The 274,488-nt window shown below is 42.8% G+C and overlaps 2 protein-coding genes and 2 long non-coding RNA genes across 7 annotated transcripts; 2 read left to right on the top strand and 2 right to left on the bottom strand.

The window, feature by feature from the left end:
- Positions 1–10,261: 10,261 nt before the first annotated feature.
- On the bottom strand, positions 10,262–34,446 carry SYPL1 (synaptophysin like 1). 2 transcript variants are annotated; one of them, XM_070617167.1, is made up of 8 exons: positions 33,305–34,446; positions 33,009–33,198; positions 32,364–32,876; positions 32,078–32,149; positions 17,930–18,051; positions 16,439–16,646; positions 11,994–12,179; positions 10,262–10,505 (listed from the first exon to the last, which is right to left on the bottom strand). In XM_070617167.1, exons 2-8 carry the CDS (start codon positions 33,063–33,065, stop codon positions 10,371–10,373), a joined length of 1,293 nt encoding a protein of 430 aa, XP_070473268.1. In that variant the 5' UTR covers positions 33,066–33,198; positions 33,305–34,446; the 3' UTR covers positions 10,262–10,370. The 2 variants fall into 2 exon arrangements, with proteins under 2 accessions (XP_070473268.1, XP_070473269.1); XM_070617168.1 differs by lacking the exons at positions 33,009–33,198; positions 33,305–34,446 and having other exon boundaries at positions 32,525–32,663.
- LOC139082981 (uncharacterized) lies at positions 32,705–158,606 on the top strand. 2 transcript variants are annotated; one of them, XR_011539407.1, is made up of 4 exons: positions 32,724–32,843; positions 54,459–54,907; positions 55,036–55,151; positions 157,748–158,606. It is a non-coding gene; the product is annotated as an uncharacterized lncRNA (long non-coding RNA). The 2 variants fall into 2 exon arrangements; XR_011539406.1 differs by lacking the exons at positions 54,459–54,907; positions 55,036–55,151; positions 157,748–158,606 and adding an exon at positions 38,784–42,025 and having other exon boundaries at positions 32,705–32,843.
- LOC139082985 (uncharacterized) lies at positions 93,513–145,819 on the top strand. The gene is made up of 3 exons (XR_011539412.1): positions 93,513–93,893; positions 144,187–144,357; positions 145,763–145,819. It is a non-coding gene; the product is annotated as an uncharacterized lncRNA (long non-coding RNA).
- NAMPT (nicotinamide phosphoribosyltransferase) lies at positions 154,452–190,586 on the bottom strand. Of its 2 annotated transcripts, XM_070617164.1 has the most exons (11): positions 190,179–190,586; positions 182,186–182,342; positions 180,594–180,697; positions 178,248–178,376; positions 172,398–172,556; positions 171,693–171,829; positions 167,223–167,448; positions 165,347–165,466; positions 161,032–161,172; positions 159,700–159,834; positions 154,452–157,459 (listed from the first exon to the last, which is right to left on the bottom strand). In XM_070617164.1, the coding sequence occupies exons 1-11, from the start codon at positions 190,233–190,235 to the stop codon at positions 157,349–157,351; spliced, it is 1,476 nt and encodes a 491-aa protein (XP_070473265.1). In that variant the 5' UTR covers positions 190,236–190,586; the 3' UTR covers positions 154,452–157,348. The 2 variants fall into 2 exon arrangements, with proteins under 2 accessions (XP_070473265.1, XP_070473267.1); XM_070617166.1 differs by lacking the exon at positions 161,032–161,172 and having other exon boundaries at positions 190,179–190,500.
- Positions 190,587–274,488: the final 83,902 nt, after the last annotated feature.

Here is a 274,488-nt window from a genome sequence, read left to right on the forward strand (position 1 = left end):
GACACAGAGGAAAGAGCAAACTGGAAGACAGAATAGAAATTACTTGATTTCTAGAGAAAAAAGAGACTATAAGAAGATAAAGAAGAAGAACGGGTCTCTGAGACCTGTGGGACTGTAACAAAAAAATCTAACATTTATGTCATTACAGTCCTAGAAGAGGAGCTAGCGGGTGGGGCTGAAAAAGTACCGGGACAAATAATGGCTGCAAACTCCCAAATTTGGCAAAAGACAAAAACCTACAGATTCAAGAAGCTGAACAAACCTTAAACAGGTAAATCTATTTTTCCTGATGTATCTTTTTTTCATTGTTTTATTTTTAATGTACTATATCCTTATTTTACATGGGCTTCAATTAACACAGAAAAGAATTAAACAATAAAATTAATAACCTGAAATATAGGGCAAACATAAAACACCACATTCAACAGAATATACATTCTTTAAAGCACATGAAATAGTTAAAAATTTTGATCACAAATTTGGTGAAAAACAAGGCAAAGCAAATTTCAAAGGATTGATTATTGCAGAGAGCACAATGCAACTACCTTAGAAGTCAATAAAAAAAGAACGAGAAAATCCTATGTTTTTGGAAACACATGACTAAATAACCAATGGATCCAAGAATTATTATAATGGAAAATTTGAATATATTTAGAACTGAAATGACAAAAATACTGCATACTGAAGACTTGTGGGATAAAGCCAAAGCAGTAGATAGTGGAAAACATAAAATCTCAAATGTGCATATTAAAAAAAAAGGTTGAAAAATTAATGAGCTAAGTACTCATTTCAAATTAGAAAAATGAAAAAAAAACCCCAGCAAAACAAACGCAAAGAAAGTAGAAGGAAAGAGCTAAAGAAAACAAACTAGCAAGGGTCAATAAAGGTCTAAACATGATCCTTTGAAAAGATGCATCAAACTGACAAACCTCTGGCGAACAAAAAAATGGAGGGCACAAAATAACAGGAAGAAAGGATACAACAGCAGATGCTGCAGACACTAGAAATGTAATTAATGGGCTATCGTGAACTTCGTACTTCTAAATTTGAAAACTCAGATGAAATGGAACAATTCCTCAAAAACACTACTGATTCAAGAAAAATTTAAGAACCTGAATAGTCCTATAATCACAAACAAGATTGAGTCAGTACTTTTAAAATAATCTTCCCGGAAACAGAATTCCAGGCCCTGATGATAGTACTGGGGAGCTCCATCAAATACTGAAGGAATGAACAGCTCCAATCTTACACCAACGACTTCAGAGAACACAATAAGGGCAAACACTTCCTGACTTGTTTTACGAGCCTGGAAGATGTTGGCGACACGTATAACCAAAAACAACAGTACCCAGAATATTATGGAACTACAACAAATCAATAAGAAAAAAAGAAGAAACAACAAAAACAGTAATTTCACAGGAAGAATACGTACATTGAGAAGTGATGTTTAACCTCATTCATAATCAGGGATATCAAAACCGGTGTGAAATATTTCACTCACGAAACTGACAAAAGGAGAGTGAAACAACGCCAAGTACGGGTGAGACTGTGAGTCCACTGCTGGAGGGAAGGTAAACGGGTACAACCGTTTTGAGAAATGGCGTGTCATCACCTAGGTTGAATAGGCACATACCCCACAGCCCAGCATTTCCACTGTACCGTTCCTAAGAGGAAAAACTCCACCAACCCGAATGTCCATCAATAGGAGGGGTATGTGAGTTGTGGTCTATCTACACAATGAGACTACATCAGTGAGAATAATAAACTACAGCTAAACTCATCAGCCTGGATCATGTTGATAATCGATAATCGATTCTTGTAAGTCAACAAATCATGAGTTCATTTTTATAAACTTCAAAAGTAATCAAAGCCACATCTTATTTTTTTTTATCTTTTGAGGAAGATCAGCCCTGAGCTAACATCTGCTGCCAGTCCTCCTCTTTCTGCTGAGGAAGACTGGCCCTGAGCTAACATCCGTGCCCATCTTCCTCTACTTTATATGTGGGACGCCTATCAGAGCATGGCTTGCCCAGCGGTGCCATGTCCGCACCCGGGATCTGAACTGGCAAACCCTGGGCCACCGAAGCGGAAGGTGCGAACTTAACCGCTGCACCATCGGGCCGGACACCAGCCACGTCTTGTAGTAAAAGCTACAAGAAGAGATAAGCACAACATTTAGAACTGAAGATGCAATCAGGGAGGGCTAGTGAGAGAACTTTGAGGGGCACTGGTAGCAAGCGTTGTTTCTTGGCCAGACAACTGTACATTTTCATATACTTTGTGCTACATTTCATAACAGAATTATCTTTGAATGGCACAGTAGGGTGGATAATGACCACCCAAAAACATCAAATACGAATCCTGGAGTTTGTAAACATCACCTTGGGAAAAGCGTCTGCGGTCGTGATTAAGGCTCTTGAGATGAGATTGCTATGGGTCATCCAGTGGGCCTAACAGCCACCATACTGTCCTTTTGCAGGCAGAGGGGTTTCACACAGACACTGAAGAAGGCATTGCGAAGGTGGAGGCAGAGATTGGAGTGACGTGGCCACAAGCCAAGGAAGCTAGCAGCCACCAGCAGCTGGAGGAGGCGGGGGTGGGTTCTCCCCTGGGCCTCTGGAGGGAGCACAGCCCTGCTGACACCTTGCTTCCACAGAGGAAAACAGGTTTTGGACTTCTGGCCTCCAGAACCGTGAGAGAATACATTTCTGTTGTGTCAAGTTTGTAGTAATTTGTATAGCAGTCTCGGGAAAGGCAAACAAATGGTGAAGAATGGGTGAGCGCTCCTGAGGGATTGGTCCAGAGGCCCATCAAGATTGCAGACATTTACAGCAGTATCCATCTGCACAGCTGAAGGGTTTAGTCCAGCAATACTCAGCAGTCCTACTGTAGGACCCAGAAAGCTGACAGAATGGCCTGCGGTTGCGCTTCTGCTAGGGAAGGAAAGAAAGAATCCTGGCCCGAGAGTGGAGCAGCCAGGGAGGGAGGAAAGTGAAACCGGAAGAGATGGGCAGAAAGTAGGGAGAGTTGACAGCAGTCCTGGGAAGATCAAAGCATGGATGCAGTGGGGATTATCAGAACAGAGAACTGAAGAGATGCTGGTTGTGGTCAGCAAGAGTTCAGAGGGGCGGCAATGAGGGTCAAGAGGTCTCGGGTGTGGTTAGAGGTGAGCGAATAAAGCATAATGGGGAAAAGCAGAAGACGAGCCCTCCCCAGGTTCTGGAGGATGCTGTGGTTAAGGCCCTGCTCACTTGTCTGAGGTCTCTGCTACTATCCCCAGGCCCCCTCAGTTCTGATGATAGGTCAATACACGCTGTAAAGAGACTTAAACTTACGTAAACCAATTTCTCTACCTCTTAAAACAATCTAGCAACAGTCAGAATGGCATTTACACTCCTCACATGGGATAATGGTTTGAGACTCCTTTGTGCAAATTATTGACCAAGCTCGTTTTTCAGGTCTGTCCAGAAGCAAAGGCTGGCCAGGGTGCTTTCTGCCGACAGGAGCAATGCTGCTCGCCCCTTACTACGCAAACAGATCACCGGAGGCACTTGTCAGAATGCAGATTCTAGTTCAGCATGTCTGGAGAGGGGCCTGCCGGTCTGCATTTCTGTTGGCTCCAAAGTGATGCTGTTGGCTGCTAATCAGGGGATGAATCCGATGAAATATTTCCCTGTCTAAAAAGGTGATCCTTAAAGACGTGGCCCACTTGGAAGTGACCTTCCCCTCAAGGAAGGGAGGCTGCAGCAGAACCAAGGACGAGTTTATCATTTCCATGTCCCGGGATTATGACGATGATACCCAATGGGTATGATACCCAATGGGGTACGCTGACTACCCAAAGACCATCAGGTTGTGACAGGGAACCAACCTGTACCTCGGAATGGAAACATGAGATAGTTCATATCTACTAGAATAAGTGAATTTAGCAAGGTTGCAGCATACCAGATCGACAGACAAAAATCAACTGTATTTCTATATAAAAATATTGATTACAATGGCATCAAAAATATTAACTACTTAGGGCTAAACCTGACAAAACATGCACAGAACTTGTACACTGGAAATTACAGAACACTGTGGAGAGAAATTAAAGACCCACATAAATGGAAAGTTGTGCAGCGTTCACGAGTCAGAAGACTCAATGTTAACATGTCACCTCTTCCCAAATCGACCTATAGATTCAACACAATTCCAGTCAAAACCCCAGGAGGCTTTTCTCCAGATGTTCACAAGCCATCTACAATTCATATGGGAATGCAAGCCCTGTAACAGCCGAACAACTTGAAAAAGAAAGCTGCAAGACTGACACTACCTGATTCAAGACTTAAAAAGCAAAGTAACCAGGACAGTGTGGTATCAGCATCAAGACAGACAAACAGGTCAGCAGAACAGAATATAGTGCGAAAATTGACCCACACATACGCGGACAACTCACTTTTTAAAAAAAGTGCAAAGGCAGTTCAGTGGAGAAAGAACAGCATTTCAACAAACGGTGGTGGAAACACGGGACAGCCATATGCCAAAAAATAGAAACTTTGATCAATACTTTGTCCCATATATAAAACTCAACTCAAAATGGACCATAGTCCAACATGTAAAACCTAAAACTATAAAATCTATACAGGAAAAAAAGAGAAGATATTTATGACCGTGAGTTATACAAAGATTTCAGAGATAACAACATCAAAACACAATCCATGAGGAAAACATGATAAATTTGAATTCATCAAAATCAATAACTTCTGCTCTTTAAAAGACTGAGAATGAAATAACAAGACCAAGAATGGACTTATACCTAGAATATCTAAAGAATCCTCAAAACTCAATAAGAAAACCCAGATAAAAGTGGGCAAAATTTTGAATAGATACTTCACCAAAGATGGACGATTAGCAAATAAGCACGTGAGAAGATGCTCCACATCATTAGCCGTTACAGAAATGCAGATCAGAACCACAGGGAGATACACGCCTATCAGAACGGCTAAAAGTCCAAAGACTGACCATACCAAGTGTTGATGAAGAGGTGAAGCATCTAAATTCTCCTGCACTGCCTGCTGTTGGGAATTTAAAATGGCACACTCTTAAAAAATCACACATATTCCTACCATGATTCAGCTATCCCACCCCTAGCTATTTACCCAAGAGAAGCATATGCCCATACAAAGACTTTTATATCAATATCCCTAGCAACCGTATCCGTATTTGCCCCAAACTGGAAACAGCCCAAATATCCACCCGCAGGTGAATGAATAAACCATTTGCGCTATACCCATCCGCGCAAAGGAGTAACACTCAGCTATCAAGAGGGATAAGCAGTTGAGACACAGCATGCCTCAAAATAACCATGCTGAGTGAAAGAGGTCCAGCAAAAAGAATATATACTGTGTCAATCTGCTTACATACAACTCTAGAAAATGCGAACTCCTGGTGACAGAGATAAATGCTGCTGGGAACTAAGTGGGATGGACGGGGCGAGAGGGCCTACCAAGGGGCGTGGTCACATTTTGGGGAGGTGATCGAGAGAGGCTCACTATCTTGATGTGCTGACAGTTTCACAGATAAAGACATTAAATTGTATACTTTAGATATATTGTCGTTTATTGTATGCTAATTAAACCTAAATAAAACTGTTTTACAAAATTTAACTATATTTTTCAAATTCAACTAGCAAGCAAGGCTTCACTTGTAATTATTATTCTTGTACAAAGAAAACCCAAACTGTAACAGTAAGAAATAGACTCTGTATGATATTATAAAATATATAATAGTATTATGTTATTTTCATCAGTTTAATAAGTATTTTCCATTTATTTGTCTATTCTACAACATAAGAATTATTGACATTTATCAAATTTTATATATTACTACTAGAATGACCAAGATACAACATGGTGTAAATTTGTGACTAAGTTTGCTATACTAAAACAAAATTGCAGCAACTGTATTTCCAAATGAGTATACTTTTTCTATTTCTCATAGATTTCAATGCCAATTATCATGTAACTATAATTAGAGAAAGATAATAGGAGAAAAAAGAGGTTTAATCTAATTTCCAAATACAGCGAAGAAACAAAACTATCATTATCTGCAGATGATATAATTATCCACATAGAAAGTGGGGGAATCTACACGTTGTTAAAGTTAATAAGAGGTTTAGAAAGGTCGCCTTGTAGAAAATCAACAGATAAAAGTCAGCAGAAGTCTTGTGCATCGGCAATAAAAATTACTATTTAATTTAGAACATAAATGTTACTATGTATATTTATGTAACAATGTAACACAGGCTACAAGATACATATGTAAATCTAAATCTCTATATAGGAAATTATAACTTTACTGAAGGACACAGAGAGATAGTCTGTGTTCATAAGCACAAAGGCTTGGTATTATAAATATGACAATTTTCCCAAATTGATCTACAAATTCAATGCAATTCCTTTCAACTGAAATCTCGCAAAAGTTGTTAGGAACCTGACCAGCTGACCCTAAAATTTATACGAAATAGATTAGGGTTCAAGATAGCCAACACAACTGTGAGTGACAATAACGATGGAACCCTGGTGCTTACTCTATTAGATAGTAATTCTTCCTGTGAAGTTACGTATAATTAAAGGTGGATAGGACTAGATATGGTTCTGGTATAGAACATACAGAAGTAGCTACAAATAATATGGAAACCTGATATATGACATAGGTGACTAAAAAATGAACTTCTAAATAAAGCATACTATGAAAATTGGGTATCAGTATCGAACATTACAAAAATTAGATCCCTACCTCAACTATATACAAAAATACACACTCAAAGGCTTAAAGATCTAAAAGTGAAAACAAAACGAACGTATCTGGAAGAACATAGAGATGGATATCTTCATAACATTGAGAAGACAAGGATTTCTTAAGACAAAAAAGCACAAACCATGAAGGAAGAGAGTTAAATGAATTTTAAGATAAATTTTTGTATGACAAAAATCATAAAATGGAAATAGAAAGCATGGACAGGACAAGACACCTGCAATCCATACAAATGCCAAGGGATTAGTATCCAGAATAAAGAGCGCCTCACGTCAACAGGGAAAAGACAAACACCACAATGAAAAAATTGCCCAAGGATAGGAGTAGACAGTGGAGTAGCGGAAACCTACGTGGCCAATAAATACAGAGAAAGATCACCAACCTCAAGAGCCATCAGAGAAATGCAAATTAAAAATATCAAAGACATTATTTCCAACCCATTGGATCTACAAAAGTCCAATATCGTCAAGTATTGGCAAGAACAGAGGGCAACAAGGGACTCTGACATACTGATGGGAGACTAAATTGGTACAAGCACTTTGTTGAACAATTCTGTAATACCTAGGTTACAACTGAAAATGTATCTTACATTCATTCCAACAGTTCCACGTCTAGTGAGGATAGGTCCTAGAAAAGCCTTCATATATATCCTAAAAAATTTATTTCAGTGCTTTTCACAATAATGGAAGGTGAGAAAAATCTAACTAAATTTCAGTAAAGAAAAGATTGTATCTGTAATGTTCTTTTTTTTTTGCTGAGGAGGATTCACCCAGAGCTGACATCCGCTGCCAATCTTCCTCCTTTTGTATGTGAGCTGCTGGCACAGCATGGCCACCAACAGACGAGTGGTGTAGGTCCATGCCTGGACCCAAACCCTGGCTGCCAAAGTGGAGTGTGCCAAACTTAACCACTAGGCCACCGGGGCCGGCCCTATGTTTTATTTCTTTAAAAAGACAAAATCAAAACAAATCTGACAGAAATAAAATAAAATGTTAAGGTCTGTTCAATCTAGTGGAGGGAACTTGTTTATATATTACTTCTTACACTTATCTATCTGAAATACCACATAATTAAAAATGTAAAAATTAAGTGTGAAACATAAAGTGCGTAACAAGCAATACTGCCCTTAACATTTATAGCAGGTTACAAATTACTTGAGGTATCTTTATCCAAGTGATCTCAATTCACAAAAACATTAGTAATGACGCTGTTTATAAATAATTCTCTGTAACCTATCACCTAGTGAGTCAAAGCTTTCACTGTTTCTGTCCTGGAAATTATCCTGTAAATTGCCTAACCTTGGAATGTTGACTCAAAATCAGGGAGTGAAAAGGCAAGAATGGACATCTTCCTAGATCTACTGTAATCTCAATAGCTATTAACTCTTAATGTCATTTACTTTACATACATTTATCACCAACAGAAAAATAAACACCAAAACATCCAGGACTCCTTGAGGAATTTAAAGGGAGACTCCCATAATCCTGAAGCTTATCTGGCCTCTGCCCAAGACCACTGCCCTCCCCTCTTCAGCCCCATGGACTCCAGGTTAGGAAGCTCTATATGAGATGCTATCAACAATCACAGCCGACATTTATAAAGTACCTACCACAGGCCGAACACTGTCCTAAAGACTTCACAGCTAGTACCTCATTTCATCCTCATAAACGCTCTTTGAGGCCAGTCCTCTTCTTCCTATTTTCCAGATAAGCAAACGGAGGCATACAGGCATAATCAATGCACCTAAAGTGAGCCAGCTGGCAAATGGTGAAGCCAAGGCTCCCACTCGAGCAGTCTGGCTCCAGAGCATACTCTCTTAACCAAGAGTCGCTGCTGCCTAACGCACAGTCAGTTAGAAAAGGTTTACCAGAAAACTTAACCTGAAAGTTACAAAATAAGCATTTTTAAAATGAGATTGAAAGAAAAAAGGATAGAAACAGGGTCTCCAAAGCATGTTTTCTCTTTTATTCCTTGCCAAACATGCAAAAAAACTATTGTGATATTCTATTTCCGGCTTTGGAAATCCTCCCATTTTGAATTGCTTGTGCCTTTATGATGGTTTCTTTCCTTTTTTTGGTGAGGAAGACTGGCCCCGAGCTAACACCTTTCGCCAATCTTCCTCTTTTTGCTAGAGAAAGACTGCCCTTGAGCTAAGATCTCTGCCAATGTTCCTTTACTTTGTATGCCGGACGCTGCCACAGCATGGCTTACCGAGTGGTGTAGGGCCACACCCAGGATCCAAACCCATGAACCCCGGACTGCTGAAGTGGAGCACACTGAACTTAACCACTATGCCACTGGGGCGGTCTGAAGGTTTCTTTGTAATATAACGATCAGTGCACTTTTTCTTTTAACTTCTTTATTAACTTGGTTGCATAAAAGATATACATTCTCATATTGACAATTCTTGTCATGAACAAAAGCAACAAAATTAAGGTAATAACAAGATGCACTTCACATATAAGTAAAATGTGAAGAAGCCCTGTATTCAGAACACAGCCAGATGTGTGTGCAAAGACAGTGCGCCCATAATACAACTCCTTAGGTTCCTGTTTACGATGCATAATTCCTAATCACCCAGAATGAACATTAAGAAACACGGAATCCACATCACATTTATTTCCACAATATCAATGCTAAACTCAAAATAGCAACTTCATTGAATCTAAATGCTAAGTGTTTCAAAAGTAAAAGGCAATCTTAATTTTGTTTTAACCCCATGAATAGGGTCTGCAAAAAGGGTGGATTACTTCACTCCACTTGCAAGGAGACTAGGTCTCAGCCTACACTTAAATAGCATGAGCAAGAAAGGACAGCAAACACACACCACTAAAGAGCCATGCCCACACATGTCAAACTTCTAGTTGAACCATGTGCTTTCTACTCAGACAGCAAGTCTACTGAACAACCAGCATAATGGATGCTTACACCTCATGCAACAGAATTACTAAATTAAAACCATACGTCTATTAGAAATTTCCAAACCCCACTCCCAAAACAATTTTAGTACACCTATGAAGTACTGTAGTTCATTTAGAAAAACAGAAATAAAACATACTCCCAGTCTTTGTGATTAAAAATTTTTCATAACATATAAACAATGTTCAGATATGAATTCTGAACTATGATTTATGTAATCAAGGAGTTCTTAAACAAAGACAGGTCTTAGGTCTATGAGCTATATACAAACTTCAGTAGTGTATATTCTAAGTAGAGATCTTCTTCCTATTATGACGTGACAACAGAACTCTTCTGAGACAACATATATGTTACGGCTTAAGGAGTAAACACTTTGGAAGGCAAACAACTTAGTGAAGAAATTTCTGTTCATTTAAAAATGTGTATTATCTCATAATAGGCCCCTGAATTTTCAAATTTACACGTGGGAATACATTTACATCTTAAATCTCTAGGAAAGGCACAGGTTTTATGTAAAAAAGCAGCAAAATTTTAAACCCACCAATTTATTGAAAAGGCCATTACTTTTATTAGAAACCAATAATGCTTCTCAAGATGTTGGCAACAGGTCATAGTAGAGCCCCGTATTTCATACAGTGTACTTTTCCCTTTCATTAGATCCCGGAAGGAGGGGGAACACCTCCTTGGCCATGGGAAGCAGAAGTATTTGATGGACTGTGTAAGCTGGTCTCCTTGTACACAAACCACGCATTTCCTCCCCAAAGTATCATATTCAGAAAGCCGAAGATCTGAGAAAGAGAAAAATAAACGTGAAAACCTAATATCTACTTAAAAATTCATATCCATCTTAGTTTTCCTTTAAATATTTAACATTTCAGACAGTATACTATAACTTCATTTAAAGTTTGAACCAGATATACAGTGGAATAAAAAGGGCAACCTTTCCATTTCAATGCCAAATTTGGATACATAATGACTTATTCCCATTGAAATAAATCTAAATCTCCAAATCTTTAACATGTACTATCATGACTAAAACAAATCTTATTTTGCATGCTCATTATTACCAAAAAGATGAGGTTAAATTTGAGAACAGCAACCAAGCCCTCCTTTCACAACTTGTGCTTAGGCTGCAGTGCTCCAGTGGAGGAACGCGGGGCCCCAGGCCTCCTTCTCTGAGGGCTCTGCTCTCTCCCATCTGAAGGGCTGGGAACCGCCTTTGTGGATCCTTCCCTGTTTCCCCGCTTCAGCCCACCACCAGCTCCCCACTCCAACAGCTGCAGCCAGAAGAGAAAGCAGTCACAGAGCCACTTTACTTCACACCCCTATTAGTCAAGCTAAAAGAAGCCAGTCTTCCCAGCACAACTCTGACAAGATGAAGGCCTCAGAGGTGAACAGGCTGAAGCTGCCCCACTTCACAGCTTCTGCAGACACGAACAGTGACTCAGGACACAGGCGTGGGGTAGAGGCCCGAGTCCCATCATCTTACCGAAGGCCAGGGCTTTATAGCTCTGTGTGTATTTGCATAGAAAACAACATTTCTGAACCTGCGCATTTCTGATCACTGTCAATATAAACGCCAGCAACAGACTTTTAAATTACAAGTTATGAAACAAACATTTGGCCAAATTGCTTTATAAGGCACTGCTGACTTCACCCACTGGAAAAACATTTTCTTGAATAGACACGAGACCTCTCTAAATATAATATACTCAGTATATCAATGATATATTTAATAATACATCTATCCTATATCACATATAAATTATCTAGACAAACATGTTAGATTATGTGAGAAGCCCTAAGTGTATCACTTGCATAGATTCAGAGAAAGTCAGGTCAGACAATAGGCTCTAAAGTCAGATTTGGTTCACACCGGGGTCTCCCCCTTACTGGCTGCGTCACCTCGGGCAAATGAACACACCAGCTAGTGCGTCCCAGTTGTGAGACGAAGACAACACCACCTCCCACATCCTCTAGGATTGCTGAATAACTTAAAACGACATGAGCGTATTGCCTAGTCAGTTTTAATGAAAAGAAAGACTCAATCGTGATCGTGTTCTAACCTGTTTATGAGTAATAATTTCCTTAACAAACGTTTCTTCACTGTTATAAAGGTAAAGGCTAGACGATAAAACTAGGATTCTGACAGCTTAGTAGAAAGAAAAATCAATTTATTCATCAAAAGACTTATTAAAAGCTATTGTTTCTTTAAATTACTGGTAAGGTTTTTCTAATCGGTAAAATAAAATATTTTATAAATACTGCATACATACCACAGATACATTTAGGGATCCCATACTAGTCACAGAGCCAAAATGACACGTCACTCTTTGATTACAAGGTCCAAGTTCTCGGACAATATTGGGACCGGTAGCTATTTTAATATCTGTAAGAGCTTTCGCCCAGGCTGAAGTGCTCACCAACCACAAAAAAGTGGCAACAAGAGTAACGACAAAGTCCTACAACAAAAATAAGAATGAGTTAGCAATGAACAGTCAATTTAAAAGTATTAAACTGCAAAGCCATGATGAAAAATCTGAGATCACATTGAAGCTATGGCACTGAGAAATGGCCCTCATGATATACTTTCTAAAAAAGGCCACCGTCAACACAGTATACGTTGCTGTTTATTATCATCAGCCCAGGGCCTGGGCCACGGCAGTGAAGAGTCATCTCCTTACGAGTCTAAGATGTTACCTAGAAATCAAAGCCTGATGCAGCCCTCACCACAATCCTACACAGGCCACTGACGCCCCAGGATCGTGCCTTAGACCCTTGTCACCTAACTGTACCCCCACATAATCTCTTCAATCCCCCCACTCCCCAACGGCAGCTCTTCTTCTAGCTCACTCCTTCTGCTGCCCCAGCCCCAAAATCCTGTGAACCCATCAGGACCTACATCTGATGTCAGCACATTTCTACCGTCAGCATCACTCATGCTCTCACGTCCCTCCTTAACTAATTTACAGTCTCAGGTCCTTCATTATGCTGCCCTGCATATACCCTCAACTACCCCGCCACTCTCCTGCTTTCTACACTCTTCCGGCAAAACTGTAACTTTAGGTAAATCTAATTCTCCACGATATAGATAAGGAAATGACGAAAAGCACATATCCAGGATGACTCGTCTCTTTTTAAATTTATGACCATGAAATTTTAAGAATGCTCATTATATTAAGTTAAAAGGATAAAAAAAAAAATCTCTCTTAAGACACCTTATCACTAGTAATTTTCTACTAAATTCTTTGCTACTTATTACATTTCCAAGAATAGGACTGAAGTTTTTTTTTTTTTCCTGAGGAAGATTCATCCTAAGCTAACATCTGTGCCAATCTTCCTCTATTTTTTATGTGGGTTGCCACCACAGCATGGCTGTTGATGAGTGGTATAGGTCTGTGCTTGGGAACTGAACCCAGGCCACCAAAGCAGAGTGTGCTGAACTTAACCACTAGGCCACGGGGCTGGCTAGTAGGACTGAAGTTTTTAATATTTTGATAGCTTTTTATTGAACTAATAAGATGAAGAGAGAAAAAAACATTTATTCTCCCTACTCAATCTATTCTGCTGGGGAACTAAAATTTTGTCAACTAGTATTGGTTACAAAGATCTAAACAACACTTTTTAAAAATACACATTTGCATAATATAAAGTATAAGTCCCACCTTGTGTGGTCTTCCTTTAAATTAATGACCAAAGTGGGAATAATGTAAACATCTGTATCTTTTAATATTACATATTCTGAGCATTTGGGTACATCCAAAGCTGAGTTCTTACACACCTGCAGCAAAATCTCTCCAAGCTCAGAAATGGGTTTTGGAGCTCATCACAGAAGTGTTTTGTCTCTTGAATAAATGTGATTAGCTTTTAATTATTTTTGCCAACCAGCTTTGAGTCATTTATTTAGGATAAACATCAGTGACCACTTAGGAGACACAGAAGCTATGCTGTATATACCTTGACCACCTGGTCAAGATGGCAATGAATAAATGCCTCGTGTTTAGAGAAGCCAAAACAGTTACTAATTTTACAAACACAGAGGTATGTGCATTTTGCACTTGAGCTCTCCACTGCTAGTGGTCCCCTTAAAAACAACGTAGATCAAAGAGAAAAGGACAGAAACATTAGAGCCTACATTTTCGGCAGTGTAGGAGGACTCTCTTCTTGCTGCTGTACTCTGTTATACTTTCGGCTGCAGGTAGACATTTTCTAAACACCTGCTAGAAATCCAATGCCTTTTGGAGAACTGATAAATAGTATGAGGTTACCACATGTTAAACAAGTTCCCTCTGGGCTAAGTTCAGAGCTTTGAGCAATATACATCAAATTCACTTAATTTTCAGGTTTCTTCCTTCCAATTCCTTATTTAAAAAACACACTTGTTCTCATTACGCTCTTTAAATCTACTTTGCTGGCTTAAGGCATGACATTCTTATATTTCGAAAGTAGGTACTTTTCTGAAAATAACGCCCAAGTAACCCTAGGGTAAGAGGAGGTGGGGACATGTGGGCTCTCCTGCAGATGTCCTGTCCTACTCGGGACTCTAATTAAGCTGCCATCTATGTGAACAGGTGCCACCCGGAGTTCTGCAACGCACAACCTGCAGCCGCCTGGGCAGTGCTGATCCTACCGAGAAGTTAGAGCACGATTCACAACAGATTCTCAGGATTCGGGATGCCCTATCTTTGGCTGGCTTTGATTTATGATATTCCTGATTCTCCACATGACCCAGAACTCTTAAACTCCTACTACTTAACACAAAGAAGTGCTGTATTTACTTAAAAAGGGAACTAAACTTGATTTAAAATGTCACAATTGAAATACTCCTAGAAGTATCTTAGCAGATAATTGAGAACTTTGCTAAAAACATACCCTCATTAACAGTACTTAAAAAAAAGTGTCATATTTGACTATATTTAAAAATTTGAGTATCTCAAGAAAACTTTATTTTACATTTATATGGTTCAATTAAAAGTAGAATTCAAAATTTAATTTGAAGTTGGATAAAATTTAATTTGAAGCAGACAAGAACATCCATTAGATAAACGAAAAGAAATCACTTAAGGAACTAATTCTGGATTCTCTCTCTATGACCACTAATTGATCACTCTGAGGTGGAAAATTACTTTTGACTTTCTGAATGATGCAACTAGGTCAGTTTCATTAGACAGAAAAACCCTCAACAAAAATAGATTTGAATGCTGCTTTTAAAAACGTGGTATTTCTAAAGCTTACTAAACAAAATATGAGAAATAAAAGGCTCATTGCTAGATTTAACTTAAAAATTTGTTGGGATAATGACAAAATGGCGAGAAACATTTTCATGTAGAATTTAAATTACAAAGAATTTTAACAAAATATAATTATTGATCATCACAGTTCTTTTTAAAATAAGGTTTGAAAAGTCTGCAGAAGTCGTCGATTCCTAATATGTAATTTCTGTTGAGCAGGCCTTGCAAATTAAAGTACTTGATCTCTATCTTTTTCAAGGGCACCTAATAACCAAGAAATATTTTATGAAAACATCTGGTTTAAGGATTTCTTCTCAGATATAAGAAATGGAATAAATACGAATGATAAAAGGTTGTTTTATTCCTTACTTACCATTTGTATTCTTATGATCCAGGCAGCAAAAATTTAAAAAAAAAGTAAATAATTGATACTTGTTACTGTATTTAATAATTTCTTCATACTCAAATAGCCTTCCTTTTAATGTAACTTCACAAATAATTAGCAGACACCAGTGTTTTCTCATAGATATAAATGACCAGCATCACAAAAACACCTGTTCTCCCTTCAAGTCAGTAACACTAACACTCACTTTGCAGTTATTCTTTTGGAGTGGATGACCAGCTTAAAATCACGGCTTATCTCTGCACTTGTCACAAATAATCCAGGCCAGATTCTTCCAGCTAAATCTCAGAGATTATTTTTATTCCTAGCTCAGTAGACTCTGAAGCCAAGAAAGGTGTCAGGACTTCCAACCCAAACCCTTTGTTGCCATCTCAAAGACAGAACATTAGCTCATGAATGCCACTGCTGCTGAATGTAGGAATTATCTAAATCAAATTTTAAGTTAAGGAATCTGGGAACATAGCCCAGGAGTCAGCAAACTTTTCCTGCAAGGGCCAGACAGTACATAGTTTTGATCTCTGTCACAACTACTTAACTTTGCCACTGTAGCATGAAAGCTACGAAAAAGCTATTAAAAAAAAACCAAAGCAATTAAAACAGAACAACAGCGTGTCAGACTGGCGTGCGGCCGTAGTCTGTAACCCCTGATAGGGACTATGAAGCTGCAGGGGCAGAAAGGGGATCTCTGAGAAAGGGGACCAGGTCAGAAGCAGGAACACAGGTCTGGACTACTAGAACGGCAGCCACTCGTCAAATTCAACGCAGTAATTTCTCTGCTACTTGCAACCTAATGTGCTCTATGACATATTCGAGCTCTTTCCAGGTTAAAATAGAGTTAGAAACCAACCAACCAACCTCTGGACTCCCTGGAGAACACAGAAAGCGGCGCAAACAGGCTAAAAGAACTGGTTAAACATGACGAGGGGAGAAAGCCCAACCTCAGAGTAAACACAGGGCAAAATACGCTGAACTGGCTCACGCCAAGGCTTTTTATTTCCAGTGTGAGAAAATCTGTTTTTAACTTCAAATGTAACATACACTTCTCCTATACAAAGCACTTTTGTCCAGAAAGCGAGCGGCTGCTTACCGTCATGGTGAGCTTCCGGCTGTCGCGATACAGGCTCGTGTAGCCGAGGTAGAGCAGAAGCGCGGCCATGCAGTAGAGGAAGACGAAGACGGCGAAGGTGACGTAGAACTGCGCCGAGGAGGAGTAGTCCCCGATGAGCACGTGGTCTCTCCACTCCACATCACACACGTTCACACCCGGGGGGGCCTGGAACGCCACCTGATTCAACCTAGTGGAAAAGGCTCAGGTCAGTTTAGGAACCACTTAGACTCTTCCAACAGAGATGGAAAGACATGGGCAGAATATTGAAAATGCCATTTCAAAAAATACTCCCTAAATATATTATAAACACTTTCCTTTTGAGAAAAAAAGGGGAAAATTCAAATATTTAAGTAAATTAAAATTTCTGTGAGAAATGTACATTAATTATAAATTATACCTGGTAATTGGTCTATGATAGACTAAATATAGACTGAATTAAACACTTCCCCATCCAGATACTCTCTTCCTGCAATAAAAACTTAGCAGATTAAGAGGGCTGATACGAAAAGTTCACAATTTGAGACACGATATTCCCGTCTAGGAGGCCAGGTCCGTGCCACCAGCACGAGGAGAGCCAATTATAATGACTCCCATTTTAACCCTGGATTAATTAGCTGCTAACTTCACACCGTCTTTAATTTTCCCCATCTGTAAATGGCAAAAGCACTTACCACTAGCGATGCTGTGCAACTTTGGAAGAGAAGGGGTGGGAGACGGAGAGGCAAGGACTAATTACCGAGCACTTGCTATCTGACATATCTTTGAGATTCTACTTAATCATCAAAACAGCCTGAACAGGTACTATTTCCAATTTATTGGACAGAAAAATTGAGTCCTAGAGAGGTCAAACAAAGTAGTAAGCGGAAAAAGATTCACACCCTGGCTTCAACACAGGACATTCAATAAACTTTTCAATGACTCCTGAAGTCAAACAGATGAATTCACAAACAAAATATTCATTTCAGTTTGAGAGTAAGAAAATAAGTTTTATGTTAGTGAAAGAAACAATGAACACTTCACTTTATATAAATACACGTCTTAAAAGTATATAAACAACACTATTATTTAGCAACTGCAAATACAAAGAAATTTGGATTTTTCATAAGCCGTATTTGCTTCCACATCACGGTTTCTCACACTAGGGGGATGGAGCAGTCTCTGTTTTGTTTTGTTGTTAAATTTCCAATCCACTGTGGGATGACAGAATAAGAATGTCATGGCCATGTCACAGAAAAGCATTTCAATGCTTACTTTCATTTTCTGCAGTTATTTCATCACAGACCAGGAAGGCAGCTTGCAGACAGCACTGCTCTATGCACCACAGTCTGAGTAGCACTGGTCAGTACTTACCAATGAGCATGCAACTTCAAATTTCCTACCCCCTAAGATCAATAAATTGCTGGAAAGCTGAATGAGTCAATATAAAAGTAAAAAGAGTTGTTAAACCATAAAAACAAACAAATAACTCACCTGAATGGATAACCAAAAGCGGCTGTAATAGTTCTATTTTCAGGAGTTTTAGGACAAGACACTTGAATTTCCGTTTTGCCCTTAAAACCTCCACAGGTGGCAAAAGCAAAGATAGAAGCAATCTACACAAAGTGAGAACAAAAAAAAAAAAAAGAAAGAAAAAGGAAGAAGCATTACTGGGCCCAAAACATGGGTCATTAAAACCTTAAATATACTGATTACTAAAAATCGGCTAACATTCTAGGAATCCTTAATTACAAATTAGACGTAAGTGCTGAAAAACATTTAAAACTTTATTTGCGACTCTCAACAAATGCAGTTTTATTCTCCACTGAGTACAATATAGAAATTAGTATACCAACCCATATAACAATTCATTTGCTCATACTCCAGTGTGTCTACTAAATATTAGTATGAAATTCAGAGGAAGTCTTATTTATTAGTATCAAAATCAAAAGGGGTGAATGGGAGGTCTTTTTATTTGGAACCCAAGGGAAAGTGTAAAGCCAAGAGACTGTAAGCAAAGAGGAGACGCTATTTCAGGAGCTCGTGGGTATTTCCGGGTCTCAAAAAAGTAGTTGGAAATTTGTTTTCCTAATCATGCAAATGCTTAAATAACAAAATGGTGCTCTCTCAAGTGCTAACTACAACAGCAAAAAACTAGAAGAATCCTAAATAGTGAAAGAGAATCAAGTCAAATCAAATTAAATTCATACAATGGAACATTATGCAGTCAATAAAATGTTGGGGAATATCTAATGACATAGACAAATGTTCATTACTCATAAAGTTTGTTTAAACAAAGCATTGTGCATGAGTCTACGTTACATCTATGCATACGCACACAACAAAAACCTAGACTGGTTATGCATCAAAATTTTCAGTGGTCACCTCTGAACAGAAAGTAAAAGATAATTCTTTTATCTATTTGCATCTTCTAAATTTTCTACAAAATAAAACAAAAAGCCCCGATACAGTATAGTGAGCAAGAGCTCAATCCTGCAGCAAATGCTAATGGCTCTATTTAACACGTCTATGTGGAATCTGATCATTTCTTACAGCATCGCCACACCCTCATCTAAAGCACCACTACCTCTTGCCTGAATTACACGCTGACAGCCTTCTGAACTGACCCTCCTGCTGGCGTCTCTGCCCCTGCTTCAGTCCCAGGTCAGTATATCAGCCAGGGTGGCGGTTTTTTTTGAGGAAGATTAGCCCTGAGCTAACATCTGTGTCCAGCTTCCTCTATTTTGTATGTGGGACGCCTGCCACAGTGTGGCTTGATAAGCGGTGCGTAGGTCTGCCTGAAATCTGAACCGGCGAACCCCAGGCCACCACAGCGGAGTAAGCAAACTTAATCGCTACGCCACCAGACTGGCCCCCAGGGTGATCTTTTAAAAATATAAGGCAGAAAACTTTATCATCTGCTCAAAACTCTCCAATGGCTTCCAAGTTCTCTCTGAATAAAAACCAAAGTTCATATAATGGTCTACAAGATCCTTTCCTCCCATGAGATTTCTGATCTCATGTTGCTACTTTTTCCCTTACCAAGTCCCTTTACACAAAATGGTCTCCTTGCTATTCTGTAAAGACAAGGACAGGCTCCTCCTTCACAGCCCTTGTGCTGGCTCGCCCCTGGGCCTGGAATACACAGTTCACTTGCCACCTCACAATGCCCGCTCCAATCTGACCTTACCGGAGAGGGCTTTCCCCACCACACACTATTAAATGACAATGCCCCCCCGCCAAACTATCTATTCTCTTTATTTACGCTCTGCGGTTTTTCCTCCATTGTAATAACCACTGCCTGACAGTACTTAGTTACTTGCTTGTCTTCAAATGTAACCTCAAAGAGGGCAGGGACTTTGCTTTGCTCAAGGTCACCATACATCCAGCAAATGAATAAAATTTAGTGCACGTCTGATATCAAAGCCTATACTGTTGAACACTGAATAATGCCTCCCATGGATTAATCCAGGGCCTTGAATCAGGCCATAATCAGGATCAAAAACGATCACGGGCTCTTGTTTCCATGAAGAAAAAACAGACGAAAAGGAGCTTGGTCACAGTGATGCAGACTGAGGTAATGTACGGCACACAGTGGGCAGTCTCTAGTTAAGAGTCACCAGGGGAAGGGAGAAGAATGGATGCCCTCTCAGCACCGATGTGCACGAACACACAGGGTGAAAACAGAAGGCCAGGAAGTGAGTCTCGGGCATATACACCCACGTTTAGGACTAGGAAAAAGAAATGGGATACACAAATTGAACCAACGGAACAGAACAAGAGGCCAGAAACAGACTTGTGTGCAGACAAATCCTTTCTACGAGCGGGCACTGCGTATCACCAAGGAAAGGAGTGCAGGGGTTTAAAAGTGTCTGCTCTGCCGCTCCTCCCCTCAAGAGGCGGAGACCGGTTTCTCTCTCCCCTCAAGCACAGACTGGACACAGTAACTCGCTTCTAGTGAACAGAATATGGTGGAAAGAATGCAATGGCCTTTCTGAGATTGGGTAAGAGAGAGAAATCTGACTTCTGTCTTCCTTTCTTGCTCTCTTGAATCACTGCCCCCGGGGGAAAGCATGTCAGGAGGATACCATGCAACTTACAAGGAGACTCATGTGGGGAGGAACCGAGGATTCCAACAACCGTGTGAGAGGCCTTGGAAGTGTCTCATCTGAGGCTGGCCAACAGCCACGTGAGGGAGCCGGAGGGCTTGAGATGACAGCAACCTCCGAGACCCTGAGCCGGAACCACTCAGCTAAGCTGCTCCCAGATTCCTGACCCACAGCAGCCGAGTTAATAAATGTCTTGTTTGAAGTGCTAAGCCTGGGGTAATTTGTTACGTAGCAATAGATAACTAACTCGAGGAATGACTGCTCAATAAATGGTCTGGATGCGCTAGAGACAAATGTAAAAAGTGAGTCTTTAAGATTTTTAAAGACAACATAAAAGAAAATCTGTGACCACAGAGAAGGGCACAAGTTCTTAAGATAAAAAAAGAAAAAGAAAAAAACCCCACTAACCATAAAAGATTACTAAACTCAAGTACAGAAAAATAATTTTTTAAAATCAAGTCAGCTTTTGAATGTAAAACAAGCTACAAACTAGGTGAAAATAACGTCACAAGAGATTAGTATCTACTACTATATAGATCTAAGGGAAATTCATGTGTACTACAGAACATATACAAGAATGTTCACAGTGATATTACAATATCAAAAACGGGGGGGAGTCAACAGGAAAATGAATAAAATATGGTAGTACACACTTACAATGAGACGTTACATAGCAATAAAGATATAGAAACTACAGTGACCCACGTCCACATGGACGAATCATGGAAATCTAATGTGAGTGGAAAGAAAGAGAGCTGCCTAAGACTACAGAGACTATGACGCCATTCTTGTGAAAGCGGTTTCCTCGTCTAGCTCACTCCTGCCGATGTCTGGCTCCGGCCCTCACCATCTCTCACTGGGACTAGCCCAGCGACACTTCCTCTCATTCCCACCACCACCCGTCTTTCACAGTGTGGGCTCTGGAGCCGCAGCGTCCACTAAGGTAGCCACCAGCCACACGTGGATACTGAGCACTTTAAAAATGGCTAGTCTGAATGGAGATGGCTGTTAGTGTAAAATATACAATGGATTACAAACATCTAGTATAAAAAAAGAACGTAAAATATCTCATCAACAATTGTTTATACTGACTACTTGTTGAAATACTACTTTGGAAATAATGAGTTAAGTAAAATAAATTACTAAAATTAATTTCACCTGTTTCTTCTCATGTCTTTAGTGTGGCTAACACTTAAAATTACTCTGGGGGCCGGCCCGGTGGCGCAGCGGTTGAGTGCGCACGTTCTGCTTCAGCGGCCCGGGGTTCACCAGTTCAGATCCCAGGTGCAGACCTACGCACCACCTGTCAAGCTATACTGTGGCAGGCGACCCAAGTATAAAGTGGAGGAAGATGGGCACAGATGTTAGCTCAGGGCTAATCTTCCTCAAAAACAAAAAAAAAAATTACTCTGTGGCTCACATTTGTAGCCGGCATCGTGCTTCTACCGGACAAAGCTATGCTGAGTGACGACGGCACATGCATGTGAAATAGAAATCTGGTCAAGTCACTCCTCTGTTTAAAGGGATTTCCCCAATGGCTTTCCAGACCTAAATTTAACAAAACAAAAAACAAAAAACAAACCTCAAACATCTTAAATTAGCCTAAGATGCACAGCTGGGAGAGCCTCACCTCTATCTTCCTGGGTTTCTGTTCGCTACCCTCCCTGCTGGGTACTGTGACTGTGACACTGTCCTACTTACTGCTCCTCAAGCTCGCCAGGGACTGAGGCCTTGGATGTCTATGTCCCCTCTGCCAGGAGCTGCCCCACCCCTGTGCCTGCCCGCTCCAAGCTCTCGCCGTCCGTAAGGCCCTACCCAATTCTGCAGCGGACTGTTCTGCTTCCTGGGCTGCCAGACTTGGGGTCATTAACTCAACTACAGGCACACTTCTTGTGTATCTTGCCTTATAAAAAAACCCAAAAAACAAACAACAAAAACTAGCTTCCCAGTTAATACGAAAATGAGTAAAGCAATCGCAGACAGTGCTAGAGCTTGTTGCCTTCAGACCAAGGCCTCTCTTCCTGTGGCTGACTGCCGGCTCTGCACGCGTCTTATTCAGGATTTGCAGAGCCTGCCTAGCAGAAGGCCCAGTACAGAGCGAATCTCTCTCAATAACTGCTCAATTAAAGGGAAAAATCAATTCCCAATAATCTACAAATACAACCCTATTTCAAGTCTTACAAAACCATCATTTCAAAGGTGTCTTTTTGTTATGAGGATGAATAAATGTCACATTTGCGATTCTGGTCTTTACCTTACGGAAAAAAAGGGACAAGGTATGCCCTTTTTACTAAATGTAAGCTATCCAACATCTCACCTGTTCCCATATTCCACTGCTATTTTGATTGAGATAGAAGTTATAGGGGCCAGCCTGGTGGCGCAGTGGTTAAGTGTGCATGTTCTGCTTTGGTGACCTGGGGTTTGCTGGTTCAGATCCCGGGTGTGGACATGGCACCACTTGGCATGCCATGTTGTGGTAAGCGTCCCACATATAAAGTAGAGGAAGATGGGCATGGATGTTAGCTCAGGGCCAGTCTTCCTCAGCAAAAAGAGGAGGACTGGCAGCAGATGTTAGCTCAGGGCTAATCTTCCTCAAAAAAAACAAAAAAAAGGCAGCAGCTATATACTGGCAGCCCGTGGGTGAAACCTGGTCTGGAGATATTTGGATGGTCTTCTCAGTATTCATAACAAAGGGAATCTGCTGTCAATACTTCAATATCAGCATACTTCACATAAAAATTTGGATGTCCTGCTTTTCCTGAGTGGGTGTGGGGAAACTGACGCCACAGCAACCTCAGACCCACACTCCCATGCAGCAACAATCACAAGGAACTGAGCAACAGGTGACACAGACGGGGCATGTGCTTTCCAGACTGCCTCCACGTTACTGTCTCAACAGCTAACCTCACGCATGTTGGTTACCAGTAACCAACGAATGGACTGTCTTCCCAAAAGCTTGTTTCACTCATTTACCTTGTGAGGGTGGTTCCTACGAGCACTTCGGTTTGTATCCTAGTCTAAAATGAGGAGTACTGCTATGCTGACCCATACATCCTTGCTGCTGGTGAAATTCATTTTCCCACCTCTCTCTCCCTCATGCAGAATGACTACACTGCTGACACGAAAGCCCATCTGTAGAGTAACTAGTAAGAATCCAGGGCCAGGATGACAGCAGGCTGCTTCTGGTCAAAAAGGTTCCATATTCATGACGACACCTCAAGTTCCTGGAGAAACAGCTCCACTTATCTCTCGGCCCGCCAGACCCACGCCAGAGACAGGGCAGACGCCTTTCCAACTTCGAGAGCTGTATCTCTGACACTAATGTGACAGCCGGGTCCTCTGTGATACTCTCCTGTACAGACTGGAGCACTCAATTAACTGGTGTACAAGAAGATCCTTGAACTTCTCTTGAGATCTACTTTTAGACTTCAGCAAGGAATTAGAGCTTTATTGAAATTAATACACCACTGGAACCAGAGAGTCCTGTGTCAGTACAGTGTGCTGGGGACCCTGAAGGGAAGGGGGGTCTCATAACACGGACGGACGGGCAGCAGTACGTCCACCTCTTCTTTCACTGTCAGTGTTCATAGATGCAATGAGAGTGTGCCTGGCTAAGTGAATTTATGGAATAAACGATTTAGTTTTAACTAAACGAACCATCACAAAATGGACTGGTGGTTTAAAAATGTCTTTATGGAAACTCTAGACAAATAATACAAAAACTCACGTCCAAAAGAGGAAACAGAAGCACTAACACCCGACATGAGCTATATTCGTTAGCCATATTGCAAGATAAAAATATTCTACTTAATCAGATCACATGAAGGTGGCAAAAAAAAAAAGAATTAGAAATTATCAGACGACTATCTAAAATAAGGATTTAAAAGTATGAACGAAATTCACCCTGAGTGTATAATATGCCTTAAGGTACTGACATAGCAAAATAACTGTAACTTAGATGCATATTAGGGCTCTGTGAATAAAATCTTACAGATAGGGATTCATGATAAAAAAAAGTTTGGCAACTCCTGGTATTTTCAAGGAGTTATTTATGCGACAGCCAGAGTCCCAGGCCAGGCTCTCAGTCTAAGACCCTGCTCAACTCACTGAGGGCTCTCCAGGGGAATGTGGCACTCATGTAATTTATGGGGTCTTCCACATGTGTTTAGACGCAGGGTCCTCACTGCTATTTGGCTTCATCAGTAATCTGATGTCATCTACTTATATTTCTTTTCATCCGAGGTTTATTTAGGAAAATTATATAATTGAAATCTTCAGAAGTAGACTGAAAAGTACACTGCGTCTAAGTGTTTATGTGAAAAACCAAATGTATGCCATTTTACTGAATCAAATGATCAGTCAGTACTTCAATGCACTGTTACAGCACGTCTGCCTTTACATCAGTAAGATCTGACGCCGAGAGCCACAGCATGGACTTTTATGAGTCAAGGTCTGAAACACCTGCTAACGATATTCATTTTTTAAAATGGTTTGTTATTGATCCTGATATTTCAGTTTATTCCTACTGTGCACTGAGCAGTGAAGCCAGTCACAAAGTGTTTCAGTTTCCCTCTTCTACCATCTCCCTCTGCTTATAAAGTACAAGCACAGAAAGTTCTAAATAGCCTGCCTAGTACAGTTCCATGAGCCTGAGGAATTTGGATCACGAGAAGTAAACTTGAGTTCCTTCTGAAATAAGAGCTAGAAGTTCCCTGCTAAGAATTATTATATGTTGAAAACATCTTTATGTCACCTTTATTCTTAACCAACCGTTAAGCTGAGTATGGAACTAGAAATCTTTGAGGAACCTAAATATATGTACTTATTTTAAAATCATTTCAGACTGTTGTATTATTTTTACGTTTTTTGGGTGAACTGATGTCCTGATGGCTGGTCTGGTGGCTGTCTTGAAGTGAGTCTGTCACTTCATGGAAAACTGAAAGTACTTGTTGCCACTGATATAATTTGAGTTCAGTGAAAATTAGTTTTCTTCATGTGTTTTAGGGTATCTGACATAGGCTCAACTTGAGAGTTTGTTTCCCACTCTTTTCTATCCCTGCCTGGTGGCTTTATAGTCATCTCCCTCTCTAGTAGTTTCACGGTGATTTCTGCCTGGCCGTCCGAGTCCCCTAGCCCACAAACACCTCATCTCATGATGGACCGACCTCCAAACCACCAACATAGGAGACTATTCAAGTCAGCACCAATCCAGATGTTAAGCTGGCAGGCAGACGATGCAGGGCTTTGTTAGAAGGCTCTCTCTCTTTCCACCTCTTTAAGTACTCAGCTCTATGGACGTCATAAATCCAGACAATAGGTCGAAGCTTTTTTCCAGATTTATTTCCCAGATCAGGAAACATTCTTCCCCCCACCCTTATTTTCTGTTTCATTTCTGGTCCCCAACGATGTTTACCTTGTATTAGAAGAGCAATTCTCAATGTGTGGTCTGTGGAGTACCATATGAGGCAAAAAATATCTTCATAATATTACTAAGACGTCATGTGCCTTTTATTCTGGGTGAACACTTTCGCTGATTTGAGCCACAGCTCTGGTGGGTAACACTGCGGGGCTTTAGTAGGAATCAGCAATGTTATTTCATTGCCATGCACTTGCAGTTAAAAAAATAAAAACAGTTTCACTTAAAACTGTCTTTGATGAAGTAGTAAAAATTATTTTTATTAAATGCTGACCTTTGAGTCTTCTTAATACTGTGTGATGAAACAGGATTTGCAAATAAAGACTTTTACTCCATACCAAAACACAATGGTTGTCTACAGGGAAAGCATTGAAACAATTGAGGTGTATGCTGAACTAGTAAATTTTTTCATAGAACATCATTTTTTTTTTTAAGATTTTATTTTTTCCTTCTCCTCCCCAAAGCACCCCGGTACATAGTTGTATATTCTTCGTTGTGGGTCCTTCTAGTTGTGGCATGTGGGACGCTGCCTCAGTGTGGTTTGATGAGCAGTGCCATGTCTGCGCCCAGGATTCGAACCAACGAAACACTGGGCCGCCTGCAGCGGAGGGCGCGAACTTAACCACTCAGCCACGGGGCCAGCCCCCATAGAACATCATTTTTACTTGAAAGAATAAATAATAGACAAAATACAGTTTTCCAGACTTGGATATCTGGCAGATAATTTTCTTGAATAGGAACAAAGTTAAGGAAAATTGGCAGCATTTGTTGCCAGTGATGTAACTCAAGCTTTCAAGTGATTTATTATTGTTATTTTTAAACAAATAAATGTTTTCCTAATGTCTCAGCTTAAATTTCTAATATGGTAAATACCAATAGATACAACCCACACAAACAAAAGCTCTTTGGGGGCCCTCAATATTTAAGAGCGTAAAGGGGTTCTGAGACCCATGTTTGAGAACCACTGTATTAGAGCATGGTTCTGTTACCTTAATTTTCTCTTTTATATTTTATCAGAGAATGCTATTTCCGTGCGGGGTGACTGTGTACGTGTGTGTAGGTTTTTGGTGCATTCTGAAAGCACTGAGGCCATATATGCTTTCTCTAGGAAAATTACATCTGATCTACCCGTGAGAGGCCTGACGACAGAAACTGAGAGGATTTCAGGGAGAAGAAACAGAGAGCAGAGGCATGGGGTGAGTCAGTAAGTCTAATAACAAACCCAAAGGGTTGAGAGTCCTGGGAGGCACAAAATAGTCTTTGAAATCTTTTTCCCCTTTCCATAGTAGGGGAAAAAAGTGAACGCAAATGACAGAATTAGGAGAAAGGTAAGTTTCCCAAGAAGTAGTCTATCACAGACTGACAGCCTAAAAATGTAAAAATTAAGCAAATGGATGAAACAAACATCACTCTATACATGCCCCACCCCCCACAACGCAAACAGCCTGTATTTTCTGGGGTGCTCCTCTGTGCCACACTATAAACCATAAGATTAGGATAAAACATGGTCCCTGTTTGCAAAAATCTTACAATCTACTTGGGATGACTAAACTTTAAGTATTTTATATAAACTTTTATGCATTTCTGACAGTTTGTTTAAAAAATTGACATATGTGATGCTCAAAGGGTTACAGGTTTTCTTATTGTTTTTCACACTAATTTTCTTGGATAATAATTTACTCCAAAGTAATGTTTTTAAAGGTTCTTTTGAATATACTCATTAATTATAAGTATAAAGTCAGAAAAAACATTCAAACTTGTAAATGAATCTAGAAGACTCTACTTGTTTTTAAGATCTTATTATAAGCATGCATTTAACAAATAAGAAAGAAATTACTTCAGATACCTTAAGTTTTTGTTTTTTAAGCTTGAAATTTTGGGTAATATTTTCATTAATTTGTTAAAAGACCAATTGGACACAGAAAGGTAAGTTATCAAGATGACTAAGAACAGACAGTTAGAGGCATGGATGTAGTAATCACAATCATGGGGCCCCGGGCAAATTACTTAATTTCCCTTCGCCTTGCTAACATGGAGACAACAGCAGTAACATGGGACCTGGAGATGACAACTCCAGGCTGTCAGGATTAAATGAGAAATACAGGTAGAGCCCTAGCACATACATCACACTCAATAAATGTTTCCTGTTAATACTGAGAATAAACTCGATCAGCAAATACAAAAACATTCAGAGATGGTTAATAACTCTAACATTCAACTTAAGTTAGTCTGAAATTCCTCACATACTCCCCAATCAGTATCTCTTCCACAATTTTATATGTGTGGCATTAGGAAAGCACATTACTTCGATTCACTAAGTGCTAAACATCTCTTCAGTGCCCACCCTATGCAAGACAGCAGCTAGAAAGTCCAAAAGGCAATGTTCGACATTAAAAGGAGATCAAATCACTTTAATGAAAAACTTTGATCTAAATAGCAGGGATAATTGACTATAAAGAAAGACCCAAATTAAAATTTACCAGAGAAATATTAAATACTTTAAAAAAAGCTGCTTAGATCAAATTAATCCTTGACTTTTACTTCCAGTGTTCAACTCCTACACATGGGACATCTATTCTTACCTAAGTTTCCTACTGTCACCTTGATGGGCTGCTCAAGGCAGGAAACACGGGGACAAATAAGTTTAAACATGTAGTAGAGAGCTCAGCGATCCTGAAGGACCAGGAGGCAAGTACGTCAGCCTACAGGGCTCCATGCGAGGCACTGTCGGGGTCTAGTCTTGCTTCTACGCGGCAGCTCAGAAGCTACTAAGAACTGTTCCAGCACATTGTCGCCACTCACACATTTCTATACTAACTCAATCATTTCGACAGCCCTGGAACTATTGCTGTTCCCACATGAGGGCAACAAAGAGTCAACCTTTACCGAGTACGAATTACACAAAGAGAACTAGGGCAATGCCACTGCTAGGCACTATACCTCGGGCCCGGAGTAATTAAAAATAAATAAATAAATAAAAATAACATGGTGACTGCAGGTTAGAAGCAAAGTGCTTCTGCTTCGGTGGCTGTATCTTTATTCTGTCAATAAATATTTACTGGGCATCTTGCCTTCATGTCTGTAAGGCCTTCAGATTCGGAACCCCTTGAAGCTTACATGTTATTAGGGTATACCTTAGTCTAAGGTCTTCTAGAACCTTGCTAGAGATAAGCTGATGCGGGGAATTATTCTTTTAGTTACATAGATGGTAAGCAGGCTTTATCTGGATTTCGATTTGTTTGTTACCTTATTTATTGACAGACCTCCATCACTGGCTTATGAACGTGAACAATTCATTCAAAACACTTAAAAATTCCTCCTGTGGGGCTTTCTCCTCCAGAACCTTGTTTTAGCATTTGCCCCCTCTCTGCCTCTGTTTTTAACCTCCAACAAGTCTCTTCACAAGTCTCTGCTCTACCACCCACAAACACATTCCGTCTTTCCAGCTTTGGGACGGCTACCACCAAAGCTTGGCCATCTTCACAGTCAACTAGCAGTTTACTCTCACTGTCCACCTTCCTACCACCCCTCCATTCAGCTGACTACCACCTGGTTCCTGATTTCACTGAAACCGCTCTTACTAAAGCCACCAGGAGCCTCTTGATTACCAAAGCCAAGGGATGCATTTTAGTCCTTATCTTACTTAACCTCTCTATTGCACCGGATATTACTAAGCACGCTTCTTGAAATTCTCTAATAGCGATGCCAAGATGTTATTTCTCTCCATCTTCCTAAGCGTTCCTTCTCTCCTTTGCTGGCAGTTATCTGCTGAATCTCCAGCCCATACATGTCTTTTAAACTCTAGATCCATATATCTAACTGCCTATAGCATACTTCTACTTATATGATCTAAAGAGACCATTCAATACATCCAAAACCTTACTGATCTTCCACCGAAAAACTGCTGCTTCTCCTTAGTGGTATCTTGGTGGAGGCACCACTACCAACTCAAGTCAGAAACACGGCGGTCACCTTAGAGTCCTCCCTGTTCTTCACCCTCCAAGCATATTCTAATTTCTAAACCTCTCTTCTCTAATTCCACTTGAATTAATTTTAGGCCCTTATAATTTCTCAAGCAACAGGTCTCCCTTCCTTCACGTATGTCCTTTCCAATTCATTCTCTACATTGCTGACAAAATGAAAATTTCTAAAAGGCAAATCAAATTATATTAGCCACCTGTTTAAAACCCTTCAACGAGTGAGTCTCCACCTCATAGGGTCGGAATTCTGGGCTTAAATGGAAGCTATCCAATCACCAACCCAAAATTCTGTACCCTGCACATACGTATCTTCCTAAGGAAAGGAGCCAGGTCATCAAAGGTTAACCCCAGAAGGTTAAGAATCATTGGTTCATAGGATAAACTCCAAGCTATTCTGCAAGCCCTTCAAAATCTTTCAGAATCATCTCAAACCACACCCTCCCTCCCAGTATATGTTCCAGCCAACCCCAGTCACTTTAAGTCCTGAATTAGGGCATGCTGCTTCGACTTTTCACACCACTGAACAGAAGATCCCCTTTGCCTGGAAAGCCACTCCCCACCCACTTCCCAAGAGGGCAAGCACTCTTCCTTCAAGAGTTCCTCCGTCTAGGAAATTCTCTGACTTCTCCAGGCCGCTGGTTTCTCCTTCCTACTACAGTTTGCCTGTACCTTTATTATAGTATTTTTCATATGGCGTTTTCCTATTTGCTTTCATGTCTTTCTTTCTCAACAGATCTTGAGGAAATGACCATGTTTTACTCGTGTTTGTAGGCTGGTGCTTTGCACAGCCCCAGTATATAACACATACTCAAATATTTGTTGAATAAATATTCACTACACCATCAACAATGAAGAGTCTTTTCATAAAACGTTCTCCTGTGTAATAAGTTGTTCAAACTGAAAGTAGTACTTCCTTAAGAAGCTTAAAAAAGGGTATTTTTCAAAATATATCAGACCACTGATCACTAATAAACTTACCATTGTCTTAAAACATTAAGGAAAAAAGTTGTCTACTTTTTCAAAGATGGACAAATAATATAAGCACACACATAAACAACTGCCTCTTCACTGATTTAAGTGAAAATTGAAAATTTAATTATAATCCTCAACGAAATTCAAGCTAGGAGGTATAAGCCTTTTTCTCAACCTTTATATTTCATTAGCCTAGTGAAATGCGACGTTCCTCCTATAATTTAAAATTTTTATATACTCAAATAATAATGTTCTTTATATTTAAATCTGAACCTAGGCTGACAGAACCCTAAGTAAATACATCTACGTGTCTTTAAAGGAAACACTTGTGTGAAATCAGCACTACTACAGTTTTCAGAAAACCCCAAGTAAAACTCGGCAGGGAAAGGGCAAGAAACCTTGGGCGTGGGTAGGAAATCAGATCGAGTGCCCATCTGAGAATTTCAGTTTCTGTGCTACTTTAAAAAAACATCCTCGGCGGGGTCTTTCAAACAGGAAATCAGAAGTTCTGCCCCTTCACCACCTTGTCTCTAAAACACAGGGCTCAAGCGTTACGGATGTACATGTCGCTGGCTATCAAAACAACCTGCTGCACGCCAGGCAGGGGCCAGCTGCCCGCGAACCGCGAACACGGGCCCCCAAACCGGCCCCGGAACATGCACGAGGCGCCAAGGCCGGAGGAGATCTGCAGAGCCCTGCAGGCGACAGATCGCGGCCAAGGTCGCAGGAATCAGTCTCTTTTATGTTAATGATTGAGAGTGCCCGGGGAAGGGACCACAAGCGGGCTGCGGGATGCCGCCGGGAACACACCCGCAGCCGAGTCCACGGCGACTCCCAGCACGTGTTTCGGTGGATCGCACCGACCAGATGCGTTTCGTGAAAAGACCGCGTCCCCCCCGCCCGCTCGCCCGCCGCCCTGACCCACGGGTTATTTTTACCCGGTTCTAACTCGGGGCCAAGCGGAGCGGCGCAGGAGGCGCGGAGGGCTCGGGGCCGCCCGGGGCCGTCCGGCCGGCGGGCGGGGAAGGGAGCGCGGCCCGGGCCGGCCGCCGGTTTCGGTTGGACGGCGCGCGGCAGGAAGTCCCTTTCCCGGCGCGCAGAGAACCGCGCGGGCCCGCCGCCCGCCGCCCGCCGCCCCGCCGGGCCTCCTCGCCGCCGCACTCACCCACTCCAGGACCTTGATGAAGCCGAGCGGCTCCTTGAGCGGGCTCAGGTTGAGCTGGAAGGAGGACATCCTCTGAAGGAAGGAGGGAGAGAGTCAGCGCGGAGGGCCGAGGAGGCGGGGGACCGACGCGGCCGGCGCCCGGGCGAGGAAGGGCGGAGAGCGGGCGGCGGGCGGGGCGGCGGTTGGGCGGCTCGCCGAGGCGCAGGGGCGGGGCCGGGGAGGGGCGGAGAGGCAGGCGGGCGAGCGGGCGGGGACCGGGGAGGGGCGGCGCCGCCCCGGGGCGCACCTGGCCGAGCCGGCTGATCCGCTGGCGAACCACGTAGATGTTGGACGCCATGCTGAGCGCCGCGCCCCCTCCCAGAAGCCCGACCCCGCGCGCCGGCCCCTGCCGCGCATGCGCCCCCTGCCCGCGCCGGGACCTCAGCCGGGAGCTCCTCCGCCCCTCACCCCGAAGCCCGGCGCGCCGGCTCCTCTCGCGCATGCGCACCCTGCTCGCGCAGGGCCCCTGCCGGGGGCGCGTCCGCCCCTCGCCCCGAAGCCCGGCGCGCCGGCTCCTCCCGCGCATGCGCGCTCTGCCTGCGCGGTTCTCGGCTTTCCCGCAGGCCGGCAGCCTCCGCCGCTGCCCTTCGCGGTTCCCCGCTCTTAGGTGGATGCGTAAAGCATCTACACAGACGAAGCCGCGCTTCCGGGCTGCTCTTCGGGGCCTTTTATGAAAATGCTGGAAAGTTCTTGCAGGACCACAGATTTCGGGCGTCTCTGCCGTAGGGTATGTCCGAAGCGTGATTCCCCAAAGGTTCTTCTGGAAATTGAGGTTTTTTTTGGTCAAACTTGTCAAATTGGAGCCAGAGTTGAAGGTTGTAGGAGGAAGGTTATACCGAATAGAAAAAGCTTGGCTGGACAGGCTCCTGACCCACCTACCCGTCTCTCTTACCTGTTGGTCACGTCCTGTCCTTGGGGCGACCCTGGTGTCTTTCTGCAGAAGGCTCATTGCCGCTGCCCCTTCAAGATTCGGTTTAAGTGAAACTTCCCTCCTGGCCTCGGAGTATCGGAGCCCCGAAGTCGTGATTTCCTTACTGGCTTACCCAGCATCTTGGAAGTTCTTGGATAGCTGGAATGATGGCCTATTGGCATGTATGGTAGGGTGGTTAACACCATGTTACAGTTAAGTAATTAAGGAAGAAAGGAGTTTAGCACAATAGGATCCAGTCCCAACTTCCAAGTACTTACCTATGTATACTAACTGATTTTCCAAGCACCTAGCTATGAATTAGCAGGTTCCTTGCCACTGAAGTTATTCTAGAAGGGTTTGACAACGTACTGAACATCTTTCTAGGAAGCTAACCTTTCTACTTTGACACCTGATTCTTGTTGGCTTCCCAGAGAATGCGAAGAACATATTTCAGTTTCCTTGTTGACAGAGACAATCTTATTCTTTTTATCCTGACTCCCATTCCTCAGTCCCCAGAGCAGTGCTTTATGCTAAGTGGGCACCTAGTAGGTGATTGTAGACTCCTCTTACTAAACAAGAAGGCATTGGAGATGCCCATCAGGGCTGAATCGGTGGAAGATGACGTTGCAGTGGTACCCAGTGCACCTGAATCCACTGTAAGCAGTGTTCCAAGTCTTCCTGGTTCCTCTTCTTTCTCCTTTTCTACTTTGTTTCTGCACCTCTTCCCCTGGCTTCCAGTTATTGGAGCCCCCAGGTAGTGATCTCTTTACTGGCTTCCTTGCTACTCTTCTCTTTGTATCCTCTTTAGTCCATTTTTCTAAACTTTTACTCCCACTCTATTGAGGCTTTTTCGGTGGGCACCTGGGGCTGCGTTGTGGATAGTAGTGCTGTTACTGGCTTGGGCTCCATATTCACAAAGATTCAAATTAGACTCTGATGTTATTTCCAAAGGAGATAGCCACTGACAGATCAAAACACTGTTCACTTTGCAACTTTATTTATTAACTTGAAAAATCTGAAATACACTGTAATTTAGTAACCCAGCTTTGGCATTTCTCCATTTTTTTCGTTTTTTGAAGGTCTCAGAAATTGGCATTGGCTGAGCCCATTCTCAGCTTCTCAGAAGCTTGACTTTCTCTTTCCTCTTTTCTGCCTCTCCTCACTTTCACTTCTCTTTCTTGTTCATCCCCAGCAGCGGAAGGCATGGTTGTTTCGCCTCAGGAAACCTTTAGTGCTAGAGCACGCACCTTGAACTTTAAGTTCTCTTCTTTGGCCGTGTGCCACTAGGTTTTGTAAAAGATGGCGACCACTTATGGTGAGCAGAAGAATAGTTATCTGGTCACTTGTCAGAACTCATTCACAGGATCTGCCTGGGCAAAGCAAAGCAAGAGTGAGCCACTGTTGTTACCTTCAGTGATATATTGGCCAGCACTGCTCTGCCAGTCAGCTGAGCTCTGGGAGCTCCCACTTTCCGGAGAAAGAGCTGGTAGTGGCTGGTGGAGCAAGTGCAATCTGATTAGCAACCAGATAGTTGTGAATTTTTTAATCCCAGAAAAACAAGACTGTTTAAACAATAGCATCTCGTTGAAGGCACAATTGTTCCAAATCTGGGAAGAATGTTCAGATAGCTGTATCACATTGACTACAACACTAGTCATTTTCTAATTTGTTCTTCAAATCCGAGGAAGGAGCCAGAAGCTCTGGGCACAACATGTTCCACTCCCTACTAGGCTGTTATGGAAAATAATACTTGTCACGCAAAATTGTCCTATCCGTGCTAGTATAATTATGGCTAAGTTACCTACATAATTTGCCGTTTTTAAACTTCTCTTTGCTGTTTATAAAACATATTCCAGGTTGTGGTACTTGGAATTTTAGGATGTGAAAGAGGTCAGAAGGAAGCTGTGTTTAGGGAAATCATATCCTTGCCTAACTCTATTCTTCTGTGTTTCTCAAAGTTCTAGTCACTGTATTGGGAAGATAAGACTTTGTAACTCATTCTCAAGCAATGTTTATCTTTTTTTTCTGAAAAGATAGTGTTTAATACCAATACATTCAAAACCTGAGTTTTGCCTGTAAACACAGGTCTTTTCACTGATGAATTCAACGATCATTTTAGAAAAATTTAAAAATCACTCTAAATTTATTTAAATTGTGCAATATATTGACTCAGTGGGCACCATAAATTAATCTCAAAATAATTAAACTGAGGTCTTTTTAAATTAGCTTTCAGCTTTTAAAATAATGTTAGATTTACAGAAAAGTCACAGAGTACGAAGAGTTCCTGTGTACGCTTCACCCAGTTTCCCCTGATGCTAGCATCTTCTATAACCTAGATGCTATTGTCACAGCAAAGAAATTAACTTTGGCATATTACTATCAACTAAACTACAGAACTTTTCAAACTGCACCAATTGTCCACTAATGGCTTTTCACTGCTTCAGGATCCAATCCAACATACCACGTTTAATCTAACGAGATCTTTTTTGAAGGGGTGTTGAGGAGTGGAGGGAAATGAACAAGACAGAATCATTTTCCATTCAGTTGAAAACCGAATGAAATGCACGAGAAGGATTTAGTATATGGCCAATTGCCTTGACCCAGGGGCCCCTTGCTCTGTGACTGCTGTCTGGGTGTTAGTACCTGCCCCCTATCGGCTCCCTTAGGTTTTTGTGTCCAAATTTGTGGCTGCGACTTACTGTGGCATATGATTGACTCAGGTGCTGGCCTGAAGCCTGGTGTCTGCTCTCACAGCCCTGGGCCCCACCCCCACTGCACTAAGCCTGAGTTTCTGGAGAGCAAGAGAGCCCTCTGGTTGCTCTGCAGTCCTTTACAGCCACGGTCAGTTTCACTGCTCAGCAGCAGGGCTGTGTTCTCCCACAACTCCTGGGCTGAAATCCTGCCTCTGCTTTGTGACCATCAGCGAGGGGTTTAACCTTCCTAAGTTTCCATGCTCTCATTCCCGTTTTGCAGAGAGGAAATGAGAGTTGTAGTGAGGTTTAAATTTTGTAATTTTCAGATATCATATAAAAGAGTGCCAGGTGCAGAACAGGCACCTAGTAAACATTACCCGTTATGATCATTGTGTCCCAGAAGCAGAGGGTGGGTCAATCTCCTGATTGGGTGGTCAAGAAGCAACAAACACTTAATGCCAGAGCAAAGTCATTTAAGGAAATCAAACTTTGATTTGTTGGCTGGAAGAGAGAGTTATAAGGACGACCATCCCACTGGTAAAAGGAAAGAAATAGGAAAGTTGGGAATAGAATTCTAGAAAGCAAAGAAAACATAATTTTTCACTACTGAAAGCATGTGGGGCAAAGTTCATGCTAATCCTCTTCACCTGGCTCTGATTTTAATCTATTTGTGGCTAAAGTGAGCAGAGTTCTCATCACGATTTTAAGCTTAGCTCACGTGTAAGCAGTGAATCAGTGAGGAAAATGTTCTAATTTGGAGAGGTTAATTTTATAATAATCATCACAAGTACTGTGATTAGGTTTCTAAAGAAAAGAGGATTCCTGTAAAATAGCTTTTATCATCAAATAAGTTGGAGTTTGTAGAGTGTTTTGCGTCTTTCAGAGACCTTCTGTAGTCATTTTTTTCACGTGATGCTTGAGTTAAGGGAGGGTGTAGGAATTATGGTGCGTGTTTTGCTGAGAGGGAAGCCCAGAAAGAAGAAAGCTTATCAGGAAAGGCCTCATAGAGGAAATGACACAGGCCTGAAGCTTGAGAGATGTGAAGGGGGTTCCATGGGGGGGTGGGGGGGTTGGGGGGAGGGAGTTCCTGGCGCAGGTACAGCAGGAGGTAGGGCGCGGTGATAGAGGAGGGGGGGTTCTTCTGTGGGACTAACTTCCTCAATATGTCTGATGCTTTGGGTAAGGGGAGCAGTGTAGAGGCAGGGCTTTCTACGCCAGCTGGGACTCCGGACTGGATTCTCTGGCAGTCAGTTGCTTGGAGGCAAAGGGGAGTAACATCAGATTTCAGTTTAGGAAGATCCCTGTGGCAGTAGTTTAGAAGGCGAACTCGAAAGATTGTTAGCAGGTGGGTTCAAGATAGCTGATATTTTCTAAACCTGTTGGTCTTGCAATCTCAGGTCCCAGATGTGGTGACAATGAGCAAGAGTAGACAGCCAGGGTGGCACTACCAGCACAATACTGCCAGCAACAAAAGCACGAGATTTAGATGCAGAAACCGCTGGTTCCCACCCTGGTTTTGTCAGAGCTACAAATTTTCCTGGAGCATTACCATTTCATCTCCTTTGACTTATGCCTGTGTAATGAGAGTGTTTGTATGTCACCAATTTCATGTATATGTTAATTAACACCAATGGAGTACTTCCAACGACACATCAGGACTTGGGAATGAAGACAAATGTGAAGATGTCTTAGCTGGTCCCAGAATCTTATCCAGGGGTTCGGGGTTCAGTTGACTGCCTAAGTTACGTAGCTGGGTGGATATGGAGATTTTAGAATCCAATTTTGAGCTGCTTCTGTCATAATAGTTATTCAAATTAGTCCACGTTTTATTGTCTCCCTGAAAAGCAGAGCGCCCAAAAGATTTACACGGAGATTTCAAGCTTAACATTGCATTGTACCCAGGGCTCTCTTTGGAAGTCTGATGCGAAACAAAACAAAATGTCCCTAGTACTGTATGGATGGCTTGTTTATTCTGTTCTCTGCAAGTGCAGAACCCTGACTTCCTGCCAGGGAGAGAACAGGGTGTGAGCAATCCGGGGAAGTAAACGGAGCGGATCTTCGTGCTTTGTTTTTAGCATGCTGGACAGGACCACCCCAGGATCTGAACTTCCTGTGTCGAATGGAGGAAACCCAAGAAAATGCACGGCAGTCCTTCCCTCCTGATTCTGTCCCTGTAGATTTTGTGTCGGAACCACCATGATTTTTTTTTTTTTTTGAGGAAGATTAGCCCTGAGCTAACATCTGCTGCCAATCCTCCTCTTTTTGCTGAGGAAGACTGGCCCTGAGCTAACATTCATGCCCATCTTGCTCTACTTTATACGTGGGACGCCTACCACAGCATGGCTTTTGCCAACGGTGCCATGTCTGCACCCGGGGTCCAAACCGGTGAACCCTGGGCCGCCGAGAAGCGGAAGGTGCACACTTAACTGCTGCGCCACCGGGCCAGCCCCAACCACCATGATCTTCTGAGGGACACTGTAGCATTTATTAAGAGAGAACAGATCACCAAAGATGATCCCTTTCACTGTTGACCAGTCACATGCCCAGGAAGTCTGTAATCTTATCAACAACAAAAAATCAGTCTTCTAAAATGATACAACGAAGAGAAATAAAGAAATGCCTGAGTAGAAGCTGGCAGGGAAAATTCTGATGCTGATGAAATGATGGCAATGGAAGTTTGTTTACAATTTCTCTAGGAGGCAGAAGAAGCTGTTTTATACAGTAGCTTGGTTTCTAGAAAGTTGACTGTAAATGTAAATGGATGTTTACTTTAACTACACTTTCGGAGTTGGCCACTTAAAGGATTCTTTTGGAGAACATCCTTGTGATCGTTCTTTATGCTTCATAGCTTTGTATGTTTTATACCCTCTGTCCACCCCATTTTTTTTAAAGCAACAATCATTTGTAATTTTCTTACAAGCTAAATAAATTGGTCTTTGCCTTCTGAAACAATATTTGATTATTCTTGTTATTTTCTTAGAAGGAAAAGCAAGATTTTTTTGCTTGTTTGTATTTAAACTCCTCTGCTTTATTATTTCTCTTCATTTTTTTTTTCATTTCCTAGACTGACCAAATGATGAGATGCCTAGGAATTTATTGACTTTTTGTTATCGATGCATAACCCTGAGAGAATGAGGGAAACCCCAAGCACCCCGCCACCTGCCTGTGGAAATATTCATCCATCCTCTGGCGCCGTAACACAGATCCTGAAAGACCATCGTAACACATTCTCTATCTTAGGTTAGCTGCTGTGTGCTTGAAAATACAAACACCCTGGAGAATTATTGCATTCAATGGTCTATTACAGCACTATACTTTAATGGAAAATTGATTATTTTTCTCCGGTAGTGAGACAAATGGGAGTTTTCATGGGCATGTAGGAAAGAAGGGGCCATCTTAGAATCTGAGGCACCATCCCAGGGGGACAAGCTTACCCGAAGGACGAAGTTCTGGGCTGCCAAGAAGTTGTAAAAGGGATGCTGGATGCCTGGGAAGTATGTTGGAGAAGCTGCTCATTATGGAAGAAAAGGAAAATGGGAAGCAGAGATAAAGTAAGTGTGGCTTCCTGCACAATTTAGTTTTGGGAGGACTGGATTTTCTCAGCATACTCAATTTCAGAGAGACCTGAAATGAGACCTCTTCCTTCCAATGTGTATTGATCATTCATACGGACCTGGTGTTTTGCTAAGTGCTAATCATACAAAGCTGAACAAGATATTCTTGTCCTCAGTGAGTTTACATTCTAAAAGGAAAGATAGGCCAAAAGAAGAAAAAAGAGAAATATATTTTCAAGTTGTGATATGTACAATGAAGAAAACATACATTTTTTATATTTTTTGTTTTCTGCTCTACAATTTGACTACCCTGCAAAATCCGTGGTAAAACAGAGATAAGCTGGTAATGGCCGCAGTCTTTGTAATCTATATAATCAATTACTTTTGACTGAGGTCCTGAGTAAGTTAGATCCTATGTAAGAAATCCTATGTAGGATTTCTAGGGATAATCTTATGACACTCCCAGAACTCTGGAATTCTGTAGACTCAGTATTCTAAACACTGAGGGGCTCCTCAGAGCCAATTCTAATAATTGAGTAGGTCAGGTTGACCGCTACCTGTGAGGTTTAAGACCTACTTGCTGTGTGCTCCCTCCACCCCCAACACAATGCCCATCCCTTGGCTACATTTCCAGAAATTCCAGGGTTAAGAATTCTAATAGACTGGCCTCAGGAGAAGAAAACAGAAAAAGGTGATTAGTCGTGGAGCTGCTGGTGAGAGAGAGGACTAAGGAATACACCCAGAGCCCCAGAATGAAGCTAACAAGAAAACTGACTGAAATGCTCCAAGTAGGAGAGTGAGTCATAGCAGCTCTGGATCAGTAACCCAGGTAGCGGGAAGAGGCAAAGTGGAGAAGAGGATTCATTCTAAACTTAAGGGTAGCATGTGGGGAGCCACTTGAGGTCCTTGCTTGCTCTGCTGTTAAAGGGGGACTGTAAATATGTCCTATGAGAGGCTGCATGCATGCTTGTAAACATTCTTTTCTGTAAGTGATTACGACAACCATAAGAAATAGGAAGTCAGTAGGTGACTTATGTTATTTGTACATTACAAGGATAATTGTACTATAGTTAATACAACACTGAAGAACAATGTAAAATATATTTTTGCTTGTTCTCACATCTGTGCTAGTGAAAGAGGTAATATGAGGAAAATGAACGAGAGCAATTGAGTAAAACTACTGTCTTCTTGGGCCTTTGAGTGGGCACACGTTTCTTTGTCTGCCCAGCATCCTTTTGGGGGAACACATCTTCCACCCTCATTCTAAAGTACTCCCAATCAGCTGGTTTGGCCCAAGGAGGGGTATGTGATCCAGGCTCAGTCAATCAGAGGATTTTATCTTCTTAGTCACAGTGATTAGTTGATGAAAGAGTATGTGATAGAAGTTGGACCAGTCAGAAGTCTCTCTGGATATTTTATCAGCTATCCAGAAAAATACCCTTTCTCTAGGATCATAGGCTCTAAGAACTCTGGAGGTTGGGGGCAGCCAGAGTCCATCTTCCTGCCACGTGGAGTCAACTTGAAGATGAAGCCAAGCAGAGGCACGCAGTGTGTAGAGAGTGGGGAAGAGAGGCCCTAACTGATACTGTATCCATTCTAAGGGATCCTTGTGTGGATGTGCCTGAGTAGCAGGGCAGGTTTCTACCAGCCTCTGAGAATGGGGCAGTCAGGGCTGTGACTCACCCTGGAACCAGCTGTCCTTGTCAAGAGGGGCCAAGCTCTCCCGGGAAACTTACAGTGGAAGGAGACTGACGACAGCAAATAGCCAGCTGGGCCTACTTGTAGGTACTGGCCTTTGGGTGACTTCAAGATTAGTTTATAGCTGCCCGCTCTCCCCAGAGCCTTCCTGTGTCCCCCACTGCCTCAGGTCAACCTGAGTTACCCAATTCATCTGGTGAAAAGAGTGAAGAAGAAGTAGGAAGACTGAGATAGCGTCCAAGTCCAACAGAATTCGTTTTCTTGTCTTTCTCACGCATCTGATCTTAAGAAGCTTGAAGGCAGGGCCCGTGTCTCCCGCTATAGGACCTTCAGCCCCAGAACTCGGTAAGCATTTCAGCGAAGCACTGAATGAGTGAATGTGATGTGGAATGTAGAGAGAGGGGCCCTGAGGTATCCAGCCTGAGAAATTCATTGCTTTGGATTAAAAGCACAGCTTCGTCGAGCATCGCCTTAAAAAAGGCAGATACGCAGAGGAGACACAATGTCTTTCTCTGTCAACCAGCAACTCTCATTTTTGGCAGCTATCCGAACAAGGGGAACCATAAAAATTGGATTTTAGAGAACACTCATAGTATGATAGAAAGGGCACAAATTTGTGTAACTAATTTGGAAAGCAGTTTGGGTTTCTCTCTCAAGTTTAACATTCACATCCATATGACCCAACAAGGGATGGACCTAAGGGAAATTCGTGCAGATATACAACGGGAGACATGTGCATGGATGTTCTCAGCTGCACTGATCACAGGGCAAGACCTGGACACTCACCAAATGCCTGTCAACAGGAGAGTGGGTGGAGGAACTGTGATATACTCACATGGTTGAATATTATATGGCAACAAAAAGAAGTGAACTACACTAATTCACACCAGTGTGGATAAATCCTAGCAAGGAAACAATAAAACATGAAGTGAAGACAGTAAATGCCCCAAATGTGTATGACAGGATATAATTTTTATAGAGGAGGAAATAATGAATATAAGAATATACTCTATAGAAGTACGTATGGATGCAATAAAAGCAAAGAATTCTGGGTGATGGTTGTCTTGTGTGGGGAGAGGCTGAGAATGGTATGAGGGACCACTGGTTAGACAAAGGTTATGTTGAGGTTCTAGCTTTGGTTTGGGATGGTAGGCTTACAGGTACTTATCTCATTATTAATGAAATAAATAAGTAAAAACAAAACCAGAAAGCCAGAGTTGCCTAGGAAACAGCCTGAAGCTGGTGCTTCATTCGGAAAGGGCAACCTCAGCGCAATGATGGCGAGGGAAAAGGTGAAGGGAGGCAGGGAAGGACGGGGAGCAAGGCAGAGGATGCCTCAGCACTGCTTCCTGAAGAGCTCTGAAGACACAGGCAGGTGAGCCTTTTCAGCCACATGGAGCATACTCAGGGAGGATATTCAGAGAGATTGTGCCTTGGAGCAATCCTTGGGAGGGAGGAGGGAGAGGAAAATTGTTACACTGGGTCTCTCCAAGGGAAGGTGGCTTCCCCGGGCACCACTTCTGCGTTGCTTCTCTGGCCCCCTTTGCTGGCAGCTGGGGAGAGCCCATCTCAGGGGCTGTGTTTTAGCCAAGTCCACAAGTGGTGGGAGAAGCCGAAATCTCAGGGCGCATGGCTTATCAGCCCAGCTGCGCAATAGCAACAAAGGGAAGGCCCTGACCCTCCGGCAAGACTCTGGTTGGCCCCTGGGGGAGTAAGTTCCTGGCTGTGGAGGCAACTGAGCCAGAGCTGGTAGCTGCGGGTCCAGGCCAAAATGGCACTGAGGAAGCTAAGAGGTGCATAAGATGTGTGCCGTGTGAGCTGGGGGGCTTGGGAGTCAGACCCAGGTTTGAATCCCTATGTGAATTTGGATAAGTCCCTTAAATCCTCTTGAACCTCATGTGGAATACGAGAATAGTGGTAACTACCTCCAGGGGTTGTTGTGAGAATTCAAAGGAGAGCACGTACATAATGCGACCAGCAGAGTCTTTGGCACCTAAGAAGTCTTCAAAACCCGATATTCACCTCTGTTCTACCCCATGCCATGAAGCATAATTGAGACAGTACTGGGTGAGGGGCAGGCCTGGCTTCATTCTCCTTCTCTTCTCCTCGTCCCATCCTACCCTTTTGCTGACCGTGGGCAGACGAAGGCACTGGCCATGTGGTAAAGGATGAAAGAGAACAATTTTTACCCCCTTCCCAACGTCGACAGTCCTGGGGCTGTACCTCTCCTCTGTGCTCTCAGTTTGAAAAAGTTGGGTTTAAAGAGGCATCTCAAACAAAGATGCTTCAAGCAGGCAAATAATTTGCCACTCCCTCAAAATGATAGTCTTCCAATATTTATTTTGGTTGGGGGCAGAGCTGGTCCCAGCAGGACAAAACCACCTTTCACCGGTGTGTCAGGAGTTGGGCATGGGGACCCAAGGTCACCAACGGCAGATTTCCAGTTCATTTCAGGGATGTGTCAACCCCTTTATGACTTGCTGCCTTCACCACCTGTCCACCTGGTCATTCCTTCATGTGTTTAGGGCCCCTCCAAGGGGAATCAGGTCAGCTGAGCTCTTGGTAGCTGATAGACACCACTTTAATTCATCAATTTAATTTTCGGTCATATAAGAATGTCCATTTCCTGATTTGCCTGCCTGATACGATCAAGTGCCAGTGCTTTTTGTAGCAGCTCCCTAGGCTCTTGTGTTTGAATACTTACCAGGGACTGCAATAAATGCCCCTGCTATTTTGCTGGTGAAATGTAGTGTTGTGTAGGTGGAGGATTTAATTTCGTAGATTTAGGTGAGTGACTTAAAATTTCCCTTTCTTGTTCTTAATTTGCATTCTAATTTGGAGGTAAAACGAAGTTACTTGGGGGCTAGAAGAAGCTCTCAAAAGGGGCTCTCCTTGTGATTAGTACATATTTTACACATGACCCAATTCCAAGATACTCCTCCTCAGAGCCTTTTCACGACAGCATTCCTAATCGCTAGGTTTCCTCTCTTCCCTTTGAGTGAACCCCGTGGCATCCACAAGCATGTAAAAAATTCTGGAGGAGCAGCACTCCGGCACCTTCTTCGCGAATTTCCTTTGGCCTCCCCCTCCTGGCTCGCTTCCTATGTCCACAGGTCCAGTTGGCCCCAGTTTCTTTCTAGTACGCCATGGGCAAGGCAGTAGGAAGTCATTTTAAAGACTTCACACTCCTGACTTCAAGTGTCACTGGAGAAATGATCTTCTGCCTGGTCCCATAATACCTCTTGGGCCCCCAAGAGAGAAGCCTGGAATTCTAGTATCGGAACTCCTTTCCTTTGGCTCAATTTGATTGTTCCTTAAAGATCAATGGACTGGAGGACTGGCATTTTAAGCTGTCCTGGGTCTTCTGTCTCTTTGCTGTGAATGGCGGGCGGCCTGGGTCAGCGGAGGCTCTGACAGCTGCGGGATGGAGGAGGAGACGCTGTAATTAGGGAGCTCCGGACCCACAGGGAGCTCCTGCAGCTTCCGTTTTAATAGGGGCGTCAAGGACCTGCTTACAGGTGGTAAGCAATACTCCAACCTTGAAATCCCTGTCTCTTGCTCACATAGCTGCTCCTGCCTGTAACTTTCCAGTTAGAAATGTTTGTTTACGGTAGCAATGGAAAATAGCATAGGTTAGCGAACTAGCAGAGGTTGGCGAACCCACAAAAAAATTAAATACCAGAAAAAATGTCACCTAAAATGCAATATTAAAAAAAGGTGAACAATAAAAAACTTGCGAGCCAAGAAAAAAGGCTCCTCGGGGGAAGAAACACGTACTATGATATTTTCTGCCTCCTTTTTTTTTGTTTGCCCCGTGGTGTTAGGCTATCTTCTATGAAGGTCATCTTTTATGAAAATCAATAACTTTGGCTAATGTTAGGATGTCAATGTAAGGCAATGTGAGATGGCGTGGTAAGTAAACAGTAGGCATCCTGAATCAAAGGATGGGAGCGTTTAAGGATGCAGTAGCCCAGCCAGATGCTCCCTTTTAATCAGATTCCTCCTCTCTGTGGGGCTCACCCTCTGGCCTGGACTTTCTTGAGCTGCCAGACGAAAGGCGAGAGAGTTGAGCCTTACCTTCTTCCATTTCTAATCTTAGAGAATGCATTTATTCCTTTCATCAGTTGTCAGGACCAGTCTCAGAAATTGCTGAGAACTGGGTGTGAATAATAATTACTAATATTATATGGTTCTTTGTAGTTTGCCAAGCATATTAACGTGCGTTATTGCATTTAGTCCTCCCCATCATCCTGGGAGGTAGACATTACTATTATATTATCATCACAATTTTGTAGCTGTGGAAACTGAAGCTTAAAGAGGTGATGTGACTTGTCGAAAATCATAGAGCAAGGGAATGCCTCTAAACTCAGGTTTTCTGGCCCTAAGTCCTGTTGCTTCACAATTCACACTGAGTCTCAGGAGATGCCAGTTGTCCATCAGGCTCCCCTCACTCTTACTTTACTAATAATAACAGTGGTAATAATGGCTGACATTTTGGGGTAGTCACATGGTGCCAGGCACATCTCATTTGATCCCCATACCAATCCTATGATACAGAGTTTGTAACTGAACTTACTTTACAGTTGAGTAAACTGAGGCTCAGAGAGGTTAGGTATCTTGTCCCAGATGCATAACAGTAAGTGATGGAGACAGAATTCAAATCCAGGCCTGTTTGGTTCGCCCGCCAGCTCTTAACCACTCTACTCTGTGACCTTGCTGTGTCCTTTGGTTTCTCTTTCAAGGTTTCCGGCTCTTTGCAAATGTCTGATTCAACACAGCAGAGCACATATGGTGCTTTCAAGGGCAAAGGACCGAACCACAGGCTGGGGGAGGGCACACAGGATGGACAATGGGGCCTCCAGGACTTATACTAGTGGGAACCACAAGTGACCCTTGGCACAAAGCTACAATAAGGAAGGCGTTAGTCAGGGGGGGCGTGGAGCCCAGTGCGGGAAGGGGAAACACCAGACTTTCCAACCCGCGCTGAGGCAGCAGGGACTTTCTCTGGACCCTCTGCCCTGAATCTGGCACTGGATGGGAGAATGAGTGCTTAACACCAAGTCATCCCTTCCTGGGAACGACCTATGACCTTAGGCCCAGCAGAGGGCGCAGCGTTGCCAGCTGGGTGTGATGGCAGCGGCGTGTTCTGAACACGGCAGCCCAGGCCGAGGCTTGAAAGTCCCCTAGCTGGTTACAAATGCTCCAGTCCTGAGTCAATCCTAGAAGATAAACTTCTTTGAGGTAAAGGTCATAATACACTGAGAGTTTTGCTGTGATAAAAAATAATAGAAAGTCCTCAACCACCTTTCTGTGATATTTAGCTCATTCCCTTGCTGACTGACTCTGGCAGAGGGGTGGGGGATGTCAGTGGGAGAATCCACGTGTCTTCCATCTTGCCCACTCCCTAGGGAAGCGGTGGAGCGCTTTTTCTCCATCATAGCTCATGATTCTCAGCTCTGGCTGCACCTTAGAACCACCTGGGGGTCTTTTACCATCGACCCGTGCATGGGACCCACCACTCAAGCATCTCTGAGGGGCGTGGACCACATACTGTAATTTTTATAAGCTCCTCAGGTGATGGTGAAGCACAGAGGGTATTATGCTCTGGAATTTCACACTTGGAAATAAAGAACTGGCCCAGGTGTCCAATTGAACTTTAGACCGTTTTGGTGAGTTTGGAAGGGAGACGGGCATTGTAGACCAATTTTAAAGAGGGGAAGAAGGGAAAAGAGAGGGAAGGGATTTTCCAGGCCAGAGGACTGGTGAGGGCAAGTTTGGGGTAGGAGGCAGCCTCTTTTTCTTTGTCCTCCCACATCCTTCCTTCTGGTAGTGTATTACAGTATCACTTATTCCGATGGCTTAGCTTTCCATGTACCCAGGCACGAGATTTCTACTCCTTCCCTGGCCAACCTTTCCAATTAGACCTGTACTACTGTTCGAATGTGTCTCCTGGTGTGGAAACCCAAATCTTTCTTTTGTGATTCTTAGCTCTTTGCAATCCCGAGCAGTGGGTCTTGAGACCCCCCATCTATCTAGAAGGAGCTGGGGACCACGTCTGGTGCATTCTGTACAGAGCAGAGCACGTGCACGCGCACTGAGGATGCGTCAGCGAGGTGGAATTCAGACCTCACTCGGGCTCAGCTTTCAACCCAGCTGTAAACTCAGCGCATCTGCCACTGGACCTACAACAGTTAATTCTGTTAGGACACAGAGCTAAATCCCCCAGGAGGCTTGGCCTGGAGAGGCCCCCTGAATGGCCGCCTGCTTCAAGGTGCGCTCATATTTCTTGATTTAACTGGGTCAGTGCGGTTATTTTTGCCATTTGATTTCCGAGCAGGGCTGGCTTCAGTGTGCTGGCAATTCCCAGAGATCGTGGGCTCTGAGTGACTGGGGCAGGCGTTCAGGAGCCCCCAGTGACTATTACTTCATTTCATTCCTCCCCTTGCCTCACGGTTTATGTGTGAGTTGTTATGGGACCGAGTTCTATTTTTAACCGCAAACACGCTCTGTTCGACTGGAATCATGTTCCTTAGACACTGCATTATGCAAGCTGGCTCCAAAGTCTGCCAGGAGTGCTGAACTAAACTGTGACAGTTCCCAGCTGTAGTCATTGAAACCCCAACTGAAACAAACAGCACACTTGCTTGCTGCGAGATAGAATTTCAATTGTGTTAAATACCTGTCTGGCGCTACTTGATAAGAAAGCCGTGTCTATCCACTTCATTCAGCGTCTCTCATCTTGTCTCCTGCCTAATCCCAGAATAAATCCTGTGGGCTTGGGGAAGGGCATTAAACAGGCTTCTGGTGAAGATGATTAACCTTGAAACAAGTCATAACGAGGCACAAGCAATGTAACGCTCATTGTCATGTGTCTTCTCAGGTCATAGGCAGGAGGGGAGCAAAGATGATTTAGACGGAGGGCATCCTGTTGAGAAGCCACCCTGCTGAAGGCGCTCCTGCTGAGCCGTTCATTATCCTAAAGTGAGTCTGTCACACAAGTCTGCTGGTGGGGTCCCAGGCTTTCCTTGGGGTGATCATAGAGAAGTGGCTTTTGAGAATTGCACAGAGCCAGAGACTTTTTCCTCTGACTCCTGTGGAGTCCTGGTACCCGGCTTATCCAACATGACCCAGAGAAGGGGCAGAGCTAGAGTCTCTGAAGGGAGAATGTTAATGTCAGTCAGGATGCTTTGGTGGCAAGCAACAGAAATCAACTCTTTGAATCAGAATTAACCTACTTAAGAAGAAGAGCACTTTTTAGAAATTAAGTTCCATGAGAGCAGGGGCCAGCTTGTTCACGACTGTTTCTCTGGTGGAACAGAAGCTTGAAGATAGTAGGCACTCAGTAAATGTTTGTGGACGAAAAGAAGATATAGGGTGATCAAAGAATTGTTAGGAAGACTGAAGCCAGTTCCAGAAAATGAAGAGGCTGAGAGCATCTCTGGAGGGGTTTGGTTCATGACAGTCAGCAGGACCTTGCTACTGGAATGAAAGCTCTCTGACTATTCCTATATTTTTGAGTGTCTATACTCATGAGTCAAAATCCGGAAGGAGAGTGTATTAGTCAGAGTTTTCCAGAGAAAAACAGGACCAATAGGAGACACACACACACACACACACATAGATTTACGATAAGGAATTGGCTCACACAGTTATGGAGGCTGGCAAGCCCAATGTGCAGGGTGGGCTGGCAGGTCGGAGCTGGAGACCCAGGGAGAGCCTATGTTCCAGCTGGAGGGCTGTCAGGCAGGAAGAGCCATGTTGCAGATGGAGCCCAAAGGCAGTCTGCTGGAAAATTCTCTCTTATTCCTGGGATAGTAGGTCTTTTTATTCTATTCTGTCCTATTCTGGATGAGACCCACCCACATTTGGAGAGCAATCTTTACTCCCCTGATTGAAATGTTAATCTCATCCAAAAACACCCTTGCAGAAAGACCCAGAATAATGCTTGCCCAAATACCTGGGCACCCCATGGCCTAGTCAAGCTGACACATAGAATGGACCATCCCAGAGATGGGGAGGGAGGGCCCCGCTGGCCTGGCTTGAGTCACGGGACTGTCCTTTGGGCAAGTAGAAGGCAGGGTATTTATCTGTCAGTGTCGGAGCCTTTGCACAGTGGGGCAGAACGATTTCCCAAAGGACAAGTGGGGAGCTGTTCTCAGGAGGGAGAGGAGCGGATGCTGGGCAGCCACAAGACAGCACTCACTTTCTTCCGGGGGAGTCCCACTTTGTCACTTGCTTCTCTGTGGCTTCTGTGTGGCTTAACATCTCTCTGCTCCGCCTGCCTCTTCCAGCTCCCCTCCTCCATGTGGAAGGGAGAGTGGCAGGGGTGGGGAGGGAAATCGTTTCTGTCCCTCTGCCCCTTCACCTCCAGTCACGGGTAGAGGTGGCTGTTGGAGGGTTGACCACCAGCTCTGGCCCTTGCTCTTATAGGTTCATGCTATTGATTCAGCACTCAAACACTGCCTCACTCTGGAAAAGTCTCCCTACACCGTAAAGGGCGTGCACAAGACATCTCTGCCCCAGAAGAGTTCCAATCTATTGGACTCCATGCATTTTCCTTCTTTTCCCTTCTTTACCTACTAGAGGTGTCGTGTAGCTGTGGCTGTTGCTAACCCATGGTGTGCCCTTGTGGAATTAAAAAGGCACCCCTTCCTCAAGATACCTTACATCCGTTGGTCAGAAATTGTCATCATGTACTGATTTTGTTAGAACAAGGTGCTGCTATATACCAGAAAGTTGTCGCAATAAGTCTACCATGTTTACAATGTGAACGATGCCTCCTTAGATACGGCACCCTTGTGCAGCGTACAATTTGTCCACCTGTACATAGCAGGTCTGAACTACTAAGGGAGAGGCAGGCCACCAGAGGCCAGAAAAGCACAGCTTGTTCAATGCTCTTGTGAATGGGGGGGTGTGTGTGTGTGGGGGGGTGAGGGGGTGGGAGGGTGTATTCTCTTTCTTTGGGTTCTGATCAATAGCTGAGCCACTGATCAGAGTCAAGACAGAACTATGAGTCCAAGACTCCTCTAGTCTGGCAAGTCCACCATACTCCCCAAAGAAACTGCCTGCAAGGAATTATGGAACACTGCTCTCCTCTTGGGGGCATTCCTGGGGGACAGACAGAGCCCAGACCAGACCAGCGGGCAGAGGCAATCAGCAGATACTGCCACTCCAGGGCGCATCTGATGTGATGGCCTCTTCAGAGGTTTGTAAGCCTGACTCCTGAGTAGTATAGATGGACTGACTCACTGCAAATTCCATGGATCCACGGTGGGGTGGACAAGATCAGTAGTCTCAAATGAAAACAGGTAAGACAGAAATTAATAGAAATTCTAATGATTTCCCCCATATCTCAATAGATCACATTGTACGTGTCCTGGGGTAGGCACAGCCCACTTTGTTGACCACTGATCTAGAATCTGTTACTCCACTTACAGCAGCTGTGCAGGCAAGGCTAATTGATTACCACGCTCCCCCTGAGCCTGGAGGCATTCTCATACTCCATTACAATGCAGTGATTGCTAGGTCGGGGCTCAGCAAATGGTGCCTTGAGGGCCTTATCCAGCCTGTCGCTTGTTTTTATTAATAAAGTTTTATTGGAACACAGCTCCACTCACTTGTTTACATATTATCTATGGCCAATTTCGTACTCCAGTGGCAGAGCTGATTAACTGCCTCAGAGACCATACAGTCTAAAAGCCTGTGAAAATTAATAAGGGGAAACCTCATTTAAAATGGAGTTGGGCGCCCAGAAGGCAGAGCCCTCATGTGCCCCTACTTGACCTCAACTACAGGAAGGATTGTCAATTACAGACCTCACCAGGAAGAAGTCCTCAACAGGAAGCATCCTCAATGACAGACCCCAACAGGAAGAGATGTACATCGCATCCCCAACAAGAAATCGACTGCCCTGGACACAGCCAATGAGAAACCACCACAGCCCTGAACCGTCACTTTCCAATAGTGGATTTTGTTCAAAACAACCACTCCCAACTTCCTCCTTTTTCTCTACATAATAACGTTCCTCTCCTTTGCTTGCTGGACTTGCCTGTGGCTTTTGCTATAGCTGGCTTGTCCTCAATTGCAATTCCTTTGCTATTCCTGAATAAACCCATTTTGTTGGTCAAGTTACTGGCCGTTTTACTTTCTTTAGGTCAAAAAGTGCCAAATACTTATTATCTGACTCTTTACAGAAATGCAAGAAATCTGACCCCTGCTCTAGGTAGTCAAGTGTGCGTTGGTAATGAAAGGTAAAACATTTGTGGGCTGGCCCTGTGGCCAAGTAGTTAGTTTTGTAGCCCAGGTTCGCCGGTTCGGATCCTGGGCGTGGACCTACTCCACTCATCAGCCACACTGTGGAGGCATCGCGCTTACAAAATAGAGGAACATTGGCAATGGACGTTAGCTCAGGGCAAATCTTCCTCAAGCAAAAAAGCAAACAAAAAAACCATTTGGTATCCCTGCTCTCAAGTCAGGCTAGACTTTGGAGAATACCTCTTTGTGCTAATGAAGTCAAGCTTGGCCTTGCTTTCTTCTGTGGGTACTTAATCTTTGCTAGCTTTTTAGAAATCGAATCCATTGGTCAGAAGGGCCCAGAAGTGAATGTGGATGAAACTGGTCACCTGAAGTCCATGTCCTACACAGTATGGTCAGCAGGGTCCACTCCACCCTCAGCTCCTCTGCTAGTTGCCTCCAAGTGGCTGTGGTGCTCCTCAGCACAGGTGACACCAGCAGCCCCGAGGCCTCCACCACCAGAGGGCTGCAAAGATGCCACATATCACCAAGGGGGCCGTGGGGATCTCTGCTGACATGTTCGGATTTCTTAAGAGGAATTTTTTTTTTAATTCAAAATTTGAGGGGCCAGCCGCATGACCCAATGGTTAAGTCCGTGTGCTCTGCTTTGGCGGCTCAGGGTTTCGCTGGTTCGGATCCTGGGCACAGATGTGACACTGCTCATCAGGCCATGCTGGGGTGGCGTCCCACATAGCACAACCAGAGGCCCTCACAACTAGAATCTACAACTACGTCCTGGGGGGCTTTGGGGAGAAGAAGAAGGAAAAAAAAAAAAAAGATTTGAAGTAGTAGTTGGGAAAGGAACTGAAATGGTGTATTTCTCCCCGTCCTGACAATTCCCAACTGTGACAACACTCCCTTATCTCTTCCTCTTTGGCTCCAGCCATCGGAAGTGGGAAAGAAGAAAAGGAGTAAGAGCTGATAAAGGAGGTAAAGAGAAAAGGAAGGCAGAGCCAGAGGGAAACCATGGTCTGAAAGATTTAAAGTGTTTCTATATGCTGAGCATGTATCATATATATATGCTTAAATATATAAACCTAAATAGAGTCCACCCCTGGCAGGTTTGGGCAATTCCCACTAATCAGGGACCACTGATCAGGGACCAGCCTGAGTCCTTACACAGGAGCTAAGAGATTAGGGAAGAACACAACAAACCAGCTGGCCTGGGGAAGCCACTCCACAGGCCTTGCAGAGGCTGGAGGTCTGTCAGCTGCTCTGCTCCAGCCCCGGCCCTCTCCTCACCCCAGGCCCCATCTCTGCGTCCAGTTTGGAGATGGGAGCAGGCCTGAGAACTGGAAGTAAAAATGACAAAATCTGCTCCTTGAAAGCTGTCACCATGGATAGGAAGAATTCTGTTTTGGTCACATCTAATGGACCGTAACACAAAGAAAAAGGTGGGTGCGCCCTCTTTTCTGGGGAGAAGGACACTTGTGGTTTCAGAATGTCACATGCCCGGAAGACTCGTCCTTGGGCGTCTGTGGAGCACCTCGGACGCAGGCAACAGCTGCTCTGCTGTGGCCCCAGGAGCCACATTTCCACAGCTTAGTGGGAGCGAAGGCCTTGGTGGCGGGTTTTCCTGGAGACAGCCAGAGCAGGAGAAGAGAAAGTGGCGGACACTCGTTTCCGGCAGGATTTGCTGTGTGCACACGTGAGTACATTGGTTTGGGTGATACCCACTCTGGCTCATTGGAGGCTGGTCCACACGTGCTGCTCTTGCTGTTGCCATTGCTATGTTTTCGTTTTTGTTTATCCCCACACCCTCTCCTTTGGGAACTGCTGCTTTCCCATTCCACACAGTTCTGGCGGGCCAGTTAATTGTGTGGCTCTGGCTTTTCAGCCACAGAGGTGGTCCCTGTCGGGAGAGAGCCTCCCTGGGTCCCTCACATCCTGCTGTGTGTGCCAAGAATGCAAAATCCTAACCACTGTTTTATCTCAGCCAGTTCTCAGGGTTGTTTACACAGCTGGTGACCTTGTGGGACAAGGGACTGTCTCCCCCTGGACAAAGAGCAGGCTTGCGTGCTATAAAAGCAGTGGCTTCCCCCAGCTCCAAGATCCTCAGCTGTGGTGCACACCCATTGCCTGTGTGGTCGCCCTCTGGGTTATGCCATCTGGCTGCTCACCTGAGACTCCGGGAGGCCCCACCAGAGACGCTGGTGTTCATGCTGGGTGCTGTGCTCTGCATAATAAAGTCTCTAGTCTCTGACCCATCCCTTGTCTTCTGGCAGCATGCAAGAAACAGCAACGGGCTAACCTATTAGCTTGAAAGGAGGGTAAAATCTAAGCACAGAGAGGCTGGACATTTCGTTTCTGGAAATGGACCCAAACAGGTCTTCTCTGAAGTTCTTTTGAGACATTGATGTGAATCTAGGAGAGAAAATATTGAGCATTTCCCTGAGTTTGCCGATTGTGTAGACGGTGACCTGGCAGCTGTAAATGTAGGGATTTGAGTCATACTTTACACACGTAGTTGCTATGCTGTTACTCAGATCCCTCCCCGTTTAGGGCTTTCGCGTGCTGTAGTTGTAAGGGTGAACGCTGATTGCAATGCTCACCCGCTGTGTGTCTCCCTCCCCTCCCAGCCCCCATCTCCACCTGTGTGCAATGCTCACTTTCTTCTGTCGGTGAGGGAAGTGGGTGTGGGTACAAGTGAAGTGCCCCCTCGGTTCTGAGAGCAAGCTGACCAAAGCGTAAAGTGGAGCCACCATCAAGCTGACATTTAGTAGTCTGGGGCCTGCGCAGACCAGGGCGCACGTCCACAGGCACTGAAACTGCCGTGGCATTGAACGTGAGTCTGAACAGCTCAGTGCCCGCCTCTGTGAGGACACCTGCCAGACTCCCTTCTCCCCACACGCCCGACTGGGGAGTGAACCCACGAGATGCAGTGCCTGGGGTTTGCCGCTAGGTGGACCTCTAAAGACTTAATTTCCAGCAATCAGTGTGGGTTTGGGGTGGGGGTCATTTTTCCCTCAGAATTTAGGTCCTAGGCTTTAGGTAACTCAGATTTCGGTACTAGGTGAAAACTCCTGCGGTTCATTTGAGATGTCCTGACTCACACTGGTGAGTACGGTAAAGACAGCTATAAACCCAGGTTTCGTCGGTGGGGGTGTTCTTTAGTGAATTGTTCACCCGCGGGCTGGGTGAGTCCTGTTGTACTTCACCTGCTCAGAAGGGCACCTTTTTGTACTTTTCATAAGGTGCCACATGTCCTGATGCTGGCGCTGGTTTGGGGCCACCAGGAGAAGAGCGGAAGTCTCGTGCCCAACCCCCCGCCCTCCAATCACTGAGACAACACCAGCAGCCACTTACCTGGAGATGCGCTGTTAGAGGAGAGAAAATGAAAGCCACGCTCTGTGCCGTCGGTTTCTGTTCCAGCTGATGGAAATCCCTGACTGATGAATGAAAACTAGAGGAAAAGCTCCAAGAGAACAGAACCGGGAGAGACGCTTTCCCCCCTCTCGAGGAGTACGGGGCGATGCGTCTGGCCTGGGTTCGAGGTGCAAACCTGTTATCTCGTTCTGTGCCCCTGAGCCAGTCACTCTGCCCCCCAAGGCCCACTGTCAAGGCAGGACCACTGCGCTCTGACTCCCCCATGCCCACAACTGTCGTGATGTCCTCCTGCTGTGCCGTGGGCCCCAGGACCCAGGTATCAGAAGCACAGATTTCCACCTCCCTCGCAGTTGCAGGCTGGAGGACAAAGGAGCACCCCTCTGGTGGGATGGGCACAGTTCCAAAAGGAAATAAGTAGCTGAAGTTATTTCACGCACACCACAGCTCAAAGTCTGATGACACGCGGCCAATCCCTCTGCAGCGAGGCCTTTGGAAATCGCAGTGTCCCCGGGAAGAGCCTCAGACACCTGCTGTGTCATTTCCAAGACCGTCTTCTCCAGGTAAGTAAGCACAGCGGAAAGGAGGCCCGCCCCATAGCACGGAGGGATTTTCGGCCAGATTTTTATTTTTTCTGCAGATAGCTTTTGACGTTTACTTTAATTCTCTTTATTGTGAACTGAAACAACCATATAGAAAAGTATATGAAACATAAGGTACAGCTTAATTTTTCTCTCCTATAAAGTAAACGCCTTCTCAGTTCAGGAGATCACCAGCTGCGCGCCCCCCGGAGCCCTCGCGCGCATCCCTTCTGGGCTGCGGTTCCCCTTTTCAAAGGTGATCGCTGGGCCTCCTTTTATGCTCATTCACTTCTTTGCTTTTCTTTAAAATTTTACTACTTAAATATACATCCATGGACACTGTTGTTTGATTTTTCCCTGTTGTTGAAATTTTTTAGAAGTGCATCCATCCGGTGTGTGTTCTTTACGTCTGGCTTTCGTTCTTTATGTTGGTTTTGACCAGCGTGATGTTTGCGAGACGCGGTCACATTGCACACGGCTGTCGTTAATTCAGCGTATAGCGTCGTACTGTGTGAATAACCATCGGTTTTTACAAATTCACTTGATTGTGGACATTTGCTTGTTACCAGTGAGGGGATCCTATGAAGACATCTGCGTTCTCCTCGATGCCTCCGTGTACCCACATTTAAGCAGAGTAGATATGTTGGGTTAGAACTGCCGGGGCGTGGGGTACGTTCCTTCGACTTGACTAGATGATGCCCAAGTGATTCCACTGATTTATGCTCCCACAGCTGTGGTGAGTGGTCTCTGTGCTCCACATTCTCACCGGCATCCAGTGATGCCAATCTTTGCAAATGTAGCTTTTCTGTTGGCGTGCTTTGTGTGTGTGTGTGTCTGAATCTGAAATAGTGGGTGGCCTTCTTAAGACAAATCACTTGGTCTTTAGAAGTGGGCGACTGACTAAGAGGCTGTTTTGAGGCCCCTTCTGGGGGCTGCACCCTGGAGAGAGAATGAGCTCAGGAGTCAGGTTTTGGGGTTCAATCCTGGGTATACTACCTACTAGCCGTGTGACCCCAGGCAAGTTAGTTAACCTCCCCCACCTCAATTTCCTCATCAGTAAAATGGGATAATAGTCTCTACATCCTGGGTGTGTGTGAGGATTAAATGAGATACTACGTGAAAAGGGCCTGCCTGGAATACGCACGTGGTGCATGTTAGCCATTATTATCCTTGAGAAGAATTCTCCCCTCCGAGGGCTTTGAGACTCACCCAGGAGAATGGCAAAAACATCATGCCTTTTGCGTTTCCGAGGTGCTTTACTTGTTGTAGACTCTGCAGGCTAGTCCTAATGTTAGCACTGCCCCTCAGCAGCGTGAGGGAAAGCAGGTGGTTTGTGTCCTTGACTGAAAATTACCTAAAGTGCTCAACTCCTCCGATCCTTTGAACTGAACGTCTCCGAAGTCACAGACATTACAAGTGGAGAGTCAGAGGCACAGCAGGGGCCCCTTCTAGACTGTTCAACAGCAGTTTTGAGTCAGCCCTCTCCTACTTGTTGGTGTAGTGGGGTACTTACACACTTTGCTCAGGTCAGGGGTGTATGCATGGCCTCAAGGAGAGGTGGGTGGTTCGGGCTGCTGTGTATGGAGGGGAGAAGCGTGCAGTTTATGTTGAGTTTACTAAGGAACCAGAGTGAAAGCCCAGTGGAGCGCACGCCTCTAACATGCTGGAGAGCAGCTCGAGAGCGAGAAACCTCTGGAGCGCACTGGATGGGGTGAAAGCCTGGGGAGGAGGGGAGAGACGCGATCCTGGGAAAGTTGAGGGGCTGGGGTGGGGGAACCTAAGGAGATCGTTGGTGTGAGTCAGAATGGTCTGCATGCCCAGGGGCAGCCAGCCAGCCAGCCTGCCACGGTCCCAAGCCATGCCTGTTGATACCCGTGCAGAGAAGTAGCTTTGGCTGTTCTGGCCTCAAGGCATCCTCTGGAGGGCACTACCACCTCGAAAGCCCTTCTAGAAACAGAGAGGGAAGTGGTGCTATGGAGGGACAGTCAGAGGTCCAGGACCTGGGTGGAGCTGCATAGAGCAGAGGCTGCCCTTGCTACACTGAAATGGAAAGATGTTTGCCGTGCACTATAAACCGGTGCAATTATACAATGACAGGTGCACGATTGCACCTGTAGCATGATGCCATCTAACAACAGATGTCTGTCTAAAAGGGTCCGGGAGGTATCTCAGTGGCATTAAAAGGAATTCTCTCTGGGTAGAATTACTGGTTCTTTTTATCTCCCTCTATTTCTGTATTTATTATGTATCTGCAGATTTTTCTGGTTAAATGAGTTTTTGTATTACTTTTGTAATTAGACTAAAAGGAGCAGGAACGTTACCAGGATGTCTCGTTTAAACTAACTCATTGCGGGTGGGGAGGGAGGTGAATTCATGGATTCTTGTTAAAGTCAGCATTCATGATTAAGCTCCACTCATATTATACGTGTAGTAAGTGTCATCTACTTACATGCCTGTAATGTGTTCCCGTCCACACGTTGGTCACTGACTAGCTGATAAGATGTGAGGTTCACTCCCGTTTGGGGGCAAGGCCAAAAGATCCCCCTGACCCCTCGCTCAAAGGTTCTGGCTAAGGTTATTTCCATGGCAATGAGGGAAAAAAATAAGCCAGAAGATGTGTATCTGGATTGGGGAAAGGCGAGGTGCATCTTTCTTCTGTCTGATTTTCCTTGGTGTCCGGCAGTGACGTTGTTCGTTTGGCGCTGGTCACGGTTGCCTCCTGCCCCTGACGGGGGTTGCCGATGTCAAGGACTTGAGAGAATAAATCCCTAATCTTCTTAAGTACCCAAAGGAGGGAGGAGTCCAGGGCTGGTATGGTGGCCCCAACAGGTCATCAGTGCACAGGCCCCTCCTGTTCCTGCCCCATACCCCTCGGTGGGTGGCTCCTGGCACTGAGCTCGCAGGACTACGATGGGATCTTCAGCCACTGTGTCCTCATTTCAGCTGCAACTGGACAGGGGAAAGAGGCCTTCCAAGAGGCCTCACTGAGGTTGCCCTCGTATTTGGTAACACCCAACCTGCACAAGAGGCTTGGAATGCAGTTGATTTTATTTATTTATACATATATATAAAATCTGCCCCATTGCGCAAGACTTCTGTTACAAAAGGAGAAAGAACAGACCCTGGGCAGGCAACAAGCAGTATCAGTTTAAAGCCTTGCTTTTTTCAGCAAAGTCCGTCATTTATAAGTGCTCCAGAGATTTCAGGATCAAGGCAGATTTATGGAAAAAATCAGAAAGCCAAAGGTGCCATAAAGAGTCCCACGGGAACAGTCTACTCAACAAGATACTTTGTCAGCAGTTGGTCAGCCAGCGTCTCCTCCAGTCCCCTGAGGGCTCAGCGTGGCAGCCCCGCCACTCGGCTGGCACTGTCAGTGGCGCACAGTTGTCAGTGCAGGTGATCCATGGAAAGCGAGCACAAGAGCAGACAGTCCTTGTCCGTCATCTCCATATTTCCCTCTGTCCTCCTACAGTGGGACGTTCTTCTGACAGTCACTGAAGTTGCTGACATGGTTGGCATTGCAGTTTCTAGAGGGAACCCTCCACCCTTCTAGTGGGGAGGAGCTCCTGGAGCAGTGAGACCCAGAGACCCCCAGTGGCCAGAGATGGGCTTCTTGTAAGACCAATGCTTGGAGTAAAAGGGTCGTGGAATTCCCTTTTTAAACATGTCCTTCTTAAAATTCGGAATAAAATTTGTGCTAGTATATGTTATCTGGGCCTGAAATGAGTATAATCTCTCTTAAAACCAGAGTGGGTCAGCCTTTAACTAGAAAGAGTCTGCTGACCAGAATTAAGTAAGGAGGGGACAGTCCACAGGGGAAAAGATAAGGCTGCTCCAAAGACTGTCCCCGCTCTCAGAGAACGGTGGGGAGCTGCCCCTCGGGGACTTCCCGGGAAGAAACGTGTTCAAAAGGAAGGTGGTTTCACAGGAGGCCGGTTTTGAGGTGGGAGGAAGGTCGCTTCAGGAGGTTCCATCAAAGGAAACGGAGCCTCTGACCCTCTGGCTGCCTCCCCTGCAGCGGTCTGAACTCTGAACAAGTGCAGACCTTATCAGGGCTTTGAGATCCAAGAGGTTGTGAAGCTTTGCTTAATTCTCTAACTCTGGAAACCTTCTGCCTTGAAATGGGACATTTCCCTGGGTCAACTGCCCCTAACTCAGCTCGGAAATGCCTTCTGGAGTCCCGCAGCAGGTCCCCGCCCTTCCCTCGGCCCTCTGCTGGAATGTGCTGCCAGCATCACTACAGTCGCTCCTCAGAGCTTTCTAGGGCTCTCGGCCAGTTCTTGGTACTTCTTTTTGGTCTACAACAGAGAGAAGCTGATGAGCAAGTTATAGACTTTTGTGACTTATTACTGAGTACTAAGTAAAATCAATGCTCTATTATTACAGAATGAGCAACGTGACTGTCAAATAAGCAACTGATAAAGACAGTCAACTGAACTTAATGATCAACTGAGAAAGAAAAGCCCAATTTCTTGTACTTAAGAAAATGCTTATTGAGGCTGTACTACCTGAGATATCCTGCTCATCCTTAGAGGGACACAGAGAATGTGCTGAACGGTTTTTCTCTTTGCAGCGAGTTTATAATCCTCTCATCCAGGGGCAGGGGAAGTAATTATAAAATAAGACGGATCAAGATAAATCCCATGAAGAGAGTACCAGACAGTGATGGGGCTCAGAGGAAGGAGAGCCCATATTATCAGGGGAGGGCTTGGGGAAGCAGCAAATGCAGGTGGCCAGCAGGAAGCGTGAGTGTTCCAATGGGTCGTGTTTGGGATCCGGGAGTGGTCCAGGGTGTCCTGAGATTAGAGCACATACAGAAGGGCAGGAAGAAGCTGGAGAAGGCAGGCAGGAATTTATTCTTTCTTTTCCTCTTTATTCTAGGTTTTGGTATTATTTGAAGTTCGTGGTTAATAAACTGAATTCGCTTACTGTCACTCTAACTCTATGTACATATATATATATATACACACAAGTATGAAAGACCTATATATATCTGTACCCATATGTTTCTAAAAGAATGGTATAAAGTTTCCTTGGGTTTCCTAGGGACGAATCTGGAAATCTAACAAATGTTTCATATGGGATTGAACCAATAAAGACTATGCACTGAGATAATATCTTGAGATATGAATAATTTTCCCCACCTTATTCATCTTTTTATAAACTTAAACCAGCTAAGAAAACTACACAAAAGTACAGCTTAATGAATCATTATGAGGTGAATGTCACCTCGTGGCAGCACCCAGACCCGACGGCCTCCCTTGGCCCCAAGTAACCAGTGTTCTTATACAGCAGTTTCTTCCTTGCATTTCTTTCTTGCTGGTCATCCAAGCGTGTGATTCTAGCCACTGTATTCTAGCAATGTCTCCCCCTAGTAAAAATGATTTGATATGTCCCTCAAGCCATTTTTTAATCTTTAGCTTCCCTCCATCCCTTTCTCTTCCTTAAAATGTGTTGGCTGAGGACCCGGGGCACTTGACTGTGGTTTGGATCTTGTGATTGTGTGTGTGTGTGTGTGTGTGTGTGTGTGTGTGTGTGTGTGTGTTGTCTCTCGTGTTCCTCTGCCCTCGGTGTTCCCTGCAGATTGCCAGCCGAATCCAGAGACTGGATCACACTTGGGTTTGAACCCTTTGGCAAGACGCTAGGCAAGAGGCTTCTTCTATCTCATAACCTCTTATGTGTGATGTTAGCAGCCAGTGGTTATCAATGCCTAGAGCCACTAATTCATTGGGCCTTGTGAAACGATATTCTGAAACCGTCCTTTCTTTTCCATGTCATTTATTAGTTAGACTACATCTTTAAGGAGATGCTTTCCCATGACCGTGGTTCTTTACAGAAAGGTAATGCTAACATCCTTCCCAATCCTGGGAGACTCAAATGCTAAGCCTGACCCCTTAGCAGTCAGCTCTCATAGGACTTTGCAAAGCCCAAGCTGGCCCCAGAAACACCACACTTGTTCTGGCACTGGAGACTTGTGGACCCAGAATCAAAGGCCCCTTAGGCTCCTGGTCACCCCCTCTCCATGGGGTGGGATAGCTGTTTCTGTTCATATAGCAGGTTAGATACTCTGAATGATCTTCTAGTTGTAAGACACCAAAACACTAGGTAAATATTTTTAAAATGTGTTGTCGAGCTTCCCTAAGATAAATCTGCAGAAGTCAAAAAAATGAAAGGGAAGCAGGAATCTTGTAAGGTAATTGAATGACAAAACTGGTTTCTGCACAGAGGGTTTCTGCTAAGGTGTGGAGACTTTGAGCTTCCTTGTTGATAGTTGCAGGGGGCCCAAGGGATAAGGGATAAGTCTAGGGCATGCCCAAGAGGAAGTTTATGCGAGGAGACCCTTCTGCAGAAGGATGGGAATCCTACAGGCTATAAACCTGACGTGCTGCAGGGGCCGACAAGGAGACCTGACTGTTTCAATCTTGACACCAGATGGAAGGGAATAAAAAAATCTCTCCTGAGAATTTGTGATGACAAGCTGGCTCTGAGTTGTGGTCCAAATTTATGTACCCTGTGCGGTTAAGAAAAAACCCTCAAACACAATTAAATTTAGAGTGGTTCTCCGTTGATAGTGCCTCCAGGGAAATGGCAGAATCGAACATAAACCTTTTCTGGAGGAATGCAACCTCAGCAGCAGCCTCAGAGATTTTCTATAGAGAATTTCTTTGCTTCTAAGTAAGTGAGTGGTTCAAGGTCAAAAATTAAAAACAAAAAGGGGAAAGGAAGGAAGTACGTGACTGAGGTCCAATTGGAAAAATAGATATCAGAAACAGATCCTAAAGATGTCGGATATTGGAATTATCAGATACAAACTATAAAAGACATATTTAATGTGTTTAAATAAAAGAAGATTGAAAATGTGATTGGAAAAGAGATTTTAAGGAATGTCCAAATAAATTTGAAAAAGAAGCAAATAGAATATCTGGAAATAAAAAATTAATAATTAAAAATAAAAATTCCAAAGATGGTTTAAACATCAGATTTTAGATGATGCTGAAGAGACAAATAGTGAACTGGAAAATAAATTCAAGGAATTACCCATAATGCAGATCAGAGGGACAAAGACAAGAAAAGAGAGAGGTGACACGACTTGGAGGAGAGAGGATTGAGCAGGTGCCAGCCAGAGCTCTAGAAGGAGACAACATCAATGTCAGCAAGGCAACATTCAGAGACAAGGGCTCAGAATTCCCCAAACCTGATGAAAGCAACCAATCCTCATATTCAGGAAGTTCAAAAATTCACAAGTATAGATAAAAAGAAATCCACCCAGATACATTATAAGCAAACCATAGAATGCCAATATAAAGAGATCTTAAAAATAGCTGTATTAAAAAGGAATAGCAATTAGAGAAGCCCGATTCTTTATTTTTTTCAAAGATTGGCACCTGAGCTAACATCTGTTGCCAATCTTTTGTTTTCTTTCTCCCCAAAGCCCCCCCAGTACATAGTTGTATATTCTAGTTGTAGGTCCTTCTAGTTGTGCTGTGTGAGACACCTCCTCAGCATGGCTTGACGAGTGGTGCTAGGTCTGCGCCCAGGATCTGAACTGGTGAAACCCTGGGCCACTGAAGTGGAGCGTGCAAACTTAACCACTCGGCCACGGCTGGTCCCAAGCCCGATTCTTAACAGCAAAAATGGAAGCCAGAAGACAGTGGCATGATAGCTTCAATTTGCTAGTAGAAAATAACTTTCAAGCTATAATTCTATATTCACAGATTATTTCTCAAGTATTAAGACAAAGAGATTTTCAGAGAAACAGAATTTGAGAGTTTACCAACAAACCTTCACCAGAAGCGAATTAAAGGATAAACTTTAGGAAGAGAGAAAAGTTTACAGACGTGCAGAAAAGAATGATGAACAAAGATAATGGTAAATCTGTGGATATACATAAACTAATGTTGGCCCCTTAAAATAATGATGTTAATAAGTGTGTATTTGCTGAGGCAAATCAAAATAGGAACCAAAATACTGAACAAAAATAGTTTATAAGTTATAAGTGTGTGATTGGAGTTAAAATATTCTATCCCTCTTGTATTATTTGGGAGGTTAGATATTGATTAACTTTAGTCTCTAAAAATATGCATCTTAAAAATTCTGGGGGTAATCATTAAAAGAAGACAGGGAGAGAGAAGTAAATGGACTATAATCTAGGTAAAAGACAAAGAATGTCAGACTGGATTAAAAATAAATAAAACCATACTTTTAAATGACACAAAAATGTCCAGAGTCAACGGATAGAAAAGCTGGTTATTGCATAATGATTAAAGACCTACTTCACTGGGAAGTTGTTATAATTCTAAACTTTTGTGTGCCTGATAACACAGCATTGCAATACTTAAAATGATAAATCTACCAGGAGAAAGTGACAAATCCATCATTACAGTGTAAGATTTTAACACATCACTTTCGATAAGTTTTGAATCAAGCAGGCAAAAATCAGTAAGACATGAGATTTGAACAGCACGATGGGCAAGCATTACATAAAGAACATATATGAACAACTGGAGAATACCCATCTTTCTTTTTAGAACATACAGAATTTAATAAAAATTGCCCGCATGGTGGATCACAAGCCTAGCTTTTACAAATTTCAAAGATTCAATATCATGCAGAATATTCTCTGACAACTATCCAATTGTGAGATATAAATAGCAAACACTAAAAGTCCCTCTGTATCATTCAGGGAATCAAAAAATCTCCAGCTATTTTTACTGCTCATCAAACCACGCTGAGGCAGCATCCCACATGCCACAACTAGAAGGACCCACAACGAAGAATACACAACTATGTACCGGGGGGCTTTGGGGAGAAAAAGGAAAAAATAAAATCTTTAAAAAAAAAAATCTCTAGCTATTTTAGGCAGAAAAGGACTCAGTACCGGGAATTAGGTGATTACAAAATTGTTGGAGGGGATGGAGAAGTGAACTTTAGGTGGGGCTTCCAGAGGTGGTTTCCAGAACAAAAGCCCTGAGTGGGACCGCCTTGACCTCTGCCAAGGCAGTGAGATGGAACCAGGGGATGCTGGCGGGGCCCTATGGTAGTCTGTAGCAGCCCGGGATATTCTGAATTGAAGAATAGACCAGCAGGCTGCAATCCAGGCATCAGGAACCAGCCCCTGCTGCTGTCAGAACTGTCTCCCTACACCATGAAGCCAGGGACCGGACACGAGAACCCTGAATTCCGTGCTCCTGCCCTCAAAACTAACTCTCAACACTCAAAATCTCTATCTTTTTATCGAGGCTCCAGGATGCTGCTGAAGAGAAACCACATGTTCCACGACCTTATCTGTCCGGAGGAAGATGATGGTTACTTCTTGTTTTGTAATCTCTCCCCCAGAATTATTGAGAGATCATTGATGTATAACATTATGTAAACTTAAAGTGACAGCCTGTTGATTTGATACTTACATTTTGCAAAATGATTACCACAAGATCGTTAGCTAACACCTCCATTGTCGTATGATTACCATTTCTTTCTTGTGGTGAGAACATTTAAAATCTACACTCTCAGCAACTTTCCAGTATACAATGTAGTGTTGTTAACTATAATCACCATCCTGTACATTACATTTCCAGAATTTATTCATCTTACAACTGGAAGTTTGTACTCTTTGATCAACATCTCCCCACTTCACCTACCTGCCAGCCCCTGGTAACCATCCTTTTACTCTCAGTTTCTATGAGTTTGGCTTTTTTTACACTCCACATATAAGTGATTTCACGCAGTATTTGTTTCTCTGACTCATTTCACTTAGCATAATGCCCTTAGTTCCATCCACATTGTTGCAAATGGCAAGATTTCCTTCTTTCTGATGACTGAATAATATTCCATTGTGTGTGTGTGTATATATATATATACACACACACCACATCTTCTTTATCCATTCATCCATCGATGGATGCTTAGGTTGTTTCCAGATCTGGGCTATTGTGAATGCTGCTGCAATGAACATGGGAGTGCAGACACCTCTTCGAGATCCTGTTTTCCTCTCCTTTGGATACATTCCCCCAGAAGTGAGATTCCTGCATCATAGGGTAGTTTTATTTTTAATTTCTTGGGGAGCCTCTATGCTGTTTTCCATCGTGGCTGCACCAATTTACTTTCTCACCAACAGTGCACAAGGGTTCCCTTTTCTCCACATCCTTGGTAACACATCTCCAGTCTTTTTGATGGTAGCCATTCTAACAGGTGTGGGGTGATACCTCATTGTGGTTTTGATTTACATTTTCCTGGTGATTAGTGATGTTGAACATCTTTTCATGGACCTCTTGGCCATTTGGATGTCACCTTCGAAAAAATGTCTCTTCAGTTTCTCTGCCCATTTTTTAATAGGATTGTTTTTTTGCTCATAAGTTGTTGAGTTGTATGAGTTCCTTATATGTTTTGCATATTAACCCCTTATCAGACATGATTGGCAAATATTTTCTCCTATTCTACAGGTTGCCTATTTATTTTGTTGATGGTTTCCTTTGCTGTGCAGAAGATTTTAGTTTGATGTAATCCCACTTGTTTCTTCTTTGCTTGTGTTGCCTTTTTTGGTGTCAAATTAAGAAAATCATTGCCAAAACCAACGTCAAGGAGTTTCCCTTATGTTTTCTTCAAGGAGTTTTATGGTTTCAGGTCTTATGTTCAAGTCTTTAATCCATTTCGAGTTGATTTTTGAGCATGCTGTATGATAGTGGACCAGTTTCATTCTTTTACATGTGGCTGTTCAGTTTTCCCAACACCAATTATTGAAGAGACAATCCTTTCCCCACTGTATATTCTTGACTCCTTTGTCAATTAATATATATGTATATATATTGGTTTATTTCTGGGCTGTCTTTTCTGTTCCATTGATTGATGTGTCTGTTTTTATGCCAGTACCATACTGTTTGGTTACTATAGCTTTGTAACATAGTTTGAAATCAGGAAGTGCTGTGACTCCAGCTTTGTTCTTCTTTTTCAGGATTGCTTTGGCTATTTGGGTGTTTTGTGGTTCCATACAAATTTTAGGATTGTTTGTTCTATTTCTGTGAAAAATTACCTTGGATTTTGATAGGGATTGCATTGAATCTGTAGATTGCTTTGGGTAGTATGGATATTTTAACAATATTAATTCTTCTAATCCATTAGCATGGAACATCTTTCTATTTATTTGTGAATTCCTCAATTTATTTCATCAATGTCTTATAGTTTTCAGTGTAAAGGTCTTTCACCTCCTTGGTTAAATTTATTCCTGAGTATTTTATTCTTCTTGATACAGTTGTGAATGGGATTGTTTTTGTAATTTCTCTGTCTACTAGTTTGTCATTAGTGTATAGAAAGGCAACTAATTTTTGTATATTGGTTTTTGTATTGAGCAACTTTGCTGAATTCGTTTATTATTTATAACTGTTTTTTGGTGAGTCCTTAGGATTTTCTTTATATAATATGTCATCTGCAAATAGAGATCATTTTACTTCTTCCTTTCTGAATTGGATGCCTTTTATTTCTTATTCTTGCCTAATTGCTCTGGCTAGGACTTTCAGTGCAATGTTGAATAAAAGTGGTGAGAGTGGGCATTCTTGTCTTGTTGTTGACCTTAGAGGAAAAGCTTTCAGTTTTTCACAATTGAGTATAATATTAGCTGTGAGCCTACATGTGTGGCTTTCATTATATTGAGTACATTCCCTCTCAGTTTGTTGAGAGTTTTTGTTATGAGAAGATGTTGAATTTTCAAATGATTTTTCTGCGTCTATTGAAATGATCAATGAAGGATAACTTCATTTTGTTTATGGGGCATATTAAAGTGATTGACTTGTGGATATTGAGCCATCCTTGCATCCCTGGAATGAATCCTACTCGATCTTGGCATAAGATCTTTCAAGGTACTGTTGAATTTGGTTTGCTAATATTTTGCTGAAGATTTTTGCATCTATGTTCACAAGGGATGTTGGCCTGTAATTTGCTTTTCTTGTAGCATCCCTGTGTGGTTTTGGTATCAGGGTAATGCTGGCCTTGTTTAATGAGTTTGAAGTGTTCCTTTTCTATTTTTTGGAGGAGTTTGAGAAGGATAAGTATTGATATCTTCTTTAAATAGTTGGTAGAATTCACTAGTGAAGCCATCTGGTCCTGGACTTTTGCTTGTTGGGAGCTTTTTGATTACTGATTGAATCTCCTTACTAGTAACTAGTCTGTTCAGATTTTCCATTTCTTCATGATTCAGTGTTGGTAGGTTGTATGTTGCTAGGAATTATCCATTTCTTCTAGTTTGTCCAAATTTTTTGGCATGTAATTGTTCATAGCAGTGTCTTATGATTCTTTGTGTTTATGTGGTATCAGTTGTAATGTCTCCTCTTTCATTTATAATTTTATTTGAGTCCTGTCTGTATTTTTCTTGGTTAGCCTAGCTAAAGGTTTGTTAATTTTCTTTATCTTTCAAAAAACCAGCTCTTAGTTTCATTGATCTTTACTATTGTCTTTTTGGTCTCTTTCATCTATTTGTGCTCTGATCTTTGTTATTTCCTTCCTTCTGCTCTCTTTGGATTTAGTTTGTTCTTATTTTTCTACTTCCTTAAGGTGTAAAGTTAGGTTGTTTGAGATCTTTCTTATTTCCTAATGTAGGTGTTTATAAAATTCCCTCACAGAACTCCTTTTGCTGCATCCCATATGTTTTGGTATGTTGTGTTTCCATTTTCCCCTTGTCTCATATTTTTTTTTCTTTTGATTTCTTCTTTGACCCAATGGCTATTCAGGAGCATATTGTTTAATCTCTACACATTTGTGAATTTTCCAGTTTTCTTCTTTCAATTGATTTCTAGTTTCATACCATTATGGTTGGAAAAGATGTTTGACATCATTTCAGTCTCTTAAATTTGTTAAGACTTGTTTTGTGGCCTAACATATGATCTATCCTGGTACACATGGAACATTCCATGTGCACTTGAGAAGAATGTATATTCTGCTGCTGTTGGATGGAATGTTCTGTAAACGTCTGTTAAGTTCATCTGGTTTAATGTATGGTTCAAGTCCAATGTTTATTTGTTGATTTCCTGTCTGGATGGTCTATTCCATCCCTTCACTCTCAGCCTACGTGTGTCCTTAAAGGTGAAGTGAGTCTCTTGTAGGCAGCATATAATTGGGTCTTGTTTTTTTTAATCCATTCAGCTACTCTGTCTTTTGATTAGAGAATTTAGTCTATTTACATTTAAAGTAATTACTGATAGGTGTGGACTTACTATTGCCATTTTGTTAATTGAGTTCTGGTTGTTTTGTAATTTCTCTGTTCCTTTCCTGCTCTCTTCTTTTGTGATTTGATGATTTTCTGTAGTGGTACACTTTGATTCCCTTCTCTTTCTCATTTGTGTATCTCCTATAGGTTTTTGCTTTGCAGTTACCATGAATTTTACATAAAACATGTTATTTTACAATAGTCTATTTTAATATGTTAATAACTTCAAATGAATACAAAAGCTCTACATTGTTACTCTCTCCTTAACCCCCAAATTTTGTTTTTGATGTAATAATTTACATCTTTTTATTTTGTGTATCAATTAAAAATTATTTTAGTTACAGTTACTTTTAGTATTTCTGTCTTTTAACCTTCATACTAGAGTTATAAGTGATTTACCCACCACCATTACAACATTAGAGTCTGGATGGTCCCTGACTTAGGATGGTTTGACTTATGACTTTTTGACTTTATAATGGTGTGAAGACAATACGCATTCCGCAGGTACCATACTTTGAATTTAGTTCTTTTCCTGGGCTAGCGATGTGTGGTATGATACTCTCTTTTGATGCTGGGCAGCAGCAGCGAGCTGTAGCTCGCAGTCAGCCATGCGATCACAAGGGTAAACGACCAACACTCTATGGTGTGCTGTGTTGCCAGCGTTTTTTGGATGAGTACCCATACAGCTCATTCTGTTTTTCACTTCTAGTACAGTATTCAATAAATTATATGAGATAGTCAATACTTATGATAAAATAGGCTTTGTGTAACACAATTTTGCCCAACTGTAGGCTAATGTAAGTGTTCTGAGCACGTTCTGAGCAGGGCTATGCTAAGCTATGATGTTTGGCAGGTTAGGTGTATTAACTGCATTTTCAGCTTCCAATATTTTCAACTTATGATGAATTCATAGGGACATAATTCCATCATAAGTTGAGGGGCATCTGTATTCTGAACTTAAGTATATTTTTACCTTTACCTGTGAGTTTTATACTTTCCTGTTACTAATTAGCATCCTTTAGTTTTAGCTTGAAGAACTCCCTTTACCATTTCTTGTAATGCTGCTCTGGTGGTGGTGAACTCCTTCAGCTTTTACTTCAGCAATTCTGAAGGACAAGGTTGCTGGGTAGAACATTCTTGGTTAGCATTTTTTCTTTCAGCACTTTCAATATGTCATCCCACTCCCTCCTGGCCTGCAAAGTTTCTGCTGAAGAGTCTGCTGATAGTTTTATGGGGGTTCCCTTGTACCTTATAATTTGTTTTCCTCTTGCTGCTTTTAAGATTTTCTCCTTGTCTTGAACTTTCAACAACTCAATTATAATGTGTCTGGGGGCAGGCATCCTTGAATTCATCTTATTGGTACATTTTGGGCTTCCTAGATCTGGATGTCTGTCTTTTTTCCACAGGTAAGGGAAGATTTCAGCCATTATTTCTTTGCATAAACTTTCTGCCCCTTACTCTCCCTCTTCTCCTTATAGGGCCCCTGTAATATGTATACTTGTCCTCTTGATGGTGTCCCGTGAGATGAATTCCACTGCTTTGCCTTCAAGTTTGTCAACCCTTTCTTCTGTTTGATCTAGTCTGCTCTTGCACCTCTTTATTGATTTTTTCAGTTCAGTTATTGTGTTCTTCAGTTCTGTGATTCCTGTTTGATACTTTAAAAACATTTTCTATCTCTTTGTTGGAAGTTTCACTTTGTCATGCATTGTTCTCCTGACTTCAGGGAGCGTCTTTATGACTGTTATTTTGAACTATCTATCAGGAAAATTGCTTATTGCTTGTCTCTGTTTCATTAACATCTGTTTTAGGAGTTTTATGTTGTTCTTTTCTTTGGAATATGTTACTTTTTGCTTTATTTTCCTGGACTGTCTGTGTTGGTTTCTGTGCATTAGCTAAAAGAGCCACCTCTCCCAGTCTTGGTGGAGAGGTCTCATGTAGGAGATGAACCTTGTCGATCAGCTTGGCCCCCTGGTTGTCTCTCAGACCTTGGCGATTGTACAAGATGACTTCTCTGTTCTTAGTGGCTCCTAGGAGTTGAGGGTGTGCTGAGACCCATCAGTGTCCCAAAAGGGAAGATTGCAGTCAGCACCTGGGTGCAGGCCAGTTGGAAGCTGGACCCCCAGGCAGCAGTAAATATGTCATTAGGCCCTCCAAGGGAGAAGCTGGGAGGCGGGAGTTTTTGCCTGCTCCCTCTGCACTGGGCCTGGGTATATAGCTTTGGCAAGGTTCTCCTGAGCCCATTAAGAACTTATTGTTTGCTGTAGTCCTGTGGGACTCCTGAATGCAAGTCCCATTGGCTGTCAAAGCCAGGTGATCTGGGGGCTCTTTCCTCAGGTGGCAGGTGCAAAAGCTGGGGCACCATATGTGTGTAGAAGCTCCTTCCTGGGAGATACTGGTGACCTGGAGTGGGATAGAGGGAGAGGGCAGGGGAGGTGTCTGCAGGCCTCCCTGGCTTCTGGGAAGGATCACAGGCAGCCCCTAGATGTGTGCTAACCTAGAAGCCTGACCCTCAGGCAGCAGTTTGGAGCTATGCAAACAGACCCCTTTCAGGGAAAGACTGGGAGATGGGCATCTCTGCCTGCTCCCTCTGTGCTGAGCCCTGGGGGATAGCCACAGTGAGTGCTCATGCCCATTAATAACTCCTTCTTTGCCTGCTGTAGTCTTGTGGGTCCCATAGACGTGAACCCTGTTGGCTTTCAGAGCTAAGTGTTTTGGGAGCTGGTCCATCAGGTGGGAGTCTTAAAATGGGGCTCTAAATGTGGGGTCCAAGCTCATCACTTCTCAAGGAGAAGCTGGGAGTTGAGGATTCCCTCCAGTTGTATGGCACTGTGCCTGGGAGGGGCTTATGGTGGGAGTATCTTGGTCTTTCTACCAGTTTTGATATGCATATTCTCTCTTTTGCCTGATGTGTAGGAGTTGCTCAGGTAGTTTCGGGGTTTCCTTCAGGGGAAATTGCTCCAAGTGTAGCTGTTCATTTGGGGTGTCCTTGGGAGGAGGGGAGCTCCAGAACCTCCTATGCTGCCCTCTTTAAAGACTGCCCTGATGATGTTTACTTCTGTTTCACCTTTCACATCGTGCCTAGGTGCACCCAATGGGAGAACTTAATTCACATTCAGAACTATAGCTGCAAGGGAGTCTGACATATGAGGCTTTTAGACCTTCAGGCTCTGCATGACTGTAAGACAGCCAGGAAGAGGTTTGGCAAGGATGATAAATGCCAGCTTACCAAATGCACCACAACTCATGGGTCAAAGAAAAAGTCATAATGTAAATTTAAAATTATTTACAGCTGAGCAATAAACACTGTGTCTCAAAACTTGTGAGGTGCAGTTAAAATGACACAGAAATAGCCTAAATGTTTATATCAGAAAAGAAAGGATCAACATTAATGAGCTAAGATTCCAACTTCAAAAATTTAAGAATACACCTAGCCCATCATATCCAAAGAAAAATTGCAATTTAGATATCTTATTAAGAGCAGAATTATTGGCACAGCAAATAAAGATACAAGACAGAAGATAAAGAAAACTAAGAATTGGTTCATAGCAATAAAATAGACTTCAGCTAAAGTTATCCCATACAAAAAAAGAGAAGATATAAATAAACAATAATAGGAATAAAAAGGGAAATACAACTACAGATGCTGCAGACACTATGATGATAAAAGGATATTGTGAACAAGTTTTTGGTTAATACATTTGAAGACTTGGTTTAAATGAGTACATTCATAGAAAAATGTAACTTACTTAAATTGACTCAGGAATAAATATAAAATGGGTAGTCTTATGATCCTTAAATTGAATCAGTTGTTAATATCGTCTCTTAAAGAAAACACCAAGTTCAGAAGGTTTTATAGGTGACCTCCATCAAACTCTGAAAGACTAGATAATTCTGATTATAAGCAAACCCTCTTAGGGAACTTATTTCAACAAGAGCTGGATTTTAAATATAACTATCTCTATTTTTAAATGTTGGCAACTATCGAAACATTTTTGTCAGTTCAGGCACAACAAAATATGTGTGTAGGCTGGTTTCCACCCACAGTCTGCCAGTTTGCTACCCTCGATCTAAGTGGTACAGAGAAGGGCTGGTCCAAGTCATAGTGCATTAAATGGAACAACTTAGGTCTAACAGTAAGAAACTTGCTGATGGAATGGGGAGACACTGACATGCTTTTCCAGTGGTGGTTGTGGGACTGGACCCTAAAGACTAAAACTCACAGCTGACTGTGGTGTCCCTAATAAGGCTGAGGTGCAGCCCTCTTGGAGGCAGAGGGATGGACGAGATGACCTTTCTGGGTTGTCTCATGGACTCTTCCAGGCTTTCTGATGAATGCAGTTTTCTTAATGCTTCCCTTCTGTGTTACCATCTGATCCAGTAACAAACACAGTGATTTGCTTTCTGTAGACACTCTGGCTTCAGAAAAAAAGCATTACAACATTTAGGTCGAATTTCGAATCTTCTACAGCATCCGATTACTTACACCTCCTGTATTAGAAGAGGTAACAGTGATGTGTAGGGCTGTCGCGATTAATGGCACGGACTTTAGAGCCAGATTGTTTTAGTTTACATCCTGGCTCTACCACTTCATACCTATGTGACCTGTCCATACCTTAGTTCCCTCACCAGTTAAATGAGAAGAAGACAGACAGGATCTCTATTCTTGGAGCACTCACACTCTAGTTGTGGGAGACAGGCAATTAAAAAAGGTAAAGACGCGTAGTATACGTCAGATCACAGATTCTGTGTCCCATCCTTGAATCTGAACTTGACCACATGATTTGGTTCGGCCAATGGGATGAGGCAGAAGTGATGGTGCTTCCATTCCAAGCCTGGGCCCCAAGAGTTTTGTGTGTTTCCACTTGCTTTCCTATACTTCTGTGACTTCTATGAAAGAGACATGCCCAGACTGGCTTGCTAATCCTAGGAGGACGATGAAAAGATGGGGGGAGCTGAGCTAAATTCCACCTAGATGATTCCATCCCTAGCTGGCTACAGATGCACGAGTGAGTCCAGAGGAGGCCAGCAGACTGCCCAGCCAGGCCTGCTCAGGTCAGCCAGCTCCCCTGCTGACTGGCTGATAAGTGAGAATTAACAAATGGCCATTGTTTTAAGCCACTGAATTTTGGGTGCTTTGTCACACAGCAACAGCTGACAGATAAAAATATTTATCAAGGTCTACTCTAGGTCCTTTGTGCCCAAGACCCACTTAATTTAAATAATGCTTATTTAACTAAAATTTAATGGAAACAATGTAGGGTAGTAAAAATATTAGTAAAGTCTCAGTTTGTATGAAAAATTTGAAATAAAGCAAATATCTACATCTCCACCCACCCCCCAACCAAATTTTGTCAAGACTCTTGTAATGTTAAGGTTGGCTGGTTGAGCGCATTGTAAACTGGGCCTACTTGACAACAGAAATGCTTCATATTCTTTGTCTGGATCAACCTTAAATGACTGAGTCTCCCATAGTGAGAGGTCTCCGCTGAATCCTTCATATGAAGTGCAAGTCCTTGAACTGTCATTATCTCCATCTAACAGATGAGGAAAGTAAGATGTACAGAGATTGAGATCACGCAGTAGGCGGCTACCGCCTTCTAGCATGATGGGCAATGCGGGCAGTTAGAGGAATCCCAATTGCCTCAGTGGGTTTTGTTGACCACAGGACACAGCTCAGGAACGTGGAGTCACTGCAGGCCATGCGGGTCTGTTCTTTGCTCAGGCCGAGAGGGGCGGCCGGCTTTACTGGACCATGTGCCCTCTGCTTTCTGTACTCCGAACTTTGAATTTCCAGTGATTTATGACCTTGGTTTTGCATATTCTCCATGGTCCTTGATGTTTTCAACCCTACGTTGAACATTTCCAGTAACACTATTTCTCTCTGAGTCCTGCATCCATGCCTTTTAAGTGTTTCCTACTTTATCTACTCTCTTTGCTGCTTTGGATTAAACTTTTTTAATTCCCCAGTTTTGTCTTCATCTGTTCTTTGGAATAATGTTCTCACCTCTGCCCTTTGGCTCATGCAAACTGGGCCTACAGAGGAATTAGGTCATGCCTGCCCCTTCTCTAGACTTTCTTGGCGCTGCAGTAAATTCCTGGCCCTTTGCTGCCCTCTAGTGGCCACCTGATTTACTGCTTCAGCTGGAAGACAGGGTTAACCCTCTCTGAATGCTGGAAGCAGTTGGCGGGACCAACAGCTTTGAAGGATGTGGTTAATGACTGCATTTCATCTCTGACTGGATGCAGTCTCCTTCATAATGCTGACTGACGTGGTTAAAGAATGTACAGTCCTTTAAATTAAATATTGGAAGCCAGTTAATGAAAATTACTTCAGAGAACCCAAGAAAAGGTCTAAGGTTTTGACCTCCAGTTGGCCCACATTCTAACAGATACTTCTCCTCACAGTTTTAATTAGGAGTTAATGAAAGAGTCAAGAAACAGTTGCTGAACACCTACCAGGTACCTCACACTTTTCTAGATACAGGGATCCAGCTGGAAGAAAATGGCCTGCATCTGACACAATTCTGCTGTTATCATTGTTCAAAACAAAACACACAAAAAACCAACTTACATGATTAAGGTGAAGAGGAAAAGTTTGTGGTGCCCTTTCTAATCCCAAGCGAATCCGAGCCACTTTTCCTAGTGCTGGCTTAGTTAATTGTAATGAGATCAGAGAAGTCATAGCTAATGGGAAAAACCATACAAGATTTACGGTAAATCCAATTTTCCATAACAAATGGACAATGCGTAAATTCAGTTTTCCACAGCGAGGAGTAAAGCCAGCATCACAGTGGTCTCTAGGTTAAGGGCTACGTAACAGCAAATCGTTGCAGCTAAAACGGAATTTCACAAGAATACTTGCGGCAAAGGACCCAATTTTATGATTTGGCTTGAAAAGGCCTTCACTCCAACTTGGCTAAGAGTTATATTTTTGATATCTTCAAGACTAGCTCTGGGCTCGGTATTCTCGAAGCATTTGCGGTAGTAGTCTTTTCATTTTCTTAAAGTTCTTTAACCAATTTTGGAACGTGTAGCCTCCAATTTCAACTGGAATCCTCGCCAGGGCTGAACCAAGGTTCTGAAGTTTATAATTGTCTGTTTTTACACAAATGTAACAACTGATGGCCGAAGTTGCTGACCTCAAGGAGCTTACGTCCTTGTAGGGTAGAGAGCCGAGGAGTGTGTAAATAAATATGTAAGCGCAGGGGCGCAGTGCCCAGGCGACAGTCAGTCACCTGCCTCCACCCAGTCAGTCAGATCTGGCCAGACCTCACAGGTGTGTCTGCCTGCACCCATGGGTCCTTCAGCTTCCAAGGAGAGTCTCCAAAATGCTACTCGATTTAACACCTGCTGTGGCACAGGCACCAGCTGTTACTTCTTAAGGGCATCTCTGACCCTGGCTGGCTCCCCTGGCCCTCGGCCCTGGAGGGACTGGACATCTCCTGGTGACCAGTGCCACTGTGGAGGCCACTTCCTCGTGCCATACCCGAAGGCATGCAAGCTCCCCCTAGGAGCTCAGTGCTTGGAACACTTCCAAGAAGGCCAGAACCTTTTCGTGAGTTCCAATCTGTCCATTTGGGAGATGGGGGAAAGGAAAGAGAGGGAGTCGATCCCATGATGTGCTGGACACTCCCTTCTATTCCTTCTCTCAAGGTCCCTCCTGTGAAGGCTAACACCCTGGGGCATATCCAGGTTTTGTGGGGCATGAATTTTATACAATTGTGTGTGTGTGCGTGTGCACACCCGCGCAAGCTCGTTAAGGAAAAGAACACAAAATTAGGCATAAAAATTAGATATGAAAGTGAACATCAGAATGAGGAATGAAATCACAAATTAAAAAAATTTTAAGCTAACAAATACCAGAAGTGTTACAAAAATCCAGCAAAAATAAATACATTTATTCACTACCCAACATACCTCTACAATACTTTTTTCGTCTATTTCTGGCTGCGTACTCTTTGGGCTCATCTTCACGTATAAAAGATCTATAGTATCATTTTGTAACAGATGACAGAAGGAGGGTGTTATGGATGGAATGTTTGTGTCCCCCCCAAATTCAAATGTTGAACCCTCACCCCTAATGTGATGGTATTAGGAGGTGGGCCTTTGGGAGGTGGTTAAGTCCTGAGGGCAGAGCCCTCGTGAATGGGATTCGTGCCCTTACAGGAGAGACCCCAGGGAGCTCCCTCGCCCTTCCATCATGTGAGGGCCCTGTGAGAAGATGCCAGGCTGTGTACCAGGAAGCGGGCTCTCACCAGACACTGGATCTGCCCGTGCCTTGATCTTGGACTTCTCAGCTTCCAGAACTGTGAGAAATAAATGTTTGTTGTTTAAGCCCCCCAGTCGATGGTATTTTTGTAATAGCAGCCTGAATGGACTAAGACAGATAGATAAATACGTCTTTCCTTTTAGCATGTTTGATCCAAATTTCTTGTTTTGTTTTGTTTTTTTCCTACATGAGTTTAGAAAAGTTACTTTCAGCTTCACAATTCATTGCTGGTAGTATTTTCTCCCTAAGTGCTCACATACTGCCAGACCTGGGCAACCTAAGCTATGCTCATAAGGTAAAAAACCCCTCCGACTGTGCCCCAAGGTCATGATCCTGGGGAAGTAGTCACAGCAGACGGTAGGAACATTCCTGGAAGACGTTCTTACACTGGGACAGCTCACAGCTCCTTAGCTCTGTATTGAGTACCATAAACCACATAAGCATATCCCACTAAGCTCAAAGCAAATATATCCCCAACTTCTCATTGGTTGGATCCCCCAAAAGCCTGTGTCCACTCCAGCATAACTGGCAGGAGGAGAAACAGGAAGGAGGGGAAGTGAGAGTAGAAAGAGATACGGTCTTAACCAATTGCAGCTCAAATATCTTACTGCTGCAAATTTTACGAAAATATGCGACCGTTTAAACCCATTACTAAGGCCCCTCCCAGGGCCTGGCAGGGGTCTCTGGAGGTGAGCGGCCTGAAGCTTCAGATTCATTAGATTCTTGGTAACTACTCCGCTGTCCTCCCCTATTAGGGAGGAAGACTTGCTCAAGCTGGAAAGCTTTTTATCATCATCTCTTTAGCATGGGAAGAATTCCTCCTCCTTGCCTTTAAATCATCTTACATCTGCTCCTCAACTCAGGCCTCGAGCTGCTGTTGCCCCCCTCTCTACTGACCCCACCTCTGCTGAGGCCATCAGCAGACTCAGAATCCCAGTGAGTCTCTCAGTCACTATCTCACCGGGCCTCCCCTCTGCGTTTTACACTGTGGAGCATTTTCCCTCCTGGACGTGACTCCTTTGGCTTCCATGACATAACCCTGCCCGCCCCCATGCCCTGAGTTCCCCTCCCACCCCTCTATTGTTCCCCTCTCCCTAAGTGTGGGCCTTCCTCCGGGTTCCATCCTTTCCCAACTTCTCAGTCTACCCACAGCCCTGAGGGACAGCATCCGCTCCCCTGACGATGCGATACCCACGTGCTCTGGCGCCCAAGTCCAGGTCTTCAGCCTGGACCTTGGTAACCGTCCATTTGTGGCTCTTTCGCTACACTGTGGACTTCCTGAGACGGGGGCCATGTACTATGCAAGTTTGCATGCCCAGCACCTAGCGGGTGCTTAATAAATGTCTGAGTGAATGAATGATGCGTGCTTGCTAGTGAGACTCAGGTTACACACTGTGTCGGAACGCTCATCCGTGTATGAAGTGCTGTGTACGGAGTGGAAAATACAGCAGTTTCTGCAGAGTGAATTTTAGTCATCCCATTTAACTGTTCATCGTAGAAGGGTAGTCCTAAGATGAGGAGACGTGAAAACAAAACAAACCAAAAATCCAACAGATCAATTCCATTTCAAATGGAGATCAGAACAAATACTGCAGTATTTTCATTGGAAACCCATTTCAACCCCCATCTGGAGTCTTCCATTCTGGGTAGTTCTGAAAATTCTGCTCTAGCAGTTTGGTTAATAAAGGCAAAGAAATGTAGAATTTCTTTCAACATTTTTCTTTTCTGTTCGGTTACAGTTGATGACAACTTCAAATTTCCTTAGACTGACAGATGTAAAATTGGATGGCATTGCTTTGTTGTGCAACTAACAAAATAAACAATTTCATCTGTTTTCAATATATGTTCCCCTTGAAGTCTGACGACATTCCCAGGCTCTGTTGAAACACAAATTGTTTGCACAAAGATGAAAAAGATTTAGTGTAAGAAATCATTGTCCCTGAATGGCACTAAAATCTAGTTTGTTGGAATTTTTTCCACTTCTCTTTTTCCAAAGAATTGTTCAGCACGCTAAAAAATATTGCACATAATTGAATTAATGCAATATCATTTAGGCAATAGAATTCTCTTAGGCTATATAAACAGTTAAAATTCTACTCTGGTGCTAATATTTAAGCTGTGTAAATATTGTAGTTCTAATTTTGTTACTCGTTAAGCGAGAAGTCAGGAGGCAGCCACACCCTCCACTTTTTAAAGGGAAACCAGAAATCCTTCAGGGTCTGGGAAATCTGGAATTCTCAGGGAAAGTTGGCAGCATGCACTGGGTGCCTTTCCTGGAGGCTAGGAGAAATGGCAGAAGCAGAAAGGAAGGGTGGCGAGTGGAGAAGGAGCGATGCCCCAGAGAGGGGAGCGTTCTGGAGGCTGCAGGACTGAGCAGGGGGGCTGAGAGCAGCTGTGAAAGGAGAGAGTCTGTTCAGACTTCGGAGGCTGGTTCTCAGTGTGGTCCCACCGAGCAGCAGCAGCATGTGGGAACTGTCAGAAATGCCCATTCGAGGCCCTCACCCCAGACCCACTTGAATGAGAAACTCCAGGGGCGGGGCCCGGCCACCCGTGTTTTAACCAGCCCCCCAGACAACTTGGAGGCCCACTCAAGACTGAGCACATCTGATTTAGAGGAAAGTGAAACACCACTGAGCATGTGAGAATGTTCTATTAGCAACGTAATTACTGAAAATTTTCCTTAAAAATAACACATTTTAAGCAATATGACACAGATTGTATATTTTCTAAAGCAAGCCAACTTATCTGGTTTTTTCCCCTCATGGTTGAGTGTCTGGGAGGCAGGTGACATTGTCTACCACGATTAGTGCGCCACAGAATACATTTAAGGATGGGTGCAGAAGGACAAATTTTCCCATCTGCCTATTGTCCACAGAAGAGTTTATTAGCCAGAGAAACCCGATTTCTCTGCCAAGTGACTGTCAGATTTTCACATCATTTGTATACAGATATTATTTTCATTTAATTGGCATTGCAAACCAAAAAAAAAAAAAAATCAGATTTTGGGTAGTAATTTTATTTTATTGTTTTCGCCATTAACTGAGCTGAACTTATTTTTGTTTTAACTTTCCGTTTTTCCCCCAAGCTTTCCCGTCTGTGTTCATGGTTGGAGTGTTAATAGCATGTCAGACTAATTGCACTCCTGATGGTCTAATTCTATTCACTGTCATTTTTGGCAGAAGAATTCTGAGTTTGGCATGCTTTCACACTGACACAAGCATGCTAAATTAGCTGAGAAAAATCTCAGAATGCCAGAATAAATCCAGGCAGAACAGATCCAAAAATATCACCAAGGATCATATAGGACGTTTAAAAATTCTAGTTGGCTGATGCATCTACTCCAGGGAAAGCTTGTTCTGAAGACCTCATCTTGCCCCTCTGGTTTTATTGATGGTGGCGTTGCTTTCAGTGTGTGTATTAATGTATTAGTGAAGGACGCTTGGGCTGCACAAGGCAGGACAGAAATCCAGTTTGAACTGATTTCAGCAAAGAGAGATTGTATTACTTCTTATAACTGAAAATACCAAGAAGGACTGGCTTCAGGTATGGCTGACTCCAGGGGCTCAGATGGGGTTGTACTGGGCAGTCTCTAAAATGGCTCCCATGATCCTCGCCTCCTGGTCTTCACAGCCTGTGTAATCCTCTTCCCTTGAGAGTAGGTTGGACCTGGAGACTTACTTCTAACAAGAAGAACATGGCAAAAGTGATGGGCTGTCATTTCCTAGATTAGGTCCCAAAAGGACTGTGACTTCTGCCCTGCTTGCTTGCGCTCTCAGAGAGCCTTCCGTCTGGGGCAATCAAGCCACATTGGGAGTGGCCCTGTGGAGAGGCCCGGGTGGCAAGAAACTGAAGTCTGCAACCAACAGCCAGCAAGAACTCGGGGCCTGCCAACGGCCACATGAGCGAGCTTGTGTGGGTCCTCTGAGACCTGCGGACGGCTGTGTGAGCGTGGCTCTTCCCTGTGGAGTCCCAAGAAGACTATTGTCCTGCCCACCGTCTTGACTGCAGCTTTGTGACAGAAGTGAGGCAGAATCTAAGTGCCCCGCGTGCCTGACCCACAGCTGCTGTGGGATAATGAACGTGTGTGGCTTTCAGCTGCTGTGTCTTGGGGTGATTCGTCGATAGCAATAGGTGACAACTACAGATATCTCTCACCCTGGGATTCTCTCTCCGGCTCCTGGCTCTGCTTTTCTCTGTATGGCCTCGATTACCGGGCAGATCTTCCTCACAAAGCGGCCAAATGGCAGCTGGCAGCTCCAGACGCAGCCCAGCCCCCTGAAGGAGTCAGTGAGGTCCTCCTTTGCGATGGATAAAGAAAAGTTCCTGGGATGGAGCTCAGGAAACTGACCTGGGTCGCTGCCGGCTGGAGCGGTCAGTGTTAATTTTTCCTCGTGCTGCTCCCTCTGGGGGTTTGGAAACTTCTGAGTGAGTAACTGGGGAGTTCAAGGTCAGTCCACCCAGCCTCCCCACTCCGAGCCTGAGGTCCAGCTTAGGCCCAAAGTGTCCTAGAGTCCTGTCTGCTTGTCCTTTGCCATCGATGAAGCTCCACTAAAAATCTAGGTGGTGTGACAGACAGGGCAGATGACTTAGATGGGGCAGTGGTCGGCGTCTCTGCAAGATGTCTATTTATTTATTGACTGTTATCTACTAGTCATCAGTATGTGACTATTAAAGTGTTCACACTTTTCATTTTTATTTCTATCTTCATGACCAATTGTTTGTATCAACTTCCTGGGCCCAGTGACTGGTTCCGCTCCGGACACCATACCACACAGGCGTGTGTGTGTCTGCTAGGGGAGTTCTGTCCTCACTTCTGGAACATTCCTCTCCAGCTTGGCCTTTCTCCGGCCACACTCTGGTTGGGACTGGTAGAATGTCATCCAGGCCTGGGTTTGAGTCTTCTCTGGTTTGGCCGTTTGCAAAATGTGCCGCCTTGACCTCTCTGAGCTATAGTTTCTTATTATGTAACATGGGAATTTCAGGACCTGCCTCACAGTGTAATTATTAAATGGCACAAAATTTACACTAGTGTATGTATATGTGTGTGTGTGTATGCATTCATGCGTCGCTTAACAACAGGAGTATATTTTGAGAATCGCGTCATCAGGTGGTTTTCTCGTGCGAACATCATAGTGTGCTTACACAAACCTGGATGATAGTCTACTACACACCTAGTCTACGTGGTGCTAATCTTATGGGACCACCGTTGTATATGCGGTCCGTCAATGATGTTGACCCAGACATCATTACGTGGTGCTCGACTGTATATAGATATATACGTAGTCAGTTCCTGGAGCATAGTGGATGCTTTGTGAATTGTCAATAGAAATAGTGTTTCGATGTCTTTCTTCAAAGGTAGGAACCAAATCTGAACATGGCACTTCAGATAATGATCTAATGAATTAGCTTACCCTCTTCTGAATCCTCATGAGGTAGCTTAGTCTGCAATAGATCTTTCTTTGGGGGAGGGAGCAGCCACATCATACTGTTGGCTCGTCTTGATCTTACAATGAACAAAAAGCCCTCCTAGTTCTTTTTTACATGAACTGCTAATAACCCACTTCCTCCTGTTCTGACTTGTCCCACGGAAATTCTGCACCTAAACACTTGCCTTCACACTGATACCTATGATGTTCCGCTTTGTTGTGTGTGGAAACATCCGTTTTATCTGCCCAGTCCTTTTGAACCTTTTCCTTTGTCCGACAAATCAGCTGGATGTGCACTCTGTTGGGTGAGGAATCTGCCCATTGGATGAGCAGGCATCCATCTCGTCATGCAAGACTTTGAAACAGCCCAGTCTAGACCCGCCTTGGCTGGTTTGGCTGATGAATCAATCTCAAGTCGGTTTATTTAGCCAGCTGTGGATGCTTCTAATTGTTCTGATTGTAAACCTACATAGCTTCATATTTTCCACCTGGATGCCATGACAATGTGCCAAAACGAATATTTTAAATGTTAAAATTCACGGCCTGTGTGTGATCTACAGTGTTATAACTTTACCGAAAAAGAGGATGAAAGGTCTCGTCACTTCTGTGTCATCAGCTGTCTCTTGGTTGGGCTGAAGTCCCGAGAGGCATGTCCCTTTATTATCTGTGAATGACACTATTGCTAATGTGTAAGAGTTGCCTCTTTCCCACATTTTTGCCAACATTTGGTATTATCAGAAGTAATTTGTGTCAATTTTCTGAGGGTGAAATGTTCCCTTATTGTTGTTATAATTACCAGTCCCTAATTACTACTGAGGTTGAGCATGTTTTCATGTTTATTGACAGTTTGGGTTTTCTTTACCCGTTTATAGCCTTTGATCATTTTTCCAAAAACTTTGGTTTTTTAAATTTAATAATATTTCTCAGAGATCTTTCTATACATGTGCATGTGTAGAGTGTTTGTATTTTCTTTTTTAACAATTGTGGAATATGCCATTTCATGGAGATAGCATGATTTATTTAGCCATGTCCTTCTGATATTTAGATTATTTCCCATTTTTATTTCCTACTACAAACACCACTTTACTTGATGTAGTTTGGTTGGTATATTCACAGACAGATCGCAGTCTAGGAGAGAAATTGTAGATCAAAAAGTATGTGCATTTTATATTTTAATCAATATGGTTAAGCAACCTTCCAAAAGCGTTGCATCAATTTCTACACTTTTCCCAACAAGTCGTCTTCCGCTGTGATCAGGAGAGCGCTCTCTGTGCTCCATAACTCGCTAGACCGTTTGCACAAGCCCATAGCATCCCCATCATTTCTCTCTCTCTCCCTTTCTCATCACTCTAGGCTGAGATCATGCTCTCATGCCTAGCTCTCATGACTAATGGGGAGGAGATATTTTTCTAGCTAGTATTTGCTCTCCTTTCATTCTTCGGCTCTCCTCCCACACACACTCTCTCATGAGAAGAGGATATTTTTTATCCCACTGATGCTGAGTTGGCCATATGACTTGCTTTGGACAGTGGAACGTGAGTGAATGAGACACAAGCAGAGGTTCTTTCCCTTGTTTTCGTTTTTTTAAAAATTGAGATATAATTGACATATAACATGATGTAAGTTTAAGGTGTAGAATGTGTTGTTTTGATACATTTAGATATTGCAATATGATTACCAGAGCAGCGTTAGGAAACACCTCAATCACGTGACCTAATTTTCATTTCCTTCTTTGTGGTCAAAGCAATTAAGATCTAGTCTCTTAGCAACTTTGAAGTTCTAACACATTATTATTGTCTGTGGTTACTATGCTGTGCATTAGATCTAGAGAACTTTGATCTACTAGTTGCAAACTTGCACTTTTAGACAACATCTGCCCTATCCCCAAGCCCCCAGTCCCGGTAACCTCCATTCCACTCTCTGTTTCCGTGAGTTTGACTTTTTAGATTCCATGTATAAGTGAGATCATGCAGTATTTATCTTCCTCTGCCTGACTTATTTCACTTAGCGTGATGCCCTCAATGTCCATCCATGTTGTCTCAGATGGCAGGATTTCCGTCTTTCTCATGGCTAATACCTGCTACATCTTTATCCACCCAGCTGTTGATGGACACTTAAGTTGTTTCTGTATCTTGGCTCTTGTGAATAATGTTGCAATGAACATGGAGGTACAGACATCTTTTTAACATCCTGTCTTCATTCTCTTGGGACATATACCCAGAAGTAGAATTGCTGGATCCTATGGTAGTTCTATTTTTAATTTTTGGGGGAACCTCCGTACTGTTTTCCATAGTGGCTGCACCAGTTTACATTCCGACTAATGATACACAAGAGTTTTCTCTTCTGGGGCTGGCCCCGTGGCCAAGTGGTTAAGTCCGCGCGCTCCGCTGCAGGCGGCCCAGTGTTTCGTTGGTTCGAATCCTGGGCGCGGACATGACACTGCTCATCAAACCACGCTGAGGCAGCGTCCCACATGCCACAACTAGAAGGACCCACAACGAAGAATATGCAACTATGTACTGGGGGGCTTTGGGGAGAAAAAGGAAAAAATAAAATCTTTAAAAAAAAAAAAAAAAAAAGAGTTTTCTCTTCTGTAACTCCTCACCAACACTTGTTATCCCTTGTCTTCTTGATTACAGCCACCTAACAGGTGTGAGGTGATATCTCATTGTGATTTTGATTTGCATTTCACTGATGGTTAGTGATATTGAGCATCTTTTCATGTACCTGTTTGCCATTTGTATGTCTTCTTTGGAAAAAATATCTATTCAGTTCCTCTGCCCATTTCTTACAGGATTTTTTTTGTTGTTGTTATTGAGTTGTATCTGTTTATATATTTTGGATATTAACCCCTTATCTGATACATGATTTGCCAATATTTTCTCCCATTTCGTAGGTTGGCTTTTAATTTTGTTGATTGTTTCTTTTGCCGTGCAGAAGCTGTTTAGTTTGATGTAGTCCCAGTTGTTTATTTTTGCTTTTATTGCTTGTGCTTTTGGAGTCATATCCAAAAAAAATCATTGCCAAGACCAATGTCAAGGAGCTTCTTAGGTTTTCTTCTGGGAGTTTTATGGTAGCAGGTCTTATGTTTCAGTCTTTAATCCATTTTGAGTTAGTTTTTGTGCGTGGTGTAAGATAGGGGTCCAATTCCATTTTTCTGCATGTGGTTATCCAATTTTCCAAACACCCTTTGTTGAAGAGACTATGCTTTCACCATTGAGTGTTCTTGGCCCCCTCGCCAAAATTAGTTGACTGAACGTGTGGGGATTTATTTCTGGTCTCTCTGTTCCTTCCATTGGTCTGTGTGTCTGTTTTTACTCCAGTACCACACTGTTTTAACTCCCCTTGCTTTGTAGCACAGTTTGAAATCAGGAATTGTGATGCCTCCAGCTTTGTTCTTCTTTCTCAGGATTGCTTTGGCTATTTGGAGTCTTTTGTGGTTCCATACAAATTTTAGGATTGTTTGTTCTATTTCTGTGAAAAATGCCATTGGGATTTTGGTAGGGATGGCACTGAATCCGTAGATGACTTGGGTAGAGTTCTTCCAATCCATGTACGCAAGACATCTTTCCATTTGTTTGTGTTGTCTTCAATTTCTTTCATCAAACTCTTGTAATTTTCATCATACAGATCTTTCACCTCTTGGTTAAATTTATTCCTAAGTATTTTCTTGTTTATGATGCCATCATGAAGCAGATAGTTTTCTTTTTTTCTTTTTCAGATATTTCATTGTGAGGGTATAGAAATGCAACTGATTTCCATATGTTGCTTTTATGTCCAACTTTACTGAATTTGTTGATTATTTCCATTAGTGCTTTGGTTGAGTTGTTAGGATTTTCTCTACATAGGATCATATCATCTGCAAATAATGACAATTTTACATCTTCCTTTCCAATTTGGATGCCTTTTATTTCTTTTTTCTTGCCTGATTGCTCTGGCTAGGACTTCCAGTGCTATGTTGGGTAAGGGTGGTGAGAGTGGGCCCTCTTGTCCTAGTCCAGATCTTAGAGGAAAAGCTTTTGATCTTTCACTATTGAGTATGATGTTAGCTGTGGGTTTGTTGTATATGGACTTTATTATGTTGAGGTACCTTCCTTCTATACCCAATTTGTTGAGACTTTTTATAGTGAATGGATGTTGCATTTTGTCAAATGCTTTTCCTGCATCTATTGAGATGATCATATGATTTTTATTTTTCATTCTATTAATGTGGTGTATCACAGTTATTGATTTGTGTTATGTTGAACCATCCTTGCATCCCAGGGATAAATCCCACTTGGTCATGGTGTAGGATCCTTTTAATGTGTTGTTAAATTTGGTTTGCAAATATTTTGTTGAGAATTTTTGCGCCTATGTTCACCAAGGATATTGGTCTGTAGTTTCTTTTCTTGTAGTGTCCTTGTCTGGCTTTGGTATCAGGGTAATGCCGGTCTTGTAAAATGAATTTGAGAGTGTTCTCTACATTTTTTGCAAGAGTTTGAGAAGGATTTGCATTAATTCTTCTTTGAATGTTAGGTAGAATTCGCCAGTGAAGCCATCTGGTTCTCGGCTTTTTTATGTTGGGAGGTTTTTTTATTACTGATTCAATCTCCTTACTTGTTATTGGTTTGTTTGGGTTTTCGATTTCTTCCTGATTCAGTCTTGTTAGGGTGTATGTTTCTTGGAATTTATCTATTTCTTCTAGGGTGTCCCATTGTTGGCATGTAATTGTTTATAGTCTCTTATGATCCTTTGTATTTCTGTAGTATCAGTTGTAATATCTCCTCTTTCATTTCTGATTTTGAGTCTTCTCTCTTTTTTTCTTGGTTAGTCTAGATAAATGCTTGTCAATTTTATCTTTTCAAAAAACCAGTTCTTAGTTTTGTTATCTTTTCTATTGTTTTTCTGGTCTCCATTTCATTTATTTCTGCTTTGATCTTTGTTATTTCCTTTATTCTGCTACCTTTGGGCTTAGCTTCTTCTTTTTCTAGTTCCTTGAGTTGTAAATTTGGATTTTTTATTTGAGCTCTTTCTATTTTGTTAATATATGCATTTATTGTTATAAACATCCCCCTCAGAACTGATTTTGCAGTATTTCATAGGTTTTGGCATGTTGCGGTCCATTTTCATTTGAGATATTTTTTCTTTCTCTCTTTATTTTTTTTTTTGCTGGGAAAGATTCACCCTGAGCTAACATCTGTTGTCAATCTTCCCCTCTCTCTTTTTTTTTCCCTCCCCAAAGCCCCAGTACATAGTTGTATATTCTAGTTGTAAGTCACTCTAGTTCTTCTGTGTGAGCCACTGCCACAGGATGGGTACTGACAGATGAGTTGTGCGGTTCGGTGCCCCGGAACTGAACCCAGGCCACTGAAGCAGAGTGCACTGAACTTGAACCACTAGGCCATCAGGGCTGGTTCTTAATTTTCTTTTGATTTCTTCTTTGATTCTTTGGTTGTTCAGGAGCATGTTGTTTAGTTCCACGTGCTTGTAAATTTCCAGCTTTGCTTTTGTTGTTGATTTGTAGTTTCATAGCATTGTGGTCAGAAAAAGTTACTTGGTCTTATTTCAGTCTTCTTAAATTTGCTAAGGCTTGTTTTGTCACCTATCACGTGATTCATCCTGAAGGATGTTCTGTGTGCACTTGAGAAGAATGTGTATTCTGCTGCTGTTGGATGGAGTATTCTGTAACTGTCTATTAGATCCATTTGTTCTAATGCATGGTTCAAGCCCAACATTGCTTTGTGGATTTCCTGTCCGGATGATCTATCCATTGCTGAAAGTGGGGTGTTGAAGTCCCCCACTATTATTGTGTTGTATTCTCCCTTCAGATCTGTTAGTATTTGCTTAATATATTTAGGTGTTCTGATGCTAAGTGTGTATGTATTTATGGTATATCGTCTTGATAAATTGACCCCTTTATCATTATACAAGGACCTTCTTTGTCTATTGTTACCATTTTTTGACTTGAAGTCTATTTTGTCTTAGTATAGCTACCCCTGCTTTCTTTTGGATTCTATTTGCATGGAATATCTTTTTCTATCCCTTCACTTCGAGCCTTTGTGTGTCCTTAAACCAGAAGTGAGTCTGTTGTAGGCAACTTGTAGTTGGGCCTTGTTTTTTTATTCATCGAACCACTTTGTGCCTTTGTGTGTGTGTGTGAGGAAGATCGGCCCTGAGCTAACATCTGTTGTCAGTCTTCCTCTTTTTGCTTGAGGAAGATTGTCACTGAGCTCACATCTGTGCCCATCTTCCTCTATTTTATGTAGGATGCCACCACAGCGTGGCGTGACAAGTGGTGCCAGGTCTGCACCCAGAGTCCGAATCTGCGAACCCCAGGCTGCCAAAGTGGAGCGTGTGAACTTAACGACAACACTGCCAGGCCGGCTCCCAACTTTGTGCCTTTTGATTGGTGAATTCAATCCATTTGCCTTTAGAGTAAGTTTTGATATCTATAGACTTAAGAATGCTATCTTATTAATTGCTTTCTGGCTGTTTTGTAGTTTTGTTTTTCCTTTTCTCCCTGATTCTGCCTACTTTTGTAAGTTAGTGATTTTCTGTGCTGGCGTGCTGTGCGTCCCCCTTCTTTATCTTTTGTGAATCTAGTCTAGGTTTTTGCTTTGTGGTTACCATGAGGCTTACAGAAAACATCTTATAGATTAAACAGTCCATTTTAAGCTGATAGCAACTTAATTTCGATTGCCTACAAAAGTTTCACTCTTTTACTCCCCTGTTTTAAATTTTTGATGTCACAGTTTACCTCTATTTATAGTGTGTATTTGTCATCAGATTATAGTAGCTGTAGATCTTTTTAGTCACTCTTCCTTTAACCTGTATACTGTAGTTAGGTGGTTAACACACCGTCATATTACAGAATTAGAGTTTTCTAACTATAACCATATATTTAGCTTTACCAGGGTGTTGTAAACTTTCATGTTTTCATGTCACTATTTAGCATCTTTTCATTTCCCCTTGAAGAACTCCCCTCTGCATTTCTTGCAAGACAGGTCTAGTGGAGATGAACTCCTTCAGCATTCGTTTGTCTGGAATGTCTATTTCTCCTAGTATCTGAAGGGTAACGTTGCTGGATAGAATATTCTTGGCTGGCAATTTTTTTCTTTCCACACTTTGTATGTCATTCCACTCTCCCTTGGCCCATATGGTTTCTGCTGAGAAATCTGCTGATAGCTGAATGGGGGTTCCTTGTAGGTTACAAGCTTTTTTCCTTTGGCTGCTTTTAGGATTCTCTCTTTATCTTTGATTTTTGACAGTTGCATTATAATCTGTCTTGGAGAAGGTCTTTTTGCATTGAGATAATATGGTGATCTATTAGCTTCGTGAACTCGGATGTCCAAGTGTCTCCCCAGGTTTAGGAAGTTCTCAGTCCTTATTTCTTTAAATAAACTTTCTGCCCTCTTCACGCTCTCTTCTCCTGGAGAATTATTATTCTAATATTTGTACAGTGGGTGGAGTCCCAAAATTGTTCTCCTCTGGTTGGGTTATTTCAAAGTTCCTATTCTCTAGCTTACTTATTCTATCTTCCATTTGATCTGCTGTGCTGTAGATGGTCTCTATTGCACTAGATGGTCTCTATTGCACTTTTCACTTCATTCATTGAATTCTTCAGCTCCAGAATTTCTGTTTGGTTCTTTCTTATGATTTCTACCTCTGTTAAATTTCTCATTTTGTTCATGAACTGTTTTCCCACTTTTGTTGAATTGTCTTTCTGTTTTCTTGTAGCTCACTGAATTTCCTCAAAACAGCTATGTTGAATTCTTTACCAGCTAGATCCCAAAATTTCATGCCTTTGAGTTTGCTTGTTGGAGGATTGTTATTTTTTTGGTGATGACATACTTCCTTGATTTTTCACATTCCTTGTTGTTTTGTGGTGTTGCTTTTGCATTTGAAGTAGCAGACACCTCCTCAAATCTTCAGGTGGGACGTGCTATTTGTTGGTCCCCATAGATGTGGGGTTTTCTCCAACCTTGTATGAATACACCTGCTCCACCCTTCTTGCTCCCTCTTGTGGCAGAATTCTTAAGCTTGGATATCTTCTCTGGTTCTTAGAACTCACCAGGCTGGCTGCGGAAACCTTTTTTGTTTTCCAGAAGGTGGCACTACAGCTCAAGTTTGTGGTTTCTCCTTTGCCCACAGTCCCTGGTCCATTTTTCTGAGAGCACTTCATTTACTGGACTCTTGCCCCCACACTCGGCAGCGTGCCCAAGGAGCCAGCTACAGACTGGGGGGTGGTGTGGTTTAACGCTGGGGGTGTTGGGGGTGCCTGAACACCAGTGGCTGGGCCTTTTGGGGTGAGATTCTTCCAGAGGCTTGGGGGTGGGCTTCCTGCTGGCGTCCTGAGCGAGGTCAGCAGGAACCACATTCCTTTGATGCCCTTTGGTTTTCGTGGCTGCCTCTTTCTTGATCTCTTCCCTCCCCCCATCATGGAGGTCCCACCTCAGTACTCTGGGTGCTGCAGGAGAGAAATGGGTTTCCCCAGCAGCACCCTGAACAGCTGGAGAAGCTGAGCACTCCTGCCACTCTTCCTCTTCCCCCAGGAGTGGTTGCCCCTGGCTAGTTCGGCCCTGTGCTGTGTCAGCCTTCGGGCAGGGTGGTCCTGGCAAAGTTCCTGTTACCCAATCCAGTGCATCCAATCGCGTATGTTTTTTGGCCCTGATGGCACGCTAGAATCCCCTTGGGAAGGCGGGACTTCTACAAAGTCTCTCTTGTCTGTGGGTTTCTGCCCAAGTCAGCCCTCTCCAGGTTTTCCCCAACCACAGATGAGAGGAGTTGGGGCAGGTTAGCTGGCTCCTGAGGGTTTCATCCTCTGTCTGCCTATTACCAGACGCACAGGTGGGCATGACTCCTCTTGGGTCCCTTGGCGTGTGGGGCTGGATCCCACAACTCTCACAGAGGTACTTTTCTCTGTGGATGGATGCCTCATTATTTGTTTAAAAGGGGGGACAAAAAAGAGGGACGTCTTATGCTGCCGTCACTCCATGAGCAGAGGTTTTAAAGGTGCCTGCATGGGCTAGCGTGACCTCCTGTGTCTCTGTCATTCTCCATGAGAAGAGCATGCCCCCAGGTAGTTCTGGTTTCAGAATGAGAGTCGCCGGGAGCTGACCTGAACCTGGCCTGAACTGGTCACACCTGCCAGTCCACAGATCTACGAGCAAGAAAAAAATGGCTTCTTTTGTATGTCCATGAGATTTTGGGTTTGATTTCTTACAGAGCGTTATAGCAACAATAGCTGCCTAACATAAGCTGTTAACTGCTATATTTTAAGAAATTCTGTATATGTAAAAATGCATATATATAATTTTACATAAATGCATGGCATAATTATGATTATGCTACACATACTTTTACAGCTGTCTGTTCTTCTTTTTCCTTCTTAGGCTGACTACCCTTATTTTTGCCCCCTGAAGCCCCCTTTTCCTTCCCAAGTAACCCATGTTACCAACCTAATATGTACCCATCTGTATTTTTCTCCATATTTGTGTGGTCATATACAATACTATGAACACATGTATGCAGGAGTGCCATTCAAAATATGTAGCAACCAGTATGGCACAGAACCAGCCAATCAGAACGAAAACTAGCAGAAACCTCCAATGTGGCTCGATCGGGGTACACTATCTGGATGTCCAGCCTGGACACACACATGAGAGGAGTTTCTGTCATGGTTGATGTTTTATAAAAATGAAACAATATAAACATTTTTTTGCCTTATTATTGATTTTTATACAACAATACATCATCCCTTAAATCTCGGCTGTGATATAGCTTTTATTCATTCTTCTTAATTGCTTATAAAATCACATTAAGCGGGCCAGCTGTATTAACATTCATTCAGCAGTACCCCATTAATGGACTTGCCCTGTGTTACCAGTGTTTTTGTCACCATGAACAATGCTGCAGTTAACACTCTTGAACATATATCATTATGGACGGGTGTATTGTGGGTTTTTTTTTTTTGAGGCAAAGCATTTATTTGGGACCAAAGAATTATAACTCAGGGAGCAGAGATTCAGGTGGAAACCTAAATAGTGTCCTGATTACAGGAGAGGGGCTCAGGACTTTTATGGGAAAAAGGGAGGAAGATGAGGTAAGTTGTATTTTTTAAAATTATTTTTTTATTTATTTTATTGAGGTCATATTGGCTTACAACGTTGTGTAACTTCACGTTATGTACTGGTGTTTTTATCTCTAGGGCATCGGGTCCCAGGGATGGTACAGATGGAGTGAACGATGAGCGCTAAATTTTGTTAGATGGTGTCAACTAGCTTTTCAAAAATTCTGTGATAATTTACATTTTTACCATGAAGATTTAAAGAAATCATTTCCCCTACAGCCTACCTAGCAAAGTGTAGGTGGCTTTCTGCTTTTTGCCAGCCTCATGGGGATAAAGTAATAATCAGCATTTCCCAAACCACTCGTGAGCTCGCACAGCTTCTCAGGTGTTGTCTATCTGGGTTTTCTCTCCCTGTCTTCGCTCGTTCCTCTATTGGGTTGTTTGTATTCTTGTCACTATGTCAGAGCTTTTTGCGTATCGCAGACATTAACCCCATGCCTAGATTGGAAAAGTTTTTCTTATTCCAGGATTCGTCCATTGATTTGGCTTAAGTCATCTCATGCCGTACCAAAATGTTGTCACCATCACGAGAATGGGCCTTCCTTTCTCCCCCTCCCTATCTCATCTCTCTTTTCCTCATCTTTCTGTAGGGGTGTGTGTGTGCACGTGTGTGGGTGCACCTCTGTTTTCCCTCCATCTTTCTGCCTTTCTCTGTCTTTCTCGGTGTCTCCCTTTGTTCTTTCTCTTGCCTCTGTCTATCCCCTCTCACCGGGTTCCTCGTCTCTCGCTTTTCCAGCTCCGTGCAATCACTAATTTTCAGTGCTGAGAGCACGGCCTTTTTCTGGCCTGTGTTACTTGCAAAGCCAAGGCAGACCCAAGAGGTGACTGGGGGCAGCACATAAAGGGTTAAAACAATGGTTTTTCAAAATTGGCTGAATTTGAGATCCCTTAAGGAGTTTTTTTTTAAATTTTTTTTTTAGCATGGATTCTCTAGCCCACCCTCAGAGTCTGTGATGCTGTAGGTCTGGAGGGGGGTGTAATGTACAAATGGAGATCTATTTTAAAATCCCTCCAGCGGATTCCAGTGCACCATCAGGGCTGGAAATCCGCATCAGCGCTGGATCAAGGAGGCAAGACAGGTGCTCCCCAGTGCGGGCAGCTTGTTTGGGGCAACTGGACAAGCTGGGCAGTTGCGGTCTCAGATAGTTACTTCAACAACTCCCCGATGCCGCCCGAGACTGCACATGAGGGGTTCACATGGGGTGGAAACAATGGCGAAGTACATCTACAGGCCTGAGCCTGCATCGCAAATGGCAGGAGACAGGCAGGTGAGGCGCGTCTCAGCTCAGGTGCGGCTGCAGTGCGGCGAATGGGCACAGGGGGGCAGTGTGGCCCCCTGGGGCTCGGCAGCCCTCTACCACGGAAGGAGGCCTGGCCGGGGCTGGCACCCAGGCTCCAGCAGAGCCCCGGCCTGGTGAGGGGCTGTCCCGCCACCTTCCTCCCCTCCCAGCTCAGGCCCTGTCCTACAGAACCTGGCTCTCGGGGGAGTGAAGTTCCTGCAACATTTACTGAGCGTGAATTTTCTCATGGCAAACACTGTCCTGGGTTATTTCGTTTGATCTTCACACCAATCCGAGGCAGGCATGTTATTCCCCTGCTACAAAGAGGAAGCCGCAGCTCAGGGAAGCTGATGAACTTCCTGGCAGGTGGCAGGGCCACGACTGAGACTCAAGTCTGTCTGACTCCAAGCCAAGTCGTCTTCACGTTCAGCCACTGCTCCTTTATACAGGTAACATTTAATTGGTTCTGAACATATTAATAAGTGCTAATTTACCAATTAATTTAGTCATGCATGCTGATTACCTACTTTTCTTTTCTTCTTCCTTCCTTCCTTTCTTTCACAAAAGGATGGGTAAGAATAATTGAGTTAGCTAGGAAATCTTTAAAGCCCAGGGTCTGTTTGCATTTACCAGGAGACTGAAGAAACAGAATGAATGGCTGATGGTGAAATAGCAGCCGTGGGGTTGCCTGCTCCTCCCAGGGAGGCCCAGGTGTCGCGCTGAAAGTCTGCAGAGCTAATGCACCGTTTTATGTGGATAACGTGGGGTTACTTAAAAGCCTGATTTCAGTGGTTTTAGATGGGGCCGTTCCTCACAGTCCCCGCCATCCCCTTTTCTTTCCATCTTGATGCTTTCTTCGTCTCAGCTACCTGCCTGGTCTCTGCTGATGGCAGCACCAAGCTGATGGGGCCTGAGAATGAGAGATGAGACCTGCCTTTGGACTCTGAGTCTCGCCCTGTGCACCAGCTCCTGTCCCTGCTCTCCTTTGCTCCAGGCGTCGTCACCCTCATCACGTGGGCTGTTGTGTGTGGCCAGAGGCTCTCACACCTGTGATGGGTGCGTCCGTGGGTCCACTCTGCTGCGGCTGGCAGCGGGGGCGAAATGTAAGGGCAGCAGCTTCACCAGGTGCTCGGGAGCTTTCAGCCCAGGAGCACAGGGCGGCTGAGCTGGAAGTTGCTGGGGGCTGCTGGCCAGGGCTCACACCAGTGTTTTGGATTGAAATTAGCATCTAGGTTGTTCCAAGACCTTGGTCCCTCCTTCCTTTTTAAATTGGAGGTGGGGAGAAGGGAAAAGGCAAGAAGTGGTAGAGAGTAAGACAACATGAGACAGCCTCTGGGGACCCTCTGAATTCGCACGGTCATTTCTCCCTTCTCCATGATCAGTCACCTGTGTGGCATGTGAGCGCTGGCAGGTCACAGGCTGGAGACCATCCTCTCCAGCTCAGCCCAGTGAAGGTGATCCATGTGGCAGGGCCACCCCCTGACTGGTGGCTGAAAGGAGGGTATGGTCTGCATTGCACAATGATGGGCTGCTGCTGGCCTGTTCTCTCCCAGTCTGCTAACCCCTGAGTCACTGTCGTGGGAGCTGCCAGCCGTGCTCAGAGCGCCAGCATTTTCGTGCATCATCCAGTGTACTTTCCTGAACTGAGCGTTCCCAAAAGCCGTGACCCACAGCCCTCTGAGAGTTCCCAGCCGGCACGTGCTGTGGGGTTGGCAGTCCCTCTGGCCGAGAGAGCAGGTGTACGTGCAAAATCACAGGCTCTCAGCGGTAGTTACAAATAGAAGAGGAATACGGCCCGGAGACAGAGCGGTGGCAGCCGGGGGTTGGGGGAGGGGGTGGGTGGTGTGGAGGGGGTGGAGAGGAGAGGATGCTGCCTCTGAGGGGGAGGGTCCCGCCGTGCATAGGCACTCCCCCTGGCTATTCTCTAAGATACCCTTGGCTGTGAAAGGTTGTCAGACCTCCTTTGCATCCAAGTGAAACAGGATCCTCCCTCTTGCCCCAACTCCTGTGTGTCCAAGGAGGAGAAATCCTCCTGACTGCTTCTCGTGCCCAGGGCCTGGCACTCAGGGTGCTTAGCAGGCGCCCAGTGGATGGCACCCCCAGTCCACAGCTCTCACCCAGGAGGGGGCCCCAGGATCCTCTGTTTGCATCTGCTCACATTAAGGAAGGCAAGCTGCAGCTCTCAGAGGTGGTTGGTTGGTTGTCTGGGTCTCTGTTCTGTTTGTCCTGCTAATATTGACGAGAACTAGCAATCAGGACCCTGAACCAAGCACACTTTCCACGCTTTGCATGTATTAACTCATTTAGACCTCACACCAGACCTACCTATGAGGTAGGCACTACTATCATCCCCATTGGACAGATAAGCACGTGGAGACCCAGAGAGGTTAAGTAACTTGCCCAAGGTCACACAGGATTTGGAGCTGGGCGTTCTGGCTCCAGAGCTCTGACCCGTGGTGTGTCCTGCCTCTTGTGGTGCTTCTCCAGGACGCCTGTTTCATGGCCATCTCCTGCACCAGACTGTGAGCGACCCAGATCGAAGATCTAACCCAGAGCCCAATACAGTAGAAGCTCAAACAAATGTTTGTTGAGTGAATGAATTAAAAAGCAAAAGTGTTGGTTAAACCATTCTTCCTTGCCCTGTGTTTCTTGGACCTGATGTCTCTGAGGGGTTTGTGAGTACAGGGTGGGACATTCTGGCCTGTGGTAGTGGTGGTGGGGGTGAGGCTAGGAGATCCCAGCAGCCCTGACCTGGGTAGGGACCTGCCAGGCCCCTCCCCGGCTCCCTCGTCTGGCTGCATGCAGGATTGTCTGTGTGCATGCTGGGCTCTTGCCCTGGCCCCGAGGGAGGTCTCTGAGCATCCAGCTTCCTGAGGCTATTGCAGGGGGAGGGATCTAACAGGTCCGCCACTGGGGAATGAGGAGACAGGGCTGAGAGGGGGGCTGGGGGAGGTACCCCGGCAGGTGCCGCCAGACACACTCACCCCAGAGATGGCAAGAGAAATAGTCAAAGGCTGAAAGGGTGTCTGAGAAGAGGAAACGAGTGGAACAGAAAGGAGTGGTCCTCGAAGTGTGGTTCCGAATCACCAATGGCGGCAGCTGCCTGGGAACTTGAGAAATGTGCTTTCTTAGCCCACCAAAGAGCTCCCGGGTAAGCAGCTCAGGGCAGGGGCCCTGGAATCTGTGTTTTAGCAAGCTTCAGCTGCTTCTGATGCAAGCTAAGATGTGAGATCCGCTGTTCCAGACTATCCCACTGGCAGGACTAATTAAAGACTTGGCGTTTACTGAGTCTGGTCCTTTGCAAAGGGCCATTCAAGGCACATCATAGATTGGACACAATCCTTGTCTCCCTCTTGCCCACCCTGATGGAAAGTCTGGACCAAGTGCGAGAGCCTTAGTGAACAACAGAATACACTGAGCCGATCATTGCACTGGCCCCAATCCTGCTTCCATGAGAAAGAGGGACCACGAGGTATGTTTCTTATCCAAGATTGTCACAATGATCAGCAAACAAATAATACATTACGCTAGTATCCGCCAATCTTTTTCCAAATGATAAAATACTAGTAACTCATGGGTTAAATTACAAATTATAATTTGCCCCCTCTCTGCCCTCACCCCCGCCCCAGGACTCTAAATACATCTGGTACTTAGAAGCCTTGGGAAGAAAAGCTTGCAGACCAGCACAGTGCATCACTGAGCCAGGCCCTCAAAGCAAGGACTGTTGTTCCAAGAACCCCAAGTAGGACAACACTCTTGTGAAAAAATTGCTAACTTTGACAGATTGTTAATTTAAAAATCAGTGCAGGTCCCTCTCTCGGATCATCATTTATGTAAAGTCATGTTAGTAAGTAGCCCAAGTTCTAACTCCTATCTGTTGAGGACAAATCATTAATTTACTGAAATTGTGATGTTTCTGGATCAGGGAGTTTGTGCCCAGTAGGTGGCCTTGTTGGTTGGTTTTAACTGGCACGCTGTTTCTGCTTTCCCTTCCTTTCCCTTTGCCTGCGTCCCTTCCTGCTCCTTTATTTTCGTTCTCTTCATCACTTGATTTTACATCTGCTTTTTGTATGAAGTACATGGCTGGATTTGTTTTTAAGCCAATTTGACTCTCTGTCTTTTGGTGGTAATAAATAAATGAAAAGCAATGTGATAGACTGGGGTACATGAGGAAGCCATTCGGTTTAAAACTAATTTGGCCTGAGCTTGTTTTTCCAAAGGGCCTGACGTGACTTTGACAGCTGCTTTAAAGTTTATGATGTCCCAAAGATAAGAATGATGCCCTTAAAGACAGGGATGTAACTCCCCCTCATATCGGCATTTCTTTAACGATAAGCATCTCTTCCTGGAAACTAAGGATTAATTACTGACCTGCTGTGCTCACCTTGTGACCTCTGACCTGCTGACCACAGATTTGCTGTCCCAGCTCAAATCTCATGACAACTGTAAAAGGAACATTCCTATTATATGTGATGGATGCTTTTTGTTCCAAGGTGGTGTATAGCCACACTGTACACCCCACTTCTTTGGGGAAGGAAGGCCCCAGGCTATGGTCCTCTGACCTGGCTCATAATAAACTCACCTCACTTTTTATTTGTAGATTGATTATAGATTTTTGTGTCGACATTTCTTGGCACAGTCACAGCAGAATTTCAGAGAAACCCACTGGAGACCACCTGGAATCTACACTGAGCTGGCATTCGGTACCAAAAGCGACCCTTTGAGCCCCCCGGGTCACTGCATTCTTCAGGTGACCCTGGTGAAGTCTCCTGAAACCCAGACCTCCTTATTTTAAGTCCATGGTCCAGAGTTTATATGAGCTGTTTCAAGACTTAAGACTAGGTGTCTTAGTGGGGTAGCAGTACATACCCTAGAGATACTGGTCCATACTCTAGAGAGAATTCCTAGGCCAGGGGAGCCTAGAGGGAAATTTGCAGCGAATGGGGCCAGCTGACCTTTTAATCTGGCTTTAAATTGGAAAGAATCACAAACTGCTTGATAGAGAAACGAGAGTCTGAACTTGTTCAGCTCTGAAGAGAAGGGAGACCAGCTCCTCCCGGCTGTAAGTCATTCTCAGGCGCCTGAGAAGCTGGTGGGAGTGTCTGAGGTGGAGCCTCAGAAGTGCGGTGGCCCCATAGGGAATTCCGCTGTGATCGTTCCCTTTAAGTAAATGTCAGCTGGTCCAGGGATGAGCATATGAGGGTTGGCCCTCCACGCGCTCTGAGCCCCCAGGGTGGTTTCAGGCTGCCAGTGGCAGAAACCGAGGCAGGTAAAGGAGTGCTTAGAACATTTCTTTCGGGAGTAACACTCACAAGCAGCGCATTTCCGACTCACTACACTGTCCTTAGGAATTGTTCAGACTTTATAGTAAAACGAAACTAAAAGAAAAACAGGAAACTGAGCTTCCAAAAGCCGACCAGCTCCCAACTGGGCAGCCTGCCCTCGGAACTCCAGCTGCTTCGTGCTGCAACTTGCGAGTGCTTAACGAAACGAGGATGGCTTTAAACAGCTGGCCAGATAACCCGGGATAATTTAAAATCACGGTGGCCACTGTGGGGTCTTTCTGAAGAGTCAGGTAATAGAAACTTTTAAAGAGTTGAGCTCGCCAACTTCTGGCACAATTGCTCAAAAACTAAAGGTTCCAGGCGCTGTAAATATTTACAAAGAACAGGAAAAAAAAAAACTCGACCTGGCTTGTTTTGTGTCCTGAGGGCTTAGTTTAATAACTGTCAGGTTGGGGTACCACAATACGGTCAAACAAAAATGCACCCCATTTTGTGGTGAGACAGTCAGACAGAAATGTGGGTTGCACTCTGTTCATGGCTGAGGGTCCTGCCAAGCTGCTGCCAGCTTCAGGGGAGTTATATTGGTCATTAGGAGGAACGTTCTGGGGCCGGCTCTGTGGCCGAGTGGTTGAATTCACGCGCTCCGCTGCAGCGGCCCAGGGTTTGGATCCTAGGCGCAGACATGGACCGCTCGTCAGGCCACGTTGAGGTCGCGTCCCACATCCCACAACTAGAAGGACCTGCAACTGGGATATACAACTATGTATGGGGGGGATGGTTTTGGGAGATAAAGCAGAAAAAAAAAAAAAAGATTGGCAACAGTTGTTAGCTCAGGTGCCAATCATTAAAAAAAAATGAGCATCTATAGTACAGAAGATAGCAGAATCTTTAAAAAAAAAAAAAAAAAAAAGAACGTTCTGATTAGATAAGATCATTTAAGAAGTGCCCTTAAGAGCGAAGACTTCAAAATTCCAAAATAACCTTATTGAAAGTTTTGTTGCAAAATGCTAGTAGAAAATTGTTATAAAAGGTACTGAAAGGTGGGGCTGGCCTGGTGGTGTAGTGGTTAAGTTCACGTGCTCTACTTTGGTGGCCTGGGGTTGGCCAGTTCAGATCCCGGGTGTGGACCTACGTACCACTTATCAAGCCATGCTGTGGCAGCGTCCCACATATAAAATAGAGGAAGATGGGCACAGATGTTAACTCAGGGCCAGTCTTCCTCAGCAAAAAGAAGAGGATTGGTGGCAGATATTAGCTCAGGGCCAATCTTCCTCAGCAAAAAGAGGAGGATTGGCCGAGGATGTTAGCTCAGGGCTAATCTTCCTCAAAAAAATAAAAATAAATAAAAAATAAAAGGTACTGGAAGGAAAATGTATTAGGCCATAGTGTTACAGATCCCCCTGTAATCTACTCCCAAAGTTAGACTCTGAGAGACTTTCTGGGAAACCACTACATTAAAGATTACTGGAACTGTTCAACACAGCCAGGTAGTTACTGTTTGTCCCGGCTGAAACCCAACAAGATATTTGAAAGGATTTAGCAACTTAGGGTCAGAAATTCAGCCAAACTGGAAGCTGATATTCAGAGCTCGATAAGAATTTTTAGGCTTTCTTCCCTAAGTTAAAATAAAACTAAGCACTCAGAGGGAAAGAAGCAAATTATGGTACCGTAGTTGGACAGGTAGATCCATCGATAATGTCATTTAAGTTACAACCCAAATTTCTGGGAAATTAAACACAACTGTCTTCAACTTAGAAACATTTGCAAAGCTGGAAAGCAGCTCTAGGAGCCGTTCAGAGTCCACCCGTTTCCTTTGTCTCGAAGGGGCTCGTCGCCTTGCGTCTCGAGGAACTGCTGACTAGCCCATCCCCAGCTCCTAAGACTGGAGGGAAAGAAAGGGGAAAAGGAAGAAAAACGGCCTGAAGAGCACCCGCACCCAAAGTCTGGCGTCCTCAGTGTCTTCTTGACAAATATTAGTAGAAAAAGCTTAAAACAGAATTTGGGTTCAATTATTGTCTCGTAACCAGTGAGCTTTATATTACTGCACCTGACTCATAATAGCTGTGGGGTCTCTCTGTGTGTCTATGTGTATGCTATATATGCGTGAGATCTTATCTACGGATGGTATAATTTCTAAAGAACTCTATTTAATTGGCTCAACGTAAGTGCTTATATAAACGTGATGGAAAGGAACCCAAATGGCCTTCGAGTTAACATGATATAAAACAATCTTTGGCAAGTGAAAGCTTATTTAAGTTTGTTGGTTTGATTAAAATAAACATGTCTTCAGAGTTATCAGTATGGAAACAAGCAAACTAAATGATGTGAAAAAGATAAGAGTGGTGGGTGACATTTTTAACAATAATTATGTGTTATGGTGTATATACTTAAAATAATTGCAAAACCTTTTGGTAACTTGAAACTTTAGAGTTTTGCTAATGGAGTTAAATGATAAAATTTGTTGAGTATCTAGATCATTTCCAAATAAGATAAATATTAGATGTTAATTATTAAATATCGGTTTGTCTGCTTTTGGCTGCTTATTACAGAGAAACCAAAAGATGTTTGGGTCTACTAGTAAAGAAGTCTTTATTTTATTGAAAAATCAGGCTGTGAAGTAGCATGTTTCTAGAAATTATACAAAGTATAAATTTGCCAAGCCACAGAATGCTAATGTAAAAGACAGTTTATAATTGCTTACTTCATAATTTCCACTAAAAATTAAGGTCTGTCAGAGTTATAAAACTTGTAATTAATGTATGATTAAAGTTACTAAAAACCAATAAGGAAAACATAAAAAAGTCCAGGAAAGTAAGATATATGTTTTTAGTGAAAAAAGATTTAAGAAGCGAGGATATTTTTATTTGTTTTGATAATAAAAATGAATTTGTCCTGCAGTACTAGGAAAGAAAGAAAGCATAGGATAAATTCTGACTGTAAAAAGAAAGTTATAGAAGGTTTGTGGAAAAAGAACCCTCCAGAAAGAGTTTTGTGCATGATCAGGTTAGCTAAGATTAAAATAAATTTAATTGAGTAAATATCAAAAGTAAGCTGGTAGAAAAATTAAAATTCAGTTTTCTCTCAAAAGGATAATTTCCCTAGACTTTTAGTCTCCTCTTGATAAAGAGATTATAGAAAGTTTTCTTTACATTTGAATGAGTCTCACTTTGGTTAAATGGGTAACTAACTGTTGTTTCATAGTGACAGAAGATCAGCAAACACTTAATCTTGTTTGACCAAGTGTTTAAAACCTTTTGATATTTTTGACGAGCTCCCCAAAGTTCATATCCTAAATGAAATCTTACTTTTGATTTAAAAATTTCTCTGAGACTTTTCAGAGGGCCCCTGAGTCTTCTTAAAGAAATTTGTTCTCTCTTCCTATAAAGAGGGAGATTTACATTTCCCTGATAGCTAATGATGTTGAGCATCTTTTCATGTGCCTATTGGCCATCCGTATATCTTCTCTGGAGAAATGTCTGTTCAGATCTTTTGCCCATTTTTTAATTGGATGTTGGTTTTTTTGTTGTCAAAACTACAATGAGGTATCACTTCACTCCGGTGGGAGTGCAAACTGGTACAACCACTATGGAAAGCAGTATGGATATCCTCAGAAAATTAAAAATAGATCTACCATATGATCCAGCTATCCCACTGCTGGGTATTTATCCAAAGAACTTGAAAACACAAAGGCATAAAGATACATGCACCCCTATGTTCACTGCAGCATTATTCACAATAGCCAAGACTTGGAAGCAACCTAGGTGCCCATCAAGGGACGAATGGATAAAGAAGATGTGGTACACATACACTATGGAATACTACTCAGCTATAAGAAATGATGGAATCCTACCATTTGTGACAACATGGATGGACCTTGAGGGTATTATGCTGAGTGAAATAAGTCAGAGGGAGAAAGGCAAATACTGCATGATCTCACTCATAAGTAGGAGATAAAAACAATGACAAACAAACACATAGCAACAAAGATTGGATTGGTGGTTACCATAGGGGAGGGGGGGGAGGGCAAAAGGGGTGATTAGGCTCACATGTGAGGTGATGGACTATAATTAGTTTTTGGGTGGTGAACATGTAATCTACGCAGAATTTGAAATATATTACGATGTACATCTGAAAGCTATATAATGTTATAATACAATGTTACTGCAATAAGTAAATAAATAAAAAGAGGGAGATACTGAACTAATTAGGCTTGTTTGGTAGCTAAATTGCATGGGGAACATTGTCAAGTAGATGATGACAAACCTTCTTAGGTTATGTTATGTAGGTAAATGTTTTTTGCTGTCTTAACCCTTCTACCTTGCGTCCAGCACCACAAGAAGAAAACAACCACACCTGCGTTCTATTATCTAATTTGGTTTACAGATGGGTCTTACTTAAGAGATAAGCAAGGACATTATCAAGCTGGTATGCTGTCCAGCCTTGAGAATGCCCACTGTTTTCTATTAACTCTGCTAACACAGTAAAAAGTTTCCTTCTTCAGGCTCAAGAAATCACCAAGGAAGAAGAGAAACAAAGGTGGCAACAAAAGGGGAATTTTTGACACCACAATGAAGATGTGGTTTGGAAGATTAAAAAAAAAAAATGTAGTGCCCATTAGAGCACAATTGCCACTGCTCCAGCATGTACGCCAATTAACCCATTGGGCACCTGAAAAGATGATTTGGGGGGAAATGATACTTTTGGAAATTTTCTCCCACAGTGCCTCATACAGCCTAAAGTCATTGTGTTATATGCCCAAAGTATAATCAAGGGAAGCTATTTCATAGGTCACAAGGCCACTTTCCCTTTCCTAAGGGACCCTTGGAAGTATGGCTATCGGACTTTGTTCAAATGCCACCATCTAAAGGATAAGTATATCTTGTAATGATCTGTATGTTCTCACATTGGGTTGAGGCCTTTTCTTGCAGAAGAGCCACGATTTTAGGTAAATTATTATTGGAAAGGATAATTCCTCTTTGAGGAATTCCTGTTGAGTTACACAGTGACCGAGGAGCTCATTTCATTGTACAAATAATTAAATCTATTTGTGACATTTGGCCAATAATGCAACATTTTAACTAATGGCACAATCAAAACTCAATTGGTAAAGCTTTCAAAAGCATTTAATCTCTTCATGGAAAAAGCCCTTCTGCTTGTACTTCTCAATCTTGGATCTACACCTTTTGGTAAACATCAGCTGTCCCCTCTCAAGATAACTGGACGGGCTATGAATTAGACAAAGGAGTGTATGAACCAGCTCTGCCTGAAGGAGACATCTTAATTATTGTTAAGGTCTCATTAAGACGCTTAAAAGAAAAAAGAGACTGGTAGCTGATTCTTTTCACACTGAGCTCCTGGGAGACAAGACTTTTAGGATCGTGAACTACAACTTTGAGATTCTGTTTATTGGAAAAGACACCAAATAAAAGACTCTTTGCAGCCCTGTTGGAAAGGACCATATTAGGTCCTTTTAACCAATTCATGTGCTGCAGAATCAAAAGGCATAGACTCATGGATTCGCATTTCTCATTAAAAAAAAAAAAAAAAGCCTTTTCCATCTGAGGGGGTTTCAGTTCCTATTTCTGATACCTGACTTCAACTGACCAAAGCAAATATCTCCAAACCACGATCGGAGGAAGACGGTATCGGTTGTAGACAGCTGTCCCAAGACTCCAGACCAGGCCTGTTTTCCCAACCTTCTGTCTCTTCACTCAAAGTTTGTAATACTTAAGCCACTTTCTACCTATTTTATACCTTGTTCATTTAAGGTTTTCAGAATACCATCATACTTAAAGAAAGTGATTGATTTGGAACAGACTGGTTTGAAGGCCAGGCATTTATCGAGCAGCTCCTGATGAAACTCAGTAGTTACGTGGGACAAACCTGTGGCCTTGGCTTCCGCCCCAGTGCGTTCCACTGGTCTGGCCACCTAGTGGCTATGTTTGCTCCTCCTTGGGGCTAGAAGATGTCATATCACATCTAGAAACTCTGACTAAATTTACTTGTTAAGCCTTTAATGACAGTCAAGCAGGAATAGCCTCATTAAATACTGAAATGTCTTTAAATGAGGAAGCCTGTTCTTCAAAATAAAATGGCCTTAGATATTCTAACTGCATTTCCAGGTGGTACATGTGCAATCATTCGCACTGAATGCTGTGTTTTTGTACCTGATGAAAGTTCCAATGTGTCATCTCTGCTAAAGCATGAAAGAGCAGGTGAATGCCTTAAGCGATCCTACACCCAGTCTTGATTTCTTTGGTTGGCCCCCTTCAGGCATTGGTTCCCTTTTTTGATCCAGATTGCAATTCCTATTTCTATTACTCCCTGGAATTCTGATAAAGACTATGCCAGGGAACTCATTTGGAAACTAATCTTTCGAATATTGAATTGTCATCATTGTTACTGTACCCATTCTATAACTGTGAACAATGTGAGCATGAGGAGTCATGTCAAAGCACAACTACAACGTTTGTGCACCAACCTAAAATTAATTGAAAAATTACATAACCTACGAAATGCTTCCTCCGTTAATATATACCTCTATGTTTGTCTGACTGTTTACCCCCAACATGGATAACTGGGCAAATTAATGAGATGGAAGCCTAGCACTGAGGGACATGATGAACCCAGGGCAGGCAGCAACCACCCTGGTACCGAGGGACAATATATATATTTTTTTTGAGGAAGATTAGCCCTGAGCTAACATCTGCTGCCAATCCTCCTCTTTTTGCTGAGGAAGACTGGCCCTGAGCTAACATGTGCCCATCTTCCTCTACTTTATATGTGGGATGCCTATCACAGCATGGCTTGACAAGTGGTGCCATGTCCACACCCGGTATCCGAACTGATGAACCCTGGGCCACCGAAGCGGAATGTGTGAACTTAACCACTGTTCCACCAGGCCGGCCGGAGGGACAATATTTTGATCATCAATATTTTCTATCGAAAGATAGTGATCAAAAGGGGGAAAATGATAAATAAAAGAACAGGATATACTGGAATATATGAAGAAACCATTTGATTTAAAACTAATTTGGCCTGACCTTATTTTTCCAAAAGGGCCTGACATGGCCTGTTGACCATGCATTGTACATCTGCTTTAAACATTTACAATGTTCCAAAGACAATGAATGATGCCCTTAAAGATAGGGATATAACTCCTCTCCATGTTTCTTTAAGGATAAGCATCTCTTCCTGGAAACTAAGGATTAATTACTGACCTGCTGTGCTCACCTTGTGACCACTGACCTGCTGAGCACTGACCTGCTGTGCCAGCTAGGCATCTAGTGATGGCAGTAAAAGATATTCCTGTGATATGTGATGTTTGCTGTTTGTTCCAAGATGTTATATAACCACTCTGTACACCCCACTTCCTTGGTGCCCTTCCTTCCTTGGGGAAGGAAGGCCCCGGGCTATAGTCCTCTGACCTGGCTCATAATAAACTCATCCCAATTTTTATTTATAGATTGATTGTGGATTATTTCCATCAACAGTGGGTTAATCCAGTTTATTTACATTTAATGAAAACTCATCCTGCTCACTTTACTTCTGCTAACTTATGTTTATTTTAGTTTGCTGATTCCTCTTTTTCCCTTTTCTTAGTTTTACTGGTTTAATCAAGATAGCATTTATTCTCTTTTCACTTTTGTTTTTCAATAGCTCCATTGAGGTGTAAATGACATACAATAAACTACACATTTTAAGTTATACAATTTGATAAGTTTTTACATATGTATATGTCCATGAAACTATCACCAAAATCAAGGTAACACATCCATCACCCTTGTAATCTCTTCCTCCCCTCCCCCCACCTTAATCCCCAGGCAACCAACGATCAACTTTCTGTCACTGTAGATTAGTTTGCACCATAAAGAATTTTAAAGACATGGAATCATAGTTTGTGTATTTGTGTGACTTACTTCAGTCGGTTTAATTATTTTGAGGTTCATCCACATTGTTGTGTGTATCAATGGCTCACTCCTTTTCATTGCTGAGTAGTATTCCATTGCGTGGCTATCCCACAGTTGCTTTCTCCATTCACCTGCTGATAGGCATTCGGGTTGTTCTTAGTTTTGGGCTATTCCAGACAAAGCTGCTAGAACATTTACATGCAGGTCTTCGTGTGGATGTCTGCGCTCATTTCTTGGCTAAATGTGTGGGAGTGGAATGGCTGGATCATATGGTCAGGATATGTTTAACATTTTAGGGAACTTTATATTGTTTTCCAAAATAGTTGCTCCATTTTACATTCCCACTATCAGTGCATGAGAGTTCCAGTTTCTTCACACCATATCAACCTTAGGATGTTTAGTTTTTAAAACTTTAGCCTTTTTAAATAGGTATATACTGGTATTTCTTTGTAACTGGAATTTGCATTTCCCTAATGCCTAATGATGTTGAACATCTTTTTCTAAATGTGTTGATTTGCCATCTTTATATCTTCTTTGGTGAAGTGTCTGTTCAAACCTTTTGCCTGTTTTTTATGATTGGTTGTTTTCTTGGTACTGAGTTTTGAGAGCTCATTATATGTTCTGGATGTAAGTCCTTTATTGAATATATGATTTGTAAATATTTTCTCCCAGTCTCTAATTTGTCTTTTCAGTCTTTTTTTTTTTTTTTTTTTTGCTGAGGAAGAGTCACCCTGAGCTAACATCTGTGCCAATCTTCCTCTTTTTGTATGTGGGTCACCACCACAGCATGGCCACTGACAAGTGGTGTAGGTCCATGCCTGGGAACTGAACCCAGGCTGCCAAAGTGGAGGGCACTGAACTTAACCACTAGGCCACAGGGCTGGTCCCAAGTCTTTTCATTCTTAAGAGTATCCTTCAAAGAGCAGAAGTTTTTATTTTTAATGAAGTCTGATTTATGATTTTTTTCCATTTATGATTGTGGATTTAGTAGTATAGCTAAGAAATCTTCACCTAATGCAAGTTCACAAAGATTTTCTCCTAGGTTTCCTTCTGGAAGTTTTTTCAGTTTTAGGTTTACATTTGGGTATATGATTAGTTTTGATTTAATACTTGAATATGGTGTGATCTGTGGGTCAAAGTCCTTTTTTTTTGCATATGGATATACAATTGTTTCAGCATCATTTATCAGGAAGACCATCCTTTCTCCTCTAATTACTTTTGCACCTTTGTCAAAAATCAGTTGTCCACACATGTACGGATCTTTTTCTAGATTCTCTATGCTGTTCCATTGATCAATTTGTCTTTACACTAGTAACACACTGACTTAATATCTGTAGCTTTATAATAAACATTGAAATCAGGTGGTATTACTCTTTGAATTTTATTGTTCTTTTTCCAAGTTGTTTATCCTGCGTCCTTTGCATTTCCATATGAATTCATTCTTTCCCCGTTATGTATGATGTTAGTGACAGGTTTTTCATAGATGCCCCTTTTCTGATTAAGAAAGTTCCTTCCTATTTCTAGTTTGCTCAGTTTTTATCAGAAATGATGTTGGATTTTGTTAAACATTTTTTCTGCATCTATTGAGATGATTATGTGCTTTTTTCATTTTAGTGAATACGGTGAATTATATTTATAAAATATAGATTGATTCTTGAATGTTAAATTAACCTTGCATTCTTGGGATTCAACCCCCCTGAGTCATGATTTATTATCCATTTTAAACAGGCAGTTGTCTTTTAAAGAGCTAGATAATAAGAAAAAAAAATCTTAGGGGCTGGCCCGGTGGTGCAGTGGTTAAGTGCACGCATTCCGCTTCGGCAGCCTGGGGTTCACTGGTTTGGATCCTGGGTGTGGACATGGCACCACTTAACAAGCCATGCTGTGGTAGGTGTCCCACATATAAATTAGAGGAAGATGGGCATGGATGTTTGCTCAGGGCCAGTCTTCCTCAGCAAAAAGAGGAGGATTGGCAGCAGATGTTAGTGCAGGGCTAATCTTTCTCAAAAAAAAAAAAAAAAATCAAACAAATTTAAAAAAAAAGGAAAAAAATCTTACCAATGTAGTTACTGTTTTCAGCGGTGTTCAATCTTTTATGTGGATCCACATTTCCATTTGGCCTCATTTCCATTCCATTCCTTCCTTTCCTTATCCTGACCTTCCTGAAGGACTTGCTTTATCATTTTTGTGGTGTGGATCTGCTAATGTCTTTCTACTTTTGTATGCCTCAATGTCGTTATTTCACTTATATTTTGACAGATGTTTTCACAGGTTATAGACAATTTTTTCCTTTCAGTACTTTAAAGATGTTGCTTCATTGTTGGCTAACTTACACCGTTTCTAAAAAAAAATCTGCCTTCATGCTTATCTTTGTTCCTCTGATTATAAAGTGTCTTTTTTCTCTGTCTAGCTTTGAGATTTTCCCTTTAACACTGGTTTTCAGAAATTTGATAGATATAGTTTTATTCATGTTTCTTGTGCTTGTACAAGGAGTTTGTGGAACTTCTTGGATCTGTTTATAATTTTGATCAAATTTTGAAAAATTGCAACTATGATTTATTCATGTATTTTTCTGTTTCTCCCTCTCTTTTCTCTCCTTGGAGACCCCAGTTATATATATATTAGACCATTTGACGTTTTCTGTGGTTCAGTGATGCCCTTTTTGTTTATATTTGTCTTTCTTCTCTCTGTTTTATTTCAGATAGCTTCTACTACTGTGTGTTTAAATTCACTAATCTTTTCTGTAATGTTTAATATGCTTTTAATCCCATCTAGTGTTATTCTTCATCACAAATGTTATAATTTTCATCTCTGGAAGTTCGGTCTTTTTAAAATATTTCCCATGCCTCTACTTAACATGTTCAATATTCCCTCTGGCTTTCTAAACATAAGGAATATAGTTATAATAATTATTTTAATGTCCTTTTCTGCTAATTCTAACATCTGTATCCATTCTGGGTTGGCTTCAATTGATTGGTTTTCCTCCTTAGAGTGGATTGTAGTTTTCTACTTCTTTGCATGTCTAGTGATTTTTGATTGGATGCTGGATATTATAAATTTTACCTTGTTGGGGACTGGATAGTTTTATGAGTATTCTTGATCTTTCTTCTGGGATGTAGTTCATTTATGTGGAACTGTTTGATCCTTGCAGAGCTTGCTTTTAACATTTCTCAGGCAAAACCAGAACTGCCTTTAGTTTAGGCTCACTATTCCTCACCACTGACTACTGATGCATGGCACATTTGAGTGTCTCCCACACATCCCAAGAATTACAACGTTTTGTAGTCTGGTTGGCAGGAATTGGCACTAACCCTGGGGCTGCATGTGTTTTAGGTCCTGTCTCCTTTAACCCTTTCACATAGTTCCTCACACACATGCTCGGATCACTACTCTGCTGAATCCTCAAGGGGGACCCTCGCAGATCTCTGGAGCTCCTTCTCTGTTTGTGTGTTTCACTCCTCCGTGGTGCTCGGCCCTGCATGCAAATCATGGGAATTCCAGTCGCCGTGATCTTCTTGACCTTTCAGCTGCCTTCCTTTAATTGAGAATTTGTCAAGCTCCCCTGGGTTCATTTCTTGTCTCTAAGAGATCACTTTCCTTGTCTCCTGGTGTCCAGAGTCTTGTAAATCAGTTACACATATTATTTTCTTTTGTAAGTTGTTTCAGGAGCCAGGGTAAATACAGTCCCTGTTACTCCAACTTGGTTAGAGCCAGAAGTTCCCAGATTCTGCCATTCATAAAGGCCTTGATGAAAGAAACACCAGGGAAAATTACTCCTTAGAGCCAACCTCAGTTGGAGGGTCTTCTTGCCATCTTCCCTTCTGGCTGAGTGGGGAGGCTGGGGCTTTGGCTCCGGCTGGGGTCTTGGGAGCTGGGCTAGGTGTGAGGGTTGGAAAGCTCCGCCCTTCCTGTGAGAATGGAGAAGGAAATCTTATCTATAGGCCAGATAAGGGAGGATCAGAAAGTATAGACAGAGGTTATTTCTTTAAGAAATCATTTTCTACATTCCCTTATCAAGTCTAAGATTTCTTTGGGCCTTGGCTTTTTGATACAGTTCTTGCAAGTGAAATCCTGATTCTCCAGTAGGAGGTTCAATGCAGAGGGAGTCTGGATAGACCAGAGAATTATCTGATGCAGGCACAGAAGGGATGGCGTGCTACCATGAAGCCAATAAAGAGAAACTTTTCAAATAAACTTGGAAACAGAAAACACTTATCAGGATGAAGTCCTGGCCTGTTTTTGTTTATTTTTTGCTGAGGAAGATTGGCCCTGAGCTAACATCTGTGCCTATCTTCCTCTGTTTTGTATGTGGGATGCTGCCACAGCATGGCTTGAGGAGTGGTGAGCAGCCTAGGCTGTTTTTTGAAATTATAACACATCTTTGTGAGTAAAAGAACACTTTTGAGCCAATTAGAATTCAAGCATTTATCTCTTGTGTAATATAGCCTTTAAAAGCCTCTAAAGATCTTTCATGCTAACTGGTCTTCATGCGTAGTAGTATTCAAATTGAGAACCGTTACTTTAAAAAGCATATAAATGGTCATTTTTCTTTGTCAGGCAGAAAATCCTTAGACTCCAAGTGTGTGTCTTCTCCCTTTATCCCTCAAGGCAAATACATCAGTAAATGCGATAAATTCCTTGCCTTCCAGGATGTTGCTAGGGATTTATTATTGACAGGGACAAAAATGGATCTGAAGCATCAAATTCCAGGGTGTAAGTACACACATAGAACAAACAAAACAGAGCAAGTGGATTCGGGTGATGGGAGCCAGAGAAGTTTGTTAGGTTTCTGGACCCGGAGGGATACATACCTCTTGAGGGTACATATCAGTGTGTCAGAGGGGCTGGAAGCCACAGGACGAACACAGCATATTGTGGAACATCAATTGTACCTGTTGGTAAAAATGTAAAACACTGTTTAAAAGCAAACAGATATATTATGATATAAGATGCAAGTTTTGCTGAATTTTAACACAAAAATCAGAAAAAATACTGAGCCTTGGGTTACCTTAGACCATACCCCAAGATTCCAGGAGGCAGGGGAGGTTCTGATCACTCTCCTGCATGGATAGGGGTACTTCAGTGGAAAAAATTGAGAAGGCTTGCTCTAAATCTACAGGTCTCCTAAAAAGGGAGGGAGAGAGGAACCCCTTACTGAAGGCCTGCAACTGTGCAGTGGGCTTGGAGAAAGATTTTGATGGGCCATCCCATGCAGACACCCTCAAGAGATACCAAAATGGGGACAAGACCATTCCACTCATTCACTCATTCATCCACTTACCCACTCACCCACCCATCCACTCACTCCCCATCCCCCCATCCCTCCATCCCCCCATCCTTCCATCCATCTAACCATCTGTAGGGTCCATACAAGTATTTATCCATCCATCCATCCATCCATCCATCCAGCCAGCCCATCCGACTATTCATCCATCCGTCTATCGAGCCCATCCAACTATTCATCCATCCATCCATCCATCTATCCAGCCCATCCAACTATTCATCCATCCATCCAAGTATTCACTCACCCTTCCCTTCCTCCTTCACTTCCTCCCTCCCTTCCTCCCTCCATTTTATGAGCCTTTATTAAGTGCCTCCTATGTATCTAGAATGGTAATAGGTGATGAGGACAAAAATGGATAAGAAATAGACTGAAATCTCACAGAATTTAATGTCTAATGCAGGAGTTCTCAAAGTTCTTCCTGCCCCCACATATATAGTTACAAAAATATTTGCTAAATCTGTTGAGCAGCGCCAGACACTCTTCAAAGTGATTTACATGAAATAACTCATTTGATATTTACAATAACTCTATGGTGTGTGTGCTATCATCATTTCTACTTCACAGCTGAGGAGCTGGTAGACTGCTCTCCAGGCCGAGAGTCACGGTCTAGAGGGACAGACATGTTTATAAGTAATTATAATGCTGTAAGTGTAATTGGGGCACAAGAATAAGGAGACTCATTATTTCTAAGGAAGTGGAGTCTCCTCATTTCAGACGGACCAGCTGAGTATGGAAACCACAACACGGAAATTCCTTCTCTTTCCTGCAACTTATCACAGAATCTCAGGACTGATACATGATTTTTCACAGCGTCGGGTCTGTTTTGAACAATTCAGTGGCAAAGATCTCCTGACCTCACAAGGCAGCCCAGCCTGAATGGTGGGAAAGATTAGATCTTGTGTCAAAATCTACCTCCCGAGGATTTCTGAAAACCAGCCGCAGTTCTGTTTCTTACGGCAGATTCTCCTAATGTTCTGAGTGTGGGATGTTAACAGAAATTAATACGGGGAAATGAATGAGAGGATTGTGGTGGACCCAAAGTATAGTAAATAAATGCTAGCAAAGGTTTCCTTCTGAGAAGGTTTTCTCAGAATCTTGTGTGTGCTAACGCGTTTTGTGAATCTCAGAGGGAAATTGCCTTTGTGGCATTTTCCAAACATATTTGCCCACCTGACTCTATTCCTGATAGCCACAGTGGATAGGCTCAGTGGAGACGGCTGGTGTCCCTGAGCCAGAATTAGCATGCCCCTCCTTTCCCCGGCCGCCGTCTCAAATGCTTGTGCACATGTTCTAAGCATGGTCTTCTCCAAATTAACCATCTCTGCACCTTCCAGCCTTCTTCACTGTTAGGGTTCTGGACCCTTCTTCCTCCAGTCACCTTTCTCTGGGTGGCTCCAGTTTGCTGATCTTTCTTCTAAAGTGGGGGCTTCAGAACAGAGTATAGTAGCCTTAAGGTTTGAGTGGGTTCTCTTGGACACCACTCGAGCCCTTGGGACACTGTCATTCTGCCCCTGTATTTCCAGCCTGACGGGGTGCGTTGACCGACTCTCAGCACAGAAATGATGGATGCCATGTGGAATCTGGAGCGCTCAGGGAACAAATAGAATGATTTCTATATTTGAAGGCTTGAAATAAATAAGCAAAGGTTTGGGAGCCTACTGTACGCAAGGTACTACGAATGTTAGAAGAGATGTAAGCTATTAGTCTTTCTCTCAAAGAGCTGATCATTGAACTAGGGAGATGGGTAACAGAAAAGGCCAAAAATGCAAGATAGCGTTAACAAATGCCAAATTACGCAGATTGACTAGGGTGGGGGGAATCAAGGAAGAAGCCTTGCCAGCCGTTTTTCTATTTCCTCCACAACACCCCACACGTCCACTGAGCGCGGATCGACATTGCTCACGGGCCGGGAGAGGTCCGCCTCGCTTGCCAGAGCCTGCGTGCTCCTGAACAGCTTGGCGGGGCAGTGCAGTTTTGATCACTGACCGCTTTTTCCCAATGATATTTCATAAAATTGTGTTTTCTGGAAGACAGCAGTGTTTACTCTGAGTGAAAAACTGCGTCCCGAACTGGAGTCAATGTCTAAAAAAAGTCCTGTGCTTACAGGCCAAAGCCGAGAGGAAATTTTTTAGGGTACAAAGTATTATTCAGAATAAGTTAAGAAATACAAATACTTTCTTCTCAAGGCCACTCCCATGCCCAGGGCAGGGTGGCGCGGTGGCCACTAGCACAAACCCCGGAGCCAGGCCGCCCTGCTCCCTCCCCGGCTGCTCTGCTTGTTGACTGAGTGGCGCTGGCCAAGGACTTAACTTCTCAGAGCCTCGTTTTCTTTGTTTTTTTTTAAATATGAGGCTACTGAATAGTGCTTACGTCATGGGACTGGTGTGAGTGTTAATGGGTTTCTAGACGTGAGGCTGGGAGAGCACCCAGAATGTCCCCTTTTATTATGTACTTATTGCTGTATAACAAAGCGCCCCAACACTTAGCAGAGAACAAGGGTCCTCAGAGTTTCCGAGGGCCAGGAATTCAGGAGCAGCTTGGCTGGCTGGTTCTGGCTCAAGGTTTCCCAGGAAGCTGCAGTCAGAGGTCTGCTGGGGCTCGGGGGCGTTGAAGGCCAGACTGGGACGAGAGGATGTGCCTGCACTCCCCAGGCTGGCAAGTCGGTGCCAGCTGTTGGCGGGGCCTCACTTCACCTTCACGTGGGCTCTCCACAGGATCGCTCAGGGTCCTCGTGACACGGCTGCCGCTCCCCTCAGAGTGAGGGATCTGAGAGGACAACCTGGCACAGCAATGCCGTTATGGCCTGGCTTTGGGGCGTCACATGTGGTCACTTCTCCTTTATTCCACTCTCATTCAGTGTGGGGGGCATGATTACCAGGAGGTGACCATCACTGGGGGCCATCTTGGCTACCACACCCTTCAAGGAAGCACCACGTTCTGTTGTGTGGCTGGTCTTAGGGATGGGACACTTAAATATAGCATGTTCTAAAATCATGTGGTTCATAGAGACGCTCAGCACTGTTTTTTTCTCAAAGGAGAGTTTTGCTGACGTGACTGCATTGCTGTAACTCATGTATCATTTTTCGGCTTGGGTTTTTTAGATTCTAGATATAAGTTAAATCGTAGGGTATTTGTCTTTCTCTGTCTGACTTATTTTACTTAGCATAACGCCCCCAAGGTCCATCCATGTTGTTGCAAATGCCAGGATTTCCTTGTTTTTTTTTCCTGGCTGAATAATATTCCATTATCTATGTCTACACCACAGGTTCTTTACCCCGTCATCCATCGATGGCCACTGCAGCTTGTTCCCGTGTCTTGGCTGTTGTGAATGATGCGGCCGTGAGCATGGCGTGCATATACCTTTTCGAGTTAGAATGTTCCTTTCCTTTGGACATAGTCTCAGCAGTGGCAGGGCTGGATCCTATGGTGGTTCTATTTTTACTGATTTGAGGACCCTCCATTCTGTTTTCCACAGTGGCTGCACCAATTTATTTCCCACCCACAGTGCACCAGGGTTCCCTTTTCTCTGCACCCTCGCCAGTACCTGTTCTTGCTTATCTTTTTGATGACGGCCATTCTACCGGCCTTTTACTACCTCGATTCCTTTTTCATAGCACTGAGCATATCCTGCTATAGTCTGTAAGTTATTTGTTTATTATGTTTATTTCCTGTGTCTCCCCACACGAAGTCAATGCTATACAGGAAGGGGTTTTTGTTCCCTGCTGAATCCCCAGGATCTAGGACAGGGCCTGGCAGATGGGTGACAGAAAATATTTGTTAAGTGAGGAACTGAATTGCATGGAGAGAGATGAGAGAAAGCATGAATTTTTACAAAATGATTCCATATATAGGATTTGCCATATTCAAATCAAAATATTTGAATATCCTTTAGGCCATCCACAGAAACACGCAAATCATTTCAAAATAGCAACGATAAACTTTTATTCATTGTGTACCATGTGCTAGGTACTATGCTAAGCATTTTTACCAGCATGATCTCTTTAAACCTCTGGCAGTTGAGGCGCAGAGAGGTTAAGGAACTTGTGCAAGTTCACACAGCTATCAACCGGCAGAACCAGAATTTGAATTAAAGCTGTGTGAGCCCAAAGGCTCTGTGTCTAGCCAGTACACTGCTGCTTCAGAGTGTAAACTTTCCGGATGATTCTTAACCTCTGTCCTGTGCCCCTTTAAAAACCAGTTTACAAGCTTAAAGCTATGGCTCATACACTCTTTTTTTAAAAAAAGGTTTATTTTGATGACACTAAAATTACTTCATTGTTTATTTAGCTAAAGCTTTCTGTTGGCGCTTGTAGGAAGGAGCATGTGCTCTTATCCTTGTGCATTTCTGAGCTTTTAGAATCTGTCCATCTGTTGGCTTTGCAAGTTCTTAAGGCTGGTTGAGGGAATCCTGTGCCTTCAAAGACTCTTTCCTCTCTCCTTCCACTGGACTTTTAAAACTTGTTAGGGATCTCTCTGAGGACAGCCCGCACACATAGCTTATAAGATTCTACTGAATTCAACAGATTTCTTGAGCATCTCTGCCCTCGGCTCTGAGCGCACAGAGGGAAAGATGCTTTGTTGCCCTCCCCACTCTTGGTGGACAGAAAACACGACATAGCAAGGACACAGCTTCTCCTGGGCGCGGGAGAAGCCCGGCTGTGGCCGAGGTAGCATGACTTTGCCCCACGTGCAAGGAAGGCAGAAGACTCCTGGGCAGGTACAGTCGGATGCAGGCTGGACCAAGCGCAGGGTTCGGGGTAGAGAAGGGAAAGGCCACCCAGTTTATGATTTCTCTCACTTTTTTTCCTTGGAGCTTTTCTGTCACTAGGGAGGTGAGCACTAGATGGAGGTCCCAGGAGGAAGTCGCCCCGTGTCACACTGCCGGCAGGCTGGCGTGTCGTGGCCGGCGACCTGCGTCAGTTTCTTGGCACACTGATTTGCTCATTGTAAGATGAAAGCATTTCCTCCTCTTCCTGTTTCACGGGTTTTATCAAAATTTTGACTGCTCCAAGCATCTTCCTGGTCAGGACGAGCGCGTGGGACTAACGATGGGACATGTTAGGAGAACATTAACATGGATCCAAACCGCCGGATATTCGGGTCACCAGTGCTGCTGTCTGCGGAGCTGGAGAAGGCGACAGGTAAAACGGATTCATTTTCTCGCATCCTGGATCACTTTTAATTTTCTCGCCCATAAAACAACTCATAAACTCAAATAGAAAAAAAATGTATCTTCTTTAAAGAAAAATGAAAAAAGTACCTACTGACTACAATTTTGAAGAATGGAAATAATTATGGATTGTTTTTGCTTGACTTTATTACAATTTATTCTTAGTAGAAGTGTGAACACTTGCGTACTGCATCCTATTGATGTTTATGGGTTTATTTTCAGAGAGAGAGAGACAAAGAAAGAGACCGAGAGACTCTTAGACATTCAGCTACTTGTCTGCGTTAGAAAGTTTATTGAGACATAGAATGAAAATAGCAAGAATCGAATATTATCCAATAAAAGCCAAAACATAATCCATGCCCAAAAGACTTGGCCTGGCACTTAGAAGGGAAGTCCAGCCCTTTCTCCATATGCTGGACGCTGAGCTATTTTCCTGTTCTCTTGGCATCATTTTCCCAAAGCACAGGTGCTAATTAACTGACGGTTGTAGAAGTGAATTCTGTCCTTCTAACCAGCTTCAACCCAAGAGATTCTTACCCGCTTTCAACTTATTGAGAAGTAAAAATCCACTCCAGTCAAGGGAGAAACCGCTTTGCAGGTCTATATTATGCCCTATTTATACTTATTCTAGCAAGTCCTCGTTTATCCTGAAGTCTTACATTTTCACATTGTTTAACAGTTTACAAAGCATGTTTCATTTGTTCCCCCGTGAACATCTTCCCACTCTGGAAGGGAAGACGTCTTAATCTCATTGTACAGTTAGGAAAACCGAGCATCTGATGTTTCCTGACATCACTTGGCTGGCCCGTGACAGAGTCTTGTCCAGCATCCTTATATTCTGACTCCTTTGCCAGGATTTGCTCCCCACCAGTGCGCTGCCTGTAATACTGCAGTAAACTTGCAAATCTTTGTAGGGAAATCAATTGTGCTCAATTTCTAAGTACTTGATTCGAGCGGAAGTTGAAATAAAAAGTATAAAGTGAAAATGAAAAAAATCAGCCACTAACATTTGTTGAACACTTACTATGTGCTGGGCATTGAAAAGGGCATGCGTTACCTCATAATCCTCTGACAGCCCTAAGAAGTGGGGCGCTGCAGTCACTTCCATTTTTGTAGATGAAGAAAGGGGCTTATAGAGGTTAGGGGAAAAACTCAAAGTTCACATGGCTCGTGACTAGTAGAACGATATTTGAGCCCAAGTCTATTAGATGCCAGAGCTAAGGGCTCAACCACTCTTCCAACTGTCAGGGAGGGTCCATCAGAGGAGATTTTTACTTGACACAAAAAAACAACTATGGATGATGTTTATTGAGTGCTTCCTCTCTGCAAAGTGCTGTATGTTTTACACGCAATTTCTCCTTTGCGTCTTACAACAGACCTGTGAAGGAGGAACAGTCATTGCTCCCATTTTACAGATGGCACAACTGAGGCATGGAGAAGTGAAGCGTCTCGCTCAGGTTCACACAGCTAGTAAGCGGCAGAGCTGGGATCTGAGCCCAGATAACATTCTGCCCAGAATCAGAGCGCTTCCCATCCATCTAACGCTTCAACCTGGGCTTCCCTCCTTCTGTTCTGGTCAGAGGCTGGGAAGGATGCGACTGTTCGGGGTCTCAGGGCTCTTGGGCGAGTCCAGGGAGCCACATCATGCCTTCTTGGACAAGCTGGTAATAGGGAAACTTTTCCTGCAAAGGAAGGAAGAATTTAATAGGAACTTTCTGGAGTGACTTTGGCATGGGGAGAGTCATCTGGAAATGCCGTGTTGTTCAGCCTGAGCGGGACGTGTGTTCAGAATCGTGCTGGAAGGCAGGGCGTCTGGACGAGTTCGAAGTGTGTTTACTCCCAGCAGTCTGAAGGGAGAACAAGGTTAGGTTAAGCAGCTATTAATAACAGTTGGCGAAAAGAAAAAAACAACTCGGGGACTGTGGTTGTCACGGCCTCTTAAATAGACTACCAGGTCAAAACTTGCTACTTGTTTATTTTATGTTGTTGTTATTGGTTTCAGGCACACAGAACGAGATTAGTCATAATCCTTGCTTTATAACACGCTGTTTACATTGGTCCTTGTGACTCATTTATACTGATTGTTGTTTGAAATAATTCTATTTTGGAGCATCATTAAGTGAGAACATAGTCTTAGACAGGCTCCTGGCTCCTCTGGACCCAGAGGAAAAGCCCTGGTGCATGGTTTATCCGTGGAATCTTTTCCCAGATTCTGAACATGAAACTTAGGAGCAAATGACTTTGGAGAGTTGTCCGCGGATCCCGGGACGTGGTGGCAAATGACCCTGCCGTGAATTAGAAACTGCTTCTCCTTTCCACCAGGGGTTGAGGTTTCAGGGCAGAGGCAGCCCCGGGCCTGGGAGAACACAGCATTCACGACATCCTCTCCAAATTCCAAGGAGATGGAATAAACAAGTGGTCATTTTCCAGGAAAACTGAGGTCATGTTTCCAGTGCCCCGAGAATCCTCAGAGTCTGCGGACCTCTGCCAGTTGGAGAAGTTGCTCACACCCTCGACTTCTGCCTGGGGAGGGCCGCTGGGGAGAGGCCAGCAGGGCTGCTGCTGTTGGGAAATTTGGGAGACCTGCCCCTTGTCCGTGGCTGGAAATCCTGTGACCAGGCATTCACAGGGAGAAGCTGAGCTTGCTTTGGGGAGACAGCTCTTCCCAAGCGACCCATTCAGCAGACAATTAATTACTTGTCTCTTCTTTCTCATCACAACTTCTTTCTCTTTCTATGGAAAACATATCTGTTCCAGCTCCCCACCCCCAAAGTGGATTTGAACTGTGAAACCAAAGTGGGACTGGGCATCTTGGCTTTCTAGTGGTCAAGGTCATCGTAAAGACAGATCGTGGCATTGGGGTTAGTTTTCTTTTCTGGCTCTTTGTCTCTGGTTTGGTAGCACATTGTGGTGGCTGAGAGCGTGAATTCCGCCGTCACATTGATCGGTTTCAAGGCCTAACTCCAAAAGTGACTAGCGCGTTTTAAAGAAACCTTTGGCAACATATGTAACTGGGCTGAATTTTAGTCCTTACCTATGAGACAGCTGTAACTACCTCACAAAGTGGTTATGAGGATTAATGCAGACATCCTTTGTGACACATTTAGCACAGTTCTTGGCACACAGTAAGCAAGCACTCAGCAAATGTTATTACTGATATTAGTATGAAACATATGTCTTAATATACATATCCTTTTATTTCTGCTGGCTGGATGCCGTGAAGGAGGACTTTTGGGTCCAAGAGTGTGTCCGTTATACATTTTAGTACACGGTGCCCGATCAGCATCTGAACAGCTGGCGGCAGGTCAGTCCCACTGTTAGGGGGTGGCCTTCCTCCCAAAACCCCATCCACACGGGAAATTAGGAATCATTTCAATTTTGGCTAATACAATGGGTAGAAATGGTTTCTTATCATTTTAACTGGCATTTTCCTGACCTCTAAAGAGACTGAGTACCTATACATAGACTTATTAGCCATTTTCAGAGTCTCTTCTAAGTCTGAAAAGCCTGTGCCTGTTCATAGACTTTGTCTAGGGGATTTTACAAACATTGCTTTTTAATTTTTTTGAGGAAGATCAGCCCTGAGCTAACATCTGCTGCCAATCCTCCTCTTTTTGCTGAGGAAGACTGGCCCTGAGCTAACATCCATGCCCATCTTCCTCTACTTTATATGTGGGACACCTGCCACAGCACGGCCTGATGAGTGGTGTGTAGGTCTGCACGTGGGATCTGAACTGGCGAAACCTGGGCTGCCAAAGCAGATCACGCAAACTTAACTGCTGCGCCACTGGGCCAGCCCCCAAACACTGCTATTTTAAATAAATATTACCAATTTATAAGAACCCTCCATGAATTAAGGATATTATCTATGTTGAAAATATTTCCCCTCAGGGGCCAGCCCAGTGGCACAGCAGTTAAGTGTGCACGTTCCGCTTCTTGGTGGCCCAGGGTTTTGCAGGTTCGGATCCCAGGTGTGGACATGACACCGTTTGGCATGCCATGCTGTGGTAGGCGTCCCACATATAAAGTAGAGGAAGATGGGCATGGATGTTAGCTCAGGGCCAGTCTTCCTCAGCAAAAAGAGCAGGATTGGCAGCAGTTAGCTCAGGGCTAATCTTCCTTAAAAAAAAAAAAAGAAAAGAAAATATTTCCTCTCATTCTATCATTTGTCTTCCTTTTCTTTGTGATCTTTTGCTATCCTGGCATTTACATTGTCCGTGTAGACTGCTGTCAACATTTTTCCTTTACGTCTTCTGGGTATCCTGTTATTTATCAAACCCTCTTCAGTGCCACTTACTTGTGAGAGTCATGCACTTGTTCTCATTGCATTACAGCACTGGCTCTCAATTTTTTGTGGGCGTCGGAATTGCTTGTGAAGCTCTTTAAAATTATGTTTTCTTCGGCTTGATCACAGGATTCCTGGAGGTGGGGCTTAGACACATGTTTATGAAAAAGTCTCGATTTGAAAAATGAATGCTGCTTAAAAGTAGGTTCTTCAGTGGGCAAAATGTTGATATAGTCTTAAAGCTGGGTGCTAGAGAGGGATTGTTTGCATCCACCCTGAATTCATATGTTGTAATCTTAACACCCAATATGCTAGTTTCAGGAGATTGGGCCTTTGGGAAGTGACTCAGTCATGAAAGTGGGTCCCTCCTGAAAGGGATTAGTGCCCTTTTAAGAGAGACTCCAGAGAGCTCCCTTGCCCCTTCCCCAGTGTGAGGTTATAGCGAGAACACAGCTGTCTATGAACCTGGAAGCGAACACAGCTGTCTATGAACCTGGAAGCGGGCTCTCACCAGATCCCGACCTTGCTGCCCCCTTGATCTTGACCTCCAGTCTACAGAACTGTGAGAAATAAGTTCCTGTTGTTTATAAGCACCCTGATCTATGGTATTCTGGGACAGCAGCCAAAGTGGACTAAGACACTGGGTGACGGGCACACGAGGATTCATTTTGCTGTTCTCCTTGCTGTTGAGTATGTTTGACAATTTCCATAAGCGGTAGCTTTAAAAGAAATGGTTCTGATAGCATGTAAAGCTCAGCAAGGTTGCTGCCTTAATGAGAGGTGGCTAAGCAGCAGCGATGTTGTTTGTGTGATTGACCTGGGAGGTCAACCAGCAAGCGACAGGTGGCGCTGTGGAGGGGTGGTGTGGAGCTCCCAGCGTGGGACCCTCAGACAGTGGACAATGGGCTTCTTCTCTTCCTGATTGCTTCATGGCTTCACTCTCAGCTCTGCAGGACCCATGGAGAGGAGAGGGCAGACATTTCTGTTTCTTGAGGAGGCGGTCAAAAACGGAAGTCAGTCTTCAAGTCTCTCTCTGGGGAGACAGCAGCACGTGGCGGTAGTGGTAGGGTCTGTGGTGATCAGTAAATTAGAAGTGTTCCCATCTTCCATCAGATTGGCGTATTTCTCCCCCCATTAAAAACCCTTCATCAGTCTTCTTCTTGTTCACCCCTTGAATCTTCCAATTTCGTCTCTCTCTTTTTCACCCCTAGCGTGGCACTTTTTTCTAGTCACATTAGCTTCTTTGCCTCGACTGTGATTTGCTTACTTCTGCCTCCAGGATAAACACAAACCGCTACAGTCAACCTGTGCTGCCTCACCCTGACTTGTCCAATCCCTAGTCTTCACATCTCAAAATACTGCTCAAAACGTGGCTCAGGGAAGCCCGGGGCAAACTGGCCCTCCGCTTGTCAACAAGCCAAGGACAAAGATAACCAGGTAATTCAGGAAAACCATCAGTGCAAAGGAGGAGCCTAGCCAGGAAGAGCAGAGCAACCTGCTCCCGGGGGATACGGAAGAGAATTTTTGAGAAGGTCTCCTTAGAACCTGTGGAGAGATTCAAGAGGACGTTATATCCAGAAATTGAAAGCAGGTTGCCATTGAAAAGAATAGTCAGAAAACTAGAATTCTTGAAAGGGAAAGCTTGAAAATAGGATTCCCAAAATTAATTTCAAAATTCCACAAAAGTCTAAAAAGTAAAACAGAGGCAGCCAAGGACCGAGTAAGTAATCTGGAAGGTAAGCAGAAGAAAGAAATCTTCTCAAACTTAGAGATATGGTATAAAAAGAGATGAAGAAGATGAAGAAAAGGCTGAGAAGAGATCTAAGCAGATCACACTCCATCTCTTCCTACAGGATTCTCAGAAGGATGGAAAGAGAACCCGGGGGCGGGGGGAGGGCGTAACTCTTTTCAAAATAGGAAAATGACTTCGGTTTTCATATTGAAAGGGCCCATCTAGATACATATTGGTGAGATTTCTGCCCTGCAAGGATAAAAGGCTAGCCTTAAAGTTTTCAGAAAGGAAGCGTAAGATTTCCTGTGTAGGGACTCATGTCAGAGCGGTGAGCATCCCAGCAGCAACCCTGGATGTTGAAAGGCTTGGGTGGCGAGTTCCAGATTCCCAGGGAGATGATTTGAACATGGAAATACATACCAGCCAGACTAAGTGTAAAGGTATCTTTGGACACAGGCGAGGGCTCAGAAAGATTGTCTTCTGTGTACTTTTCTAGAAGAGTTACTCAGCACTGTTCTAGAGATAAGCAGAAAAGGAGCCCAAGGAACCAATTGAGGAGGACAATGACAAGAAATCCTAGGAGGAAGGCAGTTGTTCCGCACGCCTAGACGGCACCAAGTCCAGATTAGAGCAGGAAGCCAAGGGGCTCCATGGAAAGACTTCAGGAAGAAAGTGGGTAACGTTACACAATCTCGTGATGAGGATCTAGAAGTGTCATGATATCCTGCTCTCAGTGAGGTGGGGAAATGAGTGCCTGTTTTCACCAAGAAAAAGAATGGCCACTAGGCATTCTGGGAAATAAAATGAAACACTCTACAAAAAAGCCATGGTCTAAATAGGAAGCGAGTTAGATTTGAGCAGTGGCTCGTGTATAAGAAATAGCGCTGGGCCCTCTGAATTAAACCAAATCTGCTTGGGTTTGTAATGGGTACATTTCTCGGTATCGAGTGGTTCTCACTCCTGCAAGTGGTCTGCCATTTTTATAGCACAGTTTTCTTTACAGATCGGCTTTGCCCTAATAATGTTTTGGAAGCATCACCCGGAGAGTAAACCCAGATGTAAAGTTTTGTTCCCCTTCCCTCTCATTCTCTCTCTCCGTTTCCCTCCTGAAAAAAAAACCGGAAGGATGATTTGGTTGTTTTTAGCATGGAGCGGTGGCTTTGGGTTTTAATTAGAGAGTCACCTGAAACTCAGTATCTGGAAACTTAGCCTTATGGCCATTGATAAGCACAAACTTAAAAAAACATCCATTCACCCTAACGTCAAAGTCTCCTGTTTCTGTAATCTATTTGAAGAGTTCCTTAGTAACTCGTACATCTCTTGTTTTGAAGAAATAAATATGTACAGTTTAGCAACCCCTTTAGTTTCACTTCACTTTTTTTCCTGCTAAATGAGAGTAAAATTAAATGGAATAATTTTAGAAGAAATATCTACAGCAGTTATCTCTGGATTGCGGGACTAGAGTTATCTGAATATACATATATGATTTGCCTCATTTTTCTACTGAGAATATGGATTGCTTTTATAGCAAAAAAATCCCCCCCAAAATTTTAAAAGAAACATTTCTCCTGAACCTGCCTCCCCAGGAAGTCCTCCTTGCTGCCCCCAGTTTTCACTAATCATTATTCTCAAAGGCTCTCATCTGTTTACTAATAGCAGGTGTAGCTTTGTGTGTCGAATGCTCCTGCCTACCAGATTTTGAGTTTCTCAAGGACCAGACCTGGGCATCTGCACCATTCCTGTCCTCTTGGCCAGGCCCAGCCTCAGGCTGCCCTCACCAGGTCCTGGAGGGCATCCTGGGCGGATGCAGAGCCGTTTGGCCCTGTGCCTCGTGCCCCCCTCGTTCTCACCAACACCCAGATGGAGCGAGGGAGAAGGGAGGCAGCAGGTCCAGGCTCAGTTCAACACGGTGATGGAGAGCCACGCTGCAATAGCTTTAGGACCCCCACACCAATCATTAGACTTTCAAAGTTGCTTGAAGTATCAATCAGAAGCCCGGACGCCGACACGGATGCCTCACTTTCTTGCGCTTTGCAGGTACTGCGGTTTTTTTTTTTTTTTTTTTTTTTTTTTACAGATTGAAGGTTTGTGGTGACCTTGTGTTGAGCAAGTCTGTTGGCACCATTTTTCCAACAGCATTTGCTCACTTTGTGTCTCTGTGTCACATTTTGGTAATTCTCACAGTGTTTCAAAGTTTTTCGTTATTATATTTGTTGTGGTGATCTGTGGTCAGGGATCTTTCATGTTACGATTGTACTTGTTTTGGGGCCCCGCAAACCGGGCCCCAAGTAAAGTGGCAAAACATAGTTTGGATAAATGTTGTGTGTTCTGGCTGTTCCACCAGCCGCTCCCCCATCTCTCTCCCTCTCCTTGGGCCTCCCTATTTCCTGAGACACAACAATATTGAAATTAGGCCAATTAATAACCCTCCAACGGCCTCTAAATGTTCAAATGAAAGAAAGAGCTGCATGTCTCTCGTTTTAAATCAAAAGCTAGAAATGAGTAAGTTGAGTGAGGAAGGTGTGTTGAAAGCAGAGACTGCTGAAAGCTAGGCCTCTTGTGCTAAACTAGCCAGGTTGTGAATGCAAAGGAAAAGTTCTTGAAGGAAATTAAAAGTGCTGCTCCCTTGAACACAAGAATGATAAGAAAGCCAAACAGCCTTATTGCTGATATGGAGAAAGTTTTAGTGTCTGGAAGGAAGATCAAACCAACCACGATGTTCCCTGAAGCCAAAGCCTAACCCAGAGCAGGGCCCTCACTCTCTTCAATCCCGTGAAGGCTGAGAGAGGCGAGGAAGCTGCAGAAGAAAAGTCTGAAGCCAGCAGAGGTTGGTTCCTGAGGTGTAAGGACAGAAGCCGTGTCCATAACATGAAAGTGCAAGGGGAAGCAGCAGGTGCTGACGTAGAAGCTGCAGGAAGTTCTCCAGAAGATCTAGCTGAGATAATGCGTGAAGGTCGCTGCGCTAAACAACAGATTTTCAATGTAGACGGAACAGCCTTATGTTGGAAGAAGATGCCATCTAGGACTTTCACAGCTAGAGAGGAGCAGTCAATGCCTGGCTTCAAAGCTTCAAAGGACAGACTGACTCTCTTGTTAGGGGCTAATGTAGCTGATGGCTTTATGTTGAAGCCAATGCTCATTTACCATTCTGAAAATCCTAGGGCCCTTAAGAATTATGCTAAATCTACTCTGCCTGTGCTCTATAAATGGAACCACAAGCCTGGATGCCAGCACATCTCTTTACAACATGGTTTACTGAATATCTTAAGTCCACTGTTGAGACCTACTGCTCAGAAAAAAAGATTCCTTTCAAAATCTTGCTGCTCAGTGACAACGCACCTGGTCACCCAAGAGCTCTGGTGGAGATGCATGAGATTCACGTTGTTTTCATGCCTGCTAACACACATCCATTCTGCAGCCCATGGATCAAGGAGTAATTTCAACTTTCAAGTCTTATTGTTTGAGAAATACATTTCATAAGGCTAGAGCTGCCATAGAGAGCGATTCCTCTGATGGATCTGGGCAAAGTAAGCTGAAAACCTTCTGGAAAGGATTCACCATTCTAGATGCCATTAAGAACATTCATGATTTGTGGGAAGAGGTCAAAATATCAACGTGAACAGAAATTGGGAAGAAGTTGATTCCAGCCCTCATGGATGACTTTGAGGGGTTCAGGACTTCAGTGGAGGCAGTCACTGCAGATGTGGTGGAAACAGCAAGAGAACCAGAATTAGAAGTGGAGTCTGAAGATGTGGCTGAATTGCTGCCATCTCATGAGAAAACTTTAGTGGATGAAGAGTTGCTTCTTATGCATGAACAGAGGAAGTGGTTTCTTGAGATGGAATCTATTCCTGGTGAAGATGCTGTGAAGATCGTGGAAATGATAAAAGTTTTAGATATGACATAAACCTAGTTGATAAAGGAGTGGCAGGGTTTGAGAGAACTGACTCCAATTTTGAAAGAAGCTCTACTGTGGGTAAAATGCCGTCAGACAGGATCACATGCTACAGAGAAATTGTTCATGAAAGGAAGAGTCGATCGCTGTGGCGAACTTATTGTTGTCTTATTGTAAGAAATTGCCACAGCCACCTCAGCCTTCAGCAGCGACCACCCTGCTCAGTCAGCGGCCGTCAACATTGAGGCAAGACCCTCCACCAGCAAAAAGATTTCGACTCACTGAAGGCTCAGATGATGGTTAGTATTTTTCAGCAATACAGTATTTTTTAATTAAGGTATGGACATTGTTTTCCTAAACACAATGCTATGGCACACTTGATAGGTTACGGGGTAATATAAGCATAACTTTTATATGCACTAGAAACCAAAAAATTTGTGTGACTCGCTTTATTGCAATATTGGCTTTATTTTGTTGGTCTGGAACTGAACCTGCCATATCACTGAGGTCTGTTTTTACTTATGGGTTGAATCAGCGCAATAAACAACATAATCAAGTGGCAGGAACACACTAAACTCAGAGCCTCTTCCCAGGAATAGTATTGTGAGGACAAAGGATTTTTTCGAGCAGTGGATCAGCTAATTTATTTGTAGAGATTCGGGGAACTGTCATGAGAGACTGAAAGGACAATGAACACAGGAAATTCTCAAATGTTGGTGTTATCATGAAAAAGCCTTTCGTGGAAAGGAGAGAGAATTGCACAAAATTTGTTTCCTTCCGTAAACCGTGGTCCTCCCCCCTGCCATGCTTTCCTGCAGACAAGGGAAACCTCTAGAGGATGGAGTGAGAGTAGAAAGAAGGAAAGGAGAAAATGGAAAAAGGACCTGGGAGCTGGCAATGCAGACGAAACCCTGAGGGGCAGACAGCCCTTCAGACTGGACAGAGAGTCATGCAGAGTGAATTAGGTCTGTGCTTTGGTTTCCTTTCTTTACCCCCGAATCTTGGCAGTAGCTTGAGTTTTGTCTCTCGGTTCTTCATAGCCCCTCGCACCCCTGCTGTTGGAAGGCAGACGCATGAGTGTGCATCTACACCACAAATTACATATGACTTTTTGGTGAATGTTTTTGACAGGATACTACGTTGGATCATACGGAACTGGAGTTGACATAACGCGGCGTCTGTAAACTGCCCGTTCAACGTTGACTAACTGAAGCCTCCTTGTTGTTTCCATTTGGGTGCTGTGGCAGGCCGGCTTCCGGGCAGCAGTCTCTGATGGGCCGTGAGGGTGCAGGAGGTGTATTAGGGGAACAAGTGGGTTTGCACGTGTCGGCGAGGGGAAGGAGCCAAGCTGGACAGAGGGAGGAGCTGGGCTGCAAGGTCATCATGGTGGGTATGGAGCGAGGACGGCCCTCATCTTGCCCCGCGTTGGGGCACTAGTCCCTGGATGCAGGCTGCCCTGGGGAAGGGACAGCCCTGGGGGCTGGCAGCTGAGGACGGTCAGCCACCGACGTTCGGGCAGCTGGGGGAGCAAACCCTGCAGTCCTGATGTGGGGGTCTGGGTGGCGGAGCACAGCATCCACGATGGCGCCGATGTTTTGAGGTCTTCTAGTAGCCTCCTAGCGCCGGGCTGAGACGACACAAGGGACCGAATGGCTCTGTTGTGAGGAAGTGATGGGGCTTGAGGCTTTTAAATGGACTTAAAATGGACTTTTAGGGAAAGAAAGGCTTTTGAAGAGACTTAAGAGGGAACAGGAGGGTATTGGCGAGACCTGCCTGCAGATGTCAAGGTAGAGAGAGCTCTGAACAGTGGGAATCCTGCCTCACTGCAGCCTCGGTGGTCTCATACTTGAACTGAGGGGCAGGACAGGATGACTCCCACCTCTCCTTCAGCCCCAGCGCGGGAGGACCCTCGGAGTCTTGCCAGAGCAGAGCAAATCAGAGTCATTCCTCACCATTTGAAAGGCTAAGGAACTGCAAGAGGACTTGGATTCAAATTAGGCAGTTTGTGCATCTTCTCCATTTTCCTTGCTCGACTCCTGGGGATCCAGGGGGCAGAGGACAGAGAGAAGAGCCGTTTGATAAAGATTCCTGTTTGTTTCTCCCTCCTCTTGCTCATGACTCTGAACAGGCACAGGTGTGACGAGGACGCTCCATTTCATTACTAAGTGGCCAGCTGCAGGTCACAGAAAGAAAGAAAAAAGGAGAGGAGCCAAGAATTTGAAAACCAGCGACTTAAACTCCTGGCCCCTGCTCTTGTTTGGAAGGCTCAGATCCTAAAACCGGAACAACACAGAGCCAACAGGTCTGGTCCTGTGTGAGGAGGACACGCAAATCCGTGGAGCGTTCCACATGTTTCCAGGGAGGATGAAATGCTCTGGAGATGGACAGAGGCGAGTGGTTGTAGAACCGTGCCAATGTCCCTAATGCCACTGAACTGCATATTTAAAATAGCTGAATGGTAAGTTTCAGGTTAGGAATATTTTACCACAATTTATTAGAAACAAATGAGCGTGGCCCGAAGAGATGGAGGGTTGGACATGTAAAGCTGTCATAAATAAAGATCAGAAAGCTGTGAAGTGAAAGTCATACTGTTATATTCATGAAATCAGTTATAGTCCAAAGAAAAATCTAAAAACCCAAATGCAAGCCGTGGGTCATGGTGCACAGCACACCGTAGGTGCAGAGTAGTGAAGGAGCCAACGTGGATACGGCCTGGGTTTAAAGCCCAGCTCTACCACTTACTAGCTATGTGATCTTGCACAAGTCACTCAACCCCTCTGAGCCTGTTTCTTATTATCAAAATAATATGAAATAATATTAAAATGTATAATGAAATAACAAAATGAATAATAATGAAAATAATGACCTGGACTCACAGATCTATTCGGAGAATTAAGCAAGATACTACAGGCAAGGCATGTAGCGTGGTTACCGGACCCTCGCAGGCATTCACTCAGTGTGTTTCCTTTCCCTCTCTGCAGGGGAAGGGTTGGAAATGCAATATGTTGTGGGACACAGAAACTAACCTGAAAAACGGTAAGGATGAAACAAACTGAAAAATGTGAGATAGTATTTGGGTAGTTGTTCCTGCAGAGGCAGACCAGATACAGCAAGAACATTCCAAATTGCTGAAAAAGACTTAAAAACTTGTGATAGTCAGAGTACCAGCCCAGCTGTTGTAACTAAAACCCCCCCAATACAACAGCTTAAACAAGATGGGAGCTTATTTCTGTCTAATAGACAGGAGGTAAGCTGTCCGAGGCGAGGCAGCTCTGTGGTTCTCAAGACAAAATTTCCATCTTTGGGTCCAAAGAGGCTCCTTTAGAACCTGACGTCATCTAGGTAGCGGGAAGGGGATGAGGGCCAGGGGCAGAATTCACATTTCCTTTAAGGGCATGACTCAGAAATGGCATGGCCCATTTTTGCACCCACTCTCGGTTGACCAAGTCCATGCCGTAAAGGATGCTGGGAGCAGTGGACTCCCGCTGCGTGGCAGCCTCTCCGCTGGGACTCCGGAGTTCTGTTATTGAAGAAGGGGAGGTGGAGCTGGACAACGGGGCGACACAGCTACACGACTTGCCTTCTACCTCCCCTTGTTTACGACCACAGGCTTCTCAAAAGAACAAAGCAAACACAGGCCCCCCAAATGGAAGCACAATTTCTTGCTTATTGATTCAAGAAATATTTATAGACTACTTGCTATGTGCTAGGCAGTATTCAGAACATGGCAGATACAGCAGACGGCAAACCAGCTGAGGTTCCTGATCTCAAGAAGCTAGAGTCAACAGGGGGAGAAAGTCGTTTAAAAGATCGGAAAGAAACATTAGACACCAATAGGGGCAAGGATGACAGTTAAGGTGATGTGGGAACAGGTGAGTAGGTGCCTCCGATTGGGGTGTTAAGGAAGCCTTCACTGAGTCAACAATGCATAAACTGCGGCATCTGCAGAGCGGGAGGCAGACGATCCCAGGAAGGGAGCCGCAGGTGCGAAGGTCCTGATGGAGGAAAGCTCTTGGAGGGTTTGTGGTCCAGAAGGACCACGTGGCTGGATTTAGCAGGAGCGGGAGAGGATGGAAGATCACAAGGGTAGTCTGGCGTTTCCCAGCGTTGAGCACAATGTACACGGGATGGGCACCCAAGTTTGGATCTCAACGTGGCCTGTTATCTGAGTCATGCCGGGTAAGAGTAATAATGCTTACCCTCTCTAGTCCTCAGTTTACTTCTCTGTTGAATGTGGGTTAGTAACAGTCCATGACCGCAATACTGAAGGATCTGGAACTAAGGTTTTCCTAACTCACTTGAAGGCAAAATCTGGCCTGAGCTGATCTGAATCTATTTGGCAGGAAACCTTGACATGAAAGTATCTATTATCTTGATTTAACCCAGTCTGAAAAATATTTGTACATTTTGCTGCAGAAATATTAATGTATTTGATTAAGGGGTAGCCCCAGACCCTGCTGGGGGAGTTATGTCATTTATAGGGCATGGGCCATACTTTTAAAATCTGAAAAATTCTGAATTCTGAAAACATTGGGCTCTAAGAATTTCAGATAAGGCACTGTGGCCCATTACTCTCCTTCTTAAAATGTGGCAGCTGAAGGAATGCAAGACTTTGACTGGTCAGTGTACCAGCTCAGAGCATAAGAAGGGTGAGGAGAGCGTCCTGATGTCATGAAGTCACCCCCAAAACTCGGATTTCACCCTCATAGGGAGGGTGGTAAACTGTGGCTCGAAAGATACAGTTGGATGGATTTGTAAGGCCTCTTGGGAGGTGCTCTCAGGGGCTCTGGCCTCGGCCAGTGGTTCCTCAGCCGCTGGTTTCATAGATGATTTCTGGTAAATGTGGCCTCTTGGCTGGAAGCCACAGAAGCTACATGAGCTAGCTCAGGTCAAAGGATTCTCAGGAAACGCAAGGTCAGGAGGCTGCTGGGCCCTGGGGCTGTTCTGGAACTGGAGATAAAAGCCCCATGTTGACTTAAGGCTTCCCTCATTCTCTGTTTTTCCTGCTTCTCTGCAAGCCTGCCTCATCCATCTCTCTGGCTGAAGAGTGGTTTTCTCCACGTTCTAATCCACTTGGGAGAAAACGGCCATTGCCAACAGTTCCTGCATCGTACCTCCTCCATTTACGAGTGCGGCCTAATTGGGGCTGAACTTCTGAGTCCAAATTCCCCATTCCCCAGGCGGGGACATCGGCTGTTCCAATGGGCTAAGGGGGTGTGTGGGTGTAGAGGGACAGGGGCACACTGTCCAAACGTGGCTGCTCCCTGGGTCACTTTGTGGATGAGGAGGGGATGGGCGTGTGAAAGGTTGGAGGATGGAAGGGTTGGGCAGACCCTCCCCCTGCAAAAAAAATACACACACACACACACATACACATATGTCTGAGTTAGCTCTTGGCTGCTGTAAGAAATACCACATCCTGGGCAGCTTAAACAGCAGACGTTGAATTCTCACAAACTGGAGGCTGGAAGGCCGAGAGCAGGGTGGCGGATGGTCGGGTTGCAGTGTGAGCCCTCTTGGCTTGTAGATAGCCTCCTCGCTGTGTCCTCACGTGGTGGACAGAGGTCTCGTGTCTCCTCTTCTTATAAGGACATTAATCCCATCATGAGGGCCCCACCATCACAACCTCCTCTAACCCTAATTACCTCCTGGAGGTCCCATCTCCAAATGCTATTATGTCACACAGGGGTTGGGGCTGCAGCATATGAACGCTGGGAAGGCCACAAAGGTTCAGTTCACAGCATATATGTATAGATAGTATGAATAGTATCTACTCAAAGGACACAGCAGCGATGGTAATCCACTTTTGGATCCATGCAGTCCTCTTTGAAGCCCAGAGACGTACAAAGTGACTGGGCAGCCGGGTCAGGCTACAAGCGGAGAAGTCTCTGATTCTACACCTTGAAGGCAAACAGGCCACACGCTCACCTTCACTGCCACATCTGTCTGCACCGAGCTGGAAACCATGGGAATCTGGTGGATTCAGGAAAGTTCTATCTGGCTGTGGTGGGGGAAGGAGTAGGGTGTGAGAAGGCATTAGAAGGACGATGGGCCAGCTGAAGCACAGTTCACGGGGCCCTCAGCTCCTCGGGGCTTGGGGCCACTTTGACTGTGGTTCTGCCCCTTTCCTCCTGCTGAGAGACAAATAGAAGAGAAGAGCCCGGGAGATGGCAGGAGGGCGAGTCCTCCCTTTGTCCTCCTTCACTCCCACCTGGTGGACAGTGCCGGGCCTTTCCCACCAGCCTTTCACTTCAGTGCTGCCCTTGACGTGTGGGATTATCTGGCATAGGGTGCGTTTACTGGGTGGGACAGAGATCAAGGGTCTGCTGGAGCCCCCTTTGTGAAGAAGTTCTTTTCCTCTTGCACTTTTTGAGGACTTCTGGAGAGGGGACCAACCCCAATGCCTTCTGACTTGGGGGGATAAGCCACTTTAAAACTCTGGCCCCGTGCTCTCCAATCTATGCGGCTGAAGATAAGTAGCCCAGGACTATCTTTTCATATAGTTGGAGAGGAGAAGAAAGAAATGCCTGCATCCCTGAGCGCTTACCTGGGCGTCGGAGCTGAATTCCATAAGATCCTGTGCAAATGTGTGTTGCAGTCGCTGGTTCTGTCTCGGCATTTGAGCTGAGGTGGAATGGGTTCCTCTCCTGCCCTCCCAGTTGTGCGGCTTGAGCATCTGGGCGAGGCTGCAAAGGAAGCAGCTGGGAAGGACCACAATCCGATGTGTCTGCAGACAGCAGGTGCGTCTGGTCCTCCAGCTCTGACCTCCCTGATGCAGCCCCTGGTCAGACTCCCTAGAGAGTAAAATGACCCCGTCTCTCAGTGGTCAGGCCATGAGACGTGATGAATTGCAGCCTCAGGTGTCACACTTAAGATGAAGGCAGCAGCGTGCAATTCTTCAAGGGCTGTCTTTGCAGTTTGGGTGCAATCAGGTCTCGGTGGAAAGAGCTGCGGCCTGGAAGCCAGGATGCCTGGGTTTCACTCATGGCTCTGCCTCTGTGCAATCTTGGGCAAGTCACTCCTTCTCCTGGATTTCGATTTACCTGTCTGTAAACGAGGAGCTGTCCTCAGTGACCTCTGTGATTATTTCCTGTCTGACTTCCTTTGGGGCTTCATGACTTCGGAGCACCCCGGGCCATTACTATAAAGTGCGTGTGCAGGAAAGTGAAACCCGGAACGGCCAGCTGTGTTGGTGTGCTAGGGCTACTGTAACAGTGTCACAACCTGGGGGGCTCACACAACAGACACGTATGGCCTCATAATTCTGGAGGCCAGAAGCCCAAGATAAGGTGTGTAGGGTCGGTTCCTCCTGAGGGCTGTGAGGGACACTCTGTTCCAGCCTCTCCCAGCTTCTGGTGGTTTCTAGCAATCTTTGCCGTTCCTTGGTTTGTAGATGCCCCCCATCTCTGCTGCCTCTGTCACATGGCCTTCTCCCTGTGTGCCTGTCCGTCTCTCGGTCCAAATTTCCCTTTTTCATAAAGACACCAGCCATAAGGATTAGCGCCCACTCTCATGACCTCATCTTAACTTGGTTACCCTCCGTAAAACCCTGCTTCCAGGTGAGGTGGCGTTCTGAGATACTGGGAGTGAGGACTTTGACGTATCTTTCTTGGAGGTCACAATTAGCCAGCCCACAAGACCACTCGTGATGCTTGGTTGGATATTTCTGCACGGAAGAAATGAAGAAATAGACTAAAAATAAGTTTCTGAATTTTTAAAAATTAGGCGATACCTTCTCTTTTTTTGTGGAATACCTGGGGTTGAGTTGATCAGGTTTTCTCGGTTTTGAGATGTAGCGCCCCTTCCGATGGTTCTCTTGAAGGACACATAAGCTGTTCCTCTCTTTCTTCTCCTCCCTACTTGCTTGTTTCCCCCATTCTATTGTCTCCAACTCCAATTGTATTAATTCTTACTGTCTTCCCCTCTGCTCTCCCTGCCAGCATCTTGGAAAATAAAGAAAAATCTGTTCCTTATTCTCTGGTCGCCATCCAGACTGAAGATGCCGCATCACCCTCACTGAGTCATCACCTCTGCTTTCAAAGCCTCTTTCCTTCCTCCTGGCTCTTCCGGGGACTCACACAAACCTTGGGACTGGAAGGGACCTGAGAAGTTTTCTGAGCCCGCCGTGGCTTGGATCTCCCTGGATGGCCTACATTTTTAGGCGATCTCTGCATGACCCTCTCTCTCCTTCTGAGGTATAAGATTGACGACGGTAAGCGTTAGACAATCATCTTTCTTCTGTCAAGTTAAAATCCATGTCCCTCTTCTGTCACCAAGGAGCGCTCTGGAGCAGGACAGAGCAGAGCCATTCCATCCTCCAGGAGATGGACAAAACACCAGCTACTAGGGTTTAGCCTCCTATTAACATTTGAGAGGAAGATTTCTCTGCTTCCACTAGTTATTTAACTAGTTAACTCCAGGGTCTGTAGCTAATTAGTTGAGATAACTTGGGCAGGTGATCTAACCTCTCTGAACATCAGGGCCCACATCCTTGAATTGAGTTAGAGCTAACAGACTTGAATTTCAAGGGCCTGCTCCTTCCCCTTCCTGCTTAACGTGTCTGAATCTCGGTCTGTTAGTCCACAGAAAGGCCACAGTACTTGTCTTCGGTCACAGGATTGCTGTGAAGTCAAATGGGATGACGTTTGTCAAATTGGTTTGTTGCCTGTTGCTGCTGCTGCTGCTGTTGTTAAGGGCCTTGGCGGGAGGCTCTTTCTAGGCTGGGTTAAGATAGGAAGTGAATACAAAAACTTTTGCTACAAGTCACCCCGAGCTTCCAGGAAGTGGTTGCAGACAGGGTCTGTGGGGAAGCCAAGAGGGTAATTCAAAGCATCATTTTCCAGTCTGTGACCCAAGTTCTGATTTTTAGCCAGCTCCTAGAGCTGTCTGGGAAGTGGCCCAGTTCAGTTCTTAGAAGATCAAATCAGGGAGAATGGCATTTACTGTTGGGGGACAAATTGAGCAAAACCCAGGATGACAGGCATTGTTATGATTCCCTTTCTCATTCAGATCAAGAACGAGCTCCCTTCGGTTTCAGAGACTTTAAGGAAAACTATACAGAAAGGAGCTCTTTTGTAAAGGATCAGAAGAAGAGAAAACGATAGGGGTTTGTTTCTTGCTGGCCTGCCCTCTTCCTCACACGTCTCTGTTCCAGCATGAAGCAGCACTGTGTGGACAAATGCCAGGGCGGTCATGCACAGATCTGGAGTCGGCTGTCCCTCGTGGATGGGGCCCAGAGGCTCCCACCTGTGGCACTGACGGCCATTGGGGTCCTTTCCACAGAACCACTGAGGGTCTGTCTCATCTGTGGGCTCGTAAGGTGAGTGTGTGGCCATCCTGGGCTTGTTGTTGCCCCGCTCTGTGTCTGAGAGCATTTGCTGGTACTTTCACCCGCTCAGGAAGACAGAAAGGAGGCTGCCTTCAAGAGCCTGAGGGCTTGGCATCTGTCGGCTTACACATGAATGATTTTAGTGCCCAGAGACACACATCAGGAGCTAATTAGAGCCAACTCTAAATTATTTATCTGGGTCAGATTTTTGTTCACCGTCCTCGTCAAGATAAAGAGACTGTTGCTCTGATATATCATTAAACATCTTAATGAGCCTTAAATGTTTGTTCCATGCCTTTCTGACACCCCAGTCATTGTTAGTGTTTGTTTTGGATCTGACTTTGGTATAAAAGATCTAAAAAATTTACCTAGATCTTGGCTACGACTAGGTGAAATCAACTGAGAAGTTTTTCTGCAGCATCGGTGAGACCATCTGGTGCTGGTTTGAATACAGATAACAGAAATCAGGACTTTGAACCTTTATCATCTACAAAACCCCAAAGTAAGCAAAATATAAAATACACGTTAATTGTTAAAGAGTTAAGATGCCCATATTAGAGCAGTGGCTCCCAAGCTGTTGTCTTTATCAGGGTTTCTGCAGTAGATCCTTGTTCCAGAATTTCAAAAATTCTGATTTTTTGATTCTGATTGGTTCCATCCCACAAAACAGGCATTTATATTTTCTAATTCAAACTCTCCCAACGCTGGCCCACACGATGTTAGTTTTCTCACTAACCCAATTACTTCCCTTCATTCTAGTTACAAACCATAAGCTGAACTTATTTAGTGGCTACTTTTTAAAAATTTAGACTAATTTACAAAACCTTAGCTGCAGTGTTCTCTTGCTCACAAAGCAATTTCTCTTACATCCCTTCTTAAGCTTTTACTAGTCTTTAATCCTCTTATAGCTAAAAACCCCCCAGAGTTAGTAGGGAATAATTTGAGAAAAATCCTATAAATGCCCATATCCATGTGTTTTCATTTATACAGTTGTGTTAGTCTGGGCTTTTGGGGTCGCAGCATCAGAATCAACCTCACACGAGCTCAAGCAGAAAAGGGAATTTATCGGCTCACGTAGCTGGAAAGCTCAGGGGTGTAGCTGCTTCAGCTTGACTCAGAGGTTTCATTAATTATCCCAACTTCCTTCCAAACCTGAGCCTTTTTTTCCGTCATTGGAAATGAGCCTCCTCCCTGTGGCTCAGAGCAGTGGCCACCAGCAGCCTGAGGTCTGCACACCCATGGCGAAACCCATAGCACCTCCCATACTCTCTGCGTATGGCCTCCAGGAAAGACTCCTGCTTGGGTCCCATCTCCCCGCTGTCATGGTGCACGGTGGTTGACAGCAGCATCCAGACCCCATGGGATGGGGAGCAGCCCTCCAGAGAAAGGTCGTTGCTTTAGGACAGGGATTGGCAAACTTTTCTGGCGAGGGCCTGATAGTAAATCTCTTAGGCTTTATGGGCTGCATCTGATCACTACTGCGCATGCTCTTCCTTCTCCTGCTAAGCTTTCTTAATACTACGCTGAGGAAACAGGGCTGGGAGTAGCATGGAAATTGAGCAGAAAATGACAGTAGGGACAGAGGAAAGAGGGGATGAAGGAAAGCAGGTGAGGTAAGTTGGAGCATATTTCAGAAAGTATTAAGGCCATATTTCTTATCACAAACAACAAACAGGAGGAGCTCTAGATATGTGAGGCTAGAAAAACTATTATTGGCTATCCATCCTTTGCAAAAGTAAAAGGAAAATTCATTTCACTTAACTATGAGCAACAGGAAAAGACCATGGTCAAAGTCCATACAAAGTTCTTTTTTAAAATATTTTTTATTTATTTAATTAATTAATTTATTTATTTTTACTGCAGTAATGTTGGATTATAACAATACATAACTTTCAGGTGTACATCGTAATATGTTTTGACTTCTGTGTAGATTACATCATGTTCACCACCCAAAGACTAATTACCATCCATCCCCACACTCATGTGCCTAATCACCCCTTTCGCCCTCCCCCCCTCCCCTCTGGTAACCACCAATCCAATCTCTGTTGCTATGTGTTTGTCGTTGTTTTTATCTTCTACTTATGAGTGAGATCATATGGTATTTGACTTTCTTCCTTTGACTGATTTCACTTAGCATAATACCTCAAGGTCCATCCATGTTGTCACAAATGGCCGGGTGTCAATGTTTCTTTTGGCGGAGTAGTATTTCATTGTGTATATGTTCCACATATACACCATGCATTCTTTATGCATTCATTCACCTCTTCATGGGCACCTAGGTTGCTTCCGAGTCTTGGCTATTGTGAATAAGGCTGCAGTGGACATAGGGGTGCATGTATCTTTACACATTTGTATTTTCAAGTTCTTTGGATAGATACCCAGCAGTGGAATAGCTGGATCGTATGGTAGTTCTATTCTGAATTTTTTGAGGAATCTCCAAACTGTTTTCCATAGAACCATTAAGATTTACTCTGTTAGCAACTTTCAAACATACAATGCAGCATTGTTAACAATAGTCATCATGCTGTACATTGTCATTTACCTTATAAGCGGAAGTTTGTACATTTTGATTACCTTCACTCACTCCCCACTTCCTGTCTCTGACAACTACCAGTCTATTCTCTGTATCTATGAATGTGTTTGCTTTTTTTTAAGATTACACATGTAAGTGATATAACACCATTTTTGTCTTCTCTGAGTTATTTCACTTAGCATAATACCCTCAAAGTCCATCCATGTTGTCTCAAATGGCAGGATTTTCTTTTTATGGCTGTATAATATTCCATCGTGTATACATACCACATTTGCTTTATCCATTCATCCATAGAAGGGTATTTAGGTTGTTTCCATGTCTTGACTGTTGTCAATGATACTGCAGTGAACATGGGGGTGCATATATCTTTTTGAGATAGTGATTTCATTTTCTTTGGATAAATACTGAAGTGGAATCTGGATCACATGGTAGTTCTGTTTTTAATTCTTTGAGGGACCTCCATACTGTTTTCTATAGTGGCTACACCAACTTCCATTCCCACCAACAGTGCACCAGGGTTCCCTTTTTTCCACATCCTCGCCAACACTTATCTCTTGTCTTTTTGGTGATGGCCATTCTCACAAGTGTGGGGTCATAGCTCAGTGTGGTTTTGACTTGCATTTCCCTGATGGTTAGTGATAGTGAGCATCTTTTCATGTACCTGTTGGTCATTTGTATGTCTTCCTGGGAAAAATATCTATTCAGTTTCTCTCTCCATTTTTTAATCAGATTTTTTTTTCTGTTGAGTTGTATGAGTTCTTTATGTATTTTGGATGTTAACCCCTTATCATGTACATGATTTATAAATATTTTCTCCCATTCTGTAGGTTGCCTTTTCATTTTATTGATGGTTTCTTTTGCTGTGCAGAAGCTTTTTAGTTTGATGTGGTCCCACCTATTTTTCCTTTTGTTATCTTTTTGCTTGTTGCCTTTGCTTTTGGTGTCAAATCCAAAAAACCATTGCTAAGACTAATGTCAAGGAGGTTGTATTTTCTTCTAGGAGTTTTATAGTTCCAGGTCTTATGTTTAAGCCTTTAATCCATTTTGAGTTGATTTTTGTGGATGGCATAAGATAGTGATCCAATTTCATTCTTTTTCATGTGTCTGTACTGTTTTGCCAGTATCACTTATTGAAGAGACTATCCTTTCCCCATTGAGTGTTCTTGGCTCCTTTGTCATAAATTAATTGACCATATATGCATGGGTTTATATCTGGGCTTTCTATTCTGTTCCGTTGATCTATATATCTGTTTTTATGCCAATAGCATCCCGTCCTGATTACTATAGCTTTATAATATAGTTTGAAATCAGGAAGTGTGATGCCTCCAGCTTTGTTCTTTTTTCTCAAGACTGCTTTGGCCGTTCAGAGTCTTTTGTGATTCTATACAAATTTTAGTATTGTTTGCTCTATTTCTGTGGAAAATGCCATTGAAATTTTGATAGGGATTGCATTGAATCTGTAGGCTGCTTGGGGGTAGTATGGACGTTTTAACAATATTGATTCTTCCATTCATGAGCACGAAGTCTCTTTCCATTTATTTGCGTCATCTTCAATTTCTTGCACCAGTTTCTTATGTTTCTCAGTATACAGTTATTTCACCTCCTTGGTTAAATTTATTCCTAAGGATTTTATTGTTTTTGATGTTATTGTAAATGAGATTGTTTTCTTAATTTCTTTTTTTCGTAGATTATTGTTAGTGAATAGAAATGCAGCCAACTTTTGTGTATTGATTTTGTATCCTGAAATTTCCTGAATTCGTTTGTTAGTTCTAACAGTTTTTTGGTGGGATCTTTAGGGTTTTCTATATATAGTATCATGTCACCTGTAAATAACAACAGTTTTACGTCTTCCTTTCCAGTTTGCATGCCTTTTCTTTATTTTTCTTTCCTAATTTCTCTGGCTAGGACTGCTAGTACTATGTTGAGTAAAAGTGGTGAGAGCGGGCATCCTTGTTTTGCTCCTGATCTTAGAGGAAAAACTTTCAGTTTTTTCCCACGAATATGATGTTAGCTGTGGGCTTGTCATATATGGCCTTTATTATGTTAAGGTATGTTTCCTCTATACTCAGTTTGTTGAGAGTTTTAATCATGAAAGGGTGTTGTCAAATGCTTTTTCTGCATCTATTGAGATGATCATATAATTTTACCCTTCCTTTTGTCAAGGTGGTGTATCACATTGATTGATTTGTGGATGTTGAATTTTCTCTGCATTCCTGGAATAAATCCCACTTGATCATGAAGTATGATCCTTTCAACGTATTGTTGAATTTGGTTTGCTAATATCTTGTTGAACATTTTTTGCATCTACGTTCATCAGGGATATTGGTGGTACTTTTTGTTTCTTGTAGTGTTTTTGTTTGGTTTTGGTATCAGGTACTGCTGGCCTCATAAAATGAGTTTAGAAGTACTCCTTCCTCTTCTGGTTTTTGGAAGAGCTTGAGACGGACTGGTAACAATTCTTCCTTATATGTTTGGCAAAATTCACCAGTGAAGCCATCTGGTCCTGGATTTGTTTGTTGTGAGGTTTTTGATTACTGATTCCATCTCCTTACTAGTAATTGGTCTATTCGGATTTTCTATTTCTTCATGATTCAGTCTTAGTAGGTTGTATGTTTCTAGGAGTTTATCTGTTTCTTCTAGGTTGTCCAATTTGTTAGTGTGTAATTGTTCATACTGTCTCTTATGATCCTTTCTATTTCTATGGTATCAGTTGTAATACCTCCTTCATTTCTGATTTTATTTGAGTCCTCTCTTTTCTTGGTGAGTCTAGCTAAAGGTGTGTCTATTTTGTTTATCTTTTCAAAAAAACCAGCTTTTAGTTTCATTGATCTTTTCTATTGTGTTTTTAGCCTTTATTTCATTTATGTCCACTGCAATTTTATTTCCTTCCTTCTACTGACTTTGGACTTAGTTTGTTCTTTTCTAGTTCCTTCAGGTATAAAGTTAGGTTGCTTATTTTAGATCCTTCTTGTTTCTTAATGTAGGTATTTATCTCTACGAACTTCCCTCTTACTGCTTTTGCTGCATCCTATAAGTTTTGCTATGTTGTATTTCCATTTTCATTTTTTTCAAGATATTTTTTGATTTCTTCTTTGACCCAGTGGTTGCTCAGTAGGTACTGTTTAATCTCCACACAGTTGTGAGTTTTCCACTTTTCTTCTTGTAAATGATTTCTAGTTTCATATCATTGTGGTTGGAAAAGATGCTTGATAATGATTTCAGTCTTCTTAAATTTATTAAGACTTGTTTTGTGGCCCAACATGTGATCTGTACTGGAGAATATTCCATGTGTGCTTCCAATAGATTTTTAAGAATTATGAGACAATTGAGGAAATTAGTACACTGACTAGATATTTGATGATATTAAATATTAGTTATTTTTAGGTATGAAGAAATATACTATAAACAATGAATTTTGAGTTTCATTTGGAATGGGGTGAAAATGAATTCCTTCTCACATTTGATATTTTATCATAAGAATCAGCTCATTGATAATGCTAAAAATTTGTTTGGAATGGACACTACTACCTCTTATGAAGAAATGTGTTCATAGATAGATGGGTTATTTAAACGTCAAAACCTCTTGAAAAGAAGCTGGCTCTGACACCGGCATATCAATCTTCAGATCTGGGCTAAGCTGAGAAAACAAAAAAGGAACCATTGGCTGTACTGTAAAACATCAATATTTTTGTCATATTTCTCTGAAAAAGAGAGGAAAGCTGAGAAACTAGGTACTTTTACTCTATTAAATCAAGACAAAAATACTGGTTCAATAGATTCAAAAAGGCCTGATTTGTTCTATTTGGCCAGAGCTCCTTTGAGCAAATGTTTGTGAATTCACCCAAATAGAAGAACTGAAAGACAAATTTTCTCTAAAGTACTAATTGTCATCCCTAATGTGGATCTCAGAGTGAAAGTGTTGAGTATAATCTCCATACATCTTTCTGGATATTCCACGTATTCACATATATATTTCATCTATCTCTATGTATCTATACTCTCTCTACATATCTTTAAACCAATGGATGTAGAAAAGTGTTTAAAAGTGATCCAATGATCAGGATATACACTAAATTGACACCTGGGCAGTTAGACGGCTTTGAGTATTCCAGTCTGAAGAAGGACATGTTCCAACCAAAGGAATTTGCCTTGTATCTATGAGGCCGAGTCCTCCTTACCAGGGTGTGAGTGCGGAATGCTTCTCTAAGTGTAGGGCCTGGGCGAGCTGCTCCCGGTTTCCCACAGTACCATGTAAACCAGAAAACCTTTGAGGAAAGCTCATGGAGGAGGGCAGGGAGGGGAGCCAAGCTCCGGGTCTTTTCATTGTTTTGCTCTTAGGGGTTGGTTGGCTGAGAGATTTTTTGGGGTGCCCTTCCCTGCCGTCTCTATGTTCTTTACTCCCTTTTCCCCCACGGCCTCAGCTGGCTAAGGTGGCATTCTGGATTGCTGGTGGGCAGTCTGGGTTGTCTGCTCTTTATTTTCCCCACTTGGAAAGCTCTGCACGTATGATTTCTTATTTTCAGCCCTTGTCCCCAAGCTGCAGGCAGTGAGCTGCCTAAGAAGTTGTTTTGATGAGGCTGACGTAGCCCTTCTCAGCTCCTGCCGCCTCCTCAGCGAACAGCCTAGGTCAGCGTTGGAAGGCACTAAAAATAGCTGGCAACGCTCTAGCTAGTTCATTCTCAAGCAGCTGGGTCAGACGAGGCGCCAGAAAAGAGAATTACAGAGCCTGGCGTGCAGCTCCAAGAACTGCAAGTGCCTGCTTACTGAAAGCCCATGTGTGATCTCGGCAGCAGAAGAGCAATAGACACACATTTGCACACACTCGTACACACTTGACTGTGCACATACTGCACACACAATGACCAAACGCTGCAGAACCTCGTGGAAAAATAAAGTACCAGTCGTATATCTAGAGGCTGATAAACAGTGGCTTCTTGGACGGGCCTTCCTGGAGGAGGTGATATAAGGCCAGATGTGGAGTAAGATGCCGCATGTGGACAGACACAAGGGAGAAGGGTCAGAGGGAAGCACCCTTCCTGTGGCTGATGCAGTATAGTCAGGAAGATGAGCATGGTGGCCTGTGGGCTCACACAGGCTGGCCATCTCTTTGTTCCTTTCTAGCTGTGTGGCCTTAGGCATGTTACTTTCCATCTGTGCCGAACAGTTTGCTCACCTCTAAAGTGGGGATGGTGCCTACCATAGAGAGTTGTTGAAGGGGTGAAGGAAAGCCATTCATGCAAAGTACCTAGCATGCCTAGCACACAGTTGGCAAGTAAAATTGCTAATTTCTTTCCCTTCTGTTCTATCTTTCTTTACATAGGAAACGGCACAGTGAGCAAGCCAGCTCATCACCACATTCCTGAAGCTCGTCTGGTTATAGTCGGAGCCCCTAAATTTGGCTTAGGAGCCTGCTTGACCCAGGGCTTCCTGGAGACCTATGATCTTGTGAATACAAGACCGGGGCGGTGATGCTGTACAGGGGTCAGTTTAGGTCAGTGTGTTTCAACTGCAGGTCATGACCGTTAGTGGCTCAAAAAATCAATTTTGTGGGGCTGGCCTGGTGGCACAGCAGTTAAGTTGGCACGTTCCACTTTGGCAGCATGGGGTTTCACGGTTTGGATCCTGGGTGCAGACCTACACACTGCTTGTCAAGCCATGCTGTGGCAGGCATCCCACATATAAAAAGTAGAGGAAGATGGGCATGGATGTTAGCTCAGGGCCAGTCTTCCTCAGCAAAAAGAGGAGGATTGGCAGCAGAGGTTAGCTCAGGGATAACCTTCCTCAAAAAAAGAAATCAATATTGTGGGTTAGAAGCAGCATGAAAAAAAAGAGTGGAGTAGGGGCTGGCCTGTGGCCAAATGGCTGAACTTCTGTGTGCTCCACTTCAGCGGCCTGGGTTTGTGGGTTCAGATCCTGGGTGTGGACTTCAGCCATGCTGTGGAGGCATCCCACATACAAGGTAGAGGAAGACTGGCACAGATGTTAGCTCAGGGCTGATCTTCCTCAAGCAAAAAAAGAGGAAGATTGGCAGCAGATGTTAGCTCAGGGCAAATCTTCCTCAGCAAAAAAAAAAAAAGAATAGAGTAGAACAGAACTAAGCAGAATGGATGCGGCCATATCAGAGTACACTGTGCAAAGGAAGGGTTTCAGTAACGTACATACATGTGTCTGACAGGGTTGCAATGTGAAATGTTTCTTACTGAAAGTTGTGGTCAAAAAGTAACAAGGAAAAATCATGGTCTGGAGGATCAGAGGTTTTGTTGAGGGGTCTGACTGCCCTGGGAGTTGAGGCCTCTGAACAGTGAACTCATGAGGAGAGCTTCATGCCACTTGTAGTAGTTTTGGGGGTCTGTTGGGGAATGACCTGATTTGACCTTTTCTGGGTGAAGCAGATGGCCGTGCGAGCCTGGAATTCCCCCCAAGCTGCAGAGGAATGAGGGCTACTTCAATGGTTGACCAGGTCCCACTGATCGTTTTGCCTTAAAAGTCACCAGCATTTGGTTCCAGGTCACGAGGTCCTGGGGGTTATGGAGCAGGAAAGATAGGTGGAGAAAGAGCTGTGGCGTGACAGTGGGGGGTGGCGCGAGGCAGAAGTGAGAGGTGTAGGATGACCAGGCTTCATTCCCCCAACGTGTAGCTGTTGGAGTCCACCACGGCCTGGCCCTGGCTTCGGCCTTAGGAACGTGCAGCTGAAAAGGTCGGGCATTGTTCCTGCCCTCACCGTGCACGATCACTAGGGGTGGAAGCATAAGGACCTGCCAAAGAAATCGTTTTATCCAATGAGTTATATTTTTTGCCCATCAAGATTTAAAATATCCCTGGGCACAATATGGGATTGAAATAGCTTTTTAATTATTTGTGGCACATATTTTGATTATTTTTTTCTCTATTCCTAGTTTCAAAACTAGCTGAGGGAAGAATGAGGTATTTCTCTCTCTTTATTTATATGTGTGTATATATATATAGTGTGTATATTTGTGTATATATGTATATATATGTTATATATTGTCTATATATAGTGTGTATATATGTGTATATATATAGTGTGTATATTTGTGTATATATGTGTATACACATGTGTGTATATATAGTGTGTATATACATGTGTGTATATATTATGTGTGTATATGTGTATATATTGTGTGTATATATCGTGTGTATATACTGTGTATATATACACACGTGTACATGTGTATACATACATACGTATACACATACTCACACACAATGCTAAATTAAGTAGCCTTTAGTTACATGGTCCTGAGTTTCCAGTGGGCCAGTGGCCCTCAACAGCAGAAAGCTCTCCACACTCACCGCCAGCAGTTGGAAACTCCTTTCTGGAGGAGTCCTGGGCCCCCCACTGTTTTGACTTAGGAGGCAGCACTTGTATCTCCATTTACCCAAAATGCTTGCTGTCATTTCCTGATAATAACAGTAGTGCTTGCCCCTTGTAGAGAATAGAGATACCGCAGGAAAGCATTCACCTAGAAGCCTTCTGTACAGAGAATTGTTGCTAGGAGCCTCCTTAGAGGTTTATTTTTCCAGGTTATCATATGTGAAGAGGAAAGGAAAGGACCTTTTGACATGGTAATAGATTTGCAGAGCCTGGAAATGATATGAAATGTGTCCTTTTCCCAGAGCTGAGTCATTCTCCTCTTCGCTCCTTGTAGGAAAAACACAGTGACCTTTCCTTCCTCGGGCAGGCTGGGGTGAGGACACGTTGTACGGACCTCACAGAACCCTTCTTGGCCATCTCTCGCTGTGCGTTGTTCTCCAAGCAGAAGGGAGCACACTGCTGACGAGGGCAAGAGTGGAGGCGATGTGGTTTATAAAGCACTTGGACACAGTCTTGCATCAATATTTGGGCAGTGGTTTATACAGAGCAGGACTCTCAGCCTGAGGTGATGGGGTTCAAGGATTCTCTGGCAGTTTACCCAGACTACACAGGTCCTTTCCGCTGTCACAGCCTGGCAAGTGCCAGGTGTTCGGGAATCATGGCAAGTGGTTCAGCAGAGGCCCATGGGTAATTCTCATCCTATCCTCTCCTTCTCCACCTGCTGAGACAGAGGGTAAGGCACCGAAACCCCGCCAAAGATACAGAGAACGGACGGGAAAACATGCACATCGGAAGCTAGAGGGTTGAGAACAAGAATGAACAGCAGGCTCTGTTTCTCGGAATGCCTCTTTTCCCGCACGGAAGTGTCTTCTGCCATTCCTAAGTGTGGCTTCCTGGGCAGCACCCTAATCTGAGGGGAGACAGAGAGGCACATATGACCCCAAAGGCTTGGTCAACAAGGCTATGAGCACAGGGCTGGAATGCTGTGTTCCTGGCGAGCGCCACACTGTGCTGGCACCCGTCTGGAGCCCAGTGACGCAACGTGTTGTTTCAGCCAGCTTGGGTCAGAAACCCCGGGCAGAGTCATCTGATTTAACGGAAAATAGCAGCAATTATTTTCAGTAAATTGTTAATTTTAAAAATATTTTCAACCTATTGGCATCTTATATATTAGACAGGTCTCATGTAAGTAGCAAATAGTTGGATTAAAAAACATTCTTTTAATTGATTTTGTGTGCGTACATAGGAGATATGTATGTGACATTCATATATATGTTATGTATGTAGCGTAGGTATCGTTCATCTTATTTTTTTTTTTAGCTATTTGTCCTCTTGTTTCATTTTCTCCCATTTTTGGCCTTCTTTGGAAAAATTTTAACCTTTTCCCATTAGGTCGAAAGTAACACACCTTGTTCCTATTCCTCTGAGTTCAACATACACACTTACCAAAGTCTAAAATGGCTCAATAGGTTTAAGCTCCTGACAATTCAGGTGCCTTGGAACACTTGCAATTCCATTTACCTTGCTCTTGACTTACGCTCTACTTGTAGATTTTAAATACTGCCAGTTTAAATCCAGAAGCCATCATCATCGTCGTTTCACACAGTCAGTTCGCTCAGTTTGCCCACACACACTCACCACTTGATTGCTCTTCATTCCTTCATCTCGTAGGCTTTCCTTTGGTGAAGGGATGCTAGTGGCAAACTTTCAGTGTTTGGTGATCTGAAAACGTCTTTAATTTATCCTCATTCTTGAAAAATATTTTTAGTGGGATGTTGGCAGTGATTTCCTTTGAGGACATTGTCCTTTTAGGATGTTGCACTGTCTTCTGGCTTCCACTGTCGAGCTCGGCTGTTAATCTCTTTCCTTGGAATGCAACCCATTTTTCTCTGGCTGCTTTTAACACTTCGCTATTGTTGATTCGTAGTTTCACTATAATGTGTCTGAGGGGGATTTTTAAAATTTATCTTGATTGAGATCTTTGAGCTTCTTTAATCTTTTGATTGTCGCTTATCAGTTCAGGTAAGTCCTGAGCCCTATCTCTTGAAATATAGCCTCTACCCCTTTTTTCTCTTTCCTCTTCTTCTATAGCTCTGGTTAGACCTACATTAGGCCCTTCCACTCTCCTGTGTTGCTTAACTCCTTTTGATTTTGTCTGTTTTGTGCCACATTCTGAATAACTCCTCCTGACCTATCCTCCCTTTGGTTCCTTCCATGCTGATTGTTAATCGCAGTTTCCATACTCTTTATTTCCAGAAATTCTATTAATGCCTTTTTCAAATGTTAGGTCATTTAAAAAATTTGACTCCCTGCAGATATCTGCAAGCCGTTTTATCTTTAAAAAACACATTAAGCATAGTTACTTTATAATGTCTCATAAGTTCAGTACCTGAACCTTTTATGGATCCCTTCTCTGCCGCTCATTCCTGGTGTCTTGTTTCCTTGTGTGGTAAGTGACGTTGCGAGTTGTTTATACTCCTTAGGAAAGTCTGGGGAATTCCAAGGCTCAGGACAAAGGGTATCCTTTCAGAAAGGACGTGCGCTGTCAGCATTAGGGAGCTCTGCCAGTCCCGGTTGATCTGAACGTACAGCTGGAGGTTTTTGTAACATGGGTGTGAATTGGCACTGCAAGCAGGTGCAAGGGCTGGCTTGCAATGCCACCTTCTTAGAGAGTTTTTCTACCTTGGTCTGCCTAGCGCTAAAGCAACTTTTCTTGCAGTGCCCTGGTGGTGTGGGGCTGGGTTACTCCTGGCGCATCCTCCTCCTGAAGGACAACTCTGGGGGACCCACTTTATAGCAGAAGGGTCTTTGATTTCTGTTCACCACGTCCTGTCAGGCCCTAAAGACTGAAGCCCGTGGTCCTCAGGTTTGGTAAATGCCCCAGGACAAAAGCAGCTTCAGCGCCTTGTTCTCTTTCCAGGGGCCCATTTTCACTCGGATTTTGACCCAGCAATTTCTTCCTGTCCTGTTAGTTCAATAGTTTAAAACCAACCAACCAACCAGTTACCCATTAAGTTTTGTTGTTTTCAGTGGGAGGGTGGTCAGAATTACCTAGCCTGCTTAGATTTCTGTAAAAAGAATACAGAGAGGGCTTTTGTCAAGTTTGGTGTTGCTGGTTTGCACAGAAGATTCCTGGATTTTCTTTTTCATCTTCCCGTATCACATGGTCAGGTTTCTTAATTTTACTTCCTAAGCTTCTGTTTCTCCATCTGTAGAAAAGGCATTTAAAATAGCTACCAATTCTGGAATTTCCAGCAGTGAAGTCTGTAGAACGCCTTGAGAGTTGAATTAAAATTATATTTACTTTGCCTTGTTCCACAAACAACTTAAGGTGATGAAGTTTCCCCTTTTCCAAGACACCACGAGGAGTCCCGACGGAGCGGGAAGGGCACGTGCGGAGCGCCCTGAGCGGTCTCCGCCCTGCAGTTCCCCGGCGTTCGGCGTTCGAGTCTGCGGGGCAACCTCCCTAAGTTACACGCACACTGTTTTATTGGCAAACGAGAACTTTCCTGAGAAGACGGTCCACAGCTTTTAGCAAATTCTCAGAACCAAGGAAATTCATGAACTACTGAACTACATACAAGCAAATCTTAGGCAAATAACTTATCCTTTTTATACTTTCGTTTTCTAATCTATATTTTGACGAAACACCTTACTTCATGAATTTACTGTAAGAATTTTTCAAAAAGACAGTAATCTGTGAACATGCTTTGAAAAATTTCCATCTTTTTTTTAAAAGGTGGAACATTTTCCTGTGTGTTTTTTTTAAAGATGGGTAACTTTTTTAAGATGGAAAACTAAGGTATAAAGAGGATTAAAAAAAACTTAGTAAAATGGTCCACTTTTTTTTAAACACTTACTTAAATGTTCAGGATATTAGTATCACAGAGGGTCCCAAAACACTGTAAAAAAGTGTTTATCATAATGACACTGACTCAACAAACATCTGAATGTCTACCACGTCTGAACGCAGATGGAGATGAATAAACACCACGCTGTACTGTTGCGTATAGGACACAGGCCCCCGGATGGTGAGCGCTGTTTTAGAAACACACTCAACACCTACAGAGGCCTGACGGTGGGCTGGGTGTGGCAAGGAGGGTCTGTGAATGCCTTCTGGAGGCATTATCACTTAATCCCCTACAGCGCATTAGCCAGCATTAGCCAAAGGAAGGTGTTCCTGGCTGGAGTCAGCACGGGCAAAGGCAGAGAAATGGAGCAAACGGTGTAAGGTGTGTATGCGTGTGTGTGAGCGTGAGTGTGAGTGTGTGTGTAAGGCGGAGCAAGTCAAGATGCTGGTGCAGAAAATGAAGGGCAAGCCCTGAGGCTATCTGTAGCCTGGGCCACGTCAAGGAGGGTTTTGTGGGTTAGGCTGGACTCTGAGCATTATCCTCTAGGCTAAAGGGAGCTTGGGGACTGAACTATTAGATTTTGTTAGAATACTCTGGTAGCAGAGCGGGAGGGAGAGGGGGCTGAGGGCAGAAAATCTAGTTCAATATTTTTTGTATTGTTTTAGGAAGACATTGGTGAGCCTGAAATGGGAGTTGGAGAGAAGACAGATTATAACATTATTTAGCGGGTAAATAACAGGACTGTGTGATTGATTACATGTGTGGGGTAACACAGACGGAAGGCTCACTTGGGTGGGAGGGTTGAACCCCCAAATGAGGTAGAGAATCAGGAGGAATATGGTAAGTTTGGACTTGTCACATTTGAGTAGGATCCGGTGGAAATGCATCGTAGACAGGTAGTACAATTCAGAGGTTTGCGCTAGAGACATACATGCACAGAAGCTTTAGTCGACAGATGATGGTGAGACCACCCAAGAGAGATGTAGATAAATGGGACATGCCCACATTTCAAATCTAATGGTGTCAAGAAGAGCTCCAGAGAGAAGGGACCCAAGATGTTTCAATATAGAAGCCAAAGAAGCAGTGTCAAGGAATGAATTCTCAGCACTGGCAAGGACAGGAGAGATCCTCCAGTGAAATGACGACTAAACAGTCATTTGGAAACTGAGAGGTCACTGATGTTTAATGAGGGATGAGAACCAGCCGGGAGACGAACAGGAAACTAAGCAGTAAATGGAGAGGAAACGTACACAGCTTGAGAAGTCTGGATACGAACTGGAGGAGCAAGGCTAGAGCTGGAGTTATCAAAGGAGTTACTTTCTTTTTAAAGGACGGCAGACACAGGAACATGTTTGTTTACTGGCTGAGGAGGAAGAGAAAGGGAGAGGCTGAAGATAAGAGTTGCTTTTCCCAGCCTCATAAATCTGGTAGAACTCTTCTCATAAAACTTGTAGCCAATTCATCAGGAGAGCTCGCATGAAGAAAAGCTAAATCCATCTGAATAAAAACTACAGAATGTCTTACCTATTTTAAGTCAAAGAAGTAACACCTCAGTAGCTAATTACAGAATTAAGTAAAAAAACAATAAAGCAGGTCACGATAACTGTGCTAATCTTGCTCTATTTTTTAGCATGTGGGCCACTAGCACAGCACGACTGCTAACAGAGTGGTGTAGGTCGATGCCTGGGAACTGAATCCAGGCCACCGAAGCAGAGCACACTAACCACTAGGCCCCATTGCGGCTGGTCCCAAGATAACTGTTATTTTTAACTGAATTTTGTTGCCAAAGAATGATGCTTCTTTTCTCTGGGATGAACATAAATCAACATAAACCAAAATTGTATTTTTCTGCAGAGTTTATGCTATAACTGGTAGAAAAGTCAACTGTCAGCTTACACTACTCACCAGGAGGGCAGCACGAGCCCTGAGAAGGGGTGAAAGCACAGGTCCCTCGTGAACGTCCCCATCAGGGCACGACAGGTCCTGCATACCATGTGCCCACGGGACAGCATGCAGGCACAACTCCTAATTAGCAAGGACCCATTTCCATGTTAGTTCAAACAATTTTGGTGAAGTTGATAATTCTAATGCTTTTAAAATTCCTTTCAAGAATGTATTTTTCTTTGCTGGAATAACCTAAATAAATATTTTAATAAATTAGATTTAATGGAATGAAGAATTGTGAACAAAATGAAGATAGAGTTGTCTCTGGGGAACAGATAACAATTAGAGAAACTTTTGAATAAAATAAAGTGATAGTTTAAAATGAGGTGAGAAGAGCCTGAACACATGAAGAATGACTGATTTTAATTGGCTGTAGAGTGCTTTGGCTGGTCTCTTTAAAAAAGAGACAAAATCTAAGTCTTAAAATGTTCAAACAAAACAAAAACTCAAAAATGTATTTAAAGGCTTGAACCCGGGCCTCTGTACACGAAAGGGGTGTTTGTAGCAAGCTAGTAAAACCAAGGAAGTTTTGACCTAGATTATTCCTTCCCCTCATCCATTCACTAAGTCAACAAATCTTTCTCGAGCACCTGGGCAAGGCCATCAAACCCTTGGCAACACAGAGCATAATCTGTTGGTGCATGTCCACACATGCTGAGTTCCTCCCGCGCAGACTTGCCAAGGCCGGTGGCTTCCACTGTGCTCCCTTTGAGGCCCACCCACCTCCTCGCTGCGCTCCTGCTGCCTCCTGGTCCCCTCCCTCATTCACTGACTACTTTGGCACCTGATTTAGCTTTCCTCTCCAATACAACTTCTGCCACCTTCCTGGACGACATGAACGGCCACTCGTCCTCTCAAGTTTCTCGATGGTGTTTTGTCTTCACTGATCTTCTTTACTTCATTTGGCCACTTCAAGGTCACACCTTGGATCGTCCTACACTGTGAACTTGCTTCTGAGATCCTGGTCTCCGACGAGCATTTCTTGTCCTTCCAAACCTGCTTGTTCAACAACTCCCAACAGACCAGAGCTGTCACTGGACTGTGCACTGGGCTCTCTTACTATCTTCGCAATGCTTTGTGTAGCACTCGCGTCCATACTCATCCAGTTTAGATACCGCAGGACCATTATTTCAACCATTACCCAGTTATCATCCTTTTGTTCTATCAAACTTACCTGGCAAACCCCCAAGTATCTCCATTTTCTCTGCATCTGTACCCAGGCATCAGGTGCTTCTAGGGAGGGGAACGAAAAAATCACAAGGCCAATTTTCACTGTGAGTTCCTGGCCATCTAATAGTTGGGTCCTCCTATAGTCCTACGACACCTCTGGCCACTTTATTCTCCACCATAATTATTTTAAAACCCTCTTTTGCAAAACTCCAATCCCCTCTGGTCTCTGACTTCAGAGAAAACCAGTCTGCACAGGCACCTACCCTCTTGTCCTTTCTGCTAGACTCGAAGCAGCCCCTCCCATCTAAAAGCCAACGTGCCCACCAGTGGTTTGGACCCCATCCTCCTCCATTCTTTGGACCTCCCCGCCATCGCTGATCCTTTTTGCCTCTCTTATCTTCAACTTCTCCCTCTTTCCCGGGTCCTTTTCAGAGACACTATTGCCTCATTCTCTCCTCCTTTCACATCCAATTCAGAGTTGTGTAAGGGAGCTTTTTTCTGACGTCTGCCTCCTCTACTACCTGGAAGGGAAAGTCTCTAAGCCATCAATTATCTCAGGAGGTTAAATCCAACAGATGCTTCCAAGTCCTCACTCTGCTCCCTCTCTCTCGGCAGCAGTTAACAGTTGTGCAGAGCAAACCCTCCCTCTGGCTTTCCTGACTTTGCTCTTCCTGGGTTTCATCTCTTTACTACCGCTGTCGGCCTCCTCTGCCTGCTCCTCTTCTGCCACTCACCTTTTGAGAATTCCTATGGATTTCCCCTAAGTCCTCTTTTTTTCATAGTCTATAGCACAGATCAGCACTTTTTTTCTTTAAAGGGCCAGATAGTAAATTATTTTAGGCTTTGCAGGCCATAAGGTCTCCGTTGCCACTACTCAAGTCTGCCACTGTAGCATGAAAGCAGCCTAGACAGTAAGTGAACTAACGGGTGTGGCTGTGTTCCAATAAGACTTTATTTATAAAAACAGACGGCAGGTGGATTTGGCCCCGGCCTGTGTTTGCCAGGCCATATTCTGCGCCTTCTGTCCCCAAAGCTGTATATCCAACTACCTACAATCCACATTCCGATGTCTCAAAGGCATCTCAAATCTTAATGGAGGGACCTATGCTCTCTCCCCCCAAATCTGGGCTCCCTCCGGTGTTCTACTAGGAGGCAGCACCATCCCGAGCTGCACGAGGCAGAGAACAGAAGGCACCCTTCGCGCCTCTCCTCCTCTCATTCTTTGACTGGAGGACCTAAAACAGGTAAGTCTGGAAATGCCATTATTTGAAGCACACAGTCAAATTTAACATTTCACTAATAGAGCTAAACTTTATTTCCATGTTTATTACATGTTCATCTTTGAAGTTGAATACATGGTAGAATTGATTTAACATACAACTTGGGAGAAAAGCTGATATTCTCCACTGAATGGGTTAAAAAGGAATGTAAAGCTATAAAATACTTGCTTAAGTGTTTAAGTGAATTCTAATTATGGCAAACATAACAATAAATACCTTGCTATTTTTCTCTTTCTAGTTTTCTGAGATGGATTTCACTATAAAATGTTTTCCATAACAATTTATTTCAAGAAAGGAAATAAGGGATAATCCTTAAAACCATTTTACTTTAAGTGTAGAGTACAAATAAAGAGTCAACACAGAACTCCTATCTCCTATTTAAAATACAAATACTTCATGATAATTAGGAATCGAGGGAGATTAATCTGATATCAACTGCAGATCTAATGACTTAAGCAAACCCATACATGCCATTTGCTTTTGTCTGGAGGAGTTAGGCTGACTTAAGGTGACACACGGCAGAGTTCTACTTGATACCTATGTTAACCATTCCCTATGAGAATGGGATGGCCAGATACTAGGTGCTTAGCGATGGAAACTCAGGACTAATCAGCTCCAAGTGACTAAGAGCTAAGAGAATTCATCACTCCACCTCCTCAATCTACAGCCATATACAAATTTTAGCATTCACTGAAAGTTTTAAAATAAAACACCAGATATTCTGAAACTGCTGAAATTCACAGTACAGAAAGAATATTGTCTGTAGTATAATTCCAATGTTTAAACAAAATCAAAATTATAGCTGGTTATCAAAGTTGTCACTGGTAATAAATATAGTTTTAATTCTCTATAAGCCCTGTAAGCACATTTGGTGAAGGTGTGTTCTTAATGCCACTAATCTATGCTTAGACACATTTAAAAAAAAAAATCATCTTAAAATTATTTTTCACCAGGGATTACATGACCAAAACTCTTAATAAAAGTGAATATTGCTTACTGTTCTCATTAAACAAGTGTTTAGAATGATTTGCAAAAACCTATTATTTTTAATGATGCTTATAAAAGATGTTAACGATAACTCACCTCTAATTAATTATTCTACTGATAAAGTACTTTTTCATGTAACTGTTTAGGACAGATAAATTATGGCTTTTCACTTTTTAAAATTTCACATTTACTATCATGTTGTTAAAGCTTTTCTAAATCAGTCTTCCAGTATCAGATTCTTAAATGAGAAAAGAAAGGACGAAAGAGACAAATTCCGCATCAACTTAGCCTCCTCCCTTCCCTGGAAATCAACATTTCTTTTAAAATTCAAGGCACGCTCCTTTTCTTAGAACAGAGGTCGACAAACTTGTTCTGTAAAGGGACCACAGAATAAACATTTCAGGCTCTGTGGACCACAGGGTCACTACCACAATTACTCAATTTCTGCTGTTGTCATGAAAAAGCGGCCACAGAAAATATGTATTTACAAAAAAAAAAAAAAAAAAGAGTCTGAATTTGGCCTGTGGGCCATAGCTGACCAACCCCTGCTTAGGAGAACTGACCTAAATATAAAAGAATCATCTTAAAAAAAACCAAACTGATCCAGTCAAGTGCGCTGACTGCCTCGACTCCGGCAGCCCATCGCTCTGGACATCTGAACGTTAAAACCCTTTGGAGCTCGCCAGCTTTCTGTGTTTGGTTAAGATTCTTCTATTCAACTTCAAGTCATTATGCTTTCCCACTGGGGATAATCGATTCTTCGTTTAAGAACTTGCTTGGGTGTTATTTATTGAGGGATTCAGTTCAAAATTAATAAATGATGTCCATACGATTTAATATCCAATTTAATTTTTTAAAAACTTAATGAAAAATATAACAGAATCAAAACATTTAAAATAAGTACACTACCTATTCCAGTAATTCATTTAAGTCATATAACTATAGAATATGAAAAATAAATTCAGAGGTGTGATTACTTTAAAATACACTGCTTCCACTTTTGTCAATATTTTACATTTATGTATATATTCTACAGTGGAAGCAGAAATTCTCTCTAAAAACATTATCTCCTTAAAATCTTGAGGTGCAGCTTAGAGCCACAGGCAATATCTGACATATAAAACTGCAGTACAAGCCTTTCCAATTTGGCATTTCACGGGCACAATGCAATGACGCACGTGTATAAGCACTGTACAGTGCCTGGACATTCCAGTGAGAACCATGATTTTCTTTAATACATATTCTACAAGGGGCAGTGAGGTTAGTAATTGTATAAGGTATGTCTGACATAATTTTCAGATTGTACAATAACACAAACAACTTTGTTAAGGCCATGTTTTATTTGCTGATTAATGGACAAAAGGCAATGTAATTTATTTTCAAGTATTTTCTTGAAAGTCTGTGCTCATAAAAATCATGAAAAGTTGGAAAGACTGTTAAATCACTGAAACTTTAAATATATCTTACACAATCTTGTTTGTACAAAAATACAAGTTAAATATAAACATAAAGCAATCATGATAATTTTATGCAAATCTGTTTTATGTGATCTTCAGTTATATATAAAAGTTTCTCGGTTCTGTTATTTGTGAAAAGATCAATACCAGATTGAATTACTATCTATTGGCAAAGGGCCCTAAAAAGCTTCCTTTAGCATTAATCCTTTAGACGGTTAAGTGCATTTCCTAATTTGAGATCACCTAAACACTGGAAAAAAAGAAAAAAGTGAAAGGGCAGTATGTCCATAAACCAACAAATAATTTGGCTGTAATGTATCATAAAACACAAACCGCCACACATCTGTACAATAAACATTATGCATTACATACTCACACACAGGTGTATACGTGCGTGTATGCATGTAACACACACACGCACGCAGACACACACACGCACCCAGTCATAAAACAAAGCCTAATGGGGTGCTGCTTCCAGTTCGATATTCAGCTTTGCATTTTTTCTCACTTCATCAAATGAATAGCTTTTTGTCACCTTCCCATTCTTGAAGACAGTATGGAGAAGATCCTGCACAAATACAATAATACTAAAATTTAATGATTATATTAGACTAGTAAGCAAAATACTTAAATAATGCTTTGATGAATTAGACTGACTAGTCAAACAGACATGTTGATGGGTTCAAATTATGATTTTATACACAGAGAATGGCGGCTGGAGCAGGCAGAGAGCAAGGCACTATCTAAAATGGCTGTGTAGAAATATTTAACTTTTATGAACAGGAACGATTTAAATATGACATTCTTCCTTAAAGGAAAAACAAAAACACCCAGTTGACCCATCTCTTTTTTTCAGGTGGAAGACGCTGGCAGCCTGGCAGAACTGTGGCTGTCGCTGTCGGCAGGACCGACAGCTCAGAAGGAGCCTGCCACACACTCGACACCGAGTAACTTATCAACCTGGAATTCAACGAATTTGCTAGTCACTGAGTTTTGGGTTTAAACAACTAAACAAAGCGCCTAAAAAACAAAAAAAAAAACCCAAAACAGAAACAAAAATAATTATTGATTTCAAGACTCTGTATATTCCAAAAGTCATCGACATGCGCAATCCGTTTGATCCACGGAAGGAGAACAAAGATAAATGAAGAGAATTAGGACTGAATTCCCTTTCCGATCTGCTAAAGCCACTCCTGTCTCACTAAGGAATTCTCGGCCTCTGGTTTGTTTCTCTTCAACAAATGCACATCAGTGATCCACTGAGCCTAAGTTTTCCATCTAGTCTGAAGATTGAGGTGCATATGACATTACTTTTTTTTGTCACTGTGTAGTTTCAAATCACACTGCTCCAGCTATAGCATTTTCTTTCATCAAGTTAAATATAATCTGTCAAGGAATGGTGGTTCCTCTTCTTACGTTCACGAACTCTTAGAATTGATGCCTTTTTAAAGTCACAGTTCCGACCATGTCTAAAGTGACGTTAGTCTACCTGGGATAAACTAACTCAGCCAAGACTTGGTAGCTAGAAGATCCAAGAACTGCACAACAGGCTATGTAAAGGGATCTAACACTCTGTTTAGAAACTTACATATTTTTGTTAAAGAGAAAAACGTTATTTCATTAATTCTGGCTTAGAATCTTAAGACAATAAAAGCAAATTACAACATTTGATACGGTATAAAGAATCTAATAAACTAGCATGTTTATGTTTAAACTATCCTCTGAGGGTATGAGTATTCACAAGTAACTTCCCTCTAAAAATATGTGGTTTTTTTCAATCCAGTGGCTTAAAAAGCAGAAATGTTATAACTTTTCTGTTCACGAATATAAATGTGCTTTCGCACGTTAAAGCCCGTTAGCTCGCACGGGCCACTTGAGCGGACGGTCACGCACCACACCGCGTTTTGGTCAGTGACAAACCGCATACACGACAGCGGCCGCACAAGATGAGTACCACGTGGCCTAGGCGTGTAGCAGGCTACAGCATCGAAGCTCGTGCAAGTACACTCTATGAGGTTCGCAAAATGATCAAACTGCCTCACGCTGTGTCTCGGAACGCGTCCCTGCTGGTAAACCGTGCGGGACTGTGCTGTGAAGTTCTCCAGTTTGGTTGACTTGAATCAGAAAACTTGGTTAAGTCTAGGTGTCGCCATTTATTAGCTTTATAATCTGAATCAAGTCACGTCATTTCCATATCTTACACCACTAAGAGAACACAATTTGCTTTTTTCAATAGCCCAAAGAGTTGTGAGACTCAAACAAGACTCAAGAAAACCATCTGAACTGAATTCTATTAAGTTTTTAAAAAATGGAATTATCTTTAATAACATTTTAGAATTCGGATAGCCCTTCTCTTATCTATTAAAATTACCAAAGCTGTCCTGTAACACAAATAGCAATGGGAAGTCTAAGAACAGCATCCTTTAAGGATTTTAACTATGCCTCTTCAGAAACGGTTCACTACTATTTGGCAGTGAGAGGAAGATCAAACCTCATCAGGCACTCCCCTGCTGGTCCACGTGGACAAACCTGTACCTTTTTTTGAATGTTATAAGATTATTTCACGCAATGTGCATACAGGTCTCATATTTCTGATCCACCCACTTCTTACTCTTCATCTTATTTTGGTAGGCTAGGTTAGGAACTGTACATTTTACAGTAAAACTACTTTATCCTCCAAGAAAAACATTGTTCTGAAAATAATTTTAAAATAAAATACAACACAAAAGGTTCCTTTCTTAATTTGGAGAGCCAACATACTACATTAAAAAAAAACCAACGACAAAACCAATCAGCATAGATACATACATGCCCATATTCCTCAAGGTCTCCTTTTCCTTCCTCAAGTGTAACAAAATTCCCTGCTGGTGTCCTATGTAAAGATAATCGGCCTTTTTTGGACCTTTTGTTGGGATCAGCAACTGGGTCCTTAAAGACATTAATCTGGAATCCAAATAAAGAAAGTTAGAAGAATCATCACCAGAATGTTCACTCCCATTTAGAAAAGAAAGTATATACACAATTTAGACATTTTAAGGCACTTTATAGGTATAACTAAACCAACCACATGGAGCTTTTAGAAACATCACTCTAGTCTATTTTGGAGGACAGAGTCCTCTTACAAAAAAAGGTTTGAACAAAATCCAAATCTTGCCTATCCTTTCTTATCAGTGCAGAATGTCAAATACTGCACTGTGGTAAGTCTCTGAGGTTAAAACGTGACCCTTGGGGTGTCTCCTTCTACACTACGAATTGTCCCTAAACTGATCAAGGATAGCACAGGCATACTATTGGGGAAAAAGCCACGCTGACTCTATCATATACTCTGTGGCAAGGAAACCAGGATCTGACTACGGTAAAGCCTTTCCTACTTCATAGCCTTTTCCTGTTGCTACTTTTTACTCATCATCTTGTTACTGTCAGGAGCGAAAAAGACCTGGAGCACCTGAAGAGAGCAGAACGTCTGTTTCAGGGTCAGAAAGGCAGGAGACGAAACGTCCTAGAAGCGGCTAGTGGCGGCTATGAAAGGAGCGACAGAGGGGTCAGTCCCAGCACTGGCCACAGAAGGACGGCGCGAGGCAAAGCAGGGAACCCACGCAGGGAACCCACGCAGGCGCTCTGACAAGCTTCGTGTCCCCACCCCCACAGACGTTGAGCCACACACACTCAAAGGCTGTAACGAGCTGGGGGACTGCTGGTCGGCGGCCTTGAAGCTGGGTTCCCCTGCTCCGAGGCTACTAGAATGTGATTCTGGTATCACAACTCCGACTTCACACTCCACCTTCCTCAAGCACTGTTCTGACAAGTCTACATACTTGTTTATCTTTAATACATGATGGCTGTGTCAAGGTTTTGATTCAAAGGTACACACTGAATCAGTGGGAAATGTCTGACCTGCATTCTCTCTCTTAAGTAATCTATTTTCTCTCCTTTTTCCAAGTCTCCCTTTTTCTCCTAAGTCATGTTATTTATTACCCAATGTCTCTCTTCTTTCCTTGTTTCTAAGTCAAGGCCAGCGGTACCTGACAACTATTAATACTTCAGGACCACATTACCCTTTGACTATTGCATTCAGCAACTGCATTCTACCTAGATACATAAAGAAGGTACCAACACACGAGTGAAAGTGGAAGGACGTACCCCAAGACCATTGGTTACAACATAACTACACTTGAAGGAACAATTCAAGAGATCTCTTGTTAATTTCTGTAGCAAAGCTCCACCAGAACCGAAGGAAATATTTTCAATACTCCATTTTTTTTGCTTCATGCCTTCTACAATCTAGAAGATTAAAAAATAAAAAACAAATAAATAAACAGAAACTAAGTATTTTGGAAGAAGGAGGCAGTTTTCCTTGGGCCATAGTGATAAATACTAAACCACCCAGAGCTGTTTTATAACACAGTAAATAATGCGGGAAGAACAAGGCCTACACAAAGTTACAGTCCACGTTTTCTCCTTTAAAAGACCCACACACCCCAAAACGGGCAGCCTGAGAGAGAAGTGTGGGAGGAGGGCATTTCACTCAAAGTTCCTGAATTTGTGGCGGTGCTGTCATCACCGTGGCTAGGGCTGGGGGAGTGAAGGGAATGAGAGGGAGTGAGAACAACTGGCGATAAATATCTGAGGTTACTCGAGTCAGCTTCTCCCATCTGCCTCTGGAGCTTTTATCGCCCGGATCCCAGGAGCACAAGCAAGGCGGCCGAGAACCATGCCCCAAATCACCTGACTAGAGAGAATGACTCTAACCATCACCAAGAAACCTCCACACGTTATTGCGTCAGAGTGCACATCACACATACTGGGGCACTTAAAAATTAATGGACACTGGCGGAAAGACAATATAAAATATTCTCTTCTACGTAACAGTTGAGACACCGCAGGGTCAATTACTCTGGCTGGTGCTTCAGCGCCATAATCAAAATTCTGAACAGATGGGTGTTAAGATTTACCACTGGATCATCTTTGGGAGAATGATCATCTACTAAGCCAGCTAGAGAGACCTGTATGAACATACAGTTCTGGCAACTAAAAGAGTTCTTTCAAGGGACACATATTTTAAAAGTTACATTAATTTATTAAGCTACATTATTATCAATGTCATTTGCATTTCTCCTACGTGGGACTTCTTTATCCAGTATCTGACATCTTATTCGACATATTCAATCACTTTTATGATAGAAGGTGGCAGTGAAATCTAGTAACCATCCCTTTAATTTCATGAGAATAGTCAAAAGGAAGTAACTGGAAAGTCTAGTTCTATTTTATCCAAACAGGACTTTCAGAAATGATTAGAAAATCATAAGCAAGTTTAATAGTTTTATGTGAAATATTAATACAAATTCACCATATTCCCCTCAAATACTGAGAGTCTCAAACTGACTTTTTATCTATTCCTTATTCTCAATATTGCAAGATAAAAATACATCAACTCCAAGGACTCACCTTTTAACAAACCCACATTTAGAAATTCAACTTTCTTTTAAAATTCCAACCTTCTAATTCTCCTGCTATATGTGTACCTGTTGTTTTCTGTTTTTTTTAACCAGAGGAATCAAGATGGAAACATATACAATTTATTTCAAAGTGATTCCTTAGGCTGTACACAAACCCAGTCTCATGTCTTTATTATACCTGAACCCAGAATACCCAAGGGCCCTGAATTCAGATTTATTTTTCATTGAAATAACTGTGAACAAAGTATAACTAAAACAACAACAACTTTATGAAATTAAGGCGTGTTCCAAAAGAATGAATTTCAATATGGAAGAAATGCAAAGAGTAGAACAGAAAAATGGAAGAAAAGAAAGGGAAACAGCCTGACACAGGGTAAGGTGGTTTGAGTAAACTATGGAGAAAATATTTTCAGACCGTCACCTGATTTTAGATACGCCTCAGGAGCACGAGAACAAGGAAATTACAAACAACAGTATCACCTAATGTGATGTCTTCATATTTTGGGTCCAGTGTCTTTAAGATATTCTTCCCATACAGCCTCACCAAAAGTTATAAAATTTACAGAGTTCAAGTGAATTTTTTCTGTTAACATTATGGGAAATTACAGAATTAGAAAAAAATTTACTATTTAAAAATATTTACATATACAAATCATAAAATCTGATTAGACATAGGTTGACAAAACAGCACCCTTAGACACGACCACTCTTCATTTTCCTATCTCACACCCAAGGTATGTAATGTGACTGAAATGAGAAGTCATTATGCCATCAGTATTTAAACGAAATGTTTTTGTTATCATGACCATAAATTTAAATCATGCACTACAGTCTACAGCTGCCTTCACAATACATTCTATGTAGACCAAAAAATTAATTTATTCTGATCATTAAGCTTTGCATAAAACCAATCTCTTCTCGTAAGTCTGTGAACCGATGCTGTGAGGATCAGGGTTAAGTCTCCTAGAAAGGTAATGAAAAGGGTCCCATGTGGGACTACACTTGCAAAGAAATCTTCTTGCCAATTTTGAGAATTCGATACCATTTTAATGTCATCAATGAATCACTCCAACGGAGGGGTTCAATGATGATCAAGATGACTGAATCCCTAACGGGGATACAAACAGAAAGAGAAGACAGACACACATCTGTATTTTGTCCAAGACAAAACAGATGTTTGCCTCTTTTTCCAAATAAGCGAATTCATTTTTGTAACACAAAACCCTAAAGCAGGGTTAGACTGCACACTTTGTGGGACGTTACAGGGAAGACTGACTGTGGACAGCAAAGTCCAAGAGGGAGGCAGACAACCAACGAGAGACATCAGCTGTTTGAAATTAAAACAGATTCTCATTCTGTCAAAATTAAGGCATCAAATATTTAGTATATGTGCAAAACAAAACTGCTATGTAAACGCCTTTTCATGCTTCTAGAAGCTTCTTCTGACCACCCCCACCACGAGGAAGGCAGACATTCCACGAGGGCATTTGCACTGACTCAAACCATTCATTCTCTGAGTGTTGTTTCCTGTTTCACCAATGCCAGAGTATGTCTTAATATTTAACTTCTTGTGGATAAATTAAAAAAAAAGTTTAAGTTTTGAGTTGATTCTCAACTTTAAAAAGGCACATACATTCTCTCAAAGTTTATTTAAAGAAACAAAAAACAGAAAAGAAAAGAAAGTCAAAGAGCTTTGATTTTTAAAGGGAAGTTCAAACACCTGACTGAACAGCCCAACTTAAAGAGCTGAGCTCGGGACAGGGAGGGCGGGGCAAGCAACGAAAGAAGCCAGGCGCCTTCATCTCAAGGGGACCGGGGCGTGAGGCCCCAGCTAACCTGCCTGCAGCGCAGGTGTGGGTCAGAGCCCCTCCCTGACACCAGGGCAAGAAGCCTCACCGGGGCGGAGCTAAGGGGACGAGAGCAATTCCACGCCAGAGAGCAATTCCACGCCAGCCGAGACTGCCACTCAGGCCGTCCCAGCGTCCCCCTCCTCACTGCAGAGGGCTCTTCCATCTCCTCCTCCCCCTGCCCGCGAAAGCCCTAAGGTCCTAACAGTGGCCGGCTCAGGAGTTTGGGGGAGTTTCCACTGTTCCCAGGCAAGCAGTTTGGGAGAGTTGGCGGAAGAAACCACATTTCTGTCATTGCAAGAGATCGATTCCGGACACCTCCTTTGGGAACTCTAAATGAGCAGCACCCCAGAAATACTGTTTATTATGTGCAATAGTTCTTATTTTTAAACAAATCTTTGGAAAGCAAATTATTTACACTTTGGGTACTCACTGTATTCTAACTACACCAAACTCTCTCAAACAGAAAACCCTTGGGTAACTCGTGCTGGACGAGTGGAGGCCACCTGAGACTGGCACACACTGAGCGGCATGGTTCACAACAGCAGGCAGCGCGCATCGGGCCATCAGTGCTACCCTTGATTTGTATGGACTATTTTAGATATTAGTTAAAATGAAATTATAGCTCTTTAGAAGTTTATTTGGGAAACAAGAGAGGCAAAAATTTTAAGATAATATAATACACTATTTGGTTAAATGTAACAATAGTAGTGTCAGTCAATGTTTAATTTAGAAGAAATGACAAGCCATTCTGTACTTTTTGAAAAAGTACTTATTAATATTATTCAAGTTCCACATTATTTGAGTGAAGCCCCATTCTATTAAAACTGAGACCCATTTGAGCAGTGTCAAGACTATGTTTTATAGACAAGGGACACTCCTTGACTGGCACTTTCTTGTTTCACAGGGACGCTCTTCCAGGCTCCTCAGCACAGGTGGCCGTCAGGACTGGGAGCAGGAAGTGTGGTCTGGCTTTAAGTTACTATTATTTATAAATTTTAAGCAATTAACATAAAAGACATATACCGTTATAAACATTTATGAAAAGAATCACAATTGTACTTAAATTATTAATGCATTGTTTATCAAACTAATAAAGAAGAGCTTAATTATAAGGATTGCCTTATTGGAACTTTTAATATAAACACATACCTCTTGTAAGGTGTTAATATCTACTCCATCCCCTTGAATAACTCTAAGATAAGGAGGCAGCAACTTGTAGCCCTTTGAGTTCTCAGTGACGGGGAACTTCTTACCTAAAATATCCAAAACCTGTAGGGAAAAATACACACCCAACACAAAATCACTAAAACCAAAAAAAACAAAAGCATAAAAGCTTTCCAAAGTTAAAAAAAAAAGACTTTGCTAGACAATCTTGAGAAAATAAAAATTAAATTACTTAAAAAATTTCACATTATGTATAAGCCTTCTAAAATTTAGTTTCAATTCCTTTTGATTAGGTTAGAAACAAGCATGCTATTTTCGATCAAGTCAATTTATACTGTAAAGCGACTCAAAACAAGTTTTTTTCCCTCGAATCTTTCAAAATATACAGATTCAGAAAAAAACCCTTTAACATTAGGAACTGAAAACAGCAATATATTTTTACAAAATATATAAAGCATCATTTAACAAACTCATGATCATACTTTTGATTTGGATTTATTTTACTTGTGCCCAATATTTTTGTTTGGTTTAATTTGTCTGATATAACTCAAATATAAACCCATTTGTATTACAAAGTTCAGGGAAATTATGCTATGCAGATAATAAAGCTGGAAATAAAGCATATGTAACCTGTAGTTTCTCTCTGAAGTTCTCTTCACTTAAAGAGGACACCCATTTTTTAAAGCCAAATTGCATACTATGCAAATCATCCCACATTCATTAACTGCGGAAAGTTCTGTAACGGGTGAAGTACCTAAACACTGATTGAAAATGTCTCAGAGAGCCTGGTCAGGGATACAAAAGACCCACCAGACATATTTCCCGCCCAACAATCACTCCCTTTTCCTAAACAAATTAAGAGACTAACAATGCGAGCATTCCATGCTGATGATCAGTTTATTCTTAAAACTAGGTCTGCACATTTTGCTTAGGTAACAGGAAAAACATGAAACCTGTTAAGTTTGCTAAAGCCAAATCTGTTAATATTTCAGGCTCAGATAAGACCTTCAGACTGGCTATTGCTTAACAGGATAGGAAAAGGCCTTCCTATTCTACACCCCCTTTCCTAAGGGCTAGTAATTTATCATCTAATCATTAGCTGGGAAGCAGTGGCAAAGTGGGAAGGTGACGGCAGAAAGACCTATGTTGGACACCTGACATTTTACATGTTGTGTGACCTTGAGCAAGTGACTTTAACCTCTCAAAGCCTGTCTCTTTCAAAAGAGACAGTACTATCTGTCACAAGGTTTCCGCAGAGATTAAATGACACGGCTTAAGTAAAGCACCTCACACACTATTGTCTAGCAGTAAGCATTCAATAACCTGCTCTTAGTGCTTTTTCAAAGAAGGCAAACCAAGTCCTGACCACGAAAAAATGCAGCATTGCTACACCGAGGAGCAGCAGTCTCTCTAAAGAATCACTCCGTGAAAGGGACTTTCAAGTCATTTTGATTCCACATCACCTTGCACATATCTCCTTTGCACTTAAAAACTTCAAAGGTAGAGCAATGACTTGTGATAAAGGAAAAGAAACCAACCACAAACTTGGTAACCAATTCACAGGACTGGCTAAAATGGTAATGCTATTAATTAATTTTGAAGGAAAGTAGAAAATATCTATTCAACAGTACTTAACTGTCTATTTGACAGTATACAAATAAGCCATACCTCTGGGTTGCCTTTCTCTGTATTAATGTGTGACCTTGGGCAAATCTATTACTCTCTCTGGGCTGCAACGCTAAAGTTAAGGGGACTGGTCCCGATGGTTCTGAAATGGTGCGTGTACAAATGAAATTAAAAGTCGTGTTGATGCAGCCGGTCTACAGGCATTTTAATAATCAAGTTACGTATTAAAATTTACCTTTAATACAGTGTCAAGAGGATTTCCAGAATCAGGTCTGATTATTAGTGGTGCCTCTGTACTTCTTGATACTATTAAATGTCTTAGGTCTTCACCCCATATTTTCTCACACGCATTATAAATGTCATAGCTATCGCTGACCACAGATACAGGCACTGATGAAAACTGTGTTACTATATGTTCAAAAGCATCTTTTTCATGTTCTTTCCCCCAAGCTGTTATGGTACTAGAAAACAAAACGAAAATACAGATTTACTTAGGCAGACACAGTATCTGTCCTGAATCATCCCCCACGTTCCCTAGACTGCGCCATCCACACGGCAGGGCAGGTCAGGGATCCAGCCCAGCGAATGCAGACCGTACGGTTAGTTCAATATTGGGGCCAAGCCAACCCGTGGCCAATTTTTTTTAAGACTATAAGCAATCTTACTCTTCTCCAATAGTTATTTTGGCTCTTAAGTCATATTCAACCGACTATAAACTAGGGTTTTTGTTTTTCAGTATTCCTGAACCTACTCATTTAAAATTAGAGCTAAAAAGCACTTGCTGAATGCACTCTATATGTTATGCCAAGATGTTAGAATGAACACACTCCCATTATTTGGCTAGGTGATGCAGGCACTTGGCTCCCTTCTGTGAATTTTCAAAACCATATATCAATAACAGCAGGGATACACATTTCATCTTTTTCACTTTTCAAAATCTTACACTTAAAGGCAGTTACTTAGGCAATTATTTACACTATACCATCCACACGTATAGTCAACTAACTCTTTATCTGTTATATCTTCAAGTGGCTAGTAACAGGCAGTCATTTATTTCATTTATAGATGACCCACTAATAATTAATATATGCCCAGGGAATAAGAATTTTAATAGTTTGAGCAAAACATGATTAAGGTGAGAAATAAAGTATGAGAGTTTCTATCAGGCAAGAATGGTTATAGTGATTTTTACAATGGCCTCAAGAATGGTTCTTACTGAATAGATTAATAATAAGTAACTTAAGCACTTGTTGGCTAATTAATATCTAATATAAACCATTTCTAAAGTTCTTAAACAGAATTTAATAATTGTTACCATTTCCTCATGTCAAGCAATTTTTCCTTCTCCTTAATTTTTTAGTCTTTGCCTCTGCCCCATTTTCCTTAAGTAAAATAATGGAAAGTAAGATAACCCGTTTGTTATATAACTCCAGACAGCTATAAGTTTATCTCAAAACTGTCTGAACAGTCATACTAACTTATGTTCGAAACTGTCATTTTATTTTTATTTTTTTCCTAAAGGACTAGAGTAAACAACTTTTCAACGGCATGCTGGTGACAGCAGAGCACACACACTTCAGGGTTATAAAGATGTAGTACTCAGAGACTACTCTTGTCTGAAATGGAGAAAGAGCCCCTTTATAGAGAACTCATCCTACAGTGAACGCTTTTCTCAACAACTACGGGGATGCTAGCAGCTATGACGCCAACTGTACTTCACGCAAACATGCGCAGGCCGAAGGGGAAATTAGGACGTGAATGAAGAGAAGCCCGTGTCTACATCGAGAATTGCTACTGTCCTCTATGTAAGGGAGAGAATTATGCTCAAAGAACACCAACACTGGAGAGGTTTGCAATGTAAGAATAAGCTCCTACCGTCAGGGGTCATTGCTCATGGAGTGACGTTTTCCCGCACTGTATCAACAGAGCCATCGAACTCTGCTATCGGTACCACGTCTAGCAGATGGAATTGCGCATTTTCAGTCTTTATCTGACTTGTTTTCAGCGGGGCATCTGAGCTTTCCTGAAGCTTTCTTCCTATGACTTCAATGACGTCCCCCACATTCAGATTTTCTTTCTATTTCTACGGTTCCTCTTCAGCTTCCCCCAGATGCTGTGCTCTCCTTCTATCTGACCAAGGCTCTGACCTGGGCACTCCCTCCCTCTACACATCACCCTGGCTGAAAAACACGCAAAGTTTTTCAAAAATACCTGTGTGGGGACAGTTTCCGAAATCTGTACCTCAGCTCAGGTTTTTCTTCTGGACTCCAGATCACTTTGTTACGCAGGAAGGTGAATTTCTTCATCTCATCATCCCATAGACATTTTCTATAGCACCCTCTATGTAATGCAATCATAACCTCTATTCTAACATGGTACTTGGTATATGGAATTATAAATATTTATTCAATGAATTCTACTCATGCTATAATTCCAATTTCCAGCATCAAAATAAATTTGATACCTTTCCAAAGTTTGAGGGAAAAGTTATGTAACTGAATATTTCTAAGTCCAGATTCATATATTCCTTAAGAAAATATTTATAACAATAACGGCAATGCTCTAAATTTTAGAGTTCTCTTATTTTATTTTTCAGGTGTTAGCTCATTTATCCCCAATGATCGTCTGATGTTGGAGATGTACAATTTTAGCTCCTCCTTTTGTTTGGCTGGCTGAAGGAACTGAAGAACAGAGAGAGAAGTGACTTGCCCAAGGCCACTCAGTAGGTCAGCTGTAAGGTCACTCAGGTTTCCCAACTTTCAGTGCAAAGCTCTTTCACTACACGATGCTGTTGTTTAAAAGACTTTTCTATTTAAGAACATCTGAAATCTTATATATTAAGGAGTCAAATTTACAAATGTAGTAAATATTTTGAGACTATAAAAAGAAAATGGATTTTCATCCTGCTTTAACATGAAAACTCTAAAGAAGATATTATCTTTAGTCTCAGATTTAGAGCATCTTACTCATGAGGTTATTACTTTGAAACAAAACCATCAGTGAAGAGTTTAATATATGGATACTACATTAAGTTTTTAAAAGATACACATACATCTAAGTCTGAAATAAAAATACTGTAACCCTAAAACCTTTATCTGTTAAAGACGTCCTCATCTTCGCAGTTTCACGAGTCTTGAATGTGAAAGTATTCAGTAAGGCCCAACTAACACAGCGATGCTCGTAAACCTCAGCTGAATTGACTCTCTACTGAGCCCCAGTGCAAATCGTCAGGTTCTCCCAAGTGCACCTCAGAAGCCACTGCTCACGTTTATCTGCTTCTCCCCATCGAGCCGCCTGGTTCTGAACCTCGTCACCTCTCAAAACTACTGCAGCAGCTTCCTGCAGAGCCTCCTGCCTTCCCGGTTCTCCCTCAGCTCCCAGGCTAGCCTGCCATCAACATCATCGTCCTCAAACAGTTCTCCGACATCACCCCTCTGCTCAGAAACTTCAATGCCCGCTCCCATCTGAAAACGCAGTCAGAACAACCCAGCCTGACATTCAGAGTTGATACTCAACATGGAAACGAATCTGGGGGCCTCCTAACCTGTCTTCCCAGTCTACCCAGGTTCCCTCCAAAACCTCTCTGCTTCAGCCCGTATTTCCTAAACAGTTTCACACTCTCCTCTTCCATTCTTGCTCTTTCAGGACAATGCTGACACAGGGTAGGCAGGCAATAAATGTTACTCAGAGAACCAATGGTCCCCTACGTCTGCCTTTAAGTCTTACCATTCCTCAAGAAGCCACGGGCTCACAAACCATCTCTATAAAGCCTTCGTTGAGCCACCAGTGGAACAGGACCCCTCCTTTCCCTCCCTTGCACCGCTGGAGCACTTTAATCGTACCTCTCTAAAAGGACTCACTCAACAGAGCAGAATGTTGCTAGCGTACTATTTTTATCCCAAAGATAGGGTCAGTTTTCTATATCCTTTTATCCCCTGCAGCACCCAGTGGACTGCCTTCCATAAAAGCTCAGCTTTATTCTCAACTCACCGTTGGGTTTGGCACCCTGCAATATTCACATATGAGGAGAACTTAATATACCTTCCCAAACAACTACAGTAAATAATTTTTGTTGTAGGAACCAGGCATAAGGTTTGGCACACGTTTTAAAAACTCCACCGACTTCCAATAAAGTTAATTCTAGGACCAGAGCAGCTGCAGCCCAGATTATAAGCGCCTTCTAGATTAACTTGAGATAGGTTTGAAGATCAGACGAGGAGGCACGAGAGGAACCTGAGCCCCCTCCCTTTCATCGAAGGCCTTTACTTGCTCATCTACAATCGAGGGTGCTGGGTCCTGACGACAACTTCCAGGGCAGAGACAGGCCAGCGCATGGAGCGGAGCAGGGAAAGGGGAAGTGACCAGGTTTTCCAGTGAGCCCTTCCAGACTTAATTTAATAAAACCAATCTGCATACGGCAACAGAGCAGCTGAAAAAGTCCTTAACATAAACCTATATGTCAATGTAAGAGTTGGATAAAAGCTCTTACATTGCTTCTATTAGGATGGTTAATATTTCTCTACCTCCTTGAAATGAATCTTGACACAAAGTCTAAGTACTGAGTTTGTACTGCTTAAATTCACAGAGATTTACTGTAGTGCCTGGCTCTATAGTTACGCAAAACGTCACAATTACAAAGACAAGAGTGAAAAAAGTTTCAGAAAACAAACGTTTAGATAATGGGAGGATGAAAATCGAATTTTACCTGTGTTCTGCTGCTGGAACAGAATAGCCTGGAACAGGATCTTTCGTTCCATAGTATTTTTTAATTAAAGCAATTCCTGCTACTGTATCTGTTCCTTTGAAGTTAACCAAATGAGCGGACGCTCCTATGCCAGCAGTCTGGAAAATAAACAATAAACCCAAATCCAAAAAAGAACAAGACCCATACTTGAGGTAGCCAGCACAGCTCCCCAAAGAATTACTGTCTTCAGCTATTCTTAGAGAGAGAACATCAGATATCTCTGATAATAGTTCCCTTCGACAAAGATCCAGCTTTTCCTAAATATTTAAGGATTCGACTGTCACGTCCTCAAAGAGACCTATTTAATAGTGAACCGCTCCCATTTCCCATTGCCTTCTTTTCCCTTACTATGCCTTGTGCTCTCTGTAGCATTATCTGACATCTGCTAAACTTATTATGTCTGTCTGTCCATCTGTCTGTGCATTCATCCATCAATCTAAGATATAAAGGACAGGGACATTTGTTGAAAGCTATATTCCACATACTTTGAACAGGGGCTGACACACAGTAGGTACTGAACATATATGTTGACTGAATCTCTACAATTTCAAAATGTGGCCTACTTAGACCCAAGATCAACCCCAATAACTTCCCAAGAAGTCGACAGTGGTGATCTAACCGAGAGCCCAGACCTTACTCAATGAGTTGCATTTCACACTTCCTTACCTCTTGGGAGGAGACTCCTCGGTAGCCAAAATCATGTAACTTGTATTCCAGACGATCTAAGTTACCAGATGTTTCTAACAAATATTTGGCCAATATTTTCTTCTGCTCTCTAGAATTTGTGGCCACTGTGATTGGATACCAGGATTGAACAAGAATAGTCTGTAGTAAGAAAATTAACCACAAATATTAGTACAGAAAATATTGGGTTCTTTCTGAGGAAAATCCTAGCTTTCCCTGGAGGTATGTCCTAGACTTCCATACTACTAGAAAAACCATTAGCTATTTCAACTGTATAGCAGGATGCCTACTACGTGCATCCCAAATACAGTGCACAGGTCAGCTCTCAAATCCACCAAACAAAGGGCAAGCACACCAGGCCCTCAACAGTAGAAAACGTCAAATTGCCTAGTTTCTATCCAAAGAAGTTTCTTTAGGAAAACTATCTGTGATGAAGTGCTACTTTGTAAAAAAATCTTCACTGTGTCATGGACCAATAGTTTTATAAAATATACTCACACCTGGATGTTGAGGCAACTACTCTAACAGTTTCTAAATGCCTATCCTCAACTTCCATATTTAACGAGGCCCTGCGTGGACCCGCAGTGGTGCATGGACTACACGCTCAACAGTACGGGTCTAAAGAAGGGATTCACCACTTCCTCTAGGTAGTTTTGGATCTAATTTTTCCTTGGCTAATACGACTACGACTAGATTACATACTTGAGATACTTTTGCTTAGCACCAGAGAATCCTATTCACCGAGTTAAGCTCTATGTCCTTGGATTTATCAAAGGTCACTCTAAGAAAGCCACACGAAACATTTCAGTATATGCTGTAAAATTGCAAGATCACTATTTTATAACTCAGTGCCTATTATATAAATTCCCATATGAGGAAATGGAAGAATTGCTAGGTTCCTACTTTCTGCTAAGAACTGTCCCTTGGTTTCTCTTTTTTCCTTGGCTGCCAGGAAACCCCAAGAAGGTCTGATGCTTAATCACAGCAACTGCGTTAATGATCATGGTTTGGGAATGCATTCCTTCTCCATTCTAGGATCATAATATTCTATGTTTATTTTATAAATCAGATAGTCTGTTATTAGAATCAGCCTCAAATTCGTTTAAGAAAAAGCTGCTAAAATGACAACAATGTCTGAGTTCATTCAAAAAGCTATTTAATTTCTCAAATTTTACAAAATAAGCTCTTACTGAATACCAGCTAAGTGATCAACAAATAATATAAGCAGAAACAAATAAAAAGATTATTTAACCTTGGACTTCCCAACATGGTCACCTAAAAAGAAAAATAACTATAGCACGAGACTCCTATGACTGATTAAATATGGCCCCAAATCTTTGCAGCTCCTCTCATCAAGAGATGGAATCTGTTTCTTCATCTCTCGATTCTGGGCTGTCCTTCGATTTGCTTTTGACCAACAGAATGTGGTGGTGGCCATACTGTATGACTTTCAAGCTCCTGTTTCAAGAGGTTTTACAGCTTCTACTCTCGTTCTCGTCGAACCTCGAGACTACCGCTATGAAGCAGCCTCAGTTATGGAGAGGCCCAGCAGTCCGAGGCATTGGGCTGAGGCCCCAGACAGGGGAGTGAGGCCACTTTAGATTGTCCTGTCCTAGCCGAACCCTAGTGGAATGGAGATGCATAAGTCCAAGCAAGACCAGCAGAGAACCATCCGGTCAACCACAGAATCATGAGAAATGATAGTTGTTTTATTTTGCGGCAGTTTCTTGTACGATAATAGAAAACTGATACAACCCCTAACAAACTCTATTAACAATCATCTCCAATTTCTTTCTTTCTTTTTTTTTTTTGAGGAAGATCAGCCCTGAGCTAACATCTGCTGCCAATCCTCCTCTTTTTGCTCAGGAAGCCTGGCCCTGAGCTAACATCCATGCCCATCTTTCTCTGTTTTATACATGGGACGCCTGCCACAGTACAGCTTGCCAAGCGGTGCCATGTCTGCACCCGGGATCCGAACTGGCGAACCCCAGACCGCCAAAGTGGAACGTGCACACTTGACTGCTGTTCCACCCGGCTGGCCCCAATCATCTCCAATTTCTAATCCTTCTGCTTCTGAAATTACTCTTTTGATTCCATTACCAACGCCCATGATTATCCTACCTCTAATCTTTAGCTTCTCTGACTCACCCTTCACACTGCCACCAGCTATTCTAAAGCAGGAGTTTTACTGAGGTTGCGTCAATCCCTACAATCCTCGAGCGGCTATCTTCTGTCCATAGGGGAAAAGAGCCAATTCATGCAGAAATTTGAGGCCGCCTATAATCTGGCCTTGTTTACCATCTAGAGGTTTATCTCCTCCTTTATCTTCCACTTTGATGCTGCAGTTCCCCTTGGGCCATCTGCCATTCTAGGAACACCGTGCCATTTCCTCAGTTCTTCCTTTCCCCTATTAGAGCTTATTTTCCATTTCCTGATTAGACAGAAGTATCTATTTTTCTGCTACCAATTCAGCATTAATTCTTACTCATATTAGTGGTTGGTTAAGAATGAACTGCTCCTCCCCCAAACGACCTCATATAAGACATATCTGACTCTAATTTCTGTGCCCAGCACTTTTGGGCACATAGCTGGTAATCAATCAATACTCATTTGTTGAATTTAACTCGATTAACACTCACATTTTAACTTAACTCAGATTGATATTATCTAGGAGTAAGAGAAAGATATAAAACATTAGGTGAAAAACTCTAGTTGAGTTATAAAGGTAGAAGATCGACCTTACCCCTCGAAAAATGCCAGGGAAGGAGAGAAATAACTATGAGACACAGTGATCCTTCACACCACCATTTCCTTTCCACAGTCCAACAAAATCAGCTTAAATTATACTCTTAACAAAATCACTCCCCTTTAAAAAAGATCACTGTAGGTGTAAGCAAGGGAAAAAAAGGCAAGTTAGTTCGGGTTATTCCAAGGTCCAATAAAGTAGACCTTGTTGGAAACTTTTCCAAAACGGCTATTTGCTCACACAAATCAAGATAAAATTTTTAGCTGAAAAGTAAGACTAAAGTAAACGAAGCTACAAATGTCATTTAAGCCAAGTTTACTACAATGTTACTGTGCAGGAGAGGAATTTTAAAGGATGAGAAGAGGTGTGGCCTTGCAGAAAGGGGTAGGGACCTGCTCTGTTGCCTCGTCCGCTCACCTCTCAGGGCTCAATTTCCCCATCTGTGACACGAGGGCACAGGATTGGTGGAATGGCTTTAAAGTCATCTTTTCTTTTTGTTTTCTGTTGTTTTTGGTAGAAGAGACGGTTAGGTGTGGCCCATGTGCCCACTCCTGAGCCCCTCAGAAGTCTGAGACGCTCTGCAGAGTCCTTAGGCTCTCTGAAACGCGTTTTGAAATCTGACTTGAGGACTGAGGTTTCTTCTAGCACCAACACCAAAATCAGTAAAGCAATCCAACAGTTTTAGTGGATTTTAGAATTCAGTGTGTGATGACTGACAATCACACAACATTATTAGTAACCTTGAACATACACTGGGAGAAGGAACTGGAAGGAATACAACTTAGTACTATTACTTAAAATGTCTGAAATCAAGGATTGCCTGAAGAAAACCTACCCGTTTGTAAACAAGAGGTTTGCTGGGTGCCGTAACAGATTTCACACATACGGCGGGGCAGTAAACTGGGGCTGGGGGTGGGCGAGAGCAAGATGAGCCTGCTCTAAGCCCACAAACCCAGAGAGGGCGTGAGGTCAGGAGGAAGTAGTCTCCTCTGGAGACCTGGGATTTAGAGGCAACACAAGTTTGGTAAAACAGGATCTAGCCAGTGACAATATGGGATTGAGTCAGACCATAAACTTTTGTGCCTCAGATAAAAATACCTAGCTAGGACTGAAATTATTTAAAATAAAATCTATTAGTAGAATAGAAAGTAAACTTGACATAAGTTCTGTTTCAGGTTATAAGCAAATAAAAACAAGGAACTATGTACTTTTTTTCCTTAAAAATCTAACAGTCTCATGTTATATTTTATGTTTAATAATTTCTAAATTAAAAATACTTTTATTTAGGAGGTAGCCCAGTGGCGTAGTGGTTAAGTTCAGATGCTCCACTTCAGTGGCCCAGGGTTTGTGGGTTTGGATCCTGGGTGTGGACCTGCACACCACTCACCAAGCCAAGTTGTGGCAGCATCCCACATGTAAAATAGAGGAAGACTGGCACAGATGGTAGCTCAGGGCCAATCTTCCTCACCAAAAAAAAATAATAATAATAATTTTATTTACATATTTGCTAATAAACTACTACTCTAAAATGTCTCTATATAAAACTTTTTACTTTGTGGTTTTTTTTAGTGAAATACACCAAAATAATGATTACTAAAACAGGCTCTTTCTTCTACAGCTAGTGCTTTTTCAATTTCTGAAGAGGATAAAGAAAAACAAGAAAAAGAAAAAGCAAGGTGAATTGGGAACTAGACGTCTCTATGTCCACTAATATCTGCTTTATGGAAGTTCTAACAGATCTAAGGAAAGAGAACTTACTGACTAAATTCTCAACTTTAGGAAACTTAAAAAAAAATGGTGATAAAAAAATAGATGATGATTTTAAATCCCTTAAGATTTATCTGTTTGGGATCTCCTGGCATTGGTAAAAGGATAGACTAGATAATGTGGTGAAGAACTCTTCTACTCCTGTGTTTTTATAATGCCATTCTCTCAAAATCAAATATTTGCCAGTACAAATACTATGACAACTGTACAAAAACTAAAAGATACATTTTCTTTTACTTTGAGTTCAGTTAATTCAAAGTTTTAAGACATAGTAGTAACTATTTAAAATTTTTATTTTAGTTAATTGTACATTTTTTCTGAGTCCATTAACCTACTATTAGTTGATGGCACATCAAGAGTCTAATAAAAACGTTTTAAATTTCCTGTTGACTTAGCAACACTACATTTCAAACCTATTTGTGGACCTCTTACTTTTTCTAAATTTTTCCAGCCTTTATAAACAAATCTCAAATGTATTATTTTACAATATAACAACAAATTAGTTTAACTACTAAACTAGTAAGATAGAGAGTCAGTTCTAAGCACTAAGTAAATGCCTCTCAGAGTCAGGCGATATTTCTACAGACACTTTCCAGGCTATTTCCTCTCATACATAAAATCTAAATTAAGCTGTTAAGAAGGTAAGTGATTATTAATAATAAAAAGTGATATTAAGACAAAAAATATAATTATAAGCATATGAAAACATATGATTGCTTAGGATTAGATGCAAGGAAAACAAACAACCAAAAAGTCTTTGGAATATAAACTCAGAGTCTATAATGTACCCTCCTTTTGGGCTTAGAAATTGAACAAATGATCAGTGAATCCTGAATATATTTAGAGGAGAAATATCAGGTGGTAGAGCCTGGGCCATAAACTGATTAGATGAATGAAGAAAGTAGTTACTAAAAATTTGATCGTAACTCCTTTAGTCTAACTGGAACAGACTATCCATAAAATTTCTTAAGTTACTAAAAATCTACCTGTGCTGTTTTTCTAGTTTTCCTTTATGATAATATGTATTTAGGACTGCAACGAATAAGACGGAAGCCAAATGAACTTTAACAATAATAATTCTTAATAATTTGACTTAGATAAAATCTCAGAATATTAGATTTCACTGGAAGGAAGCTTCAAGAGTATTTAGTCCAACTGTCATTTTATAGATGAGGAAACTGAGGCCTCGAAAAGTTTGGTAACTGTAGAGATTACATAGCTTTATTAGGCGCAATTTTTAAACTAGAATCCCAGTTGAATGGCTTTTACATCTTCAATTAATATTAAATAAGAAATTAAAACAAAACAAAACAATTCACCTCAATCCAATTTGTAAGCCAGAAACACTCTGGATCTGTGTTTTCCACTGTGAAGAGCACATTTCCTCTGGGAACCACAGAGCCCTCAGGAACAGCTTTTACTTCTATTGGAAGATGCCCATCATATTTCTGGTAAGAGACAAGAACGAAGTTATTCATTTAACAGATGATATGCAGCTACCTGTTTTAATAAGGTTCTTTATATTTTACAGAAGCTAAACTTACTGTCACAGAAACTGCAACTGTAGATGTTACTAACTGCTAATAATCGAGTCAGAATATCCATATCCTCCTGAAATAAAATTAACTAAAATGATTAACAGTTTGGCACTGACATTAATTTTTAAATTTTATGCTGTCAAAGTGCTTCTGCTAAAGAACATTTATCACTAGAAGATATAATTTCAAACTGATAAAAAGAAAAAAGTTGGTTTTCCACTCTTAAAAAAATAAAAATTCCAACATATGCCCAAAACACACCATCTTCCTTCTACTAGGTCATTTTCCTAAAAGAAAGGCTCAAGACTGAAAGATAAAATACGGGACTGCTAGCAAAGAGCAAAACAAAACAAAGAAAATAACAACAAACAAAAAATAAATTCAAGACAGAGAGAGCTCCTTGCCAGTAGAAGCACCTTAACTAGGCCTTCTCTTTACTCTGGTGGTAGACCCGAAACCCTTGTGGTAGCAGATAGACCAATCATAAGTACACTTTCTAGAGCTCTGGCAATCAACAATAAGTGCAACCATTCTCTCCAAAATTAGGAGGAGGATATATTTGCTACATGCTATGTGACTAGTTATTTAATTACGCCTCCCCTCTTTTAAAGCTAAAAGCCATGGCTAATTTTTGGCTAGGAAAGGAAGTTGTTTCAGAAATCCTTATAGTTTATTTATGTGATTTGAGACAAAGTAGCTAGATAGGAGAAAAATCTGCTTGATGAGAAGCCCTGGAGGCCTCATGACACAGCAGAAAGAACACGGCCTTAGAAGGGCAGCTGGGAGCCCAGGGCAGGCAGGAGACCTCCGGCAGGTCACTGAACATCTACAGGTCTCAGACTCCATGCTTGTAAAATGGGGTTAAGACAAGGGTATCTCTAGAGACTAACCTACGAATCCCTAAGATTCTCTGACCATAAAATCAAAAGATTTATCGCCCTGGCCACTGGGAATTATATTAACGAGCACGGCACCTAACTTATCCATTACTATGATCCTCACAACAACCCCAAGGGGATGAGTGCAGGGGGTGGCCAAAAGATGTCACGGACCTTCTCAAGACACGGGAAAACCACAGCAGAGAGCCTACGTGACTTCTTCAAAGACCCGTAAGTACCAAACAGTAAAACCCAGTATTACAATACAGGCATGAAAGTTAAAGTATTTCTAACTACCTTATGTTTGATAGTCTACAATGGAAAAGACATTCACCTTTAAGACACAATAAATTAACACTCAACATGGCAAGATGCCAAGAGATCCCACTGCCAACCTATCTTTGTAATAAAGAAAACTTGCAGAGGACACTCAACTCTCGCAACGCAAATCCCCCGTCTTTGGATGCCCTAAAGTTTAAGCAATGGAGCCAATCGTGCTCGCCATGAACACTACAGAACAACAGAGAATAAAGTCAACGGCATGGACCTGCAGCAACCCATTGCAACTGTTCAGTAAGGGCAATCTCCTAGAATTAGCATGTAGGGACAGACTCACAGCATCTACTTCTACAGTCAAAACAATGGACCTAAATTTTGAAACTGCCAAATAACCATGCCCTTTCTTAATTATAGTATATTTTCAAAGAAAGGATTAAATCACCTTTCTGAAAAATGCTAGTTATTTGAATTATAACTCATTTCTATCCTAACCAATTACTTAGATCTGCTGGAGATTCTAGATACTAATGATTTGCTACCACAAAAAACAATTCAGGGACCAGCCTGGTGGCACAGCAGTTAAGTTCACATGCTCTGCTTTAGTGGCCTGGGGTTCGCGGGTTCAGATCCTGGGTGCAGACCTAGCACTGCTTATCAAGCCACATTGTGGAGGTGTCTCACATAAAATAGGGGAAGACTGGCACAGATGTTAGCTCAGTGACAATCTTCCTCAAGCAAAAAGAGGAAGACTGGCAACAGATGTTAGCTCAGGGCCAACCTTCCTCACTAAAAGAAAGAAAGAAAGAAAGAAATAATTAAATGTTGCCCATAACTTTTCACAAGAATGTCTTTGGGTCACAGAAAGAAAAGAGCTGTAATTACAGTCTAATCTTCTGTTCAAATTCTTTTGTAAGAAATTGTGAACTAAAAGCAAAATCAAAATAGATCCAAACAGGAGCCCATATTTTACCTCAAGAATGTAGTTCCAGCCCTTCTCGTTGAAGACGTCATCTTGGAAATGCTCTCTGTACACCTCTTTGGCCTCCTGGATCTTCTCTCTGGTCACTACTTTACCTGAAAGGAGAAACGTGCCCTGTTTACATTTCTAAAGGCATTCTGTGAGTCGCTGAGTTGTCAGGGGATACTATCTCTAGCTATTTCACCCATTTTATGGATAAAAACATGAGAACTGAGAGGTTAAATGATTCACCCTGAGTCAACAGCAGAGCCAGAAAAGGAATCTGCACATCCAACCACTCACTCTAGCATAAATGTTAACCTATTTGAAAAGCAGATGTGCGCAAGAAATCATTACATGTATAGTTTTCTAGAATCACAATAAATTAACTTCTCAGATACATGCTTTCTATCTTTATTAATTCACATATTCAAATTTGAAGGAGTAAGCCTTGACACAGATGATTTTCTAGGAGAAGCTTTGTACTTTATTCATAAAGGATGTCTCTAGGGCTGATAATCCAATAATTTTCACAATTACTAAATTTTGGCCCCCCAAATACACTTTTAGTTAACTTTTTTAATCTGTAAAATGGGGATAATCATAGCAGAATACTTACTTAGAGGGTGGTTGTGAGGACTAAATGAGTTAAGACATATGAAGCACTTACAATAACACTGGCCTATAACAGGCAATCAATATGTTTCAGCTGTCATCAATAAAAAAATAGTATTTTATGACGTTTTTAAGCTGTAGAATTAAAGTGTGATATTAGCCTTTGGTAACTTTCTCTATATAAGATCACTAGGAAACTCATTTAAAATATTTTGGGTGGTTTTGCTGCAAAGTACTTTTCCCACCCAAGCAGGTTTTCAATAGTACAACATATCTCAACTGTCTGATATTAAAATCGCCAAGATTATGGGAAAAGGTTATTATGTGCATAAAATTCAACTTAATTTGTATTCAATTCTGAGATAATTTTTATTTGAACACGTTAGACACAAAATTTCCCAAAATGTATAAATACCTTGGGAACTCTTTTCCCCATAGAAATACCATTATAAAACAGACTAGAAATAGACTTTCCAAGAAGAAGGCACGGAAATTATTTTGGAGATTTTTCTGCTTTAAAATGCACTTGAGACTATGTCTACAGTTATAGGTAGTTTTCAGAAACAGGCGTGTAAGGTCAAACCGACCAGCATGGAAATATTCTAATTACAATTGCTACCATAATTCAAAATGAGTTCCCAGGTCAGTAATGAATCCTTTATTTTGAGTTAATGAGTAAAGTCTATTTAACCAATCAGATTAGCCTCAGAAAACTGACTTTTCTAAACCTATTCCCAACTTAACAGTTTCAGAAAATCTTTCTCATATTTAGAACACCAAGAACATATACCAAATTATAAGATTTAATGCATTCAAATGAACAGGTTTAAAAAAATTCCAAAGGAACTGTGGAAATAGTTACAGTAATTAAATAAATGTCAAAATTAAACTATTCAAAAAGTTACTTCAAGTATTAGAATATAACAATATAGGAAAAAATTATGAAGTTTTATAAAAGCAGTGTTTTAAATGTACTCGGAAAATAATACCTTTTAAGTACTTATTAAGAATGTACTGCAACCCATAAAATACCGTTTCCTCGTATTTCACCTTCCTTATTTTGGAATTTTCTGTCTTCTTTTCACGGCATTCAAAGTAGGAATAAACTTTGCTTGTGTTGGGTGGGTACTGTTTATAGTGAGTAACCTGTGTGAAAGAGAAATGCTTGAGTTAGAAAACTCCAGAAGAGAGTATCAATCACAACAGAAAAGGCTTGAAATGATTTAAAACCAGAGAAACTACACTCCTTATTTGCTATTGATTAGCTTCTTTTCTTGGCTATAAAGAATAAGAAATAAGTGCCATACTTACTAAGGTACTTTTAATAGTTCAGCATCTTCGATCCAGAACCACAGGAGAGTACAAAACCTGACAAACACATGCACTGCACGTGGTGCAGCGCGAGGCCTCTAAGCTGGCCGCTTGAGATAAAAGTACAAAGAGAGGGATCTTATGTGATCCTGGGGAACAGTCTTCCCTCCGGGGAGGAGAGATGCAGCTGCTGGGGGCATACCCAGGATACAACAGAGTAAGCTGAAAGCACAAGTTGGCACTGTTACTGTCTAAATGTGGCGTGTTCAAAAAGCCAACAGTCAATGACTTCCCACGACCCTACTGCTTCATCCCTATAATGGGGTGCTGAGGAGGACCCCTGCTCGTCTTCACCGTGACTCCATGAAAACCTGGATGAAAGCAACAGCAGAAAAAAAATCCTGTTTTGTAATCTTTTTCTCAAATTACCTCCAAATTGGAAAATAAATGGCTATAAAATGCAACATCAAATCTTTATGAGTTTAAAAATATGAATTCACAAACTTCTTTTCCATGAATTTGTTTCTGCTGAGTTTTAAGGAAAAAAAAAGGGAGTGTTCATTACAATGTGAATTTTATTATAGTTTAATGTGGTTAAAACATTTTACCAATAAAAAATAACTGGAAGAATAATGTGTATTTGCCCACTTGAAGGAGCAGAAAGAATAATGCTCTAAAGCTCAAGGTACAGGGTGGTGAATCAGGGTGATGGCAGAATAAACCTTTGCAGACCAAGTTCCACGGATGACCACTGTGAACATAAAACCATTTTTTCTGTTTGGTTCTGATCTTGTTTAAGAAAACCAATGTTTTCCTTGTCTGGCTGCACAATCTCAATCCCAGCAAAACTCGGCTTTAACCTCAAGCATCTCTACCTTAGCACAAAAATCTGAAATGGATACACCCCACATAGAGAGCAAAAATCACAATAGTTTCAAATATGTTTCCTCTCCAACAGAAGCAACTTGCAACTCTAAAACACAGCACCCCCATGCTGCTTACACGTGACCTTGCGGGTGATCTTTACATTAACACGTGGTCTGAATGTCCAAGTCATGCCCCCGAGTTGGAACTTTGTTCTGCTCAGGTACAAGAGATATGTATATACTACAAAGCTCAGGAGCCTCATCAGAACCTAGAAGTACACGTCATTTCTAGATTTCAGAAGTAGCTAAGTGAAATAGCTAACACAGAATCTGGAGCAATTAAATCTATTAGCCAATTCACTAAAATGCAATATAAATATACATACAAATGATGCCCTAATAGCAAATGTTTACTACTTCAACTACTTGAAACTGATTAGAAAAAGATACACTTTCTAAAAATGTACCCAAGCTGTATATAAAAATGAAACTGCCCAGTTTACAATCTAAACAACTCCAATCCTTTAGTGGGAATAAGCAGCGAGGTAGAAGAAAAGTCAACCACGAAGAAGTAAAAGTTCAATAAAGGTCTGGATCACATCACCGAGTTCATAAAAGTCAGATTCACAGTTGGGACTCTCAACAGTTTAACCTTCCTACAGTTCAGATACTTTATGGTGCATCTTTATACATTTATTCTTTCTAGATTGCATTTAAAAGTACAAGATGGCAAATGAATTATCCCCATCTTCTGAGTAGACCAAGCAGTCAAAAGCTGAATGGAAATCTCCCTAAACTACTGAACTCCATCTTCGTATAAACGTATACTACAAATTTTCCATCATACAGATACAGTTCCAGTGCTCGACAATAATTAAATGTCTATAATTGTAAAACTTTACTCCAGCTGTATTTTTTAATTACGGTATTTAAAACCTATCAAATATTCAGAATGCCTCCCCTGAAAACAGATGTCACTAAAAACACAAAATTATCTAAGCTGCTTAATAAGAAACGAAGTATGACTTCTAAAATCTTCTTTGGAAAAACTGGAGAGAACTGTTTTAGAATTTAGCTAAACAATCTAGGTCACCTAGGCAAACTCTCAAGCAATTAACCAGGAAACATAATTTACTAACTACCTACTAACACTCAATACGTTTACAGAAGAATAAAATAGTTTGTTCAGATCTATGTATATTGGTATATACACACTGTTTTCGTGGGAAAAAGTTTTTAAAGCTCCTTAGTAAATTTTCTAAGAATACCATCAATACATGATTTATGATTCTAGTTTTGCTAGGTTTACTGTCCTCTTCATTTTACTTTCTGTTAAAGTGGTCACTCTGAACCCCTTGGAACCTTCAGCAGAAAAATGAGATGATATAGCAGAAATTCAAATCAATAAATTGTTACTTTATAAACAGTTTGTTCATTCACAAATATGTACTCTGTACCTACTATGCACCAGGCACTGTTTCAGACGCTGACGGTGGGAGAGTAAAATAGACTGATGCTGTCTATTCTCATAGGGCTAACGCGGGCTGAAAGGTCAGAGAATAACAACACAGAAAATAATTTCAGATCTAGATGAATCGTATGAAAAATTAAAAGAACATGATAGGCTAGAGGGGCCTGGGTGACTACTTTAAGTAGGGGCCAGGAAGGCTTCTCTGAGATGGTGACCCTTGAGCAAGATGTAAATGGCAAGGAGAGAGGAAATAAGTTGACTTCAAGGACAGAACAGAATGAAGGCCAATGTGGTTGGTGCTTCGAGAACGGGGAGGAGAGGGGGTCCATGATAAGGTCAGAGAGAGATGCAGGGCAAGATCACGCCTGGCTCACAGGCTACCACAAGGAGCCTGAATTTTATATCGCGTGCAACGGAAGCCAAGAGTGTGTTTTAGGCTGAGTGAGTGTGATCCGATTCACATTTTACAGGGATCAGCCTGGCGTGAGGTGGAGAATAATTACAGGGTGACAGGGTGGGAGCAGAAGCATCAGTGAGAGGCTCCTGCCAAAGACTAGGCTAGGTGAGAGAACTGCCCACTACCTTCGGAGATAAAGGAGAATCAGGCTGACAGATGAGATTTGGGAGGTAAAGAGGGCGAGGAATTAGGGGTGGCTCCTAGAGTTTTGGTGTGAGCAACTGGAGGAATAATGGTGCCCTTAACTGAGACGGGGAAGGCCCTGAAGGAGCAGGTAGGGAAATCAAGAGCTCAGTCTTAAATACGTTAAGTATTACTAACAAAAAGTTTCATAGTACTCAGAATTAAAGTGAACTACAAAGAGGGAGCTCTTAAATCATGTTGTTTTTTAACACTGTTTTGACTCCCATCACTAGAGAAAATGGTTCTACAATAACTTTAAAGTTATTTACAAGATGAAAATAGCAAATATCTCATAATATCCTCAGCAAACCTTACCCCTAAAAAATATATTTCCGATACTGGCATGGCCTTCCGCAGCTAACAGAGCAGTGCCAGTACCTGAATCTGTGTGTGGTAAAGGATACAGGCACCCAGGAAAATGCAGCTCTTTTACCTTAATTTCAGTTTTATGATTGATTTACTTTATGAAAAAATAAGCTTCTAAAAACTGCAATCACAAGGCTAAATATCCGTGTTCCAAGTATGACAGTTAAAGAGAAGCATGAGAAATATTCAACTTGCATAGGATCCTCCCGTGAAAGCAAAGTCTGCTTTTCTCCTGAGCTTCTCTGGGTTTCCCATAAGGTGGATGTGATGTCTTTCTTCCCAAATGGGATCATGTGACCAACAGTAACTACTACTAGCCTACTTTTCCAGTTACAACTTTATTTTTAACTGCTAAGAAATAACCACAAGCCAACATTTTAACAGTCCTCTGTGCATATAAGAGCACGTGGGGTAACACACCCAAGGGCACAGGGTAAGTGAAGTTATCTGCATAATATCTAGGGGCACTCAGAAGAGGCTCCGCTCAGCCCCAAAGCTAATGTGCTAGAAAGAGCAAACATCATAACTGGTTCTTTCTGCTTTTCAATATTATTTCTCAAGTGCTGGAAATACTTCTGTTGCCCCAGAAAAGAATTCATTGCTATTTGGCTTTTGAAGCAATAAAAACTTCGAAAATACGGCTTAAGGATGTTTGGACCGCATTGTTTTGGGGAAGGGGAGAAGGTGCAAAGCCAGTTGTAGTCATCACAGGACCTCTCCCCTTACCCTCCCGGCACAGAGCTCCTGACAACTTGTAACTTGTTGCAACACCGCTAGGAGAGATTTCATTCACTGACAAAGAGGACCCCAACTTCTGGTATTTTTGTTTTGTAAGATATTATACAATTATTACTGAGCTAAATTAAGCCTCCTATGAAGTATACCCATGATTTATATGTAGGATTTTATTTTTGTCGCCCAAGTTTTTCCTGTAATTTATAACATAAAACTTACTGGAAAAACTGCATAGGAATGCTGGGTAGGCCCCGACAGACAGACTGCAAAGGTACCCACTCCGCACACGGCTCAGGTGCCAGGGGAGCCCTAGACCAGCCTTAAATGTCTGTTCAGTGGGAGTAAAAGAGAAGCAACTACGAAAAGTAGGAAGAGCTCAGAGGAAGACACTAGGTAACTAAAGTCCCAGGCAGCACTAACTCGTCCGTAAGATGATTCTCATCTCCTCCAAAAAGCCCAACCTTTTGTTATTCTGCTACTAATGAGGAAGCAAAATCTTGTTTTTTAAAAGAGCTGCCTTGGGTGCTTAATCACCACACATAAATTGTACAGACTTTGTAACTTCTCTAAAATCAACTTTCAGGCATCTTGGAATGTAAGAGACATCTTTTGTCTTTTTTACACCTCATAGGTCTCCAACATTTATCAAATGAATGGATGAGAACGTGTTGACTTCTAGATAACCAGTTTACAAATGACCTTTTGAGATGCAACCCACACTGGACAGCACATTTCATATAGAATGTGTGATATGGTTTAAACTGTAAATTGCTTAGGGACTACTTTTGTGCGCTATATGTTATTTTTTCCAATTACAGCTCAAGTGACATCTTCCATTTTAATCTGCTCATAGCTAAAATGTTCAGAAAGGTTAAAACTATTCTCTGCTGTAGTTTGTTAAAAACATTACACAGAAGCAAGAGGAAGGAAGGATGGAACAGAAATGCATCATTTAATGATCCACAGTTATTTGGACACTGATTAAAGCCTATGCCAGAATTAAGTGAAAAAAACGACCTGTCTCTGATGAAAAAAGTTCCAAATGCTTTTTAGGCACTGCAACGTCTAAGGCCAGCCCCAATGCACCTTTTCCTAGTTGGCTTAGCACAATGCAAATACAACCCAGTAGGTAATTGTGCTGTAAGCCATTTTGGAAATATAAATGATTAACACTTAAGATTAAGTGTCCTTTTATTTGTAACAAAAACCCAGGATGAAAATGGAGGAAATGACCACATTTACCTATTTTCTTATTTCACTACTATGTATAATGAAGTACGAGATTACAGAAATGAATATGTATTTTAAACGCTCCTCCTTTGGTCCAAGTTGCCCTGAACCCTGTGGAGAGGACACAAGTCATGTGCTTAGACACTATGCCATCTACTCGCAAAAGCCCTGTTGAGGTGCTTGGACAGCCAAGTACACTTTCTTCAGTTTCAGAAAGGAGACGTCAACATGTTCCGCTCTCTTCCATCAACACAGCTAAAGCTACTACTTCCCTACTTTAACTGGCCAATAGTTCGTAAGTACTGATAAGGATGTGTAATAATCTCATGTAATCTCCAAAGGAAAGTTTCATTACTTCTAACCTCAAGATAATCATTTCTGTCTCTTCTTCACCTAAGAATATAAAAAGGGAAAAACGGAATATAGGCCGCTAAAAATCTAAGGAAAATAAAGACTAAAATCTGAGAATGGAATACACAATCTATTTTACTATACTGCTGTAAACCATTGGTATAAAACACAATAACCTGATTGATTCCTCTTGAGACTTTTTGCGGAACAAATGAAAAATCTTACTAAGATAGAAATACAAAAAGACTTCATATGAGAAAAGGGGATAAAACGTGCCAGTCAGACTGGAAAATGGACAGGAATAAACCCTATTAAATAGACGCAAATTCTAATAGTCCAGTTGATTCCACCTTGCTAGGAGATTAGAAAAGTTCCCGGCAATTCACTCTTCTAACTGAAAGCATCCCAGAAAACTAACGTTAAAGCAATTTTACACTCCTTATGTACAATGGCTGGAGGAGCTACAAACTAAAGGAGCTTGCACTGGGTTTTGTTTTTAAAAATTAGACCCATCAACCTCTGTTTACATTTCCCATTTTGATCAAATCATAAGTTACTACACAAAAAAATCTGAAAAATTTTTAAAGATTTGCTTAAGAAAAAAAATTCTACAAAACTAAGAATGAGACCATTCTAAAATCACTATTAAAAACACTTGAAACACTATGATTGAACTAAAAGAATACTAGAGCTTTTAGGGCCAAGGAAATCATCCTTCATCATACTACCTTGCCATCGTGCAGATTTCCACTTTAAAACCCCATTTAAAAGACCTTAAATAATAACCCATCTAAGGCATCATACGTAGAATCTTAAACGGATTGGGAAGAAACGGACAAAACAGAACTTAAGTAAAATGGGATTCTCCAGAATACCTTCTTAGAATATTTAAGGAAAGAAACAAAAAGCAAAAAAAAACCCCTCACAACAAAATCCCAGAACACGAGAGCGTTATGTTTTACCACTATATTCCAAACCATCATGTTGCTCAGGTAAAAACTAAAATTGATTTTGCACCAGTGGGGTCTCTGGTCTGACATTTCACTTTTTAAGTGTTTTGGTTAACACAGCTTAGCAAAGTATACTCAGTTTACTTCATATAATTTGGAACCCAGGGGAAAGAACATTTGCCCTGTCTTCTCCAATCATTCGTTCCTTCACTAATTCGTGTGTTTCAAATAAAATCAACGGGGCAGCAATACATGCAAGTGTCCCACAGGCAAATTAACACATGGTTGTGCCATTTCTCTCTCCGCAAGTTCTCCAGGGTTAAAGCTACAGCGCATTTAACTCCTCGTGTTTCACTTTCCTTTTCACAGAAATCCTCCAGTGGTCCTAACGCAATGAGGGCAGAGGAGGAGAGTGAGCGATCACCAGGGCCACAGGAGTTTGGGATGGAGGAGTCCAGCACGCCTCGCGGGGGCAGACGAGCGTCGTCCGGGCCAGGGCGGGGGGACGCGACTGGCCGCTCCAGCCCCCCACCGGGACCTCGCCCACCGCTCTGCGGGAAGGGACGGACCTGCCCAGACCGGGGTAGGCGCCCCGACTCCGTTTGGCGGGGAAAACCCCACTTCTCAGACCCCGCTCCCCGGCGCCCCCGCAGAGCCCCAAGGGGCCGTTACCTAACTGCCCCGCTGCTCGGCGAGCCCTCGCCCAGGCCGGCCCAGCCCGACCCGGCCCGGGGCCAAAGGGCCGCGCTCCCGGGCACGGCGAGCGCCCGGCGCAGACGCCCCGGGCGCCCGGGCCCCGCCGCGCCAGCCCCAACCGGAGCGCGAGCCCCGGCGGCCCGCCCCAGCCCCTCGCCGCGCCCCCGACCACGCGCCCGGCCCCGCCTCCCGCCGCCCATCCCTCCCTCCATCCCGCCGCCGTGCCCTCCTCCCCACTGCAGCGCCCGCTCCACCTGCCCCGGCGTCCCTCGGGCCGCCCCGCGCCACGACCCCGGCCCTCAGCCCCACGCTCGGCCCCGGGGCGCCGTCGCCACCCGGTCCCCTGCCCCCGGCCCGCGCCGCTACCTTGTAGGAGTCGGTGGCCAGGAGGATGTTGAACTCGGCTTCCGCCGCAGCGTTCATGTCGGGCCGGAGCGTGCGGGCCGCGCGCCGCGGGCTGCCCGGCGCGGCCGCGAGGAGAGGGAGAAATGGGCTTCACCGCGCTCCGTTGCTTAAGTCACCGCTGGCTCGGAGGGGGGGCGGAGGGAGGACCGGGCGGGGAGGCGGGGTCGACGGAGGGCGGGCCCGGAGGCCGTGACGCGCCGGCGCGCTCGCGGTCCGGGCGCTCAGCGGCCTCCTCACGCCGGCGGGGACGCGGGGGCGGGGCGCGGCCGCGCGTGCGCAGCGCGCAGGGGGCGGGGCGGGCGGGAGGACGTGAGGCACGCGCGCTCTCGGAGACGCCCGCTCCGGGAAGCTGGGGGCCCCGGGCTGCCCCGGCCCGCGACCTGGGCCCCCGCCTGCGCTGCACGTCCCCGCCCCGGGAGGCGCGGCGCAGCGCGGGGGGCGGGGCCAGGAGGGGCGGGGCCAGGAGGGGGCGTGGCCGGCCTCGCTCCTCCTGCGATTAGCCGGTTCGCCCGCCCCGCAGACACCTTCCCGTCCTGCCCAGTCCTGGCCGGTGGTCCGAGTCCTCCTGAAGTCACGCCACCCGCCTGGGGGCCGAGGAGCCTCCCCCTGCCCGTCTCCCCGTCCTCGCGCAGCCACTCACCATTGTCTCCGGCTTGGATGAAGGATGGAGCCTTTTGCCTCCATCCCTCCTGTCTTTCCCGATCCTTCTCACCCTGTCTTTAAAAGGCTAGGAGCAGCGGCGAGGAATAAGGTCTGGAGCGCCCCTTTAATTGGACGCGGCGACTCCGCCGTCCTCCGGCTCCATGGCGGAGCTCTTTGATGCTTTGAGGGATGTTGTGACTTTCCCGGAGAAAATAGCCTGCGCCCGGGGTTGAAGTCCGTCCTCACAGATGCTAAGAGGACAAGACCTAATTGAATCTAATAGTGCCCAGAAGTAAACGGCCACGGGCCAAGTCTTGGACAGGGGGCAAAACTGACGTAGCATCCTCATAATCATTACATCTTGGGAAACGGGTCGGCAGCCTCCAAATAGAGAAGCGAGCGAAACGCCGTCTTTTGACTTCACTCAAACGCGGACCATCCATTTGCGCAGTTCTCATACGTGGTTGCATTTTTGCACACAACTGAGATTCCCTTTGTCCACATGGTCAAAAGCTGCTTCCTTTTTTTTTTTTTTTTAATTTTAAGATTTAGGCTTTACAAGCAACCTTTACAAGGAAAAAAAACCAGTTTAATTCAAACTGATAGAGGAACTTTATGGACTGTCCTTTGTTAGTGGAAGTCTCGTTTTATCTGGGGCTACGGTGGGGGGCTGTGAATTGAGAGTCGTCGCAAGAAAACTGAGACCTCTGCGATGAAAAGCAACTTCGGTCCAGAATAGGTCTTGGGGTCAGGACAGATTCTTGACAGTTGCCTCCATCGGTAGTTCGATTCCATACAGGCAAAGATCACAGAAACGGTGAGGCATCTCCAGACACTCCTCGAGGTAGTAAATAATACTAATAGCTTTAGAATTATTTTCACCAACAAGGTTTAAAACAAAAGAGACTTTTTCTGCTTGCCCCTCCCTGTGTCTACTGGGGAAAATTACTTTTAAAAACGTTTAAGTAATGAAATTATTTAAAATTTTTGTATTTTGGGGGATTTTGTTACATTGGTTCAAACAGTGCAATTCAAAAAGGAAAATGATCCTTTTTGTCGCTCTTAATTTGCTGCTTTTCTCTTCATTCCTTTCAGAGTTCCATAACCTATTTTACTTAGACGACCATTCTTTTTGCTTAGCTTCATGGAATCCCCATGTGTATAACTGACCATTGTTCTCTTCAGAGAAAAAGATTAGGATTCTGATTACAAAGTGGACTCTGTTTATGGTAGCATTTTTCTTTTAAAGGCAAAATAAAATTGGATCTTGCAGTCTTTGAGTTGAATTTGTAGTTTTAAGGTGAAAAAGTTTAATATCAGTGCAAGCAAAAACGTTAATATTACATTGGCATTGCCTGTTAAGCATAGAAACAGCCATAACGGCTGCACACATATTAGCAACTTGAACCCTCACAGCAGTCTCTGTGTAAATGAAGGTAAATGAAGTCATGTTACCAAGAGAAAATCTGCATTTGCCTAAGATGGAATTAAGCTCACTCTATAAGTAGCCACATGGTTAGGCAGGACCAGTTTTGTATTAATCGGGGTTTAGAACCATGAAATTATCACCAAATATGGAGCCAAGATTTCATTTTGGAATGGCCTCCCTTGAAAGACGATTTAACAGCTAGCATTTAGTATGTTTATCTAGCAACATGTAAAAGATCTGAGAAACTGTTTCTCATAGGTCTCCACAACGTGACAAATATTGACTAGTACAAAGACTCAGATGAGCCGCCTCACTTTATTCAAAGCCCTGGATTGAGCTACCTTTCCTATGAAACAGCCGGTCAAGCAGGTGTGCTGAGCATCCAGCTCCGTGTTTATGCCCCACAGGGCACTAGGAAAGGCCTGCGTGCCACTCATACATTTGATCAGGCAAAAGTGGGTGTGACTATGTCACTCCTGTTTCCACACACCCTTGGAGACAGCCTTTGGCACACTTTTGTATCTCAAAGTTGCCTCAGATATTGTGACCTGACCTGATTTCACCTCGGTAAACAAGACCAGAGAAGTAGGTGTGGGATTCACTCACCTGCCACTCCTGACAGTGGTCCTACCCATCACCCTCCGGAACTTCCTCTAGTGTTGTCAAGCAGCAACAGTTGTCACAAAGACAAATGTAAAAGAGAAACTTCTCATTAAACTTAGACTTTTTTCTTATTCAAACTTCCATGACTCTTTGGGGACTTCCCAGAGTTCTAATTTCCTACAGAAAAGGCCTCATCTGCAGAAGGACGTGGGTCTCCATGGATCTGATTACCAGCGCTGCCCACCCCTGAAGCAATCTTTAGTGACTCAGTCTGCTGGGGCCTATATGATCACACAGAGACACATAGACAACTGCTGAGTCTTAGCCTAACAGTACGGCAGTGATAGAGGAACTGTAACCCACATACAGCAAGAATTAGCCCACAGACATGGCTTGTTCATGGATAGCCCATTGCAAAATGTTCTTGTCCACTTTCTGTGGCGTCCTTGTGGTCTCGCTGTGCTGCGCTTTCCTAACCGACTACTTGCCAGGGCAGTGCTGGGTTGATCATCTGTTCGGTGTTAAAGTCTCTTCAAATCTCATACCCTGCGGGAAGTCTTCCCGATCTATGTGGGCTGCGTGGCAAGTCTTAATTTTCCCATCTTTATTAGTTGTGGTTTTGTTTTCCATTATATCCAAACATAAATTTTTCTAATTCCAACCAAATGAAATGGGAAACAAAGGTAGAAAGCAAAAAGAAAAGGTTTGAATTCATCTTTAAAAGTAAGGTAATTGTGTATGTACATGTTATGATGCTATGCTTGGGGATTTGGGTATCATAATTACTTATAAATTTTGCTGATGACCTCTTTGTTTAAGATTCAATGGCCAAAACCAATGGCTGAGAGAATGAGACTGTTAGAACTATAAAAAATTGTCAAGATCTTTTAATGCAATATTTTCCTAAGTGAGGTTTGCTTATTATTGATGGTATATGAGATGTATGTCAGTAGTGCCCAGATCAACATTTTTACTTTCAATAATTATGTATTTACTTTTAATGAGTTGTAGAAAAATATAGCTAAAACATAAAACGCAATTTTTCTTGGGAATTATTACTTAGGATGAAGCCAAAGTAGGTGGGCACTCAGACTGATGAACTCTTTTCCTTGCCTTTTCTAACCTATAAGCTATTTCATATCCTCAGCTTAAGACTAGTCTTCTTGAAGAAGGTAAACATGAAAGGCTGCACTCTGTCTGACTACATTCATATGAAATTCTAGAAAGGTAAAACCATCGTGCAAGAAAGCAGATCAGCGATTGTCAGAGGCTCAGATTAAGGGAAGCAGTTGACTGCAAAGGGGCATGAGGAAATTTTGGGGGGTGATGGAAATGATATATGTGCTAATAATTGTACAACTGTATATATTGGTCAAAATTCATTGAATTCTATATTTAAAATTGTTGAATTTTATTGTATATAAATTGTATCTCAATAAAACGAAATAAGAAAACTGGATTTCTTGAAATTACTTAAACTATTTCCCCCTCTTTGCCCATTCTCTTTTCTTATGTTTCCATTTCCTCATTTTATTGTTCTCATCTTATTTTTACATGATTTGGAGATGAGCACCATTTTCCCCTCCTCAGAGGAAGGATAGTGGTTGAGGTTGCTGAACATATATAGAACCCCAATGTCCGAAGGAGTTTCCTTCTGTTGAGAAGGAAGCAGGAAAAGAAAGGGTCCCAATAGGATTCAGTTCAATAGGAAGGAATAAAAACCCAGTCCATACATAGTACTCTGCAAGGAAGCATCAGAGGACTTCAGAAGGAAGTGTCACCTTTATCTTCAGTGCTTTTCTAAGCTGCTATGAAATGACTGGGATCTGGAGTAGGGGGGAGATAAAACAATAGAGGCAGTTAATTTATTATCCCCAATAAATTCAGCAGAGGACTGTGAGATCAATATAAAGTTCCACGTGGATATAACCCTTAACTGCAGGGACAGCTTCTGAGAAACAATCAAGGTCTGGATAAAGATCAGCCAAGCCCCACCCGTGCCCTGTACTTTTCCTATACTGAGAAAACGGGAACTGCTCCACTTGGGAAATCTTAAACTGCGACCTTGCATTCTTTGGTCAGTACCTCCTGCCTTTCTCGTTCCCTCACTCTCCTCTTGAACTTAGCCCTCAAGACTTCTGTCTGTGGCCGAGCATTTGCCCACATGACTTTATTTTCTTCCTTATCTGGACCTGGCCTAGATCCATTCCTTCATAGTGTCAACGTCAGCTCTGGCTCTCTCATGTCCTGGCTGGTCCCCAGATCCTTAGCTTTTATGCTCTTAGAGTATGCAGGCTACTCAGCACATCACACAGACACCGCACAGCCGTGAACTTGCCATCCATAGCAAGGCTGCCTAGTCCATCCTTTTATGTCCCCATTTGGCATTCTTTCCCATTTCGTTCAGCAGTTACTTGAAATGTTTACCTCTCTCCTCACACTCCTTCCTTCCAAATGACTCCCTCACTCTCGGCAGATGATCCAGTTCCCCATGTCAGCAAGAAAAAGCAAGGCCATCAGTGGGAGCTCTCTAAACTACAGCCTGTAGCTATCAGAGCAGAGGTCTGTCCTGTTTAGAGGTCTAGTCTCAGAGCCACGTGTAGTGCCAGGCACGTGGTAAGGGCTGAGGAAATATTTACTGAATGAATGAAGGAGCAACTTCCATCACCAACAAATGCAGGAGGCCTTGTGGTAGATTGTATTGTTCCCCCATATTCACAGTCCCTCTCTATTATATTGTTCCCCCATATTCACAGTCCCTCTTCTACATCCCTGTTCTGTTGAACTCAGGCATGATCATGGAGGTGCTTTGGCCCTGAAATGTGAACTGAGGTGATGTGTGTCACTTCCCACCAGAAGCCTTAAGAGCTCATGCATGGTTTGCCATTCGTTCTTTTCCTTCTGCCACAAAGACTGCAGTATTCCAGATAGGGACTGATGCACGTGCCTAAATCCTGAAATGTGGACAACACAGAACCAAATCGGAGCCAACTAGCATTGGACATGTAGTGCCTCTCTCTCTCTCTCTTTTCTTTTTTTGGTGAGGAAGATTGGCCTTGAGCTAACATCTGTGCCCATCTTCCTCTATTTTTGGTATGTGGGATGCCGCCACAGCATGGCTAGACAAGGAGTGTGTCAGTCTGCGCCTGGCATCTGAACCTGTGAGCCCTGGGCCACTGAAGCAGAGTGCACGAACTTAACCACTATGCCACTGGACCGGCCCCATGTAGTGTCTTTCTTATTGTAAGTCATGGAGATTTAGAGGTTGTTACTACTACGTAACTAGGTTTATCCTGACAGATATAGGCTCTACACAAGTTCTTTTCTTTTTATCTCCAGGCTCAGGGAAGGAGGGATTTCTCCTTCTGCTCCAGGTTAATGCCTCTCACCCGTGTTCTGGATCCCTCCGTCTCCTCCTCACCCAGTCTCCTTGGGTCCCCTTTCCCTCTTCTGAACCTTCAAACTCCCCCTTTCTCTTGACTTCTCCTTGGCATATAAACATATTTGAATCTCTTCCATCTTAAAGAACAAAACCAAAAAAAGCAAGCTTCCTTGTCCAGTTATCACAATCTCTGTCCCCTCTTCCAGAAAAGGAGACCTCCCATCTTTCCTCATCCTACCTGCCTGAATCCATGTGGCGCTAAGACTTTGGCCAGAGAAACTACCAGACTGAATGGTTATATTTCACAGATGTTGGCTAGTAACATCAGTCAAAAGAAAAAAAGTTTCTTGTCTTTTCTTCATTTAGCCATGATCTCTGTTGTTTTTCCCTCTGACACCAGGGGAGGCCGTTTTCTCCAAAGGAAATCTGAACCTATTATTTCATCGTTCCATCTGCCATGGAACTTGGCTGTAGGGCCCCGAAGAAACCATCTGTTGTCTGCCTCAAAATGTATCTAGCCTGGACTAGGTACCTCTTTCTTTCCCGATGGTGAATTTCCTGCTCACCTACAGCACCTGTTAAGCAGAGGCTAGGGAAGATCTTGGATCCCATCTTGCTCCAGGGGTATTAATCATGCTGTCCTGGGGCTATCAGTCCCAAAGAGCTTTGCCCCATTTCTCACAGGAGGCCAAGGGACTCCTCATGCCAAGAAGGGTCCCTGTGGCCTGCTCTGAGATTCAGAATTCTGGAGTTGGGCATGTGATTGGAGTCCCCACAGATACTTCATGCTATAAGCTGCGTATAAGAAAATTGATCTGTTCTTCAAATTCATCCAGGCTCGGTCAGAATGAACATAAGCACTACTGTGAAAACTGAGCAGCACGTCTGTATATACTATTTAATTAAAAGAATCTGATTTAATTAAGGCCCAGGGCTCTTGCCAAGGCTATTTAAATGTTCTGCCGAACTACACCTATGATACTATAGACACTTACATAATAAATCATTGTTCTAGATTCTCTTTTTATTCTCCAGGTCACACCAGCCTTGCGGAATAATCAAGAACTTGTGAAACAAACAAAATGGTTTAGGACTTACAGTATTCTCTCCCCCCCAACCCCCCAAATTCTCCCAGCTCCTCCCTTCTTGAGGTTTCTAAGAGACTCATTTCAACATGTTGATTGCTCTTGGATTTGGGGGTCATTCTCTCTGCTCTTTGCTCTCACGCATGGCGGCCTCTTCTACCCTGCCTGTCACCCTCTGCAGCCACATGTCCTACAGCTGTGCTCTTATGGTGGCTCTGTACTTCTGTAAATTGTAGTGCTAGTTAAGGCTCTGGGCCCATCAGTGATTACAGCTCGTAAGACGTCTTTCAAAGGAATTCTGGCTTTCATAGTTCTCTCATCTCAGATACTTAGGACAATGTTCCAAGGGCTTACTCAGAGGATATTTGAATGACACCATCCCGTTTGGATAAAAAATTCTCCCCCCCATTTTTCTCAGTTAGGATGCTTTTGGTCACAGGTAACACAATTGCCTACTAAAAGTGTCTTAAAGACTATGGGTTTAATTTCATCCACAACAGGAAGTCTTGAGGTAAGTTTTTCTAGGGTGAGTTTGGTTACTCAAAAATATCAGGATTCCTGGCTCTTTCCCTTTTTTCCCCTGTAATTCTCAATGTATTGAAGATGTGTCCTTGTGTGGTCACGAGATGACTGCCATAGCTCGAAGTACCATGACCTCACACAAAAACACACAGAAGCAAGAAGAGAAAGTGGCGTTTTGTTTTGTGTGCATCTCTCTCTTTTTATTGGATGTGAAAACCTTTCCCAGATGCCCCCCGCAAACTTCCCTTGGGCCCTATTGGCCAGAGTTGGATGTATGCCCATGCCCTAGCTGCAGAGGAGGCCGAAAAAGTGAGAATGCTGACATATTCGGTTTCTAGAATGGAAGGAAACCTCGGCCAGTGAGGAACAAGGGGATTAGGAACAGTTGTTGTATGGGTAACAACAGCAAAAAACAGCCAGTAGCCCAGGTGCCTAAGAGGTCCTCTGTCTGAGAGTGAACCAGTTTTAGGAATCTACCCTTAGATTTGGCATCTTCTCTCTTTCTTTGTGGGGGGTTAATAACCTCACCATTCCATGTAGCTCCATCATTCCCAAAGACCTCTTCATAATTTCTTCCAACAGCTCAGACCAGTTTAATGCAAACAGAACTCCTGGTGGCCTTCCTGGTACTCCAGAATCAACCTGAGCAGGCCATGTAGATTAAAGTCCCACCCTGCCACCTGTCCTCCTCTCCTTCCCCCCTACTCCCTACTTTTGCTACTTTAAAGCAACAAAAGGCCATGTGTACCCTTTATGCGGGCTCAGAAAAACGTGTGAGGGCTAGCAAAAATGTTTATACTTTTTTCCAGAGGGACCATTATTATCTCTGAGGAGTAATCACCAAACAATGATTTACTCTCATAGACATTTATTCAGCTAGTCTCATTACTTTATAATCCTATGTCATGTGCCCATTATATCATTATAGTGAACCTAACACAGTATTGGCTCTCATATTGTCAGTAATAGTTTTTAGGTACAGTCTAGATACTTTTTAATGTATTAATGCTTAGACTTGTAAAAATTAATGTGACCATCTAATAAGTTATAACTTTTAATAAATTATCACTACCATCTAAAAGAATTTATTAAGCAGTTAATTCCCTGTAGTTACTCTCCTAGCTAGTACATAAACAAAATAATTAAACACATTTTACCTAGAGGTTTAATATTAAACACAGGAACAGTAATTGATTGAGTTAAATATTCATAATTTTCACTGACACGGAGGGAGGCCAAGCTCAAGTTGGGGTCAGAGGCATGGCTGCATTTCATAACAGCCTTTTTTCAATTCCATTAACATTTCTTGAATACCTACAATGCTCAAGATCTTGTTGGACCAAAAGGGATTGATACGATATAATCTCTGCCTTCTGGGGGTAAACAGCCTTGTAGAGAAACCCAAGAATCAGTTTTCCCTCCTTCTGATGGACATTCCATGTCCCTTCAGAAACTGTGTATTTAGCATTGTTCTGCAGACATCCCACCTTGGACCCCTGCTCACTTGCTGCTCCCAGAGCCCAGGATGCACAGGGTGCAGCCCCCTTTGGGGTGATGGTGCCCTGTCTGCAAGGGCATCCTTGGAAGGCAGAGAAAGTCTGGGGACAGGCTTTACTTCTTTGAAAGCCATGTCTCTGTTAGAGCACGTCATCCACATCAAGTCTGTATTAGGATACAGTTAGATTTAGTTGGCTGTAACAGAAACCAAAAACACAGTGGTCTAAATAAGATTTAAGTTTACTTCTTTCTCTGAGAAGAAGCAGTGCAGAGATGAAGTAACAGTTCGGGAATCCATGCTCTTTCTCTGTCTTCTTGCTTTGCCACCCTCCAAGCGTAGCTTTGATTCTGTGGTCTAAATTGGCTGCCCAACTCTGGTCATCGGCTTTCCATCAATATGGCTGCTCTATGCAGAGTAGACTATTAAGGGGTAAGAGAGTAAGTACAGAAACCAGCTAAGTGACCATTGCAGTCCACCTGAGAGATGATAGTGGCTTGGACTAAGATGGCAGGAGTGGAAAGAGAATGAAATGTGCAGATCTGAGATATTTGGAAGTAGAGTCAATAGGACTGTTGAGAAAGAAGATGTGTGTGGAAGGGTAGAGGGAGGTTCATGACGGCCATGAGGAGAAGAATAGCATCAATGGTGATTCTTAGGCTTTGGCCTTAACTCCTGGGTGGTTCCATTAAATGAGTTGTGGAAAACTTCAGAAAGAGAGATTTAGGGGGTCAAATCAAGAGTTCAATTTGGGCAATTTAAGCTTGAGATTGCTATTAGACAATTATGGGATTACCTGCTTAGCTATGAGATTTTCACTACCACCTGGATTTCTCCTTCCTATGGCCTGATGCCTAAAGGGATACCTCGTTCCAAATGTTTCCATAATTGGGAATAAATTTGGGCCCTTATTCATTCTTCAGATTTGTTTCTGGATTTTTCTGGCCACTTGTTTTCAGACAAGTCTTTGCAGCTCCCAGTTTCCCCAGCTCCATCCTGCCTGGTGCTGGTTTCCTGTCCCCAGAGTGAGCTCTGACCCTGCGCTTCTGTAGTCACAGGATAGCTTGGGACAAGTCTACACCAACCAAGGTGTAGAAGATAGACAAATCATTTTATCAAATGAAACAAGATCTTGGAAATTTTTGTTTTCTATAATTTTACTCTTTTCGTGTTGTCCATTTATCGGGTATAAGCAAAGAAAAACAATACATTTTTAGAAAGTGGCCAAACACTAAATAAATATTAGTAAGTTGGATATTTATTATCGATATTTTCTTATTTTGAGAATCAATATCTATTGCAAATAAAAAGAGAAGCAAAAGAGAAACTACTACATTCTTCATGTTAAAAGTACCTTATGGGTATTTCCACAGTCCTACAGCTGGTCCAGAAATAGTTCCATCAGGTTGCTCAAGGCTGAGCAAACTATAGAGGACTAGGAAACACTAACTAAACTGACAAGCAACAGATTGGTGTCTTCGAGGGAAAATTTAATAAATTGCAGTGTGAAATAAACCTGACTTGACAATGGATCCTGTTGTCTGTATAGCAGGTTCCGTCTGAAAACCAGTTTACATGTCAATAATTTGCTTGGGAGGTACAGAATAAGACATAGAGCATTAGATGCTCTCAAAGTATATCTTCTTTAAACCATCTGAGTCTGAGAAATTAGCTTTTGTTCTTCTGGGGATATTTCTGTCAAGGTTAGGGCAGTTGGTCTTCTAGAGTCAAAGCAGCCTCCTCCTAGACACTATTGGGAAAGAGTGACAAATTCCACAGGTACCATTTCGATGTGCCAGGCAAGTTACAACACAACTGGAGAGGGAGAACAGTTTCATTTTACATTAGTGACATTTGAGCCATGTCTTCTTGACACAGGGGTTGGTCATTTTCCAACTCTACCAACAACCTATTTGTAAGCTGTCTCTTCAACTTGTGGTGTTATGATGACATTTCTTCTGTTTCACTTTCAGAAGATGATCGTTTCCTTATTCTCTTCCCACATTCCAGATATTCTGGTGTAGTCCTTCCTACGCCAACAATATTCAGGTTTTAAGAATGACTTTAAAGCTGTGTGCCAGAACCATTCCACTTACTAGGAATTCACAACGTTCTTCGCACTGAACTTATTCAAACTGATAATTGATGTGTGTGAATCTACTGAAATGTAATAACTTACATAATGTGGAAGCACATAAACGCTCCCTGGGCCTTGAGTTCCGATTAGCATATGGATATATGTTAAAAAATCAAAAAGGAAATACTTTTATAGAGATCACACTTATTCATTCCAATTATTTTTACACATTTAGAAAAAGTTTGTATTATTTTTGATCTTGTGACAAAGGCAGTGCTGACAGAGATATAAAAGTGGTCAGCTGGAATATTATGCAACATCTTGATCATATAACTCATTGATCATTTGTTCATGACTTTTAAATTTTTTTAATTAAAGTATTGAACAAATAAGTTATCCTGAATATTTATAGAATTCAGAAGTATATAGAGTGAAAAGTGTAAGTTGATTTTTATGTTCTGGTTTGCTATGAATTTCTGTTTTTGAAACATAAATAGGCATTTATTTTCTAAATAGATTTTTCTAAAATACTATTTTGGTATCTTACCGAAATGATCACATGGCTGTCCTCCTTTAGTATTTCAGTGTAAAAATTACATAGAATGATTTCCTAGTGTTGAACTGACCTTGTCTACCTAGAATAAACCCTACTTCTTCATGTTGCATTATTCTTTAATATTTCACTCTATTCAGCTTGTTAATATTATACTTAGGACTTTCACAGGTTTGTTCAGGAATTATATTAGTATAGAGTTTTCTTTTCTTTTTTTGTATTACTCCCTTGCCTGGTTTTAAGATTAGGGTGATAATAGTCTCAAAGAATGAGTTGAGAAGCTTTGCATCTTTTCCTATGTTCTAGAAAAGTTTGTGCAACATAACAGTTTCTTGTTAGACTTCTTCTGTGAAAGAACTTGGCCTAGCGTACTTCTTTTGTTTGATCTTTTCTTTTTAATAGGTTTTTGATTATTGAGAATTTCAAATATATAGAAAAGTAGAGAGTATGACACGAAGAAACTCAATGAACGCATCATCCAGTTGAGTTGTTGAGTTGGTCAACAATGACCAACTCAGGCTCCATCTTGTTAAATCTATTATTTTCAATATTATTTTGAAGCAAATCATAGATACTACACCATTGCATGTGTAAGTATTCCAATAGGGATCTAAAAGATAAATGCTCTTTATTAGAATGTGTCTGCAACACCATTATCAAATAAATAACAATACTTCTGTAATAAAAAAAAATCAGATCAGTGCTCAAATTTCCAGTTGTCTCATGAACCATATTTTACAATTTGTTTAAATCACAAATAAAGTCAACATATTACAATTGGTTGATGCATTTTGAAGTTTGTTTCAATCTATGAGTTTTTCTTTTATAGCTTTTATTTCCTTGCAATTTACTTGTTGAGGAAATTAGATTGTGGCGTGGTTTCCTATGACCCGAATCAGTGTTATCCAATAGAATAAAATGAAAGCCACATGTGTAACTTTAACTTTCCTAGTAGCCACAATAAGAAATGTAAAAAGATACAGGTAGAATATACTTAATATATTTTATTTAATCTAGTATACCCACAATATTATCATTTCGACATGTAATCAATATAACAAATTATTAAGGAGATATTTTATATTCTTTTTTTGGATACAAATCCAGTGTGTATTTTATCCTTACACCACATCTTAATTTTGACTAGGCGAGTTTCAGGTGCTCAGTCACCACATGTGGCTGGCGGCTGTGGTCCCGGACACCACAGGTCTGGATTTTGCTGCATGCCTTTCTGCGGTGTAGTTTCACATCTACTTCTAGACTCTGTATACCCTGTAAATTGGTAGTTCCTGTAAATCTAGAAACTTGATCTTTAGTTGTTTTATTTTGGTTTTTTTGCAAGACTGTCTCATAGGTGGTATATTCTTCCATCAGGGGGCACATGTGTCTAGTTGTCACTCCTTTTGTCATGATGGCAGCCATTGATACTTAATGCTTAGATCTATTAATTCATTTGGGGTTATACCGTGATGGTATTCCATCACTCCTTTGCATCTATCAGCAGAAATATGTCTATAAAGGGAAACTCCCTAACATAAAGTATTTGAGTATCTGGGTATATAGTTCACACAAGAAAAGCAGAATAAATGCTTGAGTCTTTCTTCTTTATTTACTAGTTTTCAAAATAATGAGTTGATTTTCTAATATCCTCCAAATTAGATCAGTAAGTTTTATTATTATCTGTTCTAGTTATCCATTGCGACATAAAACACTCACGCGTGAACTTACAAACTTTTTCTCTCTCTATTTCTGTGGGTCAGGAATTCAGGAAGGACTTGGCTGTGCTTTGGCTCGAGGTCTCCCTGCAGTCAGATGGAGGCTGGAGCTGAATCAGTCGGGGGCTGGCACAGCTGAGGGCTGGCTGGGCGTTCCTCTCTTTTCTTGTCGTCAGGGCTTTTTCTTGGGGTCACTCTACATGAGCCGGTATGGGCTCCTCACAACGTGTCAACCTGAAGGCAGCCAGACTGCCTACACAGTGGCTGAAGGCTTCCAGAGTGAATATTTTAGCGAGCAAGGTGGAAAGCTGCATTGCCTTTTATGCCCTAGCCTCAGAAGTCACACACTGTTAATTCCACCGTCCTCTCCCTCACGAGAGTGATGGCCTTCTGGTCATGTATTGCTTATCTACTGCCATATAATGATATAACCCAAGTTTAGCAGCTGAAAACAACATGCATCTATTATCTCCCACTTGTGGGTCAGAAGTCTGGGCATGGCTTAGCCAGGTCCTCGGGATCGTGGTCTTACAATGCTATAATTAAGGAATTGGCCAGGGTTTTGGTCTCATAAGAGGCTCGATTGAAGCAGGATCCACTTTCAAGCTCATATGGCTGTTGGCAGCAGTTCATTTTCATGGACTGACTGTTGGACTGAGGATCTCAGTTTCTTGCTGGCTGTTGGCTGGAGGCCACCCTTATGTCTTGTCACACGGACCTTCCCTGTATGGCTGCCTGCTTTCTCAAAGCCAGCAAGGGACAGTCTCCTAACAAGATGAGTTGCAGTCTTGTGGAACGCAGCCAGGTATGTGTAATCATGTCCATCTTTGTCACCTTTGCCATATTCTGTCAGTTGGACGCAAGCCTGGTTCCCACTGCCACTCAAGGGATGTTGATCACACAAGGGCACTTTGGCTTTCTTTCAATTCCCAGAAAATGCCAGGGCATTTGCGTGAATTCTTCTTCTTCTCCAAATAGCCTTTTCTTCTCCCCAAGTTTACCTAGTTAATTCCTATTCCTCTTGCAGATTTAAACTCTATCCGAATTGCTCTCTTGGTTTCTTGGGAGAGATTTGGGGAGATTTAAAACTATGCTGCCACTGTCTTCTTCCCCCAGAGCATTTTTTTAGCAGCAAATTTTTGGATTCCTTCTAGATTTCTTCTGTGGTTTTTCATCTATTCAGGTTCTCTCTCTCTCTGTCTCTCTCTCTGTTTCTATCTCTCTTTAAAAGTTTTATTATGTCTATTTTCCAACAAGATCATCCACTTCGTAGAGCTATTGGTCTTTAGTAGTCTCCAAAAGTTAAAGTTAAAACACATCTCCTTCATCTCGGTAGCTGTCTCCCTTCCTAATGTGGTTTATTTGTTGTTTCTCTTTTATCATAGTCAGACTTGCCAAAGATCTGTCTGTTTCATTGCTCTTTCAAGGAAATAACTTGTAATTTTACTGAACAAGTCATATTTTCTATTTAATAAACTTTTGATATTAGTATTTTATTAATTACTTGCTTTTACTTTGTTTGAGTTATTTTGTTTTTCTTTTTCTAGTCTCTGGAGTTATTTTGTTCTTAATCTTTCTTGACTTTTAATATATTATTTAAGTTGATACATTATCCCCTGAGTATTACTTTGGATATACTACTTAAGTTTAGATAATTATTTCTCATTTTTCATTTATTTAAAAACAGTTTGTAATTTTAGTTTTAATTTCCTCTTTAAGAGTTTTTCAGAAATATTTTTCATTATCTTGTTAATTTCTAATTTTATTTTATTGAGATCAGAGAATCAAGACTATAATTTTTGCTTTCAAGAATTGTTTGGAATTTGAGATATTTCTCTTTGACTTGATTTATGTTCAATTTTTGTAGTTATTCCGTTGATGCTTGAAAACAACACACATACTCTTTTTTTTTTTTTTGAGGGGAGTTAAATATATATTAGATCAAGTTTGTTAATTATATTATTCAAATCTTTACATTCTTTCTGAAGTTCTGTTTACTCGATCTCTCAATTTCAGATATATATATATGTATTTGTCTCCTATTACGTTTATACATTTGTCAATTTCTTTTTGTATTGTATTTTCAATTTATACTTTAAAAGTTTTGTCATGTAAAAGTTTTGACTGTTCTATTTTTGTAGATTGTTCTTTTCATCAATATAAAATATTCCTCTTTTTCCATATAATGATTTTTCATCTTGAAATTTATTTCATGTGAAATTAATATTACCATATTTGCTTTCTTCTTATTAGCATTTACCTTGAATATCTTTTTTCCTAAATTTAATTTCAGTTATTTGGAGTCATTTTGTTTTAGATATGTCTCTTATAAAAAGCATATAATTGGATTTTAAAAAAATAGAGTGTTTTTCTGTCTATTGATAGAGGAACTTACTCCATTCATATGGTTGGATCATATCCTGACATTTTCTTTTATGTTTCCCATCCACTATTCTGTCTTGTTGATTTTTCTCTTCTCTCTGAAGAGCAAGAGAAAATCGTACAAGTTCCCAGAGAAAAAAGAGAGATTGCTTACAAAAGAATAAGAAGCAGAATGTCAATGGACTTTGCATAAGTACAGGATTCTCAAAGACAATAGAATAGTGTCTCTGGTTCTGAGTGAAAACTGTTTTTACACTGGAATTCTATAGTCAGCCAAATGTGACTGCATTCAAATGTGAGAGGGGGGAAAAAAGATGTTTTTGAACATGTCACAATTCTACAGGACTTGAGAAATGCCTCTGCTGTCCACCGCTCAGTACCAGAGTTGGGGAGACCATGCTGAAGTGGGGACTCCTCTGGTCCAGCTCTTTCTGCTGCACGCAGTCTTTCGTATTCTTGCCCAGTCGTGCTCCTTGTATTTGTGGATCCTGAGCTTGCAACAGAGGTCAGCAAACTATGGCTGTCAGGCCAAACCCACTCTGCCACCTGTCTTTGCAAATAAAGTTGTATTGGAACGTAGTCATATTCGTTCATTTACATATCCATGGCTGCTTTCACCCTGCAATGGCAGAGTTGAATGATTTCTACAGAGACTGCATGACTCAGAAAACCTAAAATCAGGGCCAGGACTAGGGTGAGGAAAGAGAGGCACTTAGGGTACACATTAAAGTGGTGCTCCTCTTTAAGACTGACCTTGAACTTGCATGACCCTGAGCATGAGCGTCTTCTTAAATTTTGCTCATTAGCCACTTCTCTAGCCTCGCTCTATTCTTCACCCTGACTAAAACATTTACTATGCGTCCCTTAACAGAAATTGTTCCCCTGGTTTAGAGTATTTCTGAAACTGTTTGTATTTCTGGGATAGTTTTCTGCTTATGATACGACCCATGCTTTTCTACTTTCTGCTCTCTCTGTCAATCTGATCATAATACTTCTTATTTGTGATTCATTATTTAAAAAAATAATTTTGTAGGTATTTTGGGTAGAAGGGGAGGTAGACCTATTTTACAGAAAAATCTGTTAATGATTCAGTCTAAAATATAGCATTTTAATGTAAACTGCTATTCTTCTCTTGTTCCATTTTCCCCCCCAGTTTTCTTGTAAAATCTGTTATTGGAAGGTTTATCTTTTCAGATGAAATCTGACAGCACTGCAGAGGACGTGGCATAGAATCATATATCCTTTCCCAACCACCTTTTGGTCCACTTCCTAAAAGGTTAGTAAATAAGTCACTGGAAGTTTTATTCATATTGATTTTTTTCCTCCTCTGAGTCCTTTTATATTTATTACATGAGGCATAGAATTAATATCTTTCTTTACCTCTTATTGCCTGCCTTGCACAGTAAAACACCATTACTGACTTGTTTATTTATTTGGCATCTACTTTGTGCCAAGTGCTGTTCTAGGTGCTGGGGCTATGATGGGAATGGAAAAACCAATGCAGCTTCTGCTCTCACGGAGTTTACAGTCTAGTTGGGGAGCCAGAAGTTGATCAAATATTGAAGTATGAACTCTGGTAAGAGATGTGAAAGAAAGATCCATGAGGCTGCAACAATGTCTAAAAGGTGGTCTTGACCCAGGCTGGTAGTTCTGCAAATGCTTCCCTGAGAACGTGATGTTTGAGTTGAAATCTGCAGGAGGAGTAGGAATTAACCAGGTAAACTTGGGGGGAAGAAAGGAGCATTTGGGGGAGAAAGAACACTTCATGCAGATGCCTTGAGGCAGGACTCAACATGGTACATTCTGGAAATTGGAAGAAGGTCAAAGTGATCAGAGGTATGATAGTCACTCCCATGAGGGAGAGTATTGAGAAATGAGGCTAGAAAAGGGGGGTAGGGGTCACATTATACATGATATGAATTTGGGTCCTAATATTTAGAGCAATTGGAATCTACTGACAGGCTTTTGAGCAGGGAAATGACGTGATCATATTTAGGTTAAATTAAACAAAAATCAGTTTGCCAACAGAATAGAAAATTGGATGGAGGGTATGAGGTGACAATTAAGAGGCTGTTATTGTGGTCCAGGTGAGAGCTGGGGGTAGATTGGACTATGGTGATAAGAGAGGAGATAAAAGGAAATTGACTGATTCAAGAGCTATTCAGAAGGTAGCGTGAACAATTGTTTGTGATGGTTTGGATATGGGGAATGAGCAAGTGGTGGGTGGGAGGATGACTCCCAAGCTTCTGGCCTGCTCAGTTGAATGGATTTTGGAACCGTTTACTGAAATAAAATCATCGTAGAGGAACTAAGTTAGGGGGATAGATCACGTGTTTGATTTGGGATGTTTCAGTGTGAACTGCCTCTGATATGTGCAAACAAAGATTTCATGTAGCCGTCTTGGTCCAGAGCTCAAAGGAAAGGTCCAGAGTAGATGGAGATTTAAGATAGAGGCTATTTAAGCTGCGGGTGTGTTTGAGATTGACTAAGGAGGTAGGCTAGAGAGCCCACAAGTGAGCCTGGAGGGACTTACAGGCAGCGTAGAAGAGGATGAGCCAAAAAAAAAGATGAAGAAGTAGCAGCCACAAATGAAAGAGGGAAACCAGAAGAGCACAGTATCATGGAAGCCAAAGGATAAGAGTGTTTAAAGAAGGGATTGGCCATCAATGGGGCTACCAAGAGAAGGCGAGGACCAAAATATTCATCGAGTCTGGTGACAAGAAAATTATTAGTGATCTTTGTGAAGATAGTTTCACAGTTTGGTAAGAGAAAAATCCAGATGGGAATACATGGAGAAATGGGTGGGAGGTGAGGAAACGGTGTCAGCAAGTGTAAGCAATCTTTGATGAGTTTGGCGATGAAGAGGAGACTCCAGAAAGGGAAGTGAATTTAAAGTATTTTCTTCTTCTTTTCTTGCTTTCCTTCTTTATTTTTAATGTGAGAAAACTGAGTATGTTTAAAGGGATTCAGAAGAGACCCATAAGCTAAAGATCCCGGAGAGAAAGGAAATAGTGAAAAAATTAAGATTCCTGAAACGGACAGGAGAGCGTGGGATCCAGAAGACAGTGAGCCCTGGAGGCCTTGGAAAGCCATTGACCTCTCAGAGTCCCACGTCCTCTCAGTGCTGAGGCCGGTTATGTCTTCCAAAGCACCGTTCAGGTGGATGTATGTTGAAGACTGCTTTTTGTTTCTTGTTTTTGGCTCAGTGAATGATCATGAAATGGAGCAGGACCATTTAGGTCATTTGCTCTTGACGTTATCCTAACATTATGGACACAGCCTTTTTCTTCTTAAAATACATTTGTGGCAGATGCTTTTTAGGGGATGAGGTCCTTCAAATCAAGGACTCTTTGCCAATGTTGTTTTATGTCTCCCCTAGCTCTCTTTGTGGGATTCAATATTTTGCCTGGAGTCTGGTTCAGATAGCAGATAAATGGGAAAAGATGAGGTACAGGCTGTTCTCACTTCCCATCATTGCTGCTGGCTCATCTGGTACTACCAGCACTTCGTGTCTCTCTGTTATCCTGCAGCCAGTGGTTTCTGCTTACGTCCAATTGGTGAAAACCAACAGCATATGAGCGTTGGACTAACACAGATGAGTCAAGAATTTATCTTACCTCAAGGTAGTTAAAGACATGGTTTTCAAAATACATTACATCTAAAGATGAGCTAATCTGTAACTGAAGGTTGGTTTCCCATCTTTTGTCCGCCAGCAAGAAATATAAAGGCCCATTCCACATTAACCAGATAAACCATTCTAGAATTAAGTAGAAAAATTTAGCACTTAAAAAAGAGATGGCATTCTTGTATCTTTTTTGCATATTACTTCATGATACTATTCAGCTAAACAAGGGTGAAAAACTAAGAAAAAGACAGTGTGAGATAAAAGAAAAGAGAACTGACTCAGTAATACAATTACTTACACTTCTTATAATCATTTTATGCAAAAGAAATCTCAGAATGACATTTATTCAGTAGGCTTAGAAAGCAACAATCCAAATTAAAAGGGAAAGTCAGTGTTCTTCAAGAAGAAGAAAAATGGAATGACTTCTGTGTAACAGCTAGCATGAGTAAGAAGCTGGAATCCATTTATAACATGGAGAAAGGAAGTACTCCTTCTCTATGAGAAAAATTAAAAGCAGTCAGAAATACTAGAAAAACAAAAAGCTATACAAGAAAGCCAGAGTCCAAATATGCAATCTAAAATGCGTAATGCTTTTCAATAGTTAGTGGAGAAGAAGACAGAAGAATCCACTTGACCTTGACTCCAGAACATTCTTCTTTGACTGGCACACGTTATGATGTTGGGACTATACAAAAGAAAGGCACACTTGACTGTGGCTGTGCTTTTTCTATACAAAAGGTGACTGCTCCTGAAGGGCAACCCAACATTTCAGCTGCAGCTCTCCCTGGGAATTCTGGTAACCACTCCTTCCTGGGATTGCCAACCATGGGGAAGCACCATCCCTTGCTGGTTTCCCTTAACCTTGCTCACATTTTTGTAAAAAGTCCCCTCATTAAACTCTCCTCAATTGCTTCCTTTGAAAGTATCTGCCAGTACTCTGACACCAAGAGAAAGAGTGAGACAATACTTTAAATTCCATTTAACACAGGCCACAAGTAAGTGTTAGCTGAGAGAAGAGACGTGAATCTCCTCTTTCCTCTGTTGGTCTCAGTCCCATGTCTATAGACCTCTCAGAGTGTGCTCATCTGTGGTAAGTATGATTCTCACGTCTGTTTGTTTGTTTGTTCGTTAGGTACAAATGGCTCCTAAATGCAAACACACTACCCTGGGTGTAAGTGAACAAACAGAAACCGATTCCCTTAGCCACTATTCATTCATTTAGAACTGCCATGCAAGCCACTGAAAAGCTCCTCTCCTGCATCTTGGTGAACAGATCAGGCTAGATCTGTCCCCACTTACTGTTCTGGAGAACTTGTGTGGGCAAAGTGCAGCCTTTACCACCACGGGCAGTGTCTCTGCCTGTCCATGTGCCAGAGGAAAAACTGGTTATGTTAGACTTATTGAGAAACCATTCAATCTCAAGCTTTATAAGCTGATGAAATAAAATGTTGAACTTTTATTTAAACCACAAACCACAGCATAACATTCCAAATCAATCTGGTCTTCCCATCTTGGGTTATAAGAAGGGACTTGTCAGCTGTCACTTCCCAACTAAAGTCCAAATCCAGGCATAAGGCTCATTGACTGATGATTGAATTTTCTGTTTTTCATGAAAACCTCTCTCTTGGTGTTGAGGTTGCTCAAATGGTAAAGAGCACTGTTTTTCCTTCCTCCCCCTTCAGTTCCACTTCCATTTTGGCCTCCTGTCTCTCATTTGCTCAGTGCCAAGGCCTTTCCATGTCTGCTTCACCCAGTTGCTCAGGGCAACCACATTGCACACATTGAAGTTTCTCCCCACCCTGCTTCCAAATGCCCCTGTGAATTGCGAGTTCGTTGTGAAAGACACAACATGAACTTCGAATCTCCCCAGTCTGAGTCCTTTTCCCCTACCTTGGTGCCCATTTCCCCATCTCAAGTTTCCAAGATCTCTTTCCTTGGAAGCAAACTCACTCACCAAAAAGGATTCCTTTTTTCAGTCCTTTATATTTGATCTCAATTTCCATTCTAGTAATGATAAATGTTTGCATTAAATACATAGGCTTTGCTTTGTGGCTTTCTGATGTGGTTATGGTGCTGTCATATGATTACCATTTTTGACCCAGTGCTGGTGTGGCTGGATTCCATGGCTGGTTGTTGACATGGTACAGTCACCTTTCTCAAATTTGAGCAATTAAAGGGCCCATTTCTACCCAGCGATAACCTAGTGCTGGTCATTACGTATACTAACCAATGGTGTGCCAAGCATGTGTGGGGTGCTTTATACATGCTATTCTATTTTTTTTTTCTTTCTTTTTAGATTGGCACCTGGGCTAACAACTGTTGCCAAACTTTTTTTTTTTTCTGCTTTATCTCCCCAACGCACCCCCCCCCCCCCCCACCGCCATACATAGTTGTATATCTTAGTTGCAGGTCCTTCTAGTTGTGGGATGTGGGACTCCACCTCAACGTGGCCTGACGAGCGGTGCCATGTCCACGCCCAGGATCTGAACCCTGGGCCGCTGCAGCGGAGCATGCGAACTTAACCACTCGGCCACGGAGCTGGCCCCCATGCTATTCTATTTAACGTTCACAACCACTTTGGCGTTTTTCTTATCCCCACTGAAAAATAAGACGAAGCCTGTTCCTTCTTTCTAATGCCATTAAGCGTCCGTTTCCTTCTTTCTCTTCTGAACGTAGGCTTTTTTATTTTTTAGGACAAGGAGTATTCCTAATAATAATAATTAATAATAATAATAGGAACTGCTATTTATCTAGCACTTACTAGGTACAAGGCATTGTGGAAAACGTTCTACAAAAATTACCTACTTTTCTCTTTATACCAACCCTTTGAGGTGGGAATTACCTCAGAGCAGAGAGATTAGTCCTGAGTTACATATCTAGCAAGTGGTAGAGTGGGGTTGGCAGCTGGAACCATCCGACTCTAGCCCCCCAACACTACGGTCTCCCTAGTTTCTGTGTGGATCAATCGATCCAGAGATGAGCAAGTTCACCAAAACGTCAATGAGAAATAAAATAAAATAAAACAATGACGTAAATAACACAGGTTGTCATGAAAAGCACTTCCTGTTGGCTAACTGAACAATAGAACATCTGAGGACCTGGAAAAGAAAAAGTTCAAATATTGTAAATAGTACCTAATAAGAAAGCTGGAATCATAGCACTCATGACTTGATCTGGGTGGAAAGTACACACCAAAATTCAGCAGTGCCTTTAGTCTGTGTTGGGTTCCCTTCCTGGTTTGTCGCTTCCCTCAGGGAAATATTGATGAAGTCTTCTACAGCATCTCCTTAAAAAATGGTGTACCCAGGAGACTCCTGAAATTCCACGTGGCTGTGCTGGAGGCTGCTGAACGAGTTTCCAGGCTCAACTGTGATGTTTATAAACCTAAGTTTGTGCAACCTCCACCAAAGATGGGCTGGCCTCACATACTCAGGAAATAGGACATCTTAAATTAAAAGGGCCCTTCATTCTGTACCTTTTATGCTATTATTTTGTTTCGATTTCTCTTTCTCCAAAGTTTCTTTTCTCTGCTTAAAAAGTTCCTTAAACTTGCAACTCAGTTCTTCTTTTCTTCTTCTCAAATGCTTGTTCACTTCCTCAAAAATAATATTAGCATCATTCCCCAAGGGTTCTTCCCTGCTCCTGCATCTGTTATACCATCTTACATCAGCAGCTTCTCGCGTAAATTCCCATATTCTGACTCTGACTTCTAGCACAAGCTCTTTATCTACCCTTTTCTCTCTCTCTACCTTTCTTCTTATTTTTCATGTCATTGATTGTTTCTGTTATATGTTCATTTGTCTTTTTCAACCTTTTTCTCCACTCTTCTGTTCCTTTCATTGCTTCTCTCCATTTGGTTGGCAAGATTGGGTAGCCCATTTCTGCTTCTCACTTTCTAGGTGATCCAAAGTAAAGAAAGTATTGATTTTAAGCCCAATCTCTTTTACCTCTCTCTCTTCTTCCCCCAGGGCTGGAGGCTTGCCTCGCATTGGCTTACGGAACCCTTGTTTCTTCTTGCGTGACTGTAGAGCCTTGGTTATCAGATGTACCTGGGGAGTTTTCCCAAATAAGTATATCTGATGTTCCCATTTCTTCTACTCTTATCCTGATATTCTGGGAGTGGGGTGGTGTGGGAAATAGAGAGCAGACACAAGTTTTTTGACAAAGCCCTACATGTGATTTTCCTGCTATGACCTTCTTACTCTCCAGTCATGCCACTGATTGAGATCCTCCCCTCTAGAAGCTTCAGAAATAGATTCACTTATTTAAGGCAGTATCCTGCCACTTGATGAAAGGGCCATCAGTTTAGTAAGCAGTGAGTGGAGTGCTTCTGGGGGCAAGATGTGAGTGGCCCGTGGGAGGGATTAAAAGCTCCTTTTCCAGGGGCTGGCCCCGTGGCTGAGTGGTTGAGTTCACATGCTCTGCTTCGGTGGCTCAGGGTCTCACCAGTCAGGATCTTGGGTGCGGACATGGCACTGCTCGTCAGGTCATGTTGAGGTGGCGTCCCACATAGCACAACCAGAGGCACTCACAACTAGAATGTGCAACTAAGTACTGGGGGGCTTTGGGGAGAAGAAGAAGGAAAAAAAAAGAAGATTGGCAATAGATGTTAGCTCAGGTGCCAATCTTTAAAAAAAGAAAAAGCTCCTTTTTCATCTGCTGAAGAGTAATTCACTTATTTGATGCAGGGGTTAGGGTTGAGCCAAGATTTAGTTTTTTCTAATTAAGAGTAATTCCATATGCTGCAATGGAACTTACTTAAATTTTGATTGGAGACTTTAAAAAAAAAATTCTGAGTTCATATCAGACCACGCCTCTGGCTCACACGCAGAGCCTGCCCCAAAGCCTCCAAGAATTGGAAGTCTACTGAGTCTGAAGGAAAATACTGAAACGAGTAATCTTCAAGCAATGTCTAGAGGTTGTCTAGTGGTTTGGTTGACTTGGACTGAAAATCTTGGATAGAAGTAGAAAAAGGGACATTGTCCATCTCCAGTGAAATTAAAGGAATCAATGTCTGTACCTGCTGAGGCATCGAATCAACTGCGTCCTCCAGAAGAACAAGAGGAACTTGATTTTATTTGACGAAAGGTGCAACATACAAAAGGATGAAAAAACACACTTACTGATTGGTCTGATAATGACTTACATTGTGAAATTGATGACCATGATTTAAACAAGATTTTGATTATATCTGAGATACAACCCTACCTGAGATGATACCACCTTACCAGATCAGATAGGCAACCACAAGTCTCAGGCACAAATAAGATCTGACCTTGTTAGAGTTATCACTGATGGTTTGAATTAACGAATGGAGGAGAATGAAAATAAACGCACAACCATAAAGAAAGTGACAAGGAGATCTGAAATTCACATGGAAATTCAAGGGACTCAGAATAGTCAAAATAATTTTGGAAAAGAAAGACAAATTTGAAGGACTCGTACTTTCTGATTTTAAAACATCACAAAGCTATAGTAATCAAGACAGTGTAGTACTGTCTTGGATAAGGCTGTAAGGATAGACATTTAGATCAATGGAATAGAATTGAGAGTCCAGAAATAAACCATATGATCAGCTGATTTTTGAAAAGGGTGCCAAGATCATTCAATGGGGAAAGAATAGTTTTTTCAACAAATGATGCTGGGACAACTGGATAGCCACAAGCAAATGAGTGAAACTGAATCCTTACCTCATACCCCATACAAAAATTAACTCGAAATGGATTTAACACTGTGATATTGTGATTTATAATGAGAAATATATATTTGGTCTTCTTCCCCAATTTTGGCACTAAACTCCTAAAACTCTTGGAATTTCCTAAGTGATGAGAGTGACAAAGGTGTCTTTTATTATGTCAATGAGTGACTTCTGGACCACATCTAAGGATGGAGCTGGTTGCCAGGAGAACCAACCACATGATTAGAGGGTTGGAACTTTCAGTCCTACCCCTTGACCTCGGGGGAGAGGAGAGAGCCTGGAGGTTGAATCAGTCACCCATGGTCAATGATTTAATCAATCATGACTCTGTAACGAAACCTCCATAAAAACCCAAAAGGATGGAGTTTGAAGAGCTTCTGGGTTGGTGAACACATGGAGGTGCTTGAAGAGTGGTTCCCTCTAAGAAGGCATGGAAGCTCCACACCCCTTCCCACATATCTTGCCCTAAGGATCTTTTCCATCTGGCTGTTCCTATGTTAAATACTTTTATAATAAACTGGTCATCCAGTAAGTAAAAATGTTTCTCTTAGTTCTGTGAGCCACTGAGCCACTCTAGCAAATTAATTGAACCTGAGGAGGAGGCTGTTGGAACTTCTGATTTATAGCCAGCCAGTCAGAAACCCACAACCTGGGCTTGTGATTGGTGTCTGAAGTGAGGGGATGGGGGCTACTCTTAGAAGACCGAGCCTGAAGCCTGTGGAATCCAGTGCTATCTCCAGGTGGATAGTGTCAGAATTGAGTTGAATTCTTGGATACTCATTTGGTGTCCAAGAATTGTTTGTTGGTGTATGGACCCCTCCCTTCCCACACACACATTGGAATTGGATTCAGGAACTCATTTTAAAAACTTAAATGTAAGAGCCTAAAACTATAAAACTCTTAGAAGAAAACATAGGCATAAATCTTTGTGAGCTTGGACTAGGCAATTGTTTCTTAAATGACACCAAAAGCACAAGTACCAAAAGAAAAAATAGATACTGGAGTTCATCAAAACTAAAAACTTTTGTATTTCAAAGGACACCATCAAGAAAGTGAAAAGGCAACCCACAGAATGGAGAAAATATTTGCAAGTCATATATCTGATAAGGGACTTATATCCAGAATACATAAAGCACTCTGACAATTCAATAATAAAAAGATAAATAACCCAATTAGAAAATGGGCAAAGGATATGAATAGCTATTTCTCAAAAGAAGATATCCAAGAGGCCAATAGCACATGAAAAGATGCTTGACATCATTAGCCACCAGGGAAATGCAAATAAAAACCACAGTAAGCTACTACCTCATACCCACTAGCATGGCTATAAGCAAAGTGACAGATGGTAACAAGCGTTGGCAAGGATGGGGAGAAATGAGAACCCTCATACCGTGCTGGTGAGAGTGTAAAATGGTGCAACCACTTGGGAAAACAGTCCAACAGTTCCTCAAATTGTTAAATATAGAGTTACCATATGACCCAACAAATCTGACGTTAGGTATATACCCTAGAGAAATGAAAACGTATGTCCAAATAAAAACTTGTGCATGAATGTTCATAGAAGCATTGCAAAAGTGAGAAGAACTCAAACGTTCATCGCCGATAAATGTATAAATAAAAAGTGATATATCCAGGTAATGGAATATTATTTGGCGATAAAAAGAAACGAAGTACTGAAACGTACTACAATATGAAAACATTATGCTAAGTGAACAAAGCTGGTCACAAAGGCCTCATACTGTATGATTCCGTTTATATGAAATGTCCAGAAGAGGGAAAGCCGTAGAGACACAGGGCTGGTGAGATGGGGGAGGGGAAATGGTAAGTAGGCGCGAATTGGTACCAGGTTTTTTTATGGTGATGAGAATGTTCTAAAATTGTGGTGATGGTTGCATAGTTCTGTTTGTATACTAAAACCATTGAATTGTACACTTTAAATGGGTGGGTTGTATCACATGTGAATTATATCTTAATAAATTGTTATAAAAAGAGAAAAAAATCACTGTTCTATGGGTATAGAATAAATCCCTTAAAAACTAGTTCTGAGGACATTTTCCTACATAGAATCTCAAGCCAATCCTATAATAGCGGGCTGATGGTGAAGTACTGGTGGATGTTACACTAGAATGCTGGAGGAAGCTTAAGGAAAAGGGTAAATTAGAAAGCATACGCGTGAAAACTACCTCTCTCTGAGTTTCTATTCTCAGCAGCAAGATTTTCCTCCTAGATTTTTGTACTCAGGCTTTGCGAAGTATAAGAAATCAGAAGAAAAGCAAGGAGAGTGGCAATGTTATGCCAGCGCGGTTTGGGGCAAAGAAAATAAAGTTTTGCATCAGACAGACCTGAGTTCAAATCTGAACTCAGCTCATTGTGGGGCAAGAAATGACAAAGTTACTCAGGGCCTCAGCCGAGGGAAACTCTAGAAATCCGTTTTCTCACACATACTCTGGGAATAAATGGATATTTGTTTTTGGGCCAGCTAGTATGCATTGACCTTTCTTTTGATACCAGTATCTAAAAATTTGTTCAGGGGAAATAGCCTCCTCAAATCCTGTACTTTTGGTGTATTTGGATGAATTCCTGGTTTTCCATATATGTACCTCCAGCCTGGCTGATCAGCACATTCCATGGTTTAGGGATGGGGACAAACCAAATTTAGCCACTGGGATTAAGTTTGAGACCTCGTTTGAATTGTTGAAGCGGAGTTCTCTTTGCTGCTGCTGCTGAATTGAATCTGATGGGTAAATGCCCAGAGCTGCTCAATCTTTTTGCTCGTACCAAGCTGGAGGGCGTGGACAGCATGGAGACACAGAGTGCAGAAAGGCAGAGGGTCTGGGCCTTGGGGACATTACATGGCCCTTGTTAAAACCATATTAGCATGAGCCCTGGACTTTTCAGTTCTCTAAGTCGATATATTTGTTTTTAAGCTTAAAACAAGTATTAACTGACTTTTTAATTACCTGCACCCAAGTGAATACTAAAAGTAATATTATCTACTCTTCTAGTTACTATGGCTATGAAACAAATGCCCCCCAAACTTCGTGGTTTAAAACAAGAAAACATTTATTTTGCCACAGTCTGCGCAGGCAGTGGAGGTGGTAGTTTATGTGTGCTCCATTTGGTGTCAGCTGTGGTGGTTTGAACACCAGGGGACTGGAATCATCTAGAGGCTGGAATCATCTAGGAGCTTGCTTGCTCACATGTCTGGTGCCTGGGCTGGGAAGACTCAAATAGCTGAGACTGGAGAAGTTGGGGTCCTTCCTCTGTCTCTCATTCTTTCCTTTTCTCTCCATACTCTGTCCATGCGATCTTTCCAGCATGGCAGCTTCAGGATAGCTGACGTTCTCACATGTCCGCTGAGGACTCCCAAGGCCCATGTTCCAAGGGAGAGAGAGCTGGGGATAAGCTCTATCATCTTTTGCATCCTAGCATCAGAAGTCATGCAGAATCACGTCCACCATAGTTCAAAGCCCACCCAGATTCAAGAGGAGCAAACACAGACCCCACCTCTTGATGGCGGAGTGTCAACATCATATTCTAAGAAGAACATATGGATTGGGTATATTGGTGTGGCCATCTTGGAAAATACCATTGACCACATTTTGTGGGGTATTTGTAAAGATTACATGAGAAAATTTTCAGCAGACTATATTATAAAAATGTAATGTAGAGCTGAAGAATGAATGGGCTGAGGAACCCTAAGGAGACCAGTATGAAATGGAAATAATTCCAGGAAAATACTAGTGAGGAGCAATCAGAGAGGAAGATGAGTGGAGAAAAATAATTACCTGGATTTTACCATGTGAGCTTTAAGGTCAACATACACAGAAACTTGATAAAGGAAAAATGAGAATAACCTTATGTCATAAATCTGTTGTTCTTTCTTCATATGCTTGTATTTCTGATTAAAACTGTTTACTTACATTTTTGCTGTCATTCTTGCGTAATAAGAGAGGGTGGGAAACGGTGCCAGCCTCTGCTTTTGGTTTAAAATTCCTCTGGCCAAAATTTTACTCTCTTAATCCCCCGACTGGAGCAAATTGCTGACATCAATGCTCCTAAAACGTATCGTCAATACTTTTTTGAGAAGTCAGTATAAGTATTTTGGAAGTTAAAGCCATAAAGTCTGAGTTACAAAGTGTCAGCCAACGCTATCTACTCAGACAAAATATGAATCAGATTATTCTCCAGATTAAAACAGAATGATAAGATGGATAAAGCCACAGCAAATATAAAATTTACGGACAAGGCAATTGCAATTAAATTGATCGACTAAGTTATAGTAATAAAAAAGCCCCATCAGATTCAAAGTCTAAAATAATCCAAAGGACCAACTCTCCAACTTGATAAAAGTCATTTTCCCCTTTCTAAACTTCGATTTCTTTGTGGACAAAATGAGGGAGTTGAATTAGAGATCCTTAATATTCGTGGGAAGGGTGTCAGACTTCTTTCACAATCAGATGAAAGAGCTGGGCCCTCTTCCCAGAGAAAATGCACAGGCACAAACATTTTCCATGTAATATCAGGGTATTTTCTCTGAGTCCAAGTTTAAAACTCCTGGGCCCCTCACTCTCTCTATCTTCTTATTCTAAATCCTGTGACTGACAGTAGTTGATTTTGGCACAACTTTTATACTTTCTCAGCTTTGGAAGGAATTGAAGGCCTCCTTGAGTTGACTGTCCTTGCTCTGACCCGGTGCCAGCCTCCTGAGGTATGACCTGCCCAGTCGCCCACTGCCCATGCTCAGAAAAGCTTCACGTTTAGTTTAATGCTCAATTGTTGCCATTTGACATTCTTAATAATTTTTGGACAAGGAGCCTCACATTTCATTTTGCACTGGGCCCCGCAGATGATGTAACTGGTCCTTCTCTGGCCACCCTCCGAGTCTCGACTCTCCCTTTTCATATTCCTGAGAAGTGGTCATCCAGTCTCCTTGTGGACTCATACAACATCGAGGAGCTTGACACTTTCCGAGGCAGCCCATGTCAACTCTAGGGTTAGAAAAGTTGTTTTTATGTTGTGCTGCAATCTACATTCTTATAGCTGCACCCACTGATTCTAGATTTCTGTGTCTCGTGTGGTAAGTTTTTTTCAACATAAAAATCTTTCATGTACTTGAAGAAAGCCGCAATTCCCCGTCACATCAGAAGAAATCGAATAAGCCAATGAATCGAATCTCCCCTTGTCTGGTTGAGTCACAGAAAGAGAAAGGCTGTAGAAAGCTCACACGAGATGCAAGATCATCTGGAAGGGTCAAATACAAAAAGGAAATGAAATGATTAGGATCGATGCCCTAGGACGAAAATCAGGGAAAAATCACAGAGCAACAGCAGGGTTTGTGCTTCTGAAATGGAAACAAGCCTTGGGTTGCTTTCGCATCATAAAAAAAGTCCTGGAAGAATGAACTGCCCTAATGCAATTTGCTCTCGTTTTGAAATTGGACGTATTAAGCAAGAGATCTCTTTTTTGCAAGGGAATGACTGAGATTTGGTTATTTCTGAGGGTTTTGTTTTTAAATAAGTGTCTTAAACAAGCAAACAACATGAATAAGCAGGCTTTAGCATCACCAGACCTAAATATGTGTATTTACTATGTGCCCTCACAGAGTATGACCTTCCAGGGAGAGACCGACGTTTTATTCTCTGTGCTCGTTCATCTGTGTACTCTGGGAGGTGGCCCAGTGCCCGGCACACAGGAGGCTGTTGATAAGTGTTGGATTCTGTAGTGGACGTTTCTGTGTCTGGGGAGAAAGAGTGGTCCTCCTGCAGGCGCAGGTATGCAAAGATGATTCTCCACGTTGTGAGGATGGAGGGGCCAATGTTGACTACCACGCACCTAATGGCTCGCCTCACTGGGCATCAGTTCTGACAAAGGAGGAGGCGGGCAGGGTGTGGAAGGCGGGAGACCTTGAGACAGTGTTAAGGATGATTTTTTCCTTTTCATATGGTCCTCGTAACAGAGAGAAAGGCAAAACCTACTGTTAAGATGCCTACTGAAAGTGTTTCTGGGAATATAAATCTGCACTGGTATTTTAAATTGCACCATCCTCATATGCAAATTCTACATTTTCAAAATAACCTCCTTTTTATTATAAAATTTTAACATACCATCTGGCTAGAAACTTGTTCCCCATTCATTCTTTTTTCCAGCTATCCATTAGCGATTTTATAGTTTTAAATGTTTCAATGAATTTTATTTTTTATTAGATATCATGTGGGCCGAAATGTAAAAAATATAAAGAAGTATACAGTGAAGACTTAGCCTTGTCTTCCCTTTTATGATTTTTGGCCTTGATCTCTAGTCTTCAGACTTGTAAAATTAGCCCTGAGCAGCCAGTGATGGGTTCCATTGCTCCATCCCTCTGTCCCAGAGAGCACAGCCAGCAGTATAACAAAATCTTTTCATGAAGCCGCAATAAAGCAAATATTACTGCACTGGGGCAGGACCTCTCCAAGTTCTTTTCCATTCCTCTCTCAAATATTATTAATCTTCTAAGTCACTATAGCAAAAGGTTTCTTGGAAAGATATTATCAAGAGATGAAAATTGCAGCTTGTCCATCACTCAAGTTAGTGGGATCTGTCACTTTCTTGTTTCCCTCTCTTCTATGTAATCAGAAAGAAAGTTGCTTTCTAAAAAGTTCACCAAGCAATAATTCAGAACTCCTAAACCTTTTTATGTAGAGAATCTTCTAGATTTCATTTCTCCCTTTGTGCTCCCCAGGGCTGGAGGGGAGTCCTTGAGCAGGTTTGAGGGCAGGCCGCGCTCAGGGAAGGACTTTACCACTGGGTGTTGACTAGATTCCATTATTTTGTGTGCCCAGAACTCATCAACTTCCTTTTCTGTGTATTGCATCGTTCTTCTAGGAACTATCTCTTCTCCTTGCTTGTCCATGTGGTTAATTTGGGAGCGGTCATGTTAGCCCAAATGTAGCTTATCCCCTGGTCACAATTTACTGGTCCGGGGGTGGATACCAGATCCAATCTGGGCCAATAGAGTTCCTTCCCAGGCAATTTAGACTTTGGTCTGACTCAAGTCAGTCTCTTGGCCAATGGCTGAACCTACCAGTAACGTGTAAAATTCAGGATCTTTGGGCTATTTGCTGATCTGAGGATGGAAGACGTAGAGGCAGATGGTCTGGAGAGGGAGAAAAGAAAGCAACAGAGATGAGGTGGAGAGCTAGTGACAGCGGCCCCAGCTGTTGCTGCTCTTTCTTTCCTTGAGACATCTTACTCTTCTCTTGGTAAAAGCTATTGCAGTTTCATCTTCTGTTCCTTGCAACCAGAGTCTAGTAAATACAGAGGGCGTGGCAGCAATCACCAGCCCCTCGATCTACTGGCCAAGGCTCTGAGATCTAGCTCAAGTTCTGACAGCATTTTATCCCCTCTGCCAGTTAGAAGTTTGTACACTTTTAAAACTTACATCAGACCGTGTTTCTAATGGAAATATTTACCTGAAATGTTTTTTCTTTCATAAATGTTGAATTACAGTAGACTATCATTGACACTTTGCTTACAGGGCAGGAAAAATGTTGTCTGAGATTTGTAACTTGCGTTTGTTTTCTCTAAACATTTCCTCTTCTCCTATTCAAGCAAACCGGAGGCAGTGTTCTGAGAAGAGCGGTGTTCAGCAGTATCCTTGTGTGTGCCTACGCCTGAGCCCATCAAGGAGGTGATGCTAAGAACTTCCAGGAAAATTCCTCAGAGCTACATAGGAACCCACGCTGCACCCCAAGGGATCCGGGAGCAGAGGAAACTTATTTATCAGGCAGAGCTCCTGGGAGGTGGCAAGACCCCAGGTAACATGTGGAAATGGTACGTGTGGGTGGATAGGCGGCCATAGACAGCTTTACTGTTTGCCTGCTTCAGGGAGGCAAGGAAACAGCAGAGAGATGCCTGTGCCACCGCTCCTGTCAGGAAGTAGGACAGAGGAAGGATGGACATGAAGAGGCTGTGAGGACAGGAATGGGGCATCTCAGCCCCAACCTACAAGGGCCATACCAAGACCATAACCATAGATATCTCAGCGGACACATGTGGAGAGAGAGGACTGGGGGACAGGATGCCACCACCTCCACCCCCGCCCCCCTCACACCATCTTAGCTCTTTCGATGCCTCCTGGAACTTAAGACAGACCTTGGGAAATGAAGACTCTAAACTCACTGAGAGTAAGTTTCCACCACCCTAGCGGAATGTAAGCCAGAAAGAGAAATTAAGTGGAACGATAGAAAAATAAAGCTCTATTTTGAGCTCACTTGAGTTTCTGGACTGAAACGCATACTTGGCTACCTGTTAGTACATTGCTTTCCTTTATATGCAGGGTAAACAATGTATTCCCAAACACAACTATATTCAGTTAAAATCTGTAACGATAATCTAAGAAACTTGCTTGTTCTGTTTATAAGAACTCTTGAGCACTTCCATCGTGCCAAGCCTTGCGCTTTAAATTCATTATTATATTCAATATTTATAACAACTTTAAAGGTTAAAAATTAGCATTTTAGAGATGAGAAAAGTGAATCATTGAGAGAATTAAAAACTTGCCCATTTAGGCGTTATGAAGGATTCCGTCCTATTTATGGTGATTGCTTCTTTCAAGGGACTATTTAGATAGGATATCTGTGCCAGAACGAGTCCTCCAGGGATTTCAAAGTAACTACACATATATGAAGCCAAGATCCTCATTAAGTAGCTTTTATAAATTGTTCATTAGCGTGGAAAGGCATTCACTGAGGGCCAATTGGAACCAGAAACTGTGCCAGAAACTTGGGTTAACAATGACATCCTCATCTTCAAAGGAACTAGCTGTGATGGAACTGTTAAAAGGCTTGTCAAGAGACGATCTAGATTTAATTTCTCAAATGCACTAGCCATTGACTCAGAAAAACCACAGCTTTCAGAAACTGAAAGAACCACCAAAAGTCCGATCAGCAAGTCACTGCCTCAGACAAGCAGGGCACCACTGTCCTCTTCCTACGGAAGGCACGACCAAGTCCCCGAGTGATCCAGGGGTACAGGGGGACTAGTTACCTTGTCTCTTAACGTAGTATTCTTTCTACACTACCATAGTGTCCCTCATTTCCTCCAGAAGAGAATTATTTCTTTTATGAAAAACCCTTGAGAGGGTTCATATTATATGAGACGACAAAAAGCAGAGAATGGAGATTTATACTATTCTATATAGGTATCTGGTTCAATCACAACAAAATACCAGTGTATTAGTCAGAGTTCTCCAGATAAACAGAACCAATGAGAATATATCCCCATTTCTGTCTCTCTCTCTCTCGCTCTTTCTCCCTCTCTCTCCCTCTCTCAAGACTGATTATTTTAAGGAATTGGCTCATGCATTTGTGGGAGCTGGTAAATCTGACATCCATGGGGCAGGTTGGCAATCTGGAAGTTGAGGAAGGAGTTGATGCAATTTTGAGTCTAAAGTATGCAGAGTGGGCCACGCAGCCTGAAAACTCAAGCAGGGTTTCTATGTTGCAGCCTTGAGGCCAAATCTCTTCTTCTGGAAACCTCAGACTTTGCTCTTAAGGCTTTCAACTGATTGGATGAGGCCCTCCCACATTATGGGAGGGTAATCTGCAGTACTCAAAGTCTACTGGCTTGAAAGTCAATCACATCTACAAAAACCTTCACAGCAGTATCTAGACTGGTATTTGGCCAGGCCAACTATGGCCACTGACCCATGAATCTGGAGAGGGTCCTCTAGCTCAGGGTTCTACCAAAGACAGGCTGCATGGATATTTAGAAGTATTCCATCCAGAAAGTTTCATGGGCAACATTTTATGGTTTAAACAATGTTAAACACATTTACGTATTAGAGAAAGGCTTTACTATGCTCCATATACTGGGAAGCCCCCAAGTAGGGACTGCAGTTTGCAGTGATCTCCTCTTTATACCCTCATGCAGACTTGTGTGTAAAGGTCATCTCTCTGAACCAGTGTTTCTCGATGCAGATACCCTGATCAAAATCAATCTCCCTTTTTTGTAGCTGAGGAAACTGAGGCACTGAGAGGTGAAGGGCCCTGGATCACAGAGAGTGGGTGGCAATTACAAACCCGAGTGTGTTGACTCCAGTGTTCTTGCCAAATGCAAACTACAAAAAGCTGGTAATAAGTGGTGAAATTTGGGGCCAATCTTAGGAAGGTGTTTGACCTGGGGCAAGCAATGGTAATCGATTCTGCACCTCTGTAGCATTTCCGTAGAGCTGAAGGTAGGTCTGAGTGATGAGTAGATGGTAGATGCTCCGTGGTAGGAAAGGTGGCTCAGCTGGCTTTGCTGTGTTGATGCCTGTGTGTGTAGGTTATCAGCTGGTAGAGCACTCTCCTTCTCTCCCTGGGGTCAGTTTCTCTAGTGACAGCCCGGCTGCCAGCAGGGGGTGGTGGGAGGAAGGATTGAGTGGATCTATCCTGGGGTTTTAGGCAATTGCCTCCATTTGCTATACTTTGAATGTGAAGATGGTAGGAATTCCCACCTAGTTAGAAAAAAGTGATAAGAGAGTATGAATCAATGAGAGCATGTCACTCAAAGAGGAAGCTATCAGAGCTAAAATTTATAGAGGAATATCTCCAAAAGCTCTTTCCCAGGAGAGTAAAACATCGTTCTTTCATTGATTCTTTTTTCTTGGCTATTGGCTTGGGCAGAGGATTTAAAAATTATGACTTCAAATTTGTTGTATGTATATAACACCCCAATGTATGAATTTCTTAGATTCAATTTGTCTTTACAGTAAAGCTTCCTGGGAACTCTGGTGATTCCACGTCAGATAACATCCTATAATCCTGTTCATATTTTTTTCTATGATAGAAACATCAAATATGGAATGGTGGAATCAATTTATGATGCCACGTGCTCTAATGCTCTCAAAAAACTGTGGATAGAACTGAGACATATACTAAAACCATCAAATTGTCCCATAGGGTCAGACTAGTGACGCAAACAGTTTGGAAATGGTTTGTGGTAGTTCTTCGGAAACAAATCTTGAAAATTAGGAGATCACCACCTAGGCATCTCTCTTTTCTCTTTATAATTGTCATGGGCCCACAATTTGCCCCCAAGCCCTCTTCATTCTCCTTGAGTTTTTCTCTTAGGGCTGAGAGGATTTCCATATTTAATACCCGTGGTATAAATCAGTTCTTGTTGCGGTTCTCACCCCTGCGCCCTGCCTGAGACTATCACGGTTTCAGAAAAATGCAGTACAATAGAGGCGATAGGCATATGCACTTTCTCTACATCTGGGGGCTTAGCTTGGGTTTCCTTGTAGCAGAGCCTGCAGCAGGAATTCTTATACAAGCTACTTATTGAGGGAGCGATCTCTGGTGAACTCTGTAAGAAGGAGGGGCGATAGCACAGAGGGGGAAACTAAGTCAGATGTGGTTGCAGCTGAAACCCGGCCTCAGTCTGATCCCGTGGGGAGCTCTGGAGTAAGAATGGCACCAAAAAATGGTCAAACTTTGAGGCTGGGGGAGCTTTTGTATCTCTGATCAGTTAGTGAATGGCTGTAGGTTGCCCTGGGGGAAAATATAATCCCCCAGCCCTTTTGGGTAGGGGGCACCACAGTACTTCCTTCGAGAAGGAGCATCAGCTGGGGGAATGGTGCATCGGTCCAGTAAAGGGGATAGGAGTAGGTCACCCAGAGCATCTATTATGTCTAGGCAGACTTATGGTCCTGAATCTCTGCTTCCCTTCTCATTCGGCTGACCTTAGCTTAACTACCTAGAAAGAACCATAAAGGCATCATATATTGTACTCCCTTAAGTTTAGAAAAAGGAGCTAGCTCTTGGCATTCAGCTTCCTCCTGTACCCAGACCCATGTAACCCAAACATCAACTGGATGTTTCCTAAATTTAAATCCCCAAATTTACCCTCACATCCTTAAGCCTTGAAACTTTTCATCTCCTCTAGGTTTATCAACTCTTTACTCCCTTTGTAAGAGTTTCTACTCATCACCCAGTCTTGGTCTTGGTAGGGGAGTATATTAATTATCCATGCTACATAATAAATTACCCCCAAACTTAGTGGCTTAAAACAATAATAAACATTTATTTTCTTATAGTTTCAGTGTGCTTCGGTGTTTTTTTGGCATAAGATTTTGTTTTGTTTTATTCAGATGTTGACTGGGGCTCCAATCATTTGAAACCTTAAGTGGAAACGGAGTATTGCTTCAAAGGTGGCCTGGTCACACGGCTGGAAGGTGTGCGCTGGTTGTTGGTGGGAGACCTCCCTTACTCCCCATGTGGTCTTCTTCACAGGGCTTCTGGAATGTCCTCGTGGCATGGCAGCTAAGTTCCCAAGAAAGAGTGACTCAATAGAACAAGGCAAAAGCCACAATGACTCCTGTGGCATTTCCTTAGGAGTTGCACATTGTCACTTTCATCAATGGGTCACATGGTCCACCTCTGATTCAGTGTAGGATGAGACTGCACAGGGTGTGAACAGAAAGAGGCAAAGACGACTGAGAGCCATCCTGGAGGCTGGCTACCATAAGCTAGTATATTCTTATATTCCTTCTCAATATTTTCCTGCCTTCTCACTCTGCCTGTTTGGCAAGAATATAGTGGCTCCTTACTGCTCTACTCATAATTTCTCCACTGTGTATACTCAATATTTCTCAAAACTTACTTGAATTGAGTCATGTAAGATGGAGAGCAAAAGTTTATTTAAATTAATGAATTTGAGCAATGTCTAAGCTTTCGAGGCTGTCTACTAACATTGCAGAAGTTGGTGGCCCCCTCTTCACGATTATATAATCTTCATTTATGCCTCCTCGCAGCTTCCATCATTTCCTGGAGAGTTCTCATTTATAAAGAATGTCTGTCCCCCTTTAGCCACACTTCTGTTCTCTTCCACCTTCAACCACTCACTCTAGTGTTTCATCTACTTAACCACAAGGATTCCGAAATGAAACCTCCTCCCCCCAAGGTGGCAATGCTGAGGCATGGTTGTACATGGGCCCAAGTCGGAGTTGTAGATTTAGGCACTTTGGCAGGGCAAAGCTAGAACCAGACACCAGAGGGGCCCAATCTCTGAAGAAACCAAGGTTTTTGACCAAAAGCTGCTTTCTGCAATGTCAGATGTCAAGGGAGTGATTTTTGCTTTCACAGTGCTTGGATTTCAGAGTTCTTTCATTCTGACTGTGTAGACAGAAGCACTGCACAAAGGTTATATAAGGCTCTCTGCTTATCCACGTGGGGTTTGAGACGTTAATGAGAATTTGGCTAAGCCTGACCACTCTGCCATCTGTGGGCCTCACTCTCTTCCCATTTCTGTCATGCTCTTCATCTGTTCTGAGACAGAAAAACTCTGTTCCACTGACATAGGCAATACTCCTAACCGTGCCAGCTCTATTACAAAATATATGTCATTGGTCGCTAGAGGAAATGGAAGGAAGAGTATATACTCTTTCTACGGTTCAAAACAAATCTCAGTTAGAGATAGTAAATCTGTTAGGCTCGCAGGCCACATGTGGTCTCTGTCACAGTCTTGTTTTTGTTGATTTGTTTTCAACTCTTTAAAAATCTCCAAACCAATCTTAGCTCTGAGGGCTGTGCAGACAAAGGCCTGTGGTGGAATTTGGCCCATGGAGAAGTTTGCCAACTCTCGTTATGTCAAACAACTTACAAGCATAGCAATGGCTCCAACAAGATGGAAAAAGAAAGTGACTTAAGTACAAGTCACAGACATTCAAGAAGTCAAGGTGCTGATTACTTTAAACGGCTATTAGAATCTCCAAATAAACAGTAAACGTCTTGCTAAAAACAGGCACATGCAGTGATTTAGTAGCAGAACTTATTGTCCCAAACAGGAAGTCAAACAGTTGGTAAGATCCTAATACGGTGCTCATGTACAATTATTGTAAATAAAATGCTAGGACAAGATGCAGTACAAGATTCCACACTTCCAAGTAGTGTGATCAGTCAGAGTATTGATGACACATTGCATGATCTTGAAGAGGTTTAGCGAAATAAACCGAAAGATCACACATCTTCTTTATCTGAATTGATGAGTCAGCATATTTCACCAATAAATGCCATGCTGCAGCATTGGTAAGGTTTGCCAGTAACTATAAAACTCAAGAACACAAAGAATTGCCCACAGCAAGCAAAGGCCAAGACATAATTAATATTTGGCTTCATATCTATAAACAAAAGGTCTGTCTTGAGAGAACAGTGTTGATTTCTGTATTGATGGTGCCTTGTCAATGGTTGGCTCTGTGGGAGCTTTTGCATCTTGTTAAAAGAAAATTGCCTCACGTTGTCACAACACTGCCTTCTTCACAGAGAAGTGCTGTTGCCAAACACTCTTGGAGATGAAATGAAAGAAAGTTTTGGAAGATGCTACAAAATAGCTAATGTTGTCATACAAAGACTAATTAACTTGAGAATATTTTATTTATTTATTTATTTTTTGGAAGATTAGCCCTGAGGTAACATCTGCTACCAATCCTCCTCTTTTTTTTTTTTTTTTTGCTAAGGAAGATTGGCCATGAGCTAACATCCATGCCCATCTTCTTCTACTTTATATATAGGACGCCCGCCACAGCATGACTTGATAAGCAGTGCATAGGTCCGCACCCAGGATCTGAACCAGCAAACCCCAGAACACTGAAGTGGAGCACGTGAACTTAACTGCTGTGCCACTGGGCTGACCCAAAAATACTTTATAATTGTGGGAAAACCTGGACAAAGACCACATAAATATCCTGCTATACACAGAAATTTGGTGGCTTACCAGAGGAGGAGATTTCAACACGGGTTTTGAGATGAAAGGAGAAATTTAGAAATACTTTCAAGATAATATTGGCCAGATTTTGCCAAGTGCTTTGAAAATGAACAATGGCTGCAGAAAGCAGCCTTGTCGGCAGATGCTTTTCATCATGTGAGCAGATGAACAAGTTTCTGCAAGGCCAGGGAGAAAGTGTTTTGATTTCAAGTGACAAGATTCTTGAATTTAAAAGATAACTGGGAGGAATTTCTGATTTAGGTGATGATGGAATAATACTCTCCTGGAAAACTCCCCATTAGTAAACAACTACAAATCCTAGACGTAAAACAAAAAGCAATGACTTGAAGGCACTGGAGACAGAACAGAAGCAGACAGACACTGATGAGGAATAAATACGTGGAGGAGGGGAGCTGTGTGAAGCAAGCTCCTGTATCTGTGGTTTTGCTCGGTACATGGCAGGTGCATGGTGATGGCACTGTCAGTAGGAAATCCATGGTGTCCCTGGTAGCGGACTCCACAGACGATGGAGAGACTTGGAGAAGCCCAGAAGAGAAAAACACAGAGAGGACATTCCCAAATTCCGTCTTCCAGTTTCTCTGACTGCTTCCTGACCCACATGCATGAAACAGACTAGAGGCAGCTTAGCTACCCATGAATGATCTGAACTGAGATTGGAGTTGCCACACAAGACATGGTTGCATAAGTGAAAGAAAACCACTTTAAAGGAAAACAACAAAATCATGAATTTATACAACTTACCATTCACAGAGTACAGGATAAATCCAAAATTTTCCAACATAAAAAGAACCAAGAAAATGGAACACATCCTCAAGAGAAAAGAAAATCAACTGAGTCAGAACTCAAGATAAAATAGATATTAGAGGTAGCAGGCAAAGACTTTTCAACAACTATTATAATGATTTTCAATGAAACAAAATATGAGCTCAATGAATGACAAAAATAGAAAATTTCAAAGGAGAAATAAAAACAAACAAAACCAAATGGAAATTCCAGGACTGAAAAATACAACGTCTGAAATAAAAAAACTCACTAAATGGACTTAACAGCTGAGTGGAGATGACAGAGTAAATAAACTCAAAGATCAGTAGTAATTAGCCAATGTGAAGAAGAGAGAGAAAAAAGATTGGGAAAAAAGAACAAAACCCTTTACATAAATATCAAGTGTTCAAACATATGTGTAATAGGGATCCCAGAAGAAGAGAGAAAAAAAGTTTGATAAAAAAATGGCAAAAAATTTCCCCAAATTTGATAGAAGATAGAAATTTACAGATAAAACATGCTCAAAGGACATCAAGTAGAATAAGCATAAACAATCCCACATCAAGGCACATTAGCGTCAAACTGTGGAAAGCCAAAGATAGAGAGCAAGTCTTCAAGGCATCAAGAGAAAAATAACAACACATTATATATAAGGGAACAATAATTTAATGGCTGAGTTTTCATCAGAAACCATGGGAAATGGAAGAGAGCGGATAACATCTTTAAAGAGCTGAAAGAAAAAAAAATCAAGTGAGATTCTATATCCAGAGAAAATATCCATCAAGAATAAAGGTAAAATAAAGATGTTTTCAGATGAAGTAAGACTAAAAGTATCATTACCAGCAAACCTACAGGAAATGCTAAAGAAATTTCCTCAGGCTGAATGTAGATAATACTAGATGGATATTTGTGTCCCCGCGAAAGGATGAATAACATAAAAATTGTGTATGCAAAAGAATATTTTTTCTTTGCTTTTTCCTCTTAATTACTTTATATGAATCACATAACTGTTTAAATAAAAATTATAATGTCTTGAATAATTTATAACACATGTAGATGTATTATATATAATAATTATCACATAAATCATGGGGGGCATATGGAACAAATGGTTCAAGGTTTCATTATTTTATCTGAGTGTTACAAAATTAAAGACAAGTGGACTAGGAAAAGTTAAGGATGTATATTGCAATCCTAGAGCAATAACTAAAATAATAATACAAAGAGGCATATCCAATTCTGGTAAGATGGAGTAACAGGGACAGGATATACTCTCTTTCCTGAAATATCTAAAAAACTGGGAAAAATATATAATCATCAAAACATTGGGTATCAAGAAATAAAAGATAGTGATCTCTAAGAGACGGGAAACAAATGAAAGAAGCCCTACAATTACCCTAGCTGTCTGGAGAGAGTTTAGGGCAATAATGCAAGGAAGAGGAAGCTTGGAAGAACACGACCGCTCCCTGAGTTGAGGACTCAGAGCTGGCAGGGTGGAGAGACCAAGGCAGCTAGAGTTTTCAGGATAGGGTACCAGAGAGGAGAGAGGTACAGAGAGAGAGCGAGAAGGAGAGAGAGAAAGAGATAGAATACCCCTGTGTCTTCAGCTAGCGTACTGATCAGTGAGTGCACATGTCTGAAACTAGCCAAAGTTGGAGAAAAAGCTATCCAAGAAAATTAGAGGGAACAATATCTGGAGCTAAGGCATGGCCTGGAAAAGTTCCTGTCACAACTGCCAGAGTGGAAAATCTCATTATTTGTGGAGAATCAGGTAAGATGTTTGCCTTGGTAGTCAGGAAAAAATTAGCTCTAGACTAAATACTGCTCTGGTTCCACCTAAGAAAGCTTGAAAGCAAGCCCTGAAAGCATCAAACTGTTGCCAAGCAACTGAACTGTGTCTAAGGACAAAGATCAAGAATATTTATAGGAATACAGATTAAACAAGTTAAAATTAAGAACTGGCATACAATAAAATATTATCAGGGGTATTAATTTTCTATTGCTGCATAGTAAATTACCACAAACCTTCTGCCTGAAGACAACATCCATTTATCATCTCACAGTTATATAGGTCAGAAGTCTGGGCAAGTCTCAACTGGGTTCTCTGCTTAGTGTCTTACATGTTTGTAATCAAGGTGTTGGCCAGGGCTGTGGTCTCATTTGAAGCTCAGGGTCCTTGTTCAAGTTTATTTGACTGTGGGTAGAATTCATTTCCTTGAAGCTGTAGAACTCATGCAGAGTGTGTCTTCCTTGAGGCCATCAGAAATACACACTTCTGACTTCCTCTGTCTCTGCCTTCTAGATTCCTAAGTTAAGAGCTCACCTAGGGACTGGTACAGTGGCATAGTGGTTAAGTTCTCACCGTCTGCTTTGGTGGCCCAGGGTTCACAGATTTGGATCCTGGGCATGGACCTATGCACCGCTCATGAAGCCATGCTATGGCAGGGTCCCACATTCAAAATAGAGGAAGATTGGCAACAGATGTTAGCTCAGGGCCAATCTGCCTCACACACAAAAAAAGCTCATTTAAATAGATCAGGCCTACCAAAGACAATTTATCTCTTGATTAATTCAATTGACTTGGGACTTACATTTCATCTGCAAAATCTAATCTTTCTTTTGATATATAATGTAATACAATCATGAAAGTGATATCCCCTCATCACGGCTAGGGGGTCATAAAAGGGCATTGGTCATTGGGGTCATTGTACAATTGTACCAGCATGAAAAAAAGCAGAAAAATATGACCCATAATGATGAGAAAGTTCAATGGATTGAAATCAACTTAGAAATGATAATATGATAGAATTGGTAGACAGGAATATTTAAACAGTTATGACTATATTCTGTAAGTTCAAGAAGATAGAGGAAAGATAAACGTATTAAATAAGAAATAAAAAGATACAAATGCAGCTTCAAGAGATGAAAATTACAATGAGTGGTATAAAAAGTGCACTGGATGAAATTAATAGCAGATTAGACATTGCATAGTAAAGTTAAAGACAAATCTTTATAAACAATCCAAAATAAAATGCTTAGAGAAAAAAGAATAAACAGAGAAATGGGAAAACTTAAATAGACCTAATGTCTGTATAATTGGAGTCTCCAAATTTTGGAAGAGGAGAAGAAGAGAAACAATATTTGAGGAAATGTGGTTAAACATTTTCAAAATTTGATAAATACTATAAACTCATAGATCCCAAAAGTTCCATGATCCTAGAGCATGAGAAACATGAAGAAAATTACACCAAGACACTTTAAAATCAGATTGTTAAATCCAGTGATAAAGAGAAAAATCTTAAAACCATCCAGAGCAAAAGACATTTGTAGAGGAAAAAGGATAAAAATGACAGCAGATGTCTTAGAAATAATGCATGAGGGAAGACAATGGGGCAATATCTTTACAGTACTGAAAGAAAAAACCTGACAAGCCAGACTTCCATACTCAGCAAAAATATCTTTCAAAAATAAAGGCAAAATAAAGCCTTTTCTTCACATATACAAAAGCTGAAAGAATTGATCTCCAGTTGGGCTTCACTAGAAGATATTTTAGAGGAAGTTCTTTAGGCAGAAAGACAAGAATACCAAAATGGAAATTTAGATCTATACCAAGAAATCATGAACATTGGAAATGGTAGCTAGGTGCATAAGTATAATTTCTCATTATTTAAATTTGTTTAAAAGATCATTGACTGCTTAAAGCAAAAATAATAACAATGGGTCATAGGGTTTATCATATATAGTCAACGTATCACAACAACAAGTAAGCCAAGAGAGGAGAAATAGAAGCTAGTGTAAGGTTCTTACCTGATGTGTGATGTAATACAACATTACTTGAAGGTAGACTATGAAAGGAAGTTAAATATGGATACTATAAACCTTTAAACAACAACAAAAATTAATAAGTGATTATAGATGGTAAGCCAACAAATGAGATAAATGAATTTATAAAAATACTCAATTGAAAGAACATAGAACAATTTGGAAAAGGGAACAAAGAACAGATGGGGAAAATTGAAAATAAATAGCAAGATGATAGATTTAAACCCAATCATATCAATAATCAAATTAAATGTAAATGATCTAAACATTCTAATTAAAAGGCTGAGATTGTCAGATTGGATATAAAAGCAAGATCCATATATATTTTGCCTAGAGAAAACCCATGTTAAGCATAAAAATATAAATAGGTTATAAGCACCAGGATGTGATTAGTTGTGTCATACTAACATCAGTTAAGTTTAAGCTAGAGTGGCTATATTAAGGTCAGAGAGAGCAGATTTTTAAAGAAGAGTACTAGGGATAAAAAGGGTCATTTCATAATGATAAAGGGATCATCAAGAGGACATAATTGGAAATACTTATGCTCCTCAATACAGAGCTTCGAAAATGCATAAAGCAAAAACCGGTAGAAATGAAAGGAACAATAGACTAATCTACAATATTGCAAGAGATTTCAAAATACACTCCAAAAAAATTGATAGAACACTAACACCTGATTGAGCTGATTGACCTTTACATAAAATGTCACCCAACGAGAACAGACTACACATTCTTCTCAATTACACAAAAAATGTTAATCAAGGTAGAACATCTTCTATGTCTTAAAAAAGTCTCCATAAGATTAGAATGATTCTAATCAGACCAAATATATTGCCAACGTTAAAAATTAAATACAGGCATACCCTGGACATACTGCAGGTTCGGTTCCAGACCACGGCAATAAAGCGAACACCATGATAAAGAGAGTTAACACAATTTTTTTGGTTTCTCAGTGCACATAAAAGTTATGTTTACACTATACTGTAGTCTATTGTGTGCAATGCATTATGTCTAAAAAACCAATGCATATACCTTAGTTAAAATTGCTAAAAAATGCTGACCATCATCTGAGCCATAATCTTTTTGCTGGTGGAGGGTCTTGGGAAAAATGCAATATCTGTGAAATGCAACAAAGTGAAGTACAATAAAACAAGGTCTGCCTGTAACAAGGTTTTTAGCCAGCCAAAACGAGTTTTTTCAGGAATAGCAGAGGAGTGGCAGTTTGGGACAAGCAAACTGTGGTGAACCATGGGCCAGTCTGAAAAGACAAGGGGAAGGTCAACTTTTATCAGGTTTTAGGAGGAAATGGGGGGGTGGGTTTCATTGACTGCGAGTGGTGAGCAGTTTGTCTTTGCTGGATCAGAAGGAATTCTTTCTTCCTGCTGGGGCGTGTTAGCTGTGGTAAGTGAGACATACAGAGCCCTCCCTTCATGGATTCCCAACTCCACTTTGTTTTAGGTTTACTTTGTTCATTTTCACATTTTTCCCCCTTTTATCAAGATCTTTCCTTAAAAGTATCACTGACCAAGAGTCAGATTATCCAATTTTGGTGGAATTATGTTTTGTTTTGTTTTTGGTGAGGAGGATTGACCCTGAGCTAACATCTGTTGCAAATTTTCCTCTATTTTGTCTGCGGGATCCTGCCACAGCGTGGCTTGATGAGTGGTGTGTAGGTCCACACCTGGGATCTGAACCTGCGAACCCAGGACTGCCAAAGTGGAGCACCAGAACGTAACCACTACACCACCAGGCCAGTCCCTAGTGGAATTATGTTTTGTCTCTTGGCAGGAAACTCCTTTCCTGATGGTTCTAAACCAGGACCCTAGACCTGAAGGCAGCCAATTGAACAAACCAAAGGACTGCAGGGAGTCAAATGAAATCTGTTGTAACCTGTGTGCTTGTTCCCTGACCTTGTGTAATGGAGTTTCTACTTCTCCAGAGGCGTTTATCCATGTGCAACAGGCGGTATTTGCTATCACACAAATGCCTCCTTATTCAGCAAGTAGGTAATCAGGGGCCATGCATTTGTCTAAAACAACTTTAGCCAATGAGTCAAGTGATTGTTGTTGGGCTGCTGTTCCCTTGGCTGTGGAATTGGCCAGCTTTCTTCATGTTGGGGAGAGATTCTGATCATGTGCTCATTGGCACTTATTCCAACCCAAGGGAGAAAGGCTCTCCCTAGGGAGGCAAACCCAGAGTCATGTATGCCCCTGGGTAGTTCCCGTTTAAGATGCTTATGAAGGTTTAGTGGGAAAGACCAATGGGAAACTTCAGATTTATTATAGATATTAACAGAGACCTTTATATATCCTAGTAAACATTGGCCTCCCATTAGCCATCTGTCCAAACATTCAGAGGCCCATTGACAGTCCCATTCACCACAGACAAAGATAAAACTAGGAGGTGCACATAAGACTCCTTCTAGGGGTTGATTATTAATTGTGATTTGTCACTTGGCCCTTTTGAGCCAAGGGTCAGTGATGTCTGGGGAATATTTGAGGGGAAATCGTCTTGTTCTGTGGACTTTGTCCCCAAAGGCTGCACAGAAAGGGGTTACTTTGCTACAACAAGTAGACTTAAGATAACACCAGCAGGGCACCACTGTCATAGACAGATTGGGGTTTCTGGTGGCAAAGCCAACAATCAGAAAGGTTCCTTTCTAAAGGAAGAGCAATGGATTGGGAAATACGGATAAAAGCATTGTCTTTCCAAGAAAGAGTGGGAGAAAATAAGGCGAGAAATAACAGTGGGAAAAAGATATACAGGCCTGGTCCAGTCATCTTGGGAAAGCTGTCTCATTCAGCTGTCACCTGCTTTTATTCCTGGAAATCTTTACTTTTAGGTCACCAGTTGGTGTGCAGGTCTGGTCAGTCTTGGTGCTTTCTTTAGATGTGACCACTGATTAAAGAGTGTATTCTGTGGAGTTTAGTGGCACAAGTGTTGGTTAACAGTACCTGATAGGGCCTTTCCAATGGGGTCGAAGAGAGTCTTTCTGGAGATGTCTTTTCCAACAGAGAAAATCTCTAGGTTGTAAGCTGTGACACTAATGTCTTTGTCTCCCAGGAGCACAGTGTGGAAACATTGTTCTGCTAATGTGTGGTAACTCTCAACAGATGCAATTTGGCTTTACAATACTGAGGTATATCTCCTTTCATCAGCTGTCAATCAAAAGAGGTGAGAACTAGATGCCGCAGGTGCCCAGTAACTATTTCAAAGGGTGAGAGTTTGTGGGTTCCAAAGGCAGTGGCCCCAATGTTCAGAAGGACCAATGGCCATGCTTTCGGCCAGGGTGTTTGAAGGATCTTTACAAACTTTGCCAACTGGTTTTTGATGATACTATTGGTACATTTGGCTGGTCCTGAAGACTGGGGTAATAAGCGCAGTGAAAATGTTGTAGAACTGGCCAAATGGCACAGACTTCCTGGAGCACTTGACCAGCAAAGTGGGGCCCCCCATCACTATGAAGTTCAAAAGGGCTTTCCCAGGTAGCAATGAGCCTTTCCAATAGGACTTTTACCATGGAGGAGGCAGTGGCCTGTCTACATGGAAAAGCTTTGATCCAATGAGAAAACATGAAAATCCTTACTAAGACATATTTGTACTCATCAGATGGGGGTAGCTGTATGAAATGCATTTGGCCCATTACACAATTTAAAGTGCTGAGGAGCAGTGTGGATGGATTTTCCTGGATTGCATTTTGGGAATACAACATTAACCCCGGATCCAACGTCTTCCTAAAAACTCTGCATAATATCGGTCTGATATCGTCTGCTGAGAATTCACTATTTGGAAAAGCAACATTAAAACCTGCACACTAGTATAAAAATTCACAATATGCAACTCTTTAGTTTGTCAACCTGCTCCCTCACTTTGTCATCACATATGTCCGGGCATACGGGTATGTCCTATTCACTCCTATTAAAAGGCTCTAAGCATTTTTGATTCAATATCTTTTTTCTTGACTTGTTGAGGTTTATTAGAGACCCATACTATTTGAATCATATTATTACTCTGAGGCAGGGCTGTTTGATAGAAGTGGGGTTGAACACTCAAAGTGTAGCTCCAGTGTCAGTAAGGATGGGTAGAAGTTTGTTTCCAATCTGGACAGTTGTTTCTCCAAGCTGGTTTAAAGGAAGGATTGGGAAAAGCCCCTAGGACTCCTCAGAGTCCCCTCAGTGGGAAGTGGGAGGACACTGGAAATATTGGTTGGGTGACTGAAGATGGCTGGAGCATCTTAGTTTACGGCAGTCTTTTTTCCAGTGTCCTGGCTTCTTACAACAATGACTGAAGCCGGGAGGATTTTGCTTATGGGCCTCCTCTGTTGAAGTTGGAGGTTAAGGATTTTAATAGTCTTTTTCTTAGTAGAGTCATCTAGGGTTTGGACTAAGTGCTTTGCCAAATTAACTAAGTCTGGAGCACACATTCCCACTTTTCTGGTTCTCTTAACCAAGAGAGAGAAGGCCCGGTCAGCCCATTAACAAACATAGAGTTGAAGGCTCCCTGAGTGGATTTGACATCCATAGGAGACCAGCATTCTCCTTAAAATCAACTTGGAGTTGACTGTAAGAGCTGTGCTTGGGTTTGCTGGGTTTCTGAGTGTGAGCCTGAATCATTCCAATCAATGGGGTTTGGGAAAGTCCTAGAGATTGCCAGATAACGTTGTTTAGCGATTCCCGGAGCCAGACCACGTAACAAGGCAGGGGGTTGGCCTCTTATCTGCAGTTCTAGGGATTTTTCAGGGTGATCCCAATTAGCTGTTTTCATCCAGTGTCAGGCTTGGCCTTTGCCAATGAGCATGTGAAGAAGCTGGTGTAAATCTGAGAAACCTGGTTGGTGAGTCTGGAAAGCTATATTAAATTCCTCGGCAAATCTATGAGGATCTTTAGTAACTCTAGGAGAATCTCTGACTCTTGCTCATAGTTCAGCCTTAGTACAGGGGACATAAGAAATTAGAGGCTTAGCATGAGGACCCTCCGAGGGTCTCTTTGAAAGGAGCAGTTTGAACAGGTTTGGATGGGGAAGTTGGAGAAAAAGGGATGCTCAGTGAGAGGGTTGGAATGAGGAAGTGGAGGGCATGAGGGAGGTGGGGTAGGTGCAGTGGGGAAGAGGAAGTGAGCGCAGGGGAGTGAAGCGGGTGAGCAGGCCTCCCATGCCTTTTCATCTTCTTTAAACTGTTCATTTGCTTCCATCAATATAGAAATGGTATTTTGTAAAGCGTATTTTGCAATTTTAGAGTGTTGAATACATTTGGAAGCCTCAAGGTACCATTGGAAGTAGGCATCTCACTCAGTTTGTTTCATTTTAGAGCCGCGGTCTTCAAGTTTAGTTCTGAGAAAAACCAATTTTGGGGAGATCAAAGTTTCTGCATAATGGCCATTGAAGTTTTAAATGGTCTTTGGTTAGCGTGGTCCATTTAGTTAAAAATGCACATGAGGAGGGACCTTTGCTTTTAAACATAAAACCAGCCAGGATCCGGCAGAGAGGGCCATCCTGAGCATGTTTAGAGGATTGGGATTGCATAATCTTAGTTTAGAAGTTCAGACAGCAAATGAGCACTCACCAAAAGGACAATGCCTTCAAGAAAACAGATCCTTAATAAAGTCAGAGAGCTTGCCCAAAAAGCTCGAATCTGAGAGGAAACCTACCAAACTGAAAGGAAGATGGCGGCTCCCGGATGCAGGGAGCACAAAGGTCTCCAGTGGGTATCGCACGTTGTTCTGAGGGTTGTTAGTTCCTCAGGGGTCCGTCTCCTTCGGGTCCCTTCCTGCGTGGTTGCCATGAAATGTTGACCTTAAAAATGAAATAGCAAGGTCTTTAGCCAGCCAAAATGAGTTTATCTGGGAATAGCAGAGGAATTGCAATTCGGGACAAGCACACTATGGTGAACTACAGGTAAGTCTGAAAAGACAAGGGGAAGGTCGGCTTTTATTAGGTTTTAGGAGGAAACTGGGGAGGGCTACGGCAGTTTTCATTGGCTGCAAGTGGTGGGTAGCTTGTTGTTGCTGGGTCAGAAGGAAATCTTCTTTCTCCCTGCTGGGCTCTGGAAGCTGCGGTGAGGGACAGAGCAGGAGAGCCCTCCCTCCATGGCTTCCTGACTCTGTTTTGATTTAGGTTTCCTTTGTCCATGTTCACAATATACTCTGACCACACTGGAATTAAACTAGAAGTCAATAGAAATCTATGTGGAAAAGCCCCAAATATTTGAAAACTAACACACTGCTAAATAACTCACGGAACAAAGGAGAAATCAAAGGGGAAATTACAAAGTACTTTGAACTGAATAAAAATGGAAATACAACATATCAAAATTTGGGGAAGCATTTAAAGAGAACCTAATGTGAAAGTTATAGGAAAACACCTATATTAGAAAAGAAGAAAGAGATCAAACCACTGACTTCGGCTTGCACTTTAAGAAATTAGACGGGGAGCAAATTAAACCTCAAGTAAACAGAAAAAAGAAAATAAAAAAGATTAGAGTGTTAATCAATGACATAGAAAACAGAAAAACAACAAGAGATAATCAATGAAACCAAAAGCATGTTCTTAGAGAAGATCGATAAAATTGATAAACTTCTAGACAGACTGATCAGAAAAAAAAAGACACAAATTATCAATATCGGTAATGAAAGTGGTAACATAACTACAGATCCTATAGTTATTAAAAAGGTAAAAAGGAAATATTATCCATTGTGTCAATACATCAGGCAATTTAGATGAAATAGACAAATTCTCTGATAGATACAAACTACCAAAGCTCGCTTAAGAAGAAATTAAGAACTTGAATACTCCTATATATGTTAAAGAAATTGAATTCGTAGTTAAAATATTTCACCAAAAAAAATTTCCAGGGCCATGTGGCTTCACTGGTGAATTCTACCAAACATTTAATGAAGAAATAATATCAAGTGTACACAAGCTCTTCTAGAAAAGTCAAGAGGAGGGAATAATGCCCAACTCATTGTATGAGGCCAGCATTACCCTCATAATAAAGTCAGATAAAGACACCACAAGGAGAAAAAATTACAGACCAATAGCTCTCATGAGAACAGATGCAAAAATTCTACATTTTACAAATCCAATAATATGTTAACAAGTTAATACATATTTGACAGTGCCTTCTTCGTGGGTTGGTTGGAAGGGTAAAGTGGGTTGATGGAGAATGGAGAACCTGACAAACTCTTTTCCATGGGGGTTGCGAGGGTGAAATGGTTGATGGAAAATGTAGGTTATGACAACACCACCACATGGAGGTTTGGTGGACAATGGCAATTATGACGCTTTCCCCTTGGGTGGGTGGGACAGTTAGGAGGGTTGAAGGAAAATGGAGATTATGACCACGCCTGTCCCCACAAAGCCAAGGAGTAGCAGTAGTGGAGAGAATGTGGTGACTTGACCCCACAGGGCCCTGAGTGGGGTGTAAACGGGACCATGTTGACCCACTTGGAATGTGCAGGATGGGGAGAGCAGAGAGCAGCGCTGTCTACACCGAGGCTGGAAAGATCAGCAGGAGCCTTTACCAGGCCAGACACAGAAAGGCCTGTGATACCAAGCAGAGCCTGCCTACGCCCTGGCATGACTGGCCCTCAAGGCTGCCCCTCTTCTGCCTTTTGGCCAGTCGTCACTGAGCCCCAGGGCCCTCATCTCAAACCCTCCAGTGCTGCCCAGCGACCCCCAGCCTCTCCCCCAGGGTCCACCCACATTAGCAGAATCTAGAGATCACCTACCAATCCCTGATGTCTCCCCCAGCCATCGCCTAGCTGTGGCTGAGCCAACGAGGGCAGAGCTCAGACCCCCATGGTGCCCCTGGGTCTGCACCTGCTCAGACTGTGCCCACAGTCTGTTCCACTCAGGAACTTTTTCTTTGCTGCACCATCCTCCCCGCTGGCCCTCAGTTGTCTCCGCCCACCACAAGCTCTCAGTGCCTACCCTAATTGCCCTACGTGTAGCCTCCCCTAATAACCTCAGCCATCTGGGGTCCAGCCCCATGGGATTCAGCCTGCGTCTTCTCAAGGAGGGAAAGGATGACTCCATCCAGCAGACAGGAAAGCCGGGTGTAGTTGCTGTGTGTCTCCCTAGCCCCTGCGGGACACTGGGTGGGCTGGTGGACTGCCCCGTGGCCTCTTTCATCAGCCATCTACAAGAATGGAAAGTGGAAGAATGTCCTCAAAGACCTGGGCAAAAGGAATCAGGAGTTACTTGTGTGTCCACCTTGGGGCTGTGATGGGCACGGAGGTGGCCCGTGACAGGCAGGGAGCTGAGCATTTTCATGTGCTCTTCACAGGGTTCTCTCCACAGCCCCTGGGCCTGGGCCTCCCATCATGCCCACTTTCAGGGTCACAGCAGTCACCTTCCTGAAATTTTACAGTGAGAAAGGGGTTGGGCATAAAATCCATGCTAGGGCATTCTGAGGCCAACGTGCCTATACTGACATCATCTTGACCTCATAGAAGCAGAAACATGAAGGCTCATGGGGCCATGACTTGGTACATGTGAGGGCTTGTCTCCTGTGTACTGGGACCGTGCTCAGGACTGGGGACACAGAGGGGAACAAACTTGGGGCTGCCTGCTTTCAGGTTGCTCAGTGTCATGGGGAAGGGAGACAATCAGATGGACCCACAGACACATATAGGATTATAATTGTGCTAGGACAGTGAAGAAGAAGTTGGAGGTGGGGGGGTGGTTCTGAGCTAGAGGTTGGGCTGGGAGGGCACCCTGGAGAAAATGACTGAAAGTGGAATGACGGGCTAGACTAGCCAGGTGACTGACACTCCAGGGCAAGGGAGGAGCACATGCATAGGCCCAAGGGTGCCAAGGAGATGGGCCAGTTCTGGTGATGGAGGCCTGGTAGACCCCTTCCCTGGGGGCCTGTGGAGTGGGCCAGGAGCTCTAGATGGGTTGGCGATCAGTGCATCCGCATTTAACAAAATGCCAACGTAACAATGACTGGGCGAAAAAGAAAGTGAAGTTCTTCTCTCTCATGTGAAGAAGTCTGGATTCTCTGTGCCAACATTAGAGCCCTGTCTCCATCTTTCTGCTCCATTGCCTCCCGCGGCTTGCATCTTCAAGGTGCCATGTGAGCGGGTCTGGCCATCACATGCGCCCTCCACACCTGCAAGAGGAAGAAGGAATGGCAGCGAACGGGCTGCTGCCTCACTTCCACATCCTCCTCAGAAATCCCCAGAGCCCTTCTACTCAAAACGTAGTCTCATGACCTCTCTAGGGCTCAAGGGAGCCAAGAGACTGGTCTTCTCAGGATGGGTGCGTGGCTTTGTAAGGAGAGGAAGGAGAAAGTGTGTGCACTGAGATGACAGGAGCCCCCTGAACAACTGCCAACACTTTACTGGCTTATCCCACAACGAGCTCCTCTGACAGTTGGTAGATGAATTCCTGGTCTGCAGGCAGGTTCCCTCCCTCCAGGGATGGGGGAACACAGGCCCTTTGTCTTCGGATCCACCCTCCTTTGGACCTTGTCCTCTGACTGCTCTCACAGCAGTGACCACAAAGAGCACACTGAGTCACTCAGGTTCTCAGTCTCTCTCTCTGTTTTTCCCCCCACTTTACACCACTAAAGAGATTGGTCTGGGTGAAGTGCTGTGCTCTGTTGATGGCCTGGCTGTAAACCATTCATTACACACTTTTATTCATGACTCACGTTTAGCACCAACTATGAGGTAAGCAAGATGCTAGGACACCGGAGGACACACATGGAATGAGATACGACTTTGACCCACGGCCTCTTTCTCTTCAGGATAAACACAAATTTTGGTAGTTAGAAAGTGGAGTCAGCACAGGAAACAGTCAGCTAGATATTTGGGTTATTCTGGGAGTGAAATGGATCAGCGAGGGTGTCTTCAGCTCCATGTAACAGATTTCTTGCCCAAAGTGGCTTCAACATAGGTGGCTATGATCCCGCCAACAAGGAGTCCAGAGTCAGGGGGATCCAGGGCTGATTAATTCATCCCATCAGCAGGGGAAGCCTTGCATCAGCTCTTCTGGGATTCTTTTTACCTCTTTCCTCAGGGTCTCACTGTGGCTGCTGTAGCTGTTAACATCACATATTCACCCTACCAGTTCACAGACAGAGAGCCAAGACTGATTCCTACCATCTGCCTTTCTTAGATAAAGAGAAAAAGTTTCTCAAGCATCACGTGCCTCCTACAGAGGCGACCTTTAAGCCCCTATTGGCCAGATCTGGGTCAAGCGCCCTCCTCACTCCCAACCAATCTTAGCAAAGAAGAATGGGAGGCCTGTGATCGATTTCCTCCAGTTGTGATTCATTCCCTGGGAATGGCCTACTTTCTTTGAGCCCATTGCATCAGGAGACCAGAATGATTTACATTTTATTTATTAGTATTACCGTTATACAGGGTAGAAGAAAGAAATGAGTGCTGGGGAAAACACCAACACTGTTTGCAATGGGAGGTAAGGAGGTCACAGACCAAATGGACAGATATAGATAAGGGATTGCAGTTGTGGAGTAGAAGTCGCTGAAAATGAAGACAGGGGTGCAGTGGCGGTAGCAGCGAGCAGGGCTCAAGTCTTCATTGGTGACCTCAGAACCAGCTGTCAAATGGGAGAAGCTGCGGCAGCAAAGGAAGCAGTTGCAGCGTCAGGATCCAGGTGCGCTTAGGTGCGCTTAGGGTCACCATGGAAGCCCCTGAGCGGAGCTTCAGCGACAGGGAGGCCCCAGGGAGGACCTACACCTGCTGGCTCTCAGACCCGGGGAGGGTCATGGGAGCCCTGGGGCGCGCTGCCCTGCATGGGTGGGTCACCCCTCCCATGCCCAGTTGCACCACCCGCTAAATGAAGGCTCTGCCATGGGTGAAAGGGAGCTGGGTGCTGTCAGGGGCAAAGGCCGGCAGGGGCATCCGTCTGCCCGGTGGGGGATAGGGGATGGCTTCCCGGTCAGTGGGTAAGTGAGGAGGCCTTAACCTAACCTCTCCGTGGCAGACCCCGAGTCCGCGCAGTGGCCCCAGCACCCCACGGACCCACGCCCTGTGGTGTGCCCCACCTATGTGTTCCCATTAGCAGGGAAAGCTGGGCATCGGGAATCAGAGTAAAAAGGATCCTCACCCATGTTAGGCGGGGCCGGGAGGGGGCCCTCCCAGACCTCCAGCATCACAACCTGGTTCAGCATAAGGTGGCCAGTCCCCCGCACTCCCGAATGACCAAGGACCTTCCAACCCAGCTTGGCCCAGGGCGAACAAGTCCCCTGGACACCTAGCCTGCTGGGAGCCCACCAATCCCCCAGCTCAGCACGGAGCAAAGGAGTTGCCTGGACCCTCAGCCAAGCGAGAATCTCAACCCAGCTCAGCTCAGGGCCAATTAGTCCCCAGACACCCAAGCAACTGGGAGACCTGTGATTGGCTCAAGACAGGGTGAGCGAGCCCCCTGGACACCCAGCCCACCCAGAGCCCAACAATCCGACTCAGCACAGGACAAAAGAGTTCCCCGAACCCCCGCCAGCTGGGAGCCCCCAACCCAGCTCAGCACAGGGTGAGCGAGTCCTCCAGACACTTAGCCAACTTCGACCCCCCTACCCCAATCTAGTGCCGCAAAGGGCCACCCACCCCACTTCCCATGTTGTGCGACCCCACGCAGATGCACACCAGGTGTCTAGCCCCAAGGCTGCCATTCCTGCTCCCCATGACCATGTCAGCACCTCTGCCAGGCCCAGGGGAGCCAGGCCAAAGAAAAATACCTCGTACCAGACACCGCGCACCACATCACCACACTGCACTCAGAGAATCTGAGATCAGAAGGGGTGAGAATAGGGACAGCGGCCCTGGCAACCTTGACCCTGGCTGTGTTCCTGTCTCCTGGGTGGCGTCCCATCCACCGGGGAGGGAAGAACCGGTCCGTGCAGCCCACCGGCCCCACCATTGATTCAATCAATCTGTACGACAAATGGAAGACCAGGAAACGGGGCAGGAATAACAATCTGAACACAACAGTGTGGGGCATCTTAACCCAGACATGAGAAATCTGAGGCCCCCAGGCCAGGTGGAAATCCATCTTCCAGGGGAGGGGCCAGGTCAGGGGCTGCCCGTGAAGGTGGAAGTTGCTGGCTCTGTGGGAGGCCGGCTGGGAAACGGCAGTCGTTTGTGGCCAGGTGCCAAGGCCTGGCCGGTTCTTGGGGCCATCGAGGGTACAGACCCTCCGATGGGCCATGTGCCCAGGTGCCGGTGGGTGCATGGCCTGAAGACCTTAGGCTTGGGCCCGACTTCAGCCTGATGTCCTGGGGGCTTATCACTTGGGGAGCGTTTTTCTTCTGGGAAGTTCTCTTGTTCAGAGGGAGCAAAGGTTGTCATACTTTAGAACAAGAGAAAGGCTGGAAGTTGGAAGAGCTGTCCATGGAAACCCAACTTACAGAGAAAGGTTTGACAGACTCTGAGGGAAAGCTGAAATTGATGAAAACAGCTCTTAACATCCACAAGGAAATGAACAAACATCATCTGAGGAAGTGTCTGAGCTACAGGTTTCCTTAAAACTGTATGAAGAAGAAAATCAAAGCTGAAAAATCTGCTTGTCCACTGGACATCACAGGAAGACACAACTTAAAGACTTGCCATGGGACCAGGCCTCTCTGGACACAGCACGAGATGAGGATGGGGAAACGTCTGTTCATATCCTTTGCCCATTTTCTACTTGAATAGTTTGGTTTTTTACTGTTGAGTCCTGAGAACTCTTTATATATTTTGGATATGTATGTCTTTGTCAGATATGTAGTTGGCAAATATGTTCTCCTAGTCTGTTGCTTGTCTTTTCATCTTTAATACAGCCAATTTTTTAATTTTGATAAAATTCAGTTTATCAAATATTTTATTTTATGGATTGTGCTTTTGGCGTCATGTCTAAGAAGTCTTCACTAAGCCCTACGTCCTGAAGATTGTCTCCTATGATTCCTTCTAAATACTTTTAAGTCTATACTGTGATCAGTTTGAGTTCACTTTTGTATAAGTGGTGAAGTTTAGGTCAAGGTATTTTTGTTCATTGGTTTTTGTGGGGTTTTTCTGCCTATGGATGTCCAGTTGATCTGGCACCATTTGTTGAAAAGACTGTTTTTCTCCATTAAATTGATTTCTCACCTTTGTCAAAAATCGGTGAGTCCTACTAGTGTGGGTCTATTTCTGGGTCCTCTCTTCTGATCCATTGATCCTGTGTCTTTTTCTCCACCAATACCACAGTCTTGAGATGGAGTATACTGATTCCTCCCATTTTATTCTTTTTCAAAATTGTTTTAGCTATCCTGGTTTCTTTGCATTTCCATATAAACTTTAGAATAATCTTGTCTAGGTCTACAACAGAAAACTTTCTGGGATTTCTAGGAATCGTGTTAAACTAGTATTTCAATCTGGGGAGACTTGACGTCTTTACTGTGTTGCATCTTCCAATCCATGAGCATGGTATGTCTCCCCATTAATTTAGACTTTGATTTCTTTCATTAGTGCCGTGTAGATTTCAGCCTACAGATCTTGTTCATGTTTTTTAGATTTATATCTAGGTTTCAATGACTATAAATGGTATATTTTTAAATATAACTAGTTCATTGCTAGTGTATAGAAATAAAACTGATTTTTGTATGTTTATCTGAAACTCTGCTCAACTCACATATTCGTTCTAAAGTGGTTTCTGTTTTGTTTGTAGGTTCACTGGAATTTTCTACACAGACAACCATGCTATCTACAAATACGGGCAGTTGTTTTTCCCTTTCCAGTCTGTATTCCTTCTCTCCCCACCTTCCTTGCCTTATTGCACTGGCTAGAACTGCCAGCACTAGGTTGAATAAGAGTCGTGAGAGAAGACATCCTTCCTTGTTCCTAATCTTAGGAGAAAAGCATTCAGTCTTTCACCATTCCGTATAATGTTAGCTGAAGGTGTTTTGTAAATGCTTTTTAATGAAGTTGAGGCATTCTCCTCTGTTTTGATTTTTTTCTGAGTTTTTAGCATAAATGGATATTTAATTTTGTCAAATGCTCTTTCTGCACCAACTGATGTGCTCATGTGATTTTTTCTTTTTCATCTGTTGATGCGGTGAAATATATTGATTGATTTCCCAGTGTTGAAACTGTCTTGCATCTCTGGAATAAATCCCACTTGATCGTGGTGTATGATTCCTTTTATATAGTGCCGAATTCTATTTGATAACGTTTTATTGTGGATTTTGGCATCTCTATTCATTAGGAATATTAGTTTGCAGTTTTCTTCTTCTGCATTATCTTTATCAAGTTGAGTATCAGGATAATACTGGTTGCTTAAAATAAGTTGGGAAGTGCTCCCTTGTTTTCTACTTTCTGGAAAATATTATGTAAAATTGATGTTAATTCTTCTTTAAATGTTTGGAAGAATTTTCCAGTGAAACAATCTAGGCCTGGAGATATCTTTTTGGGGAGCTTTAAAATTATAAATTCAATTTCTTTGAGAGTGATAGGGGCATTCAAATTATCTGTTGTAGTTTGCGCTTTTTGAGAAATTGATTCATTTCATCTAAGGTATCAATTTGTGTAGGTAGAGTATTCCTTTATTTTTCTTTTGATGTCTGCAGGGTCTGGGCTGATATCCCCTGTTTCATCCCTGATATTGATATTTGTGTTTTCTCTTTTTATCAATTTTAAGTCTGCCATATTACTTTCTCTTCTCTGTTCTATTTCTTGTTTCCTTTTTTAAATTTTTTACTTTCCTATGGATGGCTTGAACATCTTTTAGAATTCCATTTTGACTTAAGTGTTTTTCAGTGTATCTCTTCGCATAGTTTTTTGTGTGTTTGTTCTAAGTATGACATTATATGTACATAACATTACAGTCTACTGGTCTCCACATTTTACAATTTGAGTGACATGCGGGAAAATTACCTCATCTTAGGTCCACTGACCTTCTCCTGTTTACAATACAATTGTCTTAAATATTTCCCTTACTTATATTGAGAACCACTATAAGACAAAAATGTTAGAATTTTTGCTTCAACTTCAATATAATTTAGAAAAACCAAGAGAAGAAGAAAAGTCTATTTATTCACCCATATTTTTACTCTTTCTCTTATTCTTTCTTCTGTTGTAATGTTCTAGGATTTTTAAAAAAATTTTTTCCTGTCAAGAACTTCTTTTAGCCATTCTTTTAGGGTAGGTCTGATGGTGACAAATTCTTAGTTTTCCTTCCTCTGAGAATCTTGATTTCGTCTTCATTCTTTAAAGATAGCTTTGCTGAATATAGAATTCTCGATTGACAGGGCTTTTCTTTCAGCACTTGAAAAATGCGCCACTTTTAGTTTCTATTTTTTCTAATGAGAAATCCACTGTCATTCAAGTGCTTCCCCCTGCCCCATAGGTAAGATGTCATTTCTCTCTCACTACTTTCAAGACCTTTCTTTTTCTTTAATTTTCAGAAGTTTGATAATTATGTGTGGTCTTAGTCTGCTCAGGCTGCCAGAGCAAAACACCATAGACTGGGCAGCTTAGACAACAGAAATTTATTTCCTCACAGTTCTGGAGGCTGGAAGTCTGAGAGCAGGGTGCCAGGATGGTCAGGTCCTGTGAACACTCTCTTCCTGGCTTGCAGGTGGCCAGCTTCTTGATGTGTCTACACATGGCAGGGAGAGAGGGAGCAAGCTCTCTCTCTTCTCACAAGGTCACTAATCCCATCATGAGGGTCCCACCCTTGTGACCTCATCTAAACCTAATTACCTCCCAAAGGCCACACCTCCAAATACCATCTCATGGGGGGTTAGGACTTCAATATATAACTTTGGGGGGACACATTTCAGTGCGTAGATGTGTCTTGGTGTGGATTTCTTTGGGTTGATCCTGTTTGGGTTTTGCTCAGTTTCTTGAATCTTTAGGTTTATGTCTTTTGCCAAATTTGGGAGATTATCAGCCATTTTTTCTTAAAATACTTTTTAATCCTCACTCTTTTTCTGTTCTCATTTTGGGATTCCCATGACACAAATGTTAGATTTTTTTTGCCGTAGTTTCACATGTACTTGAGGTTCTGTTCTTTTTTTTTTTTTAAGTCTATTTTCTCTCTGCAGTTCAGATGAGGTAATTTCGATTGTTCTGTCTTCAAGTTTACTGAGTCTTTTCTCTGTCTTCTCCATTCTGCTATTGAGTCCACTTATGGAGTTTTCAAAATTTGAATTATTGTATTTTTTCAGTCCTCAATTTAGTCCTTCTTTATAGCTTCTATTTCTTTGCTGAGACATTCTATTTCTGTTTTTATTTGTTTCAACCATGTTTGTAATTGCTTCTTGAAGGTTTTTTATGATGGCTACTTTAAAATCCTCATCAAATAGTCCCGACATCTGTGTCATCTCAGTGTTGGGGGTCCTTTGATTGTCTAACTTGTCCCAGATGACATTTTCCTTGTCCTTGGTATGATGAGTGTTTTCCAGTTATGTCCTGGATATTTTGGGTGTTATAAGATTCTGGACCTTATTAAATTGTGTGTTAGTAGGTGGTGGTGTGTGACTAGTGCAGCCCCTGTTATGTCCCCAAATTGGAAGGAGCAAATTTAAGCCTGACCAGAACTACAACTGCTCAGCCTGGTCAGACGTGGCTGGGAAATTATGGAGCAAATTGTGTGGGAGGTCAAATCACTGTGGCATTCTCCCCTGCAGGCAGCAATGAGAGCACTTGCCAACAACAAGTTGTTTGCTGAATTTATTCCTAAGGATGGATGAGAACTTTGTAGTGACCACAACTCTGCTTGGGAGTGGGGAGTCCAAGATGGGAACCTCGGGAAATGTCTGTTTTGCACGTTGTGTGTGTTTCAGAAGTTTAGTGTACGATGGTGGGAATTGGTAGAGATGGACTTATGGGATGGTTGGTATTGATGTTGGGCTTGCTAAAACTTAAATCAAGGTGCTCCCTTCTTACCAGTGTCCTTGTCGTAGGCATCATCCCTCAGGACCCTCCAAGGGAGCCCGGGCCAGGGCGTGAGCCAGGGATGGGCCAGCTCTGCCAAAGGGTTGGTCCTTGCATTGACACGTTCCCCTCCCTATACGCTCCCCCAAATTTCCTGCTTGAGAATGACCTCTGCCCTTATCCCCACCACCAAAGTGTAGTCACAGAGGGAGGATAGCCTGGTGGTCACCTTACCTGGAAGCCACAAAGGCCAGTCTCTCCCTCTGTGAAAGGTATGTGGTCTTTCTGCATCTACCTGGGCACTCTCTCAGGGTCCTGGACCCATCGCCAGTGACTCGGGGCCAAGCATCTCATGGAGAGTTCTCTCTCCAGTCAGCTGCTTCCTCAGGCCTGCAAGTCCCAGGTGCCTCTGATGGGTTCCCTCTTGCTCGGGTTAGCCAAGTCCAGCCTCTCCACTTGCACCAGAGAACCCACGTGATACTGAACTGCTGAAATAAGTTGACTTTTCATGTCACCCCAGTTAGACAGAATGAGGGGCATATCCTTGCTCCTCCCAAAGCATGGATCAGGCATGTCACTGCGAGTCAGTCTATACTCAGAGTGGTGCTCTGTATTGTTGATCATGGCCGGCCCCGTACATCCCTTCACTCAGGGCTAATGAAAATGTATCTTTGGGAAATTCTTGTCAAAGTAACCTCAACACCTTCCTGTATGGGAGCAGGTTTGCCGAAATGGAAGTGACAGCCTGAACCACATTCTCAAAGTTGAGGGTTTCAATTCCACAAGACTTCTCTGACTGAACTGAAGATGAGCTCACCGTGCTTATCTCATGCTCCTCAGTGTGGCAGCTGTGGGAAGCCTGGACCACAGGGTGAGGGGCCTGGAGGAGGTGGCTCAGGGTGCAGCCCTGGTGACGCCTCAGGCATCCCTTGCCGGACTCAGGGTTCTGTGAGCCTCCCCACGTGGTGGGGGTGCAGCTGCTGCCTCTGACCCACTGCATGCCCAGCTTCTGAAAGAATAAGATCTTAGGGGCCGGCCCGGTGGTGCAGCAGTTAAGTTCGCACGTTCCGCTTCTCTGCGACCCAGGATTTGCCGGTTCGGATCCCGGGTGTGGACATGGCACCACTTGGCACGCCATGCTGTGGTAGGCGTCCCATGTATAAAGTAGAGGAAGATGGGCAAAATGTTAGCTCAGGGCCAGGCTTCCTCAGCAAAAATAGGAGGACTGGCAGTAGTTAGCTCAGGGCTAATCTTCCTCAAAAAGAATAAGATCTCAGCAGCTCTAAGAGCCAAAGTCAGAGGCTCACACCCTCCAAGCCAAGTCAGCCCCTGGGTCCTCATGACCTCTCCACTTTCCCATCCCCGAACAGAGCCAGCCAGGACCCTGCAGGAGCTCCAGGACCATCAGCATCAGCACCGCTGCGATGCAGGCACACCCAGGATGGAGATGTCCTGCCCTCAGAGCGGCCAGGTGTGGGCCTGGGGAAATCACAGGACATAGGATTTGGAGATGCAGTGTGGTGATAGCTGCTGACCTGTCCATCAGACAAGCCACCAGGTAAGACCCTCCAGCAGCAAAAAGATTACAACTCACTGAAGGCTCAGATGGTGGTTAGCATTTTTCAGCAATAAAGCATTTGTAAACTAAGGTTTGTACATTGTTTTTTTAGACACAATGGCCTTGCACACTTAATAGACTACAATATAGTGTGACCATAACTTATATATGCACTGGGAAGCCAAAAAGTTCATGTAACTAGCTTTATTGTGATATTCCCTTTATTGCAGTGGTCTGGAACTAAACCGAAAATACTTCTGAGGTATGCCTGTATATTATGAGCAGTGGGGTTTTATCCTAGAAATGCAAGATTTGTTTAACTTTAACAAATCAATCAGTGTAATTCACTATATTAAAAGACTGAAAAGGAAAAATCATAACCATCAGAATAGACGGAGAACAAACATTTGGCAAAATTATAAATCCATTCCTGATAAAAACTCTCAACGAAGTAGGTATTATAAGGGGACACCCCAACCTGCTAAAGAGCATCTATGGAAAACCTACAGCTAACACTATACTTAATGGTGAAAGACTGATTCTTTCTCCCTAAAATCAAGACCAAAGCAGGGATGTCCATTTTCACCACTGCCACTCAACATTGTCCTGGAGGTTCTAGATCTTGCAGATGAGGTAGCGACAGTGACATGGAGAGAACAGAGCGTCGTGCTGTGGGCGGAGGCTACAGCCACCGTTGGAGAGGAATCTGGGGATATGTGAGCTCTCCTTGGGGTTTCCCAGAGGCACTTGGGCTTGGGAGGGGGACCTGCTACACAATGGGACTTCATGTGGTCAAGCGGGATGAGGAGTCAGATTCCTGGTAATTGGGTGTTAGAGAATGTAAGCCCTGAAGAAGAACTTGAACACCTCTAGGTGACCTTTGCATCTATCAACTTACTGCTCTTACTTGAGGAGAAACTCTTCATGATCAAGGAGCTTGTCTTTGTCTTTATTTCCTTCATCGAACTGGGCCTAATACCTTTAATACAGCACATGCTCACTAGATATTTCTTGAATGAATGAATGACTATATGAACAGCAACATGGACTCTCAACAGAAATATCATTAAAATTAAAATTCCTTCAAATTAGGAAGATTTCCATGTTTCTCTATTGGGTATACCACAAAATATTTTAATTACTTAAGGCACTGAAAATTGTTGACAATATTGAGGGCCAACAACGTCTCTGATATCTGATTGGCTTCGGAAGGCTGATCTCAAAAGACCAGTTCAAGACCCACCTAGTGTTCTCAAGAAGAGGAGAGCAAGAGAAATAATTCTCTTTAAGTGGGGAGACTTTCCCCAGAAGGAAGGCTTTACTGAGGCGTGACTTTGCCAATCTTGTGCATATAGTCCCAGTTCCTAGAACACTGCCTAGAATAAATAAATACTCAAAAAATGTATTTTGGGTGAATAAATGAGTGGTTGCCCTTTAAGCAAATAGGATGAAGATTTGTTGACCTACGGCCATTCATCCAAAACTTGTCTTCTCGTTGCTCCACGTGCATCTCACAAGATAAATCTTCCTGCTCAACCTCCATTATTTTCATGGCTCGTTGCTAATTCACTGTACAAATAGTCCGTAATTTATTTAAACTTTCCCTATGGACGACGTTCGGATAGTTTCTTATTTTTGGTTGTGACTAACTGTGCTCTTCTTACACATACACATTTTTATAGTTTTGTCATCTCTCTAGGATAAACTTCACAAGCGGAAATGCTGATTCAGTTAGAAACAAGGTAAGATCTCGAAGCAAAAGGCAGATCGTCCCCAAGTTCTGAACGTTTGTCGGAGAGGGTCCCGTTCTTTCTAGCAGCCACAGCAAAGAATGAAATAGAATCCTTCACAGGATTCACTGTGTCATTCAGGAGAGACGCTGAAAGCAAAAATTGTCTTTGGGAAAAATAAGTGGAAGAGGCACCAAAGAGAAGCAGGGCTCAGTCTGTTCAGGTAAGAGTCAACCTGATACAGCAAGAGCAGATCCAACTCCTCTCCTATCTTTCTGGAACAGTAGCAGCCGTTTTCTGAAAGGGCCCAGGCTGGGGACTGAAGCGCGGGAGGCCTCTGCCATTCAGCAGCCCGGCAACGTCCGCGATGTTCAAAGGCTTTAGAATCACACAGCCTTCCTGCACGTAGGGGAGGTCTGAGAAGGGTGGTGGGAAAACAAAGATGGAAGTGAGTCAAACCACTGGGTAGAAGCGAGTCCTGGGAGGTGTGGACCCAACTTACCAGAATCAAAAGTAATAACAGTGACGTCCAGCCATGGGCCAAGCACTGTGCAAACTTTAGGAACTTTCCATAAATGGTCACGCTTCACTCTCACCACGTCTCCTGCGGGAGGTGTCACTATGCTCATTTTGTAGATGAAGGAACCAGAGGAACAGAAAAATTAAGTAACTTGCCCATGGTCACACAGCTAGGAAGTGGGCAATCTGGGATTTAAATCCAGACCTGGGCACGGAAAGCACCTACTAAGTGTGTTCTGAATGAGGTGGTGAGAGTTGCAGACTTGGATGGGACAGGGACTTTGACAGCATGAGGGGTTTGGAGGACACGACAGCAACCTGGCAGGGGCAGAAAGTCCGAGATCCTCGCTAGCATCCGCAGAGCAGGAAGAACGGGGGTCCGTGGTGCGCCTGTCCAGGTACTTGAAGCCGGAAAAGGTGCCAGAGAAACTCTCATGACCTGTCAGGAGCCAGGAGCTGAGGGTCCAGTGAAGAGACTGGGCTTGTGTTTCCACCGATGGAAGGAAAGAGAGGGTTTGCCCTTTGATTGACCTTCTTGCTGTTGCTCTGCCCCCCGGATCCCGGAGGGCGTACACTCTGAGGGGTTCCTGACTAGCCCACGGCTCTCTCTGGGGATGCCTGAGCAATTCCCTGTGCGTGGCCGCAAGCAGACGTCACTGCCTTTGGAAATGTTGCAGCCCCTGCTGTTCATTTCTTCAAAGTCATGGCTATGCCAGATCGTTCTGGGAGAGTTCACTAAACGCTTGTAATTCCCAAAGAGGAGGCAACTGCAGCTTTCGATGGAGCTCTGCTTTCAGACTACAATAAACCGCACATCCGCTAATTTTTTTTTTGTCTTGGAGACAACTGTGATAGGATTAGAAGAGTCACTAATTTTTAATGCCACCGAAGGCAAAATACAGTGTCTGATCACAGCAGTCACTGCCTTGTCATCGCCTTGCTAACTTAAAAGAAAGACGAATGTTAACAGAAGCTTTTACTTTTAATTTGATGATTTATCCATTCATTTCACAAGGATTCATTGAGTGAGGGCCAGGCTCTTGGCTAAGCATTGCAAATACAGCAATGAGACTCGATGCCCTAAATTTCACACAAAAGATCTGGCAGGGCCGTGAATTCGACTGGCAAGGTAATTTGGCAGTCTGCAGGATCAAACTATCCTTTTAGTTTTCAGCTCCCTCTGCTCTATAGTTGCAAGAGATAAGAATTTCCTTTTGCACAGTCATAGAAAGTTCCAAGTTTCAGTCCAAGTCTTGAGCCAATCGTTTAGTCATTTAAGTTTGTCATTCCTTTTCCTTAAGTGTTCAGTCCTTAAAGAAAGAATTCCTTTATCCCCAAATTTCTCATGTCCTTCAAACCATTTTATGATGGCGGCAATTGAGTGTCCACAAAGCCATGCCTTCAGGGAATACTTGATGCCTGGGGACCACAGGCATTAATTCAGTCAGCAGTTCCTCTCTTGCAGGCCATAGGTGCCAGTTACCCATCTCTGACTAGTTATCTTCAATAGCTAAGACAGATAACTGGTCTCAGATTCCACGTTTGTTGGTTTCAACTCACTCCTAGAACTCAGTTTTTTCATCAGTGTTCTTGGTTGCAAAACACAGAACCAAACTTTGGCTAATACAAAAGAAAAAGGCTCTGTTAGTTGGATATTTGTAGTTCCTAGAGCTCCTACAAAGACCAGAGAACTAGGTTTTAAAAATGGATAGGAATAGAGGCTGGGCAGCTTAGATAAGCAGAATCTGGTTATCATGCTAACACAGGTACAACTACCACCAGTCCTGGAGCCTGGCTGCCACTGCCACCACAGTACAGGTCCAAAAGTTTGCCTGCTGCTTTGTACCATTCAGACTCAATTTTGGGCAGAAGCAGCTGACTGGCCAAATCCAGGTCTAGGACCCAATCCCTAGCTTCCGGGGGCTGAAGCGAGCAAGGGAATGGACCCTCAGCAAGACTCCAATGGCAGGTTCTTCAACGCAGAAGGGGATTGGGTACAGCCAAAACATGACAAATTTCCTCCATAGTTAATAAGACAGGAAGCACGGGAGCCATATGAATTTTAGAAAGCAGGTTGGATGATGGATTGTGACAATGGGAAACTAGGTGCAGACCGATAGGAAGTGACTTTTGGACCCCGAATAGTGGAGCTTGATTTATTGGATGAGAAGGGAGAGAGAGAGAGGAGACAGTGGCACCTGGGACCTCTCTCAGGTCTCCGGCTAGGGTGACTGGGTGATTTGCTGCGCTGCTGGTCTCAGAAATATGCCAGGAAGCAGCGCTGGACCCTCGGTCCCTAACTCCAGGACAGGTGCAATAGCTCAGAGACTCTGGATTCCATCTTCTTGGGTTCCCATCCTAGCTGACCTCTGCCCAGCGGTACGATTTTGGATGCGTGACTTACCCACTCCATGCTTGTTGCCTCATCTGAAAATGGGGGGGCAGTGACAATGCCTGTCTGGAAGGGCGGTTGTCAGGTTGATGGAGTGTATGTTTGTAAGGCTCGGACGGTGCCTGACACTGTTAAGTGCTCAATAAATGTTAGTTATTATTGTTGGCTGTTAGCACTCGAGCGCTCTCTCCAATGAATCCAGTGTGTTTGGGGGTACTTTATAGCCAAAGAAAGGATTGATCTGAGAAAAACAGTGTGTCTTTAGCAATCAGGGTCTCCTGGTCATACTGTCTACCACAGAGAAGTGTAAACTAGCTTGAGGACAGTCCCTCACAGCTTCTTAGTTGAGGGCAGCATTCCAGAGCCTGTTGACCAGAAACCGAGAACAGGATTTCTGCAGATCTGAGACCCTGTCTTCTGGATATTCAGGTTTCACTTCCAGAAACTGCTAAATCACAAGTCACCTACACCAGGGAAATGACACAGCATTATGAAACCTCTCCTCCAGCCTGAACGAATCAAACAGGTTTCTTACATAACGAGAACTTTGGCATGTCACCCAAGGCTTGGCTCCTTGCCAGCTCCTCCACCCCCTAGAAAAGGATACTGAGATATTTCAACAGCTGGGTCTGATTTCATTTTGGGCCAAGGGGCAATGTGCAGGTCATGGCCGTGGAACCTGGCTCTGCTCTGGCTTAGAAAGACTCTGGAATATGTGAGGTTAGATGCAAACGAGAGACAAATGCTCAGAGAGCCCTGGTGTTTCCAACCCCCTCAGGGAATGCTGGGGAGCTCTGGGTCTGCATCTATCTGGTTCTAGAGGGACTGATGGAACTCACAAACCTGCAGAGATTTCTTGTAGGGTCCTCAGTTCCATGTCAGATCATAAAGGTTGGCCTTTCCCTCAAGAGCCTTTCCCAACGCCCCAAACCCAGAGAAGCTGCTTGTGGCTCTCTCACCCGCATGGAACAGCTTGCGTAACAGAGCAGGTCTAAATTTCATCAAGGAAGGAAGAACCCAGGGCTGAGAAAGATAAAGATCAGCTTTCAAGCTGGAAAATAAATATCCCTCTCTGCCAGACGAATGCAAAAACAAACTAAAAATTTACCAGGGCTTTTGGAGCAAACATTCTGTTCATTTTTCCTTCTGAACAATGGGGTCACCTAGGATGTTTATATTGCGCATTGGGTCTGGATGGAAAGAGTTTATCAGTTCTATAAAGCATATGATCTCTCTACGTTTCTGAGTTCTCTTACTCAGAAAGAATTGGCTTTGAGCCTGGATGGGTCCCCACTTTTGGTATATGATCTAAAATTTGGGGTGCTTTTGTGGTAGGGAAATGATCAGGATACTGCTGTTTTTGTCACTGCATTGAGAAAGAGAGGCAGAATTTAAGCCACATGCCAAGAGAACAAATACTTCATTTTGCAAGAGTTTCTTCTTGCCGTTTTAGTGGAAGGGGTCTTGCTGAACAGCTAGGATATTTCTAACTTGGTAATGAGGATGGCTACTACTTGTTATCAGGTCTTGCCCTTGGCCCTTTGCATGCATTCTCTCTAATTCTCTAAGAAACCTGCAAGGTGGATACTACTGCTCTGTTACAGAGATGAGGAAAGTCAGGTTCAGATGGGTTACTTTGGCTCGTAAGGGGCAGGCTTGCTACCGAAAAGCACCAAGTCTTCATTGTGCCTTGATGTCTCTCCCTAAAGAAGGAGAATATCCTAGAGTGAGGGCGTCTTCTGGTTTAGGTAATTCAGAGCAGACCCAAACATTCACTAGAAACTTGATCCAACCCTTTGCCAAATGGTGGGAATTTTTGAGGTGGAGTCATGTTTCCTTGAAGAGTCAAGTGTTCATGTTTTTCATTTTATTTTATTTTTCCCCCTTGCTTCCATGCCATCAATCAAAGCAGGCCAGCATTTGAAGTACCTGCAATTTGCAAGCAGCTCTTGGGCCAGTGCTGTTGAGAACGGTACCCAGTCCGGCCAGACCTTGTCCTGAAGGCTCTGTTTGAGAGAAGCTCCATGAGAGTCTGCTCCCCTTCAGGGGATGTTCCTGCAACTACGCAGTTTTTCTCTTTCACCTTGTGCAGAAAAATTCAACTCATCCCCCAAGAAGCCGCCACTCCCTTCCCTCCTGGACCCATCAAGGGGGTAAACTCCTGGAGGACAGACTCTATATTTGATTTACCTTGTATCTCCCACACAACACTTACCAGAGGCCCGCCGGCAGTTGAGTCTCTGTAGGTATCTATTGATCCAACAGGTGGATGTGGCAGTAAGATGCTACATGCCACAAGGAGTGAGACACCAGATAATTCATACTTCCCTATTCTCAAGAAGCTGATATTCTAAGAGGCTGATATGAAACCGTCAGAAAAAAACCTCCAGCTAGTGTTTGAACTGGGGACCTAAGTTACTTGCGTGTTAAAGACCACAAGTGCAGCAGGGAGCACTGCGGCTGGAGTCCTCAGCAACGCTTCATGCACGGGGAGGAGGAAGCTGGAGGATGGATAGGATTGGGGTCGGTGGGGAGGTGTGGTGGAAGAGGGCAGCAAACATAAGGACTGGGGGTTGGGGGAGATGAGAAGTACGTGAGGTGGGGGGGATCTGAGGGATCAAAGAAGAGTTGTTGCTTTTTAGTTTGCTCAGCCTTTTTGTCGTTGTGAGTACTGGAGTGACGACTTCCAAGCTCCTTACCTGCTGGACGGGACCACACATTTCTAAAGGAGCGTTGTCTCACAGTGTGTTCTGCAGAACAGGGTTTGACAGAGTTCTACAGAATGTTGGTGGCGCTCAATGATAGAAGGATCTGTGTTCAGGTAGCTCTGAGATACCGGGTTTCTTTACAGCAGGGCTTTTCAGTGTCTTTATTATATTAATATGCATTTGATTCCATTTTATGGGCCTACAGATTGTATTGTTTCCTAAGTTGATTTGACCATGAAATTCTTTTGGAGAAGAGTATTTCATAAGACTACATTCCTCAGAATTGGGGAAATGCTGCCTTATAGTCTTTCTAAATAGCTTTTCCTTTCCTGCGGGCACCCCACCATTGTCGTCACAGTTGACGTAATCAGTCCTTTTTACGCTCATTCATACCACAGGCATTTACTGAGTCTCTGCTACGTGCAAGACAGTGTGATAACGCTGGTGGGTGGGCACTAAATATTTGGGACGTGGTGTCTTTTAAAGTCTGATGTGGAAGGTGAGAAAGCAGTGTGCAGAAGTAACTCTAACTCTGGAGACTTCAAAGAAAGGCTTTCTCCCCCATCATCTCTGTTACTTACAGAAGATGAATCAAATTAAATTGAGAGAGCTGAAAAGGAAAACAATTTTTTTTTTTCTATGAAAACTGTTCACTTCCCCCTTTCACTGAGGTGCCACATTGGCTTCGAGTATGAAAAAGATTTAGGGATCAAGTTTCTGAGCAAGTCTTCAGAACGTCAGTCGGCACAAAGCTGCCCACGACCTGCCATCTTGCTCGCTGATCTGTGCCCATTGCAACATCTCCTCACTGTATTTCTAGGGGCCCCTGTGGGCAGAATCTGCAGGCAGGAAACTAAAGCCTGGGGGGACTCACTCCAAATGCTTATTCTTAGCAGGTGTTAGGTCTTTGCAGAGGAGTGAAGGGCAGAATTTGTGGCACCCTTCACCCATTAGACTCTTGCTTGACTTTTGGGTGCAACGTTTTCTGGCAAAAGGCCTCATCTTCAAGTAGAGCATGACTCTAGCTTCTAGTTACTGACAATACAAGAAAGCAAAAAACTGAGCTGCTTTGGCAGCAGGCACAAGCATCAAGAAGGAAACAAAAGTTGGCAATGAGTAACCAGCATATCAACTACTGTAATGAAAAGTGATCTAAGCTTCAAGTAGTCAGTTCAGCACAACCTGAGAGGGCTGAGAAGTGCTGCCCAAGTCTTTCCCTGCCTGGTGCCCTCACTCAGATGCAGCTGTGCCTGAACCCCATCCTTAGCAGGCTTTCTTGGGCTTAAGCAATTCTTGTCTGGAAATCATCTTTTTAAAAGGTCTGCCAAATCCCAATAAGACTTGAACTCTGTCTCTCGACTCCCTTGAATCTGGATGGGCCCTGTGACTACTTTGACCAACAGAATACAGCATAAGTGATGCGTGATGCTGTGTCAGCTCTGGGCATGGAGCTTAACTGGTCTAACAGCTTCTGCTCCTACCTCTTGGAGGACAGCCACCATTTAAGAAAAAAGACTCATTGAGCCCACCGTGCTGTGAGAGGCCCAAGCCATGAGGAGAGGCCCAGGAGGATGAAGTGCTGTGTGGAGAGAGAGAGGCCAAGGCACCAGGTCGTGAGTGAGGAAGCCGTATTGAAGGTGGATCCCCCAGCCCTGCCTGCCCCAGCTGATGCTGTGCAGACCACAGACTAGGCACCCTGCTGAGTCCTCCCTGAATTCCTGACCCACAGAACTTTGAATAAAATAAAATGGTGTTTTAAGCCACTGCACTTTGGGATGGTTTGTTAAGTAGCAATAGATAGCTGAAACAAAGGGCAGGAACCCATAGGCATTCATGCTTCTAAGCATCAGGTTGTGGCCGTGTAGAGTGCTTTAAGCAACTGTAGAAATCCTTGGGTGATAAGAACACCAGAGCTTCACTCTGCTGGTCGTACACAGCACTCTCGGAAAAGCCAGCCTTCAAATAAGAGGAAACTTACACGTATTCAAGATGGAAGAGCATCTCACAGTCAGATGCTAGTGATTTCTAGCATGACTAGGAGAAGTCTGGCATGGAGAAAGGAGATCCGGGATCATTATCAAAACTAGTAAAAGCCCTTCACCATTTGGAGAAGCACGGTTAATGCTCATCAGCTCTCAGCTCCCTACACCTAACGGAACCAATTCTTGGAATCCTGCTCCTTCTTGGCTGTGGAGGAATCAAGGAGATGTTTTCTTAAATCTCTCATTCCCCTCCAAAAGTGTATTTACCACAAAAGAAAATCAGACGACAATCAAATATTACTGTAACAAGGCCACACACTATGATGCATTTTATATAAGAAAGTTAAAATGCCACAGCATTGTATGTTAAGTCCTTAAGGAAGCACACTTCAAGTAATCTCTTGTGTGCCTAATGCCCTGTTATTATTTCTCCCAGAAACACATTCTATAGCTTGCACTAAAAGAAAAAACAGATCGTTGTTTCGTTTTGTGTGTCTATGGCCTCCTCTGTGTTGCGTTTGGTAGCAACTTCCAGGTGGAATCTGAATGTTTCTGAGTTACCCTGGACGCAAATAACCCCAAAGGGGGCCCTACACCACATTGCTTTGTGGCGTGTGTCGGGGTACTGTGGGACCTGTGTTTTCTTCTGGAAACCTCTAAGATGATAGGTTCTGGCTGCCACCTGCCCAGGAGTCCTTCCCCACCTTGCTCCTTTGATAATAGTCTCTGAGTTTTTAAATGTACTCAGTGACCATCTCCCTCATGGGGAAGCCAGGCAGCTTTTTAGCTCAGGAAGTGAATCTTGGCAAAGTCAATGAGTAAATTCCATTTTCCTTGACAGTATCTGGTTCAGGAATGGGCATGTGACACAATTCTGGCCCATGATGGGCAGATGTCTAGTGTGGAACTCTGAGGAAAGGTCTCCTATCTTCTAATTTTCCGAGGAAGGGATGCTCTCCATTTCTGTCTTCTGTCATTTGTTTATTTACTATGTGAGGGTGTCGTGCCTGGAGCCGCCATCTTGGCCGCCAGGAGGGGAGCCAGCCTAGAGAAAAAGTCAATGTGCTGACCAGAGTGGAGACAGACAAGAACCCAGGTCCTTAATTGTATAATGGAACTGCTAAGTTCACCTGCCTTGGAACTGTCCTAATTCTGGGCTTCTTCTTGTATGAAAGAATAACTGATTTCCTTGTTTAAACCACTCTTAGTTGAATTTTATGTTACTTGCAAGTGATAGAGTTTTAATCCTTATACAGTAATTAAAAATAAGAAATAACAAATTATTACCTGTGTACAAAAGGATCAAAAACACCATTGGTATGGGGAGGCAAAGATATTGCATGCTTTTGGACAGGTTAGGGTACAGGAGCATGTGTTGGGTTGTGAGTTGCCTTTGGGGAGGTCCGTGTTGGTTAGAACAGCAAATGAAGCCCCGTTAGGAGCACCTGAACCAATCTGCTTTGACGAGCTCAAAACAAGGGAGTAAAGAGCAGAAAGCCACTGCTGTGCAGTGTTTCTCCCAGGCTTCAGTAGCCCACAAGGAAAAGGCGGTGTCTGCAAGGTCTGAAAGTGTAGAATGAGGTTGTCACCACGTATGCGAAGAAGGTACATGTGTGCGCCTAGGCAAGGATGGAAGAAAATGGGGAAAGCAGGGTTTTAATTCTTACAGCACTTAGCTGTGGTGAGCCAGAGTGAAGGCACATTTACCATAGTTCATCTACGGGACTGGAAAGGAAATTCTTTGCAACACAGGTCTAGATGGCAGAGAGAGCTGTCCGGCTCCAGCTGGCTGCCCCTAGAGAGTTGTTCCAAGCTATGCGGCTCTTGGACATGCACCAACAAGCTGGCTTGTGTCCGGACACACACTGCTTTCAGCTCCTTTGACAACAACCAGACTGATGAAAACACTCTTGACACTTGGAACTGCTCATGTTTTAATTCGCTTGTCACAGGAGAATCATGCTGCTCTGTGCTCTCAACTCAATCCTGATGGATTTGTTGGGATGAAGGAAGCATAAATTTTCTGATCTGACAGATAATAGAAACTGCTGAATAATAACCACCAGAGAGAGGCTAAAAAGGAAGACTGACCACTTCTCATAGCGCCCCCAGAAGGCAATTTGCTATAATAGAGACTTTTTTGTTTTTCTCGTAGATGCTCCCAAAAAAGAGAAAAGCAGCCCCCGCCATCCTGGAGCTGGCCTGGCACTCCCAGCTGGGCCTTGGTGTTCTCCGCTGAACATAAACAATTTCAGAGAACATCGGCATGAGACAAGGCCACTCCATGGTCACGATGGATCAAGATAGAAACAAGTCCACGTCATAATCACGTCTGAACACAAACACAACTGGGACATTGCTCAACTCGCAATACATCAAGCTTGCCCCTCTCCTGGCTAAGAGGAGCGACTGACGCTTCTTTACCAATTATAGCTTTGGCCTCACTCCAGTCTGCCCTCCCTCCAGATAAGATTTATTGAGATACTGTGTTAGTCTCCTTGGGCCACCATAACAAATTGCCACCAACGGGGTGGCTTAAAACAACAAGACCCTCTCTCACAGTTCTGGGGTCTGAAAGTCTGAAATCAAGGTGTCGGCAGGATTGTTTCCTTCCAGAGGCCATGCGGGAGAATCCATTCCATGCCCACCTCCTAGCTCCTGGTAGCTACTGGTAATTCTTGGTGCTCCTTGGCTTGTAGACACACCACTCCAATGTCTGTCTCTCCCGTCTTCACATTGCCTTCTCTCCTGTGTTTCTCCTCCTTGTCTCTGTGTCTTCTCTTCTTGTAAAGATTCTTGTCATGGGCTGTAGGGCCCAACTGATTAATCCAGGATGATCTCATCTCTACAGATAAACAGGAACTAGGGTGTAGGACAAGGACGTATCTTTTGGGGTGTGACAAGTCAATCCACTACAGATTCCTCACCGTAGGATTACCCCAGCTTCCTGACAGCAGCTAGTCCAGAGCAAGGCCTCACCTCCTTAAACCCTGTCCACATTACCTAACACAAACCCAAGTCTTTCATATGTCTTTTCTAACACTCGCTTACTCAGAGGGCCTGTAGTTCACCCTGCTGTGTGTTTGCCTCGTTGCAACAGGTCGCGCACTCAACTTGGTCAGCTCGTGGCCTTTGGCTGGGAGTCACTGACAGTGCCGCATACTTAAGGTTTATTGAGCGCTCTAATGTGGCAGATGCCATGTCAATCCTCAGATGCGAGAAATCATTAAATCTTTGTAGCAACTCTGAGTCAGCGCTATCAATCCTCATTTTACAGGTGATAAAATTGAGGCTTAGAAACATGAGAATCTGTATTAGTCAGGGTCCTCCAGAGAAAGAGAACCAAGAGGACGGAGATACATACATACATACATACATATATATATATATATATATATAACATATTATATAATATAAAACCAATAGAATATGTGATTATGGGGGCTGAGAATTCCCCAGATCTGCAGTTGGCAAATTGGAGACCCAAGAAAGCCAACAGTTTAGCTCCAGTCAGAGTCTGATTCCAATGAAAGCCAATGGTTCCAATCCCAAGGTCAACAGGTTTGAGACCCAGGAAGAACCAATGTTTCAGTTCAAGTTCAAAGGCAGGAAAAAAAAAAAGCCGATGTCCCAGCTCTAAGGCAGTCAGGCAGGAAGAGGCCTCTCTTACTCATGGGAGGGTCAGCCTTTTTGTTCTATTCAGGTCTTCAGCTGATTGGATGAGGCCCACCTACATTAGGACAATCTGCTTTACTCACTCTACTGACTTAAATGTTAATCTCATCCCAAAACACCCTCACAGAAACACCCAAAATAACCTTTGACCAGTCAAGTTGACACATACAATTAACCATCACAGCATCTTTCCCAAGATCCAACAACTGGTAACTCGTGGAGCCAATATTCAAACCCTGGGCTGCCTGACTCTCTAGTCGATGCTCTGCCATAATGCTCTCCCATTATCTCCCTTTTCACAGGTGGGCTTCATCCAGAGACAACCTATGATGGATTCTATGCAAACTCTCACAGATCTCAGAGGCTGAACCACATGGTTTGGAACCACATTACATATTGTCTCATGTTTTTGTTTCCTGTGTGATGGTCTCACCTCTTCTGTCAGACGGTAAGGAATTTGGGAACAAAGACTATGTCTTGGGCTTTAATAGTTTCTAATATTATTAAACACTTATTATGGGTCCGTTTAATACTGACAACAACGCAGTAAGGTAACTACTGCTATTATCCTTGTTTTACAGATGACAAGACTCAGCCCAGGTCCTGACCCACTTGCACAAGATTACGGGGCAGGTAGTGAAGCCAGGGTGTGGCCCCGGGCAGTCTGCCCAGAGCCTGTGCCCCAATCTCCCTCTGCTAAGCTTCTCGTGTACTTTCCCTGAGATGGCCCCGTTCTCAGCATCCACCTCAGTGGATGCCACATGCGGGCTCCCAGGGGCTCTCCTGAAGCTGTTGGTTTCAGGGAGCGAGAGCTCCTTGGGAGGCCAGAGGGCTGTGCGGTTGGCTGAGCAGGTGTGTGGGGCGGGTGCACCTGGCTTGTGGTTTGGCCAGCACTGCTCTCTGAGGCTGCCCTGCCCACACTCCTGCTCCTCCACTGGCCTTAGCTCAAAAATACGCCTCCTGGGAAGACTTGGCTCCTCTGGAAAGACGCTCAGGTTGTCCTTACCTGCCTGCATCTTGTGCCAACGTTGGGCCTTGAAAATGCATTGTCACCTTACTCAGCACTGACTGGCTCCTGCTGTTAGGAGACGCTGCCGCATCAGGAGCTGTACAAACAGGTTCTGTGCAGAAGGGGACATCTGCAGCTTCATGGAGGCTGGTGGAGTGCTGGCAGTGGGTCGCCAGGGTTGGGCACACCTAGTTGTCTCTGGGGCTGCTGGGGCAAACTCTGACTCAGCACTCCAGGGAACTGGAGCAGCGGGACCCCTCCCCCAACCGCCAGCATGCTCACTTTCCCGTTCCCTGAGCAAGTAGGCGATGTTTAAACTTTGCTAGAGTGGAATTATTCCTTAGGAAGCCCTAAGTTATCTGGATGTGGCCAAAATCCAGATGGGCATAGAGTCCCCAGCTTGGCAAGGTGCCTCTCCTGGGTGGCCCTCAAGTACTTAGGTGTCCTGGATTCCAGAAACTCTAAGGTCCCTTCTAGTTTAACATCCCAGGACTCTGCATGTGAAATGCTCTGCATAGAGAGGAGGTTATGGGAACGTGGTTCCTGCCGTATCTGAATTCGTAGCCTAAGAGTGAGCACATGGGCACAGACACACTGACATGGCCCCACCTGTCCTGGAGCTGGCATCTACAGGGAATGGTGCTGAAAAGGGGGCAGGATCGGGGGTGATAGCTTTCCAGAGCCCTTGGGGAGGTGAGACCCCTGCCTTATAGTCATGGCACCAGCTGCCAGGATGCTGACATTACAGACCTTGCCTAGAGCTCTGCATACCTCTCCTACCACGAATCTCTGTGATCCTACAGAGAGAATATGATGCGGCCTCCCCCCCTTAGGCCATATCCTTGGGAAAAACATCCTTCTTGCAGACATTCTCAGGGGAAAGGAAGGACGTAACTCTTTGATCTTGATCCTTAACAAAGAATTTGTCTTGGGATCTTTGAAATCTTGGGAGAAAAAAAAGACCTGGACTTTCAAAGCTTTCCTTGTTTGATGTATTATAAAATAGGGGGACAAATATTCCCCGCTGGGGTAAACATCCTTCGTGCTGGAAAGACACTACAATGGATATTTGGTTACTAAAAGGAAAAGCGAATATCCCAGAATGCAGAAATTGTGGTCCTTCCTTTCCAAGGGGCTCCAGAATCGTGCACAATGACATAAGAAGCTGTTTTCCTCACGGGTGGAATTGCAGCCCTGCAAATTGTTTTCTACAGGAAAATCTTTCATCTTTAAAGAAGATTTAGTCTTCAGAGTCTCTAAAAAATCGTGCCTCATTCTTGGAAGATATGTGGACATTCTTATCGTAATGGGGGCTGGCAACTGGGTGCGGGTGGGGGCGTTGGAAATGCACCCTCATTCAGGCCAAGGGAGGGCTCCCCAGGAGGGCCAGGCTGGGCGGCTCAATGCCCATCTGACTGGTTTGTTTGAAGCCCTATTCCTTGCAATATTCTAGGTTAATTAACCCAGACTTTGGAAATGGACTGATGTTTAATTTATTGCTTTCTAGTTTATTGTCTTGTTAGGGACCCTACGGCAAGACCAACCCTCTCTGAATGGTGAGGACATTTCTAACGTTAATCATGCTGGGACATAGCAGAAGGGGATAGAGAATGAGGGAGCACTTGGGGACCACTGAACCTGGGATTGTGTGGCCAGGACGCGGTAGAAAGGGGAAGAACCGAAGGCCTTTTTCTCTCTCTGATGGAAGGACATGCGAACAGTCCAGGACTGGTGAAGCTGGCCAGGGCAGGGCTGGGTGGTGACCAGTAGAAGTCACCTCACAGAGAGTTTTGAGCTGTGAACTTTATTATTCTTCATTTCTAGCACCAATTCTAGCTCTCTCAGAGTTGGAATTCCAGTGTGTTACTTCCAAATGTTCATTAAAGTCTTGCTACTCATTAAAGCATGGGCTTAGCCATTCTGTTGGGGATTAAAGGCCCAGATGATCATAATCCTAGTTCATGTGACAGGTCTGAGAGGGCCTGGCAGCAAAGTGAGTGGGGTCTGCGGAGGAACCAAGGGTGAAGATGTGGACCGAGTGAATGCTGGAGGCACAACTGTGGCTACAGACTAATGAGGCAGCTGTCATGAGATAACCCTTGTCCCCAAATATACTGGAGGAGAAGGGATCTTCAAAGAGGGAGCCCAGGACCTACTATATTTATGCTGGTCAGGATACTGAGTCAGCAAACAAGTGGGTTATATTTAGTGGCGTTTCCCCGTTACCTGGAATGACAAAGGGCAAAGGCTGGCAGGGCCCTGGTCTTGGTGGGAAGAAGGGGCAAGATGGGGCAGCAATAATGATGAGAATGAATGTGTGGAGAGAGGAAACAATAAAGTTTTTTTTTTTTTCTAGCAAAGAGCAAAGTGTAGTAGAGAAAGCATCAGAGACAAGCGTCTTCTCCAAACGTTGCCACAAATGGGGTGCAGTCACTCATCTTTCTCTAGACTTCAGTTCCCCAGAGTGAGCAATGTGTTTCCTGAGGATGCTTCCAGTGTCTCCCTTTGTGTTCCCTCCCTAGGCAAATCTGCCACCAACTTGCAGTGGTTTGACATTCCTCCTCTCTTGTCTTTGCCTCCTTTTCAGACCTTTCCAGGGACTCTACTTGGAGCAACTCTGATCACAGCATCTAACGGTCAAAGTAGGCAAGTGCTCTGTGGAGTGTGCTCCTCAGTCTGGGTACCCAAATTGGGATTTGTTGGCTAAGGGAAAAGATGTTCAAATGGCTTTACTGGGATGATATGTCTCAATAGTTACAGCAGCAGGAATGGTGGATTTTGCTGCTTCAGATGCCTTTTCCAATTTTGGAAGAAAGTCATTTCTGTATTAGAACCTCAGTTAGGTGCTACAGACACCTATGTAACTACTTATCTGTAAGTCCTGGGCCCTGTTCTCTTTGTATCTTTGGTGACAGTGTTAGCCTGGCACAGGCGGGCACTTAATCTATGTGTGTTGGATAAATGAGTTAAAGGAATCTAGAAATAGTTATAGGAGTCATATTTTCCAAGCCAATCATCAAGCCATATTGCCTGCAGAGGGTTTTATGCTGCTCCTAGATGGGAGAGGCAGTTTGGGAGATGTCATTGAGATGCTGAAACATTGGAATTTGGAGACCATTTTGGAAGTTTCTGGGAACTAGGCAGAATTTTATAAATCAGTAGCATCCTTAAAAAGAATAGAAGCTGTATAATCACCACTTAGTACTTTAATGTTCTGCCTGCCATAAACATCTTGCTATTATCCTCACAGTCAGGCCCCATATAAAAGCCTGAGGCAAGTAAGAATTGTCCTGTGTGCTCAATTCTCCTCTTGAATTCTCTTTCCCCAAAGTCTGGTGATTTAACTCTCTCTTGGATTACCCAGAACCCCTCTCCTGGTCACTCTACTTTTCCTGACATCCTTCCTTGCTTTTTTCCCTCAACTGATCTGAGTGGCATTTGCCCTGTTCTCATTCTGCTTATGGTTCTCTTTAAGTTTCTGTGGACTTTGTTTGAATGAGAAGGAGGAATGAGAAGTTCCCCATGCTTATCAAAGCAATTTGGAGCCCTACAGATGCCCTCTGGAGACCTTGGGACAGTTAAATGCTTTACCCAACCCAGGAACCTAACCATGTGCTCTGACCTGGCATTGAGCCCAAGCTCACTTTGTCACTTCATTCTTCTTTATTTTATGGGATATATGCATCTTTCTAGGAAACCTGGAGAATCCGCTGAAGACAAATGTTTGTTTCGTGAATGTAGGAGTATGGCGAGTCTGGAAGAGTGTTCAAATATGTTTGAAGCTAGAGAGCCACTTTGGCAGATGATTGGGCCCTGGTGAACAGGGCACTGCAGGGGATGCAGACATTTCCTCTACCCACTGTGGGTTCTTCTGGCCGGAGAACAAATTAAATTCACATGAGACAGAATAACAGGAGAAAATTAAACAAAGCTTTATAGCATGTATTCATGGGAGAGGCTCAGGCAACCTGAGCAACTCACCCAAATGGCTGAAGCCACCACTTTAAATATCCTCTTCAGCTAAAGACAAAGGAGAATGCTGGGGTTGGGGGGAGTCAGTTACTGGAGATTACCACACAAGTACAGTAAACAAGCGTCAGGTTATTATGCAGACTTGAGTCCTTGCCTTCCACGTTGATGAGAGTTTCTAGAGATAAGGTCATCCCCCCTTCTTCCTGGTGCAGAGAGGGAGACATCTTTACAGATGGAGATTTCCTTTACAATGTAAATATCTCTTAACAAACGGTGAGTAAATTCTACTTTTCAGGGTTTCTTTCCTGTCTGCAGTTTTTAAAGTAATCAGCCCAAAATAATCCTCATGCCAAAGAGACATATCTTGGGGTGGCCAATTCCAGTCCCCCACAGCCTGAAGCTTTTTTCACTCTGATAAAAAACTGTATTCCACCTTTCCATTACCTACTTTGCATGGATTAGTTGGGATCCTGAAGCAGAGTTTTCAGATAAATGTAAACATGTGTGGTAGGAAGAAAGCTGGGGAGTCAGAATAGGATGTTGTGGTTAAGAGTGCTGACTTGGAAATTGACTGCCCGGCTTCAAATTCTCGTCCAGCCACACAAAAGCCAGGTGTCCTCAGGCAGGTTTCTTAATTTCCTTAAAATTTGGTTTCCTCATCTGTGAAATCCCTGTGTCAAGAGCCAGCATTACTATAACAAAAAATACTTACAATAGTTCCTGGTTATGATATTTAAGTGCCTGCTATTATTGTTCTAGGCAATTCTTGGGTTTGTGCTTCTCTGGCACATTCACATGATTCTAGAACACAAGATCCCCCCAATAGCTGTCAGTCAATGCCCTAAGGCTTATGGGGAGAAAAAGACATTGATAGCCATTCTCTGGACACCTGAGAAATGGACATAGTTCTCAAAATCACTTGTACCTCATCGAGAAATTCAACCAGATAAGTGTCTACCAGCACCCAAGGTGATGCTGTGTGGGGCCAAGGAGACTGGTACTTGATAGGCTCTAGAGTAAGTACCACCTGATGCTATCCATTCCCATCAAGAGTCTTGTATTTGAATGGCTACCATTATGCTTGGAGTCAGGGCCCTTTCCAGGTTCAAGGGCTATGCTTCCTCTTGCCCTAATACGGAAATGAAAAATCCTTATGGAGGTTGTGCTGAACAAAGTTACTAAGAATTGCCAATTGTTTTAGCATCATATAACTTCCAAAAGCCCCTGAAGTTCATAGAAAGAAAATAACTCCTCTAAGTTCGACATCAGATGGAGGCAAGCCATCAAGAATTTGAGCCGAAATCCTCTCTAGTCTTACATATTGAAGATTAAAGAGCACCTCCAAACTCAATAGGAGGAAGGATCAAGATGGTGGAGGAGGAAGATCCCGACTTCCCTCCTTCCACAGACACACCAAAACTACAACCACATAGAGAACAACTATCTGAGAACAACCTGAAGACCAGCATAACAGATTTTCCACAACTAAGGATATAAAGAAAAAGCCACATGGAGACAGGTAAGAGAGGCAGAGGCACAGTCTAGTCAGGATCCACACCCCTAGTGTGCCAGCCCACAAGCAGGAGGGCTAACACAACTATGGAGGTCCTCCCTGAGGAGTGAGGGGTCCAAGCCCCACAGTGGGCTCCCCAGCCAGGGGGACATGCATCAGGGAGAAAAGCCCCCATAATGTCTGGCTTTGAAATTCAGCAGGCTTACGTCTGGGAGAGCTGGAGGGCTGTAAGAAACCGAGACTCCACTCTTAAAGGGCATGTGCATAATCTCTCTTGTTCCAAGTCCCCGAAGGAGGCAGCAGTTTGAAAAGCACCTTGGTCATCCCTGGAGGAGATTCATTGATGAATTTCAGGGTGTGTGCTGGAGGAGCAGGGATCTGTTGGGACTTTCTCTGGGATGGAAGTTGCCTTTTATGAATTGGAAGTAAGCAATCTGTCAGATGAAGAGTTCAAAGTAATGGTCTGAAGATGCTCATTGAACTCAGGAGAAGAATGGATGAACACGGTAAGAACTTCAACAAAGAAATAGAAAATATAAAAAGAACCATTCAGAGCTGAAGAATACAACTGAAATGAAAAATATATGAGAGGGAATCAATAGCTGTTTATACAATGGAAAAGAATGGATCAGCAATCTGGAAGACGGGGTTGTGGAAATCACCAAATCAGCACAGAAAAAAAAATGAAGATAGATTAAGGGACCTCTGGGACAACATCAGGCATACTAACATCCGCATTATAGAGGTTCCAGAAGGAAAAGAGACAGTGAAAGGGACAGAAGACTTATTTGAAGAAATAATGGCTGAAAACTTCCCTAACCTGGGAGAGGAAGCAGACATCCAGATCCAGGAAGCCCAGAGGGTTCCAAACAACATGAACCCAAAGAGACCCCCAGCAAGCCACATGCAAATTAAAATGTCCAAAGTAAAGATAAAGAAAGAATCTTAAAAGCAGCAAGAGAAAAACACCTAGTTATGTACAAGTCTATCAGCTGATTTTTCATCAGAAATCTTGCAGGACAGAAGGAAGCGGCACAATATATTCAAAGTGCTGAAAGGAAAAAACTTCCAACCAAGAGTACTCTACCCAGCAAGGTTATCATTCAGAGTGGAAGGAGAGATAAAGTGTTTCCCAGACAAGCAAAACCTAAACCGGCCTTACAAGAAATGTTAAAGGGACTTCTTTAAATGGAAAAGAAAAGCCTGTAACTGGAAATAAGAAAATTATGAAAGAAAAAAGTCTCACTGGTAAAGGCTAATATTTGGTAAAGGTTGTGGATCAACCACATTTATATCTAGTATGAAGGTTAAAAGACAAAGGCAGTAAAATCATCTATATCCTCAATAATTAGTTAAAGGATAGACAAAATAAAAGCACATAAAACGTAATGAGAAAAACATAAAACGTGAAGGGAGAGTAAAATGTAGCACTTTTAGAAAGTGTTTGAACTTAAGTGACCATCAACTTAAAACAGACTCTTTATTATATATAATAATTATTATATATAAACTTATTATATATAAACTTTATGGTAACCACAAACAATAAACCGATAATAGATACACAAAAAATAAAGAGAAAGGAATACAAACATAACACTAAAGAAACCCATCAAATCACAAGGGGAGAGAGTAAGAGAAGAAGAAAGGAACAGAGAAGAACTACAAAAACAACCAGAAAATAATTAACAAAATGACAATGAGTACACACCTATCAATAATTACTTTAAAAGTAACTCGATTAAATCCTCCAATAAAAAGATACAGGGTGACTCAGGGCCAGCCCAGTGGCATAGTGGTTAAGTTTTGGTGCTCTGCTT

The sequence above is a fragment of the Equus przewalskii genome, chromosome 4, assembly GCF_037783145.1.
Source record: "Equus przewalskii isolate Varuska chromosome 4, EquPr2, whole genome shotgun sequence".
NCBI classification, from domain to species: domain Eukaryota; kingdom Metazoa; phylum Chordata; class Mammalia; order Perissodactyla; family Equidae; genus Equus; species Equus przewalskii.

What these genes read in the sequence shown, in the direction of transcription:
- SYPL1 (XM_070617167.1), bottom strand. Translation starts at nt 33,065, where the DNA reads ATGAGCCTTCTGCAGAAAGACACCAGGGTCGCCCCAAGGACAGGACGT. An exon ending in GGACAGGACGTGACCAACAG is followed by an intron (nt 32,877 to 33,008) that starts GTAAGAGAGACG and finishes CTCAATTTCCAG; the next exon opens with AAGAACCTTTGGGGAATCAC. An exon ending in TCATCAAGGTCCTGGAGTGG is followed by an intron (nt 18,052 to 32,077) that starts GTGAGTGCGGCG and finishes CACTTTGTGTAG; the next exon opens with ATTGCTTCTATCTTTGCTTT.
- NAMPT (XM_070617164.1), bottom strand. Translation starts at nt 190,235, where the DNA reads ATGAACGCTGCGGCGGAAGCCGAGTTCAACATCCTCCTGGCCACCGAC. An exon ending in GAGGAGTCTCCTCCCAAGAG is followed by an intron (nt 171,830 to 172,397) that starts GTAAGGAAGTGT and finishes TTTATTTTCCAG; the next exon opens with ACTGCTGGCATAGGAGCGTC. An exon ending in ATATTAACACCTTACAAGAG is followed by an intron (nt 161,173 to 165,346) that starts GTATGTGTTTAT and finishes TTAATCTTCTAG; the next exon opens with ATTGTAGAAGGCATGAAGCA.